Source organism: Haemaphysalis longicornis, unplaced genomic scaffold (genome assembly GCF_048455015.1).
Source record: "Haemaphysalis longicornis isolate Haplotype H1 unplaced genomic scaffold, Haemaphysalis longicornis Haplotype H1 scaffold_1, whole genome shotgun sequence".
Classification (NCBI taxonomy): Eukaryota; Metazoa; Arthropoda; class Arachnida; order Ixodida; family Ixodidae; genus Haemaphysalis; species Haemaphysalis longicornis.
This window is the reverse complement of record NW_027526203.1, coordinates 438273871-438562228: the sequence shown is the minus strand read 5'-3', so window position 1 is coordinate 438562228 and position 288358 is coordinate 438273871. Positions and strand designations below refer to the sequence as shown.

Genomic DNA, 288358 nt, shown 5'->3' with positions numbered 1-288358 from the left:
TGTCGGGCCTTTCATAAAATGTATTTTTCAAACGCATACCTCAAAACTGAACTTCTTTCTGCGCCGTCATATGTATCATCCCGTATTGACCATCGCCATAAGGTATACATTCCCCACTGCAACACTAACTTATTTTTTGCCTCTTTCATTCCCAAAACTGCTAACGAATGGAATCGCCTGCCCCCTGCAATAGCTAATATAATCGATGTACCTTCATTTAAGATTGCCAATGAAAATTACATTTGTTCCTTATAATTGCATTTATGCTATTGACTCTGTTGTGTATGTTACTTACATTTTTTTGGTCCACTATTCTTTTTGGTGTTGTTCCCAATAATTTATTCACTTATGTTTTTTCTGATGATAATGCCAGTGACCACTCCCTTCTGTAACGCCCTCTGGGCTTTGAACATATTGAAATAAATAAATAAATGAAATAAATAAATGAAGCATGAGCTATAGCAACTTTAACAAAATGTGCATGGAAAACAGTACATCTGCATTCCGCGTACACGTACAGTATAGGAAGTAACAAACAGTAATAACGCTTTATAGCATCCACAAAGAAAAATGAAATATGAACATAAACATTATGAGCAAGCACATGAGACATACCTAAATTACAATGTAGCATTTACAAGTACAGCACTGCAAAAGCATCAAGAGCACGAAAAAGCAACTGTGTACTTAAATTGTCAGTGTACCTGATTGAAAAAACTCCTAAGTTCTTTATTTGTTGGATATTTTCGTACGCCGATATTTATTGAGTAATAATGGGAGATTTGGAGATAACGGCTGCCACTTATAATTTGTTCGAAAATGAGGTATATGCCATGAAGTTGGATTACGTGTGTTTATTACGGTGTTGGGATATGTCGGTCCAGCTAGTGATACTAAGAAGGAAATTGAGGACGTTGATGAAAAAATTACGCCATCTTCCCGTAGGGGAACCCTGAGTAGTATGCGAAGCAGGCATGGGGTCGATTCAAGTGCCCATTAGTTTTCAGTTCGTCGTTTCCGTGAGGTTGAGGTACGTAGCTACCGTTATATTTGCCGTTTGGTTTTCATGGTAACTACCACACTTTTCACTTACCGGAACTACGAAATGGGAAATTGCGTTGACCCCATGGCTGTTTCGCATACTACTCAGGGCTCCCCTACGGGAAAATGGTGTAATTTTATTGGAGGGGGGGGGGGGGTGTTAGAGTGGAGAGGCATTAGAGAGAGAGAGAGAGAGAGAGAGAGAGAGAGAGAGAGAGAGAGAGAGAGAGAGAGAGAGAGAGAGAGAGAGAGAGAGAGAGAGAGAGAGAAACGTTGTACGTGATATGAGTTTGTCTTTACTTAGGCATTATCATCATCATGTTCAACGTAGGTGACGTCGAGCGGTGGTTGGCGCTCCGCTTTGATTATGACCGCCTTATGGTCTGTGAAATGTAAAATCAAGGGCTGTTGTAGTGGATGAACCCTAAAGTTGCTGAAGATGAGGTCGATGCACGTTCCCCGAATGGTTGTGGGTTGCTTGTAATCACGTTCCGCCGAGACTCGCCGACGCAGGTCGCTGCCGACGACGATGAAACGTCGAAGGCGCGTGAAGCGTGCTCGTCTCGTGGTGGCCCAGGAAGACACCAGCAACACTGTCGCTCCAGGAGCCATAGAAGGGACCGGGCGTTCAGCAAGCCGAGCATGCGCAGTGGGAGTGTGGACGGCGCAACAACGACAACCACAAGGGAGGGACATAGCCCCGACCATGAGATGCTTCGCTTCTAAAAAACATTTTCTGTAGCATACTGAAACCATAAAGACGAGTAATTCTGATAATATTATATTTTGGGAAGAGATGCTGTGTGCTCTGTGTACGTTCAATATTTTCGATATAACGCATCATCTTCTTTTGAAGAACCAGAAGCCTATTTATGTTAATGTGCGTCGTTGTCAAATATACTAAGCTGCAATAACTTATCTGTGTAAAGAAAAGGGCGTAATATATTTGTAGCTTAGCCTTAAGCGGAAGACCTCTACAGTGAGAGACCACGCCAGTAACTGCGGAATGTTTCTTAGTAATATGGTCAAGATGTGTATCCCAAGTCAAATGAAAGGACAACACGAAGAAAAAGAACAAGCCAATAACGAAGGCAGTTTACAAGGAAGCAAAGAACAACGACCCAGAAAAAATCAGAAGTGCGAGATGCACTTGATGGGATGCAAGGCAGATGAAATTATGGCGCAAATTAAGCATCAATATAGATTGCACTCTAAAAATGTGGTCTGCGCTGCGACATCACGCGATGCTAGCGTGACGTTTTCACCTTGTAATGTCACAGAATAGATCAAATTCTTGAGTGAAATCGTGCTTCTGACTTGCCGTGGCGCCTCAGTGGCTAAGAAGTTTTGCTGCTGATGACGAGGACACAGGTTCGAACCAGTCAATGGTGGTCGTTTTTTTTTGCCATTCAGACCATACAAAGTGCGACCTCATTTATCACCACCACCAAGTTCCGTGTCATCACTGACTCCCATGTCGCTCTACGGGAACTGAACAGGTCCTTCTCGCCCAATACTACGGCCACCAACATTCTTTACAAAATTCGCGACCTCACTCACGAAAGGTTCAAGATACGCCTGGTCTGGACTCCTGCTCACACATATGGAGCGGACGGAAACCATTCGGCGCATAATGCTGCCCGGGAGTGTTTACGCAATCCTCCCATGGTTCCCGCGTCCATCCAAGAAAGACCTGAGCGCCAACAGGCATGCGAATTGGACTGGCAGCAAAAATACCGTAGAATTAAGAACCTCAGCCAGCAACGGCTTGCCGACGCCTCACCACCTGGTTTTCTTGCTCCTCTGCAGTCCCTGCCAAGAACAGGAGAAATTTTCGCTAAAAATTCCCACCTCCCCTCTCGGGAACCCCTGTGTAGATGCGACGCATAGGGGGTTCACGTTGCAGCGTTGGACAGCGGAGGAACGGCGCTGGAACGATGGAGCGGAGCGGCGCAGGCACCGCGTTTTATAGCGCGCATAACGGTGAGGGGACGCGCCGGCGCCAGTGCGTCTGCCGCGGCTATGACGCAACACAATCCAACACAATCCACTTTAATCCAATCCAAATCCAATCCAGTCCAATCCAATCCAAGCCAAGCCAAGCCAAGCCAAGCCAATCGAATCCAATCCAATGCCCCTCGCGAGAGAGTGTTCGCTATCGGAGAGGAGAGGGGGTGAGCGGCGGAGAGCGCAGCTGGCGCGGCGAGGAGAATGGGGAACGGGCGGACGCCGACGACGACAACGCCGGATGCAGGGACAAGGCGGGTGAATGAAATGCGTTGCATCTAATAAAGTCTACGCTGACTCGGCCTACACTCCGGACGTCATCTCCAAATGGACAACGCATAGGCACCTTGCTAGTCCTCGGTGCCCCTACTGTGGCAGCAACAATACACCGAGCTGAGCACGAGGTCGCGGGTTCGATTCCCGGCCGTGGCGGCCGCTTTTCTGATGGAGGCGAAAAGCAAAAACGCCCGTGTGTACGAGATTTCGGCGCATGATAAAGATCCCCAGGTGGTCAAAATTAATCCGGAGCCCTCCACTACGGCGCGCCTCATCGCCTGCGTTGCGTCGGCGCGTTACACCCCACAATCAAATCAAATCAACAATACACCGAACCTTTTCCACCTCATCTGGGCTTGTCCAGCTTACTGGACTGACCGCGACCAGTTCCTTACAACGCAAGCACGCCCGACGACTTCTGGAGAACATGTCCAACACGTCAGAAACAACCCCCAAATTTTACAGAAAATTACAGAATTCGGTTTCAAAACAGGTCTCTATAAAGTAGTATGATGGCGGATTGTTCACTCACTCTCTAGATGGCCCCCCAAAGACAGCCTTTGTGGCTCCTGAACGGCTCCAATTGCACACCCCGATCATGGTCGTATTAGAGTGTCCTCGCCACAACTTCAACTGTGCATACCGTGCTAAGTGAACCCTCACAGTGCAGTGAAGACTTTATATGAACCATCTTTCCCTACCCTTTTTCCCATGTCCCCCAACAGGGCCTATTGGCCTCCTCCTATAATATTGTAACGTATTATTTTGGTTACATACTGCCACTACTGTAGCATGAAGATTGCAGTGAAGAAGTCGAAACGTTGAAGAGAGGTTTAAGGTTAACTTGTTTAATTTACTGATGAAATTGGTGACATTTAGCACATACAAACTTGAAAACAATTACACTTATTACATAGATGAGAAAGACAGTCAAAGATTAAGGGTACTTAGCGGGACATAGTTGGCGGGCGAATGGCTCCCGGCGGGAGGGCACGACGACCGGCAGCAAGCGGCTCTCCTGGTGTTGCTCTCCCTCTCGCCGCTCAATAGCCAGAGGGGCCGCGTTATATTTGCTTTGGGGGGACGCATTGGGGGAAAAAGCGCATCCTAGCGTGTGCGGACTATCGGGAGCAAGTCTTAGGCACAACCGCAGCCAATCAGGAAGACGCTTCTAAGCTCCAATCAGACATGTCCCCGCCAAAGCGAAAAGGACCAAAAACACAGACACAAGGTTTCGACTCGAAAACGCGCGCTTGGAGAATTACGGGCGTAGAGCAAGTAGTTAGACAAAACGCACTAAAGTAAACAGGGGAAAAGGGAAGGTCGTCGGAAGAACACAGCGGCCCGCGTAGGCGCGCAACGGGGGGTCGGAGACGCCAGTGCGTGCGGTAACAGGAGCCGAGGCGAGGGTTCGCTTCCCCCAACAGCCGTCGTCTCCCGGTCGGCCGACGGGCAGACACACGCGCCGGAGCCGTTTCTCAGAAAAAAGGGCCAGGGCCCAGCCGCGTCCGAAGCGCTTTTACACACAACACTTTGGAGGAAGAGCCCTGCCTGCGGGCACAGAACGCAAAAACCGAACGAACAACATCAAGAGACCTCGGATTCGCGACAATATAGTCATCCATTCCATTCCATTTTTTGACTGAAACGAAAAACGGACAGGCTCGTGGGTTGAGAATTCAGTGTGCGGCAAAGGTTCCCTTGCCGTCGAAAAGAATTAGTTAGTACAGTCAAATCCGGCTATAACGAACCCGGATAGAGCGAATTATGCTATATATCGAACAAAAATAATTCAGCTACGGAAATACATGGGAAATATATTCCTTATAACGAAGTTCACGTCTGATATATCGAACTCTGCGCGCCTAGAATGGCCGCCGAAATGCATGGTCTCGGAGCGGCGATTGAGATGTGGATTGGCCGCGACCACGGAGCAAGAGTTGCGACTTAGACATTGCGCCTCGCACGGAGCGACATGACGCCCGACACTTTCCGTAACTGTTTCCGACGCGCGGGGCTCACGACGGAACCCGCGCAGTCAGCGAGTCCGGACCAAGACAGCAGCATCGGTGAACTGTGGGAAGAGCTCCCCCACATTCCCGATGATGTCGCCAGTGAAAGCCGTCCGACGCTTATAATGAAGCGCTTTCGGCAGTCATTGTGCTCCGCCAATGCTTCTTAGATTTTGGAGGACGCGGACACGAACTGGTGCAAAGAATGTTTCGTGTAGAGAATGCTATGCTAGTTGAAGCCGCCAAAACGAAAGTGAAAACAAAAATCACCGCTTTTTTCTTTGCAAAGTAGGTAGTTCAGGCGGAAAGTAGATTTAATACTTGCAAAAAAAGGATTATTTTGGGTATGGTAACGGCCACTTTACTGTGTTCGTTTTTGCATGCGGGGATGGTGGAGTTGAGGAGGGGGAGGGTGGCTCCCGCGGATTGCGAACTTGTAACGATAAGTTCGGTATAGGCGGGTTCGGCTATATCGAACTATTGGATATATCGAACTAATCGGGGAGCATATTGCGATTCGCTGTAAACGGGTTTTACTGTAGACCGCGCAGAACAGCGCGCCTGATAGCCCAGGTACAGATTCCGTGCATAAAACCAAATTTAATTGGAATCGTATGATGGAGGAACACTTTAAAGCAAATCCTTATATGTCTGGGCCAAATACAAATTCGGTGGTCCCGTGTACGCAGAAAACTCCCCCGACGCAACCCCATGCGCATGAGCGAATAGACCTAGTTGGAGAGCAGTTCGACGTAAGGTGACAGAGATTGGCTAGGTTTATAGATGACGTCGCTACACTCCTGAATCTACCTTTACTGGTAAGAGGGAACGGTGCATCGGAGGGCGCGAAAACGAATCGCCCTTGCAGCAGGGCGCGTGCGCAGCGAGCGTGAAGCACGGCTCAAGCGACAACGGCGGGAACGGGCGGTCAGTGTGGTTCGGGCGGAGCAGCGTCAACGTGGCAATGGCAAGCACCGGCCGTACGTTACTTCGAAATGGGTAGGCCACGTGTACACCGCCCGCACGTTACGGCTTCGCTGGTTCACCATCTGTACGGAGTGCATGGGCGCATTTTCTTGTAGCGTGCATACATATACACGCACACAAAAAAGCGGCCGCTTTCTCGCAATGCACCCGAGTGACAGTCGGTGCGTGGAAAGCAGAAAATCCCACGAATGACAAAGCAAGATTCGAAGACAAATAGGATTTCCGCAGTGACATCACGCAATGCAAGACGTCATGTTTGCATTGCGTACTGTCCTGTGCAGACCACATTTTACTGCTCAAACCGAATTCTGAGCCGCGTATTGGCTACCTTTGCGCTCCTGATCGCGGCGAAGGTTACTTCAGCTGCGTTGTGGTGAAGTGCACCCACGGGAATTTTTTAGCGTGCAGAGCAAGGGAACAATAACGGAATCCACAAACTACCATGTGGGAGCTTGATGTGTTGTCGTTTGTGCTTTTGCCCCCGAACATAGCACTTAAGTTACGTATGAGCAATGGAGAAACTGTAGGCGGCCATTTGCATTACGTTAATGGGACCCCCGACAACTTATTCTAGTAACTGATCCTTGTAGTTAATTAACCAGCCACACCGCACTCACAGCACATGCGATACATGCACCAACAGCACACCCGCAACGTGAAGTGGCCGCCTAAAGAAATGGTCCTTGCTTCTGTCAAAGACCAACAACTGAGGAACTTTCCGGTACCCATTGTAAAGGCACTTGCGCAGCGCATATATACCGCTATCACACGGGAACTCAAAGCATGGCTCATAAACACATTTAGAAAAGAACGCCAACCTCGTCGAGAGGGAAAAATGAGGCCCCAGACAAACGAAAAGACTATCAACAGAAGGAACTAAGGGTATATTCAATCCCCAATAGTGAGGGTGTTTTATGAAGAGAACAAAGGAAAAACGTAAAGTGGGAACTCTCAGGATCTTTACGAATGGAAAATACGTCGAATGTATTTTGTATAACGGGGGTTCGCATTATAAGCGTTGAAAATAGCCTGTAAATATTTTTTACAAGTCGTAGCTACAACTGTAACTATTTTACAATTGTAACTATTTTTGCAAGTCGCAATCAACATAGCTATTAATACAGTCTTTTATCACTTCATTTTTTGAAACTATAAATATTTTTTTAAGTTCGCGAAACTCACTTTCGCATTCGTTACACGTGCGCAGAAAACCTTTCTTTTTTTTTAGTATTTGAACACCAGAAATGAAGAAATCTGGTGCGATTGTGTGCTACCCTTTATATAATTTGTTTATTGTCGAGTACTCACCAAAGGGAAGGCCCATATTTGAGGCAAACGTGAAGCACTCATCACGTGCTTCGCATGAACAAACACTTTCGTTTAGCCTTGAGCTGTGAGTGGGTAATTGGGGCCTTCACTTGTCTGCGAAGGAGCCGAGGTGTCAAATCTCAGGCAAGCTCTTGGCCCAGCTGTTGGCTCACCGATGGCCCAGAATAGAAATCGGTGTGAAGCGGTGAGCAGCGTGTGTCTGCGCGAGCTGCATCTAGTTTTTTCTTTTTCCTGTCCGTTGAAGGGGACCACCTTATAAACTATGGGTGGAGCAGCACAAGAACAGAAACTATACAAGGCAAAATTAGGCGAAGGTGTGGGCCTTGTCTCTTTTCCAAACCATTGTGCAACAGTCAAGCGCGGCGGCCCAGTCGATGCTCTTGCAAGGACGTCTGTCACGATACGACCGCGTCGCTTTCGGCGCTCGCGAATACGGGCCGCAATCTGCCCCCGGGGCCCCGGCACAGAGCGGCAACGTCGTCCGCGCAAGGACACGTCGGCGGGGTCGGCGTCCCCTGTAGCGCGCGGGCCGCGGCCCGGAGCCCGGGACGGGCACGCGTTGCGCCAGCAGCCAGCGCCGCGTATCTGGGCCGTGCGACCTTGGCGGGAGTCGGTGGCCGCTTTCTGGGTCTCCGGGTTGCCGCAGCCTTGGCCACGCTCAGGCAGCGGCGAGCGCTCCACTTCGCCCGCGGCGCACCAGCGGAGGAGGAGGCACGCCTGCTCGGGCCCCCCGGCCGGCTCCTATTTCGGACCCCGTGCGCGGGTCCGGGCGGAGGAAGAAGAAAAAATGAGGATGTCACGCTCCGGGGGACGACGCCCGAACGTCACGCGCGCGAAATCTGGTCGCCTGCAAACGCCGGAACACGTCGGAGGGGCAAGACGGTGTAAGATTGTTGGCTATCTCCCGCAGGATAAGTCAGCCACCACGACCAACAACACCGCCACCACCACCGCCACATCCTAAACTTACCCTAGCGGGTAATTTGACGGACTCGACATCCGTCATACAGGGTGTAAGGAGTGCGAAAGAAGGACATGCATGCGCGTCGTCCCCACTCGTGACACGGGGTTTCGGGAATGGAATGATTCACTTTGGGTGCTCTAAGGCTATACCCCCTACTTCCCCTTTTTTTTCCCGGAATTCCCCTGTAGATCGAACGGCATTTGTTGCGTTAATAGAAAGACGTAAGAATGATTGAACTTGGGGTTATAACTTGAATGTTAATGGGATTCCGTTGTCTTAAAAAAGGGAGAGGCGGGGGAGTTTTGTTGCGTTTCGCAGTAAACACATGAATGAATACGAATGCGATAAGGCATTTAGGGCAGCGTGGCAGCGCTTGTGCACGTGAACTCTACCACCTATTAACACATTCATCCCCAGAACATCACGTGAGTTACAGCCTCGACGGGGAAAGATGGTTGTGAAGGCCGCGCCGAGCAGTCATGTTCTCAAAGCAAAAAAAAAAAAAAAAAAGTGAAGAGAAAAACTTTATTAGAATGTCCTTTTCTCCAAAAAAGTTTTCGTTAACGAGGCAGTCCTTTTTTCTTACTATCTCCAAGACCTCCCGCATGTGCCGGAAGAACCTGGGAAGGCGGATGGTGCCCGTGAAGATAGTGGGTTCGTCTGCGAGCATTTTATCACACCAGTAGCAGTGACCAACAAGTAACGTGGCCGACACTTACCACGACGTTCAAATCAATTACGCCCATGCCATTGCTTGTTCTCATGGGGAGCATTTGATGATCATCCGGGTCAGGAAAACTATCACAGCAGAAAGTTTGTGGTGACCTGCGCCGTGAAATCGTCGATAAGCAGGAAGATAAGCATCAACTCCGAATCACGTCCCGTTGAGCAGTTTTCTCTGAAGACGCCGGGACGCGACGCAGAAGGACCGAGAGACGAGCCTCCCCCTTAGCAGGATGACGGAGCGGCCCCACTAGCTGCGTTCGAAACTGGCGTGGCTCGCGCCAAGTCGCGCGGATGATGGTTGAAATGGTTTCCTGGAACTGCTGACGGACGTCGTACCACGTCATTGATTCTGGCAACATGTCCGTGCGCTACCCTCCAACGTGAAGTAGATGTTGCGCAGCTTCTGGCCATCATCCTGTTGGTTGAAACTGGCGGCACGATCGAAGTGCGGGATCCGTTCTTCAACGCCTTCAAAGGTATCCCAGGGAAAAGTACTCCGGGTGTGGTGCTGACGAAATGCTCTCTAGAATGCGGCCATAATGTGGTGTTTGATGGGTCGAATGTTCCCGTGCACGGGGGTCAGCCGTACGACGCCTTCTGTTGTGGTTCGCAACAGGGATGGCGGAACTCCGTCTCCCCCACCAGTGTTACGTGTTTACCGACGGAGACGTGGACAGCAGACCGATGAGAGGCGGCCGAAGCCTATTTAATGGGCGAACCGATTGAAGCGAACAGGCAGCGGGGGTGCTCGGAGGTGGTTACCAAAAATCATGCATCCCTCCGCCTACGACGACGATGGTTGAACGCGAAGCTTTCTCGTGATGGATCCTTTGGTTGACCACACCCACATCGCGACTATGTGCTACTCTGGAGGTAGGCAACACGGATTGTAGGCGGGCCAGTTGGTCAGAAACAGCGCGCCGTGTTTGTGTGATCCTCCTATCGTCCTGTTCCTGCGCTGTTTCTGACTCTGGAGGTAGGCACCACTTTTCTATATCACCCAACAGCAAATCTCGGGTGTGCACTCCGTAGGCCTAACGTTTCGTTTTGGGGTGTACGATGCGAATCGGTACCTGCTGCTTGGCGCTCAGTGAGCAATTTTTTGAGTGGGTGCCGGTTTGAGGTGTTAAACCCCAAGATGGGATATTAGGCCTGACGTCCTAAATCTCACAATAAGAAGTTAGGACGAACGTCTTGTGGCTAACAATCTTACGGAACGCACAGCAATGCCATTGTTCTCGGGACGCATTCTTTGGTTGTCGTCTGAGTTTTCCAAACCGCTTCGACATCGTCGAAATGGAGCAATCGCATAGACGCCGGCTTCACAATGTGAGGGGCCTTGGTTCGATTCCGGCCACGGGAAGCGTTTTTTTCTTTCACTTCACCCATGATCATTCATCATCATCGTCAGAGGAAGTTGGCTTTCCCGCAGGGCGTATTTGCGTACAACGGCATCAGAGCGGACACTAAAGCTTCGCTTTAAAATGGCACAGACATGCACACACAACGACGATGATGATGATGGCCCAAACCAAAGAACTTAGTCAATGAATCTCATTAGACAAGACGAAAACAGAGGAGTGGGAGGAAAAATTTAGTCCGAATGGTAAAGGAAAACGAGAGAGAAAGAAACGTCAACCCGATAGGAAATGCTCTGCGTGGCAGACGAGAACAGGGGGTCCTGCTTTAACGCCGTCACCTTCAGGCTACAGGGTTTCCTACCACATATAGCAAGTACCCTTAACTGGGTCGATTACACTATGTTCATAATACTCCAAACGCGAGGTTAATGCCCGAAGGCGAGGATTTTCAGCAGTTCTCGGTATCCACGCGACAGTATTGCCAAAGGAAGCCATACTACATTCTCTTTCAAAGACCGTACATATGCAAAGCTGTGTGTTACCGCGAATTTTTTATTCGTGCAACTGTTTGAAATCCTTTCTGTTCATCTTATTCTTCTAGATTTTAGTTTTTTCTATTTACTGACTCCTAAAATTCTTTCACATGCCATTTAAATTAACCTGAATATGCACCCCGAGGCTCAGGATGTTTTTCTGTTACCCTGATGATTGGCCAATATACTGATTGGTGCCGTTCAACAACTATCGATCATTATCATCATCATCGTCATCATAATCACATGTCTGGAGGAGGAGGAGGATAAACATCTTTATTGTGTAATAAATTTGTGTGACGTCTTCAGGAGGTGGAGTCCTCAGTCCAGGACCCCATATGCTTTGCCAGCCGCTACAGCCTGCTCCACCAGTCGAAGCTGGTCGGACAGGCATGAGCTGGACAGGGCGCGCCTCCAGAGCTCGGGAGAGTTGTACGGATTCGGTTTGGGGAGAGGGTGGGAGGGGCATCCACCAACCATGTGGAAAAGAGTACAGTCTGCTCCACAGAAGGGGCAGCTAGGGGACGTAATGTGTTCGGAGTAGTGGCAGACTCTTTTTGGGTGGGGAAAGGTGTTTGTTTGCAAGGCACGGTAGTGGTGTGCCTGCTCTATAGATAGGTGTCGGTGGGGTGGGGGAAGGGTGCGTCGGGCCAGGCGTAGATGTTGGGTCATTTCTCTGTATGCCAGAAGGGGAGTAAATCTCTCCAAGGCGGCGTCATCACTCCTCGTGCGGCGTGTCATTTCTCGCGCAAGGTCGTGGGCCGTCACGTTCCCTCTCAGCTCCCAGATGGTCTGGAGTCCATACAATCTGTATCTGTCGCTGCGGGGGGTGGCGTAGTAGTATTGCGCGGGCCGCAGCGTGCACCGTTCCGGCCTGGAAGTGCCGGAAGGCCTGTTGGCTGTCCGTCACTACAGCAGTAGCCTTGGTTGAGGAGATGGCAAGCGCGATTGCCGCCTGTTCAGCTTCAGCTGGTGAGCGTGTTTTTATAGAGGCAGTGATAGTCGTTCCTCCTAGGGCGGGGCTTACTGCCAGGGCGAACGCTGGGTAGGAGGGGTATGCCGCGGCGTCTGTGAAGACGGCATCAGCTTCTTGACTGTACTGCCGTGAGATGGCCTCCGCGCGAGCCTTGCGTCGTCCAACGTGGTGTTCCGGGTGCATGTTACGCGGTAACGGTCGGACTTGAATGCGTTCTTGAACATGTCGGGGTAGGGGCTCTGGAAATGGGCCGTTGTAGCCTGGTGTATTTATTTCTAATTCTGACAGGACATGGCGGCCAGCCTTGGTGAGAGAGAGCCATTGGTATTGCTGTAGCAGATGTCCTTCAACTAGCTCCGACGACGTATTATGGATGCCGAGTTGAAGGAGGGGCGAGGTGGATGTGTTCGGGGGAAGGCACAGTGCGCGCTTGTATGATCTTCGGATTACTGTATTCACGCATTCTTCTTCGCGCTTGTTGAGCAGAGCCTATGGGACTGCGTAGGTGATGCGGGAAATAATGAAGGCCTGCACGAGACGTAGCGCCGCATGCTCCCCAAAGCCACGCCTCTTCGTGATGATCCTGCGCAGCATATGAGACACCTGGTCCGTAGTGTGTTTGAGGCGAGTTACGAGAGTGGAGTTTCGTTTGTCGTGCTGGAAGATCATTCCAAGGATCTTGATTTCAGGTGTGGGGCGAATAGTGTGGCCCTCTAGGTGTATTTCGACCGGTGGGAGTGGGTCCCGTTTGGGTCTCCCTGGTTGGACCACGAGGAGTTCCGACTTTTGCGGGGCGCAAGTCTGGAATCTTTGCCCGAACTGCGAAAGGCTTCACCGCTGCATCGCCACGGTCCTCGAGGCGTCAGCACGCAAGCGGCGCCTGTTCCTCGAGTCCGTGGCCCTCCAGGTGGCTTTCACGGACTACCATCGCCTGAGGAACAAAAGTATCAAGGGCGCGGTAGTGCTGAAGCACTACCGTGCCCTTGAAGCACGGCATGAGCGTTTGCGTACTGTGTGGCACGCTTCATTGAGCGCAGGCACGGGCTCATTACCTACCCTTCAAGACATCGTGAGATCTCACTGAGCTCGACAAATGCTTCTTCACCGGGTACGGCTGTACCAGAATATTAACCGATGGCTTCTACGCACGTTCGTGGCGCCCCTCAAGCTACTTAGAAAGGTGGAGCACGCAGCCTTTGGCGGTGCCTTTAGTGATACGCGAAGAACAAAGTGATGAATTTGAAATAGTGATGAATTTAGTGATGAAATGAAATTTAGTGATGAATTTAGTGATGAAGAAATAGTGATGAATTTAGTGATACGCGAAGAACAAAGAAGTTTCGTATCGCATTCGGTGGAATTTAACCACCACTCGGATACCTCGCCCTTGCTGCGAATGCTCATTGCGGGAAGTTGATTTGCGTCTTCTTAATTCTCCCTTCTTTTGTCTTAATTTCCACGAAGGCGCAGCGATGATGCCTGTTGATCCAGAGGAGCAGTGGTTGAGGCTGCCCTTCAGGTACTGCATAAATCTTCAATTGAACGAACTTCGTAGTATCAATTTGAAAAAATGACTTATTGAAGAGAAAATAAAAAGTACGGAGCCGCCCACTACTGCTCGCTTTATAAAACACGCTAAAATAATAAAAAAAAAACAATTTGGCCGTGCGACTGAAAAATCGCGTTAGGTAGCAGACGAAAGGCTATCGTATATAGTTTATGAAAATATAACTAGTAGACGCCAACATATGCCACATACCCACTTTCGGAAAACAGAGAATGTGTGAAGTCTCCGCGCATCATGACAATTGCTGGTTCGCGCTTAGTGAGACGGTTCGTTTTCGCACTTTATTCTCTACACTCTGGCATCGGGGAAACATTAACTGTAATTTTTGAACAATAATTAAACTTCGCAAGATAAACACGCTGTTGCGGCACTGTGCCCTAAAAAAAAATGAAACTCGCCCCAATTATTTGCGATACTCCGACTATCCGATCCACTTGTCGTGACTAATGTAACTGTCGCGTATAACTCAGCGACCCTGCCTGACAGCGCGGATGGCATTCGTTCGACGCACAAGATTGGGCGGAATGGGAAAGCAGGATTATGCTTTTTGGAAACATTTCGGCACCCGCCGCGGTGGCTCAGTGGCTGAGGCGTTGCGCTGCTGAGCACTAGGACGCGGGTCCGATTCCCGGCCGCTTTTCTGATGGAAGCAAAAAGCAAAAACGCCCGTGTGTTCGGCATTTCGGCGCACGTTAAAGATCCCCAGGTGGTCGAAATTAATCGGGAGCCCTCCACTACGGCGCGCCTCATCGAGTGAAGCTTCGGCGCGTTGAACTCCACAATCAATCGAACAGAACACATTTTGGCTGGAACAAGTCTAGCTTGAGTGGAGCTTACTTCAGTCAGGTTTTAAATAAAGGAAGAGCCCTTCATGCGGCCGCCCATGTAATCGGGCACGCGTATCCGCTTTCTCTCGGCGTAAGGTATGTCCACATCCTATTGAGACGTCAAGTAGCTTGAACCGCCTCCGTGACCTCTCGCTGCTATCGGTCACCGAGCTTTGTAGTGCTGACTGGTTAACTCTATCAGCGGCAGCATTTGATCAGTGGGCCGCTCTCCCTTGCGGAGCGCAGCTCTCCGGTTGGTCGTATGCATACGGAATGTGTGCGCGCACGCTTGTGGCTTTTGTTCCCGCACCGCTGCGATAATAATATCACCACCAGGAAGTGCGCCTTTGTTGCCGCCGTGCATTGCGTCTGCAAATAGCGCCCCGGAGCGGCCGGCCGTCGTCGCTGTAAGGGCTTGCGCAAGGCCCGTTTTTTCGGCTTTGTGGCGCACGCGAATCACCAGGTGGCAAAGCGAGGACACGTAACGAGAGCGCCGCAATTTGAACATTTCACCTTTTGTCTGCCTTCATTTTGCTTTTCGCCAACTTCCCTGGCTTTATTTGGCAGCCGACTTCGCCCGATCGATGTCGGTACACTAACTCCTGCGCACTTCGCAAGTACGGGTTCGCGTTTGCCTTAACGTCTGGGGCTTCCCGTGAACAGCAAGCAAATCATGATCCTCATACTTTTCTTTTAACAGTAGAGCTGTTTAAGCTTGAGCTTGGTTCATTGGCGTTAGCAAAAAAAAAAAAAAAAAAAAAAAAAAAAAACCAACCCCCTGTGCGAGGAACTCGGCACGACCTTCCCGCAGTGGGTTTAGCAAAAAAAAAAAAAAGAAAGAAATTACCGATCGCCCGTGAGCGTGCGCCTCGTGAGGAGCGCCCAACGTGGCCCGGGCTTGCGCGTGGGCTTGCGCCACGCGAGGCCCGCCTTCTTCGTCGTCGTCGTCTTCGGCGCGGCGGACCCGTGGCGCACCGGTCGTTGCAGCCGGGGGCCGTTGTGCCGCCCACGTGACGTTTTTGGTCGGTTGAGCTTGGGAATTCCGGGGCGGGGTCGTTGAGACGGGGAAGCATTGGCTGGGTCAGAGGTAGGCGACGTAAACGGGCTTGACTGGGTCGGCGGCGACGACGTCTTGGCAGAATGTCGAGGGGGACAGGCTGGGTTGCCGCTCGCCGTACGACGAACGTGCACAGACTTTCTCTTTCTGCTCCCTGTCCTTGTGCTCAACTATCAGTGTGGGGAGAAGCTAGGACGACCCCCAGCTCTGCTCTTTCTCCAGCCTTGCATCACTAGTGCAAGCTGCGCCATTTTTTTTTTTTTTTTTTAGTGTTGGACGCATTTTTGGGATATTAATGGAAGATTTGGTGTCTATGTGCGCGCGTGTGTCCGAGTCCTGTGCGTCTCTCTCGGGCTCCTCCGTGCAGCAAATACGGCTCCGCACCAACTGAGGTGGCTGGAATACTTATCCTGCGGCTCATACAATTCATTATGTCACTGACAAGAACAAGGACACGCCCTTCACAAAAATATCCTTCCATATCGACAGCGTATTGTTTCGAGCCAGCCAAGCTGCGGACGCACCAAACTTGCACCTATTTGAAGCGTCATGATGAAGGCTTACGCTCTACATTTGACGAGCGGGTGAGCGTACACGTCTGTCGAATTGTGTAGACGGAATCCTGCGCGAGGACGGCTGATACACGCGTGAGAAGAAGCTTGAGCTTGTCGGTGCATATCTGCGCAAGAGTTTGTCTCCTGTCCGTCGTGCCGCCTGCTGCGCTGCCCCTTGCCTGCAATGATGCATGCGATGTGGCCTGTGTTATAACGGAGCAAGTAGCAAGAAGGTGTCTGCAAGTACTTCTTCGCGCGGAGGAGCGAACGCGGAAAATACAACGTACACGCTCTTCAAACTGTGGATGACGCAGGTAAATAAAAAATGACAAGAATTTCACGGCCGACGACACCGGCAAGATCCTGAATGGCTTCTCGTGTCAAAGAGGAAGCGTTCTTGGGATATTTTAATCTTGATAACTTCTGGGCTTTCACGCTTGACCAAGCATGAGAACGTTTGTGATTTGGGGCATGCAGCGTAGTTCCTTTCGTCTGCCTATTCATTTCGCGCGGGAAATCCCAAGTTGAGAAACACGGAGTCCCCGGCGCCGATACACGTTTCCCCATGCGCTATATATTTAAACGAGCTGGAAGCATGAACCCCGAATGGATTACTATTTTGGCAGCTTAAAGGTATGACCCTTCTTACTTATTTATTTATTTTGCAGAGAAGAATATCAGCACGCACCGAAGAGGAAGCACCAGCGAGGATTCTTTGCGCGAGAAGAGAGCTTGCTTGAACCTGTGCTCATCTCTTCTGCGGTGACCCCTTACCGTGAATAAACCCTCCGTCAACCGGCCACCCGTGCGTCGACAACCTCCTTTGCAATTTATTTATTTATTAGATACTGTAGATGTAGGTAACTTTGAATCCAAGGAAGCCGGTTGGCAAGATACAGCAGTTATTCAATCTTGTGTCACCCCCCCCAACCCCCTCGACCCATCACCGCCGCCTCAGGCCACATTAAGAATAATCCGATTCAACGTAGAACACACAAGGGGAAGCAGGCTTCAAGCCGGACAAACCGTAAATTCGTATTAGTTATTTCCTCTGCCAAAAAACAAAAATAACAGCAGAGGTGTTTAGGCCGAGCTTTGCCCGTCCCTCGCACCAAAAATCTTCGAAGCCTCAAGAAAAAAATGCGGTTAGGTAGGTCTCGAGAGGTGCACCCGGGACCTCTAACGCCATGAAGCCGGCAACTAACCTGTGGGCAACGCCAGAGGCCCGTGGGGTATACGGGGTTAGCAGCGGCGAGAAACAATAACATGTGCAGCCAATTAGAAACATTAAATAAATGAAAAAAAAAAGAAAATGCTACCCGTGGTCGAAATCGAACCTTTCAGTGTCACTACACGCGACGACACGATTCCCTTTGCGTCAGTATTCAGAGTTCAGGCACATATTTTTTATAAAGCGTTGACTCCCACGGGGGTATACGGGCTACTTTGCGGGTGTGTTACAGTTTGCTAGGCTAACAGCAGCTACTGCTGGGTACGCGCCAGTGCTTACAAGCTTAGGCCTAACGCTACGCTTTGAGGTTTCACGACGTCAACCGGAATCCGCTGGTTGAAGTACAATGTGTACTTTTCCTAATGGGTACCGTTTGACGACATCATGTCTCAAAGCCTGAAGTTGGGCCTAACGTCTTTTGTTAGGCCTAACTAACGTTAGGCAACCGTGATTTTGGGCCTTATGACACGCCAAGCAACGTCATACTCAATGTACGTCGAGCTTCGACTACCGGTTGCCGACGTTAGTCCCCTAAGCGTGACGTTAGGGCTAACGTTGGGTGGTCGCGTACTTGCGTGCACTGGTCCCCTACATCAGCTGAGCATAAACTTGCGTTCCCCTTACCAATGGATGTGTTCGCAGCCAATTGAAATATATTGGCCGTTAATGACAATTGACCTGCAACGTTTCTGGGGGCCTTTTCGCTCAGTGAGCTACTTAATGCTTCTGCACTAGAAAAAGTGAGTTTTTCAGAAACAGGCTTCGGTTCTGTACCAGAAGGTCAACCACCCCTACGAAGTTAACAAAATTTTCTTCCCGACTCGATAAGCGTGCGTTACATGCCACTTATTATATAAAAAAACATGTTAATTACCCGAGCACACAAAAACATCAGGGTTAATGCCACTCTGGAAAGAACTGAAAGGATGCTTCGGGAACTGTGTAAAAAAAAAAAAAAAAAAAACTGACCCTTTCGTTTGCGCACTGGTTTCGTCGATGCGTGCTTCCTGATCTATTGTTGTTGATTTTGTTTTTTCCGACAGCTTAACTAGAATTTCACAATTCTTACAATTCTGGCAAAATGTAGTCCGCGCATTAAAAAGACAAACAAAAGGAATAAATATGCGTCTTGACTTTCTTTTTGTTTGAATTAAGCGCAATCAAGTTACGACTCAGTTGGAGCTACGGCTTTAATTTAAGGAAAAATTCCTCTGATCTGTTTTCGGCCGTCACCCCCGTTTTGCCGGCGGCTTCACGGCGGGGTGGACGTGGCGGGCCCGGTGGTCCTGAGCCCCCTCCCGTCTTCGGTGTCGACGTGCGTGGTCCATGGCCGCGGGCGTCGACGGCACGCTGGCGTGGCATTGCAGCACTCGGGCCGACGTCAGCAGCGCGGCAGCGAAGGCGAGTGCGTTCCCTTTGGAGTTCATGCGCCCCGCGTCAGTGGATCAAGGATAACGGCGAGCCAAGGCTGTTCGGCGGAGGGGAAAAAACAAGCGAGGTTCGCGGCAGCTGCATTCGAACTCCGACGCCTGGTCGTCGACTCCCGGACTTCCAATGCCATCCCACGCGCCGCTGCTGCGCCGGCGCCGCGCTCGACCTCCTTAGGGGCTGCTGGCCGATCCTTCGCGGCGGCCCCCTCAGGGACGCCACCCCCCGTGCACGCGCCCTCGGCTGCACGTGCCTGCTGCAGCCTCCCCCGGCGGTGGGCACTGCCGCCTGCGCCTGCAGGCACGGGGGCCGCAGTGTGGAATGGTAGGCGACAACCTGCAGGTTCCGCAACGATAACCTGCACGAGAGAAAGCGAAAAAAGAGAGGAGGGATATGCCACGGATCCCGTGGGCGGAATGCTGGAGGTCTGCTGCAGAGAACGTTTAATGCGCTCCGAGTATTGATGATCAAAGGACGCAACCTTGCCAGGTCTCCATAATCTCCCTCTTGCGACCTCTACAAATGAGGGGGTTTCAGGGAAAGTTCAAGTAATGTTGGAAGACATTACACTCTGTGAGTGAGGCCAGACAATTTGACTTCATACACGGGGTTGAGTTTGAGTGAGGGGGTAGGCCGTAGATAAGGTCAGAGTGAGGATGAAAAGTGCTGCATTCTCTCCCGTTTTCTAGCGCTCACAGACACGAACGAATATACTGATATACATTGCCAAAGAACATGAGGCGTACTTTTTAACATTTACCCGCAACGCCTGTCAGCAGTGTCTTATTGAACCTGCCTAATTCCTCCTCCTACCCAAAGTGAATGTAGTTAGTACTCGCTTTTTGAAATGCTGTGCGCAGCGCTTGGTTTTAGGGTGAGAGCGCTAGATACGCCAGGAGTGAAAAATGCGTCTGTTATAGGTCTGTAGACCCGCCAGAGGAAAGAAAGTCGATCCAGTAGCAGCTCGCCTCCTTAGCAAAGCAACGCCCAGGCACTTTGCCGCCTCGTTCGGCTCTCCCTGGTTGCTGCCGTAGGACGTGTGGGCCAAGTGTGAAAGCATCGTCTATCGGCTTCATGTCCGCTGCTGGATATGTAGCCGCGCCGACGTCGGCGCTCAGAGGTTTGTGCTAAGACCGGCGTATATAAGCGTTTCCAGAGCGCTCATATATTTCCTCAGTTTCCTCAGTTTCAACCATGGGGAGACCCGGTCGATCGGCAGTTGGTCCTGGGGCAGAACGTCGCGAGGTAGAAGAGAGGAGCAGCAGCGCACAAGAAGTAGCCTGGTAGGGATGGTGTTCGCCATTAGGTGGTGCTAAATTGAGTCCTTAACTTCGCCAGCTTCCCTTCGTTTGCAGTGCCACCCGCAACTGCCGGCCTAGAACGTACGATATAGAATATACCGATCTAGAATATACGTACGTAGAATATACCGATCAATCCGGACCCACTTCTTAGCTATACAGACACCAACGCGAGCAAATTTACTGGTACTACAACCGTCTGCTCGACAAGCATACTGTCTTAACCTGAAACAATGTTTGTGCTGCGTGAATGTATTTCCTAATTTTATATGCATAACCATATCTAACACGCTATAACCTTTGTGATTACGTTCACCCACTCACTCCCGAATTCATAGATCCATCTTTGTCTTAGACACCGGTTCGGGGTGACCATTGTCCTTCATAGACGTTGCAGCTGACTTAGTTCGCAAAGTCATGGGGTGAAATAAAACAAAAGGCACCCGACAGGGCTGCTATCCGGAGTAACCGGAATGAGGATGAATAAACGTTTCTGTAGCAGTTAGTCTTGGGGAAGTGTCCTTATTGAGACCGACCCGCAGCTTGGGCTCTGTTTACCGGCCAAAGCTGGTCGTCAAGGTCAGTGATGGACAGAGGTCTCTCCCAGTGCTCAGGGCAGATGAAGGGCAGGGGGCAGGTGGGGGTTCATATCGCATCCCCACATAATATGGTAGAGGGTACCCGGAGCCTCGTAGAAGCGGCATTACGAGGAGTATATGACGGGGAGGGGGGGAGGGGGGGGGCGAATAATGTAGGCTTTAGTAGGGTGGGAAGCGGGAACTATTGCCTCTCTACAGTGATTGCAGCAAGGAAGCGTGCCCCCCGCCCTTCATTTTTCAGGTTCCCGAAGAGCAGACAAGCAGCGAACCCAGTGGTGCAGCGCCTAAGGCGGCAGGGCAACCAGAACTCTTTAAGAGCGAAAGGCAGCAAAGGAACTAGCGAGAGCCCGCACCAAACTCAGAAACATTTCACCGTAACACTAAATTCAGCGATAAGTAATCATCTTCATTTACATATAAATATTACTTAAGTGCCCCATAGTTCTTGCTTTTGAGTTTTAACTTTTGCCGTAAGTTCAAGAAAGGAACCAACAGGCTTTTCTGCTTTACTATCGTTCATCGCGTTACATGAGAGAGTAGTATACGGAGTTTGAAGCTTCTTACGAGATGTTTTTTTTTTTTTTTCACAAAAACAGAAGTACCGAAAAACAACGTGTACGCGCCAATGGAGGAAAGGTCAGTGCCGAATGTTAATGTTGTGCTAACCAAGTATCGAAAGCTTGAATTTGCGTCGAAGGCGTATAAGAACGCGAGGTCATTTGCCTACGGCTTCCGACAACGACTGTTCCCGAACCATTTACACGAGGCATCGTTTTGCCTCACTCTGGGTCGTAGGTTCGATTTCTGATGGCGGAGACTGCGTTTCTTATGGAGGTCTTGCGTACGACGTTTCGGCGCACGTTCGAGAACACGTGAATAACTGCTGGTGGCGCCCTCCGCTACGGTGGGCCTTATAACGTGTTGCCTTGGTCGCGCAAAACCTCAATGTGATTTATCTATATGAAGCACGGCCTCATTTAGCCGTAGTCAGTACCTTGGGTTTCCTTCGTAGGCTGAAATGAACTCACTGAGAGAGAGAGAGAGAGAGAGAGAGAGAGAGAGAGAGAGAGAGAGAGAGAGAGAGAGAGAGAGAGAGAGAGAGAGAGAGAGAGAGAGAGAGAGAGAGAGAGAGAGAGAGAGAGAGAGAGAGAGAGAGAGAGAGAGAGAGAGAGAGAGAGAGAGAGCAAGGGAAGGGGAAGGGGAAGAGGAAGGGGCGGAGGCCCTCCGTCTCTCTCCCCCTTTCTCTCTCTCTCTCCGTGCTATGTGGCCAGGGGCCTGATGGCAGTGACGACGACACAAAAGTGGAAGGGGTGTGAAAACAGCGATACACAGAAGAGGAATAATAGAACAAAAAGAAAATGAAAGTAGAATTAATCATAGGCATTACAACCAAGTAATGTAACGCAATACTCAGAATTTTTAAGGCCTAAACCGCCACGAAACTTTAGGGTTAATTTGATGATGTAGAGGCAAGTACTGGAAATCGACAGCTGCGTCGCGAGGGATGAAGACAGTCCGAAATAACCATCGGCACATGAGCAAGCTTTTCTTTCAAGCTGAAATGCCTACCAGGAGCCACTCGTAATGGCTAGCAGCCCACGAGGGACAACACTGCAGATTCCACGGCGTGACACGTCGCGGGACAGCCATGGTGGTGCCGTAGTGACTGGCGTAGACAATGCACCAGTACCACTAGGGAGGGGCTGCTTCTGGGGAAGTTTCTCTGGCGCTCATCAGCACAGGGGACGACGATGGGGATGTTCGTGTGAAGGGGATACGATAGAAAGTGATGATGAGGATCATAGGATTAGCGAGCGTGTACCAAGTGTCAAGCCCAGACGGGTCACACAATTCCGGCGGCAATGCCGAGGAGCCAGTTTATTCAACCATTCACAACGCCAACGATTCACAATTTAAATTTCATATCTCCCGGAAATTTTTGACGCATAAACACAGTTCTGCACGTGTTGTAGACTTCTAGGTGGAAAATCGGATGGCTCTTAACATCGTTCAAACCAAAATGCAGAGGGAAGTAACTACGCTATGGTTGCGTGCTTGCGTCATGCATCAAGACTCTTGCATAGGTCTTGGTGACTGTCGCCTTCTGCGATGCATTAGGCGTGTTGACCAAGACGAAGCAAACCAATCTAGGCGTCAAAGAACATAAATTATATTGCCCCATAATTTGCATACAACATTGCAACAAATTGAGAGTTATCTCCCAACCCGCAACGCACACACTGCAGGCCACACAGAAGGAGTTCTACATCTACCCTATCTTTAAAACACGAAGTTAGCTTCTGTATCAAAAGCCAGTAGGCGCTTGCCCCAGCAGAGTATGTTTATTGCCAGCATCGCAAGCCCTTATGACGTATAATAATCAGGCAGATTTATACAACCTGGTAGAAGGAAAACCAGAGCGGTATAACGCACGCTCGGACGAGAAGACCCTCATACGACAGCAGCACGTGGCGAACGTCCACCTTCCGCATCATGAACTGAGTTGTCCCCACCAAGGGAATGCCATTGTTGTTAACTTCCCGCCTGCATTGCAGTGGCCACATTTCTAGGCGAGAATAAATTCGGTTATCTTCGTGTCGCCGCCGGGGCACTGAGCCCGTTCTTGGCCCGCTGACGCGAGGCTATTGTTCTGAGAAGTGCGCACGGAATCGCGTCTCTGTGGGACGCGGAGTGGCGGCCGCCTCGGCATTTTTGTAATCACGGTAATGACAGAGCTTAAGTTGACTGGATTGCGACTTTTAATAATAATGATAATAATAAGAAGGCCCTTCCACGTCCATTGGGACATTAACATTGAACTTCAGCGCCGAGCCGAGTGACGACAGCGACACAAGACGAAAGGGGCTGGTCCAGCAACGAACAGTGGTCCTTGCTTTGTGTTCAAGGTGCTATTGTGTTCCCCACGGTCGCGATACTTTTGCGTGTGAGTGCACGCTGCGCCATGGACATCGTTAGATACACTCTTCAAGCGGGAAACAAGGTTGAAAAAGGCGAGAAACCGAGAACTCGAGAAACCGAGAAAACTCGATCGTCAACCACGTGGAGGCTACGCGCGAAAGTAAAGTACAGTTTTGGAAACTGCTGCTTGATCGAGGCGTGAATTTTCGCAGCGGTGGTTTCTTGTTCATTGCTTATATATGTAGTTTTGTTTTCGTGAGAAATGAACAGCGATTTGTTCGAGCATGCAATTGGAAAGGGTACTTGTTCGTTGCAAAAAAGAAAAGAAATGTTGGTTGTCATTGGCTAGCGTGGAAGTATTTTCTAGTCGTATGTTAGCCTTATCATATTTCGTCCTTTCCTCCTTGGATCAAGGCGATTCCAGCATCCATTGTGGAGTAATGATAGCTATATTCATCATTCCAGCAAATCCGTTTGCTACTTGACACGAAGGCAGAGTTGGCAGCAGAACGAAACCTCCGAACAAGATGCAGACGGCACACGTTCGTTTGACAACGTGCCGAGCTTGTTGACTCGGTGGTATTTTTCACTGAGTGAAATGAAGCCGAAGGTAGCGCAGTGTAGAGAGACAGAGATTGAATACGCAACACGGCCTCTAAGCTACTGCTCGTAAGGCTACATTCCGCACGCGTAATTGGTTGTGGTCGGGCTACAGGGACCGAACGGATCACGAGATCGAAAGCGGAGGGAAGAAAGCAATGAAATAAAACCGGGGGGAGGCAAACGCGCTAGAAAGAGCGGCGATTCTCAGTTGCGCGGAGAGGGGGCAGGCGCTATCGAAAGCGAAGGTGCCGGCTGCGTGCGACGCGCGCGGCAAGCGCGGTTAGCTAACTTTCTCCGAGGAAACTGCGTCCTTCCTCGGCTTCGACCCTCCTTGTTTGCCTTGCATTCAGTGCTGTTCGTCCTCGATAGGGCGACCTCAACCCGCTTAGCGGCTATTCCTCCTGCCGCCGCCGCCGCTCCGCGCGGCAGCAAGTTAGAGCACAACGGCGAGCGGCGACTCGAGCGCCATGGCCGTGCCAGCGGTAACGGGCCGAAGCCGTCGCTGGCGTCACCACAGGTGTGGGAGCGCGGTCGGCGTTGTCGCCTCCCAGACGACGCCAAATTGGCAACCCTACGGCCAACTGTAGCGTCGCTACTTCGGCACGTTAGCGACGTTCGGCTTCCATGGTTGTCGCAAAACTCCCAGTTTTAAAATCTTCGCTGTGTATATTTGCCGCGTGACGTCAAACTGAGCTCACGGGTAGAAAGCAGCGTCTCGGCAAAATAAACCGAGCGTGGCGCTTGCAAATAAATGCGAAGCAGCAAACACACACACGCCCAAAAATTGACGGGTGCTCATTCAGATTGACGCGCAAGCAGGGTGATTCCAGTTGTGTGACATACTTGTATTAACGAATTGATTCTGCCCCTAATCACCCTCCACCCTCCACTTCCTTCCACCGTCCCTCCTACGCTACCGTCATCCACATTATCCTCCTGGTCCACTTTCGCCGATGCTTCACATACGACACCGACCCCTCAGTGTTTTTGCGAAATGACATCACTACTCCGTACGCAGAAAAGACGCTGTCGCCCAAAGTTGCGCCATGTATCGCGGTTATCGTTGTATTAAATAAAAATTTAATAATAAAGAAACGCCAGAGTTGAGTTAACATGCTGCTCTTATGTCTGCCAGATGATGTACCGCTGAGGTCCAACAGGGACGGCCATAATCCCTCCTCGCATTATTTTCCGTCGTATTTGTGTGTACGGAAAGTGTTACCCATGTTTAAGGGTGGCAACCGCTACCGCTGCGACAACGCTGGGTGAACGGGTACTTCTTTTGACCCTTGGTCATAAACCTTTACGACGAGTCAGGAGCTGTCAGCTGTCCCAGAACCCTCTTGTGCAACCTGTGGCATCAAGACTGTCTGAACAAAGGCTCTCGCTATGCTTGGAGCCGACCGTAAGAGGGTGTAAATCAACATACAGAGGAACGCCAGTAATGTCAATATATTAAACGGAAGGCAACGGTGACATGGTTTGTGTACAAAATTTGTGTCCAAAATTTGTGTACAAAGAAAAAATTGGCGTCGCTTGCACTAATCGTGCAAGACTGGCGGCCCTTCTGCCTTCATCGGAGACCCGGCTGATGCACTTCCCATGGATTTCCGAACTTGCCACTGAAAGTTCTCCATGAGTGGCAGGCCCGGATCGCTTAGTCCACAGGATTTCACATCTCTCGCAAAGTGGACCGCGTTAGCACGCGCTAGAGCCCGCGGCAACCGGCTTCGCGAACTCGGCGTCTGAGCTCCCCACTTCAGGCGCGAACGCAGTCGCATAGAAGCCGGTCTCATAACGCGAGGGACCCAGGTTTGATTCCGACCACGGGAAGCGTTTTTTCCCCTGGTTCGCCTCTGTTTGTTTCATGTGGCGCCGTTCCTTTAATTGTTTTCTGTTGTGCTTAATTTTGGGGGTTAGGTTATCGCTTTTTTCGTCCTTTTGCCGGTTTTGGTACTAAATGGAGAAATGCCCTCCTTGAATATAATCCCACAGTATGTAAAACTATAAATGCGAACGTCTGGCTACGCAGTATACAAATGATCTGGAAAGAATAACCCTTATTAAACACTTCATACATCGAGTGAAAGTCAGCAAGACTTCACAAGAGTTTAAATTTAGCTATGTAAGAAACACTAAGCGGGCACCGAATATCGTCTGCAGTCACGCAGCTAGTGCACGGTGTAGCCTTTCTGATGTGCGGGTCTAAACAAATGAGGCGTCCTTCAACGATTGACGCGTTGAATTCGTGGTTGTCTAGGCGCTGTCTTGGCGTGGGCTGAATGTTTTATTTGTACTCCAGTGAAGCCCAGCACAACAGCTTTTCACCGATCGTCAAGAAGCAAAGCCCAGACTGAAGCATGCGCAACTACTCGTGTATGTTTCCTGTTTAAATATTTTAGATACCATGTGTGTCCCGTAAACACGCATATAAAGGTAGCACGTTTCTTCCTTACGCACAGAGTCAGTTGGCTGCTTTATCGCCACAGCTCCGTTAAAAACCAGGAGAGTTGATTGATTGAGTAAACTTTGATTGAAAGATCGTTACGTGTTGATTTTGGTTCACCCGCCTGGTGGAGGAGCCCGGGATTCCCTTGCTTCGGCTTGCTGCGCGGGCCCTTTTCGCGTAGTGTTGGTCACACGGTCCGTCCCATTCAGGCGAGCCATCCACTGCTCGCTGGAAGGGGTGGAGAACCAAGAGAGGAGGAGTGAAAGTAAAGGACAGTTCCTATTAGTATCATTTCTAGCGTTTTTAGTCTAGCGTGTATACGGTAGTTGTTCAAACCCCCCGAACCTCCCTCACCTAGCTCGCTTTGTTTGCGACAGTATGCAAAAACTCCTGTACATATGATTCATTTTATGTCCAACACAGTGATATCTCCCTTTCTGTAACTATAGAAGCAGCACAAAACAACGCGCTTGATTCACCAATTAACAATAATGCGCGGAATTACTGTGCCACCACACTACGTAGAGCAGTCAGCCCAACAGTGAGCCACGATTTTTGTGGCCTCATCGCCTGTCTTTGCGTTCATATTCATTTTCTTTATCACCAACCATTAAATCACACACTGCTGAAATAAATATTGTATGAATGTGATTTCTTAAAACCAATTCAATACTACAGCCGCCATGTACAGTTACACATAAACGGTCAGGACTCATTTTATTCCCATTCACTCTTCAACATGATCAGTAAAGTGACTCTTATACCAACAGCAACATATTACGGAAAATCGTGCCCACAACTCCGTCCCCAATCAAGCGTCCCGTCCAATAAACTTCTTACTACTACGACTTTTTATAGCGCAGTTTTACCACGAGCGTTAACAGAAGGTTAGTGAGGGCTTCCTTCCTATAGAGTACGTAAAATTAAACAGGCCGTCGTTTTGTGAAAACATCAGCTGCTCCCGAAACAAAGCGCCGCGCGTCCGCCGGGGCAGGTCACACTCTCTGGGAGCTCTGGTTCCAAGGCGGAGGTCCAGAGTCTTCTCCGAGATATGCATAGGTAGGGAGAGCCTTACTTTTTCCCAGAGCCCAGCTTGCCGCAGCAACACGCAGCGAATATGCCTATTCCTCCTTCACAGGCCTCCTCGAGACAGCAAGTCATATTCTTTTTCCAGCGATGAGATGCAGACATTTTTCTTTGGGGGCGAATAATGGGACTTGGCGCTAGAAGGGGTCTGACGCATATCTCAAGCCCAATATTCCCGGCATGACATCAGCACCTATCCGCGGTTGGTGCACATTTTTTCGGACGTAAAGTTGCCAACATCAGAATTCAGGTTTGGCATTGCTGTAAGTTGGGAAAGGTTCCTCCTCCCTACCTGAGTCGCAGCGACACAGACCTTACTTTCATCATGGTCTTCAGCTTATGAAGGTTGCCCGCTGTAGGATGCATGCCTCTCCCATTGACTTCCAACTGCTCTTGTTCTGCGCTGTCCGAATCTATTCTTTGTCACCGAATTTTCTCATCTCATCCCTCCATCGAGTTGTTGGTCTTCTGCCTCTAGTTCAATCTGTATACGGCCATTGTTACGCTGGTGGTCCACCGCTGGTCAGCTCTCCGCATTACTTGTCCGATCCGACTCCGCGTCGTTCTATAAATTTGAGTTAGGACGTGCTCCACACGAGTTCACTTCCGGATCGGTTTGTTTAGTCGGACTCCAAGTTATTGGTAGACAAGTCATCACCGGGAGTACGCATTAGTTGTATACCTTTCTTTTTAGTGCCAGTTTCTATAGCCCACTGTTCATAACTTCAGTGTGCTGGCCGAATGCACCCCAGCCAAAAGTAACTCTCCGCAAGATTTCCTTCTCGTGGTTTGGATCGGCGCTTACAACTTGTCCAAGATAGATATACTCATCCACTTCTAGGATTTCTTTCCCTAGTCTGGAGGGGAGGGGGGCTTTCTGCATGTCTACTTAGCATTACTTTCGTCTTACTCATACACATCTGTAATCCTACGACATGACTGTCTGAGTACAGTTCCTGAAGCATTCTTTGCAGGTCTTGTTCCGAATTACTTAACAAGAAGATGTAAGTATTCTCCATTTACTCGAATCCTCAACTTCTCCCAATAAAGCTTCCTAAATACCCCCCTAGACGTGCTGTAAACAATTTTAAAGATATTTTGTGTTTCCTTCTCTCTGACGCCTGTCCTCATACGCTCTCCTTATGAGAGGTTATCCTGTTCTTACTTTCGTGTTAGTCCCCTGGGATTCCTATGTGGGTCTCCCCTACTCCCTAGCCTCACAGTGCTTCCACTGCTCCGGCTTTGTCTGCTGTGTCGAACCGTTTTCGCAATCTATAAACTTTATGTAAATGGGTTTAACAATGTGAAAGCATTAAATGTCCTATTACACGAAACTGTGGAGTCCGGTGCCTGCATGACCAATAAATGTTCCTAAAAATGGCCGACATCGGAAACAGAATGAAAATTAAAAATAACTAACCAACCAGCGCAGTGCGTGTATCTTCTACTCTGCGTCCCGTTAGTTCGCGCTGTTTCTCACGTTTTTAACATGCACCAACCAGCCCACTTGATCCCCGTTCTAACCAACCCCTCTCCTGAAAAGAACAGGGGTGCACGCGAAGTTTGCTACTAGTCAGTATAAACCAAACCAAAACTCAAAACCCCAAACAAACTCTCAACCAAACCCAAACCCATCCCCAATCAATCCAAGCCCATTTCCAGTCAACCCCAACTTAACCCCTGGCCCAATCCAAATCAAACCACACCCAACCCACTGGCTGAGCTTGACCCGACTTTAAAAGGAAACCACACACACACGTGCGCACAAACACGCCCACAAACACGCGCACAAACACGCGCACACACGCGCACACACACATACATGCACACACACACACACACATACACACACACACACACACACACCAGATAAAGGGATCACCCCTCATCACATAAATAATCAACTCATCACCTCATCGCATACATATTCACTTCCACTGGCGTGTCTGCTGCCATGCCCGGCAACTTTCAAATCAGCCGCTCACCTCCCGGCATGCAGCGTGGCGTATCAACGGCAGCGTCCTTGAAAACGGGGCTGAGGGAAACAGTAAACTTAGTCTGCAGCGCGCCAATTTCAAAATTGGCCGCTCATCTCCCGGCGTGCAGTGCGGCCTAGCAACGGTGGCGTCCGTTGCAACAACGCAGCCAAAGGGTCCCCTCCAACGCTTCAGATATGAATACCGTGTCCGAATGGCGCAATAGGATAGACGTACGCTTCATAAAGCGAGGGACCCAGGTTCGATTCCTACCACGGCACGGGAAACCTTTTTTCCTGAGGCGCTGGGTTTTTAGAACACCATTACGAGCTTCCATGAAGAGGGTGAGTCAATACAAGCTTCGCTTGGAAAGGAAAATTAGGTGATTTCGAGTGTGGGATTCAAACCCGGGTGCTGCGGAATGCGAGTCTAATACGAATCCCCTGTACCATAGCCTTTTTAATAAACTGTAATTTTATTCACAAATATAGACACAGAGCTGCATCCAGTGATTGCAGTGACATCAGTCGACAAAAGAACACAAATTTACGTATACGTATAGAACGAATACGAGCCAAGAGTCAGCAGGAGTTGCCAGCAAAATGTCAACCATGCAGTCAAGGGGAAACACTAACAAAGCCGGCGAGCCAATTCTCGGATTTAGCTAACAAAAGGTGGACTCAGTGAATGCGCTGTTCCCTTCGACTTCGAAACGTGTGTTCGATAGATGTACTGAGGTCTACAGGAGTAACTTGAATATGCTAAATGCAGAAGTAGCAAAGCACGCTTACGCCAACAGCGTGTGTATAAGGCTTACGAGGGCGAAGAAGATGATAAGAAACGAGAAGGAGAAAACGATGCAAAAGCAAAATGACTATGACAATAATAGTGAAAGGACACATTAGCACCGCTGGATGCCTACATGAGTAACTTGAGCATGCTAATTATGAAAGTAGAAAAGCATGTTTACGCCAAAGCGTGTACGTAGTGATAACAGGGGTGATTGGTCAAGTCTCTTGGCCATAGCAACAAAGATAAGAAAACCAAGCAATCGGAAAAGGATAATGACGATGGTAAAGAGATGGACACCACTGCCGCACCACTGCACACATCGTAGCAGGTCTGTGATGTCTCTACTCCCAGATGAATGTAAAATGGCGGAAGTCAGGCTCATACCTAAGCCGGGAAATACTGACAACCTTCGACCAATTTCCGTCACATCATGTGTGGGAAACAGAACACATCGTTTGAAACCGACTGCAAACGTATCTTGAAGATCCCGATAAGCTACCTACGACCATGTTTGGCTTTCGGCCTCGTCTGTCTACGCGAGACATCTTAATTCAGCTCAAGAAAGAGGTAATGCTACCTGCCACACGCAACTCACCCACAGCCATCCTTGCCCTGGACCTCGAGGGGTCGTTTGACAGCGTTAAACATGCCGCCATCCTCTCGCAACTAAATTCTCTCGACTGCGGGCTTATAATGTATCACTACATTAGAGGTTTCCTCACGTGTCGTAGGGCAATACTGAAAGTGGGAGACCTAGCCACAGATCCGTTCTTGCTGGGCAGCTGCGGCAGCCCCCAGGGGGAGTGCTCTCCCCTTTGTTGTTCAAAATTGCGCTCATCGGTCTCCCTCCCTTATTGGATGCCATTCCGGGCGTACATCACGGCTTGTATGCAGACGATATTATCATCTGGTCGAAAACAGGCTCCCTAGGCGAGATAGAGGAGCGCCTGAAAACTGCAGCCAACCTGGTAAATCATTACGCCAAGTCTTGCGGCCTCCAATGCGCTCCACAAAAATCAGAACTCCTCCTGGTTGCGACGAGAAAGAAACTCCTCCAGATGTCACCCACTGTCGCCATCCACACGGAGTGCCACACCGTCGTTCCCTCCTCGCATATCAAGATCCTTGGTATGACCTTTGAAGCCGATTGTACAAACTCCCTCCTAATAAATAGGTTGAACCATACTTAGGACCAAGCCACATGCATGATCAGGCGTGTAGCCACCAAAACACGGGTAATATGCGCGAGGCGGACACCCCCTTCGCCTCGTCCAAGCATTCATAATCCCAAGAATTACACACATGCTCTTCCCACTAAGTCAGAAATTGAACGCTGGATATTATAATTAGAAAGGCCTACAAACAGGCTCTCGGACTTACCGTCAGCACGGCCACCGGAAAGCAAAAAAAGCTCGGTCTTAATACGGCCGACGAGCTCATCGAAACCCATCTTTCGAGCCAAAGATTAAGTCTGGGAGTCACGAGCACAGGGAGGATTCTTCTCTCTCGTCTGGGGCTCACATCCCCTTTGCAGCGTCAGACATCTCAAATGAGAAATCTCCACCACAATATCAGGAAACAGCTCTACATTGCACCGCTCCATTGAAACATGCACCCCGTGCATCACACAGGGCGCAGGGAAGCAAAAGCCAAGGCTATCCACACATACTACGGGAAGGAACAAACCACACCATACACGGACGGGTCTTCCTATCCCGGAATAAGAGCAATGACAGCCGAGGTTGTCCAGCACAATAAACACGTCACCAACCTAACCCCACCCGGATACGACCCCTTACAAGCGGAAGAAGCGGCCATCGCTCTCGCCATAGCGCAAACTAAAGCCAAAGTAATCATCACAGGCTCGCAGCAAGCATGTCGTGACTTCTCGTGCGGGCGAATTCACCGGACAACTCACCAAATCATCTGCCAGCGTCCACCAGACAGATACATCATGATCATATGGGCACGCGCCTACTCTGCCGCCCCTGGAAACGAAACCGCCCACCTGTTGGCCCGAGAGTTATCCCGGCAGGCCCCGGGAAGCGAGCAGGATAGGCCAACTCCGTTGATCACGTGTCATGAAATAACTGTACACTATAAGGTAGAACATGAGATCTATCCACCATCTACACCAAACGAAAGAGGAGGAACGGCAGCTCTGTGCACTCCAGGAATACCTTTCCCCATCCCACTAAATGCCATATATGGCACCCCACCGTATATACCCCGCCATGCCGCTTCTGCGAAGCCCTCGGCACGCTCTTTCATATGGTAGGGGGCTGCGCCCACGCCCCACTACATTCGTGCAATCGCTCGCTTTCTTCGTGTGAGCTTTGGGAGAGAGCTCTGACTGCAGCTCAGACTTCAATGGTCAGCGCCTGCGGGTTTTGAGGGCTGTTGAGGCTGGGAAAGCCCAAGGGGTCTTGGACTGAAGACTCCTCCTCATTTTTTCGCAATAAATGCGTTTGCTCTCTCTCTCTCTCTCTCTCTCTCTCTCTCTCTCTCTCTCTCTCTCTCTCTCTCTCTCTCTCTCTCTCTCTCTCTCTCTCTCTCTCTCTCTCTCTCTCTCTCTCTCTCTCTCTCTCTCTCTCTCTCTCTCTCTCTCTCTCTCATCTACTCCGAAATGTCTAATTCAGCGGCAGTTATGAGACGCGGTCGTTCACCGAATTACGTCTCAGAAGATGCACGGGAACACAAAGATGCCGCACGGTGAGAGAAGAGGAAAGAACTCGCTGCAGCTAAGGTCACCACCAGCCAACACCAACGCAACTGATGTACGACGTCAGGATTACATGCCAGACATATCTTTCGGGTGACGAAGGCATTGTTGCAACGGAAGAAAACATATCTAAACAGACATACAATTAGACATAGAGGATCCCGTAGGTTAATTCGAAATGTAATGCCTTCGAAAATGTCTCTCTGAACTTTTGTACTTCGTGAATTTCTCCATTACCCGGTTGATGTCACGAATGCGATTTATTGTACCTGTTCCCTCGGCGCTTCGAAATCTGGGGTGCCATTTATGCGGCGAATTATAACCTCGGTTAGCAAGTTTTATCAACAAACAGGAAGCTGTATGGTCTGTAATTCTGCAATTTACTGAACTATATGATAATGTAGCTATAAACATCGTTTGTGTCTCGGGTTGCTGCCGCGGAGCTCACATGGCCCTCCCTTTTGGCTGAGCTAGCTTAACCTTTAGCTTCGTCAACATACATACCTGCGCTGCCATAGCTACACCCATATGGCGTTCGGCATCCCTTTTCTGACGAATGAATGTGCCTGTTTTCAAGCTGTGCACTGAGATTTCTTGTAATTTTTTTTCTTCAAAATACGAGCCAAGGTTTTCCGTCTATTAACAACAGCTCCCGCGTCTGACATTAAGTTTGCTCACGGGCCCGGCAACAATACCGCATTCTTCATGTTATGTCACTGCCAAAATTTACTGACGGTGGATCTCACATGTCGATCAAAAGCAAAAATAAAATCTCCCGAGTTCCGCAAAACTGAACTTAGAACAAGCGAATCACATTAGGTTCGGGCTGAATGATAAGTTTCTTGTGACAACAAGGTATAGTACTATGCCGCGCAGCGAGTTGTTCTGAAAGGACTCGTGAAACACGTTGAATCACACCGGCTTGACTTAAATAAAGCGTGTGTTGTCCGGTGTAAAACGAAAAATAAAATCATACCCGATAGACAGGTGGAATTCAGGATCAAGAAAATAACAATTGCCTTCAAGGAAACTGCCTCCCCCGTCGAACTTATCGCTCTATAGCAACCCGACGAGCACGAAAAGTACACGAAACTGGGACCTTCAGTGCATTCTGAACATTTATTTAACGGAGAAGCTCAAAAGGAAAAAAATGGGATGACCGATTAAAATAAGTGCCCAGATTCACGAAGCTGTTCCAGCGTAAGATACTGCAACAGCAATTTGTGATAAGCTGGCGCATTGGTTGTCATCTCGCTTTTCACGAGGTACTAACCGCTCATGAGCACCGGCCAGTATCACAAACTGGTCTTATGGCATGTTACGTGCGAAAAGCTTTGTGAATCTGGGCCAAGGTGTCCAGCACTGACTGCGCGAAATATACTACCTCACAATTCCTGGCATACGCGCCTTCCACCGTGCTTCCAAGACTGGTGAAAGCGCACCAAGCGATCCCACTTGAAGCTCTGCGGAACCTTTCAAACTTTTGTACGAGCGTAGTTTGAAAACGTGCCTGAACCAAAACGTTTCATAAAGTAATCGTTTTCCGTATTTGCGACCTCCGTTCCACATTTTCGCTATACACCGCCATGGCATATGGAAAAACGGAAGGGAATTCGCGTTATGCCGAACCAAGAAACAATTGTGCGACAATAGAAATACATTAGGATCGGCGTAGCCAAATTGTAAGTTTCTCTTTTTTCGCTCAGTTAATTGTTGTTCTGCGCGAATTATTTTCTCTTTTGCTAATTTGCTGTCATACCATTAACCGAATCGTTATTCTTTTTTTCTGTTCAGACAAGCGAATATCCTCAAGCATTCCTCTTACGCTATTCTCACATCGGAATTGCGAACAATAAACAGGGCAAGGGAGTATAAATCTGGCAATACAAATGCACTAGTGTTTGTATTGTTTCCACCCCCATTCCTAAACTGTGTGAGGTAGAAATGCGCTCACGCAGGGGCCGCAACGAATGTCTTATGCTTGGCTACTGTCGTTCCCAGTTTGGACCTAGCTTTGGTGAGAATCGGCTAGAAAATAGGCGCTCGTGTACCTTGAGGTCACTCGACAGTGGGGCCTAATAAACGAATTGGATTTTCTTGAAGTTTGAATACGCATTGGTCAACGAAAACTAGGATATAAGCCAGACGGCAGCTTGGCAAGGCCCTGGTTTTCAAGAACAGATCATAAGCAGCAAACACTGATTCTAAAGAATAAAAATATGAACGATATATCCAAGAAAAATGCGGTATACATACAGAAAACAAACAGAAGCAAGCAGAAACAAGCGAAGCAGAAGCAAGCAATAACAGAAGCAAGCGCAATAAAGCAAACTGTCCCCTACAGAGCACGGAAGCTACTAAAGCATCGCTTTAAACAAACAAAAGTGTGATGGACAATAAGCGTTCAGTTCAGCAGTCAATGATTATTGGGTTGACATCTCAGCTGCGGAGAGGGGGACGAGGGTGCTCCCTAGTAGAAGCCGCTCTGGGTCTCGGAAGTCTGCCTCGCCTGGCTCACCAAATGCTGGTGATACGAGTTTGAACTGGTCAGCCGAACCTCCAACGGCTAAACTGAGTGGTTGGGATTTGGGGAACGGTTAATGTGTGTTGGCACTCAGACACCATGTTGTAGAGAGTATATGGCTCTAAGTGAATTACAATTGTATGCGTATATTGTCGGGTGTATGGGGAATAATATATTGTGCCATACGGAAATATGTTTGTCTGAAGCTGTTGATAGGGGACCAGATCTTCCCGAGACATCCCGAAGTGTGGGAGCGAACGGTTGTTCGTTCCAAGCACTAACGATCCGGGATTGTGCAGTATCTTCTGGACACCATTTCTCAGGGTATGGGGGGAAGGGGGGGAGGGGGAGAGGGAGTTCACTGATGTACTTGCTGCCACCTACCGCACAGTGTACGATCCGGCTCGTTTCCTTCCGTGATGGATGTAACGTAAAATTTGACCCATTAGCTTTAATTTGAAAGATACGGGTCTTCACAAAAACACTTGACATTGGTGATAGCACATGTTTCACAATATGTTAACTTAAGTCAGTATGATCTTACACTTCCCCGTTACTGTTGATAAGTTGCCATTCCTGAAAGGGCATGGAAAAGGTATACGCTTATAGAAACTTCCTATTCGTCGACGTTTTGGTCAAAGGCCGATCTGTTTCAAGACAAAATTTAGGTTGCTCTGATGCGTATATACCTTCGTCGGCCAATGGATACAGGAGTATACTCTGCACATATACAAAAAAAGCTAACACTAACAGATGCGAGAGAAAAGTGTGGGAAAAAGAAACACAGATGGGAGAAAACGAGAACACGAGTACACAGTACTCCCCATAATAAGTGGGCCAGCCGGCCCACAGATTTTGCGCGGGCAGTCAAAACCAATCTTTCTCCTTCGTTCCGAAATGACACTGACATGCGCACACGCTGAACCGTAATTACAGTGGCTAGAATCCACTATACCGTAATTATATACGCAGATGGAGAGAGATTGAGAGAGGGAGAGTGGGGCGGGATAGGAAGAAGGAGAGCGGGAGTAAATTTTTATTAGTCGAGCAGAGGCTGATGCTGTGGGCCTTGCCCTGTGGAAGGCATTCCTAGCCCGGGACTTTTTGGCTTCGAAAGGCGGGTCTTTTAACAGGCGGCCATTCACGTCTACTCTTAAGGAAATATAACATGCTGTGCGAGAAGCCACTGCTCAATCCAGGCAGTGTTTTATTGTTTTCGTCGCATATTTACCCTGTCTGCTTTCTATTTCTTCCTGTCTTTGTCAAACAACCTCAAACAAAAAAAAAATTGATGCCAGTCTACTCTGTGAGCATCATGCAGTTCCCAGATAGGCACAAGCCCAACACTTTCTGTACGCACGAAGGGCCATCTACTGGCTTGTTTGGAGCTCTCCTTTTATTCTCTTTACCAACTGCTAAACGAAAGGCGCTGTCTAGCCTCAGTAGCCTAAAGGAAAAGTCACCGGAAAAAGTCCCAGCAACGGTAAATTTTTTTGCGAAGACCGGTAGACTTTTTTACTCTGAAATGCTACAGCCACATGGCTCACACCGCCAGCCGGGAGAGACTTCACACCTCCAGTGGTTTCCAGTGCCCCGTTGCAACACTTACCACGACCAGACTGGCAACTTTACCTGTGGAAATTCAAGGCAGAGAGTCGCAAGAGGCTGCAAGATACCACCCCGGTGGGTGTACTAGGCCCGCTCAAGACGCTCACACGCTCGGGGGAGGTGATAGCTCATAAGATCTATGCTAACATGGCCCTAACCCCTCATGTAGTACATAAATCGCCCCACGGAGCCAGCTCGCACATTCAACGCTGCCCGTATTGTGACGAGACGTGCATCCCTAACCTATATAATTTGATATGGCACTGTGCACACTTCACGGCCGGTCGCGAGCCACTATTGGACTTCGGGTCTCCACCGGCAAATGAAGAAGCGCATTTGGAACGCGTTCGAGAGGACCCCTCACCGCTAGAGAAAATTATTGAATACTCACTGACCAGTGGACTTACAAGTCGGTGTGATAACCTGGACCGACTCCTGTCATTAACGTAGCACCTATCTCTTCACGAAATCTGCGAACTGTATCTTCCCGGAACCATATACTTTGAAATGCTATCCACCATTTCAAGTATTGAACCTTGAACAGTGTTTATTTTTTTCCCCGATTATTTCTTCCCTTCCTCCGTGTCCCTCTCCTTCCCTAACAGGGCATTCATGCCCCCTCTGATAATAAAGGTATTTGTCCTCCTTCTCCTCCTCTGAAATGTTTTGTTAGGCCAATTATACGCACTGATATCGCAAATAAGGGTGGTTTGGTATCCTTCAGGTCGGTTTAGTTTCCGGACGCGGCTTATTAACACGTTTAACCGAAGTTCTGCATCACACCGGAAGTGGCGGCTTGTACAAACCCATCTCGGAACGGTATGTCGCACGCTGTGAAGGTGGTCGAGCCGAGTTAGAGTCTCAAAATCTTTGTAACAATGGAACTTCTTTAAGTGCTACTTTGCCAAGATTGCGTGAATTTTGGGAATCGCACGAAATGGAAAGTCTTGTGGGTAAGCGTCGGCTATTACATTTCTGCTGTCATTAGCGGTCGCCCTTGTTGGGTTTGCGTTACGCGGCCGTAATGTTGAGCCTAATGACGAATCAAGCAACTCCACACTCATTGTACGTCAAGCTGTGGTATCGGTTAAAGTCGTTAGACCTGCGTTAGACCTGAAAGCGTAACGTGAGGCCTAAAACCAGGCAGCCGCATACACGCGTCGCCCCCTGCCCGTGCTGGGCAAGTACGAAACGGAAAATACTGGTGGTGAGCGTTTGTCAATGCTTCTCTGCGCCTTTATGACGCTAATTTAGGGAATCGTGCGAAGCGAAAAATTCTGGGGAGTGAGCTGCTCTCTGGTCACTGGTTCAAAGGCCGAGTCGATTTTTACCGCGATGTAAAAATCGACTCGGCCTTTGAGCCAGTCCCGCGCGCTCGCTGTGGCTCTCCTGAAAGGTGGCTTCCTCTTTCGCTTTGTCGCGTAAGGTGAAGTGGGCTTGCAAATGCAAGTGCCTTTTGCTGCCATCGCGTTAGTTGAAGGCCCCTTTCGAAATGTACAGGTGCCCCAAAATGTAAACGCAGCACGAGTTGGAGATTTTAAGGATATTTCTCCGCGTTGTGCCTAGCCAGCAATCTCTAAGTTACGTTTCAAGAAAGTAATTGTAAAATACAATCGGGCCGCACATATTTTATTTATGATGGCAGCCGCACTAAATAGAAATTATGCTAATTTCACGAAGCCGAGCTCCGTTGATTAACTAATTAATTACTAATTAATTAATTAATTTACTCCATTAAATTACTTTTCGAGGCACCTGTACAACCGACTCCAGCGCACTTCGTCTGCTACTTACCACAGAATAGCGTCGCAGCTGATTGGTAAATGAAACAAGGGTGTTCCGGAAAGGGTGTCCACTCAAAGCCTGGCCGCCTTTGGAGCGATTACTAGGCGGCCGTTGAGAGCACGAATTGGGGTTTGCGGACAAGCTGACTTGCCATTTTCGAAGAATAGTGGTCATGAGATAAACATTTCCGCGCTCCTTCCGAGCACCCCGTTACTCCCCTCACTTTCCCTCACCACTCTTGTGTAGTATTGCTGAGGCTTCGCACACATACGGCTAGGCGTAAAAGGCGAGACGGGGACATCTAACAAAGCGAGCGAAGCGGGCTAAAAGCGCTCGCATTCGAAAATGTGATCGCACGATTCTTTCAATACCACAGCTAGCACGCGGTGCTGTAGCTGTGACAGGTTATGTGTGTTTCATAAGGCGTAGATGTGTCGCATTTGGACGACCATCATTTTCGTGAGGGCTTTCGAAGCTTAACTTCGCATGCCTGGCCAGCGCATAAATATGGAGTTGAGAAGGCCCAAGCAAATCCAGGCTCATCGGCGTTCAGTCGGTCTTACCCGCAACGCATCATACGAGAAAATAAACAGGGATATTTTCTTCAAACGTCACTTAATAAATTTTATAACAACGCTCAATATTTTTGGAAACACAGTTTGATGACAGTGGAAAGTTGGTGCAAACTTTCTCGTTTTTTTATTTTACTTATCAGTTAGCATTAATAACATCCAAAATACATCGGAGTTTCTTTGTTAATTCTTCTTTTTTCTGATCCCAAAATAAACGCTAGTGCCCTAGAACACACTTGAGTGTATACGGCTTTAAATTTGTGTGATTTATATACAATCTAGAGAATGCTTCAAACTTACTTTTATTTTTGTTTCAAGGCGATAAAAATTGATAGCATGATGAGCAACGGAATGCTCATTCAATACCAACCATTTATGAAGCACAGACATGGTAGAAAAAACATCGGTTCACTACCAGCGTCATTGATTTTGTGCTGACACGCTGATAACACCTCCTAATTTTTGTCTGACTGCCTTTTCATGCGTCATTCGGCGTACACGTATCCAGGCAAAAATAAACCTTCATCTGGATATCCAAAGATTATTTAAATACCCTAAACTGAAAGCGAAACGAAAAGTAACGAACCTCTCCCGGAAAAGCAACAAATGTATTAGCATACGCTTTTGCTGAAATTGCTGCAACGTTGTGCCTGTTCGTCATTGATATCAGAAAAATATAGCATAGAAGCACAGTAAAACCCAGTGGTTCGTGATATCCTGCTTTAATATTGTCGTGAATGTTTTAATTGTGAACTGACAGCTGTGCTTAGGTTGTAAATCCGCACGATGTCCTCTTCCGACAAAAGCAAGGCTGACTAATTATTAGTCGACCCCTCAACGGGAAGGCAGATAATCACTGACTTTGTGGAATTTTCGGTTAACGTAATAAGCAAATGAAATACACGAAGAAAAACACACGGGCAAAATTTTTATTTGTTACCCGAGTACATTTTCCTCCTTTCGCACGCAGTGGAAGCACCAATATGATAGATAAATAATGCATGTTATAAACCACGGTATCAAACCGAAACCGGACTCGAACCAAAACCAGAACCAAAGCGGTATTTTTGCAGGAACTGAACCTGAAAGCAAATAATTATTTTTCAGCACGCCGAGCACGAAACGCAGCTGCACTGAAGATGAAAAAAAAAAAACTGTCACAGAAGAGTAACTCAGCACTGAATTCTGATACCTACAATTTCTCATACAAGAAAACAAGCTTTTTTTGCGAGGCAACGAGGTGTATGTTGCGTTGTGCACTTGCAGCTGCACTGCATGCGTGGCACTGTCAGCCAACACTGGCGCCGGGATGCGTATACACTCTGTCCCTGGTTTATTTACCTACAAAACCTTTTGCGCATTTAGCCTACGACAGCCTACCTACACGGGTTGTCAAAAGGTCTTTTAGGAAACAAAAAAAAAAAAACGCAACAAATCATAATCCCAAGTTATTACCTTACCCAATGCTCGAATATCCGCCTTCCGGACGCCCATCCAGATCACGCGTGCCTGAATCGCGTGTTGTGGGGCGGTCCTTCACCCGTTTGCACTTTTCGCGTGCCCATCCTTTTTTACGTTCCCGTTGTTTCATCGCTAGCTTGACGGCCACAGGTCGTAGGAGCGTGGCCGGTAGTATCCACACCGCAATGCAACGTGTCATTCCTCGATCGTTGCAACCTGAGGCCACCGGGAAAACTGCTTTTTGTGCCCTGCTGCGGGGGTATCTATCCTTTTTTTTTTTTGAAGTGGAAGAATTATTGCTGGCTTTTATTCATTCATTTATTCATTTATTCATATTACCTGCAGCGCCAATAAGGCATTACAGCAGGGGGGGTATATGCAAATACATGAATACGATTCATCACATGGGGAAAAAAGAAAAAGAGAAGAAAAAAAACTGACATGAGAATAAGTGGTACAAATCTGCACAATAGCGCGTCAAATGTACAAGCAGTGTCACAATGAAAAATTTACATGTGCGACAAAAACGTGTGGAACAGAGCATCAGATGTACAATTAACAATATTACTTGGTAGTTTATTCCATTCCCCAATGGAATGGGGAAAGAAAGAACCCTTGTACACATCAGTACGGCAATCAATTTCACGAATTTTCCACTCATGGTCGCGACGCTTAGATACAAAGTGCGGGGGTAGTAAGAAAATTTTAGGATCAATACCAGTGTTATTGAAATAAATACGGTATAGTAGTTCAAGTTTGTGATGCAACCGACGTTTACTTAGTGTTTCCCAGCCCAACTCTGCTTTAAGTGGTGTAATGCTAGTGCGAAAACTATAATTTTTAGTTACAAATCGGGCGGCGCGGTTCTGGACGCGTTCTAGTAGTGCACATAAATTTTCAAATTGTGGGTCCCACACGGCGCAGGCGTACTCCGCAATGGATGTTACGTTGGTGAAATATAAAAGTTCTTTAACTTTTGGAGGAGCATCACTGAAGTTGCGTTTTAGAAAGTTGAGCATGCGGGAGGCAGAAAAGGACACGTGTTCAATCTGACGTTTCCAGGTTAGGTTAGATGAAAAATAGACGCCAAGATATTTGTAATCTAGCACTGTATCAAGATGCGTACTACCCAGAGTGCATTTTGATAAAACAGGGCTGCGACTGCGTGTGAAGGAAACGTGCTTACATTTCGCAATATTCAAAGTCATTTTCCATTTTGCACACCACGTTTGGATATGGTCGAGATTACTTTGAAGATAGTCCGTGTCAATTGGGCTTTTGATACTGCGACAAACAACGCAATCGTCGGCGTAAAGGCGTACTTTGCAGGACAAATTACTTACAATATCATTAATATATACAAGGAAAAGCAGGGGCCCTAAAACAGACCCCTGCGGAACACCAGAACTAACACTCACAGCACCTGATTTACAGCCGTTTATCAGGACACATTGGGTACGATTGTGAAAATAACCTGTTATCCACTGGACAACATCATGATGTAGGCCAAGAAAAGACAACTTATGGAGCAGCAACGAGTGCGGGACAGAATCAAATGCTTTTTTTAAAATCCAAAAATACACAGTCTGTCTGTTCTTTCACGTCAAATGATGAGAAGAGATCATGGCTAAATTCTGTTAATTGCGTTGTGCAGGAAAAACCTGCCCGAAAGCCGTGTTGGCAGTTCGTAAAATATCTATTAGATTCCAGGTGTTTTATTGTGGCGCTATATATTATATGCTCTAGGATTTTACTACAGACACTTGTGAGGGATATGGGCCTATAGTTTTCAGGATTGCTTTTCGGGCCACTTTTGTGAATGGGCGCAACGTTAGCGATTTTCCAATCCTCAGGCAGGTCACCAGAAGCGATCGACTTGGAAAAACGAGTAACGAGAAAGTGGGCAATAGTCTCACGGCAGGCATGAAGGACGTAATTGGGTATGCCGTCAGGTCCGCCTGAAGAATTAACTTTAACATTCGGGAGTAGTTTGAGTACACCATTATAGGTCACAATGACGGGATCCATTCGTTCATTTATTTGTTCTGAGACACTGGGAGCGTTTTCACAATACGTTGGAGAGAAAATCTCTCTTGGCTTTAGATCTCTTCATCCACTTATCAAGCTGTCTTCACTGACATAGTCATGTTATTGAAGCATATATCAATTATCATATACCGTTATACTAATGGTTTATTGCTAGTGAATATCAATTACACAGGTCATGATAGCAGCAAAAGAAGCTGTAGTCGACTATACTGCCATGGTTCCTCTTATTGCCCCCCCCTTCCCTTTTCCTAGATTTATGTGCGCACTGGGACGGAGGGGACTCGCATAAAAAAGAATGGTTACATAACGTGTGGGAGGAACTGCTCTTTAACCCCGAGAGAAGCGGGTAGCAAAATATTATCTAAGGCTAGCCGCAGTGTCAGAAGTGCGGTACCCATTTGAACGCCGCGTCAGAATGGACAGCGAAGCAATAAAAACAAGGGGACAGCAGCAGGCTGTCAGAGCGAACTTTCCAGCAGCAGAGGGCAAAAGAAGCGAAGCAAAAACGCGAGAAAAGGCCGCGTACAGCCAGAAGCCCGCGTCGATGTTTTTAAGAAGCGACCCAGTCGAAGGAGGCCACTAATTACGACCGCCGCGAACGATCCCGGCACGGGGTCTGTTGACTCGGCCGCGGCTGGCGGCCCCTCGGAGAGAGCCGCTGCGGCGCGCGCAAACTCCAAACAGCGCACACGAACCGCAGACAGGCGCGCGCCCGAATTGAGCACACGCACACACGCACGCACGTGCTCGCTTGCTGGCAATGGCGCGCAAGTGGGAGAGAAAGAAAAAAAACCCGTAAAAGGGAAGAGACGCGCGAACAGCGTGACGTGTGGCTCAATACGACGAGGTCGTATCTGTTTGGCCCGCCGAGCGATAACCCGCGGCTGCTGCTGCAGTTTCGGTGCGCGTCGTATCTCGGCCGCGCGCCCTGACCGCAATTAGCGCCGGGGGCACTGACCGGCCCGGGGTCGGGCCCCGCTTATCGGTCGCTCCGCAGCGCCGACCCACAGAACCCTTATCGGGGCTCGGAGCTCCGGCTGCCGGCGAAAGTGGGCCGCCAACCCGCTGCGTGCCGGCATTCCGCCGGACAGGCGCTTCCTTCCGCCGACGGGCTTCCCCAAGACGCGGCCCGAACCCCCGGCTTCCGGAGAAGCCGGAACCGACGGGGCGCCTGGCGGAAGCAATGCAATAAACAAGTACGGTAGCAGGATGCGCTCGGTAGCGCTCACTTCTTATCCATCACCTGGAAAGGGTGCGATGTCTCAAGTCAGGGAAAGTCGCTCCGTCCGTGCTAATCGTCTGCTCAACCTGGAATAATAATAATAATAATGATAGACATGGAGTTTGTAAACACCAGAAAAACTTTGACCTACGACTTCAAGATTTAAATATTTTGTTTCGGTCTTATACGCAAAGTAACTATCTACACGTTTCCTTATTATTTTTAACAGCGGGGCTGTTCTAGGGCTTGGCTTGACGACAGCCTGTCCTGATCGTGTCACGCTACCTCTGGAGAAAGTTTCTCCGAGCCGCAAGAAACGGCTCCCAGTATAGAAAACAATGCATTGAAAAAAAAAAGAAAAAAGAAAGAAGGTCCTGGGGCCTTCATACTTCAGTATAAGACGGCTTATATTACGCCTGAAAAAATGTCATCCCAGCAACGCATGTGCGTTTAGAGGTGAAGCCGACTTCAAGCAGATCTCGCAAGCTTGGTATTTGTAAAGCTGGCTTTTCCACATTGCGAACTGTGCAGTGAAGCATAGCCATCTACAGAGGGAGTATGCTCACAGAAAACGGCTCCGACTCTTCTGTTATAGAAAATATTCCGAAAGAAATTGTGTGATAATAAGCCACTAAGACAGTTCTACCATTACGTCGGGTTTCATTTACTTATCGTAATTAGTTAACTCACAGTGAAGTTGCAAACGTTGCAGAATTACTGCCTGCTGTCCATACACGGCCATCTACAGAGGGAGGATGGTTACAGAAAGCGGCTGTAACTGTTCTTTTATCAGAACTATCCGGAAATAAATCATGCGATAATTAGCCGCTAAGACGACTCTAACATTGCGCCCAAGGAATAAGCCGAAGCTAAACGGAATCTTCGTGAAGACTACCCACAGCTGCACTGTTTCAACAGGTTTCACATTGGATAGAACTGGGTTTATCTTTTTCTCTGCAGCTTTTATGCCTGGTGATAATCTTGCGTGCGAAAATTAAGAAAGCGAAGAAATGAAGGCGTTATCCTCAACGAATCTGTGGACGCCTATGGTTTAACTGTGCTTACAGAAGCCGATTGACGTATGCGTCATACTTGGGTAGGCAGTTTCGCGTCATCGATGACACACGACCAGCCGAATCTATATATATGCAGCAACTTCCTGTATTACTATTGTTGCTGAGTCTAGGTGAGACGAATCCTACCAGTGACGACAAACTGTTCCCCAGTTTTGTGCAATCCATAACAGCTTTTACAACGCGTGCATAAAAACGTATCAAAATTGAGCAAAGTAATCGTGGCAGAGTGGTTACGACTGCCGCTGCCGTAGCAGGTACTGCCTGCGCTCGGTCCCCGGCACTGACAGGTGCATTTTTCAACTAGATCCTCAAAGTGTCCACGCACGCACGCAGTCCTAAAAATTCGAAGATGCGTTGGGCTGCTGGTGGAGGTATTTCGATCCTAAAAAAGTCCGTTGCTCGGTGGCACTGGAACACAATACAATAACAATATTCGTGGCGACTGCCTTCCTGACACGCGCATCATTTATCACAGATAGATACCACATACGTGACCGGTCAACGCACAGAACCACAAAACTACGGACTCGACGTTTTAAGAACCACTGACGCGGTCACTCGTCCATTTGTAACTACACGTAAGATAATACATTCCGCTATTGATTTTAAAAAGCGCGCGCTCCAAGTTGGATCGTTTCAAGCAGCACCCGACTGACCCCATCAGTGGGGTCCACTCGGCTGCTGCTCACATCTGCATAATGACGATTCTGCTTCATTTCCAAGTTATGCTGCCGAAATGTTTTTGCCTCCTACGGACCAAACTCGCTCGTTTCGTCTTGAACGGCAGGGTGGACCACATCGGCCGCGCATTAGGCGATAAAATAAGCAATTCGCTTTATTTTCTTCCGACCGCATTTCCAGTGGCCGCTTGTCCCCAACCCCAGGGGAGCAGGCCTGTACAGCAACAGGAACTCATCCATAACCGTACTCGCTCACTTACCGCCATCGACAACGCATAGCTTTTTCCCCCCTTAGTCCGAGTCGCTGGACATCAATGACGCCTGAGCCACTTGCTTTGCATGGTGACATCTGAGAAAACAAGCAAGCGGTAAGGCTGCGCGAAAAATGACAGCATTAGTAAAACTACAGTAGATGAAGTGATGCCTCGGCTTTTCCCTTCTATGACATCTGAAGGAAAAAGCAAGAGTACCTGGACGTAAGTGAACTCTTGCAGGAGCATAAAGCCTGCTTTCTCTCTTTCTTCCTGTCAGTCTTGGTGAAAAACTTTGCCCCAAGCCAACGGCACCAAACCGACTTCGGTGCCTGCCACAGCATCACTTTTTGCACTACGTGACCCCACGGTCAAGTCGAGGCATTTCCTTCATCAAGTGGAAATGCTGTACCGTATTCGCCTGAATGCAGTACAAAATAATAGCTGTCATTTTGTGCTGGCCGAAACACCGGAGGAAGAAGCATGACCTAATAAATTAGTACGGTGGGCCTGTAGATACAACGAAGCACAGTTTACAGCGCTAACTGTCCACGAGAAGCTGTTTTGGACTTCCTTGTGAGCGTGGCGCATGTCGGAAACGCACTGCGGCAAACCCAACTTTATAGCTCAAGGTCACTGTTTACAGAGCTACTGCCATTCACGCAAATAATTACGTAAGTTGTACATGTCTGTCCATCGCGTGACCCCATACAGTTGCGGCAGAAGCCATTGCAGCAAAGTCAACTTTACAGTGACAGCTAACAAAAAAAAAAAAAAAATCACCGACGATTACTGCAAGATTACGATACGAAATGCAAAATTTGAACGCATATGTTTACAAGTTTTGATTTTGCTATGTATTGAGGCAAACAATTTCTATTAGGATAAGAGAACATTATGTTGTGCGTTACACTGCAAACTGAACGGAGTGTGACGCGACTACCTCGCTAATCGAGAGATCACACGAGGGGACGCGTTAGTAATGCGTGGGCTCGTTTCACAGCGGTCTCCGCAGACAGACCTCGGTGAACCGGTGACGGCGCGCTGCTCTGGCGCCATCTTTTGGCCGCCGCAGAGATACTTTCGCTCATGCAGCAGTGTTTATTTCCTAACTCATGTTTATTTCCTTGAAGCCCGCTCTCTACGGGCAACCATGCTCGCAACATTTGTTTGCTTTATCACACCGAGCCTAAATGACCAATCGTTGCTGTCAAAAAAACATCAACAAAGCAAGCGAGTGACAAGGCGCTGCGCATGAATTGACAACAACAAAAAAGGAAGGGTGGGTGTGTTGCAGCATTATTCAATGCAAGCCTGGCATTTTCTAATGTATAATATCGCAGCACGAATCTTATCTGTCAGAATGTTCGACTCTCAGGCCTCGTTATACACCAGATATAAACCTTTAACACCGCGATAAGTTAGCGAGGGGCCTTGCGGCGAATCAGACTCATAAAATAAGTACGCGCTGAAATTTATTTGTGGTGCAGGCTTGAGCGTATTTCTAACCAACATAATGGATCTATCGGAGTGATTTCAGCCCACACAGTTGCGTGGAAACTTGGCCTGCAATCTGCTTTAGCGGCATGTTAAAGCCTGTTCACGGGGTGCACATTGCAGTCACGCCGCTCAGAGATTTCGCAGATCTGCGACGTGGAGGGCAATAAATTGCCAAACGATTACGAACCGATGACGCGACTTTCAGCAGAGTAAGCGTCAGCGGTACCTCCGGCGAGTCAAGAAGCTCACATTTTTCTACTATTATTTACGAAGTGGGGGGTGGGGGGGACACTGGAAATAAAGACAAAGAATAGTAGGCAGTGATAAGGCACTGCGATTGAATGAGCTAATGAGCTGACAGGAGAATTTCGAACTGTTTCAGAGTGTGGCCGCAAGCTGCTGCTGCTATAGCAACATCGATGCAGTTGCGTCACAGCTTAAGAACTTCTGGTTCTGGTTGGCCCCTTCTTCAAGTTGGAAATTATCAATAAATCAACATTATAACGAACTTGAAGAAGGGGCCAACGAAAGCTATCGGTATACTGCTAACCCAGCTCACTTCAAACCGGCCGACGAACGTCCGGCCAACTTATCAGAATGAGCTTGCTGGTCTTAAATGTTGATATTGCATTCTAACAAAAGGCTTGCGAAAAAAAAAAAAAAACTAAACTGTATGCAACGCGTATAGATTCAATACAATAGCTGAAACTCATGATCACGTTCGAACAAACTTTTTGGGTTTTATTTCTGTAACAAACCATATGCAGTCAATTCCTTCGTGGCCCTAAAACTAGTGGCTTTCAATGCTCCGCAAGCTTGACTGGTGACGTAATGTTTGCGCGAAACAACATACGCTTGTCGATAGGGGCTTGACAATTACAGTTAACTCTTACAAACGAATGTGGAAGAACAAAATGGATGGTAGGCAAGATTTGTTTCTGCGATAGCTCAGGGAACGTGAAGTTCGTCTGGCGGACATCGGCGTAACTTCCACGAACTAAACTGAAAAAAAAAAAGAAGTTATGCTTTTTTCTCACATTTTTTTTGTAACTGATAGCACCCCTTTCTTGGTATAAATTTGATTGTCAAGCAACCATTTATTATTTACAAGATTTTTCTCCCTCCACCCCCGTTTGATCTACGTGAAAGAGGTCATATACTTCAAGTGATTGCAAAAAAGGAAACGAATGCGCAGCAGCGCAACGACTGTGCGCCGTGTGAAGTACATGACCCAGGTGAAGTATAGACGCGCACTTATACGTCCGCACATTTTGTTCACAGGTGCCTGCACAGACCTGTACACATACATGTTGAAGTAAAGCGTACTATTTACGTTATGAAGCCACCTTCATGACGTATTTGCAAAAAGTGCTTATAAATTATATGCATCCTCCCCTTCTCTCTCTCCTCCCTTTCCTGTACAACTGTCCCCCCCCCCCCACACACACACATGCACACACCAGCAGGCGGTCCGGTGTCCACCCTTAGGTGAGACAAACTACGCCTGCTGGTGGTCTTTCCTTTCCTTGTTTACAATAAATTCATTCATTCATTCATAAAAAGCGCCCGTAAAGTTCGCATGTAGCGTGCGCCTACATGCGATCCCATCAATTACTACGGCATGAACCGATGTAGTCGTAGTACGCAGTGCCGCTTTTGTGAAAATATACAAAACACGGCAAAGGTGGGTGCTCTCAGATCGCTCGTATCGCTCAATGAACTGGGAGCGGTAGCGCGTACTAAGTAAACAAAATGGTTCTGATCCCTTAATCAATCAGGCATGACACTTTTAACATAGCAGGTGGTGGAAACGCGTTGATAGGTGCCGTACATCCAAGTACTTACTCATATTGGGGTTGGCTAATCTAGATAGCGGATTTTTGCAGCGTCGCTTCAGCAACTGGTTCATCGGGCATTGCCCCTGCATCAGAGAGAACCAAAACTAGCCATATTTTTTTTCTCTTATTAAGTGAGCCAATTGCAGTTTTCAGCGGTTGAAAAGTGATGTTTTTCATTCTAATGAGAGCAAAACAGCACTCATCTCAGAAATGTCTCTCCCACCGTATACGCGCATTTAATGGGAACACAAGTGTTTGTTTTGCGCCGTTTTTCGAAAGCGAGAGGGGGGGCGCTTAACAATGGGTCGGAATTGGCGCCCTGGCCTGGATTAAAACCAAAGCTCCGAGCAGAGAGAGGCAGCCCGGGGCATGTGCCGGGGCCAGCAGGTGTGGGCGCGCATGCGCGGGAGGGAGGCCGAGCGCACGCGCCCGGAGAGGACGTCGACCCCGGCGGAGTCAATGCCCCTCCCTGGAGCGACCTGGCGGCGGGGGACCCGGCGCACAGTGCATTAGCCCAGTGACCGACACAGGCCGCTTCCGCCTCGGCCGGCTCGCTCGCCCTCGCGCCGCCTGGCCGGCCGGGTCCAGCCGCCCAATTCGAACAGCCGAGTAACCCGCAAGTGGAGAGCTGCCGCGTATCGGCCCCGGCGTCCCGGCCCCGGTCTCCCCCTCGAGTCCTCGCCCGCCTCGCTCGCGCGGGTCGATGTCCTCTCGGCCCCTGTTTCGGCGCCTGTTGTCGGCGGTGGCCAGCTGGGGGAGGCAGGTGCCGGCCCAACGGTGGCCGTTGCGTAACGCCGTCGCCGGATCAGCAACCGATGCTCTGGCTCGTCCGCGTAATAAACAATTCGGCTGAGACCACGCGGCGAGAGATGCTCGCGAGGTGCATGACGAGGGGACTGGGGAATTCGATGTTGCGTCACACCCGAGCCGCCTTCAAACCAAAGACGTTCGGAGGCTGTCTACGAGTTGTGCAGTTGCATCACAGACTGCATGCTCCTCCCTTAGGGGCAATTACGGGGATGTGCTGTGCAATGGCACAATGGTGCACCGAGCTACTTTTGTTCTTGTGCTAGTTTAACCCCTGTTTACGCCCTTTGCACAGAAATGTGTACTTGCATTGACAATAATAATACCCGCCCTTTCAATGGAAATAATTATCATCTGTGATAACGTTGCTAAACCGCTTGCAGGAATATCATCGTCCGTTGGGTGCCCATTGCAGGGAGAAGGCCTCTCGCAGGGACTACTACGGCTCCTATACCAGCGTTCTGTCTCATCATGCGTCTCTTCCCGTCCTTTGATCAGCCGCTACTACTTGGGTCGTACACGTGCTGTCTGTCTTATAGATTATATGTCATTCCCAACCCCCTCCTCCTCCTTTCTCCTCCCTAGCTTTCAGCCAAAATGTCGTCCTATTATCTATAAACCATGATGCCCTCTTGCTATCCTCAAGCGTGACACGTAAACTTTCATGTACTTGGGCTGATCCAGATTTTACTTTAAGCTGTTTCATATCCTGAATGACGAATCGTTGCGGCAGAGAAGAATGCAAAACAGCCCAATGATGAAGTCCTGCGCATGACTGAACGCAAAAAATTTCATGCAGTGTTCGTGAGCGCTGGAAGTACACGCATTGATTGTACAAATTTATTTTCAGTGTTTTCGGTGAGTTATGATTTTTTTATATGTAAGCCTACGACTAAGCTTTCTTGTATATACACTAAATCTTTTTTTTTAACATTGCCTGCTGATTCGCTGAGCAAGATGATGTAGACAGCGAACACCAATTTGCTTAGGCATTCCCCCCTTAACCCGTATTCTTAACCTTCCCCATGCACTTTCTTAACACGCCGCATAAGCAAGTTCCAAGGAACTCCGGAGATATAACACCTTGCGAACGCCCCTCCGATACTTGTCTTGCGAGTTAGAGCATATATTCTAGGAGCTCAACGTAAATATCTTCAATACCTGGTTTTGCAATGCCTCTAGAAACGAAGTCGTTTTATCTGATCGAAGCGCTGCATAACGAGAGCTATTCATGTGGGGTTCTGGTGTTTGGCGTCGTAGTTGCCGAAACTGCCGCAGGGTGAAAAATATGATCAATAAGTTGTGGATCATGAATTCGAAATCGCCCACAGGCCCCAGTGTTTATGGAGTGCGAATGATACCCCTACGTCAAAGTTCCAATGCTGATTTCTCAGTACGACTTCAGGAGTTCATATTTAAGTCTAGTGGGTAAAAAGCCATGTTAAAAGTAAAATTCCCAGATTATGCGCCACTAGCAATAGAAACCAGGCCCCGCTATATCCGACACGAATCACCCAACTACGCAGCATTTGTACCCCAGATACCAATGCCGAATGCGGCGATTTACGCGATAGATCAGCCTGTTATCGTGGGCGGAGCCAGCACATTGCATTAATATTGAGCAATATAAGGCGTCCGTCGGCATACGTCATTCGGTGGCCTTGCAGCACTTCTCTTTCCCAGATCCCAAACTCTCGCCGCGCTTTGACCAATTGTAGTCAGGGGCAATTTGCCTACATTTTTTTTAGACCCTTCATTTCGGAAGGGCTACTCAACAATGGACCACACTCAAGTCATCAGACAAGTGATGTAAAAGAATTCGCTTCCCAACGGCCTCTGTATTCAGCCTTTAATGATTGCGAAAAGTCTAGAGTGTCGCAAATTCCGCCAAATGTTATTAACCAAGGAAGCTTATTGGGATAAATAAATAACTTAAGTACAGTAGAAAACAAGCTTATGGGTCTACATTTGTTTAGATCTTTGACTTCACTTTTTCGGCACACAAAAACTATATCGGCATTTGAATTTGACAGCTTCTCGCTGTCAAACAAAACAAAATTTAAAACAAAAATTCAATTCTTCATCATGCAGTATCTCCCCGCAGGGAGGAGTTACGTAACACACCGCTGGAGAATATTGCCTGTTTCGGAACAGCACAAACAAATATCTGTTTCTAAAAAGTTCATTTCGGACTGGAAGTAAAAAGAGGACAGGCGGTCCTGGTTTTTCAAGGTAGGGCTCTAGGAGCAGGGGGAAAATGGCGGGTTTAAGTATTCCCACCGACGCTGGAGCGAGCACAGGCGAGGAGGGTGCAGAAAACGCGGAGGTACGCACTCCTCTGCGAGAAACTTCGCTCTCGCTTCACGCGCAGGAAGACGCGACTCGCGGCCGCCGCAACGACCGTTTTCTCCCCCACGCGCGGTGACAAAACTTGACCTTCAGCTGACTGCGCGAAACGCTTAGCTCGTGAACGCAGGTCAGCCCACTTCGCGCATTCCTCCAGTTGCCCGATTTTATCCTGTATTGTCACATTTGCTTCCCATCTAAATTAATTGTTTGTTTGTTTGATTGTTTGTTTTCTAGAAGACCTGAAGACTCGAAAAAAAAAAAAGTCAAACGAGCACCTTTGTCGGTGGCACTTTCTTTTTTGTTTTCGTTTTCACTTGCGTGGCAGCGCTCGAATTAAAAGTACGCTTAAAAGTACGAATTAAAAGTATGCTTAAGGCAAGTGAGCATCCGAGGCAGCGGAATCTTGAAAGGAGTGGGCGTTTTGATGGTTGACAATTATCGATGGACGCGAGAGCATATTATGTACGGTCGATATCCTTTCAAGATCCTCAGCTGGGTTTGGTGCTTTTTGCTACTGCTGGTAGCCGAAGTACCAGTTCGGTAGCCAGTTCATGCTGGTGGTGGCAGGGACAGAGTAGAGAAAGCTAGCCCACTGACCACATTCATCGTCATCGGGCGCCGAGAACGGGATCGACAGGCGACTATTAGGTCGCAAGTTCGACTCCCGGTTCTGGTGAAATGCGCAGAAGTTTGTCTGACGACTTCTAGTCGCGGGCAACAGGAGCAACAATGACAAAACACAGGCGTTACGAGTTACCTATATATAGCTCTCACCTACTACACCTCTCACAATGCATGTTCCGATTCAAGGGCGTTAATCCAGGCCGTGCACACGCAGCTCAATGGACCGAATAAAAAGTGGCGCCAAAACAGCGCGATAGAACGTGCGCAGTGAGACTAAGTTCTGCGCCGAACTCGGGCTCGGCTGCCAGGATAGCTCGCGCGGCCGGGACAATGTTCTTTCCCTCGACGGACTTTGAAAGAGGTCGCTTTATGCGTGCCGCGGACAGACGCGGAAGTTGCGTAATTGGTTGTCGGCGGTGGCCGCTCTCTCTCTCCCCCCTCCCCCCACCGACCGAGCTTTTGCCGAGCGTCCGAATCGCCGCTGATCCGAATAGGGGCGCGAGCCGCCACCTTCCTGCGCGCGGCCAAACCTCGGCCGGCCCGCGTATCTGCGGCGGCTCGCTACACGCTAATTTCCATAAATGCTTTCCTTTCAGGAAGTGCGCGTCGCTTTACAGCACTAGCGCCAGTCACACTGCACGCGCGTTGTTGTGACCTTTCCGCGTAGGCTGCTTTTACGACATGGCGAGCCGGTTAAGCGCCGAACACGGCCGGCATGGCTACATGCTGCAGGGCGCGGCCCGCCGGACGTTGTTTGCGAATGGCCCATACATACTCTCCCCGCCTGGACAAGCTCGTCTCGCGCGGTGGGGGTAATGACACCAAGGTTGCCGTTACGGTGCAACGGCACGGCATATGAGCCGACCGGCACAACTGGCGTTGAAAATTGTTTCCGCTCATCATGATCTGGTTAGCGCCCCACTGAGAAATAACTAGATATAAACTTTCGTTTAGGGAAATCCATTCAGGCGAAATCTCGCTTAATTGGAAGTGTTTCATGGTCCAGAGTGCATCATACCCGTTTTCAACGAAACATCGCTTATAACGAAGCCATCTTTCTGTCCCGAGGTCTTCGTTATTGTATATCTCAAATTGGGGTTTTGGGCGCCGAAGCTACGCAAGTACTATGAGTGAACGCTGCCTTTCTGATGGCGACAAAAAAAAAAAAAAACGGCAGCGTGTCTGATATTTCAGCATGAGGAAGGGAAGGGGGAGGGGGGGGGGGGTGTTAAAGTAATCTGTACAGCCCCCAATACAGGGCTTCTGATAGCCTGCAGGCGTAGCTTCGGCGCCTCCGGGGAGTGGAACGACGGACGGGACCGCGATCTTTGTCTCAGGAGAGAATATTTCCTTAACGAAAAATATGCAGACAGACTCCTAACAATATTTGACAAGTTTGACAAGTACACTATTAATGCTTCCACTTTACTGCATGCGAATTTCACATAGTCGCATCTGTGATGACTCCGCAAGCAGGCGTAATTCTTATGCCCGAGGCGTGTTGGTAGGACACGTTTTGTCACAAGTTTAAGCAGTTTTTGTTGCAACTGGGTTTTGTAGGTGGTGATCCGTTTCGGTGCATGGCTGGAATAAGTTGCTTAAGTAAAGTTCATCGACAGTTTCTCACGCGGTCATGTCGTTCTTGCTCGAACTTTTCCTGTTATTTATTTGTTTATTCCACCAATCGCTCAGATTGTCTATTAGCAAGCACTGTCTTCGTTGAAGTCGTGTAGTGAACGCCCTGGCTGCATTTCCTAGACTGCTGGACTCTTGCGCGCACACGTATGAGAAATGTGTTCAATTTGTGCACCGAACACGGGAAATGTAATTTCGAATATCGAAGAAAATCAGCCTGCGAACGCAGCCCCGTTCGTTGACCCTTATTGCGTCAGCTACACGTGCGCCGCGCACGTTTCTGTCCCATTACAATTCACGGGTTGCGCTACTCACCTTCTAATTCCGCGTTTCACTCGTGGGCGGCATGCCGAGTGATCTTAAATCATTCCGTTTCGCGAGCCTCGTCGGCTTGGATTCCGACCACGCGAGGCCATGTTCTTAGAAGGCCTCGCGGCGCACCACAGAGGGTCGTGCACGTCGACATGCCGCCGGTGAGGACGACCCAGCACTGGACACAGCCATCCCTGCCCAAACGAGTTATGAGCGGCCTTCCACGGGCCTTGTTTCGGGTCGGATGTACTGCACACCGGCCCGCTTCGCGCGAGCTCCTTTGATGTCTCGTGGCCGATGCAAGGACAAAGCGCCGAAAACATTGGCCCACGGTTGTTGCGCACGCTGCAAGCGCGTGTCGCGCATTGTAATGGGCTCGGCGTCCTCTTCCCAGGAGCGCCGTTCTCCCGTCGCATAGCGCATTTGTTCTGTATGCGCGCGGAACCGGCGATCCAATCGAGGTGCGTCCTTCTATTTGTGAGCGTACTGCCGCCGAACGAGAGCAAACCCGTGCCGCCGCCGCACCTGGGAACGTGCGTTGCTCCCTACGCGCGGCGTATGCCATTTCGCGCCGTAGCTCCCTCCGAGGGGCCGAAACCGCCAACGCACTTACTGCATACTATGCCCCGAACGAGCCCGGGGAGCTGATCGCCCGGTTTAATAATTCACGACCCGGTCGTGTCCCAGGTTGCCGTAGGGCCCGAAGATTACGAGAGTCTGTGCGCGTTGTCAGGTCGCACGCAACGCACTACGAGTGAAACATGAAAGGGAAGCTCCGTGGTTCGTGCCGATCATGTCGAGCTTCTGCTTCCTCGTCGGAAATTATGAAAATGTATTCGCCCCATCTTGGTACCGGGAAAGTTTATCGAGGAGTGCGCAGCCGCAGTGGCGTATACATGGTGTTTCATTTTGGGGGGTAGCCCGGACCCAGAAAAAGGGGGAGAGGGAAAATGGGAAAAGTGGAAACAAATAGAAAAATAACAACAACAATGAAAAAAAACCAAGCGGAAGCCTTAAAAAGAAACAAATTTTAAATATTCGGGATGACGTACGGGCCCTCAGGTAACTTTTCCATTGTTTTGTTCATTTCTTGCGTTCCTTCAGGGATATTGCAAAATGGCTGATCTTGAGGTGAGAGCAGACACTGAAGCTTCGTCGGGTGCTGCGTAGCTTGCGACAGGTAAATAATTGTCGGTAGTCACTATATGATGATACGCAGCAGTTATGTTTTAAACTGCCCCCCCCCCCTCCCCCACAGACACCTAAATATATCGCGCAAAAATTTTATTTGGGTAGGGAGGGCGGCCCCCTCTACTCCCACCTCGGGGGTAGGCCAGTGCACAGTCGTGCAAAAGGGAAGTACATATATATCAAATGGGGAGATGAGAAAAACTGAACAATGTTTTGGGGGGAAACTGGTGGGGATGAAAAGCAAAACTAGTAGACAGGCAGCATATTGGAAATTTGTTAGGGCAAGCTGTCACCCAAGTATAAGCTTAAGGCTTATACCGGTCGGTGAACTTCCAGCAGTGGACAGGAACGGCGGAAACGCCAGCGCTTAAAAGAATGACGCGAGCTTGTTTGTCGTGTATCCGGTGCGCGTTTGTGCCCCGGATTTTGCGAGTAGTTCAGGCAATCAGGCAAACGAGGAAAAGGGAGAGCGCATGGTCAGCGCCGCCTGCACTTCGGCGAGGACACCGGGCAGCGTGCGCGTTTCCAACCAGTCGTCGCGTGCCTCTCCCGCCTTACTGACTGTCTCTTTTATAGCACGCCACATTTTAAGGGCTACGCCGAAGATTTATGAGACTCTTCGATGTTTCTCAGCAGTCCATGCAGGGCACCGAAATATAGTGTTACTGCTTTTCAAGCGGAGCTTGTAAAAGAAAAAGCGAAGCTGGCTGACTTGCACCGTGGCGGTGGCGCCCACCGAAAAGTTTTTTTTTTTTTTCTAGTCAGGACTTCTAGCTACTCAGGCTTGTTTTCCACTCCGCTCACTATAATAGGCCGTAGCTTTACTATTAGGCAACCATTCCTATCTTTTGTGAGACCATTTGGTGATGAAAATACGTTTAGACACTTTGTTCCAGTGCCCCCACCATATATACTTTGGTCTACCTGGCTCAGCAGGCCGAATGCAGGCAAAAGCCATGACAGCACATTGTATTTGTGAAGGTATAGTTGTACTGTCAGTACAAAGAATTTCGCGCCTTCGAAAATCGCGTATTTTGTACCGCACGTACCGCCGGGAAATAAGAGTTTATTGAAACAGGTACGGGACATTGCTGCATTCAGAAAAGAAATAACATTTAGGACCACATGCCGTAACGCCGCAAGGGCGAAAAAAAAAAGAAAACAAGAGCTCAAATCCTCCGCCTTCCGTGCCGTCTGTCGTGAGGAGCATAGGCTCTGAACAGACCGAACAGAGCTCGGACGCTGTACACCTCGGAACGTGGCATCATTTTTGCCCCGATCGCGGCGTGCGGCGCTCTAAAAATACTCCGTTACGCAACGCGTGCAGTGCATGTAGCGTAAGAGGCGATAAGGTTTGCTCGCCGCAAAGTAGGTCCCCTTGCGCGCCTCAAGAAGTGCGCTGAGCGGGTCGCCTCCCCCTCGTCTTCCTCGTGCGCAGAAGCGGAGCGCCCTTCGTCGGCCATCAGCGGCCGCCACTTTCGCCGCTGCTCTTCTGGGCCAGCAGAGCGCGAAATGAGGCTGTCGGAAGTGCGATTCCCGTCGGCGAGCCCGCATTCGTACACGAAGCCCGCGGTATACTTGCCCGACCGTGCAGCGAAGCCGAACGCCCAGTGAGCTTCGCGGCGAGATCCACTTCGTTTTCGGCGGCGCCCTGAACCTCGTTCAAGTTACGTACGGAGGAGAAGAGTTTGAGTGCGCGGGCCGTATGTTTTGGAACGTAGAATAACTTTCACTGGCCTTCAGGAAGCCGGAAGTAATAATTTCGCCGCGCTTTTAGCGGAGAAACAGCAAAACTACTCGTAGGTCCGGAAGCAAGAAAAAAATAAAGCGCTCGAAACAGAGTGAAAACCATTTGCTGATGTCGTGTCTTTGGACACCAAAATTTCTTGTAATATGCGAGTAACTTGTTGTACGCAATATTAGCGTACTATGAACGCCTAAACGAAAGGGATTATACCGCAGTTTTTTTTTTTTGTAAGAGGTAAAAAGAAATGCCGAGTGTGCTTATACTTGGTATGCTATGCAGCAAGGAAGAACTAAGACGAACAAAAACAAAATTTCCGTGGAGTTCTTGGTAGCTTTCATCAGCGAATGTGCTTTAGAGAGACCTTGGCGCTCTGTATAGGCCCCGCCAGAGGGCATTATGTGTTCTTCGGCTCATATCAATTCCTTATCATATCAATTCTAATCATATGAATTCTTATCATATAAAATCATATCAATTCGGCTCATATCAATTCTTCGGCTCATATCAATTTATACATGACCTGACTTGAAACCCTCCAGCGTTGTTACCACTAATTACTGATGCGACGGCCTGACAGCGAGCATATCGTCCCACGATTTCGTATGATCTCTTTTCGAACATAAAACCCAAAGCCAAAAAAAAAAAAAAAGAAACAAGGCGATGGCCCGACGACGGATGCGCTGGCGCAACCTGCAGGTTCGAGAACACATAACACCGTCGCGGTGTCGTAGGGGGCTGAAAAACTTTGCTATCCCCAATGCTGCTGCCTGGAGTCCCTTTCACGGTGAATGCATCTTTAATGGTGAAGAATTGGCACGGGGCGCCTACGCACGCAATATACAAATGCGTGCACGATGAAGAACCCCACGGGGCCTGTATTATTCAGATGCCTTTTGCTACGGCGAGCCTCCATGGCACAGGTCAGGTGCACCGCGATTCAGCACGTTCAAAGGACCCTTTTCGAAACGCAATAGTCTTCACCTGTCGGCATTCATCGTATCTCAGGTAACACTTGTCAAGGGCATTTGGATGAGGTTTTTAATTACTCCTGGTCGCTGTGAACGGTAGCTTGTAGAATGATGGTGTGTAAGCTACCTTCCCCCCCCCCCCCCCTCCCCCCCTTCCCTTCCATCTCCTGCAGTAAACGTGCGGAGCCTGCGTAACTCCAATGCCACTCATTCACCGCGTTCCGGGAACTGTTGCGCTCAGCGACATGTTAATCGGATGAGACCAACAAGACAAAAGCTGTACTATATCGAGCGAGAAACAAAATTGTACGTGATACTATTCAACTGGTGTATGGAAATATAGTTATTGATATTGTCTCAAACATAAAATCCTTAGGCGTAGTCTTTTCAGATACACTCAGTTGGAGATCTACAAATCGACCAAATACGCAATAAAATGAATAAAATAAACGGTGCAAAAAACACAGGTACTCTCTTCCAACGGGAGTGAAGCTAGTTATATACAATGCTTTTTTGCTTCCAGCCATAACATATTGTCATAGAGTATGGGGAACAACAACAAAGAAAAATATTCTAAAGTTACTGGTAGCACAAAAACGAACAGTTGGATTAATTGTAAATATACCATGGTGTGCGCACACCGAACCCTATATCGCTCAATATCATGTAATAAAGTTAATACCTTATACGCTTTAGATTGCTAGTCATATATAAGAATGCAATATCAAGAAACAATGAATCATTTATTTCCATGCCTCAACTCACACGCCATGCCACTTCTTACAACGTACGCCAGCGCCTGGCGTGGTTCCTGCCTTTTTTCCGAACTAACTATCGCCTACAGTCATTGTGCTATATTTTACCATTGTATCTAAATTGTCTTGAGAATAATAATATCTGCCCCGAGAAAACTTCAAAGAAAACATTGTATGTGGTTCTTCACCTGTTCGAGTCACTCTGAATTGTCATGATGAGACTGCATTAAACTGTTTGTCAAGCAGCAATCTGTACGAACAGCAAACCCCTTATGCTGTGTTTTAGGATTTTTGTTAGGTTTTATGCTGTGCCTTTTAAGCTATGTGCTATGCTTTTCATGCCTGTGTTAATTTTGTTTGTTCTCGTGCGAGTGTGTTTTGTGATTTTATTTTATCCTTCTGAGCGACCGACATATTACGTAGATGTTACAATTGTGGTTTGGCCAGTGTATGAAGTGAACTGTATATTAACCAAACTGTCGGGTTGGGCGTATGGGGTTTTCAAGCTGCGTTGTTTGCAGCTTTTCCCCATGTGTCCTCTACTGTACCGCAGCAAGACAGAAATAAAGTTTCATTTTCATTTCATAAGATCGGTAGACCAATCAAACGGGAGAAAACTTATCAATTGTTGTGGCGGGACCGGTTGTATACGATGCACAAAACTTCCCTAGATAGATTGTAATTAGCTAAAGACATAAGAAATACTTTAGTCAGATGTCCTTAGGGACCAAGTACATTTATAGAATACCGTCCACATATATTCATTGACTGGCCGCCACAAGCGGAAATGAAATATTGATGGGGTTCACTTGTATGAAACAGCATGTTTTTTTGCATGAGAAGCCGTAGAGCTGAAAAAATCTGATTAACTTTCTCGTTTCATTCAATCGACGCGCACCGAGCGCAAAATAACTGGTTGCAACTTGTACAGCCCATAAAGGCTCCTGAATTGTTGCTTTTTTTATTTCCAAGTCTCGAAGAAATTACTCTAACCATTTTTCTCGGCGCTTCTGACAAAAAAAAAAAAAAAGAAAAACCCTGCTTGCACACATTATATCTCATGTAGAGCCAATTATTCATCACACCATTTTTGTTCCTCCGCCTAATGCTCTACGCAAAATATCGCATCACGCAGGGACTGAAACCGCTGGAGTTAAGCTATACGCATAGGCGATTCGCGGTGCATTAGAAGGACAATTGTTTAAACACTAGCAGAGTACGTTTTTTGAATCCGTTGCAAGTAAAAAAAAAAAAGTGATGGGAGCTACCCAAGACTATCTATCAATTCGATTATTTAGTTACCTGGAGAAACTTCTTCGCAGTCACCGGATGCAGCGCGTAAGCCAGTAGCTCGTTGAAGAGTGGCTTCATTTAACGCTGAGACACTGCAGGAAGGCTCTGATTATTGGAGCCGATTTTAAAATACCGTCTCCGATCTGTGTATGTCTGTGAATATATTGCTGTTCCGCCTGACAAATACCATCACGCCTTTGGCTATAATGCGGAATCCAACGCCAATTACAAATTGAAAGCGGTAGATCAGCTCTATAGAAGCTACAGGAGGCAGGGAAAGTGAACGGAGGGTCTTTAATTTGTGAACAACACGGCCACCCCGGAACGAGAGCAGTAGCAAAGTTGCGAGTTGAGACACTGCAGACTGAAAACTTGCACCTCATAAAATAAAGCAACCCTAAAGAGGACGAGGCAGCAAGAAAGGCAAACGGGACGAGCGCTGGGCAAACTGGACTTAAGCGGACTCAAACGGGACTTAAGCTGGACAAACGGGACTCAAACGGGACTTAAGCAATGCATCAGCTAGCCCAACAACATATTTTACTGAAACGGGACTGCCCCGCTCGGCTTGCTTTCCTCACGTTTCTTCTACTTTCCTTTAGCGGTAAAACTTGTAGTATCTCGAAGGCCTGCAGACCGGTTTTGAAGCTATCTTCAAAAAGAGAAAAATGGCGCACCACGCGCTAGCAGTTTTTTGTACTAGTATATGCATTATCATTATTTGGATTCGTTGAAAGACGCTAACTTGTCCGCTTTACGCGTCCTGAAAAACCAAGGCTTATTGGCCGCGAGGCCCACCACTGGAGAGGCCGGCGCTGTGATCGTTTTGACGTCACTTGTAGGATCACCGTTCCTATCTTGCTGCGTACTTGGCTTGCCGCGCGAGACGCTTCGCTTCGGAAGAGCTGACTAAACATATTTTCGTGTTAATTTCCGTCGTTTGAATTTAATTCTCAGTGCGTAAAGCGCAGTTTGACCTCATGAGGACATTATAACTGTATCAGCTCTTCTACATTCTCCGCAAACAACTTGAGCGTGGTGGTGTATGATATGTGACCGAAGCGTAAGCTGCGGCTCGTTTCCCCGATAAACAATGTAGACTACGACAATCAGCAAACTAAGTTTCTAGAGTTCGCTTGTTTGTAAGAATGTATAAAGCAGTAAACCATGAAGCGTTTACTGCTCGCAGAAACGCTCAGCACACACACCCGCCGCGCCTGCCCGCACGGCTGACGGAGCGGCTCGAACCGACGCAGGTCGCGGCAGCAACAACTTGTCGCCGCTTTTTCAAAACACACTAGTCGTGGAAAAGTAGTTCCACATTGGTGAAAGTGGATTTTAATGTAGTGCAAAATTGTCCTAGGCCGTGTCATCAGCTGCGGTTTTCAAGGCGATGCTCAAATATCTGCCGCGATCTACTCCGACCGGCCGCGGACGTCGGTGCCGGCAGCATGCACCGGCCCGCTTACGCGCGGTGTGGCGAGTGGGCGAAGGATGCGATACCTGCGCGCAAGAATCGGCCGAGGCCGTGGCAGGTATTTTGACTGTCGATCGCTGTAACGGCAACCAACACGCATACAAAGTTACACATACGAGAAAAGGGGCGGCAGTGTGGTGAAAAGTTGTATTAGGGACTGTCATTCGCAACTTCAAACGATAGCGGCGATGAAATATCTGCCGTGACGCTAAGCCTAAAGTTCCCAGCAGTCGATTAGGTACATCCAAGCCGGCGGCGAGCTGTTGGAGAAGACCATCTCGTCGCACGCGTGCGTGTGTTTTCCCCTAACTTCTTCGGGGCCCCCAACGCTCGGTTCTCCTATTATAAACCTCCCCATTACCCCAAATCCTTAACGACGTGCTTCGCCTCGTACACAGCCTCGCTTTCTCTGAACAGTGGTGAGTTTCGAAATTGATGCTACAGAAAGGCAGGCTCACTGTAAACAGACCAAAGCCCACGTTGAAATTATAAATTCCCACGCCGAGGTGCTAATTGAAACTAAATATAGCCATGTCCAAACCTCCTCGAAGGCGTCGAAAACTCGCGTTCATACTATTCATACTTTGCGGACAAGTTGTCGCGAAATGGAAACATATCAGCCGTGCAGAGTGCAGGCCACAGCAGTGATCGTTAATCGAATCAGGGCATAACTATAAAAAAAACATTGTAGGGTAAATAGGCACTGCTTAAGCGAAACTGCAGATCATAGTAGCACTTTTACACGTGCGAAGCGAAGCAATCCGATAACCGTTCTCACGTAGTCATTTATTTACGAGGCAATGCAAGAAGCATACGCGCGGTGAGATCACAAGTGAGCGAAGCGTTTTCGTCTCTACTGCAAGGAGTTTCCTTACACACACAGTCTCGTCACCAGTATTTCATAATGAATTTAGCGCGTACTTGTCTCGATCAGTTACAACGTCCATGGCGTTAGCTGGCTGCGTACGAGCTGTGGGTCGCGATGGTAGCAACTACCTAAACGCGGCTGTGTCGTCGGTAAGAAGCGAGTCGCTGACCGCTGGCCTGGATTATTCGGTCTGTAGAACACTTTTTAGGGTAATTTGCATCAAATCAACAAGGAAGGGCGAGACGGTGACACGTCGATAACCCACCACGAGAAATTTGCTTAGCATTAATGTTATACTAGCGTTTTGGTTTTCCCCACAGGACGTGCCACCAATGAGCAATGTCCTTTAATTTTTTCCTTGCACAATGCGTTTTTCGGCGAGTAAATTCTGGCTGCAACATTCTACGTATGTATATCCCTATCTGCGCGTGAGCTCTGCGTCCCCTTCACTAAAGTGCAATGCCAGGTTTTGAAGGAGCTGAACCGCTGCACGCGTTCGGGCTTCGTATGAACACAAACTCGAAGATACCGGGAAAATCTGTTCGTTAGGAGACGCTCGGTACGTGCGACAATTCGTTTCAGCAAGGCTGGTGAAGCTCGAGGCTAAATCCCTTCTTCAGTTTCCCGCTTGTTTATGAGTGGTTTTTTGAAACGGCTTTAGAGCCGACCTTTAATGCGTATTGAGCTATACTGACTATAGCCGCGGCGTAATTGTTTTGATTGATTCTAAGGTAGCGACGTGCGCCGACGCTACCCAGGCGATGAGGCGCGCCGTAGTGGAGGGCTCCGGATTAATTTCGACCACCTGGGGATCTTTAACGTGCGCCGAAATCTCGTACACACGGGCGTTCTTGCTTTTCGCCGCCATCAGAAAAGCGGCCGCCGCAGCCAGGAATCGAACCCGCGACCTTGTGCGCAGCAGCGGCGGCGTAATTGTTAAATGTAGTTAGTCACCGGTTCAAAAACGCACCTATAATAGTGCACATGTCCGATAAGTACTAAGATGGCAGGTTTTACAGTAAAATGGTCAGTATCTAGTTGGTCAGGCTTTTTCATGTCGTTCGTATCGGAGCAAAAACCCATACAATATTAAGTTCCCACATAACAGCACGCATACCCCCCGTGGTGCATTGGCTAACGATCTCACGTTCGGTCTAACGTAATGCTGCAAGATCGAACGACGTCAGCAGGCACACGAAGCTTGACGTGTACAATGAGTGTGACGTTGTCGTTGTTTGACACGTCATAATGCTCAACGTTAGGGCTACCTGCCGTTGAACTCCACAAGGGCCACAGCAAAGAAACGCTGAGGGGTATAGGCCTCGTGCGCTGGTATGGTGGCGCCACTGAGTTCGAACCAGCGGCGGCCCCTGTCGATCCGCGTCGCATCTTTTGCTCGTACCGCGCTTCGCCAGTCCGCGTATTCCGTGCGCAGGTCCAGCGTGACTACGCGAAGCGAGCCGTGCGTGAACTGTTCTGCGGCTTCGAATAAATAGGAAGTCCCGAGAAATACTTAAAAAAAAAGGCTACTTGACCTGTGGGGAAAAAAAAGACTAGACGCCATCAACCATGTCTTCGGCATCAACGCAGAAATTCAGACCGAAACAGGACCCTCTATAAAACCCCGGAACATGGTGTGATTCAAACGAATAGTTTAAAATGCAAGTGCGGCTGGGAGTAAGCAAAAAATATGGAATATAAATTTTAATCCGTCAGCATTTTTTGCTAATACCTCAGAGCCCAATCTGTGTAATGCCTGGCATTTGCACAATAACGCACAATGGAAGATGGAAGTTAACGCGTCGTAATAGTGTAACTGTAGACCATTTGTCGAGTAAGTTAAATATAAAACAATAAAACAAAATTACTAATTTTATTAGTAATTTTGTAAAATACTAATAAATTTGTAATTTTTAATACTAATTATTGTATACTTTATAATACTAAAATTTGTAATACTAGTAACTAGTAAAATTACTAATAAAATAAAATTACAAAGAACCCGGAAATACAACCCGAAGAACAAAATATTATTAATGCGCACCGAATCCCAAACGCCTAGCATTCGCACAAAAGGGCATATAATTATTAAAACGTGTTGTATAATAACGTGAATGTATGTTATTTGTATATTAAAAACTAAAAATACCAATAGAGCTAGAAATGAACTAATGGAAGAAAACCAATTCGCCGCACTCACCTGTGTATTGATTCCAAAATAACACAAACCAGAAAAGTAAACAAAAACACAAAAAAGTCAGAAAAGCACCAATCTGGCTGCAATTAAACGCCTCAAGATGAACAGAAGCGGCAAAAGAATCCATACACACGTACAATTCTCTAAATTTCTCGAATTTTGTTGATATTTCACGTACATAATCCCTTGCTTCGTTTCTGTGCTCGTCGGCAAACCCAAAGCGCTTTTTCTTTTCTTTTTCGAGGAAGCTGCTGGAAGGCTGTCTGCCGCGGCTGGGGCTAACCCACGGCGACGGCGATTTTACATGAGTAGCTACGACAGCCGGGCAGAAATTGTCCACGAAGTTGCCGCGTGCGTGGGATAAGCCATCTGTGCGTACAACGCAGGACACACAGCAGCAAATAAAATGCTTATTTATATGTTAGCATGACGAGCGCTATTGAAACTGTCGAACATCGAAATTAGTGTACATGTCACCCGAAAAAAGTGCCCGCACAAATTCGTGATGTGAAATATGGTTTTGCTGACGTTCCTGCGTACGAGGGCAGCCACAAAAATGCTCCGACAGACGCCGTTGACGAAGAAATGCTGGAACCAAGCGTTGAGGTGATCAGATGGCTTCTCAGAGCGCAGCCTGCGCTCTCCTTAATAACATTCGCGTAAAAACCAACATAATTCATTCTTCGGCGATGTTCCAGACTTGTTTTAGTAACTGTTGAGCCATCGGCAAACATAAAAGTAGGCAGAATTGCTTATTTTTCACACGTAAAGGCGCCGTTCTGTGATACCTCCGCCGCTGGGGGCGGCTGACCGCGCCGGCCCCGTACGAGCAAAATATGCCGCCGCGGCTGCCAGGAGGCGCTGCCTGTGCCGCTCAAGTAGCAGGGCATTTTTGTTTCGTTCAAGTTCCAAAACTCACGCAGTGTTTCATACCTCCAGAGCAGCCCATACCCGCAGAGGTTAATTTGCCAAAGCTTTATCTGAGGTAGTCCGTTTCACGCGAGTCCGGAAACTCCCACGACGCGACCAACATATATATATAGGCGCGCATAGCACTCTGATGCTGGAGCCAGATACCAACGCAACCGACTGTGCGGATATGTCTGTGGTGTAGACACTGCTCCTGGGTACAAGTTAAAAACGGCAGTAGCGCATGTAGTATGTCACTCCGCCGAAGCGACGAAATCATGACGTCACGGGCGCATCCTTTCAAAGGAGATTGTGCTCACTGCTTGAAATCACCGGCTCTCCGCACTTGACTTTAATACGTACAATCACAAGGGCATTAGGTTTCTTAGTTTTCGCTTTGCACACGCTTTTATTTCGCAGTCATCAAAGTAGTCGCAGTAACGGACTCGCGCTCCGTGCGAAGGAACAGCCGATTGTAGTTATGAGCGCACGGGCAACTTTCGTTGTCGTTATTAACTTGTAACCGAGTGTAGTGAGAGGATTCTGACCTTAGCACTTTACATCACCCTGGATAATTCAAAATGGGCATTGACACCTTCATACATAGGCCTTTTGCTTTGCTGAGACAAGAGCGAGACACGGCAGCGGTTATCGTTGATGACCGTCAATGTCGACACTGCGAAATATGACAAGGATTTGATCCTGCCGCTTGTAGTGGCCAACTTTAGAATACCCTGCTAAAGCGGCCCCAATCAATTAACCACAGAGTACAAATCGTATTTGCATTTCGGCGTGTCAGCAAAGCGATGGTCACAGCCATAGAACAATAGAGTGCTTTATATCCCCACCAGCAGGCGTAGTGGTTCTGCAACAGCTCCGCTGGACGTCTATTTTCGCCGAGTCCGGAATGGCGCGTAAAATTTTTGTTAAAGATTGTTATCTCACTGCTTTGTCACAAGGTTCAAAACTTTGCACCCAGTGCTTTTACGCGAAGCCTTTTTCACTTGCTTTTTTAAAATGGTCTTGCAGTCTTCCCAACTCATCAAGTAAAAAGAGTGAAAAGGCCATTTTTTTTCTGCATATTGGTTGCAAGAAGTTTTGGAAAAGAAGCGAACATATCGTCGCCCGTAGCAACACTCGCTACCTCCCCTGTCCGTCAAGTTTAAAAAACAGCGCCAGGAGCGTGTGAATGAACGAAAATGTCGCGTTTCGGGCGTGTTCGGCAAAAGTAGGGCAGCTCCAATATTTCGCTCAAAACTATCGAACGCCGAAGTACAGTGCTAAGCGGCGTGACGGCCGGTCGTCCGCCGTGCCAACGACCTCTGAGGGCCACGGGGGCGTTCAATTTGTTCCGGGCCCCCTCCGGCGAGGAGGCCCGGCCGCGCTCCCTCGAGGTGTTGCGGTATGACTGGAGCCGGTGGTCGAAGCCCGGGCTTGGCCAGCGGCCGATCGATGATGCCGCCCGTGCACCCGTCGCGCGGGGTCGTTGTCCGGGCGGCCCTGTTGTCCCTCCCCTCCTCCCATTAACCCAGTGACCAGCGGCTTCCGCCTCGCCCGGGGCACGCGGAACCCGGCGCGCACTTTCCATGTCCCTCCTTCCGGCCGCTCTCGCGCACCTGCCGCAGACGCTTCCGCCGGCTCCGCGCTCGACGGTGACGACCGGAGTAGAGTACCGGAGCGAGGCGCGACGTGCAGCGCCATCTCCGAGCCTTACCGGAAGGCGGGCAGCCGCTAGCTTCGCGACTCGGTCGCACGACGGCGCAGGCGCGCAACACACATTCAAAACATCCAGAATGATCGAACGCGCCTGCTTTTGAAAAGGCGGCGTAAGAAATACACAAACACCTCGGCTTATGTGGCGCACCCTACGCGGATTTAATGTGCACACGTGTAGGCAGGCGTTTATATTTTAAACCGAAGCTCGCTATGTACCACTGATTCGTTTGTGAGCGCCCAAAGCGGACTGTAGGAACGCCAACTCGGTGATGATGAGAATTTAAATCGTTTGGAGAAGATGATTCGTGTCCACCCAGCTTTCATTTAGGGCAGTGGTTCTCAAATGGGGTCCGCGAGAGCCTCAGAACTTTTTCCCCTCCATTTTTTTCTCGATTATGCCAGAACTTTGTGGTCATTCAAAAAGGTGACTTCGTCGCATTAAATGTACGTTTTGTTTCTCCGCGTCGCACCCATTTTAACGCGTGATTGTTACACAACACGCCAGCTATGAAAAGAAGAAAAAAAAACATGCTCACAAAAAGCAGCATATAGGTTTTTAGAAGACTTCTAGATTCAAGTACACATTGTTTGACATTCTGACACCCATCAACATATGCTCCATCGTGGGGTCCCCCATCACTTTCGCAAGCTCAAAAAGGGGTCCCCGGGGCAGTCATTCATGGCTGAGAAACACTGCTTTAGGGCCTAAAAAAACAAAAAAAGACAAAGCCCTTTCTTAAAGAAAGATGGTTGAACGCGAAGCTTTCTCTCGTGCAAACTGAATCCAAAGTCCAAAGCCAACGACCACGCAACAAACCCAAAAAAATGCTGAATGACCCGAATCAAATCACCTAATAGAACCAAAACATTGCATCGGGTCGCTCGGCATTTCTTGCGTTCGCTGGGTGGTCGTTGGCTTTGGATTTTGACTTTGATCCAGTTTGCATGGGAGAAAGCTTCGCGCTCAACCATCTTTCTTTAAGAAAGGGCTTTGATTATTTTTCAGAATGTGATGCGCTTCTGGCTTCGTGAAAAAAATGTGTCCGTTACGAGGCACATTTATCATAGCCACCATCATAACCTGCAATTACCCCTCCCTAGCGTAAGGAATGCAATAAGGATCTTGAATGGATCCCGCCTTTTTATTAGAGGCAGTGGCGGGTCATCTCGTCCGTAAGGATCTGAACCAGGTGTTTTTGTCCCCCAATATCTCCCTGTTAGATGAGAAGGAGAAGAACGACATGTCCCTTTTGACCATGTCCCTCACGGGGAACAGTGAATCGCCCCACTCCCCATAAGCGTGTCCGCCATTCGTGAGGTTAGTGAAGAGCACACTATCCCCATGCACACACCGTCAGATGCACATCTAGAACTCCATGACAAGCACTTTAGTAATTCTTGCAGCATTAGGACACCCAAGCTTCCCATCGCATTTCTTAAAAATCACATAACGCCATACTTACTGCATCTTGCGGAAATGTGTCCGTGTATCGGCTCACACTCTCCGCTGCTCCGGAAAGCTGGCTCAGTCGCGATGCTGCTCAGAATATAGTCATGCATATAATTCTCGTCCGCGGATGCTTCACTTCCATATGAAGTAAAATGCGACAACGCCAGTATGCACGAGATTTCGGAGTACGTTAACCGTCAAGAGGCCTTTTAACTTAACCGATAGCCCACCTTCAATCACTAAGGACGCCTCCCTGCATTGAACTTCATGGCCCTGCTTCTCGTGAAATAAGGGATGAGGGCATCAAGGCTGAACATGCCACACTGATCGCTCGTGGCCTTCCAGTGGCAAAAGTATCGATCCCATTTACGGGCTGCAGTTTCTGCATTCAGGACTGCGTAGAGCATTCGACAGTTTCACTTGGGCTGACGTGCCCCCCCCAGTGAGTAAGTGAAAATGCTTCAATGAACAGGGAAATCACTCTGGCAGCGAGCTCGACTTGCTTCTCCAGAGTACGGCCGGTAGGCGTCCTTTCATTCTACGCCCCGAATGCAGTTTCAAGTGCTTCGTCAACTCAGCAAGCATATGACGAAGCAGCATTGCGTCCTGTACTGTTGAATGCCGCCTAGTCACAACATTTTCACTTGAAGCTTCGTCGGGCCACTTCACCACTATGACAGATTTGCAATGTGCGCGAAGATCAAGGGAACCTCAATCTGTCAATGCACGCAATTTTCATCTCCGAGCCTATCTGTCACGGCAAACTTGGGCCGGCCGCCCTCCTAGAAGCAACAATTGAGAGGCGTGTCTGTGGACATTAAAAAAAAAAAAAAAAAACAAGCGCCCGGCGAGATGAAGACTCCGCTCTCGTAGTTGCGAAGCCCAGGGGTGGACTGGACTCTAAAAAAACTACGCCGTGCATCATCATCATCATCATCATCATCATCATCATCATCATCATCATAGCCGTCGTCGTCCCAAATTACCATAGTAGAGTTTCATAGCCAGAACATCACAGCCAAACTATCACCCTTCTTTATTTCTGCGTTGTTTTTACAGCGAAGCTGTTTATATTAGGTACCGTAAAAATTTCGTTTCCGTGGCCAAGAACTTCCAACGCTCTACTCTAAAAGCAGGCCGTTGTTTTTCATTTCGTACAATCCATCACCAGGTTTTGGCAGCTGCCACTGTTTAACACGCGGCGGGATGATGGATGGGAGCCATGTGCCGATTTTACCAAAGAAGCCTCCTTGAGAGATCTCGTGATGTCTCTCTTGGAAACGCGGTCAGAGGCCCTGTTTCGAGTAGCTGGTTGCACTGCGATGTTGTGTGGCGGGCAAGCGGGCTCGCGATACACGAAAAGAACATAACGTACGTGTGCGCGTCCGTATGTCCCGGAGTTGCAAGAGTACAAAGTCGTTGACTCCGGTGAACGTAGCGTGCAGAACAATGATATAATTGCGATGTAAACATGGTACATTTTACCAGTCACATCCATGGATGATGATGAAAGGTTCATGACTGCACGAATTGCGCCAGTCGCTCGTGATGATACCACCCCTTCTTGTTGGAGATTTCGAAGTAAATATTTCTAAACCCCAGTGAGAACGGTCCACGCGTTTAGTGCTGGAGGAATGTTGTTTACGATGTCACACTGATCCGAGCGAACGACCAATGCAGCAGCGGTCGGGCATAAACCCGACTCTGTCAAATAATGTGCCGTTGGTTGTGACTGTACCACTCAGCTTCGCTGGCCAACCAAGGCGGAATAGCCTCGAATTTTAAAGACGACAGCCTTTGTTGGGCCACTTAAACGTGAAACCTTTAATGCCTGCCTGCCTTACCGCCTGCCCGCCTGTCCGCCCGCCTGACCGCCTGTCCACCCGCCTGACCGCCTGTCCGCCCGCCTGACCGCCCGCCTGTCTGTCTGTCTGTCTGTCTGTCTGTCTGTCTGTCTGTCTGTCTGTCTGTCTGTCTGTCTGTCTGTCTGTCTGTCTGTCTGTCTGTCCATTCAGCTGCCCGGCGAAAGGGTAAAAGGGTAATGGGTGAAAGGGTAAAAAAATTTTCGAACGAGATACTTATATAGGCAAAACATTCCCGAACTACTGAATCCGGTAGCATACTTCATACTTGTCGTCATTGTTCAACAAAAAGAAAACATAAGACGCATTTAAAGGAAAACGTAAATGCCTAACTGATACTGGCAGTGTTTTTTTGATTAAAAATAGATGTGGGCGTAACTTTTGTGACAGAAAACGCGTTAAAGATAATATTTTAACTACAAAATACAAAAATGGCTTGCTCTGAAACCTTCAGCTTGTGGCTGGAGCACCAAACCCAACAGTAAGCACGAAGGGTCCCAACAGATGGCGTGCCAGCAGTGCGAACGCGGGAAAATTGAGTTCAGCAAACCTCGATTGCGTTTATCATGGCAGGACCGAGACGGGAGAACATCATGGGAGGTGGTCGGGGGGAGAGAGCAGAGGCAGTTATGTGGCACAGGTGGCCGAAAACCACATCCTATCGACAACATTTGCAGCGAAGCAAACAGATAGGGGGCCAATTTTTTAAGTCACTCATCTCCTCATGCTCATCTAGCTGGCGTAGCAAGCTAAGCGTTTGGCTCAGGTAACACCAGCGGTGCCTTAAATGACGTTCTCGCTCTCCCATATTAATGTGTAGCTTCAGCGTCTAATGTAAGCCAACAGCAGGCCTCGAGGAGGAGGATGTCTTCTGTCTCTTCTACGAGTGACAATTCGGCTCCTGGTTTTCATTCTGATATGACGGAGTCGGCCGGGTAAATCCTGTCCGAGGCGGGATCGACCACTTTGATCGGGACGTCCTGTCGGCTGCTGCTCTTCACCAAAAGGGATGCGTAAGATGGTTTTCATATCTTTGAATTTGTTACAATTTTTCATTAAGTTCAAGTCTTCCTTATAATGAAAAAAGTGTAGGGTTTACTCGTAAGAATCAATGAGCTTGTTTATGTTTTTTCTAGTACTATGGAAATAGCTCTTCCTATGGAAACAGCTTTTACTCCAAATTTTGCGACGAATCTGTGTTTTCCACGACGCGCCTTTTCAGTTTCCCAGTGTCCAGCGTATCGTTTTTTAAATGAAAAAAACAGCAAGTTTCCTCCGACGGCTCCGATACCTTCAAAATCATATTTTTTTTTCTTGTTGCGCTGTCAACATTCACTTCCCTCGCATCTTCGACTGTTAAGTTTCGGCGATCGGAATTTCAGAAAACCTAGCATTCGCGGTCGTTTTCAGCCATGACAGCGGAACTTTGATCTTCCTAGTTGTTGCTTGTACGCCGCACAAGTGGTTCGTGACTTCTCCTAAGACAGAATTGCGCTCAACTACATCCAGCCATAACAAGCAAAACAACACTGCAAGCAGCAGGAATACAGTTTTTGGCGAGCACGCAGGGCAATAATAAAGCTACCACCACTTCAACGAATTTCGTACAAACCTGTGCAAGCGGGAACAGGAGCAGGCGTTCAGGCGGTGCTTCACGCGTAATCCCGCTGCACCCTCCGATGCAGTCCACGGCGTGGTTGTCTTTATGCAGGTCTGCCGGTGGAGCTCACGTCGGGGCTCCGCAAGGATTGTGTGTCGTCATGTCACGTTTTCAAAACGGATCTAACGGTGTTGCTGGAAAAAATTTGAGGCGTTAAATTTATTTTTAATACGAAGGTGCTTTATTCCGGGATTCACGAAGATTTCACTTACGTCATATCCGTCACGGAAGTGCCGCCGGTACAACGAAGCAAGCGGTTCGTAAAGGGTGCACCCCTGCGAACAGGGTCTTCTTGCGGGGAAGCAACCTTTAGTACGAATATGAGGAATCAATAAATCTAGCTGCTCGATTCTGGACTGATTCTAGTTCGTTTTCGGGTTTTATATTTTATCACGAAAGTGTTTTATGCCGGGATAACCGAGATTTCACTGACGTCTACCGTCATGGAAATGGCGCCAGTACACCTTTGTCGAAGCGACCCGCCAGCGGGACGTCACTCGCCCAGCACACCCACAAGACAGCCGCCTACCCACAAATCATGCTCAGCTGCAGATTTCGCTGCACAATTCACTCTCGTGTTTTACCGATTCCTATGACAGAGAAATCAACCACAGTTTTTATCGTTTTTACTGGTCTTGTTTTTTGCAAGCGAAAAAATTCAGGAGGGGAACTTTACCGAAACCTTGAGCATATTTCTGTGCAGCTGCTGAGGTTGCCCTTTCATTTGCCGGTAGAGGCCTCAGAAATTTCTTACGAACACCTAGCACACTGCTTTACAGTGAAAGCGGTCCTAACAGCTGGAATTTAGAGCGTTGAGCGGAGTTGTTTATCCAAAATTTATATTTGGGGTGGGCTTTGAAAACTTGGTGTTTGGTTGTGGGCGGGGGCTGCTAGAATTTAGCCTTTTCCTTTTATCTGAAAAAAAAAAACAAAAAACAAAAACAAAACGAACGGTACTAAACACTCCACGAAGAAGAAGACCTGCAACGACCAATACAGGCGCCATGTCGTTTCGTGTTCTCTTCGTCATCGTCTTTTTTTTTTGCCGCACGGTTACTGTTTAAGTCAACGGTCCTCGGCCGCGGATGTGCCGTGGACCCCTTGTTGAGCGGTGGAAGCGAAAGGGGACCCCTTTCAGTGGAGGGAGGGGGGGGGGATAAGTAAATTATTACAACTAAAGGGTAAAACAGGTAGATGTAGTTTGCAGAATTGCGACATCGCCTCGTTCTAGTCCGTTCATTAATATGTCGCAAAGTCGCACTTAAGGAGACGCATATCTGCGGCCACATTTAACCTTATCCGGTACGTGCTTTTTTGTGTGGAAAAAGTAGGCCCACATGCATACGCACACAACACTGTAACATTAGCTTTGCAGTTATCAACTCTACAAATGCCAAAGGGCTTCGAGGCTTACAGCGGCAAACGTTGCTTTCATCGCTGTGTTGTTTTGGAGCTCCATCAACCCATTTTCACCTTTGACGAGCACGTTTATGTCCAAAGAAGTTTCTGCCAGTTACTGCACGCCCTCTGACAAATCTATTGGTCGCGTTTCCCGATTACTGTCTTCCGAGTGCACATACAGACGCGGCTCTAATGTGGGGTCAGGCAAACGCTCTTAGAAGTTGCATCGTGCATAAGCATGTATAGGAGAAAGCATAAACTTCGCTTTTTTACGATACAGTTCCACTTTCCAAGATGCACTTCTTCATAGGGCATTGGCGGGTAAATACACTGCGCTGACCTCTCCATATGTCTCTCCGAAGCACGAGCTGAATAATCCTAAATACGAAAGGCCAGCATCCTACCATAAATAGTAAGCATTACAAAAGGAAACAACTTCCGAAGAGAGACGAGAAACATGTGCGCGCAGTGATGACGTCAAACGAGATCAAAGACTCGTCCTGTGTCAACCGTTGAGACCTTCAGCTTTATTTCTACTACTGCTTTTGCAATGGAAATAGAGATATTCGGCTTTCGATGCACTAGCCATAATATATAGCTACCCAATCAAATAGGAGTCGGTCATCTTCTAATACCGTGAGTAAACCTGAATATACTCAGCATGAACCATTCCGGAGGTCATAAATCTTCATGGTTTCAGGTCAGAAAATATGCTGTCAAACCGTGATAGCCGCACACTTTTACTCGCAATTTCGCGAATTGAAACAACGTAAGTGGTACACTGCTAAGTCTGAAAATTCTCCAAGGGGTACATTTGCCTGATACAACGTGCCCGACCCTGGCACGCGTAAGCTGATACAAGACTAACGTTGCCTTTAGTCCGTACGTTATTGGCCTCACGATAAGTTAACGTGCCCCGTATAGCTCAGATTGTTCGTATTTTGCAGGTTGCTCACAATTAGTTTTGAACGCTGGCAGTTTCACGACACCAAGGGCAGTGCACTGTACAAAAAAAAAAAAAAAGTGGAATGAGGGGGGGGGGGGGGTGCAGGCAGCGGGTGGAGGTATTTAGCTTTTTTTTGTACGGGGTGCAAGTAAATGCTTGACTGGTATATGGCGTCGGCGCGGACTATATACGCCGGTTTTAGCGGCAATACGCATATTAAAGCCACCTCGTTGTTGATGAAAATTCAAAACGTTTGGAGAACGTGATTTGTGTCCACGCAGCCTCCCTTTAGGTCCTCAAGAAAAAAAAATCGAAGTCCCTTTTTTAAGGAAAGATGGTTGAACGCGAAGCTTAGTCCGATGTAAACTGAGTTAAACGCCAAAGTTCAAGGCCAACGACTATACGGAACTAGCCCAAGAAATGCTGAGTGGACCGAATCAAATTACCCAATAGAATAAAAACATCTAATCGGGTTCCGCGATAATAATGCTTTGCTTATGCTGTTTGGTTGCTCCAACAGTGAAATACTGTGTAAAAGCAGCATACGTTTTGGGCTTATAAAACGTTGGCCGATACGTCATTGCGGGTACGTGCTGTACGCTGCGGGTTTGTAACACTTTTTCTAGGCTTCAAAGTTGTTAACGTCGTGGCTCATATTGAGGTCAAACTGGGAGTGACTTCGTTTTGGGAAATTCAAAAGGTTTAATTACTGGAAAACTCGGTTACATTGATATAGTTTCAGTATTAAGAGATAACACTCATGAGAACGTTCCGCCGCGGTGTGCGGGCGTGGGGCGACTCCCTGCACGATGATTACGCGCCACTGAGAGTCTGAAAACCGAACCATCCGAATTGGCATGAAAACTTGTAGGCATAAACACTGGCGTCTGTCGGCTCCTCAAGCCCTCGGGATGGCTCGGGGGGTCTCGGCGTGGCGGTTGCAGTAAATTACGGTCCTGCAGTCGTTTTCTGGTGTGCTTCAGGCATCAGTTTCGGTGGTGTCGTGTGCTCCGGGGTCGTCTCCTCCGCTGGCTTCCGATATATGCTCTTGGTTCACGTTTCTCGGTACTAAAGAATTATAAGAAGCCTCAGAGCTGGCTGATAGAGTACGTACAGACGATCCAGAGTACGGGTGCTGTACTCTGAATACAGCGCCCGTGCTGCAAGTTGATTGATCGGTTTATTTTTTGATTGCTGGGTGCATATGTGCACCCAGCAATAAAAAATAAACCGATCACAGCAGCGTCTGTAGCAACGCTCGTTGCAGCAGCATACATTCCTGTGCATAAGGCGTGGTCGATTACATCACTATGCGTGTGTGCAACTCCGCGGGTACGTATCTTTTGAACACATTAACAACAACACCTCTTGGATATGTGCCAGAGCGCCGAAGCTATAGGCCTAACGTTTCCTTTGATGTCTTACGGCGTCAGCGGCACCTGCAGCTTGAAGTATACGTTAAGTACCATGGATACTTTTTCTAATGGGTACTAGTTGACGGCTATAGACCCACAAGCGTGCCGTTAGACCCAACGACCTATGGTTAGGCCTAACGTTAAATAAACTTCAAGTTGGGTGTTGCGACATGTCAAGCAACGCGTGTTCACTGCACGTCGAGTTGCGGGTAACTGGTGACTAGGTTAAACCTGAAAACGCGACGTTAGGTGCAACGTTGGGTCGTCGCATTCCCGCGTCGCCTCCTCCTATTCTGCGGGTCAACCTTTGCACAAGCATGTTTTAAATAGGCAAGTACGGGATGCCTACGCCACTCCTACGCCGCTTTTTCTGGGCGTGCCGTGGCCGGCTGCAGGGGTTCTGCTCATGCGCTGTGCACAACAGCGGCTTCAGGCACTACCTCGCCGATTATACGGACTGGGCACTCACGTTTTCGCGTAGAAACAACTCCCAAACGGCAGTCGTCAAAAGATGCGTAACCACTCTTCCTAGACGTTTTGCCATGCACCGAGCAACATATTGTAGCGGCGTAATTTGGTCACATATCTGCCGCTACGGTAGCATGCCGATCGGAGTGAAGCAGTCAAGGCGTTGACGAGGTTTTAAAGTTAACTGATTTAATTTACGGGTAACATTGATGACATTTCGCACATACAAACTTGAATCAATTACACTTATTACATAGATGAGAAAAACAGTCAATAGAGCAAGGGTACTTAGCGGGACATGGCTGACGGGATCGCGGTCTCTCGGCGGGAGGGCACGACGACGAGCGGCAGAGTTTCTGAAGTGAGCCCAGGTGCAGGCCGCCCGCCCCCACTAGCCAGAGGCGCCGCGTTATATTCGCTTCAAGCGGTCCGGTGGGGGACGTATTGGGGGAAAAAGCGCATCCTGGAGCGTGTGGACGCAATGGAACAAGGCTTTCTGCAGCCAATCGGGGAGACGCTTCTTAGCTCCAATCAGACATGTTCCCGCCAAAGTGAAAAGGAAAAATCAAACACAGATACAAGGCCGAACCCGAAAACGCGCGCTTGGAGGACCATGGGTGTAAAGAAAGTAGTTTAGACAAAACACACTAAAGTAAACAGGGGAAAAAAAAACGGAAGGTCGTCTGAAGAACACTGAGGACACGGAGCCCGAACGCGACCAGCGCAGAGGCCACAGGGAGAATGGAACGCCGCGGCCACGGTAACACAAGCCGAGACGATGGCTCGCACCCCTCAACATCCGCTCTTCCCGGTCGGTCAGCGCGCAGACACACTCCGCATGCGCTTCTTAGAAAAAAGGGGGCCAGGGCATCGCCGCGTCCGAAGCGCTTTCACACAAAACACTTGGGAGGAAGAGCCCTGGCGGCGGGCACAGAACGCAAAAAACGAACAAACAACATCAAGAGACCTCGGCTTGATGATGATGATGATTCCTATCGGTTTCCCCTTTGAAGCGGGGTGATGACATGTCATCTTACCAAAAAGGACTAATATAACCATGTTTTACACTCTTGGTTTAATACTAGCGCTGCTTAGGGCAGGCACTAACGCTTATTAGGCCCGAAATACTTTCTTTTCCCTGTTACAGGTGGTAACTGTCCTAGGCAATATTCCCCTCTCTGCTTTTCGTCCACCAGCATTCTAATCTTCTTTTCGTCCCCTCGACAGCCTTGAAGTTAACTTCCTCTGTGATACCCTTAAAACCTATAGGGCTTCTGGAAGCCCAATATTCCCTTCATGTAGATTTGGATGGATACCCTCACATTCTAACACTATGTGCCGCATAGTTTCTGTTTCTTTTCCGCAGACCACACATACCCCATCATTTTGTGTATACTTCCCCACAAAACTCTTAGTTCGCAGGCAACCTGCTCTAGCCTCAAAAAGCAAAGCACTGCTCTGGGAATTATCGTAGAAATTTTCCTTTCTGATGTTCATGTTCTCAGCCCTGTACATCTCTAATGACGTTTTAGCTTCCATTTTTTCCCTCCATTCATTCGTTTCAATCTGCCTTGCCTCTTTTTTGGTTACCTTGGCTGTTTTGGATTCCCCACTGTTCTTTCCGTATTTCATCGTTAGCCTTCTAGTCTTTCTTAACCACTGCGTGTCCACGCTTTTCAACTATAGGTACCTAAAAACCTTAGCTGCCCACCTTCGTTGATCCATTGCCCTCAACCTCATCTCAAAGCATATTTTACTCTGAGCTTCTCTAACTTCAAACGACGCCCAGCCCATATCTCCCTGAACTGCTTCGTTAGTTGTTTTTCCATGCGCGCCTAAGGCCAAACGTCCTACCGTTCTCTGGTTTACTTCAAGGCCTGATAGAACGTCTGATTTTAAGCAGAGTACAGCATTCGCAAACGTGAGACCCGGAACCATTACTCCTTTCCACATTCCTCTTACTACTTCATATTTGTTATACCCCCACAGAGCTCTATGCTTCATTATAGATGCGTTTCGCTTTCCCTTAACCTTAAGTTGCTCCTCGTGAGTACTTAAGTAGTTATCCCCTTCGTTTATCCACACTCCCAAATATTTATATTCCTTCACTCTAGGTAATTCGCCTTGCTGGATAGACACTACGTCGGTGGTAGCGCCATTGAAAACCATTATTCCTGATTTTTCTGCACTGAAATTTAACCCGAGGTCAGTGGCTTCCTGGCCGCAAATATTTATTAGCCGCTGCATATCGGTTTGGTTATCAGCTAAAAGAACAATGTCGTCTGCGTATAACATTCCCGGAATATGCTGTTGTACCACTTCGCCTTGCAGCATATGAGTTAGGCTAAACCCTACTTGACTTTCTTCCAGTTTCTTTTCTAACCCTGCCATGTAAAACATGAACAGTATTGGGCTCAAAGGGCATCCCTGTTTCAGTCCCCGATGGATGTTGACCTGCTGGGCGCATTTCTGTCCTTCCCAAGTAAGGTGAACTCTATTGTCTTTATAGATTGCTATAAGGAACTGTACTAACTCGTCATCTAATCCCTGGAGTTTCAGCATTCTCCACAGCCGTTCTCTGTTTACGTTGTCATATGCCCCTTTAATGTCCAAGAACGTAATCCATAGTGGTCGATTCTGTGCTTTCGCAATTTCAATGCATTGCGTTATCACGAACAGATTGTCATCCAGTCGCCTGTCTTGTCTAAATCCATTCTGCAGTTCCCCAAGTATTTCATTTTCTTCCATCCATGCTTGAATTTCTGATTTTATTGCCTGCATTACGAATCTATACACCACTGACGTTGCTGTGAGTGGTCTGTATGAATCAATACTGGCTTTGTCTCCTCTGCCTTTATATATTAAATTCATCCTACTTTCTAACCAGTCCTCTGGTATTTGTTTGGTTTCTATCACCTTATCTATTGCCCTCATAAACGATTCCTTACTTTTAGGTCCAAGTAGGTTTATCAGTTGCATTGGTATTCCGTCCGGGCCCACTGCTGTGTGGGGGGAAACCTTTTGCTCTGCTTTTTTCCAATCAAGGTTGCTCAAACTTATTTCCCTTTCCGCAGTCTTTTGTGGCGCTGATGTTATCGGTGCAGGTTTCCCTACCACTATTGTCCTAAACTTCTCACTAATCACTCGATGAATATGCGGCAACGCGTGCTCTCCTTCTAAATGTTCCCCCTCCTCATCAATCAGGAATTTTTGATGGTTATCGTTTTTTGAGCTTAGTGATTTTACATGGTTCCAAAACTTCTTGGATGCGCTTTTGTCCTTCTTCCGTATTTCTGCCATCCATTGTTCGCTTTTCTGCTTTATCTTTGCTTGCACCATTTTCTGCACTTCTAGTTTTTTCCCACGGTAGACATCCCACTTTTCCTTCACTACCTCCGGTTCCATACCCGTTCTTTTTGCTTCTCTATGTTCTCTCGACGCCTTTCTTCGCTGTTCAATAGCCCCTTTTATTTCCTTATTCCACCAGCTTCTCGGCTTTCTCTTCCCTTTCCATCGGTTTCGTTCCTTTGCTTCATTCATCTTACCCTTTATGAACGCAATCATTTCGTCGTAATCCCAATTTTTGCCTGGGTATTTATTGATTTCATCTTCCAATCTATCAGCGATGATCTTTAACTGCTCATTATTCAAATTATTTACTCCTATTGTACCTATTTCCGCATTTGTCCGGGTTGCGCCTCCAAAGTGCAAGCTAAACCGCTTGTGGTCGCTTCCTAAGCTGTCTGTTCCATTTTCATCTATCCTCATTTCCCGCAGCCTTCCGTATACTCTCTCGGATACTAAACTGTAGTCTATGCTGGACTGTCTGTTACCGCTTTCCCACATTATTTGTCAGTCACACTTGCTTTCCGTGTTTACTATTACAAGCCGGTTTTCCTGGCATAGATCTATCACTAGAGAACCGTTGTGGTCTGTGTATCCATCCAAACCTTCTATATGGGCATTCATATCTCCAACTATGATTATTTCGCCCGAATCTTTGAACTCGTTAATATCTCTTCTCAAACAGTTTACCATTTCCTCATTTTCCTCCCTAGCACTACTTCCGGTCCACAGATACGCCACTCCTAACCATGTATTTTTCCCCTCTATGGTGCCTCTAACCCATAGATGCTCTTTACAACTTTCATGCACTCTCTGCCAGTCGGTCCCTTGTTTAATGAGCATACTAACACCTCCCCCTTTTTTCATTCCTGTGGTCCTGTTGCAACCTTCCCAGACATAATTGTCTATGATAGGTGGGGCTTCTAGGTCCCGGAGGTGAGTCTCGGCTAAATCGTACACGTCTATTCCTTCCCGTTCAAGTTGCTTTTGAATTTCCACCCACTTATCTGGCTTTCTGCCTCCCTGCATATTTATGTAGCTGATTAAATATTTATTGCATTTGTTTTTCCCTTTTCTGTCTGTTTTTTTTCTTTTACAGAATTGTTTGCTCCATTGTTTCCACTTAAATGGCTTCTGTCAACGCTCTCAGTTCTGTCAACGCTCTCTCAACGCTAAGGCTTCGCGACAATATAAGGTCGGCTTCACTGTTGTACACAAAGGCAATGCTGAAGAGGCACAATATAGGGGCAATATAAGCCGCTTTATATCGGAAATTAGGCTGCTGTAGGACCTGTTATTAAATTACCTCAAATACCTCACATATTTAACGTCGTCTTCACTGCTATAAAGAAATGAATCACCGAGAAGAAATATTTAAGGGGTGTAATACACGCAGTCTTATATGACAATATGAAGGCCATAGGGTGTTTTGTTAAGTACCCATGGGGTCCAATTTATACCCATTACGCTCATCATGTCACATGTAACAGAAAGATTTAGAGGGGAACTCGTCTAAGCATGCTTTCGCATTGAAGGAACAACCCTTGCTACACGGGTGTTTCTAAGGCCTTGGAAGAGGACGTCGTTCGACTCAAATGCCACCATTGAGGTGCTGCTACACGACGAGTCAATGGCATTGGGTTCAAAAGGCTTTCCGAGCCCAATGAGCACAGCTCGCGACCTTTGCAGCTACTAGCAGCCTTGAAATTTTAAGCGGAAAAATAGAAAACCAAAGGGCGATGAAATAACGACAAAAAAATTGAGATTCTTAACAAAGGCCATCTGCAGCCAATCTTCACCGCGGCGAAGTTAATTTTGAATGTTCAGCAAGGGCCGCCAAAGCAACGAGGATATGACTAGGAGCCCTGTGCAATGTCTCCACCTACCGCCGGATAGCGCAAACAGCTATGAAGCGGAAGAGACGCCGCTCGCAACCGATGCCGCTTTGAAACAGCGCGCTTCTGCTGCTCTGTGACGTTGAATGAGCTTAGGGAGCTGTGAGACTGAAGCTTTCTGCCGGTCAAAGCAACTCGTCAAAGGAGTGATCTGTATTTTCCCCTCTGTTACACGAATGTGAGGTGTTGATGTGAGCTAGGAATGAAACCGCCAAGCGCGTGCACGGTAAAAGTACAAACGCAAAGCAAACATTTCGGTGGGGCTTATGGCCTGTGATATCCCGTTTTGCCCCGCTGGCCGAACTCTGGGCAGACCGGCTGAATGCGTGGGACTAATTTTTAACTGAGCCAGGCATGAAGCGGGTATACATAGGCGTGAACTCCTTGAAGCTAGAATGACACAAGAAATTTTAAATGTCACCCGACGTACATGCCATCACAGGGGCAGAAAAAATATACTTAGTGGACAAGTCTTCGCAAACATTGTGGGGCCGCTGGACGGCTATATAAGCGGCGTACTTTCATCCGTTTTAATGCGTAGCATTTTTGCCCGAGCGCCCCCTCCCCCTCCCCAGCCAGGACCGTGTAACGCCCTGCATTTGAACAAAAAAACGCATATTTCGCGGAAGTTTCAGTTGTAATCGTTATAATGGCGTAAATCGAGATAATTGGTCGGACCAAATTTTGAAAAAAAAAAAAAAAAGGAATAGCGAAAATGGCGAACCGTGTAACGCCCTGCAGTTCCACAAAAATGCAGATTTCACGGAAGTAACACCTGCATCGCCATAATAGCGTAAATGAAGATATTTGTTGGCAACAATTTACAAAAAAACAACAAATTTGGCTGTAAAGAACTCACTCTAAACAAGCGGCACAGGAATGTTACGCATGAGTAAGCGATTCCCTGAATTTCTGCAGATTTTTAAAACCGCCATCACCCATCACGTCTGATAATTAATGAGCAGAAACTCTTACACAGAGTCGGAGTGATGTTTTCGGTCGAGCATGCTGTTATTAGTTTCGGGCTACGTGTGCTACAAGACCACCTCGACTTCGTTGTCGCAACGAAGCGGAGGCCTAGCTTCGCCGATGTTCGGCGTCCCTAGCTACCGAAAGTAGCGGCCGCAATTCAGCCTTCACTAACCCGCGCAATGCCAGGTAGATAGGGGGATAAAAGAAAAAAATAATAGAGAGAAATTTTGAGTATAAGGACAGCGGGGCGGGATTACGGTGTCGGAGAGCCTAATGGAATCTGGGTGCCCTGTCGCCAGTGTTAACGAATTTTCTGCTTTGTCATTGTTACGGTATATAGTGATTGGATTGATAAGGGCTCCTGTAGGGTCCATGTTTTTTTTTTTTTTTTTTTCATTCCCATTGTGTCTAGGGGAATGTAAGAGCTCTGCTGCCACTGTTCTTGGTACGCTATTGTGTACAGACAGCAACACACTTGTCTATAACACTCAAAAGGCGTGCCGCGGGCTACACGGACGACGCATGTCGGTAACACCGGGTTAGAGACAGCTTGCAACTGCACGTACGCAGCCACCCTGACATGACCAGTTTGTCTTTGTCGGTGTTTTTCGCCGACGCTGTTACAGAGGATGAGGTGCACGCGGAGCCGGCGTTGCTCAGCAAACGCCGCTGCTGCGTCATCGTCCGTCTGCCGCGTCTTTGCTCGAAAAAAAACTGCCCTGTCATCGTTCTGTCAACCCGCTACTTGTCATCGCGCGTAGCGCGCTGAAAATTTGTGCGTCGTTGTTGCTAGTTGGCCGACGGCGGCGACGGTTGGATTTCCTGCAGCTGCGTTTATCGTTCCAGTGGCCATGCTTCCTCGTGAATGACCACACTGAACAGAGCGTGAGCGCATGATTGCGCGCGATTGCGTTGTTTATTTTCCAGCAAAGCTGTATACCTCTACCCCCAGCGGTGTTATCTCCGTAGGTAAAAACGCGTACTAAAAGAACACACCGGAACACTCGTTTTCCAACGCCTCGTGCGTCAATGACACGACACACACACACACACACACACACACACACACACACACACACACACACACACACATATATATATATATATATATATATATATATATATATATATATATATATATATATATATATACACAAACTTTAAGCATGCAGAGACTTTTCCGAAGGACGCGGACAAGTTGCGGAAACCTCCTCTTTCCCCTCTCTCGGACTCAGCGTGAGCCACTACTACCGACCCCTCACGAACTCTGGAAAGAGCATTGTGTGTTTCTGACCATGTCGCGCAGTGTGCAAAAACTAGAGGGAACGCTTGTTTGACCATTAGCGCTTTCGTTATAAATAAAAGCCCCCCAAGACGCAGAAGTTCATTCCTGTTGGAGCAGTAAATCAATGCTGTCACTCTGCTCGCGTCCTGTACTGTAACCTCGCCCGTCGGGACATTGCTCTTGTCTTGCTTCGGCTCACCTCTCGCCATGCAGTAAACAAGTTAAGTTTGCCTACGGCTTCTTGTCGTCATCTTCAAGGCAGCAACATTTGCTGGCCGCTCGCTTCACCACGCTACCACACGCATTACGAAGATGAAGGAGCTCGGCTCGGGTACGGCTTCCCGAATGCAACAACTGGTTGCAGCGGTCGGATGGCAACTTCGTAACACCTGGAGCCAGCGGTGCGAGATCCAACAACACGTACGTCAAGGCGGCTTCGGACTTCGCCGAATTCATGGCGGTCAATGGTGGGTGCGGGACTTTTTTTCACTGAGTTTTACCAGGCTTCTGAGGATGGCTGGTAGGACGTGTGTTTGTGCCGCGTGGGTTATTCGCGCAAAACAATTTTGGAGCAGTGGGAAAGGAGTACTCTAGACCGGCCATGAATTTGAAGGAGCTGAAAAAACCGCAGTTGTTGGAGTTTGTAAAAGAGTTGCGCTTGGATGTTTCGGACGCGATGAGAAAGCCAGAGTTGATACAGTCTATACTCGCTGTTTGGGCTAACGATGACGAGCTGTCGGAGTGCACTAAGCTGATCAATGGCAGGGAGGCCGCTAAACATCAGGCTGCAGAGGCAGAGGTTGAGCGCCAGCGTGAGGAGCTCGAAAGGCAGAAACAGGAACGAGAACATGAGAAACTCCTACTCTAGGAGGAGGACAAGAAGCGAGAGCACGTGCTTAAGCTCGAGCGAGAAAAGAGAGAGCACGAGCGAAAAAAAAATAGAGCTAAAAAGCTCGAACTGGATTCGTCTCGATCTAGGCGTGAGAGTTGCAGCAGCGTGCAGTCTGCGGCGACTGAGCGACCTACGTTGCGAATGAGTGACGCGTAATGCGACTCTACAAGGTAGGAGAAGACATCGTTCTTTTTTTGGTCAATTTCGAGTGTACGTGCCAGAGGGCCCAGTTTAGCCGAGACACATGGTCGCAAAAGCTGATTCCGCTTTGTGTGCTTGGCTAAAGAACTGCTGGGATAAAATATAACGAGTGTAGTTAGTTATTCGCGCATTTTATCGCAACTAAAAGCCTGCTAGAGCTTCAGTGTGGAATCGTCTTCGCACTTGCCGGCGATGCGGTTCTGTCGTCCTGTGTTCTGTTGCTTGCCTGACCAAGCCAGAGACGGTCTTGGGGAGCCCCTATTCGTTCAGTGACCGGCCCGGTAAAGCTCCAGCACGATGTCGTACGGCCCAGGCCTGGAGTCGATCGTCTGTCAAGCACCTCTCTTCCGAAGCATTCCTCCGGACAACGGTTGAAGACCCTTATCCATCGGCATCTCGGGCCCCCGGCGGAGAAGCTGTTACGAATCGACACGCCGCTGTGCTTCAAGCTTCGTGCAGAACTCTTCGGCTGTGTGGCGGAGTCTCCCCTACATGTGCCTTTCGAGTAAGCGCCTGTGTGGCGGTGACACAGGCTTGCAGCCAACTGATCCCAACACGCCGCTACATGTCTGGGAAGCCCAGATCGCTAGCGCCTCTCTGTCTGCGTGATCTAAACTTCGGCGGTGGCAGACGAGACATGCAGAGACTTGTCCGAACGATGCGGACAGCGTTGCCGAGACCTCCTCTCTCCCCTCTCTCGGACTCAGCGTGCGCCACTATTACCGACCCCTCACGAAGTCTGGAAAGAGCGTTGTGTGTGTACTATGTCGCGCCTTGTGCAAAAACTAGAGGGGACGCTTGTTTGACCGTTAGTGATTGGGGTATAAACAAGAGCCCCCCAAAGAACAGAAATTCATTCCTGTTGGAGCAGTGACTCAATGCTGCCGCTCTGCTCGAGTCCTGTACTGCAACCTCGCACACTTGGGCATTGTTCTTGTCTTACTTCGGCTCATCTCTCGCCATGCAGTAAACAAGTCAAGTTTTCCTTCGGCTTCTTGTCGCTATCTTCAAGGCAGCAACATTTGCTGGCTGCTCGCTTCAACCAAGCTACCACACCAATGACGGAGACGACGGGCTCGGCTCGGGTATGCCTTCCCGTACGCAACAAAGGCCTAGTCGGTGCATGGTAGCACCGAGTTCGTCGAAGTCCATGTTTAGGCTTAGCTCGATCTCCCGCGTTGGAGGTTGAATTTCGACACCCAAATTCCAGGAAAGTGGGGGGAAATTCACTAATACTTGGTATAAAGGCGTTGAAAGTGTACACGGTATGGTTTGGTGGTCTTCTGAAGCGTTATTTTGGGACCTAGCAGACATTTTTTGCATGACAAAGCGTGTGTGCGCCCTACCAGTGCGGCTGCTACCAGCGCATCCCCTCCCCCGCCTCCCTCGCGTTGCCAGCGCGCACCCGTGAGAGCGGAGTTCACAGTTGCGTCGGTGTTTTGCTCGCTACTTGAGAGTGGAAAAGCTTGAGCGTGCTGGCGCACAAGGAGATGTTTGTGCGCGTAAAAAACACAACTTTTTGTATTGTATTGTACTAAAGCGAAGTAGCTAGGGGCATCCGCAGAAAATTCTTCACGCGGGGGATGAGGGGGGCGGGGGCGGGAGAAATCAGTACCCGGGGTGCCTAGGACGGACGGAGGAGAACCAAGCTCTTCTCCTCGAAATATTACAACTACGAAAGAAAAGACAAGGCATCCTATCATTTAAAGACATCTCTAATCAAACATATTTTTCCCTCCTCCTAAGCATCGACTCTATTAGGGAATTTAGAGCGCATGCAGCCTCAACTAAGGCAGAAGCTGTAAGGTTGAAGCTGTTGACTGGATTTCGTGAAGTGAAATCGATATTCAAATTTGGCGGCGTAACTGGTTCAGGATCCTTGGTTCTGCAACCCGCTTTTTGTGTTTGAATGAAATTCGAGCAAAAAAAAAAAAAAAGAGCCCACGTGTCCACATGTGACAGTGTTCTCGCTGTGGGCGTACCGTGTTGCGAAATGTGCTTAAAACCCCCAGTGAGTTCAATGAAATCCCTGCGTTGTGAAGACCGCCATCCTTTTGTGCCGAGCAGAAATAGGGAAGCGCGCATCACGTGACTGAAACGTCGCGGCCAGGCGGCCAGATCACAGGGCAGCTGGTGTTGCAATCTATGAAGGTAGCGCGAGAGCATGCTCGCCAACGGTTTCCGAATCTCTTCGTTTCAGTGAACGGTATGGATGTATGTGGCGTCTTTCATCCTTAATGTGAGATTCTCATGCGCACGTGCATTTTACCAAACACTTCGAGGGAGCACATCAGGAAATTCAGGTATGAATACACTCGCATCGACGGCAGGCGGTCCGAGCTTATAATCGATTTTGGAAGTTCCAACGCAAACATTCGCAAGATAGGCAACGGCAAAAATGTACGAAGCGTTAACCACTTGCGAAGAGGGAAACATAATTAGTTCATTTATTTGGGGGCCAGGAAAAGTACGTACAGAGAAATGAAAAAAAAAAAAAAAAAAGCCCCAACCCGTGCGAACTATTTTATAACGGGAAACGACTACACTTTTTTCTTTGCTACATACAAGCACACGCATAATTGCAAACTGATCGCCAGCCATGGAAACCATGATTAGTAGAGACAAATGCACCAGTCAAGGACAGGAGTTTAGGCATGAGTGGCGGAACAAGCGGTTAGCACGCTGGGCTCTTCCTCGGCCATGAAAAAATGAAAAAAAAAAAGTGGAATTGGTAGGTCGAATGGCTTCCGCATGCCGTTCAAATATGCACGGGGCCGAATTTTTTTGCGATATCCAATTAACATAATAGAGTGGACGTCTTCCCAAGAGAGACAATTTCGTGGCAATCTAGCTATACGCTTTTTTCGTGTGGTGGTCCTAGAAGTAAACAGAATCGCTACAAAGAAAAAAAGATTCAGTGCCCTTCCTCCCTGCCAACAAATATGACCAGTGAAGCTGGGCGCTGTGCAAGGACTGCACGAAACAAGACACGTTTATTTGTAATTTGCGATTGAGCATACTTGATAGTTGATTAGCCGGATGAAACTTTAAAGGACTAGAGTTTCATTCTAGCGGACCAATACGGGGCTGTCCGTTTCTCTCCCGCGTCGTCGGAATCTCACTGTCCATGTTGCACACCAACCCAAAGAGCTCAACTACGGAAGACAGCAGTTAGGTCGCACCGAGCCGTGAGACGGTCACGTTGAAATTTACCACCAGCACAGCGGGCATGTCATCAGTGAGCGGGTAAAACCTGGCTTCGTGTGCACGCACCCCACCCCCCTTCGCCCCTCTCAATCCCCCTCCCCCACCGCACCCATGTCCGCACAAAGGGGCGTTCGGTGATGCGCGGACTTAAACGGGAAAGGCCAGTAAAAACGTCGCTCTGGAAGCCATGCCTGGACGAAAAAAACTCCGGCCAAAACGTCACTCCAGGAGCCCTTCAAGAAGGCAACACAGAACACTAGCTCTGGAGACGAAAAATTTCCGCTCCACGCGAGTTTGCTGACGGATACGATGTGTGGAAACCGAGAGATTAACAGCTTCGCTGTAAAAAACTGCACTAACTTGTTTGAGACTGCTTGCGCAAGAGCAGCTAACAGACGACTGCACAAAAACCTTTCACCAGAAGTCACGTTAAATAAATTTATTAGGTGACAGTCCAGAGTGGCTACACCATGTTCTGAGTGTATTCGGCTGCATGCGCGCCACCCAGAAGATGGGAAATTGCGCGCAACAGAGCATCCGAAAGTGATGCTTGCCGACCACCATCCTCCTCGCGGATTCGGTCACTCGGCTGTGACGACGCGCTCGCAAGTCCATAAGGAAGTGTCTTGGTGGCAGGTGCAGTATACACGTGTTCCGAACTCGCTGAAAAACGTGTTAGAATGAGCAAAAGCGCAAGTTGTTTCGCTTTGGAGGGGCGAGGGAGGACGCAAGTCAACCAACACGGCAGTAAGCTCTTGGCAAGGTGCTGTAAACAAGTAATATGGCGAAAAAAGGCCTCTGATAGAGGCATACGTGTCAACACATAAGTTTTAAAGAACGTCCGTATAATCACTTCACCTCCAGCGTACTGCATACTATCAGGTATGGCAATATTTACGGGCTCTTAGAATTCCAGGAGGCGCAGGGAAAATTCATCCTGATGTGCATATTTCTGCCTCACCTCGAAACATAGCTTTTCCATTGACCAGAACGAGAAAGAGTAAGAGCACTATGTAGGTTTTTGGGGTTGTCTAGTGGGAAGGCAACTGCGCAGGTAGGCAACTGCGCGAGCGGCGAGTACGGAAGTATGCTTCCCATCCCTTCTATTTAGGGATGAAAACTGCGAGCCGTGGGCCGGCTGCGGAGACCCTCGAATGGCCGAGCGTCAACGTTGTCATAGCAGCTGGCTGACCTCGGCGTATACTCTCGAGTGCCCGAGACCTGTTTGTTTGCTCTGCGTCTGCGTCCCGTCCGTTGTTGACGCGCCGCCAGCGAGGAGCCTCCTCGGTGGCATGCAGTTGGGTGGTTGCCTCGGCATTTCATATTCTCGAAGGCGGAGGTAAAGAAAGGCAAATGGTATTTTTTACGATATGCATACGTGCATGCTATGTTGCTTTGTTGATAATTTGCTCCTGGCAACTGCACTGTTCTGCCCTAAAACAATCGAAACACCCTGGACCATCAAACAAGCTGTTGTTTGGCATTATGTATCATGCACGGGCACAACCTTAAAGGGGAACTGACACAATATTTGGCATCTTGTTTTTTTTTGTTGCGATGAGAATGACCTATTTATCACGTGTGGAAACCTCATTTGCTTCAGCGCGCGACGGCTGCTTAATTAGAGGCGTTTTTAATGCGGCCAGTCGCAGTTTCGGTTTCCGCGGGTTCCGCGAAAGGTTGGATTTTGTATAAACAAAGCTGTCCACGTGACTGTTGGACGGATATTAAAGAGCAGAGCTGCCGTAGCACTGGCGATTCCACGTCGGCGGCAGTTTCTGCGAATGCCCCTACGTACTGATGTCGTTACCACTTAATTAAAAAGCGACCGTGAACGTGATGCAGGCGCTGCGAGGGAAAATTGCTGCTGCGGCTAGAGAATGATGCGCGACGCTCGAAGCAGTGGGTGGGGACTCGGGAGACGCGCGCTTGGAGCAGCCGGCCAGTCTGCCTACGGGTCTGCTTACACATGTTAGGCTTAACACTGCGGCGCATATTCGATTGCCGCTCTATTAAGCGGGGCAGATGACGATCTTTAATGCAATTCGCCATCACATCATTACCTCCTTCCTCGTACCTCCAGCTTTGTTCGCGCCATGAGCCCATTTTGTGGAGCGGTAACAAGCTATCACTCGAGCTACCTGCGCCTGCCTGCGCCACTTCGCAACCGCGGCCGCCGCCCGCACAGCGACCGACACGCGGCTCCCTTAGTGCGCCTGTCGTGTTCCCGGCGCGTTTTCGCGCCCAGTGAAATAAAAAGCAATAAAAATAGAGTGTCTGGAATTGCTGCAGAACTGAGGTCGCGGTCAGCTGCCCGATGAGCCAACTTAATCCCGGCGCCCCCTCCGCCAACGATCGGATCGTTTGTAGCTCGAGAGCAAAAGCACCTACCTCCGATCGGAGCGGCGAGCCGGCGAGAAACGCTGGCAGTGCGGAAGTGACTTGTTCGGGTGTTGTTTATTTACTCCACATCCAAGAAGATGTCGATCTCGCGAGGACCTCCGCTGGCTGCTCGGTTGCGTTTCGCACACTTTAAAATTGGTTTTAAATATGTTCGAGGCTGTATTTGTCGCTGATATTTTGCAGATGGTGTATGTGTATGTGTGTTCACACCAATCTATCTCCCAACTTATCTCCCCTTCAAAATTTTGTGTCAGTACTCTTTTAATTTAAATGTCCGTGGGTTTGCTTCCCCACAGCACAGCTGAGTTGTGACTGAAAGCCAATTGTGGATTTCTTTAGGGGGGAGATGCAGCTCACGCCCTCCCTTCCGGCCGGTGAGACCTTGAAGCAAAAACTTCCACCATCGTCGGAGTGTATAAGTTTAATCACAGTCACTACACCTGAAAATTGATCTCAGGCAATCAGGAATTGAATCATCGAGAACCATGGATTATGCCTGCCCTGACATCAAAGTTGGCGGTGCAATTTTAAAAGTGGCTTCTCCGCATAGCCAGACTTCGTGATGTGGAGCCCCACCTCCCCACAAGCTCTCGTGCGTAGTCGAAGGTCTTGATATCCATACATAGCGATGCGGGGGGTGGCATATTAATCTATTTTTGTATGCAGCGGAAATGCAGTATAGGTTTATATGGTTATGTCAAGTGAATTGTCAACACTTCTGACATCGTTGCTAATTGTTAATAGGAAAGCATTAAATGCCACATTACACAAATATTCCGTGTCGGCGTGACCAAGGATGGTTGCGAAAGTGACGCAAAGAGAATAAAAGAGAAAAAAAATTCGGCCTGAGAAGCATGTAAATTACAGAAGAAGCAAAGCTCGTTTACGCCAATAACGTATATGTAGGGCTAACGAGGGCGAGTTGACCACCATTAGGCGCTTTGGATCGCATAACTAAAAATAAAAAACTGGGCTTTCTAATCGTTACATATGAGCAGTGGGAATGCGACCTTGGACTGAAGTGTCCCTCTGAGTTTTTTTCTATTCTCATTTCTTAGAAGATGTGGCAGTTCTTACGGGGTCACAGTGTCTGGTCTTCCACATCCTTTGTATAATTTTTAGGAACGAGTAAATTTTGTTTCACAGAAACCTTGCTTCAGCATGCGCTCTTTGACGAGTAGCACCAAGGCAGAACGGCTACAAATTACATAGAAAACACTTTCTCTGCATATGTGCAATGGGACAACGTAGTTATTCTTTTATTTGTAGGACCCTTCTTAAGTCCAACACCATTGGTTTCCCTTTTTGCGCGTATCTAACAATATGTCGCTGCAGTTTTTGAAGTTACTTACCACTATGAAAGAAAAAAAAAACACATTACCGACAAAGCTCTGTGTCTGCTCGGGTTCTTTCTTCGTGTTCCGTTTTTTTCGCGCAGTTTTTTTTTTCTTTCATGATGTGTCCGACCCGCCAAGGCATCCATTTTTACTTACCTTAGCAGCTTCTCTACGTGTGTGTGCGTGTGTGTGTGTCCCCTTTTACATGTGTGTTAAACATTGTCCTCTGAAGGTTCACGTGTTGTCTATATCTGTTGTGTTTCTCTTTAATGCCAATTTCCTCAATGTTTAACTCCTTTTTTTTCTTTTGTGTTTTATATTTATCCTTGTCAACTTGCCCAGTGTGTTATATACATACATGATAATGTCAACCTTCTCCCCTATCCTCCTATTCCTATGTATTCTTTCCTCCCTAACCACCCCCCCCCCTCCCTACACCAGCCGGCTTTCAGGTGTCCGCCCCCTAGGCGAGACAATTTACGCCTGTTGGTGGATCTTCCCTTTCCGATAAACAATAAATTCATACATACATTTGATCCCTGATGTTGAACTTCCTCTGAGTTTATTAGGAGTAAGTTTCGTAATAGAACCATCGATCTAATCACAAAGTACGAACTGACTCGTTTGTTGTTCAAGTTCATTAACATAAAATCATTAACATACAATCCGACATACACACTTGCCGAATATCTCTTTTCTGAAGACGCGCCTTTTCAGAGCAACTATAAAACCCACCGCTACTGGAGAAGCCGGAAATTATCGACGAGGTACGATCAGAGATCAAGAAAGCTACGGTGGTGCAAAAATATGGCGCCATGCAAACGGTGTAAATTACTGCAAGCATGTCGCGGGGGCCTAACAACAATGCCTGTTCTTTAAACAAATTACTCAAGGTTAAATTAGGTAACGCAAAACAAATTAGGCAAATTAAAGGTTTAATCAGGATCATCATCGTCGTAGTCGTTATCGTCATCATCATCCGCATTCGCGTCATAATCCTATTTATGTCCACTGCAGGCACAAGGCCTCCCGAATAGACCTTCAACCGCCCATATTCCAAGATTTCCGAATACATTCTTTACCCCTTAGCTTTCCTATTTCATCCCTCCACCGCGTTAATTGCCTTCCCCTACTTATACTCCCGTCCTGGGTAGCTATTCAATTGCCCTAATGACCCATCTGTTGTCAGTTCTTCGTAAATTACATGCCTAGTCTCAGCCCATTTCTTTCTCTCAGTTTCAGCTAAAACGTTTCCCACCAGAGTTGGACTCCCTAATTCAAGCCGCTCAATTCCGAAAATCCCTAAGCGTCATTCCTATGCATCTTGCTTTCCATGGCTCGTTGGGCTGACCCAAGCTTACTTTCGTGGTGTTAAGTAATCCCCAAAGTTTCTGCCCGTAAGCCTCCACCGGGACAACGCATTGGTTTTATGCACTACTTTGAACAATATAAGCACCGTGCAGCTCATTACTCGAGAGTTCGGTCCAAATGAACCCCAGACTATGCTAATTCTAAGCCGGATTAATTCCTTGGGGTTGGAGCCAGCCCAGACAACTGGCCCAAAGTAGTTATATTTATCGATTTCTTGAAGTATTTCATTATCTAGGTTGTAGTCGAGACCTTCGGCGTGTCTGTATAACCTTACTTTAAATTTATAGATACCTTTCTTTAATTCTGCGACTAATCTTAGTGACTACAGTTCCTGAAGTATTGCATGCAGGTGTTCTCCAGACTCACTGAACAGTGAACGATAACATGTCGTCGCTGTCAATCTTAAGGAGCTCCAATATCCTCAGTTTACTTGTATCCCTGAATTCTCCCGATGAAGCTTGCTGAATACGACAATAAAGCTCCGTAGATTGTGAATAAGCCAACGTTGATATAAATCTAATGAAATCCTAGAGTCACTGTGTTTACATAACGGGTGTTGATTGCACACGACGAATGAAAAGCATTAATAAACATTCACGAACGTTAAAAACAATTTCCATGGGGGTCGGTACACTTGATTAGGTCGTGCAAAAGACACATTTTCATTTTGTTAGGACGTAAACTTGGCTGGTTGGTGACTATTATGTTGAAACACGTTACCACGGTGGGAAAATGCACGTAAGCGACACGAGAAGCAGACATCTGATCTTTTCCAGGCGTGCACTGTATTTAGGATCAAATAACAGAAGTGATGCTCAGGAGAATCAACTTTGGGATAGACCTTATTGTGATTTTTTTGTCCTACTATGTTCCACACAATACCGCTATTTGCAGCAGCTGTACTGATGTATGGGAGTTTGAAAGGTCACCATGAACCCCAGATGTCAATGCAGAACTACAAGAGGTTCCTTATCCTGTCCGCACACACGCACGTGCACGCGCACTCACGCACGCACACACGCACGCACGTACACACACACACACACAGACACGCCCGCCCGCACGCGCACACTCACGCACATGCACACGCACACACACACACACACACACACACACACACACACACACACACACACACACACACACACACACACACACACACACACACACGCACTCGCGCAAACACAAACATATATATAACGTTTAACATGTCTTACAAATCCTTGCGCCAATAAACACAAACGAACAAGAACGTTTAACGAAACGTTAAGCGTTGCGGCGGGTACCCTTGATATAACGAAGTCCGCAAACTGGTGAGTCATTGTTTTTGCAATTTTACTAAAAAATCAGCCGGGGATATTAACTAATTTAGCGAATACTAGCACTACTTCAATAGAAAGCAGAGCGAAAACGTCTTGAATCACCTAAAAAAATTCGTCATGATGATGATGGTGAACGGGCCTAGCGACATCCCGTGGCTAACGTAGCATCCACTTCTCGGTTTTGCTTGTGTAGCGTGACACCCCACCAGTTAGCAGGAGTAACTACACGTCACTTTTTTTTTCGACAGTACCGCAAACTACCGTGTTTCCACATGTGAGTGCGGTTTCGGTTCGAGACTTGAGTTTTGAGGGGCTAGGGCGTCCTCTCCGCGTGTAGTCGTGCGCCTTTACTGCCATCTGTGGTATCGGTTCGTCGCTGATGAGTTCTGCTTCCAGAAAGCGAAAAGTCGTGTCTTTCCAAGACAAGCTCGCAATTTTAAATGGCCTCTCCTCCGGCGACGAAGAAGAATGTCCCCGCCCGGTAGGGCGTCCCAGCTAGCCCGCTCTCAACAATTTTGAGTTCGGTAAAGAGCATCAAGTTCGCAAAAATGCGCCAATTCAGCTCGCGTTTGGTTCTAGAAATGCGTTAAGGCACTAAAAAGTGTCAAAGGGTAAAAGTGATGCTTAAAGGGAAGGTGAAGCGGTTTTAGAATTAAAAAAAAAGTTGACTAGCAGCAAGTACACATTGAATAGTTCATGTGTACGAAATATTTTCGCAATACATGCAATAGAAGCGGCGCAATGAGCAAACAAAAGTGGCCCGATGCCCCGCCCCCATCTCGCCGCGCGATGCCGGAAGACCGAAGAGCGCGGGCGAAAACCGGCTGAAAAACGTCTGGATTTCCGGCCGGATCGGCCGCCTCGGCCATGCTCTTTTCGCCGCGTTTCCTTGTGAATGATATTTGTTGTTGTTGTGGTTGATAGCACTCATTTGTACAATTTTCGTGTTCAAAAAGTATGCACTAACGCCAAACGAGGCATACGTTATCATGCCGTATTCCTAAGCAGAATAATGCCACGCCGGGATGCTTGATAACATACGGAAGCGACAGCCGAGGTGGCTGTGCTTGATGACAGAGAATATACGACACTACGTTAAATACTTTGTAAACCGCTCCAATGCGGTTTTTTTTTTTTTTTTTGATGCGACGGACGTGAATGTTCACATTAGATCCTAGATTTAGGAAGGATGGGGAATACTGCTGTACTTTGGCCGGGGATGTTTCGTTCCATTCCAGAAACCAAGTCACATTTGTTCAGGAAATACTTGTTTCGTTAAACGCGTCGGTTTTCTTTCCCTATGGGCTCAGGACAGTGTTCAAAAAAACAATTTTTTTGGCGAAACTAAAACAAGGGGCCAATCCTGATAGAAGTTCTCTCCCGGCTAAGAGGTAAACAGTATTCCTACAAAGTAAAAGAACCAAGACAACCAGATTACTTATTTTGCAAGTATACATGTCACGATAAGGTGATGCTTGTCTGGAATTAAAAAAAAAAAACACCACTCCGAGCCACCACCGTGCCATAATTTGTGTTGACTGCGGGGGCCTAATTTTTTGCCCAAGATTCCATGTGGCTGCATATTATAACCCGGCAAGCACTTGTTGTCACTGAACCTCAAGTGTGCTCCAGTGATAGTCGGTGATATATAATGATGATACTAAAAAAATTAGGAGCGAAGAGTAAAAATACGGCCTCTGTCCGACTAGCGCGGTAAATGCTTAAATCTAGAAATGCTGAAACAGGCCAACGATTCATTATCACAAACGTTTGGTGATTGTTACCTAAAGTAACGTAACTACAACGTAACTGCTTTGTCCGACTGGTCTGTTAATTATAACGAGGTGGCCGTAATATTGTAGCAGAATGCGCAACGCACAAGCGAAAGTCAAGCCCTACTACAGCCAATAATGCTGAGCAGGCACTAGTATGCTGCAGTGTTTTCAGAATAAATGCATGTGAAGCAGTAAGACGCCACTCATCGAAGTGCAGCTAGCAATCGCGGAGGCGCCGTAGTGCCGCTGCCGAAATGGCGCGCGCGTATGGGTCTGTGTACAGGGATGAGTAACGAGGCTGGGGTGGGCGACAACGAACAAAGGAAATGCGGAAGCAGAGTCTGCTTGTTGGTTTATGCGTGTACCGGCAAGATGTGTCTCGCATATACGTTTACAGCGCATGAACGCTATTTTTTCGCGCAGTGCACGTACGTGCTTTTCGCTGGTAGATTGTTTATAAAACGCCCATTAATCTTCGGCCTAAATGGTTTTGTGTATAATAAGAAACAGTTAAGGCAGTACGTAATATTAACATCAGGTATAAAATCCCACTATGCTGGTTGCCTAATTCAAAAATATTTTGATGGAACCCACTAGTCGACGTCACAGTCACTGCTTTGGGGTTGAACCAACAGCACGGGAAATTATAAAACAAACTTTCAGTCATGTGCGAAAATTAAACTGCAAGCTAAATTGCCGCAAAGGCAACCGTGCGATCGTTCGCAATGCTTCCGACAACCCGCGCGGCCGAAGGGTGTCCTCCTTTGACGTCATGACGGGCGCAACCAATCAGGGGCGTCAAAAGACGAAAAGCGCGCGTCTTTCAAACGGGGCCGCGCTTTTTGCAAGATAAATGCCACTTGGATTCATGTACGATAAATTTCAATGTGATATTCGGAATCAGCGCGCAAGAAACTATGTAACTGTTAATCTAACTCCAATTTTTTGGAAAGCGCTTCAGCTTCCCTTTAAGTCACGTTTGTTAATAGGGGGTAAGTGACTTTGCTTTTTTCGAGCGCTGTGTAGTGACTAAGCTCGTGCAAAAGCAGCAGGCGCAATTCGCGCAGTTTTTCCCTGCGAAATAAATTTATGACGGGTCAGTTCACCTTCAAAGAGGTCTCAAATTTGGGCTTCGGTTCTGCGTCATTCCCGCGAACCTCAACTCGAAACCTGCACGTAACGAAAACCTGCATCTAACGAAAGATTGCGAACTTTTGTCAACTTCGTTACACCCAGGTTTAACTGTATACCGTATTTACTCGATTCCAAGCACCCCCTTTTTTCCAGGATAGCGATTCCAAAATGGAGTGGGGGGGGGGGGGGGAGGGAGGGATTTGATTCGAAACATGTAAATCACCCCCCCCCCCATTTTTTTCTCTCGCAGCGGTATCAAGACGAGACGGGTGCAAGGAATAAGTTTTTTTTATTCAGCAAATCTCAAAAAGAAGGCACAGCCTGTGAGCCCATCTGACTGTGGGCGCCTGATACTGATCCACAGTCATTCTCACTATACCGCTTGAGTCTGTCGCACCACTTGACCCGCCGCTGTCAGCATCCCCCAGCAGGTCGTCTTCTGTTCCATTAAGTGGCTTGAAATTGAACGCTTCATAGATGACTTGGCAACAACGTGAACTTGACGTCTGAAATGCACCTTGCGATGGTTTACGGAGACGCTTTTCTGCAGCTTTCCGGCTGTGTAGTGCTGGAACGCAGCAACACGAGACGCAGCCGGGGTAGGCTACACTCTAGCCTGGCGAAGCACGAGAAGCCAAAGATTACGCCGCTGTGCTGATAAACCGAGAGAGCAAGCACGGTTCATGGCCTGGGCAACACACTTTTAGAGATCTTAGAGCTTTTCGGTCGACCAACCGATCTATTGGGAGATGCATTAGTTTGCATTATTGCATTATTGCGAAATGACCCCTACGAAAGCTGTCGCTTCAATACATTATAGGGAAAGCAGGAAACAATTACGCGGCAGTTGTCTGTGGTGCATGATGATTCTCCCGCGAAAAAAACTAGCGTATATTCCGCCTGATGCAGGGTATTGTGCACATGTGGCACATACCGATGGTCTCAAATCACAAGCATGTCGGCGTTATAGATAGTGCCTTTATTTTCGCCAGTGCTGTACACGCAACATTGTCAAAACGAGGCCATCGTCTTCCCACCAAATGACGGAAACCTATGTCACAATTTTGTGAATGCTTAAGCATTCCTATGAGGACTCAGCGAGGAAAAGCGTCCGTTCTTTCGTAACGCTTAATGGGCCACAGTATTGCCACCCAAGAAAATGCTATTAACAGAAAGCCTGCATACTTTTATGCCATACTGCTTACGGGTCCCCGAAAAAAGAATGTCTCCGTAGCAATGCATTTCTGAAAGGTTGTGAACCCGCTTTAAATGGGCACGCTGTACAGCGCTCCATGGTAATACATGAGATATTAAAACATTGGACTTTCGTACTCCTTGTATTGCCCGTAAATATGTATTCGCAGCAGTGCATTTGTGTACAGTAGTTCATAGCGCTTTGCAGGGTTACAGGGACTCTTTGGACGTATAAAGAACCACAGTGTGGTGATGATGATGATGATGATTGCTATTGGTTTCCTCTTTGTAGCGGGGTGATGACATGTCATCTTACCAAAAAGGACTAATATACCTATGTTTTACACTCTTGGTTTAATACTAGCGCTGCTTATAGGGCAGGCACAAAAAGCTTAAAATACTTTTTTTTTTATATTACAGGTGGTAACGGTCCTAGGCAATATTTCCCTCTCTGCTTTTCGTCCACCAGCATTCTAATCTTTTTTTTCGTCGCCTCGACGAAAGAGACTCTGCAGCACTTTCCACAAACACTTTCACCCTTTCCTTCGCGTATGGAAGCGTTGTGGAATCTATAGTTATCGCCAGCACGGGTCGGCACTGCGTGATTTGCTCGTCGCTGCAGATACACCTTCCATTTCTGCTTTGCTTTTGTGGCGCTTTTTTTTTTAAAGTGGCTACCGAGTGCGTTTATTGCGGCAGCTGAAAGGCAGCCGGCCAATAGACGCTACACCACTCTAATGACGTCATTCGAGCACTCGAAGAACGGAAAGACCGGGAAAGAGAGAAAAATCTTCTAAGCAAGTTTCAAAGTCATCTGATGGGCATGGAGCAGCAATTTTTGGCATAGTTTGTGACCCCCTATTATAAGCACTGAATGTGTTTGTTGAGTACTGTTACGAATCGGCCAGCGCCGCCGCACTTTCCCGCATCACTCCTCGGCTGTGCGGCGAAGCCACTGCGTGCGCATTTGAAAACAGGCGCCACCATGTCGGTGACAAGTTTCGACAAGCCCGGCTCAGACGCTTCGCTTTCGGCGCATTTCAAAACTTCGGCGGCTGCCGGCGAGGCTCGTCTCAACGCTCTTCAAGGACACAGAGGCCCCGCGAACTCAGCGGAGTCCTCCTCTCTCCCCTCTCTCGGACTACCGACCGACGAGGCTACCGGCCGAGGCTACCGACGACTTACGAACTCTGGAAAGAGCGTTGAGTGTGTCTGTGACGTTCGTGGCGTGTTGCCGCTTGTTGGCGTTTTGACCGTTACCGCTTTTGGGTATAAACAGAGCTGCCCAAGCGCTGTAATTCATTCCTGTTTGAGCAGCGAAACCATGCTGTCGCTCTGCTCGAGTCCTGTTTAACAAGATGGCAAGTTGGGCGAGTTGGTGCTGATTCATATCGACAACAGGCGCGGAAAGACGTAGACTAAGAAGGAAATCGTTAAGAAGCGCGTCGTCCTGTGTATTTCCTTCTTAGTCTACGTCTTTCCGCGCCTGTTGTCGATATGAATCGAGTCCTGTATTGTAACCTCGCCCGTCGGGGCATTGTTCTTTGGCTTTGGCTCACTTCTCGCTATGAAGTAAACAGTTACGTTAGCCTACGGCTTCTGGACTTCTTCACGGCTGCAACAGCGGCTGGCCGCTCGCATCATACACGCTACCACTCGTATGTCGGAGGCCACGGAGCTCGGATCGGGTGCCCCCACTCGGTCGCAACAGTACGTTTTGAAAGCATCTAGGATTTAGAAAAAAAGCTGAAAGAAGGGTTGCAGAGTCTCTGTAAAGGAACTCAGTGTATAACTTAGAGGCTTACTGACAATTCCTACTGGATAGTTTCTGCGAATGTTTTTCACAGCCGTGCCTGAGTTTGGGTAACGTCAATGCTGTCGTTATGTGAACAACACTAATTCACAACCTCATAACAACAGCAAACATTCAATTTTTAGAAAAATAACAACGTACTCCCGTAGAACATTGACAGCGTGTTTCCAGTACTTGCGAAAATCAAGTTCTTTCCTCAAACAACGAACTCGTATAATATTCAAACATGTTTAAAATTGGTCTAGGCTAAGGTATCGGCTACTATGCAAAATTTGATATACTAATCAGATAATTGATTCGTCTTTCGTACGTTTTTGTAAAGTTTACTGGAAATAAATGAATGAATGAATGAATGAATGAATGAATGAATGAATGAATGAATGAATGAATGAATGAATTATTACTTACTTACTAACTTAATTAAGTCATATTTGATTCAGGAATTAGAGAGTTGATATACATTCGAATATACGGTTGCGACCGAATATTCGGCTGTATTACAAATGATCATGTCCACGCCGACTCTAAAGAATGCTGTGGCTGACTGTGAACAAGCATTTTGTAGCCCCGAAAACTAAACGTGTGCGACCAAACTACGACAGTGTCGCACCTTGCTGAAAATGGAAACGCAGACACGAGTTCTAGTCTGTCCTCCCCCCTTGACGTGAAATGCTGGCCGAGAAAACTGACTCCCCTAAAGGGAATTTCCTCTAGGAGGGTCATTGGTGTAGCGAGAAATATTTTTCGGGGGCTGTTATACTCCTCCAGCAATAAGAGAAAAAAAAAAGCTAAAAGGAACGATAGTTTGTGCAAACATGATTTCATTTTCGTTTGCTTATCTAATGTTCCTATTTTGCTCTTGCACAAAAAACGCGGAGTGTGAACAGCGGAGTGTGAACAGCTGGGACGAAAAAAAGGCGGGCATGAGGAGGGGACAGAGGGGGGAATGCACCACTCAGAAAATTTCTAGGGGTGTTCTGACACCGAAACACCCCCCTGGCTGCGCCCCTGAGAAGGGTTCTGAGAAATACAATAACATAGAAAATATATTTGGTATTCGACTCAATATTCAAAACAAATTTCTTCTTTGCATATTCGCATGTGATTTGGTTCGAAAATTTTGTCATTCAAACACCCACAATAAAGGGCAACCTGTAACAACGGACCAAATCCCACGCGCCAGCTGCTGATGCCATAACAAGCTACCCGGGCATAGCCGTCCAGAAAGTGTTGCTTTCACGTGAACTTATCTGTAGGCAGTTATCAGCTGATAGGCAAAAAAAGTAACAAAGAGCCGGGATAAGTGCGCTGCCTGTTACACAACGTACGCAGTTTCATTACGACACGAGCAATCGTTCGAAATCGTACGCGTAGCGGTGTCACTCGAAGCGTTGGACATCTTCCAACTACTTCCTGCACTACGCAGCAGCGCACGTCAGCAGGTAACATCTGTGACAGCCCGCAGCAGCCACGAGGAAACCGGAAACGCGCACATGCAAGCTCCCTGGGCGAACACGTCCGCAAAGTCTGTGCTCAGCGGGTTGTGCCATACACGTCGAGCGGCATGCGCAGCTCAAAACCTCACCAATGACACTCGCTAATGGGCTGCGTTACCCGCTTTGTCTCCGCTTCGCCCTCGCGTTCGTCGCGAAAACGCTGCTCGTGGCTCCACTCGCGGTTTTAGTTTTGCAGCCACGGCAAACTGCAGTGCGCAGCAAAATTATAAGGATTTCCACTAAAAGTATGCTATGGCAGGTAATTTTTGTAGCGTGAGCTACACTGGCCGAGGTTGAGCAGTTTCCCGTGGCTCCTGGAGAGCCGTGCCGCGCATGCGCGAGGAGCAGTGACGTCACATGGCGCACAGAACGTGGCTCGCTGCCCGGCGTCTCTCAAACACTCCACGTGCCCAGCGTCTTCGCCGACCTCCGTTCCGCACTTGGCGGCCCGGTCCACTTGATGATCATGCGAGGGGTAGCCGGGTATGGAACCGATGGCTCGTGCGTCGCAGCAACACCGGCGTGCGCCTGTGGAACCAGCTTAGCTCTGGGGCGATTGGTGACGCTGCACCGGAGCCGCTTGATAAACATACATGTGTCACATAATGCGTATACCGTGTGTGTGTCATTGAAGCAGCAGTAAGCATGGTAATCAAGCTAATCCTAGACAACAAGGAAAGCTAACGATAACAAGCTGAACCTTAGCTCACGCTACGTATATCCTGGCGTAGCCGAGCTAAGCCACTGGTAATTTTTTCTCCCGTTGATTGAATAAAGGTTTACTGAGACCGGCAGACGACATTTTTACGTGCCGCGAAGTGGGCCTCTCATGATGGTTTTTATTTTTACTGGAACAAACTGCTATTACGGTCACGCCTCACGAAAGCACAGGATTTTGGTAGCGTAGGAGGATATTTAGAATGAAAAGTCGACTGCTGTTTTCCCTATGATAGTAAAAACGTCGAACACAATGCTCAAGGCCGCGGCACGGACACTTTGGTCCGGCGGTGTGCCTATAGGTTTCCTCCGCTGTGGAGGCGTAACCGTAACAAAGAGCCTTCTCCTTTGAGCGAATGAAGAAGGCTAAAAAGAACGCAAAAAAGCAAGTGCAAGGCTTAAAAAAGTTTGTCATCATCCGGTTATCATTTACATAGCTCCAAGTCAAATCAAGAAAATCCACATCATTGTCAGAAAGCGCGACCAGGGTTGGCTCACGCCGGCGTCTTCCAACTTACAGATTTGGACAACCTCCTTCTCACTATAGTGCACTGGTTTTGTTACCGGTATCGAACGTAGGAAAGAAGTATCGCTTGTCGAAACAAGTTCGCCGCGTCACTAAATCGCTAAATGAAATGATCTCCCGAACCCCTTGTCGCATCCAAAAGCGAGCTCGCTTGTCCATTACCCACATGACACAGATAATTTAAAACTAGTACAATAACTGAGGATGCCCATAAAACCAGTAATGATATGCTTCCCCGTCTTTCCAACTGGGCCTAGCAAAACTCTCTAGTAATTAATACAGACAAAAGAAAGGCTATTCTTGTAATGTCGATAAAAAAAATCTTGTCACCTACACTGGTGGTCTATGCGAACAATGGGCGCCCTCGATTTACCAGTCCTGGATAGTCCGCGGGAAGTTCGAAGACTGCCTTCGGACTGGAGGTCACATAGAAATACACGGAAAAATTGTGCGGGAGAAATTGACCGCCGGATCGCGTTCAGGGCAGTCAGTAAACGATCCGGGACTGGTAATCAAGGAGGCTCAACGTATAATTGGTAACGACTATGAAAGTTTTAGGAATCTACTTTAATTGCAACCTACTTGGGATCAACGCATCAATGAAGTGTTTAAGAGATTGTGCAGAACCGTTGGCATAATCAGTAGACACACATTCACACTGCCGGGACGCATTATTATTTTTATGCATTATTCCCTTATCTTGCCGCATCTCTCCTGCGGACATTTATTATGGCATATCACACAAACACACACACAAAAAAAAATGTAAAGTGGTTGTTGATGCTACAGAAAATGACTAATTATTATTAAAAATGTACCCTATCACGAGCACACCAAATACCTGTTTAACCGTTTGTGTATCGTTGATATCATGAGTCGTTATTAATTAAGTTATAAATTCCTTTCCCGTTGCTATTAAAAACCGTAACTCGTTTTTTAGTGACATGTCTAAGCTATAATAAAAGATGTTGCAGCATACCGAACGCGTTTTCTGTCTTTATGACATACACACGTGGCCGGTACCTGCCGGTATATACACGTGTCCGGCGCCGGCTGGAGAATAATTACTGTGCGGTGCCGGTGCATCTACACGCCGGCACCAGACAGCAATTAGTCTTTACTACATCTAGTATCAGTACCCGCTGTAGTTAGCTACTACATGGGTAGACAAGAAACGTGATATATGCGATGTGCTTACTGGAGAACTATAGGAAGTGAACAGCATACAAGTACACGAAAACAAGGTCCACCACACTAAGGATCTTTGCACTAATGTCCATGGCACAAAGTTTAGCCTCCGTAGTTAACACGTGAAACGTTGTTAAATCGTGTGTAGTTAACATAAACGTTTTCAACACTAGCTCCCCGACAAGCATTTCTTAACATTTCAGTCCATCCCACCAGACACAGTCACAACAGGATCCCACACATCAGTTCACCTCGGTGCTCTCGTCTAGGTCTGTGAATTAGGGGCATGTGCACTGACTATCTGTGCATTCACATGGGCATGGGCATGAGTGAAAGAAGGCCGAAGCAGCCGGCCCTGGTATGCGCGACCGCATGAGGGCTTGAAAGTTCGTAAAGAAGCAAAACATCCATCACCATTTCCGTCGTAACGCCTCACACACGCCAAGTAGGTAGATGCACAACGATTCATCTTCGTCCTACCCCAATACATTTGTCTCAGTTTCGCCACAAGCTGTCATTATATTTGCCGTCCCGTAAAATACTGGATATTGTCCAGACCACAGATAGATTCAAAGGACTTTGAGGACGGGACGTTGTATTGCCGGCTGGGAGCCCATACAGTGCCCAATCCAAAATAAACAGCCAGAAAACACTGTGTTCATGCCGCAAAACCTACGCGTATGGGAAGCTGTTTGGCGGCAAAAGCACACGTCTGTTATAATACGGGGACAGGAGGGGGATTACCGTTCTACGAGCGTGCTCGCTTGCCAAGGTGCCGAACGAGCCACTGAACAGAGGGTCGGCGTGCCAGCGTGCGGGGGGCTTGTAACGCTTCTCTGGGATTCGCAAAGGCCACTATAGGCCCAGAAAAATTGGAGACACAGCACTGCAGGACAAGTCAGCGGTCCCTTTCAAGCAAATCACGCCCCCCCCCCCCCCCCTTCCCCTCTCAGCCCACACACACAAGTCAAAGCAATGGCGAACGCAGGGGGTCTCCTCAAGGTATCGACACGGTTAGAACAGGTTTTCTGGAGTGAAGCGAATACAATTGTCGTCATGCTTGAATTAGGGCAACAGGTTGCTTCAATGCTGTACAGATTTTTTTTATGCTACCACACATAATTCTGCATGGTAGTCTCTAGTGCATTCCAAGCTAGTAGTACAGCCCAAGCTTTACGTGTATTGCTATGTATATGATCAGACAGGCTAAAAAACTGTCACACAACAGCGTGTAAGTGTACATTCGCATGTTGAAATAACAAGGTGGTGGTATACGGCCGCATATGAGTTGACAATTAAAAACGGTGCTACTCGAAATAAAGCAGTCTCCGTGCTACCTCGTGGAATAAGCTAAGCTTGTCGTACAAGACAAACTTGTACGATGAAACAAGCAGTCACAACTGGTCCCAGCAGACATGGATCAGAGGCATGTCAGGAGTAGGGGATTGCGCGGGGTTACGGTCCTGAGCAGTTTTCGCGGAATTTTAACGGTGTTGTCGTGCTGTAGTATATCGTATAAGAGGTGTTGATTGCGGAGCTGCCCCATCAGCGATATGTCAGGTGGGCGAAGCTACGCTACAGCGACCCCAGAGATGCGTTATCAGTTATGTAACTCAATTTCAGTTTAATTGTGGGTGTGGCGATCCTTCTCAAGTACTTATAAGGAACGCGCTCCATCCACTGTGGCGGTAATTCGTCATGGCCGCGGATGAAACTGCGCTGTTCCCTCCAGCCACCGATGCCCTGTAGAAGATCGATCAGCTACAAGGCGTGATGGCGCACACGCTTACGGGATATAAGCACGTGTATTTTTTGTAATTTTATGAGCTGAATCAGATAATTATGGCCGCCGCAGTTCCCGAACGTGTATTTTATATATAATCTGCATGCAACCATAGAAAATGGCGACGCTAAAAGAACTTTAATTGCAATTGTTGGAAGAACCCGTGGACGAGTTGGTGGGGTCATCAGTGAAACGAATGACCTGAAAAACAAAACAAAACACTGATAAGAAATACGCGGGGCCAGCGCTCTCAGGTCAATATCCAGCTCAGGTCAGCATCCGAAGCAGCACGTAAGTTGCACCGGTCCTGTTATTTTAGTGCCGCAACGCTGACATATGGCGCTGCATGCATGCGTCATCGGATCGCACTAGTCGTTGTCTAGACATTCGTACGCTTTGAGTCAGCGCTGAAACGACATTGCATATTGGGTACTAGTTTTTTCTAGTAGGACGTGATCACGTATCTTATGAACACTAACTGCTGCTGCATTCAGGAAGCGCCATCATTTTTGGTGCTGGCCGATGTATCACTGTTTCTTTTCACTTTCTATGGAGCCCACAACTTTTGGCAAACGTCTCCTCTACGCTACCTAATGAAAGGAGATAACCGGATTGAACGACCCACAACTTTCGCAATACCGGTGCGATGCCATGTATCAACTAGGATACCGGGTGAGGCTGTGCTCCCCTTCACTTTCTTGGGTATTTATGTCAATGCAATGGTTTCTTTCGCGTGGGAGTGGTATCGCGAAGGTCGTGGGTTCGAGTCCCACCTGGGGAGCATGTTTTTCTCCACTTTCTGTCTCTCTTTCAAACGTTTCAAAAACTATATCTGTATCAAGAAGAACAAATGACGAACCACCTTTTCCCCTTTGTGAAAAAGCGCTAATCTTGAGAAAGCGCAAAGTGCGTCTCGCTGTCTTAGTTGCTCGTATACGCGCGCTGTTAACCCATTCTAAAGATACCTTACCAACCAGCCCACCAAGCCATCCCCGTGAAATTATATAGGGTGTCACAACTTGGGTTGACGTTCTGGCTTGGGCAACATGGTCGTCTCGATATGGCTGCAAAGTGTACAGGGCGGCTTGCTGCATGGTCGGCAGTCTTGAGCCCGCTCAAGTAGCTATGTTTTCTCGTTGGCTAAGACGGCACTCAAGTTTTTGGCTCGTTGATGCACAACAAAGTGGGAGCTGCGGGGAAACAGCCGACAAACGGTCATTCCTCTTTGATGAAGGTATTAATATGTCGTCTCTGGATGCTGTTAACTTAGAAAGTTTTGGTCTAGGCAAAAAGTGAATTCGTCCCAGTGTGGTTCGCTTTTTGGCTTTCAGTGCGAATGTCTTCTCTTTATAATCTGCGTGCACGCCTAATTGTATCGTCAACAATTTTTTCGGGATATTTTGACCGATCAGGGAGGTCTTAAAGGGACCCTGCAACGCTTCGGATAGACGCTTTCACTCTTTATTTCGAGTCTGGAAGCCCTGCGTAAGCTATAGTTACCGCCAGCACAGAGGGGCACTGCTTGATCTGCTTGCCGCAGCAGATACGCGTTCGATTTCTGCTCTACATTTGTGGCTTTATTTTTAAAGTGGCTATGGAATGCGTTCATGGCTGCAACTGAAGGAAAGCGGCCAATAGCCGCACAGCACCGTAATGACGTAATTCCGGTGGCCGAAGGACGCCAAGACCGGGAAAGAGAAGAGAAGAATCTTTTGAGCACGTTTCTAAGTTATCTGACGGGCATAGAGCTGTAATTTTCGGCTGAGGTACTTTGCGACCCCCTGATCTAATTACTAGATGTGTTGGTGGACAACGTTTTGCAAGGATTTAAGATTTTGGAAAAATTTGAAAAAAGTGTTGCAGGGTCCCTTTAAGTTCCTGTCGAAATGCTGTTGTCCAGCACATGGTCCACGGTACTTGTGTGCCTGTAAATACGGCGTTCTCGTTGTAAACTATTGGGGATGGCCGCTTGAAGGGACACTGAAGTGATATGTAAACATTGCGGGATTACTAGCGCAAATTGTAGCCCGGAGTCCCCAGGCCATGTTGCGACCACTCTGGGCGCGTTTACGCGACTTTATTTAGTAGAAAAATTAATTCGAAAATGCTGTCCTCCTCTCTTTACGCTCGCCCATTTTCTGTGGCGTTTTCGTGTGACGTCGGGAGGAGCCGAGCTCGCAATTGGCTGCGCTACTGCACGGCTCCCCGGCCTTCAGACAGGGTCAGTCGGCCCAACGTTTCGTCCACCGGCCGCCGACGGGTCGTCGCAATTCGTTCGCTCAGTTGAAACGAAGCCAGGACACGTTTGTGAATGGAAGAATGTGCCTTTCTTTAGTTGGTTAGTTTGTACACTGTATCTAGCTCCAAGTCAAGGTCGCTTCACACAAGCGCTGCACAAGCGCACATGCGACGCTTCGCTGACTGGTACGCCAGTAGGAAAATATAAGGCCTCTTGAAGGCGGGAGAAGAGTCAGCGAAGTCAATATAGGTACTAAGGAAATAAAATCAACTGATATTTTTACCGTACAGTGTTCCCGGTCCAAGAAGTTTATCCAGGAGTTTATGGTTTTAGTTTAAATCTGATAGGTGAGTTTTATTCAAGGATGCAAGGGTTGATCTCTGAAATAAATACCGTGAGGCTCGTCTTATCGTTATTCCAAATGAGGAAGATTTCACCCTGAAAGCACTTATAACCCAGACAGCGCCTGTAAGTTATAAATGATGGGTTTATCAATGAATTCCGCTTACAGTGGCGCCTTACAGATATTGGCGTGTACTAGTGCCAATTTGGGCCCCATGGCAGTGCTATTAATTTGAAGCTAGTGTGTATCTAGTCGAACTCGAAGTTATTATATATTTAAGGACAAGGTGAAGGAGGGTTTCGTATGTGCCAGGGCTGACATCCTAGAAGAAATGTGGGTCACTGTAGAATGAAACAACGGCCAGTACGCCATCAGTATGATGAATGTTTGTATTAAGCCGGGTAACATCTGTGGTCACAAAAATACTGCCGGGTGGGACCACTTGGTTCGAAACCTCGCGGAGGAAGTGTCCTGCCTTTCATGTATGAGGGTAAAGTTTGAGGGATATACTTAATTAGATGATCAATGACACTGGATATTTTTTTGTGGCCGTTCCCTTGCAGGACAGGATCTGGAGGCCAGGATTTTTGAAATTTATTTTAGGGAGAAAGTAGGAATGGCAGGGATTGCAATTTATGCATCGAGTTGGTTATTTACCCATCGCGGAGCAATGGCTTGTGTGGATCGACAATATCAGCTTCAAATTTGCTTTGTTTTGCCACCTGCAAGCTCGCGGTAGTATGCCTCATCAGTTTGCCGTCACTGCCCCTCTTTTAAGGTGGCATTCTTGCCCGTAATCACGACAAACCCTCTTGCAATACCAATATCCTCACTGAGGCTCTTGACCGCTTACGCTTAACGCTCGTTCATGCTGTGGTTGCTGCGAACGGGCAACCGTTTTTAGAACGTGCTGATTAGGTATTTTTGTGCTGCCGAAATTCATGTTGTTACGAATCGACTGTGTTTGCGCGTGTTGACGTGGTGCGCGAGCTTCGTTAGCGCTCAGCTTGACAGCGCGCCGAGCTGCTTTCCCACATAGAATTGGTGCTGGGAGGAGAGGGCCACTTACATCGATCATGGCTCTTCGAAAGTATGGCTTGGCCACAACCCTTTGAACGGCCGTTGTCGGCGGCAGCGGCGCGTACGTGACTCATCGCCACCTGCACTGCAAGAGACTCCTCTTATTCCTCTCTCCCCCCGGCAACAGCATGCAGCGGCCCTGCGGAGCCCATCACGGGACTTGTGTTTTGTGTTAGTACTTTTTTAGTAGCGCGCGAAAAATACCATTAGCGCTTTGGGTTATAAAATATGCGTTCTCCTCAAGCGCCCTCCAGTTCGTCGGCGGTATCGAATATTGGCATTGCCCTTACAAAAAGTGTTGTTGAGTTTCAATCGAGATTTTGTTAAATTGACTCAACAAATGTTGTTGAGTATTCAAAGAATTTCTATTGTAATTCTGTTGAGGATTTGTTTGGTTTTGTGAAAAAGTGGCCACCGTGGTTTCATTGGTATGCTGTTGAGTTTTTTACGTCGAATCCCCATTGAGTTTCGGTTGTCTTTCAGTTGAGTCTCAACTGAATTTCGTACTGATATTTTGTCGAGATTTTTACGAGCGCCCACTGTGTTTCTGTTGATATTTTGTCGAGATTTTTACGAGTGCCCAGCGTGTTTCTGCTGCTATTTCTTTCAAAGGTTTTTGTGCTCATTGTAGGTTGAACGAGAGAATCTACATTTTATCGCGCCACCAATACACATAGATTTATGGTGTGGCAGTAGTGCATGTCATGTGACTAGAAATTCTGCCTCATGCAGACATGCAAAAAAGAAAAAAAAATAGGTTCAGTGTGCACTTTCTTTTACTTAATTTCCCTATTTAGTAGCGACAACAGGCTGCTTTTTTACATAGCCGGAGCTCACACTTGGACACTCCTGGCCCGTGTAGCCTGCAAGAGATAAAATGCATTTATGGTTTACTAGAGTTGCCCATCCGGACATGTAGCCGTGGGCTAAAGTTATATGCAATTATGGGGCCTCTGGAATTTGCAGCAAAATTGCATGGGGCCTGCGGAAGTTGCTCCCATCAAAACTGCAGGCATGATACCTTAGATAACACACGCCCACAAAGATTGACAGTAGGACCATCCCCCGAGCTCTCTGGCAAAATGGTGTATATAAAAATTGCGTAGCTCAAGTGCGCTGTTTTGAAGGTGCCCAGCTCAATAGTGTGCATAAGCTTGCCCATCCTTTGCGCTTCTCTTTCTTATCCTCTAAAGGCCCGTTCACATGACGTAGAAATATCATCTTTCTAGCCTGTGGGATCCATTCACACCAATTTTAGGCACCAGCCTTCTGCGTGGTTAGTGCACGGATGGTTTAGAAGGGAAAAGACGATGATGATGATGATGATTTTTGTTCAATGGCGCGAGGCTGTATATGGGAAAAAGGTGCCAAAAATAGTTATTTACTGTCTATGGCTGGAGGGAGCATACTAAAACCTGTCAGTAAAAAAAAATAATTAGGCGTCATCTTTTCTTGTGCGGATTCTGGCCAGACCAGCGGGATCACAACCGGTTTTAATGCAAGGAAGGGCGCGTTTATGCACGGCGCTCGTCACACCCGGCTCAGCATGGAAGCTCATCATGAGTCGCCTCACTCCCTCCGGGCTATCATCTGGTAGTTCATTTGTACGTGTGGACGGGACACCAGGCTGGCCCATCCAGTGACGTTTTACAGTGTCATATATCTGTCCGTCTCTCCCGGCCCCTTTGTCTGTCATGCCACCCGCCTTAGCATCACGTGGCGTAATACAACAAAAAAAAACCATTCAGATTCTATTCGAATCAACTTCTCAGAATTTGTGGTTTCCCCATTGCTTGTGATAAATACTCCCCTTGCAGTAACAAATGCTTTCTTGTAAAAAATAAAAACCTGTTTAGCAAGTTCAGCAAAACTTGTTCAGAAAAAAACCTGTTAAGCAAAAATAGAAACTTTCCCCAAAAGCATAGAAGTGATGCACTGATCCTCACTGTGCATATGAATAAAAATGGGTGATTGGCTACAAATTGACGAAGATGAAGGAGGCAGCTTTGTTCTTGGCACTCTAAAAGCGAATCATGCGCACTCACCGACCACAGCCTTCACCCGCACAGGGTCCAACCCTGGCTTCGGGGCAGCATCGCTCTGGGCCTTGCCCTTCCCTCCGCAGAGAGTCTTCCCCTTGAGCTCCTCCGGAGTGAATACATGGCGCAATAGAGCCCTGGCACTCGCACATGCATGCGCCAGCTCGTCCAGGTAGCCCTTCTCGACGAGCACACCGTCCCCAATATCGACCTGCAAGCACAAAATTAAACCGAAATTGTTGAACCAATACGAACTCCAGGTTGAACCAATACGAACTCCAGACAATGAAGAGTTTGAGTACCCATGAACAATTTCACAGAATATTACGGTAATGCACTCAACAGATTCCGGCTTTGGTCCACTAGAATTTTTTTTTTAAATACATCTTCAAAAAAATTGAATGTACATTTTTAGTTTTTATTTGTGAACATGCATACCTCAACATGTTTTCGGCTTTTGAAAACAAGCGTTTCAAGAATTCATCACAGACTTTTCAAAGTGCGCACTGCAGCACACATTGAGTGTGTGTTGCTTTGTGGTTTCTGGAAGGGCCAAAAAAAGAGCCATTTGGGTGCTGTTAGGTCAATCTTAATAAAAGGTGATGGGGCTAAAATAGCCTGATGGCTCTAATGCACACAAAGTAGGCAGTACGATGCCCCGCCCCCACTGATGCACCGATCCATAAAAAAACTGACCTTTCTTTAGCCCCCGATTCAGCAAAATGAAATGAGCAGACCGGTATTGGTTTTCTAAATGATTTAAATAAAAAAAGTGAACCCTAGTTATAACTAGGCCAATTTGTTCTCCGATTTTCTCGTTGGCTAGTGGTGCAGGAGATTCATACTACAGGGTGTATGCACTGGGCTCTTGACTGCGCGGCTGCGACACCTGCACGGCGCCGCCGCGTGGGCAGCATGTTTCCCGACGCGAAATGTGGTTTGCGGTGTGGTGTTGGCAGGAACGTTCGTGTGGGCGGTGTTCTTTCTGCAGGATTCGTGGGTTTGCGAATGCCTTGTCGTATGGAGTACCCAGCATTATTTTCGGTTCGAAATTGCGCACCGCACTGTACACGCCTCCTACGTCCGCAGACCCGAAGCAGGCTGCACGGCGAAAGCAAGCGCGCTGAGTTTTTTTTTTTTTCTTGAAGCGAAGGCTAGGGCAGTGCTTGCAGACGGTCTGACTTCGCGCGACAAAGGCAACCGTCCAACGATTGGACAGGCGCGGACATCGGCTCAGATAACGCGGTCCGCTTCGCACTGTCTCAGTGTCCTCCCCGTGCGCTGATTTCCTTATTCTTTTGCATTGCTTCAAATGACCGCGGGTCGAGTTAGGAAAATTTATGCACTAAGGCTGCAACGATATTTCATGTGGTGATGGCGTGTGAGAAGAGGTACCGCTTTTACCCTGCCACCCAGGCATGCTACGCACTTCTTGAGGAGTATGAGAGATTGTGAGGTACTCTGGCGACAGTGTTCTGGTATGATTAGCGCATGACCGTCCTCCACCTGAGCTCTCAATGCTTAGCGGTTACGCGCAGGATCTGGGTGGAAACGATTGCGAGGTAAGTACGCAATAGAATTACGTGCGGCGGCGATAACAAAGATTCCACCTGGGGCGACAAAGATTTTCAAGAGTTATAGACGAAGCAGAAATTATAATTGATTAATTCTCGGGTTTAACGCGTCAACGCTACGCAGGCTTATGAGGCGCGCCATAGTGCAGGGCTCCGGATTAATTTTGACCACCTGGGGATCTTTAGTGCGCCGAAATATCGAACACACGGGCATATTTCGCAGCAGACATTATAAGCAGAACAAGATCACGGAACACGCTTTGACTACTTCAAAAACAGACCATAGACAAGTGACAAACAAGAGCTCTCGGGATTCTGTCAAGCGTCAAGATTTAGTGCTACCTCGGAACACGCTTGGTGATATAGAGAAGAGCCGAACGCGAAAAAAAAAAAAAAGAGGTGGATGCCGATAATATAGTGTTTCAAGCATGTGACGAGGTGCGAGGTGAAAGCTTCGACGGCCATTGTTCCTGGGCCCACTTCTAATGAAACGGGCGAAGCAGATTCCGTACTTATTAGCTATATCATTGATAACTTCTTTGCGAATTCGTCGAGTGTGGTCAGAACGCTAACACTGCCATATGGCCTTTGCTTCTAAAGAGAGGGGAAAAAAATTCCCGCGCCTTCCCGCGAGGGGAACACGAGTAAATGCAGAGCATTGGGCCTCAGTACTGGTTGAAGGCAGTGTTGCTTCCATCGCTTCTTCCGTGATGCTGTAGTAGCAGACACGAGTAAACGTGGGAGCGAGCGTCAACCAAGGAAGGAAGGAGCAACGCAGTGACTGAAGCACGAACGACCGCTAGCGGCTTTATATTTGCAGCGCGCGCAGTAGAGGGAGAGCGGTACGGGGGGGGGGGGGGGGGGGGGGGGGGGGGGGGGGGGAGAGCGCGCATGCGCAAGCAGCGCGCGCTCTTCTACGCCCCACCGCGCTGCTATCACGCACCTGTTACGCCGAGACACGGCGGACTGGAGGAGCGGCGAGCACGCACTTTCATATGAAAGTGCGCGCCCGCCGCTCCTCTCAGCCCGGCCGTGGCCGAGACCGCGACGGAGCGTTCCGGGGGTGACGAGCGAACGGGCTGACTACGACGCATGCGCGCACCTGCTGCGGACGCGGAGCTGTGGACGCCGTCCGACGCAGGAAGAGGCGAGGCTAAGAAATGCTCTGCATTTAAAAAAAGAAAGCTTCCCAGTGCGCTTGCCTTCGTCGTGCGGCCTGCTTCGGGTCTGCGCCTGTGGGGTGTGTGAATAGGGCAGTCCGGAATTATTTCGAAGCGGAAACAATGCTGGCTATTCCTTACTACAAGGCATTCACAAACCCACGAATCCCGCAGAAAAAACACCATCCACATGAACATTCCTGCCAACACCACGCCGCAAACCATGTTTCGTGTCGGGAAACCCGCTGCTTGCGCGGCAGAGTGCAACCGCACATATGGCGTCAGCGCCACTGCGCGGTTGAAAGCCCAGTGCATACACCCTATAAGCGAACTGCCAAGTGAAGCTAGAAAGGTCATGCCTAAATATACACAGTACAGCTGACCATTGGCACTAAAGATGCGATGCAAAGTCACAAATTTTTCACAAATTTTCTAGCATTATTTCTGGTTAAAATCCTCTGATTCTTTGACTAGTAATTTTTTCAGATGCTTCCCCTTTACCAGGAAACTGCTGCACCCTTAAATTTTGCGCATTCAGTATCGAAAATGTAGGCCGCGTGACAATAACCAAAAAGCTCCCCCCCCCCCCCCCCCCGCCTCAAAACAAGAAACTTACCATTAGGCAAGGGATCCCACGACGTCCCGTGGCCCTGGCTTGTTGCCTTCAATCTTGGTTTAAAGCTTTCGGGCCCTTTTCAGGACCTTGGATGTTTCTGCAAGAAGTAGATAAGTACGATGAACAAAATTGTTAGAACAGTCATTAGTTTCATGTCCACTGCCATTAGTCTCATGCCTGTAGTCGTTAATCTCATGTCATGTTCACCTTGCGATGTCCAAATCCATTCTTTGATCCCAAACTTTACCTCACAGTTATTGGTCTTCCCCTACTTCTAGTGCCACGTCTTGTTATGTTAGCCAGTGTTTCCCGACAGTGCACCAGCCACCAATTCGCATTACATGCCGTTCTGTTAAAATTTGAGTTGGGACACGATATTGACAACTAGGTAAAAAAATTGGCTCCAATCCACGCTGTGAAGGTTGTTGGAAAGGGAAGCTTTAACCGACACCCACAACAACTGCCCATGCGACGCCACTTGAATTCACACACGTAGCTCTACAAAGAGTGGAACGAGAGATTCTGCTAGCCGTTACCTGTAATTCACGGGGGCGGATCCCGAACGCAGCAGCGTCAGCCACGGCCGGGCTAGAGCGGCGGACACCGCCGCTGTAGCCCGACCGTGAGTCGGGAGGGAGAAAACGGAGAGGAGCGTCTTTCGAAGGGTGAGACAGCAGAACCTAGCCTTATTGATGTGCTAGCTTGGGGCTACACCACCGCGCGAAACAAGCGCAGGCACCAAAACAATTCGGCGCGTGAGCTTAGTGATTCCCATTTATACTGATTTAAACTAGTCTAGTAAGTTTGAGAATTGCGAGAAAGCTAAGGGAACTTTTATAATCGCTATTTGTCAGAACCAGTCGCTACTTTCGCCTTTTGTAATACCTCTTAAGACACAACCGAATTAGTATTCACCAATTTAGAAAACGGAGTCCCATTCGTGGCAAGCAGTGCGCAAAAGGTAGCGTTTCTCTACTGACCAGATGTCTGTACGTGGTTTGGACATTGTGTTTTCCCGCCATGGAAACCAATCCTTAACGTAGGTTTGCCGTACGACCACTTAATACCGTCAGGTGCGGGTTACCCTAGGGGTGCTGTCGAACAAGTTAATCAAGCCGCGCGAAGGCACCGCGCAATGGACGCGAATCTGCCCCAAAACAGGCCCAAAAGAACCGTCGCTAAAGCGGACGACAAAGCCGTACTGCCGACGCCGACGCCGGCGAGCAGGCACTTCCGAACGAGAAACGCTGGGCAAAAACGCTGTGCTCCGTGAGTGAAACCCTCCGCCCACCTACCTCCCCCCGCCGCCGCCGCCTTCGACGCGTTGGGAGTTTGTTGTCCTGCACGCCACGAAAGAATCGTTGGCTGGTAGAGCTAGAAAGCTTTGCTTTAAAAATGGAGTTCAGTTTTCTCCGAGGCTTCCAACCTTTCATCCTCAAGCCGTGCCATGACGTCACGTTAAAAAAAATTTCCCATTCCCACTTAATGAAACGAACACATAAAGTATGCTATTACCTTGCACAAAACAATCCATTTATTGCATGCAATAAAGCAAGTTCCCGCCTTAACTGCCTACTTCGCAAGAAAGGGGTGATTTTTGTTTTCACTTTCGTTTTGGAAGCACCACCTAGCCCCGCATTCTCTACACAAGACATCGTTTGCACCAGTTCAAGTACGTGTCCTTCAATACCGAAGCAATATTGGCGGAGAACATCGGCTGGCAAAAGTGCTTCATAAAGCATCAGACGGATTTACGTTGTGACATCCTCAGTCTCTTCAGTGCTTTCAGCAGACCAGCTGCCATGACATCGGCGACGGTGTGTGCGCTCGACGGGCTCACAATGATGGCAATATCGCCGTCAACACTTAGGAAATCATCTGAGGACACTCGTTTCGACACAGCATCTGGAACGTTGGCGAGCTCTTCCAGCAGTTCACCGATGATGCCGTCTTGGTCCGGACTCGCTGGCTGGCTGGGCTCCGTCGTGAATCCCGTGCATCGGAAACAATTACGGGAGGTGTCGGGCGTCACGTCGGTCTATGCGAGGCTCAACATCTCAATAATAGCCAATCAGCACCTCAATCGCCGCTCCGAGACAACGCATTTCGGTGGCAATTGTAGGCGCGCCGAGTTGGATATATATCCGATGCGAACTTTGTTATAAGGATTGTGCTTCGCATGCATTTTCGTAACAGATTTGCTTTTGTTCGATATATAACGTAATTCGCTCTATCTGGGTTCACTATAATCGAATTTGACTGTACTACACACTGATTTATGAAGGCCAGTTCAGCGGCCGATATGTGAGTAAACCTTGTTGCTGTCTCAACGTGAGTCCGCCCTTTTATCCATTCTTTGTCTGTGGTGGTAGCTTTTTGTACCCAGAGCTACAGGAAATGGGGACTGCTGATGAGGGTGAAGGGTATTTAGAATAGAACATCGCTTTTATAGCGCATTATATAGAGATGAAAACATGCATGCAAAAGGAAGGAAAAGCGTACAGAAGGGGCAGGGAGGTTAACCATAAAGAATCATCCTGTTGACTACTATACACGGTAAGAAGAAGAAAGGGAGATTAAAGAAGAATAAGAAGGTGCAATATTTTTTTGCCACAACAGGAACGGTCAGAATAACAAACTCAAGTTAAAAAAAATTAATGGCGATAGCACGGCGGCCGACTACATGGGTTCAATTCCGTAAAGCGTGCGCGCGAAACAGCTAGAGAAGTAGCGTAACACCAGAGTCCCTCAAAAGTATTGAGGGTCTCTGATAATACTAACGTCGCACAACTTAATCATTGAAGTACTGAGGTGGTTACCGCAGTGAGAGTAAGCTAAAGCGATCCTGCAAAAATCAATCTTACCAGAAGCTCAAGTACGTTGTAAGATTACAAAGCGTGGATTGCAACCGTGGCCAGCAAAAGAAACAATTGCGGGGAAAAAGCTACTCCATTTGGCGTCGTGATAGCGTGTAATTTTCGAGTGGGCTGTTCTTTTGCGACGGCCGAAAAGGATGTCGAGGGCGCGGATATCTGCCGCTTGTCGTCTCCGCATGATGCGACGCCACCGGCGTCTGTTCGCTTCCGAGCTGCTGCTCCCTTGCTCTCGACCGGGACCACAAAGCGACTCGAGTCCTCTTATCGCGTTGGCAGCTGCCCCCGATGCTGTTCGGTACTCTCTTCCTCTTCAAGGTTGCATTTGGCTATTTTTATTCTCCAAAGATCATCCCGTCAGCAGCAGTGCCGCAAGCGTCCGGAACACATGCCCTTAGAGGACAGGATAACTCCCTCCTCAGACCTGTGCAAAATAAAATACCAAAACAAGGAGGGGCCATTCTTTCTCTCTCACTTCTTCGCCTCCCCCCTTCCCTCTCGTAATGGTTTTGTTCTTTTCGTTGGACGACGTGTGTTCTATATAAGGAACCAAGAGAACAGAGCGATCGTTTTGACTTCGCATTGGCACGCTTTATTTCCATATCGAACGGAGCTTCGGATTTTGGCAGCAATGGTTTCAATCAGTTTGAAACAGTTCATGCAGGCTTATTTGAATTCGGCATGAAAGAAATTTTTAATATAGAGGCACGCCAAAATTTAAAGGGAAATTGAACAAAAGCGAACTTACTCGAATGTGCATGCGGTTCCCAGAAGCTCACTACTGGCTCCAATTTAACTGAACGTCGCCGTATTGTAACGACTGGTTTTGCCTCGTTGATGGTTAGGGTTCTGAAGTGCTCGAGGGCATTTGAGGTTTAGGGTTAACGTTCTTAATTCACTGGAGATAACATTTGCTTACATTGCAACGCATATGATTCGAAATATTACACTATTTACATTGAAACAGAAAAATGCTCAAATAGACTTAGCGAAGCACATATGACTCGCGAGGGTCTCCCGTCGTGTGCCCTTGTCCTCTCTCGTTCGGTTCCCACAAAGCATCAAACACCTAAGTTTTACTACAAACACTCCGCCTCCGCAGAAGTGGCCCATGGTGCTGTCCCGCTTCCGACCCTCAGATCAAATCCCATCTCCTTTGCTGCTCTACCTTAAACTCCATGAGGGCTCGTGAACCCCGCGCCAGTGAGTCGCGAAGCTCAGTGTCTGAATCGGGCCCGTCAAGGGCGGCCACTGCCCACTGCGCCTTCTGTACAAAGTGCCTCCACGCCGGCCGCGGGTTTTCGGCACATTCAACCACGTCGACTCTCGCCCTCCATAGCGAGTGGAGACCTATGACGTGGACGCAGTCACGGAGGAGCGGGTGCTCCGAGGCCGCCTCCTAGAACCTCAAGTTCATCCAGGTGAGCTGCCAGTACGTGTCGAAAGAACACTGCAGCTCGTCCCAGAAATACGACGCCTGTGTTGCACTCCAAAAAGACGTGCTCTGCCGTCTCCCTCCTTCCACACAACAAGCAGTTGGTCCCTCCAGGAAGAAAGAAGCCCCTCTCCCCCTGTCTTGCCTTAGTGGGTAGAATCCCTGTGTGAAAGCGGAAGAAGAAATCCTTCGAACCAGAAGGAATGGGGAGCTTCCGCACTCGCCGGAGGACGTCACTTTTCATGCGCCCAAGAGGTGGTGAGCGATACATGGGGGGTGGAAGGATCTGTTCCACCAGGTCCCAGTACAACTTCTTCGGGGCCACTGCGCACAGGTACTCCCAAGAGAACAGTCCCTGCAAGAGGGCCACCGCTGCCGCCACTTCTTTGTAAAAGCCCGTTGCCCGGTTACTATGTGTAAACTCCGCTGTTGTTGGCAGCCAAGGGGCCAAATGTGAGGAGCCTACGTTTTGCAGAGCAGCCCGAAGGAAACCGTCACGACGATCCCGGAAGAACAAAAAACGTTGCACTGTCAGCTTGAGCTCACGTTAACAAGCCCGAGGCCACCCGCTTCCGGACTCCAGAAAATGTTCGTGCGACGCATAGGCTCGTAGGTGGATCGCCAGAGGAATACTGCGAACAGCCGGTGTAACTTGGCCACTGAGCCTGCGTCGATGGTCGATACTCTGGCCACGTACAGGACGGCCGGGTATAACACGGCATTGCAAACATGTGCCCTTGAGAAAAAGGCGATGTGTCGCGCTCGCCAGGGCTCCAACTTCCTACCCGCGGCTGCCAGCTTTGACTGCCAGCGGGGGGCAATGGCTCGAGTAGTAACCGCGGAAGATAATATTCAAGTGTACAGCGTGTAGTTCTGCGCATAACGCAACAGATCCATTGCAACTGGTGCCCGAATTTCTATCCGTGCAAGCGAACGTGACCGCGTTTTGCGCCTTGCGCTTAGCGCTTTGCTAGGTTTAGGGACCATTGCTCAGTTCGATTGGAAGTAGAGCCTCACAACCATAGTCTTTTTGTCGTAAATAACAATCAACTCGTCGTCGCCTAGTTGACATAGGTAGCTGGGCGATCGGACGACTCATGTGTTTCCGCACAAATTAGGGCAAGCTAAGTGTTTTCTTAGTGTTCGATACATATGTTAAGTACTCTAGGTATCGTGTGTGAAAGCGGTCGCCTGTGTGATTGTCAGAATAGGGAAACGGACCATATTTTCCTGCATCGGCGAAACCAAATTCAGTGTTCCTTAGCCTGAATTCTTCAAGTTCGCGTCGCTAGACGATAGCGACTGGGAAATGCAACCGGGTTTTACAGCAGTTGCAGCATTGTCATGGCTTTGGTGCACAAGGCAATTATGTACCGAGTGCAAAAGATTACTTCGAGACACTTACTTGTAGCGAGCATTTTTATTTTGCAGTTGTCATCAGCACCTACTGCGTTTTTCCTCGTCTGTTAAACATATACATATTCATTACGCTTAGGAATCAACGTTTGCTATTGTCAATAATTTTTGTGACTGTTGACGCGCTTGAAATCTTTCATTGGACGCTATTACCTCGCATGAATCGTATGAAACACAGCGTATCAACACAACCTCACCGAGAAGCGTTTGGCAATCGCGCTTCGCCGCTCCTTGCCATTACACGCCGCTCTACTAACGTTACCTTGACGATTTTCTTATAATTAACATCAATACTTTCTCCCGTGGCACCATCTAAAGGACCCACTGACTGAAATGGCTTGTGTTTTGGAAATGTAAAACTGATCGCAGACATATGCGCAAAAGGGCAACGATGACGCCATTAGGGGATTAACGACGCCGCAAAGAGACTAACTGCATGCGTTTCGTCTTCCCGTTACTCCTTATAGACCGGCGGGGACGAACAGTTAGTCCGAATTTATGCACACGGCACGTACTCTGCTGCAGATACTCCCCTTGAAGATTAACGGTCGCCCGCGAAGACTAACGGCTGTATTTTAGTCCCTATTTTAGTCCTTTTTGCCTAAAAGTGTACCAGAAAAACCTCCGTCCGAAGGGACAGTCACCCTTGACCATTATTGTGGCGGCCGGCCCTTCTCGGACCCCTGCCACGTACACGCCGGGAAAAGACCAAGACCCTTTTAATGCACTTACACAAATTATCGGTCTCTTCTCGTCGCACCACAATAAAGGAGCAGCTCAGGCGCCGAAAAATGACATTAACAATAGCTCCTTGGCTGGAATATCTCTATCGGCTAGAAGGGCATCTCTTCCCGTCGCTCGTATAATACACGACATCCCGGCCTTCCCAGAAAAACGATGAAAGCCAAAACGCGTTCCCTTGACTGCGCTCCGTTTCATTTTCAAATGTTTAATAAAAAAAATTCTTTTTGTGTTTCCTATTTTGAGCATCCCCAAACACTCCTAAACACACTACAGAAAATCATGTTCCTATCATCATTATTTATGGAGTTACAGCGAGTTTTCTAGCCCTAAGCCTGGTATTCAGAAACCGAAACTAAATTATATTGGTTCTAGAAATCAATAATTTTTCTTTCGTGCATTACTATTTCGAATACTACTGATTGTCTTTTGTGTGCATCGTTATTAGCACGTATTCCTATTCTTGTCAGCTCAATCATTACTCTTATAGAATCAAAATCGGCTACAAGCTCAATATATGTATGTTCTTCGCGTTTTTTAATTTTTTTATTTATACAATACTGCAGGCCTTGGGCGGCCCAAGCAGGAGTGGTTTATTGATACACCAATGAGGTGAACCCATTGTAAACCACGAAAAACAAAGAAATAAAAATTGAAATAAAGAAGAATGAAGCAATGAACAATCGAAGGGAACACAAGAGAAAAAGAAAGGGCATACAAGCCCATATTTCATATACATTGCCAATAAGGATATAGAAAAAAAGAGCGACGCAATGAAGCACAGATATTACACAGTAGCAGAGAAGCTTGCCATACAGAAGCCCACCAAGGGATGTTGGCAGCGTTACAGCGTTATACGTTGGTTGGGCATCGCTTTGCTGCTTTGGCAGTGGATTAAGTGAGCATTCATTGTTTATACGTTTTTAAAATATCTCTAAGCATTCAGAAAAAAGATAGAATAAACGTTACGTTCCTATTTTGATTATTTTTGGAGTTCCAACGTGTTTTCCAACCTTTTTCCTTGTTTCACGAAACCGAAAACAATTTCATTTCCATTATCCATCATTTCGATAACACATTGCTTATTTTCAAATTTTCTAATCGTATTCTGTAAGGAATGTTATTAGCTAGTATTCTGGCTGATGTCTGTGCAGTTATTATTCCTATAAAACCTATAAGAGCCAGGACAAGGATGTTCGGTGCTGAATGAATGTTGTTCACCTTGATCATACGAGCTTGCATTTTTTTGCAAAGAGTAAAATGCAACATTTTATTTTGTGTTGTACTTTTTAGGTAGTGGCAAATATCCAGAAGCAAGTTAGAACAGAAATTTTCTTATTGTAAACATCTTAGTAGTTCCAGCTGGTTTTCTAGCCTTTGACCTCGAAATGCCAATCTGAAGCAAAACCGCATCGGTTCTAGAAATCAGTAACATTTGAATATAAAGAAATTTCGCTCCATGTTTTATTTCCACAGAAGCCCAAGCTATATTCTTGGTGGATTTGAGGCTAATATGCGTTGTTTTTCCTATTAATTACGCCGTTTCAAACCTATATTTACATTTTTTCTCAAAACAAGATTTTGCATCAGCTCACGTTACGCGAGAATTCATAACTTTTTTCAAATATGTTATTTGAAATGAAACCTAGCGTACTCGTTTTGCACATACATATCTGTGCAATGAACTAGGATAAAAGAAATCAGTGCAATATTTTATATTTTGATTGATTGATTGTAGGGTTTAACGCGCCGACGCAACGCAGGCGATGAGGCGCGCCGTAGTGGAGGGCTTCGGATTAATTTTGACCACATGGGGATCTTTAACGTGCGCCGAAATTTCGTACACACGGGCGTTTTTGCTTTTCACCTCCATCAGAAAAGCGGCCGCCGCGGCCAGGAATCGAACCGGCGTCCTCGTCTTTGCCAACAGTGTTTTACTTTTTCCTGTTTGTTGGACCCTGATTGCTGCTTTTGGGAGTTACTGAGTCACACCGGCTCATGAGCAACAGTCAGGGCATCGTGATGATTTATTATGTGCGAACTAATTCCTTTGATATTAGGCCCCCTAAACCCTTCCCCTCAGCCCCGAGGCCCCCTTCACAAGCGCACAAAGGACGCACAACGGATTTCCGCGACTCAAGGAAGCAGGCGACAGAAACAGTCACCGGAATAGACAGGAAAGGCTCACGATATCGCTAGCCATTATTTCGCGCTGTACGTGCCGCTGAAATTTTTTATCTGCAAAATTCTTTCTGAGTGTGGGGACACTTCTAGATCAAAACAATGCGCGACCGGAAGACATTCGTTTTCTTTCCGTTGGGGTTAGCGACCGGGCTGGGGTTAGCGACCACGTGCACCTCGTGGTAGCTGCGTTGTCGTTTCTCGCGTGGCAAGAAGAGTGATAGTACTATGTACATTCGGTGGACCCTCCATAAGCCGCTAGCCCCGGTGTGCACTGTCATCGCCACCAACCGACCGAGGGTCTTCTCTTCACATGGTTTTCTTTTTCGGTCCCGTATTATAGGTGTAAATTTGATGGTTAAATTCGTTTATATTCAGATTGAATTTGCTTAAATTGAGATTGTTTTAATTGAGATGGTTTTAGCGTTGTGGGCAGTGGTTTATTTAAAACTAAAAAAAACTTAAAAACTAAAAAAAAAAGCATAAAAAACTAGAAATCCCTCCTAGAGGTGCAAAGGGCGCGCGAAGCATATAAATAATCAATCAATCGCGCAAGGACACCTGCCGTGAGGAATCGTTGGTATCAATTGATAAAATAAGTCTGTATATACGACTAAAGACCGGATTTTAGGCAAATGCCTATTCTGCTCCTTGAGCTCCTATTGCGCCATTTTGATGTATGAGCTTTTATGGTGTCTTTAAATTGCCTATCAATGCCTATTTTGGCGTTTCTGCCTAAATGCTTACAAATGCAGATAAAAGCCTATTTTCAATGCATATTTTCAATGTCGGCGACTATATGAACACAATCTAGCCTCGAGTTTCCCTTTGGGGTGCACTTTGGAATCATTATTCACGGAACCGGGCAGAAGTGACTGTTCAGAACTCTAAGGGTTCAACCTGTAGTCCTCCAGATTACCTACTTCCGGAAGATAACTGCTAGCACAACTAGAATGGGACGCTCATTCTCAGTGACAAGAGTCGCAATTTTGAATAAAAAATCTGGAGATGGTGTTAGTTTGCTATTGTTTCCACAATTATCGCAGTGATTATTAGACTACGTACTTCGTGCTCTCCAAACAGATTTCTTCAAGCATGAGCAGTCGCATCCTCGTTTATAGAGGCATACTCAAATCCAACTGTATTTTCAACGCAACGGTTGAGCATCGAACAGGACTTTGTTAACAGATCACTCCTGCATTGAAGAGCCAACGGCAAAACTTCACTGCGCAGCTGCGCTTCCTTACGCCTTGAAATTCAAATTGACAATGGGCTCGGAAACGCGCTCTTCCATCAAAAATCTTTGCTTCAAAGCACCTTCGAAAACGTTCTTGAAGTGTGTGGAAGTGTATTTGCGAGTGTTGGGATGTCTTCCTTGTTCAATTCGGATATCATTGTATATAAGAAAATTGGTATAGTTGCACCTAACAGTCCTCATGTAAAGGCGTATTAACGTCTTGATAAATCGTAGTCTCTCTTTCGTTTATTATTATTATCGTCTCTTTCTCTTGCGTCGTAATTAAATTCCATCAGGTAGACACAAAGTAGCGCTTTTTAATGACTATTCCCAACACTCAAGTATTGTTTTTCATGCCTTGTTGAATTCATGCCTTGTTGCGCTTGTTGAATTAAGCCGATGGATCGCCATTGGTTCAGCAGTTATGAGACAACCGAATTCTATGTTCAACTGTGTGCACCTTTAACTGTGTACATTATACAATAACAATTTTGGTTTTCTTGTCGTGCATAGAGTTTGTGCACGTATTCGTTTGAAGTTATTTGCATTTATGTGAAAAATTATGGCATATATATATATATATATATATATATATATATATATATATATATTTCCGACGTTGCAAGCCCAAAACGATGTTTTTACTGCCTTTCTAGGCGCCTAAAACGCGCTTTTTAATGCCTAAAAATCCGAGCTTCCACTCACGAGCTTCCACTCACATCGAGGCATCCTTCGTACACGCGAATGAGGACCTATGGGCAGGTAGAATGGAGTCAAACGTGGGCTTCTTTCGCAGAGCGGTGTGTCCAAATGTCCAAATTGCATCGGTGAGCACGTCAACAAGGCGGCTCATGCATGCGAGCGGCGGGAGCACGCGGCAGTTTCTCTTTTAAGGACGATAGTCTTTCTTGGGCTACCTAAACGCAGAAATTTTGGTCTGTCTGTATGCCTGTCTGTATGTATGTATGTGACTCGATTAAGCCACCCGGCCAAAGTAAAAGAAACAGCGCAATAGTCTTAAATACCCACAGCCAAATCTAAACGTATACGTCCGGTGTTAATGTCCATACATGTCAACATTGTTGAACAAGAACACGACATTCCGCAAATATAAGGCAGAAAATCAATACATAAGTGATAGTTGCAGTGTTCCTTTATTAAAAATTCATAGATGCTTGTTTTTTTGCCATAGTAAATAAAATACTACATCAACTGCAGAAAACCGTCACCCGCTGTTTCCCGCGCTACCTGGCAGCATTAAAAAAAAAAAAAATCAAACGGCAACAACAACGAAAGGTTCCACTAGATGGATTCCGCGTTCCGCTTCGAACGCTCGTGGGGTTGGGCAACGTGGTTCTATCAACGTTGTAGTAGGGTGCCTCGATTTACACGCGTCTCCGCCGTGCTGGCATCGAGGCATCCGACTTGGAGCAGTGGAACGCGGTAAGTTTAAATTGACGACAAACGTGTAGAGTGTTATCTGGGGGGGGGGAACGAGACGGGAAAGGAACAGCATGGGAGGTGAGCCGGAAAGAGAAGGGAGGCGTTTACTTGCCAGAGGCGCCAGTCGACTGTCGTCTTCCGTCGACATTGACAACGAAAGGAGCAGATATGCGGCCAGTTTGTGCTTTATGTCTGTTTTCAGTAGGAATCTGGTATGTGTGGTTTAAGCGAAAGCAGTCTTCTTCCGTCGACATTTGCAACGAAAGGAGCAGATACGTGGCCAATTTTTGCTTTATGTCTGTTTTCAGTCGGAATTAATATGGTATCTGTGTTTTAAGCGAAAAACAGTGTGAGCTAGTGTCTTTATTCTCCTGATCTTTTGTTTATGTTGTTCTTGGTGCTGCTAGATCCGACACCTTTTCTTTTTCCTGTTCTCGTGCCTCGTCTGTCTTCGGCGCCGTTTAATTAACCCACTTCTTTTAATTTCTCATCGTAAAACGCAATACAACGTGTGTTTTAATTAAGGGAACGCCGGCACTATATCCGTTACGTACAAATGTCCTGCATTAGGTATGCCAAAGATTTTCTCTGCGCTAAGCTTCTTTGACATATACGTGCCGGGCTACCGGTGCCTGTAGTTTCGAAAGGTCATCCTTATATATACTTCGTGTTCACGCTACGCTGAAATGGCGGAGCTGATTTTCGCCACGGGAGCTGAAAACGAATTCAAAGAAACGGCGGCGCCGAAATGGCGATGCCATCAAGACGGCGCTACAAAATCGACGCAGAAACCTACCCGGGTTCGGCTAGATATACTTTGAATATAAATAAACTTAAGACAGCAGCGAATATTGCGTTCCTGGAAGCACGAGAAAGGCGCTCTTTTCACCAGGGCCAATCATGACACCGCGGGCGACGTGGTTGACAGCCGCATTACCGCGGCTCTTCGCTGGCAGCAAGGACACGTTGTTAACGGGTTGGCAACCGTCGTAGTCAGAGTCGCCTGAGTCGGCGCCCGTTAAGGCTGGCCTCCATTAAGACCAGGCGACATTTTTTTTTTGCAGACACACTTTAAAGCGTGGAATTGAGCGAAAAACTCTGAAACACAACACGAGGCTCATATCTGATGTGGAAAAAAAAATCACCCAGGTTCCCGGAGTGGCCTGTTTCTCACAAAGTCTATTCCTTGCAGTTTGTTTTACCGATAAAAAAAATCCTGTTTTCGCGCGCTGACAGCCGCCTGTTTTGAAAGCGGTTACCAGTCAACACTTGAGGGTTCTGCAGTATCAAGCATTTCAAAGAACCAACGCCTAACGTAGAACATGGAAGTAATTGCACCATGAAGGGTGATTCTCAGTAGACAAAGAATCCAGGTTAAGACAAAACACGACGTATTCGGAAATGCCTGCTGCTTTCTTGGCATTGTTTGAGTACAGCTAATCACAGATCGAACACGTAGAGCGTCTAAGGTTGTCTTGTAACGCAAAGCTTGCATAGTCTCTCCATGATTTCGATTATGGAGTTAAATTATTGTTCTTGTTGTACGGTTTCATTGCACCATCGCAAATAATATGATGCCCGAAACGTTCGTAAAGACAGCGCGCTTCTGAGCACCAGTTGTTTACGCATATGCCCGTATGCCAAATGTGCGTACAAACGCTATTTGCTATAGACTTTGCGGGCTTCATCAGGTGCGTCAAACCGATTTTTAGTGCCTATTGTTTCAAACAATCTTGCGGATCGGCTTCACCACGACAGACTCGATTTCCAGTTCATATTGCCAACAATGAAATGACTGCTATATTACAATGTCCAGCGTACGATTGCACTTAAAAGTTTGGTCTGCGTTGTGGCATCGCGCAGTATTGCATGGCATTTTGTATTGAGCGCAGCCACAGCGCTGATCACATTTTTGAGTCAAATAGCATATGCACGTTGCTGTCGTTCCCCGTAGTTAGGGCCAGAGACCTAAGTGCCCTATAGGGCGAAAAACTGCCGTTGTCGGGTTGCAGACAATTCATTGAACGCCGTTACATCGAACGCCACTTTATAGAGGCCGTTTCATCGAACACCGTTACATCGAATGCCGTTTTGTCGAAGGACGTTTCATCGGGGACATTTTATCGAGTCAGGTAGCGCACAGTGGAGCAGGGCCCTTGGCGTCCATAGACAGAAATAAATGAGGTTGCTGTTTCCCTTAACCTTCTATAGTCATGATGACTTCTTTTCATGTTTATTTTTGGTATATTGTCTCAATAGATTTGTCTCAAAACGTTTCCAAGTACATCCAGAAGATCTACCTGCAGTATTTTATGGGAGCGATGCTAATTTGTTGCGTTTGCGTCCGACAACTGTGCGCCTTGGTCTTCCTGGCCCCCTCAACCCTCCCCCCCTCCGCCCCCCCCCCCCCCCCCCACACACACACATACGCTATCCCTTCCACCCAATAGATTGGATGGGTACGTAAATTGACCAGACTTCCCGGATTTCTAAAAAACTTGTTGGCTTGCAGAGGTTCGACAAACTGAAGGAGGTGTTCGTCTCGGCGCTGGTATGCTTGCTTGAGGAGAATTGTGCCATGAGGAGGCCGCGGCCTTGATCGGCACCACCTCTTTAACCCTTACCTTTTATAGTCCGCTCAGTCTATAACGGAAGAAAAGCTGCTATGATGAAATAAATCGGTAGGAAGCTGGCGCAGTACGCTTTCGAAAGTTGTCGGAATAGGACTTCCCGCCTTTGGAGCGGTTCCTCAGCCGCGTTTAACAGTCGACAAGCTACGGATGGCCGGATGGAAGCCCTTCTGTGATTCCAGCTGCCGCCAAAGCAGAGAAAGGCTCTACTGTCCAAAGGCTTTACTGTCTACAGTCACAGGCTCTCAAGCGCGTCTCCAACAACCGGCGAAAGATGTCAGTAAGATACTTTTTGAGGGCGATTGCTATCCAGCGAAAAGGGTTCTTGTACGCTTTTATGCCATCCTTCATTGCAGCTACATGCACAGGCTATTTCTTCCTTTCAAAATAAATTTCTCTTATTCGGTTAATGAATTTGCAGTGCGTGCCAAAAACGTGTGCCTTGTGGTGATTTGTGCTGCCAAACGCTTAGAAACAGTTTCACAAAACCAATAAAAAAAGGTAATCGAAGAAAAATTATGTATATCTAACCCGTGTATATGTATATCTATGTATATCTAGCATCACCCGAAGCACACTCGTTCTCCGTCACATTGCCTATAATTGCCACGGAAATGGGCAGTGAAGGAGACTTGTGCTTGAGAGAGAGAAAGAGAGAAATAACTTTTATTTACATAAAGTGTTAGTGCGCTGTGGGCACGACCCGGAGGGTCGCGACGACTTCAGCCGCTCGAATCACAAGCTCCTTCTGGAGCTGCAGGTCCGAGCGGCCCAACGCCTCCGTCCACTGGTCAGGAGAATCAATTGGAGGGAATGGGTCCTCTGCACAAGCCCACATTTGGTGCTGGACCGTGGCCTTTTCACCGCAGCGGGGGCAGAGTGAGGATGGGTAGAGGGAGGGGTGGACATGATGAAGGACGGCTCTGCAGGGTAGATATTCTGTTTGGAGTTGACGCCAGAGGCGTTCCTCCTCCAGAGTGAGGGATGAGTGAGCGGGGGGAAGCTTGCGGCGGGAGAGGCGGTAATGCTGTATGACCTCTCTGAATATGAGGAGACTGTCCCTGGTCGATCTGGCTCCATGGAGGGAAGAGTCCACATCGTACGCCCGGGTGACAAGTGCTCGGGCTGCTGTGTGGGCCGTCTCTATCCCTCCAATGCCCGTGTGAGCCGGGAATCATTGGAGTTCGACCGTGTCGGATGGCGAATTTAGACAGAGAATTTTGTGTGCCGGGGCGGAAATGAGCCCTTTGGCAAAATTTTGAACGGCCGTTTTCGAATCCTAAAATACAATTTCAGGGGTGGGCCTTTGGGTTAATGCCAGTGCGATTGCCGCCTCTTCCGCGACATGCGGGTGACGGGTGTGAATGGCGAGGGTTGCAAGAGGAGGAGATGACGTGGAGTGAATTACGGCAATGGCGAATGCATCTTTATATATTCTGCGGCATCGACATAAAAGGTCGCTCGGGAAGGTGGAAATTTTTTATCTAGTGTCGTGGCTCGATGAATCCGCCTTTCAATATGAAATTCTGGGTGCATGTTTTTGGGAATCGGTCGAATGATGATATGATCTCTGATTGATGATTTGGATTTGTGCTTGAAAAAGGCGCGGGTTTTCTATGCGAACCTAAAATTATAAAGTATCGCGCTTCATGCATCCCATGATGATTAAAAGGGCTTGCAATTTTCTAGCAGCAATACTAATCACTCCCGAAGCTTCCAAACAGCATTCGATGAAACGGGTGACGTTCAACAAATCGGCTTCAATGAAAAGGACATGCCTTCGATGTATCCGCGTTCGACGAAACGGCATTCGATTAATTGTCGCGTACCTGCCGCTGTCGTATCTTGTAGTTGTCCGGTACAGAAAATGGCGGCCCTATCAAGAGCAAATAAAAACGCGTTTTAGTTCGCACGGGGTTTCAACGTGTGTCTCCACAGTAGGAGCACAGATGCGTCATTCCTGCGTTATCTCCCCACTTAAAAAGAAAAAAAAATTTTTTTTTGGACTTTGCCAGCGCTGAAAGAAAGATTACACCAGTGTTGCTGCGTGATGAGTAAACGTGTCGAAACATCAGTGAAACAGCCGCGTAGAACTCTGATTCCGGGAAAGCTGCGGCATATGTCACCAGACTGCGGTGTTACGACGAAAATTAGAACACTTTACATTTTCCCCCTGAGCGAACCGCTGCTCGGTTCGCTCTCAAACTTCACACGAAGGTCGAATTTTGTGGTCCATTTTGGGAACAACGATGGTACTTGCCTGCTTATTCTGAAAATAAATAAAAACGATTTTCGCCTATGGAAAAATGGCGGCCGCTTTGAATGTGCGACGCAGTGCAAGCTGATCTTGGAACGACGGCGCCACCTGGGGTATGCAGAGCGAAATGCACGATAGGGATTCATGGTAGGAAGGAGCCAAATGAGGTAGCAGACGATCAGAAAATGTGAAAGCAGGTTTTCTGATCGTCTGCTACCTGATTTGGCTCCTTCCATTTGGGTCCCTCCTTGGTGGGAGGGAGCCAAATGAGGTACCAGACGATAAGAAAATGTGAAAACAGGTGCGGAAACAAATCCAGCGTCTATTGGCAACGATGAGCCGTGGGAATATTTTATTATGTTTGGTATCAGCGGTTATACAACTATTTGGGATCATCGTAAACTAGGGACGAAAGAGATTTTCTGATCGTCTGCTACCGCATTTGGCTCCTTCCTACCGTGAATCCCATCGTCCGTTTCGCTCTGCGTACCCCAGCTGGCGCCGTCGTTCCAAGGTTAGCTTGCACTGGCTCGCACGTCCAAATCGGTCGCCATTTCCCATAGGCAAAAATTGTTTTTATTTATTTTCAGAATAAACAGGCAAGTACCATCGTTGTTCCTGGTGTCAAACAAAATAGACCACAAAATGCGACCTTCGTGTGAAGTATGAGCGTGAACCGCAAGCGGTTCACCCAGGAAAAAAATGCATTTGTCTTTGATTAATTTTGTCTGCTTGAACGACCTTTTAAGAACGTAAATCCCAAATATTTTCACAATTCATTGCTTCTGGAATTTAGGAGGCGCCGTTGAAATTCTCGTTTTGGGACGCATCGCAAGCGACTATGCGCGCACGGGCGGTCGGCAGCGCAACTAGAATGACGTCATGTGAAGTACATTCCAGAGTTCAACGCAGTTCAATGTTCTTTGTGTATAATATTCTGCAAATCTGCAAACCCAATATTTTAAAAATAATGCCTCCTTTATTCGTTGCCAAAAAACAGTTTTCTATCCACGTGAGCGGTGTCGTGACCGCTTCAGTTGTCTGGCAACCATTGCAGCAGAACTCAGACCTACTGGGTGTTTGTAGCCAGTTTACCTGCCGAATTTCACGTTCTTTTGCCGAATTCTCTTCGGAATTTTATCTTTTTGTATAAAATGGCCCAAGACCGCTCAAGAAAAAAAAAAAAGTGCCCCGTGTGCGATTCGAACTTGCGGCCTCCAGGCCAGCCCAACGTTACGGCCAGCCTAGTCGGACACTTTATCCACTACACTATCGCCGCGGGAAGCGCGCGCGCCGAAAAACTGCTGCATAAAAGCCTCTTCACATTTGTAGCCCAGAAGTCTGTCGTGTTTTCATAAATTCTAATCTACCCAGAGCTTTAACCGCCAACTTACTGTTGAGCGCTTCTGCAGTAAGCCAAAGCGGAGCGTATACAGTCAACAAAACAGCGTTAACAGCATTGTTTATTGCAGGAAACAGGAAAGCAATCCTCGAACTGCGTGATGTTGGGACTCGGCGACTCGGCGCTGTATCGTTCTCGCTAGTTATTTTTGCGCTTGATGAGTGAATAATGAGTGGGTTTTAAGTTCCGACAACTCGAAGTTCCTTCGATAAACGTGTTTATGTAATAAACTCTCATTTTAAGCGTTCGGTCATGTATCTCGTCAGGTCAGAAGTTTCACGTTCGCGCAACTCACATTACAGGCTACGTGAGACAGACGTCGGCAAACTTGTGCAAGAATATCGGCTAGCAAAACGACAGTTTAGACTCGTGGAAAGCAGCGTAAACAGTTTACGAATGCCTAGTTTAGATTAAACGTGGTTACTTCTGCCTGCGCCACTCGCCGGTGTTGTTGACTGAAAGTTCGACCATGTTGATCAGTCGTATCAGAGATCAGACGTCTCCCGTTCAGTTGCAGGGCGAGTTTCATCATGGCGCCGATGTTGTAGCTTTATCTGACCCTTTGCAAGCCCGCCCTATGCCGACATATTGTGCAGACGAGGGAGAACTGTGATTGGCTGCTTACTGACTTACTGAAACGTCACTTCACGAGTTGAGGAGGAAAGCCTCGGTGAAACCGTAACTGCATTTATTTACCTGTTTCCCGATATCGGACGACGAAACGGGTATGCATTGTTTGTTTATCAAGGTTCCACGGTTATAAGCGCACACACAACACAGTTTTTTTGAAAATCTCTTCACGACCCCTTTAAGTATTTCGCGCCGAAAGACGAAGAAACGCAAGGGAAGAAAAAGACGCAAAAATTGTGTAGCAGTAAAGAAGCCTGTGCAAGTAATTCGGGCCAAATCCGAAGAAACCAAAACGAACAGAAAGACACAAACATGACGTACCAGTAAAGAGGTCGTTGATAAGTATCGAAATCCTTTCCCCTTCAAAGCACATAAGCAGAATTAAGAGCCCCGACAAATTTTGTCGCCGGGATGGATTGGTCACACAGGTTCATTATGGTGAAGCTGTAACGCGAGATTGCTTTAGAGAGTAGACTTCCACCGTCTGTCGATGAGCTTGGTTAGAGCAGTAATAAAATTATACACAACTCAAACGAAACTACAAACGAACGGAATGAGATTCGACTAAAAAATATGGCTCGACTAAAGAATAGATTCAGAATAGATTCAGAATAGATTCAGAAACCAACGGAATGAGATTCGACTAAAAAATATCGGCGATTCGATATCGCCCAATGCAAGAACAACGTTTCGCATTGCGCGATGACCCAGCGCAGATACCATTCTTTTACTCCAATCAAATGCCGCCGGATTTTGTCAAGCCATATTGGCTTCTTTCAAGCCCGCACTTCGTCATGGCGTTTTGAGTGAAAGCAGACCATGAACGTTTACATTAAAGGAGCTATTTTTAAAGCGAAGCTTTAGTCATGGTTCTCACTGATGGCGTCTGTAATGCGAAAACGCCCTGCAGGAAAGCCAACTTCTCTGACGATGATGATGAATAATCGAGGGTGAAGTCAAAGAAGAAAACACTTCGCGGGGGGGGGGGGGGGGGGGGGGGAGGAATCGAACCTCGGTCCCTGGCATTATGAAGCCGGCACCTATCCAATTGCGCCGTCGACGTGTTCGAAACTCAGTCCAATCTCATATGACAACCAAAGAATACTTCACGAGAAAGCTTCGCGTTCAGCCATCGTCGTCTTTCACGGAGGGGGTGCACGATTTATTTTTTATTTTTAAATAATTCAACACGCATATTCAGTTTAACCAACTTTTTTTGGTACACTTGAGGTTTTACGATGTGCAGACTGACATAAGCAACAAAATTAAAATTTAATTTCAATTACATTTTCGTATTGTTGCAGTAATATGTCTTATTCTGAAAGTAAGCCACGCTGGCTGAAAAGGGGGAGGAGAAGAGAAATGGAATTATAGCCGCTTTCGGAGGGTCAATATACTTATTTATTTATTGACTAGTGTTGTATTTAGAAATGTATGACATATCAGATCTACTTAAACGACCGCAAGCCGGAATTGGAAGTATTGTTAGAATATGTATGTTGAAATGATCTATGCCATGGGCTACGGGTGAAAGATGTTTCAAAATTGAGATGTGGTGTTTCACGCTCTAAAAGGACGCCGGCCTATGAGGAGCTGTAGTTGCTGTCTTCAGATTCATCTAGAGTGCCAAGAAAACACAGCGGTGCGAGATCACACACTTTATCGCATACGACGAACGCAGTGAAGCGTTTGCATATGATCGGGTCTTGGGCGCATCACGCGTGCGTTGTTTGACGTTTTCTCGCTTAAGACATGAAATGTCTAGCAGTACACAGCCACCTTAGAATTTTCGTCGTGTGTGCGAAGACACTTCTAGCATATATTTGAGTAATAAAACACACAGTTATCACCAGCTCTGAAGATCAAGCCCACTGGATCCGAAGTCATAACCAACGATTAGTCATGGCCTCAAGAATTTGCTTCGACGGGGCCAGCAACCACAAATATACAGGTCGTTGCTATCTGGAGGCTTCTCTGGAGTTACGAAAAGATAAAACACGACTTGTTGCAGACAATGTTTTCGGTACTGAAGCACGTTTACGCTTATGCCCTACTCGCCGAACCGACGACTAACCCTCGCAACGCCACGCGGCGTCATACACACACCCATATCACGACCTTCGCGATCAGCTCCGTCGCCAAGTCGTTGCTTATCGCGGGGGCCAGGGCACATACACAGGCACAAACCCCCGCTCTCTTCGGCGTCCCACCGCTGACTCGGCCCTTGACGTCACGCACGCTCTCCGCCGGCGTGGGCGGCGCGGAGCCCCACCTGGGCGCTAGGGCACATAGGCTCATAGTCGTCATTTGACAGGGACAGACGGACGAAGGCATTCCAGTTTCTCCTTTCATCCCGAAATTTTCTACAGTAAACTTTCTACACCAACCCCATTGTTCGCTCTCCCCAGCTCCGCGCTTACGCTGTATACCATCGTTCGTTCTCGCGTCACCGAGGTTTGAGACACATATGACAGATTTTTACGGGTTGAGCCTCATATGCTTACTCATAAAATAAAACTGTCAGAGGTGCGCAGCCACATATGGCGCCGCCATTACAAATAAGCGCCGGCCATCTAGCGGCCAGGGCGGTCAACGGCCTTGACAGGGACAGGTTGCTTTCTCCTAACCCCGCGACGTGCGATGTGCGCTTTGGATCTCAACTGCGCGATTGTCGTAATGCCGCAGTTCGAAGACTCGATGTCTAAAAAGCGGACATCTATTGATTTTTGTCGCGCCCTTGCTGCATGTCGTTGCGGTGGAAGGACAAGCGTATTTTATTCCTCCGTTTACACCGCGACGTGAAGACAAGGCCCGGGGGGAGTTTAAACCTGATATGAGTCTCGGAAACAACGTATAAACACTTTTCTCGGAACGATTACCTCTTCCCAGTAAGCAGCCATTTGCTTCTCACTGAATAATGAAGCAAAGTTCTTGCTTACGAACATGCCCAGCGTTTCTTGGCACAGCGGGAGCACTGAGGCTATTCTTTTGAAATAAACGGATGAAAAGAGATTCTGGTGTTTCCCTCTATCTACTCTTTTTCTCTGAGCAAAACTAAAAATGAAGCATAATGCAGGAGCTAAACGTACTGGTAACATAGGTCAAGTGCTCTAAGCGCATAGTTCAAGCCCAAATGTACACGTTAAAGGGGCCATGTAGACAAATCACGAGTTTGTTTTATTCCAAAGATTTGGCGTTTTCTAGTGTCCTAAAGGCTTGTCCGGCAGCAAACGATGCTTTATTCACTGAGAAATTAAACATCTTTAGCCAAAATTTTAATTATCCCGCTAAATCGTGTGTTTCGTGGCGTCAGCGATGACGTATTCAGGGTATGTGCTGAAAATGAACGTTAGTATGTTGACTAAGGCTGCTGCGAACAACGAAATGTCTAAACTGTTGCCTTGTTTACTGTCTGCCTTCATAAATGGCGGGAGGATACCGCTCAACGACTGCTGTGCGCATTCGCCCTGTTTTTGACCAGATTTGCACCCCGGTTGCTTTTGTTACAATTGAGAGTAATCATTCGTAAAAACTCCCACCTCCCCTCACGGGAACCCCTGTGTAGATGCGACGCATAGGCGGAGCGGCGAAGGGACCGCGTTCTATAGCGCGCATAACGTTGAGGGGACTGCGTAAGCCGGTCCCAGTCGATGACGACGTTGGCGTACTTGTAAAGCGGCGTGGACTCTAGGTGTTTGAGCCAAGCGTGGGTGTCGCTTCGCCGGAGAACGGCACACCGGTTATATTCACAGCGCGCCCGAAGGAGAGGAAACCGCGGAAGAGAGAGTACTGCACATGCGCCGGCCCCAGTGCGTCTGCCGCGGCTATGACGCAACGTGCCGCGGCTATGACGCAACACAATCCAACACAATCCACTTTAATCCAATCCAATCCAAATCCAATCTAATCCAATCCAAGCCAATCCAAGCCAATCCAATCCAATCCAATCGAATCCAATCCGATGCCCCTCGCGAGAGAGTGTTCGCTATCGGAGAGGAGAGGGGGTGAGCGGCAGAGAGCGCAGCTGGCGCGGCGAGGAGAATGGGGGAAGGGTGGACAACGCCGACGACGACAACGACGACGACGCCGGAGGGACAAGACGAGTGAATCAGATGCTCTGCATCTAAAAAAATGGGTATGCTCGACAAACAGGGTCGCGAAAGTGGCGATGTCGATTATGCCAGTTGGCCGGTGTCGTGCCAGACAAGCTCAACGCGCTCGACGGCTGTGCATCTTCGGCCGGCATAGTGCGCGCCGTACGCACTGGTGCTTCTATGCTGTCGTGTTCGTTCGTAACTTTAATTGTTTACCCCACCATTCTTACTGCTCTAAAAAGAACGATCACTAAGTTTAAGCGCACATAGCTCGTTCTGCAAGCTTAGAATCCCTTTTAATTTGCGTTAGATCTTGCTGGCCTCAGCCGTCGCAACGAGCTGGCTGAAATACGTCATGATTTCGGTACAGAAACGTAGCTAGGGTGTCGCATGCCTGTTGTCTGTTTTCTTCATTACAGAGCTTATTTTAATGAAGTTCGCGTTGCAAGTGGCGTCAGTGTTATTCTAGCGAGGAAAGAACCAAACTTGCATCTTGTTTTCATGGCCCCGTACATGGTTTTAGTGTTATTTATTTGCTTCACCCACTGCGCACTTGAAATCCCGGGCAATTTTTTGTAGGGCCGCGGCGGCCGCGTTTCTGATGGAGGCGAAAAGCAAAAACGCCCGTGTGTACAAGATTTTGGCGCACGTTAGAGATCCCCAGGTGGTCAAAATTACAATCAATCAATCAATCAATCAATCAATCAATCAATCAATCAATCAATCAATCAATCAATCAATCAATCAATCAATCAATCAATCAATCAATCAATCAATCAATCAATCAATCAATCAATCAATCATTCCGTAGTGGCGTCATGTACATCTCTGTTCACTGCACCTTAGGATGTGCGTTAGGAAGGAGGCCTGAGATTTCAATGCTTGGAGCAGACTGCGGGCGTGCGTCTGAGCAGTCACCCTGACTGGAAAAAAGATGGTGGGCTTGTGAACGAGATTCGGAGTAGGCTTTATACTTATCAGCTGCAGTTAAGTCCGAGGCCTCTGGCACATTGCCTGGTGGTGCGAAATTCCGCACTGCCAGAGGGTGGAATTTCGTTGCCACGAATTTAATCTGGGAGTATGCATGTTGTGTTCCGATCAGGCAACCGGACAGACGTGGTTGTCATTTCATGTTATTGCGAAGCGTGTGCTCCTGGCTAAGTCACTCCATTTAAACTTTGTTTTATGAACCGAATGCCGGCTATGGTCTCCGATTATTCCACAAGTACTTGAATTAACTGCATATAAAACGGACAAACTTGTGCTGAACGCCCTGAAGCAACACCTGAACGATGACGGTCTTGAGCGTGCGACCTAGAATAGGCGTGCCGTGGTGTAGAGGTACGGATTGACTCAGGCGACATATAGGCTCCATTAACGGACACCGAGACACCTACGCGTGGCGATTGATAAATTTTGTTATTGCCCTACTACGCTTTCGGTTACAGGCTACACAAAGTTATTGGGGACACAGAAACGAAGAGGACAGCACAAGAGCAGTCGAACGATAAAACAAACCTAAGTGCCCAATTTTTTATTTTAGGATGCCGAACTGGAAATGAATCAAACCGAAAATCGGAACTGAACTGGTATTTTGGCCGGAACTGAACCCGAACCCAAACCGTTATTTTTTGAGCACGCTAAACCCGAACCGCAACTGAACCGAAAAAATAAATAACGGTTACCGGTTCACGAGTAAACGGTTCGGCCATCCGCAGTTGATAATGCGCGGTCAACGCCATTCGGGGCTTTTGTCTTTCACACACCATCAGCTTTGCAACTTCTCACGCACTCTTCCCTTCAGAATAGTCCCAACATTATCAACGCTCTCTTCGTCGTCACAACATGAGGAAAGGTACGCGCACCAATGTTGGAAAGGTACGCTACTGCTGGCTGCGCGAGCAGAGTGCAGGGCTGAGCAAACGGAATGTCACACTCTCGGAAGCCAGCAGGCAATATGAAACATCGACTTCGCCCTTCCCTCGCTGCGACTGTGTAATGGCAATGCTGCAAGGCTGCTGAACTGCTCAAAAGCAAAGACCAACATCCGGAATGTGCATACTTGCTGCATTTCATACTTTTCTTCAAATAGGTCGCACACCTAGAGTGTGCAAACACTTTAGACCACAAGGATGCGGGTTTGATCCCCGCCCGCCGCTGCCGTTTTTTAGTATATAAGTGAAGAAAGAAAGATTCCATGTGTAGAGATTAGACCCCCACGTGGTCTAAATTGCTCTGCCGGCCTTCAATATACGGTGCGCCTAACAGCACAGAGTAGCATCGGGGAATCAAACGCGCCGATATTATTTGGCAGGCGTGTTTCCATGGGTTCATCACGTGGTTTTAAATTATTCCGCACCTAGTTCCCACACGAATATTTTACGCTCTCTTGGGCAGCGTTCAGCTATCGAATAAGCGAAACCCCCAGAGGTAGATTTTGCTCTGGACATTCCTTCATTTGTACTACCTTTTAACATACGCACAGGTGCCATCACGGCGAATGCAGCGAGCGCCGTGGCGCCTGGTATAATAGTCAGTTTTTGAGGAAAAGTAGAGCGGACAACTTCGCGTTTTTTAACGGATCAAAATAATGATAACAGATATAGCGGGGACACCTGTTAGCGTATGGCGCGCACTTTCTCCTTTTGCAAGAAACTTATCCACCGACCTTGCAGGCGCTACGTATTTCGTCTCGGAAAAAAACGGCACTGACGAAGTAGATGACACATGCAGAAAGGCTGGCTGGTCCCGCATTATTCCATTTGCCCAGCGCTAAAATGCTTCGCGGTTTTTCTGGTGTTTCGTCTTTTTCAGGGATGCTTGGTTTTCGGATATGCGCTTCGCTGACTGTAACCTATCTCACTGCTCAGCTGCTACTGCTACTGGTTCCAGTGGGGGAGGGGTTACACTGCTGCCGACAAATTAAAGAGCGCCTCCTCAAAATACTTCCATTTGGTGCTTTTCGAGCCCCTTCCCCTACTCGCCCTTCCCGCCCTGGGTTGTATGCTGGTGAGCTCCCTGCAGAGCTGCACAATATCCACAGTGCTCTTCCTTTCCTTTTCCTGTCCCTTAAGCAGTGACAATAACGACAGTCCAATCACCCTTCAGTTTGTAATCGCATAATCTGTTATAAGATTCCTCGGCTTAGTGGACTGAAGGGGGGCGGTGGTCAGACGTCACGGTGACGTATTGATAGTGACGCGCACACCCGTAATAGCTATCTCAGAATGCATGCCAGTGATCAGAGTAATAAGGAGTGTCTGAGGGTTAACTAAATTACTTCTTACGAAATTTTGGCTCCCACTCTGCAGTAGCTGACTACTGACAAATTATTCTAGGTGACCAAACAATCAAATTCATGGGTAGCATTAATTCGTCTGGCTGCTGTAGGATGATTTTTCTTAAGCCACAACTGAGGAAAAACGTACACCGGTGGGATTTAAACACGTCCCCTGCTAATGTACGGAGGTGGCTCGACGGTACCCAGGCTTAACTCTAGGGGTTCAACGTTCAGGGAGATGGGTGATCCCACAGAGGAGACTGCGGTATCAACAAAACAAAATAAAAAGGAAGCGGGGGAAAGTTTATCCCACAAGCAGTTATGATCCTTGTTGGTTTTAAGTTGTCTCTAAATCAACACAGGGGCTGAGTGGGAAAGTATGTGGTAAATCGTAGCTACTCCTCACGTTTTATTTTTAATATTTGTCCTAATGGCTCACTGTTGTTCTTAAAATTGCGCAACTTTTAATGAGAAAAAAAAAAGAAGTATTTTGAAAGCATCAAAACTGAATTTAGTTTTCGTGGTCGCTTTAAACTGCAAAAACATTTTTTTTCGCACTTGGCTTGAAACTTACCTCACCAAAACGGTTCGCGAACCGGTTCGGGTTGTGATTTAGTCGAACCGGAACTGAACCGGAACGAAATGAATTCACGAAATGAATTCAACCGAACCGGTATTTTTACCGGTTCGACACACGGCTTTATTTTGATGAATTTGCCCGGGCCCATTGGAAGAAAAACTGCCTCAAGTCGAACCCTCGACCACGGGCTCAGTGTCGCAGTGCCTTAGTCACTTAGTCATTAGGGTACAGTGTACTAAGTCATTATGGTACTAGGTCATTAGGGCAAGTTTGATGGAATCCGAGAGGCCCACGATATCTTGTATCATCCCGGAAATCGCCCACAATGTCGCCAAATATCCGTACCTCTTTTGACCCTACACAAGACAATTTCAAAAGCGCTGTAAATGTACGCGGTTGCCAAGCGATGCAGGAGCTGCACTACGAATAAAGTGAAACTGTACATGCATGGAGCACAAAAAAGAAAGAAAGAAAGAAAGAAGGGACAACTCTTCGCCGCCCTTCCCAACTCTATTGGTAGGTGGGGGATTGGAGGGGGGTGGTCCAAAACCGTACGTCGACTTGCCTGTGTAGCACGGCACGAGTGCTGCGTAAAGGCACTCGCCCTAGTGTCACTAGATAAGGTTCTAGTGACACTAACTCGCCCCTTTTATGCCCAAGTTGCGCATAAACAGTCCGGTTACCTAATCATAGGGTTACTCGAAAGGTCTTTCGCCTTATTAGAATAAGTATGGGTTTTCCCAGCTTTCACACTACCACTCACGTCTGTACGCAACAAGCGGCGCTTTCGGCGCTGTCATCTGTCCTCAGGGTCGGATCCAGGTTTTTTCTAAAAGAGGGGGGGGAGGTCAGCTTCTATCTCCATAGAAGCTGACCTTCCCCCTGTCGAGGGCTGTCGAGGGGACGAAAAGAAGATTAGAATGCTGGTGGACGAAAAGCAGAGAGGGGAATATTGCCTAGGAAAGTTACCACCTGTAACAGGGAAAAAAAAAGTATTTCGGGCCTAATAAGCTTTAGTGCCTGCCCTAAGCAGCGCTAGTATTAAACCAAAAGTGTAAAACATGATTATATTAGTCCTTTTTGGTAAGATGACATGTCATCACCCTGATACAAAGGGGAAACCAATAGAAATCATCATCATCATCATCAGTGATGATGAGGATGGTGGTGATAAGGAGGACGAGGCGGATAGTCGCCTTTCTTATTCACCGAAATTTTGGGAAACCAGAAATAAATGAGATAAAAAAATGAGCTATACTTTTTCTACGCCGTCAGGAGTCATCTTCTTGGGGGTATAAATTCCGAAATTAAGGGGGGGGGGGGGTCAGGGAGTAGTCAAGTGCCATTTATCTTCTTCCTTTTTCTGCTGCAGCTTCTAAACGCTTGGGAATGATTAAACCAAACCAAACCAAACCCAACATTTTGTTCGTCGTTGCATCTGTCAGTTCTGACCTCCCGCGGAGTTGCTTCCTCGACGTACAGCTTGAGTCAGACAACAGATGCTGCGCCCATGTACACACATTTGGATTCACACAACACGGGCAGAAACCGCGGAGATTTTAATGCATGAGCATCACTCGCGCATTACTTAGCGAAAGAAGAGGCATCTCCAGATTTGCATAGCCGGAGCTTGTCATCAAAATTACCCCTGGTTTCCAAACCTGTCATCAAAATTCAGATTGGCTGCATGTAGCCCGAAACTCATTAAAATTTCCCATTGGCTGCTACGGTCTAACAGTATAACCTCTCAGATATATTGGCCAGTGACGATGACAGCCGTTGTCGGAAGCTCACGGCCGATTCAACAAACCACGAAGGAGTCATGGTAGAGGCGCAGACAAACCGGCGGTGGTTAGCGCAACGCTACTTCGTGCCTCCTGCCTTCGCCTCCTTTTCCTCGCCGCTTACCGCCAGCGCTGCAAGCACGGCTATAGCATTACCTCGGAACATCGATCTGTGGCATTCCTGGCTGCAAGCTTTAATATATGGGCCTCATCATCTTCATAACTTGCCTCCAGGCTCAACATATATTTACTCCAGTGATGGTGACAGCTGCCGTCATAAGCCCCTGCCTGGTTCACCAGTCCCAGTTTGTCCGCGACGTCTATATACCCGCCCTAAATTTACATATACACTTTGGAGGGGCTCGGCCGTGATGTGACGTACCGTGATAAATTCACGGGCAATTCACAACTTCCAATTTGGCAGCGAAGTCAACGTGCCAATTCCCAATTATCACATACCCACTCTCAGGTGCATTGGCCAGTGACAAATTGCAGCTGCCGACCGAGGCTCATGGCCGATATCCTAACCCCCTAACTCAATGAAAAGTGATGCGTACGCGTTCTGACGTAACCTTTATTACGTGCTGTGATGTCTTCGGATGCTTCACGGCGTAAAGCTGCGTCACCACCTTCGTTAAATACATGCGGCCTAAACACGCGTGTAAGCGGTTACTGACGTCAAAAACCACGTCACAACGGCTACGAAGATAATTCGCGATAATTTATGGGGCATAGTGTGCCGTCAGTATTTAACCTATGGTGAAATGGAGTCAACCGTGATGGATGAGCACCTCAATGGCCGTAGACAGGCTACCGTGGATGGGCGCAAGAAAAGAAATGCAAGACAGCGACCGCCTACGCAGGCACGTTCAGACAAACAAACACACGCAAACAGAAGCGTGAGCAGCGAAACGAGAAAGCAGCGAAGCCCGGAGCAGTGCTTTGCTCCATCCACGCGAATTTGATTGCAGACACATTGACTTGCCGCCCCGCGCGACGGAAGGAAACGGCCTCAATGGGCGAATGAAAGGCCGAAAAGCCAACCAGCGTGCGGGGGGCAGAAAAAGCACGAAGCACAAAACGAGGAAGCCGAGCCCTCGTTCGTAACGCCGCCTGCGGGAGAAGCAGACGACGCTGCCGCCCTCGTGCACAGCCCGTTGCGTAGCGTCAGAACGCTTCCTTTCGATCTCACTCGCGGGCTGCTTCCGACCGGTCTGCGCGCGCGTTCGCCGCTGCCTGCAGACGTCAGATTGGGCTGTCCTCCCGTGCGCCTCTTCGCCGCTCGGCATCACCGCCTGGCCGGAGAGACGGGACAACTTCGTGACAATTCGTAGTCGCCGCGTCGCTGCTCGCCGCTCACAGGTACCGTACTGCGCCACAAGTGCCATTCACCGTGACAGCTCCTCCGAACGCATTCTTTTCCTCGCCGTTCCATTGTCGTTTTCCCTGTTGTCCACTTCATTGATGCGCTTTCCTGCCCGGCCCCCGGCAACTCTACGGTCAAACGTGTCTGAAAAGACACGGTTGTGCCGTAAGGAGCAGAAAGGCCACGTATCGGTTCATACTTTTGTTGAAAAGCTGGAAAGCATTTTTTTTTTTTGCGTTCCTGGGACACGGAGGAGTTGAATGTGATTTCATGTAAAGGACTTCGCCGAAAACGCAATTTAATAGCCATACCCAAAGCACCTGGTGCCATTTAGTTGACATGCTAGGTATGAGTGCTGATGAAAAGATGTGATCAGGCCAGTAAGACTTTCTTTCGTGACTTAAATGACATTTTCTTTGCTATAAGAGATTCCCAGGATCAGTTACATTAGAAAAATGAATTGACATTTTGCAAGCACGGTTGAGAGCGCGAACAGAAAAATAACTTCTAATATTCTGGCTTAGAAGGAAATCGGAGCTGTCAAATGATTGATTTATAAATCTTTATTATAGTCAGACAAAAAGATCGGAACCAGGACATAACGTAAGGCACTAACACATATCGCATCTTTGTCAACCTATTTTTCGAGGTTTTCTTTTTCTTTTCTGATATCTTATTAAGGATTTGGAAGAGTTCGCTTACACTGGTGACTGCACAAATAGGGTTTGGGCCCAACTAGTTTCGCCAACCCCCCCCCCCCCCCCCCCCCCCTCCCCCCCATACGTATAGGAGTACGAACGGGATTTGTTGCCTGGGCGTGAAAGGATCTGCCGTCACGTCACGATCGCAAAGAATTTATGTGATGCGGCTGCATGGATCACCATTCGGTAAGACTTTGCGTAAGGTTTTTGGGAACTCTTCTCTGGCGCATAGCGTGTAACGCAGTAAGCCGATTAATAATAACGGCTTATAAGAATGGTGTTTATCGGAAAGCGTTTGTATATATTTGAGTAGTTTGAACGCACTATGGTGCTTAATATAATACAAGTTTGAGTAGTAGGAAAAAAAACAGACAAAAAGGTTCGGGGAATCACATTTGAAAAATTGGAACGAATAATGTTAGGGGCTCGGGCTGTCGGCGTCTCATGTCGTCGTAGTATGTAGTCACGGTAATAATGTAGTCACAGTACCCGGACAATCGTTTTCCAACGCCTCGCGCTAGAACGTAACGCGTACTAAAAGAACACACCGGGACACTCGTTTTCCAACGCCTCGCGCTAGAACGTTTCATCTACGTGGTTTGAAAAACGCGTACTACAAGACCACACCGGGGCACTCGTTTTCCAACGCCTCGCGCTAGAACGCTTCGTGCTTCAAACACACCAGACTTAAAGCAAAGCTGCATACCTCTACCACCCAACGGTTTCGTTTCCGTGGGTAAAAACGCCAAGGCGCCAAGAATACACTTATACGTTGCATGCTTCGCCCCTCCCCACGCTTCACGTTATGGTTTCATCTCCGTGGGCAAAAACGCCAAGGCGCAAAGAGAACCCTTATGCACAGCATGCTTCACCGCATAGGTTTCACCTCAGTGGAGATGGCCCTGGATTTTTTTCTTAGGTGCCAACTCCAAACCTTCAATTGGAATCCTACGCACCGAAGCTATAGATTGACGATGAAGTGCTCCGCATAGTGGTGGGCAGCGGATTCATTAACATTAGCAGGCGGCATAATATCGCACTCACGAGCGTTTTTACTTTTTGCCTCCGCCAGAAAAGCGGCCGCCGTGGCTGGGAATCGAACCCGCGACCTCGTGCCATCCGCTGCTGTGCGCCTCACAGCCCAGGTACAGCTTTCGAGACGTGAATTACTGGAACGCTGAGGTTATCACGCCTCAGCCACCGCGGGGGGCCGGGTGATAACTCCAGCACTTCCCGGCGGTGCGCGCAGGAATACCGCCTCGACGCTTCCGTCGTTCATTTCTCTGTACCTCAGCCTGAAGGAAGGCTGAGTAGCGACGATAAATATTATGACTGAACATCTCCCGTGCGAGCCACCGCCGTAAAAAGACATTGCTGATGAGCTGGTTATTTGTTTTCCCATTCCAAATCTTGCGCGAAGGCAGCTCTTGTTTGTTTATTCGTATGTTTGTTGATTTGTGTGCTTGCTTGCTTGTTTGCCTGTTTGTTAGTTTCGCCGTTCGTTGGCTTGCTCGTTCGTTGGTTGGTTGGTTGGTTGGGTTGTCGCGTCGGGATTAGTCTCTAGCAGATTTCAGCTTGGTGCAATGAAACTGCATTATACGCTCCGACAAGAAGCAATAAAAAGTCGTCTTTTTTAATTTAATTTATCAGCTTCAATACTTCATATATATATATATATATATATATATATATATATATATATATATATATATATATATATAGTCAGGTAAAAGATAAGAACAACTTTGCGGTTAACTTGTTTATTAACAAGTTAACCGCAAAGTTGTTCTTATCTTTTACCTGACCGTTTCTTCTGGCCCGTTGCAAAACCCATCGAAATCTATATATATATATATATATATATATATATATATATATATATATATATATATATATATATATATATATATATATATATATATATATATATATATATATATATATATATATATCACACGCAACATATAGCAATCGGTATTCCAACTGCCTAATCAGTCTCTCTTAAAACCAGTGGCTTCTTTCGCTGAACGGAAAAGAAACGCACCTGCGCGCGGTTGTGCGTGTGCACTTCCCGCTAACTGACATTTCTGGTAGTGTGGATATGCGACTCCTATTTAACTACTCATACGAGGCATAATCTGTCTACTGGGGGCCGCAGACTGCAGCCTTATACGGACTCATCTTGTTCGTATTCCGCGTCAGTTCCCTGCAACCCTTCGGCGTCGTCGCAGCTGCACTGAGGCCGCAATTCTTTATTTCTTTATCTAGACGTCGGATCGTTAAGGTCTCAAACCTTCGAATACATACTTTCCTGTGCACGGAGACCTCCGTTTGAGGGAAAGGCGAACGATATCCAGAAGAAAGGCTGTCTCTGCCTTGCTCCAGAAACACTCTGAATTCGTACGTGGACGCCATTCACCATTATCACCACTCTAAATCACCACTCAATAGAGGAACTATGAAACTTTACGTATACGTGGTCATTGCGACCATGGAAAAAAAAGATTTATACGTCTTGCTTACGCCGACTTATCCCGTTGCAATCCTGAGTTTGCTATAGACATGTTAACTTTTAAATGCTTAAGCATTTTTATGTGGACCCGACCAGGATACCCAGTTGCCCGTCTACAACGCTTGATGTGTCACTTTTTCTCCGCTTTCGCCGGGTAATAAAAGGCGCTTCATACTTTGTCTGATATTGCCCCTGAAAATAGGCAATCAAGCGGTGCCGCTCTATATTGTAGTCAAGCCGCCAATAAAGGGGCCTGATGTAAAACACTTAATGGGGTACATGGGGTTTTATGAAGGTATTTATATAAGGCCTCAATGCCTTCATATTTTCATATAAGACATCTTATATTGCCCGTGAAAAAAATGTTTGCCCGAGCAAAAAAAAAAAAAAATAATTGCAAAGTGGTGAAGCCAACTTTAAAGGGGCTCGGTATAGAGCTTTTCATAGGGATATATAAAATCTTTAGCAGGTATTTAATAAGGTATCTTTGGTATCACGCGGCTTACACGGCGCCGAAAACATTTCTTCCCAGAAAGCATGGGTGTGCCGTAGTGAAGCCGGCTTTAAAGATGCTCGGTGTGTAGCAGATCGGTTTAATAAGCGTTTACTCGACGATTTCCACTTGAGAGTTTCTGTATTTCTTTTTCAACTCAGAATGTCGTATGATGCACCGAATTCTGCAAAGTTCCGGCAACGGTAGTGTTAACTCAAGGTTAACAAGTTATTTCTCTTCGTGTGAACGGAGCCCGAATGAGCCCACACCCTTGGAAGCACATAGTACTTCCCGTCGCGTGTTTACGCGAGGAGGACGCTTGTATAGTGGCTATGCGTGTGCGCGATGCGGAATTTCCGATAGCGTGCGATCTATTTATCAATGTACGCAAGTCTGTTGCAGGCGACGCCGTTAATGGAAGCTCTGGTGACCTCTCTTGCTTAATGCGCCGCTCACAGGAGTGCGCCTGGTAAAAGCACCTTCTTTTTTCTACAGTATAATTCGCGTGCATGCTGCTCGCCTAACCGCACTCCTCGTATCCCCATTCGGCGTAAAATCGAAAAAAAAAACCCTGCAAAAATAGAGAGCGTGAGGTTGCCACGACGAAAATTGCCTCGCGTGTGCGCTACATGCATCTTCGTTGCGGATGTCAAGACGGAGCGCATACCGCGTGCTTCGCCTTGAATGAAACGTTGCCATAAATAAGTTATGCTCCTTATCTTGTTTTGAGCGAGGACTAAGACGCAGAAAGGTTTTTTTAAAGGGTGCTGCTGTGGCAGTGCAGCCGCCCGGCTGTTGGGAAATTTCTTTGTTATTGTGACATTCAGATTTCCCATTTTTCATCCTTTAAAATGAGGCTGCGGGACACGGGATGGTAAGAAATGTGGAGCTTGGCTGCCACACGTCGGATAGCGAATGCGGGAGTTGCGTGGAAGGAACTTGGGAAAAGAAGAAAAAAAGGTTTTCGCGGATTTCGTTAGCTTTGCAGAAACACTTGCTCTTACCCGACAATCCCATCGACTCCTGCCGTGACATCTGCGCGCAACTCTCCCGAAAACTGACGCCTTGGTTGCGTTCACTTAGCGGCGGCGAACCAGACGGGCACACAGCCGAGGTTTCTCGCTCGAAATGAACGAAATAAGGCCGAGCCGTACATTTTACCTTAGCATCGTTATACGCGGAAATGTATCCCGTCTTGCTTAGTGATGAATTTTCCGGCAGCACGTTCAAACTAAGTTACCTGTCCTTGACGCACAATAATTGCCGAATCCGTTTTTCGTTATTGGCAGCGTTTTTGAAGCTGGCCTGTATATATGCAATTTTTATTCCTAGTTATAGCAGACGGTTTTCGGGCGAAACCTTAGTATTGGCAGGAACTCAAGGGCACGAAATTTTTCCGCACTAAGGTGGCAAATCGGGATAGTTGGTTCCCACTTGGCGAAAAAACAGCGCTATTAGAAGACCGCAAGCGCACTTCCACGGCTAGCCGGCAGCTCGGCGTCCGACAGTAGCTTCTGCAGATCAAATGGGGCTTCCATCTCAACCGCGCGGTTATTTTATTTCGTCGTGGGTGATGGGGGGGGGGGGGGGGTGATGGGTGATGGGGCCTGAGGTGTGCAGCAAATCCCAGCTATCAGCAGCTACTGAGCATTGCAGATGCGGGCCAGAGACACTGCGGAAACACTGCACGGAATTGAGGTCTAAACACAAAGACAACAGAAAAGCTGTTGAAGGACGCCGGTAACTGGGAGCGAGGTTTCTTGTGTTATTCCCGTTCCCACTTTCCTTTGCTTCAGTACACAATTCGTTTTTAGCGGCAACTTCCAACTTAATTAAAAAGCACCCTGTTCCAGCGAACAGATGGCTTCTCACTTCTAATTAGCCGTTCAGTACACCTTATTTATAAGCAATGTGCAACGCTCCGAACTGGACTCGCTTCAGTTTGACTTAGTATACAGTGAGCGGCGTTCGGCGTACGTAGTGCCTCGTGCGCCGATTATTCGGCAACCGCTATAGTTTCGCTGGCAGAGGACGTTGGTGATAAGTGAGTGTTTACCATTCAACGTGTTCTGCTGCTTCAGTTGTGCCAGAAAAGAGGAATAATAACTAATTACTTGTTTCCAAAAGCTGTAGCAAACTAAAGGCGAAATTCGCCAGTCTCGAGAAAGAGGCCGTTTTAATGACATGTACGCTTCCAACTGACAATACAAAGAAGCGACATCTAGTGGGTAACTCCTATTAAAGGTGACACGAAGCTATAATATGCAATATATAGCACAAGAAGCAACGTTCGTCACAGAAATGTCAATTTTTTTTCGGGCTTGTCAAGCCAGAAAAAGAACTGGGTGGTTCCTTATAAGGATATTGGCTTCCACCACCTTTATATATAAAGCGCAAAAGATGATCAAAAATGCAATAAAACTTTATTAAATGAAATTATGCGCATTTCTTGGCCACTTGTTCTACAGCAACTCGTCGGTCGTCCTTGGGACAGCGCCTTCCTATTAGAAGCAAGACCGATTGGTTACTCACGTAGTCACCATGATTTTTTAACAGGGATAGAGTTCCTCAGTGCTGCCGTTGGTCCGCGGCTAAGACATTGTGCTGCTACCGCGATGCCGTGAGTTCCCTTCCCGACCACGGCAAGTGTTTTTGTGTTCTGCAGGTGGAAAGAAAAAAAACCATGCCCCCCAAGCAAACGCGAAGCTTTCTCAGGAAGGATTCCTTGGTTGTCGACTGAGTTCGGACATTGACTCGTTGGGCTTTGACTTTGACTCGCACGCAGTTTGGTATTCTGATCGTAGCGGCTTTGACTTTGACCCTCCGCCATTTGAATCCACACGAAAGGAAGCTTCGCGCTCCGCCATCGTCGGGGTTAGACGGAGGGGTGCATGATTTTTCTGTCTAATTTTGCACGTCCATGCACCCCTTTCCAAATACAAACTGCTTCGTCCGTGTAGGAATGGCGCGTTTCGACTTACATGGAAGAAACCGGGCTTTTTGTACTGTAGTGGACCGATTTCCTTAGTTGTAAATAACCGTAGATAATAGACCACGTTTTTTTTTTCATTGTTGGGAGGGCGTATATTTTGGGTGGGATACGGACCGTTCGTCGAAATACAATTCATAATAGGGTATTTCGTAAAAGGGCATTTAGTAGCAGGACAATTGGTCACGTAGAGCAGTTCGTCATAGGGCTATACATCCGGCAGTTAATAAAAACAAGCTTTTTATTAACTTTTCAGGGCTGAAAGCACAGCAGACTATTCGAAAAAGCGGGCATCGAACCTGTATGAGTAAAAGATAGAAGTTCAGAGGCCTCCTGACAATGTTTTCGATATAATTTGATGTTTACAGAAACAAGAGCAAGCGTCGCGGCATTCCATTCGCCGATTTTCTCATGAGCAGTCACCTTGTTCACCTCTGCTTTGACGTTTGTGTTTTGTTATAATCTATTGCGGGGAACGAATTCGCTCTAACAAACCGCATTTCTACTAGGATCCTGCTGCGATCTTCACTTAGTGACAATATTGCCGCGAAATTTGCCTTTTGATTTGTTATGTCTTATCTTGTGTTCTAGGAAAAGCGCGTGTTTACTTCTGTTGTTGTTTGTGGTTTGAGGGAAAATGGAAGGAACTGCACTGGGTATATTTTTTAGCTCGTCAGTGAGCTCACCTCTTTTATATGGCGCACCGGATATGTTGCTTTGATAGGGAAATGGCGTTGCTTTTCGCTAACTGTCCTAGACTGTTCTTGTTTAATCTAAAATGTTCGCTATCTAAATCAATGTTTCTAGTAACAAGAGCAGTATAGTGCAGAGGAAACGCCGTGGCATTCGGTTCGCCGACGATCGTCTGTGGCAGTCATTCTGTCGACTGCTCCTTCGACGCTTGTATGTTCTTTGAGTTCTTTGCATAGCAGAAGTTTGCTCCAGTAGTCTTTGTTCCTTAAAGAACCCAGCGTCGTCCTTGGCTAAGAGGCAATATAATCGATAACAGCGAGATAGATCGCGTTATTTTGGATACGAGGAATAATAGTGCGTCGTGGTGTATTTGCATCGTCGTTCTCATAATTTTAGGTGCGGAGTACCTTAGTACCGCACAATGTCCGTCCGCGCCCGTGCGCATAGCATTTACAATCGCAAAAAAAAAACACTCAGGCACCGGCAGGATTCGAGCCTGTGTCGGGTAGACCAGACAGAGTTAGTGTCAGCCGTCTTACTCATTGGGCGACTACCGTGAGTTAGTACCCGAGATTCAAACGGCTTGCTCCCTCGCCTGCAGCGGTGCGGAGTACCTTAGGACCTCACAATGTTCGTCCGCGTCCATCCGTGCGCACACCACCATCAAGCGAAAATCAAGCGAAATTCCATTTGAGCTGTGAGTTGCAGTTTCATTAAGGGTATAATCATGGTGCAACTCACGGCTGAAATCGAATGATGGTCGTGGCGCAAATCGGATGTCACTCGGTGCGCAACTTGGATGTCATTTCGAGCTCCCGTACTCCGCACCCTCGCCATCATCCACGGAGTGCAGATGCTGTCATTTTTTTCCAGGTTTTTTTAAACGTACTACGCGTTCATTTGGCGTAGACGTGAAGTATCGGCCTTTTATTATACATTGCTCGCTGCCTCAATCGAATTCCATAGTTAGTCTGCATTGCGCCTGTGTTGTGTCTTCGCGTCAGTCTGGAGTTTCGCGCAGCAGTAGAATGAACCCACTAGCCCAGTTCACTGTTTTTTAACACATTCGTGGATGCGACGAATCGTCATTTATACGCATTGGCCTATTACCAATTTTCCCCATGTGGTTTATATATGTTCCGTGTAAATATTTTTTCTCTCCCCCCATTCCTATCCCCATGTACTCTTTCCTCCCCATCCCACATCCCCTACACCTGCACGCACTCCGGTGTCCGCGCCTAGAGGAGACCATTTACGCCTGCTGGTGGACCTTCCTCTCTTCTCAATGAGAAATAAATACACGCATGCATACATGCGACGAATTCCCCTACTATGGGTTGCCCTACTACGAATTGCCTTCCGACGAATAGTCCTACTGCCATTTTTGGGATGTTCTACAAAAGACACTTCGCAAGGGTTTTCCGCTACACTCTATGATATACGGTATCTCTCCGTAGATAAAGAGGGGGGGGGGGGGGGGGAGCCCCATGACGTAATCATGGCACTGGGCCTACACAGCATATGGCGCTCTCCCTCAACAAGGTTTTACAGCGACGTTGATGCTCGTTCTGCAAAGCAGTATTTTAGGGAAAGCGTGGGTCGCTTTGTTGAAGTTGTTAGTCTCAGGCATATTACCCGTGCGGCTACCAGAAATAGAGCAGCTCACGGCATTGAGGAAATTCTAAGTGGCAACGCTAGCCTTTGGTTGGGAAGCCTCACCGCTCTATTGCGTGATCTTTTTTTACACCGTTGATCTGTGATGTGTTGCGTATTTTCAAAGCCAGGCACCAAAAAGAACGCGTTGAAATGGCGCAATGGGATAGACGTCAGCTCCATAACACGAGGGACCCAGGTTTGATTCCAACCTCGGGAAGCGTTTTTTTTTTCTTGAGGCGCTGCCGCGATCATCATCATCTTCAGAGAAAGTTGGCAGTGCATTTCTGGCGATCACGAACGAATCAGTGAGGCTTAGAAAGCTTGGTATAAAAAAAAGCGCTTGTGTGTACGACATTTTGGCTCATAATGCGAGCCGAAATGTCGCACACACAAGTGTGCGACATTTTGCAGAAATCGCAAACATTGCTTGCACAGGAGTAGGTTAATGGTGCGCTAGCTGTTTGTCGCTTTTTTTGCGTTGGCCTTTGTACATAACAATGCCGGTTTCACCTTTAAGGGGCTATGACAACAGAATACGGCTTTATTTGAAGAGAACTGGCCCTTGCTAACACACACAGTTCTATATTCCGGCCCTGCAAAACGTTTTCTAACCCCCCCTCCCTCCACCCAAAAAAAGAAGATACAAAATGTTGGAGAACTTCTCATTTCGCGCTGTACACGACGTCATCGGCGACGTCATGGGGGAATGCTAAAAACATTTATCAGTACGCTAGCTGCACGTGAACATTCAAGTGTCACGGTCAAAAGGGACAAGAAGCACCACTAAAATCACAGAGTCATTTTTTTTTGGCGGGTGCTTTGGTCGACGGCCGCAAATCACACGAAAAAATCCCCGTGACGTCATAAGGAGCCGCTAGAAAGTGACTGGTGATTCGTGCTGTTTCACCTGTCTTGCTTAATATCTAGCTTGGTTTTAGAAAGATTGCCATAAATTAGCATAAGTGCTGTAGGAAAAAATGCCTGTTTAAAATGAACCAAACGTGCACTTTGTCGTTATGGCCCCGCCCCTTTAATGAGAAAAAATTGCTGGCTGGCAGCTTTTGTCTACAAGCATTTATTACCGCTACGTGGCTGCACCAGCTTATGTAGTCGTTGCAATGCAGTACGCGCCTTCCAATGAGTCATGCCTTTAAAACACCCGGGTCATTTAGGTCATGTTAGATCAACCGCGGAACTGTTGAAGTTTCGTCCGATATGTCCGGGTGTCCGAGGAGCGCTGCGGACAAGATAGGTCCAGCGGCCTCGGCGAGAACCGCCCATTCCTCCAATGTTCGAAGTGGAAGGCTCATCGGTGATTGCCTTCATGCCCTTTTTAATAGCATCTGCAGGGAAGTTCCAGGGGCAGTGCTTGTTGTCTGGGTACAGTCCGCATGTAGATCATTTCGGCTAGCCAGAGTTGCCTTCAGCGTGTCTGTAGTTGTCTGTAAATAGACTGCTGGTTTGTTCTCTTCGGGTTTTGGTAGCCTGCTCTCTAGTGTGCGCATATGAGGGATTCGGGCATGTGTCGTGAGGAGCTCTGTCTGCTGGTGGCACAGCTCTTTGCGACTTGTTTGTTGGTCGTAGGTGATTGCCCAAGGGATCGAGGGTCCCCGCGGTGAACAGACTCTCCGGCGAAGGAGTTTGCTTTCACATTTCCCTCAATACCCTGATGACCCTGCACCCGTTGGATGGGTGATTGTGTGTGTATAGGCTTATTCATGGAGCGAATATGTGTCGTCGTGATGTTCTTTGCGAACGCACTGCCCTGTTGGCTCTGGTGGCTCCTTAACTTTCAGTCAGGATGAGGGCTGTTTCCGTTTTGTTGGTTCTAGTCGCAGAATTTGCAATTACTCGAATCTGCGGGGCTGATGAAGCACCCTTACAGTTCGGGCTTCATTTCTGTATTTCCGTATTGCTGTATTAGCAGCTATGTATTTTCCTTTGTAACTTGCAGTCGCTGTACACAGTCGCTGCAGTGGGCAAAATATATATATTTATTTTCGGAGAATATGGCCACCTTCCCTCACTGCGTGTTCATGTTTTTGGTAGGAGGTATCGGGTTATTCTGGCTAGTCTGTTATAGGAACGAGAACATTTTGGTGAGATCGCAGCATAGAGATGCGGCGTCCTAGTGATGAAAGAATGTTTCTTCCTCGACGAGATGTTTGCAGCCTTTGTTGCTGTGCCAGTCAGTGAACATCGGTTGCTTCATCAAAGGCGGTTTATTATGCCGGTCTTTCCTAGGTGGTATATTGGGGCAGATTTTGGAATTCCTAAGGCTAGGCGAGCGTCTGTGCACATAAGGAGCTCAATTCGTCTTTTTTATGTTTTTTTTTTGCAAGTGCATATACGGTGCCGCATTCAGTATTCTGGTCATAACGCTTAAAAAGGTTGCGGAATTTCGTTTCCTTTAATACCACACATTTTTATAGTTACTTTAATATCAGTCGAATCTGGTTAACTTGTTTGGCGAACTTGTCCATCCAAATGAAACCTCTACCGTCCTGCTCTAGGCAAGAGCCTAGTATCCATATAGTGGTTACTGGTCATTTCGCCCGGCAAAGTGTAAAGGTAACTTCTTTGCACGGCGCAGCGCGCGCGCCAGGCAGAAGTGGTCGAGGTAGGTGACATCAGGCTCGTAAACGTCACAACGCCTCGAGAAAACTCGTACTCGAAGGCGCTTGACGCACAGCGCCGCGCTGGCCGCCTCGCGCATGCACGTTATGTAAAATTACGATATCCTGCATAATAGAGCACTGCGAGCTAGCTGCAGCCTGCAGGTGGAACTGGGTCCTGGCGTGGACGCAGGGAATTCTGGGTGACGAGGCGTCGGCGCGGAATGCAGCCCGCGGCGTCCCGCGCCGGTTGCGGACGCCACGTGTAGACAGCGCCGACGCGTCGGAGTGCTGCGCTTTCGCTGACATGGCGTCGCTGACTTGGCCTTAAATGATACATAGCAGCAGGCGTGGAAAAATTTAAGTACGGCAAAATCTGAAGCGTACATATACGAAGACGTGACGAAACAGACAAAAGCACTGCTTTGAGAAACAAGCAGTGGAAGGAAGAAGAAAAAAAAAATCTTCTGCATCCTCTGGCATAGCAATGGCAAGATTAATTTAGTAGTGCCAACGTGGGTGGCAAGGCTCTTGTGATCCGTTCTACGAAAAGCTTGGACGGAACAGCCTAGACATGTTATGTGATCCGTCCAATTATTCCTTTCCCTCGACACATGCACGGTACCAGATGCGTAGTACCAGGCTACCTAGGTCGTCTGGAAACGTTATTTATCGTTCGATTTGCAGGGGCTTTTGACAAGGCCACAAAAAACCTGAGACGTATGGTAAGGATAATGTCCCAAAAATGTAAGCCATGGTTTTAAGTTCTTTCCATTGAAGATGCCAACATGGCTTATAGAAATTTTCTTCACTAGTACAGCTTTTTCATTCAAAGTACTATCTGCGCGACACGAAATTCGAAAGCCGTGGATAAATCCTGAATTGGTTAACGAGATTAGGCTTAAAAATTCAACGTGCCATGAATTTCCCGCATGTAACCGAGATATTTGTCCGCGAAATTAGAAAAAAAAAACTGAAACAAGCTTAACAAAAAATTCGTAGCTCTCGGAACAACTCCTTCATTAACGTATTCCGAGACTTAAATAATAACACAGCCACTATTTGAAAAAAAAAACAAAAAAACTCGGTTTTAGGCTCAACTGGTCCCTCGGGCACTCGGAGCTGAACATAAATGAGAATGCAGTCGCGGGAAGCGACCTGGCCCATGTATTTAAAGGGACACTGAAGTCAAAACCGAAGTTGGTCTAAATAGATAGATTGGAATCATCAGAAAACAGATATACCACTCTCTGGAGCAGTACTTTGAAAATAATCGCGTAAATAATAAAAAAAAGTGAAGCTATAAGTCGCCCAGCAGAGATGACGTAAACGGCGACAGAGCGGATGTGCCAAGAGTACGTGACGAACAACAGAACGAGAACCGTGCACACAAGCTCTCAAAGAAACACGTAAAATTTTTCTTTGCCCGTTCACTTTCATAAATCATAAACAATGATAAATGTACAGGTATCATTCAAGCCGTATATTTGTTACATTTTATGCACGTTTTCCATTCCATACTGGCGCAAATGCGCTTGTTAGTAGCGGTTTGGACGCTCGTAAAAGCTCTAGGCACACTTCTGGCAGATGGGCTAATAGGCAAGTCGCTTAGCAAGATATTCAACAGATGCCGCAATAAGCGTCACCATATATGGCGACGGAAAACTGACGAAACGTTCCACTAAAACTCGTGTCGCGGTGCCGACGTAGCGGGCCGCACAACTTTAGCGTTGCACGCTGTTACAAATTAAACTAACAGATGGCGCCACACTGGTAAGCCGAGTAAGGTCCCTAAAATTATGCCGAGTGAATCAAAGCTACTAAAACCCGACTATCCATAACGAGAATGCAAATCAAAAGAGCGCCCCTGTCACCGTTCGCGCTACGGTTGCGCTGTTCGCTAGACGTTTTGTAGGTAAAAGGCCGCGCGACACATCCACATTTAATGACCATCTCACGTCCCGTGCGGCACCAAGATTGACGCACATAGTGTGGCAGTTAATGGAAGTGCAGGGCGGGCAAGTCGTTTTATCGTACGCGCCCAGCGCGCGACCAGTGGCTCCTGTGGCCGCCACAATTCGCCCAGTAGGTTTTAGTTTTCCTGATAGACCACGCCGCTGTCTCATACTTCCGGCAACCGTTGACGTCGCGCGAAACCTCATAAAATGGCCCGAGGAAAGAAATGCATTTTTCAATTGGCAATTTCTCGGCAATTACAGCACCTTTCGCCGCCAAATAAACGCTGACAGGACTTCGGGCCAGTTTAACTTTCGTTTGAGCCCAGCTTGCTATTTGCCTTTAGTGTCCCTTTAATAACCACGTCATTACTTTGGATTTGTTATATAACACAGCTGAATATTCCAAATTTATGAAAAGTCTCTGTTCTGACATCATCTACTCGTTGATCAGAGCTGAAATGGATGTTTTGTTTTTACGTTTTGCTGATTAGGAACGGTGGTTGAAGGGATAGGTTTGATTTTCAGCTGCGCTCACATTACTGCTGATATAGACAATACACTCACACAATATATATTTTTCTAGCGGTGCTTTTTCTTCGAAGATTAAGATTAATAAAGGGTTGTTATGTGCAACGAGACGAAAGAATATAGGTTTGATTGATTGTAGGGTTCAACGCGCCGATGCAACGCAGGCGATGAGGCGCGCCGTAGTGGAGGGCTCCGGATTAATTTTGACCACCTGGGGATGTTTATCGTGCGCCGAAATCTCGTACACACGGGCGTTTTTGCTTTTCGCCTCCATCAGAAAAGCGGCCGCCGCGGCCGGGAATCGAACCCGCGTCCTCGTGCTCAGCAACGCCTTAGCCACTGAGCCACCGCGGCGGGTTAAAGAATATAGGTAAATATAGGCCAGTTTCTGATTTATATTTTCTAGATTACCTGAGAAGCAACTACATGCACGCCTCATACCAGTCTCTGAGAAACCAAACTATCTGGGTGACTCACGGTATGAGTTCCAAAAACAAAAAAAAAACTGTTCAACTGAAGAATTGTTCTCCTTGTCGAGAAAGAGCGTATAGTACAAAAAATAAAGAGGAGAAATTGGTGTTCGATATATTCTGTGACTTTTCAATGACCTTTGATTCTCTTGATCGAAGGCTTCTTGGAGATATAGGGAATTGAAGGGCATTCGATGCACGGCTCAGCACTTTTTTAGGGTTTTTTAGTGGTCATTGTCAATTTGTAACAATAATTAATTGTAAGTGGTCACACCAGAAAACATCTTTGGTATTTCCTAGTCCAGAATTCTAGGACGGCACTTTTTCGATATTTACATCAACGGCATTCTGCAAATACCCGTCAGAGAAATTCGTAATTTACGCTGATGATAAGAACTTGTTTATCATCGAAGAAATTAGTGAGAAATTACTTTAACGAAATAATGATGTTCTCGCCAAATTGGCCGAATAGAATAATTGAATTTTTACAACGGGAAGGCAGTTATTTTCCAGGAAAATGAAAACACGCAGGCACGTAAACACTTTCGCCATGCGTCGCCGCCGGGGAGCGTCTCGCGCCGGCTCGGCATACCGCCCTCCCCATCACACTTTCGCCACACTTTCTTCCTCCGTTTTCTTTCTGTCTTCGGTTCTCCCTTCGTTCGCTCGGTAATGAGGACAACGCCGCCGTCAAACCACAGTAGCGGGCGCAAAAGTGCTGTGCACTAAAAACACGCGCACGACACGAGACGTCCTAGGAACTGGACTGTTCACCCTAGTGCACGTTAAAGGGACCCTGCAACACTTTTTTCAACTTTTTTTTTGAAATCCTAAATGCTTGCAGAACGTAGTCACCCAACACACCCAGTAGTTAGATTAGGGGGTCGCAAAGTACCTCAGCCAATAATTACTGCTCTATGCTCACCAGATAACTTGGAAACTCGCTAAAAAGATTTTTCTCTCTTTCCCCGTCTTGGCGTACTTCGACGGCCCGAATTACGTCACTGAGGCCATGTAGCGGCTGTTGGCCGGTTTGGCTTCAGTTGCGGCAATGAATGCTTTTCGATAGCAACTTTAAAAATAAAGCCACAAAAACAAAGAAGAAACGGAAGGCGTATCTGGCGCGACAAGCGAATCACGCAGTGCCGCTCCGTGTTTGGCGATAACTGTAGCTTTCGCAGTGCTTCCAGACGCGAAGAAAAGAGTGAAAGCGTTTATCGAAAGTGTTGCAGGGTCTCTTTAAGACATTCCTGTGGTTTGGCTGCACCACAGTTCACTCGAGTGACAAATACATTCCTACCATAAAAGCAAATTCGGCGAATGACAGCGACGATCATACGATTTGACGCAAAAATGGGATCTGCGCTGCGGCACCTGCGCTGAACGCCCCGCTTGCAGTGCGTGATGCAACAGCGCAAAACGAACTTTTAAGTCAACTCGCATGCTCGGCATCGTCATGCGCCGAAATATCAGTGTCCGGGGCATGAATTGGTCAATCGAGTGCATTGTGGCGCAGCCGAACCACGGGACTGTCACAGAGCGTAGGTCAAATTACAAGGGCCAATTACTTTATCAACATATTACCCCTAGTAAGTTTCGAACCTCCTCGTAAACAAACATGCTGTTTTTGAATGACTCACAATACATGTGTATAGTGTGCTATTATTCGTGCAGTGTTTACTATTTGAGTCAAAACGTGCTTTGTGGTCAAAATCGATTAGATGTACTCTTTTGAGCCTAGCGGCTCTAATATGATGCGCGAGGTGTAGTCATGATCACTGAGATCACTGGTCGTTCCAGTTTTGATCCCGCTGAAGGTCGCGCTTGTTGACGTCAATTTTCCACCTCGTCAGCCCTCTTCATTGCTCACGCATCGGTAATCTAAATACGCCACGGCTGAGCACAGCGCACGTTTAACCTTGGCGTATATCTCGGCCGATTCGCGGTCGGTAGTGAGCGTGGCGTCGCACTTCAGGGCCCATGCGCGCATGCGAGTCAGCGCTCTGGAGCATTCCGCAACGGTGCGACGACACAAGGCCGCGATGGGTATACGTTGGACGCGGGTCACGTCGCTGGCGGTCGTATGCAATTCCACTGCACGCGGTGCAGGTACGGCTGTACTTCCCGAAGCGCTGTGGTTGTATACAAAAAGGAAACAGCCCAAATGCGTAGCACTGTAAATGAAGATAGACACGGCGATGGCTAGCAACTGGCAGAACTATATTCAAAGGAAAAAAAAAAATACTTCATAGCCCCAGTACTAAGGCAACTCTTACTGGTGCGCTTCGATAAAAAGCTGGATAATCTGCTTCCAGGACTCAACGCTGAAGCCGCAAGAATTTTCCCTAGGTCTTGTTAAGCCCACCGGCGGTGTCATCTTCTCGCATCAAGAGGAAGAAGTGCCCGACCAGTTTTTTGCACAACATTAGATGTTTTTTCACTCACGAAGTAAACGCCAGAGCAGGATCGGCTGCAGTTTTCGAATACCAACTTGATCGGGACAGAAAACCACATATGCTGAATCTTTATACTGCTGCGAACCATGCATTGGGTTTGTTTATGTTTCTGCCGACCGGCCGCGTCGGGCTGTGTTATCTGTGTTATCCGTAGGCCAAGTGAAGCACGTGTTCCATTCTTTATGCCGCACTTGTTATCTCCTTTGATAGGGAGAGTGTTTCGAACTACGTCACCAGCCTAGAATAATCTTCTTTGATCTACAGTGCTCTGGATGCAATTCGACAACTCGAGAAACAGCCCGCCGAGATGAATGCCCGCAGAGCAGACGCCGCGGTATTCGATTCACCGGCACTCGCCTGCGCGCGTCACTTTATTGACTGCTGCTTCGCCGCCTGTGTAATCTTGAAGTTGTTAAGGGAGCACAAGTTCGCCCCAATAAACTTGTTTTTTACTTCAAGCCAACTGCGTCATCTTTGTCTTCGTGACAATACGATATCCTCGGTGAAAACAGGGTCTTCTCTTCGTTACTGCCTTTACACAGAGCATGGGTAATGGGGCACCGCTTCCGCGACCGTGAACGCGCTCCAGCGATCCTGACTTCACCAAGTCATGCTCAGCCTCAGCGCGCAAGTGGGACGGTTGCTATCGGCGGGTTTCCCTCACCACCTCCTGCTCAGCGTCTTTGACAGGCTGCTGCCTAGCACAGGGTCGGTCCGAACAGTTAGTTGTAAGTGGGATGCCATGCCGCGCATCAAGGCCCGTGATCATAGCACACAGGCTCAAAAAAGTGAGCACGAGAGTAGGCGTCCGTATCGTGTTTGCTGCTACTAACAAAATTTTCAAAAACTTGGGGGTTTTACACGCCGGAGCAATACCTGGGCTTTGAGGCTCGCTGAAGTGGATAGCTCCGTATCGATTTCGGATCTGTCTGGGCCGGATCCGGATATCGGACTGGTGATCTTTAACGCAGCGCCCAAATCGCGATACAGGGGAGTTTTTGTTTTTCGCCTTCATCAGAAGAACAGGCACCGTGGCCTGGATCGAACCCGCGTGCTTGGGTTCAGCCGTGCAGCAACGCCTTATCCACTGGGCCACCATGGTGAGTTCTAGCAAAGTTGAGTGGGCTGCATAGAGGTCGCGCGTTGTATGCGAAGTCGATGGAGTGGTCTACGAGGCAATGTGTACTAAGAAGGCAAGAAGGTCTAAGAAGGCAATGCGTACTACGAGCGCGGGAAGAAAAAAATTCGAAAAGATTTTTTGTGTTTTACGTGCTGCAGCTGCAATCTGGCTATGAGGCGTACCGTACGGGTGAGTTTGGACGACTTCGGGATCTGTCATGTGCTCCGAAATCTCGACACGCGGAAGTTTTACTTTTTGGCTAAAAGAAAAAGAAAAGAAGAAAAAACTGTCGCCGCAGCAGGGATTCTATTCAGGTCCTTGTGCTCAACAGCGAACACGGGAACACACACCCTTACTTGGTCCTTGTGGAAGCACTCGCACTGATCCACCCCTGTCCATTTTTTTTCCTTTATTGACCGACGCTTCCCGTCGTTTCGCGTGTGACAGCTTGAATAACTCATGTTCATCTCGAGGCGGAAAAGCGACAGAAATAGGCAGGTCAAGTGAGGGAAGACGACCGTAGCCATGCAGCGCTACGTACGTTTTCCTTTCACGCCAACGTATCGTCGTTCCACGAGGAATCGTTCGCTCGTGGCGGCTGGATGTGGAGCGTGACGAGGAAAATAACAGGTATTTTTAACGTATCGATTTTTCGCCTCGACACAATTGCATAAATCGTACTACTTCCATTGGCTGCAGCGACGTAAGAAATATTGGCTTCGGCAAGAACCTTTCATTTTACCATAGAGTAAGACATATGCCCTTTTTTAAGCAGAAATTTCTAAAAAAAGAGAAATGTAGCAACTTAAATGTAGCAACTCAAAAATGTACCAACGAGACCAATCTTCCGTTTTAGCAAAAATTTATTTCCCCGTGTATACGTACGTACAGTCGCGCTCACTATGACCTACATCGTTCATTAGTATTCAGACGATTATATCGTCAAAACAATTACTATGGGCATATACGTTAGGATAAGGCTTGATTCATTAGGACGTTGTTCTCCTAATGCGCACTTGGTCTTTAACCCCGGGTTATATAAAGCTGTGAAAACTAATGAGCGGTGTAGGTCATAGTGAGCGCGACTGTACATCTGCCATGACGCGTCGTTTATGTTTGCTACTTTGTTAGCACGTAAGATTTGTTCATAAAGTAACGCTTCCATGTGGGTCACTGCGCGGTGCTAGCGTAATGACTCCGCAGACCATCGAAACACCCAGGTAAGAGGGCGTGCAAGTGTTGGTATGCGCCGAAGTAACTAGATCGATTGATGCCAAATTGTGATGAGTAGGAGCGGTCGTATTAGAGCTCGTAGTAGCGCCCACAATTTCTTTTCGAATAGCCAACTTGCGCGTAGGTGGTTCTTAACCCCGCGCGACAGTGAAACACTGGTCAAAAAATGCCTTCGAGTGAAGTGACGTGAAGGAGCACGCTGCTTCTCCAAGAACTTTGATGCCGGGAATTGGCGCTAATTAAATTTCGGTTTCTGCGTCCAGATACCTTGCCGTGAAGACATTCTTGCGAAGTCCACAGAGCACCGCGTGCTCTGTGGACTTCCCAATCCACTCATATGCTGTAATGAGAGAGTGAAACGCAAGGGGAAATCTGCTGTCGTAGATCAACTTTACAGAACCGCTCGTAAGCTGTCCGAACTAATACCAACTCGCCACAAAAAACTCCACGAAATGCTATTATCTGCCCCCCCCCCCCCCCCCTCAACACGTTCTCCCATTACCAACGCGTCCTACAAAATACAGGTCACTTCTCACCCAGATTTCCATGCGTGCTCCTCTTATCTGAACATCCGCTCCTGCTGTGACTACCCTTGCGGCCTTATCTACACTCTTTGGAGCAGCTATATTCCTCTATGTTTCTGGTCTACCGAAACTGGCCACCTCCCCATCCTCTCACTCTTTCCAGCGGAGTTCCTAGAGCCTCCAGCCACCAAATCGTACCGCTCTGCGACAACTGAGAAAGACATGACTGTGATGATCACACCGGCACTCTAAGGCAGTCCTGTGGTTCACCATTACCGCTATGCTCTGAATTGACCAATTCATGTAGACAATAATAAAATTTCGGCGAATGACGATGTCGCGCATACGATTTGACTCAAGTTTTGTCTGCGCTGCGGCATCACACAATGCAAGCGTAACGTTCTGAATTGCGCAATGCCTAGGCACAGATCACATTTTTGGATCGAATGGCAGGGACGTTGTTGTCATTCGTCAAATTTGCTTTGTTGGCAGCACGGATTGGTCACTCGTGTGCATTGTGGTGGAGCTGAACCACCGGATTGCCTTGGAGTGTGCACGCACGTAACGTGGAAGAGACGGATCAGGGAAAGCAGCGGAGGTACAGCACTCTTTCATGGGGACGAGGGAAGGAGTCACGATGAAGCACACGCATACACCGCACACGGCGCAAGTTAATGCGCGCGAAGCGCGACACAGCACCCAGACGGACGGCCCAGCAGCACTACACTTGCCGATACTGTTTACGGCGAGTGTCCGTTGCAGGTTCGGGGGGGGGGCTTAGTTGTTGAGCCGGCGTCGGTGGTGCTACCGGGCCCCGTATCTGCCGATGCCCCACGTCCAGTTGACGACGACCTTGGTCGCGGTAGCGGGTCTGGCGGCCGTCGTTGGACGTCAGGATTCCGGTGGTGCGCGTTTCGGACCCCGCTGTAGCGCGGTCTCGGCTTCCACTCGACGTTCGGCATTCAGGTCTGGTGAGGGCTCGAAATCGGGTGCTCCGTACAGCCCCGTCCTCGGGACCCGCAGTAGCTCTCACTGTCGAACTCAAGTGCCACTCGGGTTCCCGCTGGAATTTCGTCTAAGGTAGTCGGTCCCGGTGATAGTACTGTCCGGTGCTCTTCGCAGCTGCTGCCATGTAAAAACAAATAAATGCGTAGAGGAGGCGGTAACCATCTGGCTATGTTGGTGAAAATCTGTAAGTGAAATGAAAGCAATGCTTGGGTTCAGCATTCCAATTACCTTGCATTTCAGAATTTCTGTGCTCACAGCTGCTTTTCAATCGCGGTTCTTTGCATCCGAACATGAGTGAGCAACTGGACTTTCCGTAATGGAACGTATAGTTTTATTTCTCCAATTATCATTCATCGTCGAGCAATTAGAAGCATAATTTTCCCATTATGACAGATTTCGACGAACTAGAATGTAATTAACGAATTCGAGGAAAGCCCACCAGACATTCTAATTTACTCGTCATTTGCTTATTTCCAAGCAGCCTTCGCGTTGGGCGATTATTGCTCAACCACTGGCGTACGCAAGTCAGGGCTCGAAGCCGCCAATGGTCGAGGCCGCCAGGTGTGCCTATAATTAAACAACGACTACCGAAAATTATGTTTCTGTCGCAAGCCACCAGCCTTACGCGACTTTCTATGCTTGCTCACGCCGTGACGATCTGCCATTTTGCGACGTCCCTGAAGAAAAGTCAAAATGCATTCGGAATGTCATGTGGAGTACACCAATGACATCCAGAAATTCTTTAATTTAGAGTTTGAATTAATAGTAGGTTTTTATTTATTCCTTTGACGTTCTCCCTCTCACTTTTCTTCGGGTGGGGATGGGGGTTCTGCTTTCTCCTTCCTCCGATGATGATGATGATGATGATGATGATGATGATTTCTATTGGCTTCCCCTTTGTATCGGGGTGATGACATGTCATCTTACCAAAATTGGGACACAATTTTGGTCCCAATTTTGGACACAATTTTGGACCCCCTTCCTGCCCCCCCCCCCCCCCCCCCCGAGATGAAATCCTGCTTATGACACTGAGCTATACGGCAAAAAACAGACGTACGCAATATCTCATACAGCTTAAAGAGACTAGAGATTGTGTAAAAGTGCCATAGTGTGTAGAATGTGTGTTTTGCGGTACAAATTTTGTACCTGTGTGCACTCGGAGCGCCGCTAGGAAATTCGTTTTACAGCGAAAGCTGACAGTATGCGAGTGGGCGTTTTGAGTATTCTGCCAAGCGGCCGTCCGCAACTCGGAAACGATCAGCGCGCAGCTGTCGTTATCTGGGTGGAAGGGCAAGAGGCCCGATGAGATGACACGGACACCGTGCCATAACACTGCACGGTCACTTCGTAAACTGATTTTCACTGGCAGCGTTCACGGAAATCATAATGTATTTGGCAGAATTTAACTGTCGGTCATTTTACACGTGAACGTGCAGGTCCTCTGCTTGAAAATTTTCGTCGGAGGTGAATAACACGAATGTATGAAGCTTCTTGAGGTCAGCGCCTCTCGGTGACAAAAGGGAAGAAACAGCGTTGGTAGGCAACGTCGTTCTGTTGGAGTGTGAATCTTTTCAATCAAGGACACAGAAGGAAATAATGCCGCGTGAGCAAGAAAATACGCTGGTAGGCAACACCCAGGGAAGTCCGTGTGTGGCGCTGGAGGCGGGAGCGTTCTAGGCGCGTCGTCTGCCAGCGTGCATACCCCCACCTTGCTCAAGCTTTACCACTGGCATTCATTCCCTTTATTGAAATGGCTGTCAATTTTACGCCTGAGCGCATATGCCGTAACGTTGATGATTATTCGCGTCGGGGGTATCGGACCAAGAAAATCAACAAAAACGAACAATTAAACAATGATGGCATAGATCAGAAATAATGTACGCTTATGCGAAATACGGGTACACTTCGTGGAACTACCCTCAATTGTTTTTATGCCGGCGGGTGAACAGTTTGCATTTTCATGCATGTGTCAGAAAGTAAGCTCAACAGGAATGCCAAGGTCAATCTAGGTTTTTATTTGTGAGTATTTGAGCACTAGGTCCGCTTTGACTGAAGGTCCCCATTACAATCAGCTTCGGGACGTCAGAGGGAGCTGATGCATGACTGGATGGACGTTGGTTTTGTGTCATGCGAATGGCGGCCGGAATCTTGCGGCCACCGTCCGGTGACGCGACACGGGCGATTTGCGTGCAGGAAATTTTTGGCCACTCGTAGGACTGCCTACGGACACTACCACTAAAACAGCTCGCGCAAAGCATTTCCGTGTCTGTAGTAATTTCTTGTCCCAGGTAACAAAGGCGATGCCATTGCAGAGCGAAAAGCTTGATATCCTTTGTAATTTACTTCTATCAAGCGCATGGGCTGGGGAATATAAGCATTCGTCTTTGTATATCTATCTTCTTCGCTTGTCAATGGCAGTCATCTTTTCCCAGCGAATATGACAATTTACCCGCCTATGTGGGGCCACATACAAGACGCTTGGCCGCGCAAGACGCGGAAGACATCACCAGGCCGCGGTCATATTGCGATGGTTAATGAAAGGCGGTGGACGAGAGTATTCCGCGCATAATTGTCTGCGTGCTTTCTGCCGCGCTTATGTGGATGAGCTGGTTGTTTCCTGCTGAGTACATTGTCGATCACAAGGAAGGGTGCGGTGTGTTTCGGGTGCGCTTCATTGCGTGACGCTTATGTTTGTTAAGCATGCTGCATGACGGGCCTAATGTACGAGGGGCAAGTGGTCTACGATGCAGAAGCAATTAACTAGTCACTACCGCCACCTCTCGCTACCTCTTTCACTATACAGCTTACCCCAAGGGTATACGGCCACAGAAACACATATAGATAGTGCATATCCTTGTCAATTTAAACCGAGAAATCATAATACGCCCACCCCCGCTGAGGATATAGGAGATCGTTATGGCTTCAGAACACCAATTTTTTTTCTCTTGCCGTTTATGATTGGTGTTTTAAACGGGCCATGAAGACAAAATACAAGATTAGTTCATTAGAAAGACTGTCTTGTCCGATAATAGTGATACCAATCTTATCGCAAACTTAATGAAATAATCCTGATATTAAAGAAAACATATCAAGCAGCGATGATTCCCCAGACTCGTTCTGGCGACGTCTTTATGACGTCACAACTGTCTGTGCGGTTGGCAGCCGCCGAACTAAGCCACCGACAAGAAACATGACTGGGTGATTGTAGTGGCGTGAACTAGTTCCATGTTATCGTGTCGTTTAAATGCTAACGTGCAGTTAACACAGTTATAGCTGTGTTTTTTTCCTGCTAGCCCACATTACGCCACTCCTGCACATATTACGTCACTGTAGCGCGAAATTTGATTGATTGGCCGCAGGGTTTAACGCACCGACGCAGTGCGGGCGATTAGGCGCGCAGTAGTGGAGGGCTCCGGATTATTTTTGACCACCTGGGGATCTTTAACGTGCGCCGAAACATCGTGCACCAGGCGTTTTTGCTTTTCGCCTCCATCGGACAAGCGGGCGCCGCGCCGGGAATCAAACCCGCGTCCTCGTGCTCAGCAGCACAACGCCTTAGCCACTGATCCACCGCGGCGGCTAGCGCGAAATTTGAATGTTTTCAACAGTTCTTAATTTTTTTTCACTAAAAAAAAAAAAAAACGTTCCTCGTGGCTGGCGTGGATCTGAGTGAATTAGCAAAGGCTTGCTATTTCAAACTGAACAAAGTTGCATTGAACCAAGTTTTATTGAACAGTTGTACTGAACAAATTTAACAAAGTTGTATTTTGTCTTCATGGTCCCTTTATATATTCAGAATAATCGCAAAAAATATTTGTTTTAAAGAAGTTCCCGTTTAAAATCACAGTGGCTTAAGCTCACACAAATACGCTCTTTCTCGCAACTACATTTAGTGTTGTTGTCGCTGCCCTAAATTAGTGTTTCGACGTTTCACTTGTCTCATTTTCCTTTATCCTCTCAGAACGGAGCTGCAGAAAACTTCGGGCAAATTGACGGCAGGTTATTGTGATGCATACGTGAAATACGTGTAACGCAGACAAATCACGATAGCAGGTGGGGCTTAAACCACTGGAAAAATCCAGTGTTTCCATTACGTCATACCACACATTCCACACACATTCATCACACACATACCACACACGCCAAGCCAATTCCATTAAAGCAAATTACGCGGTTATCCCCTAGCATGCAGGCGGTTCCAGAAATCGTGGAGTCTACAGGAAGCGTGGCCGTCCAGAAGGTTCCAGAATGTTCTGCTGGACATTTCTCGAAATAAGTCACGTCACACCAGCGGCTTGTCTCTCTCCATCACACATCGTCGTCTCAGTCTCCACTTGACCCTATTTCTCACTCGCCACTGGGATCACGCAACGGACGCACCCCCCTGGAGGAGAACCACGCGCATACCGCGTATACAGCGCACGGCGATGAGAGGGTAGATTAAAAACGTTCCAACAGACATTGAGAAATTTTGCAGACCCACGACTGAACGAACTTCACCTGAGCAAGAGTATTAGAGGCGATGGCAGAAAAGCTTGTTGAACTGAAATATTGGTTCATGTGAAGTTCGTTGAAATGAATCTTTACTGTAGCAGAATTGATCGTGTGCCCCGAGAAATATGAGCTGACGAAAATGTTTGGCCTAACCCACTATTCACTGTAAAAGAGAAAAAAAAATGAAACAAAGAATGGTCAACAATTGTCAAGGGTTGTCTAATTTATGAGCGTTTGGGGTTTCCAGCGCGCGCAAAGGTTGCATGCGCACTCTTGTACTTCCGCTTTGGGGGTAAGGGAAACAAAACAAAACAAAAAAAAAAACGACAAGAGGTTTATGAAGATATTCTGAATACGGAGGACCGGATTAAGAACCAGTTGCGGGCGGGATGGGCAGCCGTAAAGGAGGTGATGTCAATGAATCAGTACTCCTCGGATGTGTCTTGCAATCGAATTGTTTGGGTGAAAATCAGCGTATCAAGTGTTTGCAGTAGGCGTATGAACTAAAAATGGGGATTTCTTGCCAAACGCATATGTAAGCCCTGAACAAATTCAGCAGATAGTGTTCTCACCAAACGGAACAGCGTAATATAAAAGAAGCATTACTGTTCTCAAGGAGCCAGAAGAAATAGTTGAGAAAATGGTAGACGCACGATTAAAAACAAAAACAGTGGTTTACTGACGTTCCGACTGGAGGACCAGTCTTCATCTTGAGTAACGTGATTTTGTCGAACCGGAAGTGAACCGGAATGAAATGATTTCGCCTGAACCAGAACCAGTATTTTTCCGACTCTTGATATATATATATATATATATATATATATATATATATATATATATATATATATATATATAGAAAATAAGGGTTGGCAGTCAAGAAAACCTCGGAAAGCAAAGGGGAGGTTGTGGTGAGTCATAGAAAGAGAGGAAGCATTTTTTGAGTCGAAAAGAAAGTGGTGAAAAAATGCCCGCCGGGTGGGATGCTTCCTCTCTTTCTATGACTCACCACAACCTCCCCTTTGCTTTCCGAGGTTTTCTTGACTGCCAACCCTTATTTTCTGTCTTATTTCACGGAGCCCCTCATTTCCCATTTTCTGATTGGCTATATATATATATATATATATATATATATATATATATATATATATATATATATATATATATATATATATATATATATATATATATATATATATATATATCAAGCCCTCATCTGTCAACTGCACTCCTACAGTGTTCTATATTCTAGAACACTGTAGCACTTGCATCCACATCGGCGTGGTCCGCAAAGAATACGTCTCCCAAAACGTCCGCCCTGGGTTTCAGATTGGTCTCACCCGATTTCACCTTCTCTTTGCGTTCTTCTTTTCGTTCAGGAGGCGGCAGCGGATGCGTTTCTCTGGCCGTGTGCCAACCATCGAGCCACCGGCGAGGTGACGCGTATATAGTTCGTATTATCCACGGCGGAACCTATGCGCGTGCGAATTACAGGCTTTGTAACAGCGGAGCTGTGTAGGCTCAGCAATATCCGTCCGTCTCACCGAAAAACCTTGAAGTCCCAAGAAAAAAATGTGACAGGGAGGTTCTGGGAATCGAACCCGAAACCTTCACCGCGTAAAATCGGCAACCTAACCATTGGGCCCCCCGAAAGGCCGAGGGGTACGGGGTTAGGAGCGGCGGTGAACGATAGCGTGTGCAGCCGATAACGAAGAAAAAATAACGCTTCCGTGATCGGAATAGAACCTAGGTCATTCGCGTTGTGAAACCGGCGTCTATCCGACCGAGCTATCATCGCATTCCGAGCGCACTGTATTTCCTTTGGGTTCGTAGCGCGGGCGCTGGCTTTGGACTTGGCCGCGGGTTCTAGCGCGTGCTCACGCGGTCCAGTTTGGGAGATACGCGAAATCCTGCGGACGAAATGATCCGGGCGTGCCAGTCATGGTGAACCTTCAGCGGCAAGTTCGGAAATAAATGTGAGGTGCAACAGCCGGGTCTCCGACGGAGCCGCCAGCTCTGAAACAGCACTGTTTCTCCAGCCTTACACCACTTGTGCAAGCTGCGCCGATTTTTTTGCACAGACTATGAAGCCTGGCCGGACTAAATCGTACGGTTCGAATTATCCATAACTTTAAGTTACTTTTGAAGTTCGAATTAACGAGCTTCCACTGTAACAATATACATTATTCACAAAGCCCGAAAGTAACCATGACGGGTTAGCACGGCCATTGCTGGAGTAGTTCAAAAGGCACCCCGACTGCTTGAGTGCGCGTTCGGCATGCACAGGTGTAATCCTCCGTAATTTTGTGAGAAGAGGGGCTTGTTACTAGAGTGAGTGCGTTAGCACTTTCGAAACGGGCGTTTGGAGCACGCTATGGGATACTTTTCTTGTATATATGTATTCAAGTAAATAAAGTTAGCAGGAGAACCCGCGTACAGTTACAATTTTCTTGCCTGTTGGTGTTGATCAGCAGCTGCTAAACAAAGCGGGAGTGTCGTAGTATGAATTCCCGCAATAAACATCTACACAAGTCGCCATCGCTTCTTAGTCATTTCCGATGCAGTAAGCTTCACGTGCGTGAAATTCGTACCCTTGAAAATTAAAAAGAAAAAGACTTTTTACTCGTCGTCAGGACGCATCCTGTTCTGAGAAACGGCCTGTACGACCGCGCCTTGCTGGGGTGAATGCCTCGCGAGCTGGTATGTGTGCCGGGATTACGTGAAACCAGCGCAAGCACACCGACGCACAGAAAGAAGAGAGACGCAGCGCTGTGTTTGCGTATTCGCCCGTGTTTTTGAGTCATCAAGAGATGCGACCTACCACACTTTTGGCGAAGCTTCCAAGTGGAGCCGCCTGGTAACAGACATGACGGACGGGCAAGGACGACACGGAGCATGAACGATCATTCGAAGGGAGGAGTTACCCGACAACACAAAGCGGCGGGAATAATGAATGCAGACTTGGTCGTCCGTCACAGACACGCGTCACGAGGCGGAAGATGAGTTTCTCCCTGCGGTGGCGCAACGATTGTCTGCGGCATCAGCCCCAGAAATCTTCAAGGCCCTCGTACGTAACCACGCACCTCATTTTCTGCCTTTGTGACGTGGTAGGTAAATTGACCCCGAGAAGTTCATTTTAAAATTATAATCCGAACCTTATATTCCCGACGGCTAATAGTTTTTGACCCCACCTTAGACGGCCCCACTTGAACGCATTTTACTTTTGTTTTAGCCATCGCACAATAAGAATTCAAATATGTTTTAGTAGAGTGTACCGCGTTTATTGTGTGCTAACGGTGTCGAGCAATTTTCGGGAACATGCTTTCAAGCATTTTAAATGCATTTCTATCTGGGCTCAACAAGGAATGCGCTGGGGTCGTCTGTAACGCTTGAGACTTTAGCCGCATACGAAAATGCTAATAAAAGGCGCTAGAGCCTTCATACATTGGGTTCAGACTTCCACGAGAAATGTATGGGAAAACGTCAGGAAAAATTTCATCTGGCGAATGTCTTCTCACAAATGCATTTGTGTATGACAGTGGAGCCGACTTTAAGGGTATAATAGTGTATGATAGTGGAGCCGGCTAGTACATTGTTTCATGGGGATACATGGCGATTTACGGATGTATTTAATAAACGGTCATTAGGCCATCTTTTTTTTGATATCAGACGTCTTATATTGCCCCCGAGAGATGTATTTACAGCAATACATGTGAGCGCACCAGTGACGCCGATTCTAAAGGGGATCGGCATATGGTCGAGCGGCTTATTAAGCATTTATGATACAAGTCCCACTTGGGGATTCTGCAAATTTTTGAGGCGAAAGCCTTAAGGGGACTCACCTGATCCCATTCCTATGGGACGTGCTAATTCATGACCAACGGGCTTAAAAAGCATTACAAATCTTAAAAAGCTCTACAAATCCACAGAAACGTTCCTAATGGCCTAGTTAGCTTCTTTTAGAAATATACTCCTTTAATAAAATTAAAAATAAACAAGAAATACATTTTGGTTTATCTAGTTTTCGCTAGATGACGCTAGCTGCCTAGCAAGTGAGAGTTTTGTGTTATTTCAGCGCAGAAGTCACATATTCCTAAAATACGCAAACTAGGCCGTTGTAAACATGTGTATGTATTTGAAAAACTTGCCGTTTCGTGCACGATGGTTTTTAAGACGGTGGGTCATGAAGTAGCAAGCCCCGTAGGAATGTTAACAGGTTAGCCCCTCTTAAATCTCTGTTTAAAGCACCCGCGTTGTGAGGTACAGGAAATAAGTGGTCCACAATATATTGCGCGAGTTGGAGATCACGTGACTGGAAAAGGTGTGGTGCGAGGAAGCGGGAGCTTGGGATATAGCGCCAAAAAAGGGAAACTTCAGTGTGGTGGAGGGTCGGAGGAGGGCTCCGAGAAAGGGCTACGCTCCGTGCCAACGAATACACTGGACGTGCACAAAAATGTGTTTTATCTAAGACGAATGGGACGGCTCTCGACGGCGAAGCATGACAGTCAGCCTTCCACCCTCACTCGAGCAGTGGCGATGAGTCGACTACGTACGGCGTATCTATAAGCTCAACAACGGGCACATAAAACATCTTCACGTTCTTAATCGTGCTATTCTTGGCAAAACCCGGCCTTCCGCGCTAAACCCGCACGGATGTCCTTAATCAATAAGCCCGGGTACCTCCACTCGAACCGCCCCTCGAGGAAACTCAACAACTGCACGAATATCGCCGTTCCTTGGCCTGGCATGGGGCGCTTCTTGGAGCCTGGTACTTGCAAATTACGCTTCCCAAAGGCCTACCGCAGCCTCCCACTCCCCCGTGGGAACGCCCGTTAGGGGTTGACCATCTGCAACGCATAGGCGTCCAAAAATCCCGATCCAGAGTTCGCCATCATACTGTTTCTCGCACTCTGGCGGCTAAGCTCCCTGCTGAACGAGACATTTATACAGATGAGAGCGTGTCTGCTAGTCGCATGTGACTGGCTTGGCGACGCCGAGATTTACGGGGTTTAGACGGCGCTAGCACTCGACAAACATCCACTACTTCTATAATAGACGCTGAGCTACATGCCATCCTCGCAGCCCTCGACCACTTGTTTTACGAGACGCCTGTCCCATTACCACCCTTCATTTGGTTCCTGAATGACTCCCGAATGGCAATACCTGTGCCCCGGAAACCATTCTCCGATCACCCTCTGGTTCATCAGGTTCAACATATGATTAGTCTGCTTGCTCGCAGTAGTATGTCTGTAGGCGTTGCGTGGATACCGGGCACATGGCTCAGGGTTCCGGCAGCGAGGCTTCACATGACGCAGCGCAGGAAAGTCTTCAAGTAACTCCTCCACTGGTTGAAGGCCCTGCTCACCCCCCTCCCCCTCACGCAACAGCTGGATCCCGCTCGCCAGGCTAGGCACAATCTTCTTGCCGCTGCAACTCCTTTAGGTTTCCTGCATAACGTTTCATCACTAGCTCGTCCTGCACAAGTTTTTACTAACGAAGTTCGCGCGAAAGATGCATTGACACCCTCCCCCCCTTTTCCTCATAACATTCAAATGGCATCACCCGACGGGTGATCCTCCACCCTACTGTCCATATTGCAACACAGCTGCATTAGCAAATCTGACCCATCTTATTTGGCACTGCTCTGCTTACCAATCCTTCCGTCTCATCCTGCTGAACTCCCTACCCAATCCAAACGATTTACCCCTCACGACACTCAACGACCCCGATTTCCTCGCCGCCCTTGGGCACTTTGCTCTCAAGAGTGGCCTCGCAAAGCCAGTTTAGCCGGGGTCTACCACCCCTAGCTGTGCATCCAGGAACTGATTATTTCTCTCCAGAATCTTCAAGTGCACATCACCTCCTGACCACGTCTCCCTTCCTTTTTCCCCCATCTTCTTCTTTTTCGACCCTGGGCCCCTCTTGTGTTTATGAAAGGCTTTCACTGACACACATTTATCTTCCTTGTTTAATGCATGGTTGTATCCACTTAGCGGTACTTTAAAAATATATGAAAAAAAAAAAACAGAACCCGTTGTGGTGGCCGAGAAGAATTTTGGATGGCTGGTCAGCTCCTATCCCTCGGGTGTTCCGATCACAAGTGCACTCGAATACGTCACAACAGCTGCCGGCGCGCACGTGCACTTGTGTGTGTTTGCGTGTGCGCGTGTCTGCGTGTTCACGCACGCACCCCTTCCCCGTATACATACGCAGCTATAGAGCGAGTGTTTGAATTGGTTGGAATTACTTGGTATTACTGGCAATTTGTGACAGAGGACCCTGATAGAGCCTCGCGCCTAACCTGAAAACGTGAAACATAGTGCGCAGCAAACCACCCACGCATATACATTTCGTTGTACGAAAGGAGACTGCTCAATAGACTTGTGAGGGAGGGAGGTGCACTATAAAGGGAACAACAAAGAGGCATATAAAATACTTGAGGACTAGAGGGGGGATTTAAAATAACAAAAATTCGGCCTAGATAAAACGCCACGCATGCGTCTCATGCCACAACCCGCCCGTAGCAGTCAGCGAAGCCGCTAATGACGGTGACGGGATGAGGCGCCGCTGAGTGATCCGTCTGGTAGGGTTCTGCACCTGAAGCCTACGCAGTGAGGCCTACCCCTTTTCGGGCGCAGGGAGGATATATATATATATATATATATATATATATATATATATATATATATATTAATCACGTGACATACTAATCATGTTTATATCTGCTTGCTCTGCTGGAGCTTTGGGTTTAGGGTGGCCGTGTTCCACGGTCATGTTAACGCAAGTGCGTCCACCCACTAGCTGCAAATGCCGACTTGATGACCAGCATGGAGCTGAGATTCTCACTTCCAAGCCCAGTGAGCTTTTTTGTTTTCCCGTCGGCCATATGCGAAAAAAGTCTCTCAGTAGCGGTATTAGAGTGGGGCAAAGATAGTATCAGCTGAGCCAAGGTGGCGATGTTGAGAAACTCCTGCTTGTCTCAGAACGTTCTCATTTGGTGGAGATCGGTCCAGAATAAAGCAGCTGCTTTGACTTCCAATGACAACTTCTCATTTTTGCTGAAGTAGGAAGGCAGCATTCTCCATTCCTCCTCGACTCTGCTCGCATCTGGCAGTAGGTGTGCGTAGCGGTTCTGTAGCGTCGGCAACACAGGTAGCTTCCCTGCAGCTTTTGCGCTGAGGGCTATCTTCGGGATCACGAACTGCACTTCATGAAGAAAGCCTCTTTTTGACCTCAACGGTGGCTGTCTGATAATAAGACAGACAGCGAATACGAAGGTCGCGAACCTCAGCGTCCATTCCAGCTTCGGCACACTTCTTCAGCAGAGAATTGCACCCTTCGCCCAGGTATACCTCTTCAAGGGGCAGCAGAACTCTTGGGTCCATGGGATTTATGTCATCCCTCTCCAGAGCAGACGGCTGGACAAAATTTTTCAGCAGACATCAGAGGAGGCGTTGACTCTCTCTGCCTGGAGTTCTCCGACGAGGTTTCAGTTGTTTTGCGTTTCCGATGAAGCTTCCGTTTAAGTAGCCTGTTAAAAGAATTGAGCACGAATTTCATAAACCTCAAATAGGCCTCTGTGACAAAGTTCATGTGGTTTAGAATGGAATCTGCGGCCACTATTCGGTCTTCCGCGGAGGCTTGCAACAAAAGGTATCGCAGGGTTTCCCATTCTTCTAGTACACGCTCAACACACGCATAAAGCACGAGCCATCGGGTCTCGCATGGCCGCAGGATCTTCCTTTTTTCAGTCTGGAGGAACTCCTGTAGTGCAGATAGTTGTGCTTGTCTCTTGCTGCTTTGACTAAAATATTTGGAGATGTTTATCAGAAGATCTTCCAGGTATCTGGGACAGTGGGAAGCTTCGTTGCAGCTTTGCTGGCGGCAATGTGGGCGGAATGGCATATGCAGCGAATGAGCACGAAACTCCTGACTGCCTTATGCTGAAATTTTTGGGCCAGAGAAATATGCTCGCAAACCATAACGCTGGTGTTGTCACATGACAGGCCTAAGATATTTTTCAAAGGTTACCCATTTTTTTTTCTGAGAGGCAGTTTTCACCAGCTGTTGTGGAAATCGAAAGTCGAAAATTATATATGTAGCAGGCGCCCCGTGATCTGCAAGATCTCCAATCGGCGCCTTATCACGGGAAAACCAGTTCCGAAATGGTTTCGGCATGTTTGGCCGCTGCGCTGGCTCGAAAAGGCGCGCTGCACCGTGGGAATAACACCACGGCCCCGGCATGCTAGCCCCCATAGCAACCAGCGCTGCGCTGGTAGCAATTCAAATCGTGCGCGCGCCTCCCGCTCCAGCCCGGCCGTGCCCTCACGCCCTTAACTATTGCTACACCCCCTACCAGCGGTGGAAGCCAACTTTGCAACGCAGCAGCCTGTGCATGCCACAGGGCAACACCAGAGTTTGATCTTTTGTGGATTCCTGCTGAGTCTGCTCTACACAAGCTTTTATTTCCTCCGTGGCTCTTCATCTGCTTCCTCTCTACTTTTCTTTCCTACATGCTCTCTACAGAAAGATCGGGTTGCGGAAACGTAACCTAGCGGTCAAAATTGGCGTTACAACCAGTTAGATGAGGACATAATTTCATATTTTCGCGGCTTCATGTGGCTCAAAATGGGAAGTTCAACAGAAAAAATTTAAAATCGCCCTACGCTCGGTGGAAAAATGGCTGAACGGCCCTACGGCCCTACGGGAAGAAAAAAATGCCCAAAACGACCTACAGTTGGCAACACTGGTCTCGGGCCCCTGCGCCACGAGGCACCCTTGATCCCGGGTGGGTACAGGGTCCTGCCGAGGGTTCCGTATGAGCCCTCGGCAGGACCCTGTACCCACCCGGCAGGACCTCGCTTCGGGGTGCCGGGACACGCCCCGAACAACCAACTCGAAGCAGGTGGGGGGAAGGGGGGGGTAGTGTCAGAAGAAATGGTTCATACCCACTAAGGGGCATTGGCCAGGAAAAGGGCGCTCAACGAGAGAAACTATGCTTGGTATATAAAATATACATCCACGGAAAAATGCATTTCGGAGCAGAAAAGAGAGACGCCGACCAGTCCAAACAAAACGTGCTGACGTTTCGGCTTCCAGCACGGAAGCCTTGTTCACAATGAATGCATCACCAAAAGTGGGTCGTTTAAGTGGGCTTGAGTAATCGCTGCAAAGAGCGTGCGTAGATCGGGTTTAGATTTCCGTCGTTACGATTGACTGTGTTAGATGTGGTCTGAATGTGATCCCAGATGAAGCCGGGATGCTGTCATTTTTTTCTGTTGCGACGATTCTTGTGTTGTCCCAATCAATCTTGTGGTCATTCACGACGGCGTGTTCGGCTAAAGCATTGTTGCGGACGCTCTTATTCTCTACGTCACGGGCGTGCTGCTGCAGACGATTCTTATAATTCCCTATACCCCATGGGCCAGTCCACCGCCTATGTGGATGCCGCGAGTTATACCCATCACAACGCCTACGCAGTCACCGCCATCTTTGATCCAAAAGCAACCTCTTACTATTCATTCACTATCCATCCGAACGCGCTCCCCTGCCACTGCGGAAGAGGCGGCTATCTCACTAGCGCTCACTCATCGGCCTACCCCAACAATTGTTATCTCCGATTCGAAAACGGCCATTCGAAATTTCGCCCGGGGGATTATTTCCCCGCAGGCTCTCAAAATTCTCCTTCAAAATCCTCCCACTTCCCATGCGGAGGAAACGAAGCGGCTAACTTTGCAGCTCGAGAGCTCACCCACCGAGCTGCGCCAAGTCGCACCCCTTCCCATGGAGCCCAATGAACCCGCGACAGCCTCCTGACTTTCCAAGAAATTACCTGCCACTACCGCCTCTCTCGCCGGCGCTACCCTCCACCCCATTGGTCACTCTCTATCACCGAGAAACGGTACTGGCGCCTTCTCCAAACCAACACCCTCCCCTGTCGCGCCAGACTACATGCAATTTATCCATCTGTATTTTCCTCTCCCCAATGTCCCGACTGTGGAGCCCACGAAACAGTTGCTCATATAATTTGGCATTGCCCTCAAAACTCATTCCCTCTCATCTCTTGTGTGGAGCACTGGGAGGCGGCGTTAGGCAGCTCAGATCCGCGGGTCCAGCAAGGGGACTCGCTGAACGAGCAGCCCAGGTCACTGGCGCCCTCCAAGCGCTGGTCACCACTCGTCGTTGAACCAACAGCTCCACAATAAAGTGCTCTCTCTCTCTCTCTCTCTCTCTCTCTCTCTCTCTCTCTCTCTCTCTCTCTCTCTCTCTCTCTCTCTCATAATTCCCTGATTCCCCGATATAAACACCGCTGCAGTCTGCGCAAGGTATCTCGTATACCACACCGAGAAAACGCTCTTTGGGCAAGCGGTCTTTGACTGACGAGCTCATGGCGCATCTTTTAGGGGCGAAGCTCCTTAAGGCGTGGGTCTGTCCATCCTCGACGTATGTATGTAGCCACCTCTAGTTTAGTTCTTGGATTGTTTACTAGATGGCGTGGCTACCTCTAGTTTAGTTCTTGGATTGTTTACTAGATGGCGTGGCTACCTCTAGTTTAGTTCTTGGATTGTTTACTAGATGGCGGGGAGCGTTGTAATAAAATCCGTTCGCTGTTGGCGCGCGCTCGGAGTCGCCCGATGAATAAGGCTGCAGATGTGCGAGCCCGCGAGGCAGAAGCGCTCCGTGAAGCTGCGCGACGCCGCCGCCAAGATCCTGCCGTACGAGAGCGGGAGGCCGAAGCGTGTCGTCTGGCTGCGCGACGACGCCGCCAAGATCCCAGCGTTCGAGAACAGAGGCCCAAGCGTCACGGCAACGGCGCGAGGACCCTGCCGTACGCGAAGCGGCACGGCTGCGGCGCGAAGAGGATCTCCAAAACGTCAGAGAACGGGAAGCGGCGAGAAAGCGCGCGTATCGGCAGGCAGACCCCGATGCAGTGAGAGCTCGGGGGGCGTCTGCAAAACGCATCAGGCGAGCTCAGCCCCAAGGTGCCGACGCGCGGTTTAAGCGAGACTTTCTAGACGTTACGTTCGGACACAGATGTAGTGGGCGAACTTTCACTGAAGAGTCACGGTTTTACCGATGATTTCCCCTCAGGAGCTTCGCCCACTCATCATCATTCACCCCGTGGATATGCTGTGAATTTTTTTGGCTGGAACGTGGGCCACCTGCCCGTCATATTCCCGTAGGACACGTGCCAAACATTCGCTTGTTCCTGGAATGTATGGTACAGGAGCTTGCTTCATCGGGGGAAGAAGCGCGTCCAATTGTTCCCGTCGTGTCAGTTGGCGTTCCGTTGCACTTATGAAATGCCTCGGGTAAACGCAGCCAGCCAGGCCGTCCCGCACTTTTTCCGTGTCCACCGCTGCATCCTCGGGCCTCGAGCGCAATCTTTTTGCTCGCTACAGTAGCGTACTAACAACAGCCCTCTTGTGGGAAGCGGGGTGCACGGAGCCGAAGTTCAGGTAGCGGCGTGTGTGTGTATCCTTACGGTACACGCTAAAACTTAGCCTCTGGCTATGCCGAGACACGAGAACGTCCAGGAACGGAAGTTTGTCATCGGTCTCCTCTTCTAATGTGAACTGAATGGCACGTTACATACTGTTGAGGTGGGCCAGCAAGCTGTTCGCTGCGTCTTTCTGAACGACGCAAAAACAATCGTCGACCTAGCGGAGGAACACTTTCGGGTGAGGGGCAAAGGAGGCTAGCGCCCGTGCTTCCAGCGCTTCCATGGTCGGGCTCCAAGCTAGTTGTCTGCCAAGCGCGCCTTTATTGTGCTTGCTCCTCTTCCCCGTCCCACACACGCCTGCCGCGCTTGTTGATGTTCTGGTGGTCCCTTCGTGTATGGCACATATATCCAATCGTGCTTTCCCGCGTTTTTTTCTTGCTCCGCGACGGTCCTGCGTAGACGTGAGGCAGTTGCCATTGCCACACCTCGCCATGCAGGTTTCACTGCATACCACCTCGGAATCGATTTCAAGAATTGTGCGAGTAATTTTCCCAAGACACACAATGCTTCGTATTAGTGGCAATCATCGGAGATTAATTCTTCTTGTATTGTTTGTGAAGGCAGAAAGCCAAAACAGAGTGTACGAGATCTCAGCGCAATTTAAAGATCGATTAGGGGTAGACTTGTTTCGTTGCCTTTCTGTGCGGTGGTTTAGCTTTGACGCCTAACACCAGAATTAGAACCCATTTTTAAAGGTTAATTTTCTCTATGAAATCACTTGTAACTATCAGCTAGACATATTTTGCGTAACAAACAAGTTGTAACCCCAAACAAAACATTTTGTAACCGTAAGCAGTTCAAAGAGAGGACAGAGCCAGCTCCGCCTGTTTCACTCGAGTTGGCGCAATAGTTCATCTAAATCATAATCCAACTATCCAACTAATCCAACGATTTACGGGCTCTAGATGTGGCATAAATCTCTTATAATTTCACTCACAGGGGTCATTCCATGCCAAATGTATATTTATTTTTACTAGCTGACACACATAAATGCTGAATAAAGTAATACCGTATTTTGGACCAACAAGAACTTCAGATCATGTGAAAACGGTTTGAATGCGAAAGAGTGCGAGGAAGCGGCCGAACGTTTTCATGTTCATCTAATCAACTTCCCTCTTCAGCAACTCATGCTCCTTATCTATGCCCTGCGGCAAAATAAACGCTCTTACAAAAAAAAATCCGCCACGACTTCGTGGTAAAAGCGCTCGCAGCAGATAGTTACAAACCTGTAAGATTAAACCTAGGTTTAATCAATTTAACGATGTTTTAATGTGTTTTTTGTTTGTTTACGAAAATCATAGATTCGTATTTTGTCTTGCAAGCAATTTGGCTTGATCAACTTTTTAGCCAATCCCCGCATGGATAAGTGCAACAAGATTTTTTTTAGTTACACCAGACTGTCCTCTAGTTCGAGCTAGCAACGGTCTTGCCGTCTCTGGTTAAAGGCAAGGTAAACGGCACAAACCATGATGAAGTATCCTTTCGCCTTCTTGGACTTATGAGGACGAAAACCTTGCGCATAGAGCTCCTGAATTTCATTTTTGCCACGAGAAAAGTTGTGCCAGTAGTGCACGTTATGATGCCCGCGCCGAAACTTGCGTGGCCTGGGCTAGTTCCCTCATATTGACATCTATTTTTCAAATCTGTCCTCAAAGTGTCCACGCACACACGAACACGTATACAAAAATTTGAAGACGAGTTGGGCGCTGTTACAGGCATCATTGTATGCCATACATTTCATGAGTTTTATGGCATAAGCATCATTTTACGCCATTCAGTACGGAGTTGTAGCGCCGGAGTTTCAAATGCAGTTGCGAATCGTGTATCATGGTGGTCCAAGCTAAAATTCACATCCTGACGCAAACGATAGAGCGAAGTAATGCATACAAGTGTTGATAGTTTTATGACAAGCATTTCTGATGCAACAAATATATATATTTTTAAATCTTGAGCACACGGCGATCATAGGAGGGATTTTTGCAGAGAGTCTTGACCGCTCAGAACATATCTGAATACTTTGCCTCTACGGAACCGCAATGATTCAATGCTCAACGTTTTGGTGCGCTACCGTTATAGGCTTCATTACGCTGTGGCAGCTGCAAAGCAATTTTTTATACCTGGTCTGACTCATTTTATGGCACTACTGATCGCCTAAGCGAAAGAAATCGGGATGGCGGTGGAGTCGAACAAATCTTCTACTTTGCTACATGTAATTCCCCCGCACGCCCAATCGTTGCGCTCAAGGGAATGGTGACGAAGAACGATGTAACAAAAACTTGATCAGGGCTAGTTGGTTGAACATACTGAATAAATTTGAGGCGCTAAACAACGGGGACCAGAAGAAACACGTAGACACGATGCCCGAGTACGGTTTGGGTCAAAAACTGGATGTGCGCCGTAGCATCAAGTAATGCAAAGCGCCGTGCCCGCATTGCGTTACATCAACATGTCCGGTCAAATCAAGTCGTGGTGGACCTGGTCGCTGGCTTGCCTTTTCCGTCTGATATAACTGATAATTCAGGTGCATTATGGGAGTCAGATCGACGTGTGCTTTTGAGAGTGTGTGAAGTGTCGGCTCCGCTGAGGGACCTAGACCATTAGTCGAAACGACAGCTTGGCGTTGTGTTTAGGATTACGTCGGGCGGCGTAAGAAGCTGACGGTGGTTCCTCGAGACTAGCGAGCTACTTGAGGTACAAGAGCGAGAAAAGCAACAGTGCCACCTACGCTTACATTTAGGGAGGCAACGGGGCGGTGATTTCGTTTCGGTGAGATCGATCAGTAGAGTTATTTTTTGAGGGCGTATACTGTGAGCGCATACGCTGGTGTTTTGACCGTGTGCCGGTGAAACTGTGTCGAAATAAGGTATATATATAGGCTCTTTTTCGAAGCCTGGAGTGATTTTTGGTGGTTCTATTTCGATTTCAGTTATATATATACCTCTGTATGCAGGTTTCTATGCGTTCTGTCAACTTGTTATGCTTTTGAGAAAACGTGGAGCTACCGATGAACCGACACATTGACATCTGGCTTTCACTAAAAACACCCACTCATGTGGCGTCAATTATCTTTTCCTTAATGTGTGGAACTCAACCACGTGTGTGTACCCACCTTCAAATCACTAATGAGCTCCATACGGATGGGGATGTAAAAATTCTGTGCTTCCACAGTTGCTTCGCTTCTCACTTCATGCATTGATATCAAGCAATTGTGCAATCTCACCATTATTTATATTATGCATTCTATGCCGGCTAACTCTTGCCTAACACTAACCAGTATTGTTCGACAGTTCTGGCACTTTTTTATTCTGTATTTATTTTTTTGCGCGTCTTCGACCTCCGCATGGCAGTCCCCAACGCAAGTGTACGTCTCTTTTTGTATGCGAAATCTCCCGTGCAACTACCTTTTCGTTGTACTTATATTAGCGTATCCAATGCATGCTTGCACCACGCGCCATGCCAGCTCGGCTCTCTATTTGTGGGACACTGCACTGCCGATCAACCACGTGGCGCAACTCCGGAGAGGGAGGGACGGAGGGAGATATGTTGAAGGGGGGGAAGGTTTATAAAGGCTTGCTGCTATGTGCGGCTGCTTGCCAGACAGGGTTTGGGGGTCTTTAAAGCATGCCAGAAACAAAAGAAGTCCGCCGGATGAGGTCCGGTGAGGTAGTGGCTTTTGTTTATTGTTTTTGTTGGCGAAATACCGTCGAAATAAGAAAGCTGGATGCCTGCTGTTAAAGTGGGGCGCTCGTTGCCAAGGGGGAGAGCAAGCAAGGTCATGGGTTCGTTGCCACCTGGCGTTTGTATATAGACACTCCCGAAGCGTGGAACGGCATCATTTCATTGCGCGCGCATCTCGTCAAGGGAAAACATCCTGCACTAGTGACGCTCAGCCGCGACACGTACGACTTGTTGGCCGGTGTTTCTGATGGAGGCAAACCACGGAAATACCCGCGTAGCGACGTCTCCTACTGCTTAACTCAATTCAGGTGATCGAAATTAAGGTGTAGTTCTCCACTACTCCGTGTCTTTCAGGCCAGGCGTTTTTACCCTGCGTTAATGCCCACTTGAGTTTGGTAAGAGACACGGCTCGTACAGCCTTCAGTGCCCCGACTCGAAGTGTGCATTGAAATGGGCGGCGTGACTACGCAGCCTGCCAGGTGGACCCTGGGGAAGCGGCTCGCATGTGAGTGGAGTGGGACCTGCCGGAGGAGCCATGGGTCTGTCACGCAAGCCGGCAGTGCGCTCCCGGCAGCTGCACGGCCTGCTGATCGTGGCGGCGGTGTTCTGGATCAACCTGTTCGTGTTGGGCTTCTTCCGCGCGGGCGGCGTGCTGTACGTGGCTCTGGTGCGCACCTACCGCTGCAGCCACGAGCAGGCCTCGTGGCCCTTCAGTCTCGCCGGGGCAACGCTCTGCATGACCGGTGAGTGGACGCCAGCTTTGCCTCCTTGTGCAGCTGCGTGCGCAGTGGTTCGGCCCCTTTCTCTGCCCGCGCACCCGTCGTCCGGCTTCCCAGCGCATCCCGTCACGGGTTGTACGCACGGGTTGCACGGGTCTAAAAGAGCTGCAGCCCGTGCAGGGTGGCATAAGATGGTGGATTTGGAGTGACGGCGACGGAATGTGGATACCGGCTGACAACAAAAAGAGCGACAGGCAGTTATTGCCACTCCTAAAGCGAGCAAACGCGACCCCTGAGACGGTCAGAGCACTAAACACAGTTGGCACGTTGTACGAGGGGCGTGAGAGAAACGCTGCGCTCCTCACGGCCGAGAGAACTTGAGGCTCGGTTTGCATGCGCAGCGGGCCGAGCCTCACGTTCGCGAGGGAGAGAGCCGAGATGCTGGCGCATTCTTAAAGATTCAGCGACCAGTCCTTTATTGATTTCCTTTTGTATAATTTGCGAGTGCCTGATGTCTAATCGGTGAACCTCCCTATACAGTCAGTGTTCAGTGTCCCATCTTCGTAAACATGCCTGACGTCGCAGCTGAAGTCCTGGGTCTGACTTCACATGCGATGAGACACGATTTGTTCAAACCGAACCCAACAATCACGCAATTATATATACCATGTTTCTCAACCAACCGCAGGGTAGCGCGGGGTGTCGTGGCAACTTTTCACCAAATCACGTGGAATACGCGCTTGTTGAGGTGTGTGAGGTCGGGCGGAGAGTGATTTTTTCCCCTTCGGGCACGTTTCGCCGATGCACACCACATGATGCCAATAAATGAGCAGAAGGATGCTCGCGGGAGGATTCGTTGTTCACTAAGCGATTCAGATCTTTCTTCTGTCCTTAAAATGGCAGTGTCGGGGAGGGCTCCAGGTCGGCCACTTGGTGGAACTTGACAGCTTTGAACTTCCCATGCACTGCCCGTTGGGCACGCGTTGGCGCAGTGCACAAGCTGCTGTAAAGGGAGTAAATGCACACTCGGAGGTCGGTCACATCATAGCCGGAGAACTCTACGAGCTCCCGACCCCATGGACGCCTACCGAGGGTGTGGCTCGCGAGGAACAAGGAAGCGCCCGCAATTATGCTGGGCAAGTACTCAAGGTAGGGGACGTCGTCCAAAAGTGCCAGCTCGCACAAGTACTGAGCAAGGTCCTGACCTTTGCTGGGGCTTCGTCGACATGTGCGTAGCGTTGAATGAAGTAGTTTATCGTAGGGGACGCCATGTCGAAAGAAAGAACCTTTAGCACTACTTCCTCCATTCTTACAACTTGCTTCTCTGCGTAAGTGCCGCCGGTGATGTAGGCGAACTCCTTAACCTTGGGAGGACGAATGTCTTCGAATTTGCACGCACTGAACAGGGAAGCTGTGCCGAGTAGTTGCAGCTTGCGGGGCGGAACAGGCCTCGTGGACAAAAAGCGGTCAACGTAGGCGACTGCTCGGAAAAGCGTCTCAGCGTGCAGGTCAATGGCCACTTCGACCAGCCAGTCCACCAGGATAGTCTTCCTCGACGAGGTGATGTCGGGCTGCCCCTGCATGTAGTCGGGCCTTGGTCGGTACTCCAGCTCCTGTTTGCGCAGGTAGTAGTGAATGTCCTGCGTGTACTTGAGGTCGGACTGGAGCTCGCGGAAATCTGAATAACATAAAATCTCCACCTTACGCAGTGATGTGTCTTGCCCCATTGAAGTCGCGTTTGTTGACATCTTCGCATTTTATGCCACGACCGGGCGATATCGATGCTGCTGTCGCATTTTCTGAGGTTGCTGGAGCGGCGACGCAGGCCAAAGTCAGAGGGGATGGGAGCCTCGCTACACGCGTGTTTGCTGTCGGACAAGGTCGGGCATCCTCGCAAGAGACAGAGTCGCCGATAACTTCGCAGGTACTCAGAGGGCGAGAGCTTTCTGTCGTTGCAGCTAATGGCGCTAACTGCTGGACAGAGGCAGCAGCTTTCTGGTTCTACGAGCCTCGCCGCGGGCTGGCGTCGAGATCTCGTACAATGCGCTAGCTTGAAGGCATACTAGTGATTCCATATTATGGACGGCTTGATCAGCAGTCTTTTCTTCGTTTCTGGTTGCCACGTCTGGCGGGTCGAGGGGCATCGAGTTTTCGTGGTCGTAATCAACATTCGCGTTGCACCTCGCCATGTTTGAAGAATTTCTGCAGCAGCGAAGATTCCTGCTTCGCGATGGTGGCACTTGCCTGGAGTCTTAGGTGGCCGTCGTCCAGGTAGTTTGTGTGCCGAGCTATTCTTAGCGGTCGCTGGCTTGCGGTCCTGTAGCAAGCATGCCGGCCTTGAAAATAACCGTGACGACGGAACAATTCGAGGCAGGATGATGCCCCAACGATTAACAGCCACTGATGAATGGCCTTCCTAACTGGCGTAGGCTGGAATACAAAATGGCACAGGTCCGGTCTCGTGCCACATGCTGCCGATGATGTTGCTCCCGATAGCACCGCTCATCTTCTTCGCCAGCGTTCGTGGTTTGACTGGCACTGGCGATGCCACTTCCGCTCTCTACATCTCGTAGAGGCTCGAGTCATGGCGCGGTGGTTCAAAATGTGGTTTTGGCCTCTCACAGTCACAACTTCTGGAAGCTCGTGACTGTTGCCTTGATCTTGTGGACAGTTTCTCAACGGCTTCGTTTCGTGGGCTGGATACAGGAGAAGACGAAACAGGATCACATGTGCCCTACCTGGACAACAACCTCCGGTACTCATGGAAGTGCAGCATAAACCGCTTGTGAAGTAACCCTCACTATGTGAAATGAAGTAACCTTGTGAAGTAACCCTCACTAGCTTTCGCTGTCGCGTGCCAAATTTAAATTATTACTTGCACCTCTCTAATCTGGCCTTGTCGCCGTTATGCGCCTTTTGCAAAGAACCAGAAACAATCGACCATTTCTTCTTCTCCTGCCGACGGTTCTCCTCGATAAGACGAAGATACTTAGAAAGTACACGCAGCCGCCTAAACCTCCCGCTGTCTGCTACAGTTACTTTGTCATTCGGGGCGAAGGAACTGGGATTCTGCTACGGGGATCTTTGCAGTGCGTTGCACTCGTTCATCCTGGAATCAGGCCGCCTGCCGTGCTAGACATCATTTAGCCCTACTGGATTCCCTTGTCAAGAATATGCGCGCCCAGCTCACTGCTTCGTTTGTACCACTTTCTTCGTGTTTCTTACTTCCAGTTTTCAATAAATGGTGTTCGTTTTTACCTTTTTTTTCTCTAATCTCCTTACTTTTTTTTCTCTACTCATCTACTGCTAAATTTTAAATATTTAAATATTTTTCTTTCCCTACAAAAATTACCTAATTTCTTTCGGTATAAGGCACCCATTTCCTGGCCAATCCCCCTGAGTGGGTACGCGCCATTTCACTGGAACCACCACCACCACCGTTCGTTGTACTCGACCTTGGCAAGCTAGACGACGCGACCGTCTTACCAAGTGCTCTACCTACAAACAGTCCGTACTCATAGTGGACTGTCCGGGGCTGATGTACCTACAGCGTTCGGAGGAAAGCAGGTGCAGCAAATGGGAGCAAAACTCGAATAAAAGTTGACAGTCAGTGGTGGAGTAACAAAGAAAGCTGGGCGAGCTAATAAAAGTTCATGGTGAAACGAAGCGCGAAGAAACAACGACAACCAGGAGGAACAAATACAACGGGGCGGAGCGGGACGCAGCTTCGTTTCACCATGATTCAGTGGTGGGGATGTAATACCGGGGACATATACAGGAGTGTGTGGCTGTACTGGATAGACCGCAGATCGTAAATAGACACGCATTTAAAACGTTTAGAAAGGCTGCTATGTCGCCAAAATTAGAAAGAGAGCGAAGTGGAACAATGCACCTACTTTGTTCTAAAGCATTTGCCTGAGCATCAGTGTGATAGAAGTAGAGAAATAGGTCTATATAAACCACAAAGAAGAAGTCTAAAGTGAATACGACACACAATTGCCATATAAACTTACACTGAAAACTTTACCTAATAATATGGAATGCGAATAAACAGAATGAGCAGCAGTTAAGGAGCATAACAGCGTTAATTGTGGCACTGGAAACACTTCCATCACAACGCCACGAGTAATTTCTTTTAGAATATACGGTTGGCATCGCAACGACGTGGTTCAGCAGGAACGCAAAGAAAGGTATCCCCTGACGAACTGACAGCCCTTGAGCGCTGTGAGTGCGTGCTATAGGCGGGAAGTCTTCGACAAGAATGTATCGATTGATTGGGAAATTGTGCGCAAGTCATTTGAGTCGCTGCTGTCACTAAAGTCCTTGTCCAATGCATCGCATTTGTGCGGACGCGTCCTTCGTGGCCAGGTCCTATACACACGTATCAGTGCTTATGATTTGGGCCAATATGAACGCAGTGATTTCGATTTGGGCTTTTTTTTAACGACCCAAAATTACGTACACCAAACCAGTTTGGTTTTGACTAAGCTTCAGGTGCCTGAAGCCGCTGCAGAATCCATGCGGACCATATACTGTACGTCCCGAGGTTGCAGAGTTGATTCTAGCCTTATTCAACCCGTTCTTCTCGAGCAGAAACCCGTCATATTCCATCTACTGCAGTCTCCGCGTCAAATGGCGAACGTCTACCACCGGATGCGGTATTGAAAAACGGCTTCCTTTGACAATTATCGACAACAGCGACAGCCTGGTTTAAACTTTTAGGGACTGGAATTTTTGTATATTTAACCTTTCTGAATCCCGAAAGTCCGAACTTAGCGTGTTCGGCGAATTCAGTTTGGATGAGTAGAGCTTCGATAAACTGATCATTACGGTCCTCCGCACACTATAACACCGTGAATGTGTAATAACTTTTACGCGGAGTGCTGCTGAGATGCGCAATTTGGTGAGCAGGCTGCGGTACAGGTATGCCAGCGAAGCGATAACAACGCACCCATCAAAGTGATTAATCGCTTGGTCACAAGACATTTGATTAGAGAATTGCTCGGCACGCCGTTTGGGTTTCTCCAGCCCTAAAATGGGAATTTTCACGTTCCCAGACTGACTGGATCACGCGCGCAACCAAATCTCCATCCATGCACGTACCAGCAAATGGCCTGTCGCAGCTTTTGGTTATACGCGTGCGACAGATAACTTGGGGACTCGCGACAGACTGCGAGGGGCATTCGCCTTGTCTTGCCTTCAACATGGTGTCGCATCAGCTGCACGCAACAAAATATAGGAAAAGATAGGGTGCATTCCACGACCTGTTAGAAGCGGGAGTCGCTGCAACGCTTTTGCATGCCGCTGAAAGACGGTAGATTCAGAGGAAAAGAAGAAAAAAAAAATCTAAGCCCGACACGCCTTAAGCGCGCTACGGAGCCGACACTATATGCATAATTTGTTATTATGTCCCCAATTTTAACCTAACATTCAGAATCGTCTAAGCAGATTCCCATGCAGCCAGTGTGCTTGGGTGCAGTAGCTCAACGCAACCTGATACCGAGTCGTCCGTTTTAGAAGCTTCCCGCTGTGTTTGTTGTTGGGTTCCCTACCATGCGGGAACGAAGGCGCTATGCGGACTTCCATAATCTTCGCCTTTCTCCGTTTTTCCTCAGTGCTCGCTATTTGGTCGTGCTGGGCAAGGTTCACCCAATAAAGCGGTTCTCCTAAACTCCTGGCCTGTGCCTCACAGTGTGTGTGCATATGTATGTATGTATGTATGTATGTATGTATGTATGTATGTATGTATGTATGTATGTATGTATGTATGTATGTATGTATGTATGTATGTATGTATGTATGTATGTATGTATGTATGTATGTATGTATGTATGTATGTATGTATGTATGTATGTATGTATGTATGTATGTATGTATGTATGTATGCTTTCCGAGGTTTTCTTGACTGCCAACCCTTATATTCTGTCTTGTTTCACCGAGCCACTCACTTCCCATTTTCTGATTCGCTATATATATATATAAGAGAAGAAAAACTTCGAACAAGGTAAAAGCACGATTGTGGCCTACGTTTCAGCAAAAGAACTTGCTTTCCTCAGGGCCTGAGGAAAGCAAGTTCTCTTTGCTGAAACGTAGGCCACTATCGTGCTTTTACCTTGTTCGAAGTTTTTCTTCTCTTGTGTTCTCTACCATCTTCAAAGTTCTACTACTCCCTATATATACATATATATATATATATATATATATATATATATATATATATATATATATATATATATATATATATATATATATATATATATATATGTATGTATATATATATATATATATATATATATATATATATATATATATATATATATATATATATATATATATATATATATATATATATATATATATATATATATATATATATATATATATATATATATCAGAATGGGAAATGAGGGGCTCGTTGAAAATAAGACAGAAGTAAGGGTTGGCAGTCAAGAAAACCTCGGAAAGCAAAGGGGAGGATGTGGTAGGTTATTGTCACAGATAAAGAATTTGGAAAGAAAGAAAGAAAGTGGAGAAAAAATGCCCTCCAGGTGGGATCCGAACCCACGACCTCCAGAACCCATTACCTCTGGAGGTCGTGGGTTCGGATCCCACCTGGCGGGTATTTTTTCTCCACTTTCTTTCTTTCTTTCCAAATTCTTTGTCTGTTTCAATAACCTACCACATTCTCCCCTTTGTTTTCCGAGGTTTTCTTGACTGCCAACCCTTATTTCTATATATATATATATATATATAAAAATAAGGGTTGGCAGTCAAGAAAGAAAACCTCAGAAAGAAAAGGGGAGAATGTCGTAGGTCATTGAAACAGATAAAGAATTTGGGAAGACAGAAAGAGAAAAAATGCCCGCCGGTGGGATCCGAATCCACAACCTCCAGAATACGCGCACGCGTATTCTGGAAACAAAAAATGCCTTAATATAAATACCCCAGAAAGTGGAGAGGAGAGTAGCCCCGCCGGTAGCGTAGTGGTCATCGCCCCAGAATACGCGTCTGGTGCGATGACCAGAATACGCATCTGGTCAGAAATTCTTGAAGAGAGCCCCCCCCCCCCCCCCCCCTGCCAGAAATTTCTGAAGAGACCCGGAAACACCATCAACTCCGACGAACGCTCACTATCCAGGGTGCTGCTATTACTGCGTGGGACTCTCAAACGCACCCAATCGGACCCATGCCATCTCCTCCTCCTCCCCCTTCGGCTCGAAATACCGTGGTTTCTTCGCAACGGTCGGCTATCCCTCGAGCTAGCGTCGTTCCACGTCGGCGCGCTCTCCGCCGATGCATGGCACAGAGGCTACCAATTAACGAGGTGGACATACATATTTACAGACGCCAGCCTACAAGACAACTCTATCGGTTTGGCTTGGCACTGCGAAGAACGCCCTGATTTTAGCGGCGCCACTACTATGGCTACCATCGCCCCGTCACCTCTCCAAGCCGAGCTCCATGGTCTCCTAGGAGCCCTGGATCACATGACCTACATGGATCGTTCACCACCACCACCCAGGGTCCGCCTCCTCACTGATTCCCACGCCGCCATCAGAGAATTCAATAGGGCTTACGCTGATCACCCTACCGTTCATCACATCCAGGCCATGGCTAACCTACTGGCCCGAAACGGAACGCAAGTCCGCGCAGCCTGGATTCCGGGGCATGTGACCCAGGGGGTCGGCAATCACGCTGCTCATAATGCAGCGCGGGAGAGCCTTCAGTCTACACGTCCCTTGATTGCTCCCGATCTTGCACCTGATCCGGGTCTACATCCGCGCCTCCAACTGGATCATGCTAAATATCCTCGCAGAAAGCGGCTCGCTGAGAATACTCCGCAGGGCTACCTGCATGGTGTCGCCACCTTACCCCGTTCCGCAGAAATCTTTGTTAATAAGACAATCGCTAATGCGGCCCTTACACCCTCCACACTGCGGAAATGGTTACATTTGGACTCTTCAGCCTCTCTGTACTGTCCCCATTGCCAGCAGAATGTCTTTTCATACCTCAAGCACCTCACTTGGCACTGTGCAGCTTTCGAATCTTCTCGCGATTCTTTGCTCAGTGCTTTGCCCCCCAACTCGTCCCCTGATGATCCCCCGTACGAAGACCCAAATTTTCTGCATGCTGCGTTTTCTATTAAGAGTGGCTTGGCAAGGGTAGTGTGAGATGGGGTCTAAACTCCCCCTTAAAAGAAATCATTGGTCATCTATATCCAATGAGTCATCTCTAACGATTGAGTGATCATCTTCCCCTATGTTTCCTTCTTCCCCTTCCCCAACTACGGCCATGTGGCCTCCCCCATCTTAATAAATGTCATTCATTCAATTCCCTCTCTCTGACTAAGCGTGCGCCGCTACTACCGATCCCTCACGAACTCTGAAAAGAGCGTTGCGTGTGTCTGTACCGTGTTCGCGCCGTGTGCAAAAAGCAGGGGAGAGCTTGTTTGACCGTTAGCGCTTTCGGTATAAATACGGGGGGCCCCAAGCGCAGAAGTTCATTCGTTCTGGAGCAGCGAATCAATGCTGTCACTCCGCTCGAGTCCTGTACTGTAACCTCGCCGGGATGGGCATTGTTGCTGTATAGCTTCGTCTCGTCTCTCGCTATGCAGTAAACCAGTTAGGTTCGCCTTCGGCTTCTGGTCGTCATCTTCAAGGCAGCAACATTTGCTTGCCGCTCACCATCACGCTACCGCACGCATGACGGAGGCGACGGATCCCGGTGCTGGGACGCCTCCCCGTACGCAACAACGGGTTGCCAGCGGTGGGATGGCAACCCCGTGAGAATGTGTCGTCCTTACGCCTGCTATAGATGGTATTCGTTGAAAAGTTTAGCGGTCAATTTCTTCGCTTGGCAACACTGGAAACGGCCACAGACATGGCCGATGCGCCACGGACATGGACAAGTACCGCCATCCCGCGGAGTCCGATGTAACGAGTGACGGCGCACTCACACGGTTGCATGGAGGAGAAGAGGGGTGCCTGATCTGGGGGCCGTGCGCACAACGTCGCCTAGCAACAGACGCTTGGCCACAGATATGGCGGCGCACTCGCATGGTTGCCTGCATGCATTCCATGCCATTGAATACCGGCCATAGCTGAAACGTTTTAGATGCGACTCAACTCGAACGTTCAGCATCGCTAACGAAAAGCGTCCTAAATTTCCTCTCTGAGAATTACTCTACCGATGACCAACGTCTGCCGTTGTCGAAGATCGACGCACAAGATTGTGTGCGCGTGTGCGTGTGCGCGTGTGTGTGCCTACACGCACGCAAGCACGCGCACATGCATATTACAAGTATGGAGAATGACACAGATACAGTTCTTAAAAGTAGAGTATATTATGGCCAGGCAAACATGTCACTTGCAAGACTGCATGTCTTACCTACTACCGGACGATTCATACCCTGCAATGCATTGACATCTTATTCGTGTGGTTTAAGAAATTTTACGGAAATCGGGGAACTCAAGCTTATTTTGCTATGCCAAAATAGCCAAATTCTGCAATGACATATGCCTACCCTGATGGCGTACTTTCTACGGGAGGGGGACGAAGCTGGTACTTATGAAGCCGATCGTTATATGCCATGTCTGCGGCGGCTATAGTATAACCGACGGGGCCGAAACCGACAAAAACGCCCACGTTCTTGGCGTTTCTGCGTGCGTCACCGGCTCCCTAGTGGTCTGAATTACTCTTTAGCCACGCGCTACTGGGCACCTCATATATCCGTACCCGGGCGTTATAATAATGTTAAAGAAAAAAGAAAAAAAAAAGTGCAAACAAGAGGGAGCTAAATTACGCTACAAAAAGTACCCCTGAGATATTGGGGGCGCCATTGCAACATGTCGCGGGGGTTAATTCAGCCCACCAGAGGCTTCCCTTAATGGGAACCGGACGTCTTTCGTGCGTACCATTTTTGTACATTGCCTCATTAAGAAGCAGGCCCGGTCTGAAACTGACCTCGTATATTGGGTATTCTGCAGCGAAATAGCCACAGGGGAGCCTGAATCTCGGAGCCAGTTGACTCACATGCCCCACACACGAAAGGAGAGGACAAATCAATTAAGCAATAATCTCCCCTACACATTCTTCTTCGTTTCCTTGCCACAAGAGAAGGACAGCTAGAGAATGAGTAATCATTGCAGGTTATGTAATTCTTTGAGTTATTGCGATAACCTCTAGTGTGTTGACGTTGACAAGAGATGTTATGTATCGTGTTCTCGGTAAGCAGTCACGAACTATACACTAAAAACTGGGGGAAAATATTTTCTTCGGGGATAATAAATCAGCGGGGGCGAACGACAGCAAGTATAAGTGATCAAAAAACTTCAAATACAATTAGCGAAGAATAAATCGTAAAATTTGCCTGACTGCGGCATCGAAGTGAGTCATTAGGTTTACAAGCATCCACGTGCTGGAATACGTATATAGCTGTAAATTACCTCCGACCACAACGGTGGCCTTACTTTCGTCCCATCCCGGACCCGCCTCGGTGGCTCAGTGGCTAAGGCGTTGCGCTGCTGAGCACGAGGACACGGGTTCGGAAGAAGAAGAAGAGGAGGAAGAAGAAGGAAGAAGAAGAAGAAGAAGAAGAAGAAGAAGAAGAAGAAGAAGAAGAAGAAGAAGAAGAAGAAGAAGAAGAAGAAGAAGAAGAAGAAGAAGAAGAAGAAGAAGGAGGAGGAGGAGGAGGAGGAGGAGGAGGAGGAGGAAAGAAGAAGGAAAGAAAGAATCAAGGTGAACGCCAAGAAAAATGACATGGTCAGAGAGATGAATAGTGTCAGTACCCAGATTTATCGCCGGTAAAAAGGGGACCTGCTTCTGTTACGATCGAAATAACATACATTTAGTTTTTGAGGGGTTTGTAACAAGGTCAGTCTTGTGAAACCAATCCATGGCTTTTGTTAAAACACCATTTAGCAACGAAACAAGGGGCGGTAGCGATTTGTGGGCACAAGATAATGTGGTGTTGTCGGCGTAAAGAACACAATGAGCTGATTGAAGATGATCCACGATGTCATTGATATAAATTATAAACAATAAGGGGCCAATAATAGACCCTTGAGGGACCCCTTGATCGATAATTTTGGTATGAGAAAAATGTTCACCATTGTAAACCTTGCCTTCCCTATTCATTAAATAGCTCCTGAAAAAAGAAAGTGCAGGGCCCCTTATGCCGTACAGATCAAGTTTATGGAACAAAATATTATGATTAATTGCGTCGAAAGCCTTCCTGAATTCTATAAACAGTGAACCTATTAGCATGCCAGAGTCTATTGATTTTTTAATATGATATTAGGGATAGGAGTGCGAGATTAGTCGAGCTGCCAGCGCGAAAACCAAATAGATTGGGCTTAAGGAGGTCAAATTTCGCGATGAAATCATTCAACGACAGCCCGAACAACCGCTCAATAATCCTACTGATACTTCTGTTTCGGCCAAGGTGTACTGGCGTCATTTCGATGACAGATATGACATCAGTGAAATCTCGAGGTATCGCAGCATAAAACACTTTCGTGTTAAAATATAAAACCTGAAAACGAACAACCTTTTGTATAACGTACTCTATAGTACTAAAGGTTGCTTCCCCGCAAGAAGACCCTGTGTGCAGGGGTGCACCCTTCACAGGGCGCTTGCTTCGTTGTACTGGCGTCCCTTCCGTGACGGATATATCGTCAGCGAAATCTTCGTGTATCCGGGAATAAAACACGTTCGTGTTAAGAAAGTTGCCGATCATCGGTTTATTAAGGTCCAAAGAAAGTCAGTCTACAGATGAAGGTCTATTCGAGGAAAACTATACTCCTTATTAATTATGCAGTAGATAAGCAAATGCAAAGTTTTTATTGGGGTTCTTTGTGGACCATCTTCTAACATACCAACAAGTTGTGCAGAAGTTTACGAATATATACAGCAACTCAAAAAATAATGTAAACATTAAACGTAGAAATGTTAGTCCATGGATTGACAACGAAATAATGGAGCTTTGTTACTTAAAAACTAAGCTCTTTTAAAAAAAATGTCGAGATAATCCTAGTGACACCTCGATGAAAGAGGAGTTCAGGAAATTATGAAATAAAATAACAGCAAAAATAGGGCTAGCTAAGAACCGCTACTTTGTAAATCGATTTGCGTCGTGCCCCTGAAACGTACGGAAAACACGGAACCTTGTGAATGCAGTTACAGACAGACAAGCCAAATCGAACGTGGACAAAACCGTGAAAAGGGTATTCCCCTTGGTGAAAAGGGTATTCCCCGGTGGCATTCCACGCACGCGCACACGCACGCACGCACGCACGCACGCACGCACGCACACACACGCACTCACACACGCACGCACGCACGCACACACACACACACACACACACACACACACACACACACACACACACACACACACACACACACACACACACACACACACACACACACACACACACACTCACACATCGATTTTTCTAACTATTTACGGGGGTGGAGGATGTCTCGTAATGCCGAAAAAGCGCACGGGACGTGCGTAACCGCAGACCTTCGTGGATTCAAAGAAAATAACCCTGTCGTGCCGGATCGGCTTACATTTTATTTTGTCTTCCAGGCTTCAAACAAGAAAATATGAAATTACAGACAAAAAAAAAATAAAAGAGAAAGTGAGCAGAAGCGAGGCAAACTACTCGGCAGTACGTAGGTACACGTAAATGTAGACGCATCGTGTGTTGAGAAATGTTTTTGCTCATTCGGAGCCACATCTGAGCAGATAATGTGAGTATTGTATGCCCACAAATTTAAGTGCGGTGCGTGAGGAGGTGGGCTTGAATATTTAGGCTTCAATTTTTTGTGTGCGTATGGGGCCGTACGCATAACGGCACAATGAGAATAAACAACACCAGGAAGATAATGACGACGGGCTGGGGCATTGCCCCTGGTCAAAGCACTAGATTTCGCTCATGTCAGCTGTACTTAGTGAGAGTATAGTTCCGTCCGGCTTTGCTAAGACGAGCCACACGCACACAAAAATCAAAGCTCCTTAAATCTTACGAGAAAAATGATTGAAACGTGAAGCTTTCTCTGAGTGAAATTAAATAAGTGAGCGTTTGCGGTTTATTTGTTTGAATTCGATTTATTGAGAAGTTCGAGTAGCTTGGGGCGGACATGCAACGTGAGTCAAACTCTAAGTTCAAAACCCAAGCTGCTTCGGCCATGTCGTAATGGCGGAATCGGATAGACGTCGGCTTCATAACGCCAGGGACCCAGGCTTGATTATGACCACGGGAAGCGTTTTTTTTTTTTTTTCTTGACGCGCCTCTCGTTTCATCATCATGTGCCTTTTGCAAAAAGCCATTTTGTAAAGTTGGCTTCCCTGCAGTGCTTTCTGTTGTTAAGATTTGCGGCGAAAGTGAGGCACATAGAGTTCAACCATAAAATATCGTGCGAAAGCACATTTATTTGCTCCAAATTAGTCAAATTCCTGCACAAAGTTAGGTACTGCTGGGGCGTTGTTTTACCTGTTGTAAACTAGATGCTTCGCAGTCGCGATGTCGTTGTTAAACGTGTTTGACTGCACACGCGAGGTCACGTCTTTTCCCGAGCGGGCGTCACTTCAACTCATAATGCAGGAAAACCAGATTTCACTAACTAAGCTATAGACTTCGCTCCCAATTCAGCTTCTCATTTACACACAAATGCATTTCTGAAAAAAAGAAATTAGGGGCAATGTAAGCAGTTGTTTTAAGGTATGAAGGTCCCGGCGCCTTTTGTTAATCTAACAAGGTTTCCTTTGGTTTTCATAGCAACACATACTGCACTAGTTGGTGAGAAAAGGCTTCATACAGATGTAGTGTGCTCCTAATGTGCCACGGTGTAAGATTACGACGGTATTGACCCCGAGGACATACCGTGGCGCCACCTACGAATGACGTCACTTGTTGGACGCCGGGTCGGGTTATCGTCTGCTACAACCAATTTCCTTTGCGTGTGCGGCCGCGTGTTTTTTTTGTTTTTTTTGTCTGTGCCCCCCCCACCCACCCCCCTTCCGCGCGCTCCTTGTGGATTTTATGCAAATTACCCAAAAAAGTTGTCTGCAACCCGAATAATCCGGGCGAGCAATCAGCGACTCGCTTTTTCCCGGCGACACCGCCGCGCCCCACCGCTCGTACGCAGTCAGCTAACGCCAAGGACGATGCAACTGATGCCGAGAAAAGTACACTTTAAATTCATTATGATATACTTGTGACGTGACATGTACGAGACTGTGTGTGCAAGGAAAGACCTTGTAACAGCGACGGAAGCGCGTCGCTCACTTGTGATTTCACCGCGCGTACTGCTCGCCTTGCCTGGTAAATGAATGACTACGTGAGTTAACGGTGATCGGATTGCTTCGCCGCGCATGCTGAAAAGTTCTGTTATGATGCGCAGTTTGGTTTAAGCAGTACCTATTACCCATAAATTGTTTTTCGTAGTTATTCCCGGATTTGATTAACGATCACTGCCGTATCCTGTACTCTGCACGGCTGATATGTTTACTTTTCGCGGCAACTTGTCCGCAATGTATGAATGGCATGAACGCGAGTTTTCAACGCCTTCGAGCGGGTTTGGACATGGCTATATTTAGTTTTCATTATGACTTCGGCGTGGGACTGTATAATTGTAACGTGGGCTCTTTTCTGTTTACAGTGAGCCTGCCTTCCTCTAGCATCAATGAAACTCACGATTGCTCACAGAAGGCGAGGCTGTGTACGAGGCGAAACACGTCGTTAATGAATTAGGGTAACTGAGAGTTTTAAAATAGGACCACCGAGCGTTGGGGGCCCTCAAAGTGATAGGGGAACCCAAACGCAACACGCGCGCGCGCGACAAAAGGGTCTTCTCGAGCCGCTCGCCGCCGGCTTCGGATGCACGTACAGTAATACCTCGTTAACTCGAACTCGCATATCTCGAAAAATCGGCTATGTCGAAATTTTCCGCGGCACCGAACATTTTCCTATACGTCCCATGTATATTTTTCCCTTTATCTCGAAGTATTTTTGGGTCGGATTGCGGATAACTCGAAATCTTGACTGGGAGTGGAACGAAAATTCCGCCGCCGGACCATTTCACAAGATTCGCGCGGTGCTGCCACGCCTGAAGTCCGTCGATTATTTTTTCTTATTTAGCCGCGCCTGCCATGACGTGACTTTTCTTGAGTACACGCTGTGTGAGCAGGATGTGGCGGTGACCGGAGAAAGGACGGACGCCGAAATCGTTCAAACGGCCACTAACGTAGGGGACGGTGGAGACGACGGCGATGACGAACCACCTCGAGAGGTGCCGACATCTTCTGAGACGAGAAATTTGCTGCACTTGCTTCGAAATAAGGTCGAGTGCAGCGGCGGGGAAGATCGACTGATGCGATGCGTCAAGCAGCTGGAGGACGCCTTCCTAGGCCCGAGTACGACCGCAAAGCAGACGAGCATTAGGCAGTTTTTCTCTGCTAAATAAAATGGCAGTGCGGCAAAACCCAGCCGGTTAAAGTCTCTTGTATGTTATTTTTTTCTCTTTTAAACCTGCACGAGAAGAAAGATTAGAAACTGCCAATGAAGAGCCGGTAAGTAGTAGTGATTTTTCTGAAGAGCGCTCATTTTTCCCGGCGATTAGCGCAACTTTGCTTATCTCGAAAATCCGTTTATCTCGAAATTTTCCCTGGTTTTTACGACTTGGAGTTAACGAGGTATTACTGTAATCGAATGCTGGGAACTTTAGGCTTAACGCCGCGGCAGATATTTCTTCGCCGCTATCGTTACAGTTGTGAATGAGAGTCCCTAATACAACTTTTCACTTCACTGTCACCCTCTTTCGTGTATGTGTAACTTTGTATCCGCGTCTGTTTAAGCGATCGATGATCATGATACCTGCCACGGCCTCGGCCGATGCTTGCGCACAGGCACATATTCCTTAGGCCGCTCGCCGCACCGCGCGTACCGGGCCGGCGGTGCCGGGACCGACCTCCGCGGCCGGTCGGCGTAAATCGCGGCAGATATTTGAGCATCGCTTTGAAAAACACAGCTGATGACACTACCTAGCACAATTTTTCACCACTCTAACATCCACATTCACCGCTGTCGAATTACGTTTCCACAACTAGCGTGATTTTAAAAAGCGGCGAGAAGTTGCTGCCGCGACCTGCGTCGGTTCGAGCTGCTCCGGCGTCGGCCGTGCGGGCAGGCACGGCGGTGTGTGCGCGGATCGTTTCTGCGAGCAGTAAACGCTTCATGATTTCTTGCTTTATACATTTGTTGCAAACAAGGGAAACATAGAAACTTAGCTTGGCAATCATCGTAGTTTACATTGTTGATCGGGGAAACGAGCCGCAGCTTAGGCTTCGGTCGCATACGTACGCCACCACGGTCAAGTTGTTTGCGGAGAATGTACCACAGTTGATACGGTTATAAAATCCCCATGACGTCAAACTGCACTTGATGCAATGAGAGCTAACTTCAAACGACGGAAATTAACACGAAAATACTTTTAGAATGCGCGTCTTATGCTAAGTGTCACGCGCTGCAAGCCAACTGTGCAGCAAGGTAGGAACGGGGATCCTAGAAGTGACGGCAAAACGATCGCAGCGCCAGCCTCTCCAGTGGTGGGCCTCGCGGCCAATAGAAGACGACGACGAGAGAGAGAGAGAGAGAGAGAGAGAGAGAGAGAGAGAGAGAGAGAGAGAGAGAGAGAGAGAGAGAGAGAGAGAGAGAGAGAGAGAGAGAGAGAGAGAAAGTGTTTAATAAACTGAAAATATTCAGAAGGCGAAGTTTTGCCTCTCGATGAAGCACTTGAAAACGAACGAGACAACTCATCGCTCTTGCCACTGCACTCTCCGCTCAACTGCACGCGCATGGTTCGCGTGCTCTAGCGCTTCGTCGCCGTCTTCTACCGGCTCGCGTGTTCAAGCTCTTCGTCGTCGTCTTACACCGTAGCACAGTAGGAGCACGCTGCACAGGCACAGGCGAAGTGAGGGTTTGGTAGCTAGGAGCGCTTTCGCACTAAACGTTGCCGAGAAATACGTAACTGTCAGTGGCCTCATATCCTGATTTTGTATTAAAAACTCGTTTTAAAACTTCTATGCCAACCAGGGGCGCTTATTCGGCTTGAATTTCAGTGGACATTTTGTCAAGCTTGGAAGAATTAGTCGTTGAAAAGATGGACGGCGAAATAAGAAGCGTTAAATGGAACTGTAAGGACATATAAGGCGGGGTTTCTTAAAATAATAATTACCCTTTTTGTTTCGAAGGAGCCCCTCGAACCAATCAGGCTAGCATGAACCGAGTTACTTGCGGAGACCGGCAAAGAGCCAAGCCGGAAGTTTGTTGCTCAATTCAGGATGTATATGTGCCATGTGCGACGTAACAGCCCATGCACGAGCTGTTTAGTGCACAAGGTGGGTGGGCAGAATTTTAACAGAGAATTTCGACCGTCGTAACGAACGGGCGAGAAGACTTCGCGCGTTCAAAGAGGGTTTGGCCGCTAATAAAACAGCTGATTCATGACACTATACGGAGTCGGCCATTTTTTATACCAGGGTATAATTCGATCACGACCGCTAAAATGCTACCTTTAGTTTTTGCACGTGCAATGTACGACGCCTACCCGCTGACGCCTACCTGCCCACGAAAGTGGCTTATTAGACTGCTCGTAATTCAACCCATGCAACTTTTCTTTAAACCCAGGACCCATTGCTGGTGCCCTGAGCAGGCTGCTGTCCACTCGAATTATCGTCACAGCCGGGGTGGTCATCACAGCCGCTTCTATCAGCTGCTGCTACTTCGCAGAAGACATTGTGGTCATCGTTATACTCCTTGGGATATTTTACGGTAAGCATCGAGGATAATTATTTGTCGCGATAAAACGTAGATTTTTAAAACACGATTGGTTATTAGAGACACGTATTCATATAACACGATCTGGTCGTTTAACTCTCTGGGACTGCGACCACTAGTGGCAGTGTATAAGCGTAGAAGTACATATTTTAGGGTATAGTCAGACGGGGGGTTGCGGGATAGGCCGGCACGGACCGTAGACTTGATAATGGTAACCTTGAAGGTCCACTTCCCCTGGATCTACTGTTGAATGCGGCATGCCATTTTGTAGTTGTGGTGCATTAGACGTAATCTTACGGATTTAACGCGAGGAGGAAAACTGAAGGATTTCTTCAATTCAGTGAACAAAAAGAAAACAAAGTAATGGAACTGGTACATTCCCTGTCGAAAAATAAATATTCCTTACTCACGTGATCTGGCCCATCGCCTTGCTTCTTTAAAAATGGTACTATTATATAAGTAGCCGACACATGCTGTCCTTCCTTCTTCATTCGCAGGCATCGGAACAGGCATGGTCTGCAATCTGACGCCCGTACTTCTAACTCAGTGCTTCGAGAAGCATCGCGCAATAGCCTGCGGAGTGGCCTACTCAGGCTCTACCATAGGCTCGTTCTTCTGGCCCGCGCTGCTGGAGTACCTCATCAACGAGTTCGGCCTGCGCGGAGCTTTGCTCATCTATGGCGCCACTATTCTGCACGGGGTCATGGGCTCCATCCTCCTCCGACCCCTCGACAGTGCGCCTCACAAAGAGGTGGATCAGCCAAATGCGGCTGGCGAGGAAGAAAAAATGCTCGAGCCCTTCCGCGAGAAGTGCCACAGCCTCGACTTCCACCCCTTCCGAAACGGCAACTCGCACAGTCATGGCGCGGGCATCGGACGGCGCTCCTCGCGGACATCCGTTCGTTCCGGCCTCGGGGACGACAGCGCTTCCGCGTGCGGGGTGTCCGTGTCCGGCATGTGCATGGTGCTCTCCGAGGGGGACCACTGGCACAGCAGGGAGGAGCACCTGGACCTGCAGCAGATGTGTGGCTCAGTGACCAGCCTCAGGAAAGTCCCCAGCCCCCTGGAGCCGCTGTGGGAGGGAGCGCCCCCTCCGGGCGCCGCCGGCGAGCAGAAAGGGAACCTCGATGCGAAGGCGTCGCTGGCCTGCAGCGACGGTGGCGCCAGCACATCCCTATGCACCAACATCGCTCGTGCTGTGCTCGCTGATTTACAACTGCTGCGCAACCAGTACTTCATTTTGGTGACCGTCTCGGCGGTGGGCTTCTTCTTCGTGTTTAGCACGTTCATAATCATCATTCCAGACTACGCAACGGACAAGGGTTTGGCGCCAAGCGACGGAGTGTTCCTGCTGTCTGTGTACGGCATGGCGGACCTTTTTAGTAAGCCGATTCCTGGCCTCTTGGCCTACAAGAAAGTCATCGACAATAAAGGGATCTTCATTTGTGGGGGATTTATTACCGGTGTGACTATGTTGGCGATGCCGCTGATGGACAGCTATTGGTTCTTAGTGGGGATGACCTTGTTGTTTGGTCTTGTGACTGGCGGGCTGATATTTATGTCCCCCGTGCTTCTCACCGAGTTTCTGGGGCCAGAGCTGGCAGTCATGGCCTTTGGAATGTCCAACCTCTTCATCGGCGTTGCTTCCTTGCTGAGACCTTTCATCGTAGGTAAGACCTAAAACACCGTCAACCATCGCCAGAACTCTGTTTTCAATCCAAATTTTAGATAACGACGTACTTCACTTTTTTTTCACTGGCTGCTTACAAGCTGCCTATAGTCGAACTGGAGATGCCACGTTGTAACCACAAAAAAGATTTTTGTGCCTAAGGTATTCTACCTACTACGGCAGTATCATTTACTATGCTAAAAGATGTGTGATTTCGTGAATCCGACCAATGATTTTTCATTGATCGGTTGAGTGACAGAAGATAATACACGCTACGACTTCATAAAGTATGTTTCTATTTTGCCAAAGGCGCAGAGCACTCACACACACTGCGGCATCTAATGGCATGCTTTGCAGACGTGCTCATCGACCTGACCTTCTTATGAAGCGACCCATCCCTTCGCTGCCGCTGGGTGGAGGTACTCCGTCAAGCTTCCATGCCAATGAATCGGATTGGAGTGCGAGCAACTGTAGCCTTCCATTCTGTTCTTCGCACTTGGGGAAAACTTTTTACCGGGCATTTGCTCATTGCATGCCAATTTCGTCCATTATATTGGGAGGTTCGGTTGATTGTGTCCCGTTTAGATCAGTTATCGAAGACGGCGCAGGCTACAGGTGTATTTAATTTCGCTAAGCAATGCCACCGCTCCCAAGTACCGTAAAAGCGGCGGTGTTTGCAGTGTTTACAAAACACTGCAGCGACTGCACAAAACACTGTAGCGTTTTGCAAAGCACTCCAGCGACTGCAGTGTTTTGTAAAAGGAAGTTCAGGGAATTACCAAAGATCTTATATGCTCAATCAGGAGCGGACCCTGTATGGCGACAAGGAGTTTAGGGCTTCTTACCGAAAAGTAATCTAAATTTGCGGTATACATTATCCCAGTACAGGTGGCGTTAGCTTTTTTTACCGAGAAACGATCTGGGAAGAAATTCAAGGCAGGGAAGGAGAAGGGGGAGGGGGGAGGCGTTGCTTGCTTTACAGCCTGTTTAACAGTGGCTTCATCAGTGTACGCTTTCTTTTTATTTTCAGGGTACTTCAAGGACAACTGGCACAGCTACGATGGCCTCTTTTATACCATGTCGACGGCGTGCATCCTGTCATCGCTCATATGGTTTGTTGGACCACTGGTGGACAAGGCACAGACGTTTAGGGGCACTGCAAAGGCGCCTTCCAAGCCCGAAGAAGTCTGACATTTCGCAGTGCGTCCAAAAGCGTGATTATGACTTCAGGTACAGCATTTACGTGCATGATGGACCACAGAGCTTGTGTGCCATGTGTGCTTCTCGGACTATGCAAACGCCGGGCAAAGCAGGGAGAAGAGGTCGCAACAACGGCAGCGCCCATCATTGCATCATCAATTCCTCGCGCATGAGGCTGAAACAGCCACTCTCCTGAGCTATAGCATCGCATATTTGTAATGCAAGCATACGCTCGTTTTCTCCTTGCAACCTTGTCGAAATGATATTTTGTAACTATTTTGGTCATTAAACATTAGTATTTCTTTTAGCACGTGGTACGTCCCTTACACATACTACCCAGCTTGTATTGTTAGACGCACAGAACGTGGTCACAAAGCGCTTCTGCAGTTGTTACACAACATATTGGCAAGTATCCGGAAGACGAGAAAAGGGGGCATTTTTGTTTTCAACCTTTACCGAATATTCCCAACGCAAGCGTTTCTTTAGTGAAATCAGGTAAAGCTATCACCGCACAAATTTAGACGGTTGTTATACTTAACTACGCGCGTTTTATCGCATTGTGGTTTTGTGACGCTACCGACTAAATCTTCGTTGAAAAAATTACGTAACATACTGTGTACGGGACTCAACAAGTCCGCGTGACGTTTATTGTGGTGGCGTATTCACCATGTGGTGCGCTGATGGAGCCATCATTCGCAAACGATGCGGGAACGCATGAATGGGAACGCGAACACACAACTTGGTGGATAAGAGGTTTAAACGAAGGAGCGGCTGAGGTTTGGTAGCGAATAAAGGCCAGCTATCAGTAAATGAGGAATATATACCATACTTCATTCTTGACTGTCATCAAGAATCATCTCATTCGCGCGGCAGCGCCCGCATTTTCACTTCCGCGTTTCATTGCCCTCAAGAGAACGCCAGATGAATGCGGCAAAAGTAAACACGCGCTCACAAGCTGCCATTGCCGCCGGCAGTTGGACAACTGAGAAAAAACACACAAACACCTTTTCCGCAGTTCTGCCTTCCAAACAATGACAATAGCCTTCACACATTTGTTTATTACTAAAGCATATATTGCATTTACTAATGTGAATATATTTCCCCAATTACTAAGCTATTTATTTAGGAGGTTATTGAGTGATCAGTTGTTGTAACCTCCAATGTGATGAATGAAAGGATTAAGGCAGCAAGAAACATGAACAATTAGAAAACAATGTTTAGAAACATATTTACGCATATCTAAAGTACAACATGCTGGAAGACCTACAAAAACTGTACACGTATCGAAACACACGCGAAGTCTTTTTGTGCTTTGTCATTGGGCCTTGGAGGCAAATTTGACCTCTCGCGGGGACAAGGCTTGTTTTTTTTTTTTTGTTTGTTTTTTTGAAGAGTTTGCAACAAGAAGTATATTTCTTGCCGGTAATTCGATGCGACTTTGACAAGACATCGTTTCTACAAAGCACGCGCAGCAGTGCTATACTGCTTTGTCGAGAATTGCTAGCAGTCATGAACAGGTATAATTTACCGACCGGCGCCCGTAGGCGACTCCTTCAGCGATTTTTCGGGCGTGCTTGCATCACGGTGTTGTGCTCCTGCACGGGGCCACTTCTACGTAATTCAGTACAAGTAAGCTCAATGTGAAATCAAGTTTCTGAAGTGCAAAGCAAAAAGAAAAAAAAAAAGGACCTTGATAACCGCAGAAGTTGTAGATGCACCTCGCCTAATTTTGTCTTGCGCGTGAGCGGAGCCGAACGTGATATTTTATTCACAGAACCAAGCAACGCGAGGCTGACAAATGCTTAGTAATTGACGCTAATTGGCATAAATAACTGCAAGCAGCACCCGGCTGCCTCACCGCATTATACGAAAGGAGCGTTGCATGTTGATCCACGCGTATACGTCAAAACCCCACGAAACGGGGTGAGATGACAGACGAAAGTAAACTAAAAAAAATCATGCACCCCTCGGTATAACGACGACGATGGTTGAATGCGAAGCTTTTTATGGAGTATTGCTTGGTTGCCGTCTGAGTTTGCACTTTGGTTCGTTGAGCGTTGACTTTGACTCGCACGCAGTAAGGAATATTGGTCACACCGACCTTGACTTCGACCCTTCGCCATTTGATTTCGCGCGAAGAAAGCTTCGCGTTCAAGCATCGTCGTCGTTAGACGGAGGGGCACCTTATCTTTCCGTCTAATTTTGCACGTCCATGCACCCCTCTCCAATCTCAACCTACGCTCGAGGAATTCATCGCCTCAATGCTTAGGGATGAGATAGCAGCCATGCGCGCAGACATGGCGGCAATGAAGGAAGAGTTTAACAACTACCGGAAAGCGTCCAGCTCTGTAAACACACAAATGCCCTCCCCAGAACAGCGCAATCGCGCCGTGACCATACCGCCACAACCAGCCGAAGAACCCCTACAGCCGAATAACCTACTGCAGCCAGACAATAACTCGAACATTACCTTCCCACAGTGCGCAATGGAAGAGCAGGCACAGGTAAACGTGGCGCGTGCTATCAACGCCATGCAAGCAGCCCAAAGTGTGCGAAGCCTTCAGATTATGGAAACACTGAAACAAATAACTTCCCACCTAACGAGGCTAGAGGGACGGGTGCAGGTTCTCGAGGAAGCCGACTTCAATACCCGAACCAGGAAGACCACCAAAACAGATAACGACAACCCCACATGCCTCTCCTCACCCATGAACCAAGATGGACCTTCATCCACCCAGTAATAAATTGTCTCACGGACAAGGAATAACTATATGGCAGTGGAACTGCAGAGGTTTCAAGAACAAATATGGATCACTCTCCCAATACATCTCCTCTTCCACGACGATACCAGCAATGGTAGCTCTGCAAGAAACTAATACACCAGTTCGCCTTCCAGGATACATAACGTACGAAACAGGCACAGACAAAAGCCTGCGCACACTGGTCAGCAAACGATACGTGGCGATTCAACACCCACTTAAGCAGTCCGAAGAAATTGGCATTTTACTTGAAATAATACCACAAGTCCACAAGAAGGCCCGCTCGCTGTACGTTTTGAATGTGTATTGCAGGCCTAAAAGCTCCCCACTTATTCTTCAGCAAGTAATTGAACAAGCGACACTCAAAGCAGCCAACAACCCGTTTGTCATTACGGGGGATTTCAACGCTGCTCACCCTCTGTGGGGATACGCATACACCAATCCAAGAGGCACTAGACTACACTCGCTGATAGAATCTCAAGACCTCACGATTGTCACAGACCACAATAGGCCTACACGCATTGGCACAAGCGTCACCAGAGACACAGCTCCCGATCTGACTTTTACGAAAAACAATCCTCAAGTTCAATGGATCCACACGGGCGAATATCAAGGCAGCGATCACGCCATTCTATCTACCACTGTAATAGGATCGGACTACAAAGCAGTAATAGGTCGGGCTCGCCTCACAGACTGGACGAAGCTGAGATAGGAACGGAGCAACCGCTCACCAGCCGAAGAAACCCAATTCGAAATCTCTTTACACGACTGGATCAAACAACTTCATCAGGATTTCCTTGCACACACCAAAATAATGAAGACAACCACAGCCACGCCGTGCATCGACTCTCATTTACTGCACATCTGGGAAGCGAGGACTAGTTTGCAGCGGAGATGGAAGCGGCGGAGACATAATCGAAGACTACGAAAACGGATCGCACAGCTAACACAAGAAGCTGCGAAGTACGCCAACTCTCTCTGCAGGGAAAACTGGCTTTCTCTATGCGATGGCCTGCGCGGCACTGCAAAAACATGGAAGCTCCTCCGCTTCTTGATCAACTCCTCAGCTAGCAAAACAGAGTCCCAACACAACATGGCTAAAATCATACACCAATTTCCTGGAGACATGGAAGACCTGCTCACAGCCCTCAAGAACCGGTATCTCCAGACACACCCAACAGAACCTCTACCACCGTATTCAGGAGCACCAAACCCGGCGCTTGACGAAGACATCCAACTGCACGAAGTGACCGCAGCCATACAGGCTTTGAGAAGACACACAGCTCCAGGAATGGATCACATATCTAATATGATGCTTGTTAACCTTGACGACCCGTCGCTCTTGGAGCTCACCAATTATTTCAATAATATCTGGAAGGAAGGAACAATACCTGAGGACTGGAAGACCGCGGAAGTTCGGCTGATCCCGAAACCAGGAAAACCACCCGGTATAGAGAACCTCCGGCCCATATCTCTTACTCCGTGCATAGGAAAACTCCTGGAGCATATCATCCTGAAAAGACTTCAATACTTTCTGGAAGACACGGGAAAACTGCCCCCAGAAATGGTGGGTTTCCGACCCCATTTATCAACGCAGGAGATACTGCTCCAGCTCAAAGAAGAAGCAATGAGACCCGCGACTCGAAACTCCCCGACGGCTATATTGGCAGTGGATTTAAAGGGACACTGAAGTGAATTTGTCAAGCTCCCGTTTTTGCTTGCACTGTGTAGACTGGCTCAAATTAGCACACTTTTCATCGTTTTTACGATTGACAAATCGGTAATTATTTTACAAAGTGCGAAAGAAGAAAAACTACCATGCGCGGTTTGCGGCGGCCGCACCAACTAAAGCTGTGATGTTAGGAGGAGCGGGCACCGTGATTGGACGATGCCCAAGGTGAGCAACCAAACAAGTTTCGGTTTCGGTTTCGGTTCTGTAAAACACAACCGTTGGCGTTGTTGGATGGGCATTCTCAATAACTCAGTAATCATCGTACCGCGCTTCTGCCATGTTGTCAGCTGTAAAAATGCATAAAGATAAGCCTCCTAGGACGGCTTGGAATCGTAGCATTCACTAGCCGAGACCTACGCAGTGCATGAACGCCCTCCGCGTACCCGCAGACGCCCAAATGTCATGCGCTTTTCCCCCATATTTGGAGCTTGCCTCCCTCATGCCTGTATCGTAAAAAGCGTGTTCGCACCAGGCCAAGGGTCTGTTCATTCTGGCCTGTGCCCACTGCCTGCAAGCAGTCGGTGCTTATGGCAACAGCACGCCAACGAGAACTCGCTAGCGCGCCAGTGCCAGCCTGCGCGCGTTTTGTGAACTAGTTCGTGTAGCCATGAACGTTGCGGCCCCAAAAAAGGTGAAAACATCGGCGGAAAACAAAAAAGTTAACTTACAAAAAAAAAAAAAAAAAAAGCACGTACCCGCGGGGATTCGAACTCGTGACTCGCAAAACATTTGCGGTGAATTCCCAGCGCCCCAGACTGCTAGGCCACGGAGCGGGACGCGAACGCCTTGCTAATATAGGGTATATATTGTACAACCGGTTTACACTTTTATTTAGTTTTGGCATTTCAAGCCGCTTAGGTGACTATTTGTTGTACTGCGATCGTGCAGTAAGCGTCGCCCGAGTTTCCACAGTAGCTCACGTCTAGCAATTGCATTTCGTAGACGGAAAAGCGTTCGCAGATGCGTAGTCGTGCTGCTGACCGCTGTGCTTGTTCGCCCAGCGCAAAAAAGTGCTTCCCGCGCCCTAGTTTTACGCTGTACGGTAAAAATATCAGTTGATTTTATTTGCTTAGTACCTATATTGACTTCGCTGACTCTTCGCCCGCCTTCAAGAGGCCTTATATTTTCCTACTGGCGTACCAGTCAGCGAAGCGTCGCATGTGCAGCGCTTGTGTGAAGCGACCTTAACTTGGAGCTAGATACAGTGTACAAACAAACCAAGTAAAGAAAGGCACATTCTTCCATTCACAAACGTGTCCTGGCTTCGTTTCAACTAAGCGAACGAATTGCGACCAAGCAATTTTTTTTTAACCTCCTTGATTGCGACGACCCGCCGGCGGCCGGCGGACGAAACGCTGGGCCGACTGACTCTGTCGGCCGGGGAGCCGTGCAGTAGCGCAGCCGTGGCGCAGCCAATTGCCAGCTCAGCCCCTCCTGACGTCACACGAAAACGCCACAGAAAATGGGCGAGCGTAAAGAGAGGAGGACAGCATTTTCGAATTAGTTTTTCTACTAAATAAAATCGCGTAAACGCGCCTAGAGTGGTCGAAACATGGCCTGGGGACTCCGGACTACAATTTGCGCTAGTAATCCCGCAATGTTTACATATCACTTCAGTGTCCCTTTAAAGGGCGCTTTCGATAATGTAAAACACACGGCCATCCTGGCGAAGCTGAACACCCTGGACTGCGGAGTCAAGACCTACCAGTATGTCAAGTCTTTCCTCACAGATCGGAAAGCCATACTCAAAGTAGGGGACCACACCACGGACCCCTTTCCAATAGGAGGACGTGGAACTCCTCAAGGGGCTGTACTATCTCCCCTCCTCTTTAACATTGCTCTCATAGGACTCCCTGCACTACTTAATTCTATTCAGGGTATAAATCATGGTCTCTACGCGGACGACATTACCATCTGGTCCACCACAGGTTCAGTGGGAGCAATGGAGGAGCGCCTACAGGAAGCAGCGGACGTAGTAAATGGCTACGCAAGGTCATGCGGGCTGAGCTGCGCCCCTCAAAAATGCGAACTATTGCTCGTGTCTCCAACTAAACAGAAAGCTTCAGGGACACCCACCATCGCCATACACATAGATGGGCACATTATCACCCCTGCTCAAAGCATCAAGATACTGGGCGTCACCTTTCAGGCGGACAAGAAAAATATCATAACAATCAACAAGATCAAGACCATGACGGAGCAAATCACACACATGCTCAAGCGCATAACAACTAAGGCAAGGGGCATGGGTGAATCCGATACACTCCGACTCGTACAGGCGTTCGTCATCTCGCGGATCACTTACGCAATACCCTATGCTCTGCTCTCAACAACGGAATTGAAGAAACTGGACACCATTATACGAAAAGCCTACAAGCAGGCTCTGAGCCTACCAGTCAGCACCTCGACAGACAAACTGCTTCGTCTCGGACTCAACAATACAGCTGATGAACTCATAGAGGCACATCTATCCCACCAGAGGGCAAGATTAGGCACTACAGAAACCGGCAGATCCATCCTTTCGAGACTTGGACTATCGATTCCGCTTCAACACCCAACACCCCAAGTCACAGACATCCCGCATGACATCAGGCGCCACATTAAAGTACCTGTGCTACCGCGAAACATGCACCCAGTGCATCACGCCGACCGCAAAGAAGCCAGAGCCCGTGCTATCTCAAAGCAGTATGGAAGCCATCCTGCCGTGGCGTACACGGACGCGGCCCTCTATCCCGGAAGGCGGGCCTCAGTAGCAACAGTTATTATAGGCCAAGAGCACCGCACCAGCGTATCACTGAACCGAGCCAACCCTCTACTCGCCGAGGAAGCGGCCATTGCCTTGGCGCTTACCCAAACTCAGGTTGAGACCGTAATTACTGACTCTCAACAGGCTTGTCGCAACTTTTCCAGCGGGAGAATACACAAAACTGCACTTAAAATACTTCAACAGAAGCCACTAAGAAGACCCGCCAAGATAATCTGGGCGCCTGCGCACACTGGACTCTCAGGAAACGAGATTGCCCATCTCACAGCTCGAGAATTGACCGGCCGAGCACCTGAAGAAGAAGATCTGCGTCCGCTTCCTCTAGTCTCGTTTCATGAGATTAGCACGCACTATCGGCTACAAAGACAAACGTACGCCCCACCGCACAAACAACTACCCAAGGGACACGATAGAATACTTCGTGCCCTGCAAACTAATACTTACCCCCACCCTAGCAGAAACCACTACATAGCCCCCACCCTGTATCCCCGTTTGTGCTGCTTCTGCGGGGAGATTGGAACACTTTTTCACATGGTCGGCGGCTGTACACAAAGCCCACTTGACCCGTCCAATCCCTTCCACACCTATGAGCTTTGGGAGAGCGCCTTGGCCAGCTCTTCCCTCGACGTCCAGCGCAAGTTGGTGGAAAGGGCAGAAGACGCGGCCCGTGCCAATGGACTCCTGGAATGAGGAGGCCACCCTAAGGACTCTTTAATAAGAAACAATAAACATGTTTAGTCTCTCTCTCTCTCCATAACACAAGCACAGTCGCTCGCAGCTGAAGATGTTACCAGTACGGCAGATGTGGACTGTCCTGATTCCCACATGTTCCGACTTCTCCGCAAGGCAGAACGGCTAACCAAACGATATCGTACACAAGGAAAACACCATAATCAAACGTCATTATCACATTATTCGCGAATATCAGGTCACATTACAGAATGAGAATTGGCAGAATTTCTGTCAGGATATTGGACATGAATCTGGTCTCTCTCGCCTTTGGGGCGTCTTCCGCAGCATGAACGGCCGTGCGAAGGTGCGTCTGCCGATCCTGGATGAGACGTCCCTTCAAATGGGCTACACACAAGTAGAAGATGCCATCGTTCACGAGTTGTTCCCTCACGCCGTTACAGATCCTTCAACCCTCCCACCGTTACCGATCGTCAACATTGATCACCCCCTGCCGGAACTCGACTCCCCTTTAACCTTGGGTGAACTGCAAGTAGCCATTTCTTAAGGCAAACCAAAATCTGCTCCTGGTCACGATCAAGTTAAATGGCAAGACCTCTGGAACCTTCCCCCAGACGGCCTCGATGCTCTACTACATATGGCTAACCACTCCTGGGACTCAGGCGAGACACCTGACTATCTGAAGATAACTGTCCTTCATCCAATACCCAAACCCGGTAAAAATCCTTGTCATCCTCAGAATCTTCGTCCCATCGCTCTTACCCGTGTAATATGTAAGCTTATCGAGCGTATGCTCAACAATCGGCTCGAACACCACTTGGAGGGTACAAATTGGTTTCATCCCGCCCTTACGGGTTTCCGCCCCCTCCATGCTACCCACGACTATCTCTGGCTGCTCCGGAGGGTTATTAATCGGACCTCGCACAAGGCCTTGTCGGACTATGTACTCGCTTTAGACATGCACAAGACATTTGATAATGTTAGCCAATCAGGAATCCTTCAAAAACTTGACCTCGCCTACCCTAGCCAAAAAACTCAAGCCTGGATACGCAGGTTTCTACAACATCGACCCAGCCGTCTTAACCCTCGAGCCCACCAGCCCACTACGTTCTACCTGGATAGAGGAGTCCCACAGGGGTCCATTTTGGCTCCTCTCCTCTTTAATCTAGCAATGAACCGCGTGGCCCGAACTCTTGAACAGGACACTACCGCCCGGTTTGCGCTTTATGCGGACGGTATTGTGGTATGGACAGAAGCCACCGATTATGACACGAAAGAAACTATGCAAACAGAGTTGCAAGCAGCAGTCCTGAGCTTGGAGCATACGCTGTCCCAATTCCAGCTACAGCTATCCCCCACAAAGACAGAACTGCTTAGCGTCGATGGTAAACGTGGCACAAATAAGGAACAGATTATCCCATTCAAGTGGGAGATACGCTCCTTGAATCTCGCAACGGTACAATTCGACTGCTGGGCGTTCCAGTCAGCAGCTGCAATAGTCCAAAACAGTGGATAGCCTCACTTAAAAAAACCTGGCGTTCCACTTTACACCTAGTTACACGGATATCTAATAAATATGGAGGAGCGCACCAAGCAACCTGTACTATGCTCGCCCGTGCCGTGGCCCATGGACGTTTCACTTACGGCTTCCCGGTCTATGAACTACGACAGTCACATGTTAATGCTCTTAACAAGATTAATCGGCACCTTCTCCGTGCGATTAGCGGCCTCCCTTCCTTCACCCGGGTAGATACTCTCCACGAAGCAGTTCCCCTTCCGCCTCTCACTAACCTCATCGGAGAAACCAAACTGCGTTTTCAATATCATCTGGACCATTCGCCCCAAGAAAAGAGACTGCAGAAATGAGAAAATGGGACCACCTAAATAGCGACTCTGACAGCACCGATTCGCCGCCAGCAATCCCTCCGTGGCAGCGTCCGTCCACGGTATTCCACGTCGACGCCCGATTCGGCGCAGTAACCGGAGAGCACGCGAACATTCCGTTCGCACGCTCGCAGATGACAAGGCAGGCGACGAAGTTGAAATTTACACCGACGCGTCCTTGAATGGAATGACGGCGGCTATTGCCTGGACATCTACAGACTTGCCAGAATTTAATGTATCCCGGCAAATTTCCATCACATACGGCCTCGTAGAAGATGTAAAACTTCTGGGCATTCTGGCAGCCACCCGGCAAATTATGACCATTCCGCTCATCTCACCGCGAAGAAATTTCGCATTATCACGGATTCTTACTTGCTGTCCGTGAATTGAATCGTCCGTTTTCCCCGAACACTACGGCGACAAATATCCTGACCACAGTACGAGACCCACAAATGGAAGGATTCAAAATTCGCATTGTTTGGACTCCGGGACATACTTCCGGCGCACAAGGCAACCGCATGGCTCACGACGCTGCCAGGAAGAGGCTTCAATCACCTCCCACGGTACCCGCCATGCCCATCCCCTCTCTCCAAGCATATTGGCAACTCCAGCTACGGCTCCTCAAAAAGAAAGCAGGAAGCGTTTGCAAGATGAAACTCCGGTTCGCATCCTTGCACCACTCAAGCCCTTCTCTCGTCCGGGCGAGGTATTCGCAAATAAAGTATATGCGAATGCAGCGTATACCCCATACATTTTACATAAGTGGTCAGCCCCAGCAGGATCTCAATTGCACCGATGCCCCCTGTGTAGTTGTGATGACATACCAAATCTCTTCCACTTAATTTGGCTCTGTACTGTATTCGCCCGTAACCGCCATCAGCTGCTAACTGTAGGTCCTGCACCTGTGACACTACTGGAGCACGTATACGCCCTTGAAAACGGCCTCTACAAATTGGTGTAGCGGTTTTACAGACTGTCTCGGACTGACCATACTCATCCACGTCCAATGTCAACAGCGACATTGCCACCGACTGAGTGAACTATGCATTTTTGAATTGGCCCACGGACTAGAACGGTGTACATTGTGTGAATTTCAACCTTTCCCTTTCTCCTTCCCCTTCCCATCCTCACTTCCCCGCAGGTCCTCATGGCCTCTCGTCTTAAATAAAGTGTTTCATTCACTCACTCTCCAAATTCCAAACTGCTTCGACTGTGTCGAAACGTTGCAATCACATAGACGTCGGCTTCATAACGCGAAGGACTTAGGTTCGATTCCAACCGCGGGACAAGTTTATTTCTTTCGCTTGACTTGCGATCGTCATCATCGTTAGAGAAAATTGGCTTTCTTTCAGTGTGTTTTCGACGCGACATAATGCGAAGAACTGAATGCATTATTCAATGTGTTTCCCAAGAGCATCTGCTTGATCTTATACTACGTTACCCAGACTATACTTACTAGAGAAATAGGATGGGTCTTGTAGCCTTTTAGTTTCTTTATTCTAGTCCAGACTTTCCTGAAATCTGTATATGAGTTTATAAAGGATATAAACCTGGTCCAAATTTCGTTTTTTGCCATGCACCGCGTATGCTTTCCTTTGGCTTTTTCCCGCTTAAACTTGAGCAGGTTGTCGGCCGTGGGATAGCGGCATAAAAGTGTCCGTACCTTGTTCTGTTCAGGCCATGTACGCCAACAGTTCTCCTTCCACCATGGTCTGGGTTTTGGGAGAGTTTTAAAAGTGGTCTCCGGAATGCCTTTCTGAGCACAGTCAGGAATGTGGGCCGTAAGCAGTGAATTTGCTGCTTCAACATCTAAATGGCTTATTGTTGTAGGTGTTAGCCTGGAAAGTTCTTTGTATGTTTTTTCATTCAGCCGCCTGTAATTTAAATGTTCAAAGCGGTTCTGTGTCTTGAGAGTCATTGTCTACAGCTAGTAGTTTTACAAGAAAATAGTCACTGCCATAGGGATTGTTAATTACGTTCCACTCAAGCGTAGGCAGTAAGACTGTGGAGCCGATTGCCAGGTCTATTGCTGAATAAGTGTGGTACGTGGTGTTCAGGGGAGTAGCCAGAAATTTTGCTCGACCAGGGGGGGGGGGGGGGGGGGGGGGGGCAGAGATAGCACCCTTCGACCTCATCCATATAATTTTTTATGGAATTAGAAATAACTACAAAACTATTAACTGTCAAGAACAAGATAAACAAACTATTTCATAAAAAATTATTCGTAGTTCCGAGAATTGTGGCAGAACTGCTGTCACTGCTTGCAATTTTCTGTTTTGTCTACATAAGAAGAAATAGCCCTTAAAGAAATATGGAAATTTAGAACAAATATAAACATATATGCTTAACAAACATGGAAGTAAAGAACTAATTCATCTAAAATTAACAAATCATGGAGCTGACATAAACGTGAAAGCACGAAACAAACAACTTATTGGTGGACGTTTTATTTTACTGTCGCTTTGTCATCCAAAAATAGTTTTTTTTTTTTTTTTTTTTGCACAGATGAGACGGTTAGGGACATATCTTAACACCTCTGTCTTTTACGCCAATATATTGCGTAGGAGCAGCTTGTCAACCGTCGCGCACGGCGAATAACTGCACGAAAATTAATCACACAAAAATACGTCAAAATGTACAGTTGTGGGGGAAAAAGCTAGCTTATATTTTGATCAGGGCGACAAAAGTGCCACTGGCAACAATGTGCACATTGATACAGAAAGCCCGTCCTACATGGTGCGAAATTACCGGCGAATAAGGTGCTGCCACGCCGCCCGTGCGGCAAAACGACCTCTTTTTGTAGTCGTGGCATTAGATCGTTTTTTCGCAGGAACGGCGCCGCAGCAGCAAATTCGCCGGTGAATTCGCACCATATAAATAGGGGTGGAGGGGGGTGTAGACGAAGTCCGAAGTCGTTAGCAGACTGGTATCTGGTGGCGGCCCTGGTTGCATGGAGGTATGAAGCAGCCAGGCCTGCGGTTTCACCCGCTAATCTCCCCTAGTTTTTTTGAGCAGCGACTCTCCGTCGCGTCAAAGAGCGCGAGCTCACAGAACACCCCCGTGGATAAAGGCCTTGCATAAGAGTCAAGAATACCGGGAGGGAAACGGGCCACCAAAGGCGAGTAGGTGCGCTGTCCGGACAGGATTCGTGGGGTTCTAGATAATGTCCTAGGATGGTTTCCGGCGCAGATGGTTGTCTTGGTCACCGTGCATGACAGTGCGACAAAATTTCAAGGGGGGGGGGGACTGAAGCCCTATAAGCCCCACCCTCCCTACACCCCCAGTGGTGTTGTAATATGTGGGGCGTTTCTTATTACAGATGCAACATCCGGATGACGTGACAAACCTTTCAATGAGCCAATGAGCCGCCCTCGAGCATCAGCTCGCACAGATCCCCAATGGGGTTGTGAGCATTAAAATCCCCGATTATGATGTGCAGTCAAAAGCTTTATGACAGTAAACACGGGAGTGCGTGCCGCTCAGTACATGCAGAGCGCTCTGGGGAGAGGCCGGCGCGCTCTCGCAGTTTGTGCGTTTAGCGGACGCACTCCACGAAAGCGCTTTATCGCGCGACTGCCTGCTGCATTGGCTACATCATGGCATCAGGAAATATGAAGTCGTGAGGATAACGCATTTTTTTATCACCAAATCGGGCAGTGAAAAGCAAAGGTTTGAATGTGTTCGCTGGGTTTCGCGCTTGATTAAAAAGTCCCTCATCTGCACAGGCATGCTCTGGAATCGTTTCCAGGTATCTGATGTATACCTACAGCAGCAGACAACAGCGCAATCAACGGTTGTCAGGGAGGGGATCCGCAAAATGTACGAACTATGAAATTGCGCCATCCCATCGCTAGATTGCTCTGTATGTAGTGAGCGGCACGCGCTAGAACGTTTACTGTCATAAAGCTTTCGACTGTACGGTAGAGAGCACACTGTTACTACTTTGCCAATAACTATGTCTTTAACAGATACAGGATCGAGTGGTGTCTGTAGCTGCAGGTACTGACAAGCTACATATTTTAGTAGTAGTATTGTCACACCAGACGGCGGGCTGCCGTTTTGTCTGTCCTTGCGGAAAAGCGTGTTAAAAAGTTTGTGATGGGCGCAGGTGTGTTTCTTGGAGGCACAATATTTGTGGTTTGTGATAGGTTAGGATGTCAGAAATATCGTCAAGATTGCCTAACAACCCCCTACAATTCCATTGCATAACGTTTTCAGCAGCCATGAAAATCTTCAAAAGAGAAAAAAAAAAGATTATGAAATGATTACTTTTTTTTCACTTCTTTAGTAGGCCATGCTTCGGGGCGTTTCTCAAACGGTTCACTACGGTTGCGGGTCAATTCCAGGTGCAATGATCTTACCGGCCTTTGGTTTGGTCGGTTTACCCCGACCAGTGGCACAGCGGAGCTCCTGTGATGCCCCAGGAGCAGACGTATTTGGCTGGACATCCATGGCCTCAACCGCGGTTTCTGAGGGTGAAGCAGTGTCGGGACCAGAGTTCGTGCTAGAGGACGTAGCCACAGCACTGGATACAGCTTCATCAGCAGTAGCCACAAGAGCAGCCCTCTGCTATTGCACAGGTGCCTGAGACGAAGCCAGGGGCCAAATTCTCCAAAACGACGGGTCGTCGCTTTGAAACGACGGGGTAGCGCCATTGAAATGTATGTGTTCTGGGCTTGGGGCCGTCGCTTTGAGGTGCTCAGCGTGAAGTAGGAGCTGCAAGAAAAGCACTGTGGCAAGAACGCGAAGCGACACCCACTGCCCTCCGTCATTTCACTTGTCGCTTCGCGTCCTTGCCACAGTGCCTTTCTTGCAGCTCCTACTTCACGCTGACCACCTCAAAGCGACGGCCCCAACCCCAGAACACATACATTTCAATAGCGCTACCCCGTCGTTCCAAAGCGACGCCCGTTTTTTAGAGAATTCGGCCCCTGGTTTACATCGCTGACCTGTACCGAAGTCGTGCTGGCAGCCTTTGGCCCAGCACTAGGTCGAAGTGCAGCCGCACAACCCATGGTAGTGGCTTTCTGTTGCAGAGTTGGGGGCTGCAACGGGACCAGGTCAGCTTCGCTTTACTGGGTGCCGGTATACCAGACGACGCCACACCCTCCGGCGAGCTGCGTCGACATAATTTTTGCCCTATATCAAGGCATGCTTCAGGCGCACTTGTGGGAGCGTTAGGTTCTCAGTGACTTTCAGTTGAATGATTTCTTTTTCTTTCTTCAATTCTAGACATGCACGTGAGAAGGCATTGTGTGATCCACTGAAGTTTTGGGCATTTCACTTATTGCTTGTTGCAATCATCACTGGTGTGGTCAGCTTTTGCGCAGTGAGCACAGATAGGTCGGCCACGGCACGACTGAGTACCATGGCCATACTTCTGGCACTTGAAGCCCCTTCGCGGAATAGGTGTTTATGGACGCACTGCACAGGCAATAAATGTAACATGGGCACATTGTGGAAGTGTTTGACGATTGAAAGTCAAAATAATATGCTTTGTTTGAATTTCCTCGCCTGCGCGACGCACGGTTATCCTCCTTACAGCTGTTACGCGTTGGTCTTTTAGCCCTCCGAGGAGAGAGTCTCCACTCTCATGAAGTAGCCCTCATTCAGAGACGACGCCTTGGGTTGTATTTAGGCTACGATGCGGGGTGACTGGCACTTTTAGTTGAACCAGGGTGTCCTGTTTCAGGAGAATTTCGCTTTGGTTTTTTCTTTGTACTTCCACTAGCACTTCGCCTGAGGCAAGTTTCTTTGCATGGTAATCCATCCCTACAATCCAACCCTACAATGCTACAAAGATGAGGAACACAGACGTTTAAGCTAGAGGAGCATTTTCTTCTGCTAAGTGTATCCCAAGGTTTTGCTGAAGGTATCGACTGGTAAAGCTGGTTTGACGCTAATTACTTCGCTGCGGCCTCTTTTCAAGGACCGATCGGTTTTTCTTGATGGGGTAAAAAAGGTACGCATAAATTCATGGTGTACAATGACGGTCGCAAGGCCGGTCGCCCACCACGGAGCCCAACAAGGGCACGTGACTTTGAAGCCCACGCTACGTGAACCGTACCTTGCTACTATAATCCTATGCTTGTAATCAAGAGTGATGTACTTGCACAGGAATAACCCTCTCCGCCTGGAAAAGTGTAGTAAAAAGGAAGAAAGGAGATTACAGGACATAGTTAGAAAATTAAATAGGAAAGAGAAAGAACTGACAGTGGGACAGAAAAAGGCGACTGGCTGATACCCCCCTGCGCGGGTCAGACAGGGAGGCTGCTGCAAGGTTTCCAATGTGTGTTGGAGGCCCGCAGAATTCAACAAAGACCACTGAATAGATTTCCGCCCTGTCTTCGGTAGTCACACCTAAACAACCATGCTTTTCTATATCAGAACAAGTTGTTTATACCTGCTAAAAATATGCGATATTTCCAAATCAGGGCATCCCATTGAACGGGGGCAATTTGTTTGCGAAAGCGAAGATGACCGTTTGTAGTGCTTGAACTATGATAGGCAGAGGCGTATCCAGGAAGGGGGTGTTTCGGTGTCAGAACACCCCCAGGAATATTCTGAGCAGTGCATTCCCCCCTCTGTCCCTTCCCCTCTTGGGCCGTTTTTTTTTTTTTTTTCGCCCACGCTGTTCACACTCTGCATCGGTATAGAATATGTAAAAACAAAATAAGAACATTTGATAACAAAATTTTAATGAAAAGATGTTTGCCCGCAGGCTATCCTTCCTTTTAGGTTTTTTTTCTTTTCGCGGTGCCACCGAGAAATACTTCTGGCTACGGCACTGATGGTAGGGGCTGTTTCGTAAGCCCTACAATCACTGCTCATCTTCAAGCGGCGCTTTGGGTTCGGCTTTCTCACAGGAAATCGAAAATATCGTCTTTCAGCCCGACAAGGCAGCGAAAGATATTTGAAAGGCTTAAAAAACATACTGTTCGATATAGCCCAACAAGTCTTTACGACTCCCTCAAGCGGACCATGGGGCAACAGTTCTGATCATATCGATTACGTTTAAGGTAGTTGAAGTTTTCTCAGCGTCTACCGGATAGTTTAAAAGCCCAATTAAGTGATTACAGGAAGACAACAGCGCTGAGGCTAAAGTTGAGCGCATTATGGGAGCCAGCGCGCAGGGAGTTACCGCGGAGCCCCGCCACGGTTTGTTCGCAAGGCCTTCCGGGGCCCGATTTTCCCCGCCGGCCAAAGTTTAGAATATCACTTAATTGAACTAATCATCCACATGCCATGGAAGTAAATACAAATCAGCATTTTGTAAACATTCCTGGTGGGGGGATATAGGCGCAGCTTGCGAAAAAGCGTTGCTGATATGCAAAGCGATGCTGCCTACGGCGTTGAATGAATGTACTTTAATGTCCGTATTAATCACAATCCGTAAAAACATTACTCGTGCTTCGAATTAATAACAATGTAAGATGCGCAAGGAATAACGAAGTCGGTACAGCTACGTCTTTGTTTTCTCGTCTTTGGTTGTACGTGAGCGTGCTTTTGACGATGGGACACATAGATCTTCCACATTTTATTTGAAAATGTGCAGTAGCGCAATTGATGTAGCTCCAACACATTGAATTGCAACAATCAGTAAATTTGCGCTTTGTTCCTGAGCTTTTAAGAGCTGAATAACGTTTTCTTCTAACCGAAAGATCACACTCTTGCTTCGTACCGCTATCAAAATTAGTTCGATGGAAAATGGTGCGATGTTTTCTGAGAAATGAACAATTAAAGCCGGCGCTCCTCTCTCGAATTCCACCCATTTTTTTCGTGACGTTAAAGAGCGCGTCACAAAGTGCCCACATGCGCGCGAGCCGGAACCCCATTCTCGACATCACTTGATCGTCGCCGTGGAGGAGGGAGGAGGGATGCCTTTATTGATGAAGAGAAGTCAGCCTGGCAGCGAGCTGGGCTTGCTACTCCATACGAACATGAGAGGGGCAAAAATGAGCGAAGGAAGCGACAAAAAAACTTACATAAGCACTAAGAAACACAAATAAGCACACAGAAACCGACTAACGCAGAAACACACACACACACGCACAGCACACGCACAGTAGTAAAGTTAAAGCAAACTTTCACAGAGTTTCGTTCAGGCCGGAGTCACGGAGAAATGTCACCAAGGCAATTGCACTCCGTGTTGCCGCGGCAGTGGAGTGCCATAGAACGATAACGTTGCAAAGTTTCAGTGGTGCATCGGCACGCAGTCCCACGGTTTTTTTTTTTTTTTTTAAGGTTTGCCGTGGGGTGTCGTAGCGGGGACACACACACAGTACATGCGCTATGTCCTCACAAACACTGCAAGCGTGACAGTGAGGGGAGGCAACTCGGCCCGTCTTTCTGAAAGCCTGTATGGAATAGCAGGTGGAAGGGGGAGAAGAGATGTTCCGGTTGAGAGGGAAATGAAGAGGGGAGGACAGGGGTACTATTGAACTCAGCGGGGAGTTCACCGTCCTACAACGTAGTACGGGGGAGGGGAAGTGGGAGGGGTGTGGTGTTGGACAAGGTAGGAAGGAGAGGAGAGAGAAAAAGAAAAAAAATGAGGAGTGAGGGGTACAGTCACGTCTTGTTCGTCACGCCTGAGGCCCGGAGGCTAAAGCCGCTGCATGAGACCCGACTTCACGAGGAAGTCGAGCCGGTGGTGGAAGACCTCCCGTCGGATGGCGTCCGGGCCCGTGGGGAACAGGAAGTCTTCCAGCGTGTGGTAGCAGGTGGAATTCTCTCCCGTCTGAGCGTATGGTCTGGCGAGTCTCCAGCGTCCCCTGCGCTAAGTGGGCTCATAGTTCTATGACGAGGCACCACAGTGGATCATTGTCGGCATAGCCAGACCTATGTGTCGCTTGTCGTTGCCACTGGTGACTAAAGCCTTCCTCTTTGGTGGACTTTCACGTTGCTCTTTTCAAGGCGACCCCTACGTCGTCTTCTCTGAATTGCTTTGTAACGAAAAAAGTTACTTGTATAAAGTCTAGTCCTTCCCACCGTTCCGTTTCTGCGCGAACATAAGGCATTTAACGCCCGTATTTCCATCTTTATTGCACGCGTTTAATAAACAAGAAAACGGTAAGTTTATAGCTGCGTCGTCTGCCTCCTCGAAATTGTTTTCAACCCTGTTGGTACACCTACTGTGTCGGATCATCTAATCCCGTAAAACAAACAAATGGTGTGTTCGCTTGGTATTTTTGTAAGTAATGTTAATAAACAATAAAACAGTAAAAAAAGCAAATACGCCGCACTGTCGCAGATGCAACAAAAGTTTTAGAGGACGTAAAGGCTCGACATATGCGTCTTGACCACGTCTTGACTCAGACGGGCTGCGCACATGTGATTATTTCTCGCCTGCCATTTCCCTTGCTTTCTTACCAGTGGAAAAAGACGGCCTCTTGGGTATCTTATTTCTGAGCCTGGCACGGCTGTTCGGGTGCCGGTCCTGTAGTGTAAACTGCAAGAGCACGGCAAGATGTACCACCCCGAAACCATGTTTGTCTCATTGGCTCCGTGTACTAGAACGTTCAGCATCTTCATCTTCCTTAAACATTTATGCAGCGTAGTATTTACAAGTACTCTATACTCATCCCATCTGTGATATCCGTCGGGCTTGTCTGAGAAGTGGCCCATTTATGGTTCTGGCCGATCTCCAGCGGCTGTCTTTGTCATTAGAGTGAATGCTTCGTCCCCTCGGTGCCAAGGTTTTCCCAATCATTAATCTCCATAATGCTCCTAATTTTATCCGGTAATTGCTACTCCGTGACTCGGCCAATTATATAAAGTATGCACCGAAATATCTCCCTCTTAGGTGGCCGCACACGTGCAGGGCGTGGCTTATGGTGCTCCATTCCCAATCCGGGAGTTTTATACTGTTGAAAGCTGCAAGTTAGCATTTGTCTTCCAATGTGTAGGTTATTTTAAAACTACGAAAATCCTGCTTTCTCCAAGCAAACGAAAAAAAAAATTGTACTGCGTCATCTCCTCGAGCCAGCCCTTCATTTGTAGTGTTCTGTCACGGCGCTGTTTTTACATATAGCCAACTGCATCACGGATGTACGGTGAGATGGGGGTATGCATACATTTGCACAGTGGCATACGCGACGTTTCGTTTCGGAGGGATGCGAACCTCCCCGTCCACCTTCAAGGAAATAAAAGAGGAGATTGGGAACATGAAAAGAAGAAAAATTGCCTCCATCTCCCCGCGAGGGAACTCTGGTGTGATGCGGCGCATCTGGGGGTTCAATTGGCGTTTCCATTGGGTTGATTTTCTACATCGCGTGAAACGTATTGTGAACGCGTCGGATGCCTTCCATCACATACGGATGTTCTCATACACGGGACGATGGAGGCAATTTTACATTTTCATGCACATGCATACGCGAAATGAGAGAGTACACGTGTTTTAGCGGCCACCACCCAGCGCGATGCCCGCTTTATATTCACAGCGCTTGAAGGAGAGGAGACCGCGGAGGAGAGTCGCGCATGCGCGCACATGCGCACCGGAGCAGCTGTTAACGCAGCGTTAAAGCGTGAACCGCATGAAGCGTTTTTTCACGCGATTCGCGCGCGTCGGCGTTGCGCGTGCGTTTTTTCGACGCCCGCGACGACGATTCCGCGCCAGCGGCAGCATCTGCCTTGACTAGATTTTGACGCGCGTCGCGCGCGTCAGTAGGAGGAGCCTGGCGACTTGCGCCAATGGGGAGGCGCGCGCCTCATGGCGGCGGTTTCGAAGCGATCGAGACGGCCGGCTGGCTCCGCCGAGGATGTTTAGGCTTACCAACCCAGCAGATATTGAATGGACGCTTTCACTAGCGGCGCGGATGATGTTTTACAGTGCCGTTTTCACCCACATTATTAGCTCCTTTACCGCACAAGCAACTTCGTGCGTGCCTAGAGCGGCATTTTAGAGAGCGCTTAGAAGCGGTCGCTCGAGCTCCCGACGCCACTTCGCGGCCGAAGCCGCCGCCATGTTTCTGTAGGGTGCCTGGATGTTCCTCCTCGCCCGCCCCTGGGGCGGCGAGGAGGAACATCCAGGCACCCTATGTTTCTGCCGCCTGCCGCGCCGCGCGCAGCGTGCGGGTGGCTCCGCGGCAGCGGCAGCGCGCCTATGGCGTGCGCGGCGCGTTTTCGCGAGCAGAAAACGCTCCATGCGGTTCACGCTTAACGCAGCGAAGCGCGCGCCAACCAAGCGCGCCAGCTGTCGTTATGCTAATGCGCCGGAGTGAGAGTGTTGCCCACAGCTGTGGGAGAGACGAACGGAGGAGGGCTGCGGACGGACGCCGCCGCCGCCTCAAACGACGCAGGAGGGACATGCCTCAGAGCAAGAGATGCGCCGCATCTAAAAGTAACAAAACAAACCAAAAACAAACAAGGAATTATCCAAAAAAATTAAAAAATCGTATGAATTCATCGGACTACCCGATTTAGCTTTCCCATTTTTTATATTTTTTCCCTTCTGGCGACGTCTCCGAAATGCTCCCACCCCCCCATACAGCCATTCCACCTAAAACTGCCCTGACTGCAAAACCCCGGCTACTACCTCTCACGTCGCCTTCCAGATCCTCAGGGATCATCGGTGGATATCCTTCGCAGTACTACGCGGACGTAAACTAGTTGATCTGGACTAACAGCCGCCAGTTGAGCGAAATATAGGATTGGGCCTCAAGAACAGCAGCAGCTCTTGACCCAGCAAGAAAGTCGTGAGGCCGATTGGGTGCAACAAACGCTGCCCGAGGCGACAAATGGTGCCAGCCAGTCTATACCGACGACATAAAACTAAAAACGAAAAGCAACTCACCGCGCCAGCGAAATTTCTTCTCCGAAGGCGACATCGACGATGAAGGACAGCTCCACTACGATCGCGCCGTTCTCCGGTTATAACACTCAGGCGAAACCACGAAATGACATTTGAAAGATAAAATCACATTCTAGATAAAATCACTTGATTTTCACGATTAGGGACAGTTTTAAACTGCTGTTCCGGAAAACGGCTTGCATTACATAGTTACTCCTGTAGAGTTAAATTTCGATCGCGGATACATTAGTCAGACTGCAACGTACTGCTTCGTGGAAACTGGCGTGCGATATATATATTGCGCGTTTAAACGGCGGGGGGCATTGATTCAGCGAATCGGAACTAGGCTCAGAGCCGCCGGTAGCGCGAAATATCGGGTTGCGCCTGCAGAACAGCACCAGTTATTGATCCGGCTAGCAACTCCTGAGACCGATCAGGCGTGAGAAACGCTGTCCCGAGGCGACGGATGGTGCCAGCCAGTCTACGCGATGGCATAAAACATTGCAGAAACGCTGGAAAGAGGAGGAAGCCAAGGGCAAGGAACAACAAGCTTGCTGGCGGCAAGTAGAATCGACGGATTCATATACGCAAGAAGTAGCTAGCACTGCGCACAACGTGCATAAGGTAAGAAGGGTGACAGAAAGATTGCATCCAGATTAGAACGCGACGAACGTTAGTATAAGAGACATTGCTGAAATAAAAAAATGTACAGAAGCTCTGAGAATTGTCCGCTAATGCGCAAGCACCCCTACGCCACTTTTCGTAATTTTAAGTTTTTTTTTTCCGACGAATAATGCACTTTTACACTATAATAACAATAAAATGTGTAAACTTGTATTTTTGTGCAGATAAAGGGCATTACACAGTTGGCGTTTTGTAACAATTTCTGATTCGGATTTTGTTTTTGTTTTTTAAATAAGATTTTTATTACTTTTGCCTTCGTCGCGTAAGGGTGGTGTGATAAACACATTTATTTGGTTAGTTTATTATTATTATTATTATTATTATTATTATTTATTAGTAGTAGTAGTAGTAGTAGTAGTAGTAGTAGTAGCAGCAGCAGCAGCAGCAGTAGTAGTAGTAGTGGTAGTAGTAGTAGTAGTAGTAGTAGTAGTAGATTACGTTTATTTACACTTATTTTGGAGTTTTGTCATTTCTTTCCACAAATTATATTTACACCATCGTAACGACTAAATGTGTTTTCACCAATTATTCATTATTGTGCGGATGCGTCACGCGGTTTATACATGTGAGGTATTCGGCAAAGAATGCCTACGCATCAGGGATGTGCGAACAGTGGAAACTTTATAATGTAGAAGTGAATAACAAAATATTCGATTGGGCTTCGAATCGAATACCATTATTTAAAATTTCCGAATAAATTTTAGAAGCATTTCGAAGTTCGAGATATATTGGTACCATTCTCCGCTAGCGGCAACGGGATGCACTGCTCTGGTTATGTGCGGCGATAACGGCAAGAGCAAAGTGCTTTTGGGGCACGCCTCGAAATTAAGGGGGGGGGGGGGGAAGCGCACATGGGTTAGGCTCTGCCACAAAGCACAAGTGCACTGCACGAAGCTTGTAGTACGTGAGAACAGAATAGCGGCGCCCTGAATCGTAACAGTGTGCAGACAAGCCCAGTGTAAACCACGTCATAAAACTAACGAAGTAATTTTGCATAGCTAATATCTCCAGAAATCCAGGGGTTTTTGGTTTGGACAGCAGATAACTATATCGGACACTCTTACTATGCCGCACTTTGGGATGCCCTTACATATATACCGTAAAAGTACAGTAACCGGCTCTGGTCACAGTTTGGGAATGAACGTTCGCTGGAAGGCTCGAGCACGGGGAGGGCAAGAGCTTTCAGTTTTTGCTAGGGCCAAGTTTTGTCATATATTTTTGGTGGCTGAATCAGTGTACGAGTACTCGGTGTTTCCATCCGCGCGGCAGACGTGTAAAGCGCAACATTTAGACAAAGGACAAAGGAGGACGACATAAAGCTAAAGGGCTATAGTATAAAATAAAAGCCCAACCCGTACCACATACGTAGCACGGGTGACACCAATTAAAAATAAGCAAACTGGACCGAGGTCAACTAGAGTTTTGAAGAGAATGAAATACCCACCGAAGTGGAAAATAAAAGGGAAAAATGCTACACAGCGACACCACAGCCAGGAGAGCGGGCCCGGGGAGACTCCCCTGATCTCCCCTGGGACGGACGGGGACAAGCGCTTGTCCCTCTTGTCATTCGTCTAAATTTTGCACATTATACGTTTGCAATGGAGTACCAACTTGCCCAAAAGTCCGCCATAACGTCCATGCGGTTCGTTTTGTCGTTCGAAATGGGAGCCCATGCGACGAGACAATCTCTTCTTGCCGCAGGGTATGGGTGGGGTTGGAGTCATACATTTGTTCAATTCGCAACTGGTCTCCCGCACCCTCTCCTTAGAGGATATTGCGCACCCGTTTCTTGGGCAGTGGTGCAGCGTCGACTGGCAGATCACTTGCCACTTCTCATTGTTCCCTCATGATTAACAAATTGTGTGGGTTCCGAAGGAAAGTAGTGGATGCTTTATTATTCCGGCGAGTGCGGTTTTCTGTTGAGTATTTGTTAAACGTCACCTGGAATAGTATCGTCAGAGATATAACAGACGTCTGGGTCCTTATTCCAGTTTATGGCGCCGTGTTCAACAAATGAGATCATTCTAGTGTTTTTAGCCATGTCAAACGTATGTGAGCGTTCCCGACCACAACTCTTTTAACTGCGTACTTCAACATTATTAATGAAAATAGGGCAAAAGGAAACCGGCTTCTTTGTATGAAAGCAATAGGGAGCTTTAGCTGACCGTTCTCCACAGTGCGCTCCGCTCCGATAGCCAGCGGGCTCACCATTGCGCATGCGTGGCGGGCTTTGCCGCGAACGGCATTGGCTTCGGTTACACTGAGCGTGCCGCCGATACCGGAGCGGACCATCGAAAACGGTTAGCTAAAACTCTATAATTACTCATGCAAGATGCACAAATTACGCTGCTCACACGCGTAAGGCCGCGCGTAAAAGGGCTACTGAGAGAGGCGACGGCCGCTCGGGAGTCCTGATTGGAACGTCACAACCGGAAGTTCACCGCATTGGTGACCAGTTGTGGCGACGCTCCGCTAGGTGCTGCATCGGCTTAAGTGGCGTGTTTTCAAACGGTTTGATTAAAAATACTGCGCGTGTGTGGAGCTTAAAATTAATTCACAGAAGACCTTAGTGGTATATACCACACGTTGAAACAGAATTTGGGGCAGATAAATTTTAATCGGTTGGCATGGCGAGAGTTTCAAGTCATCTATCAGCTTTCGGCGCCCACTTCGCAAATTGGAAACGCACAAATAGCACCCCCGACCTAGGAGGCTGGCTTCCCAGCACCCCCTCCGCCCGCCCCTCGCCAATCCCCTTAGCAATACCACTGTAAGTGCGATCGCTGATTATTTTTAAGTAGAAATTATACACCGAATGCAACGACGACGGGGGTGATAGAGGAAATCACGAAAGGCGAATGCGCACGAGCTTTTATTAAAAGCCAGCCTGGTATCTTTCCTTATAATTTTTTAGTGATGGTTGAGGTGTTGGGGGAAGAGAGTTCAAAATTGGCTATAAGCAAACGAATCAATTGAAATCAAAGCGCTTCAGTAACACTGAGAATAAAGGATTTGGGCTGTTCATTTCTATAATAATATTTTTAAACAGTTGAGCTAAAGTAAAATTTTAAAGGAACACAAATCTCTAACGTTCGTCATATCGTCTGACGAAATTAAATTATTAAAGCTAAAATGTCAAAGGAATGCCTGGGACATCCCACGCTTCGAAATGTCCGCACCGAAAGTCTGGATCGCATACTTTAACTGGGCCATATATATATATATATATATATATATATATATATATATATATATATATATATATAAACAGAATAAACAGCTAAGTACCATTGTTGTTCCCGGAGTCAAACAAAATAGACCACAAAATGCGACCTTTGTGCGAAGTTTGAGCGCGAACACAGCGGCGGATCGCTCAGGAAAAATTTGTAAAGTGTTCCAGTTATCGTCGCAACACCCTGTATATATATATATATATATATAAATCTAGAGAAAGATAAACTCACAAAGCGCGCAGAAATAGTATAAGTAAAGAGTCGGATACACAGCAAGAACAATAACAAACAATGTTTACTTACGTAGCGGCAATGGGACTTGCCTTCATCAGAGTAAAGTTACATGATTATGGTGTCGCAAACATTGAACACATTTCTTATATAGGTTTGCATAAAACTGTAAGAAGGAATGGGAAATGTTTCGCAAATGGAGAGTGTGCATACAGTCAGGCTACGCCTACGTTACAACATCAACAAACAAACAACAAAAAAAAAAAGGGGGGGGGGGAAGCAAGAGAGAGAAAAAGGGGTCGTGTTAACAATGCAGCGTTCAAGGTTGCACCATGCTTCCCCCCCCCTTTTTTTTTTGTTGTTGTTTGTTTGTTGATGTTGTAACGTAGGCGTAGCCTGACTGTATGCACACTCTCCATTTGCGAAACATTTCCCATTCCTTCTTACAGTTTTATGCAAACCTATATAAGAAATGTGTTCAATGTTTGCGACACCATAATCATGTAACTTTACTCTGATGAAGGCAAGTCCCATTGCCGCTACGTAAGTAAACATTGTTTGTTATTGTTCTTGCTGTGTATCCGACTCTTTACTTATACTATATATATATATATATATATATATATATATATATATATATATATATATATATATATATATATATATATATATATATATATATATATATATATATATATATATATATATATACAGGGTGTTGCGACGATAACTGGAACACTTTACAAATTTTTCCTGAGCGATCCGCCGCTGTGTTCGCGCTCAAACTTCGCACAAAGGTCGCATTTTGTGGTCTATTTTGTTTGACTCCGGGAACAACAATGGTACTTAGCTGTTTATTCTGAAAATAAATAAAAACGATTTTCGCCTATGGGAAAATGGCCGCTGATTTGGACGTGCGAGCCAGCGCAAGTTGATGTTGGAACGACGGAACCACCTGCAGAGTGAAACGCATGTTTGGGATTCACGTACGGAGCCAAATGGTGCAGCAGACGATCAGAAAATGCACCTAGAAATGAGCTAACAGACGATCAGAAAACCCGGTTTTCGGGCTCGTACGTCCAAATCGCCGCCATTTTCCCATAGGCGAAAATCGTTTTTATTTATTTTCAGAATAAACAGCTAACTACTTTTTTTTTTTCTAAGCTTTTTTTTCCTCCATGATATATATGATAAATTCGATTTGGGGCGCACCGTGTCCCTGCTCCCTCCGGGAAAATGATGAAACTCTACGCCTATGATTCTGCTGGAAACAGAACTGTCGTACGGTCTACTTCATTTCGATTGATAGCAACGCGATGTCCGCTCGAACGCTCGAAACATCGTCCGCTCGAACGTTCTTGCCAACACCACGCCGCAAACCACGTTTCGTGTCAGGAAACACGCTGCCCGCGCGGCGTATACGTGCAAGACGTGTTGTTGGGCGAGTTGGTTCATATCACAGAAATAAGATTTAGCACAACGAAAGACACCGACGGTGAAAAGGGCAGGACGGGCAACCGCACATATATGGCGTCGGCGCCGCCGCGCATAGCGTGGTCGGAACTTGGAAACTTGCAGATATATCGAACACCAAGGGGATTGCGAATTAGTTCGATATATCGATAATTCTAAATATAAAATATGCCCTCTGGCGCGTATCTGAAAACTTCGCACATCACTGAGCTTTTCAAAGTCGCGCGATATATGGCTTACCGATTTCTACCTCACAGCACACAAATCGAACCCCAGCGCAACGATCACCGCACTTGCTTTACATGAAAAAGGTCTGAGAATCGCTTGATTCTTCTTCTGCGTCATAATTGTTCACCAGACTGTCTTCAAGCGTACTAACCCTGTCCAAATGAGAATATATGTCGTTGTACACTATGCCGCAACAGTTGCGAATCTGAGCAGGGCCGCTGGTATACGGTTCGCTTCTTCGGCATTGGTGATGTCCGCAACATCCTGCACACCGTTGTCAGCACTTACGATGTCGTGCCGCTGTGTAATTCTGATTGGCGCATGGGAATGCTGACAGCGGACCCTGGCGAAATCGTAAAGAGGCAGTGCTGGGTACAAAAACACTGCTTACTTTTCTTGCGGAAACAGGGCTAGAAGAGGTTCTGTGAACCCTCTGAGCATGTACATTTTGTATATGTGTGCATTTCCCCTCTTACTCCCCTTTCTTTCTTTTCTTTTCTCTATTTTTCGCTGTCACCTCACTGTATTCACCCCATCTAAAGTAGCCAGCCCAACCGTTAGTTGGGCTGACCTCTTCAGCTCTCATTAAAGGTGTTCTCTGTCTAAATTCAATCTCGAAGCACTCAGCGTCGTCTTCTTTGGTATCATAACACCTTGTGGCGCTCGAATGATCGGGCGTCACGCCCGGTAAGGCGTGACGCTACTGCGCAGTAGCGTCACGCTACCCACTAGGTGGGTCCACACGCAGTTGAGGGGAAGAGAGGCAACACAGGTGTAATCAGCAATGAAGTTGGGCTGGTACCGGCGCGCTCACCCGGGGAGATGATGTTTTAGCATAGCGGCTGCGCATGCGCATGCGTGCGCGGGGAGGGCGAGGAGGTTGCCTCTCAGCGGAGCTAATGTGCGGGCATGGCGAAGGCCAGCCCGCGTAACTAATCCACCCCACCGTAACGAATGTGCACCTGCCCAGTCGGACCGTGCTACCCGCCGCCGTAGCGGCGGCGGTCCGCCCTCACCATTCAAGGGCAATCAGATAAAAGATAACACACCAGTGGAAGCGGTGGGAGGACAATGTCCGAAGGCAATGCGGACGATCACCAATAACGTTTATACCATCTCTTCAGGCAGAAGCTTGTACATCAACGCCGCCCCGCCCGTAAGCACAAATAATTTTGTTTCTGAGCCGGCAGAGTTGAGGATCTACATGGGCCATTCTCTACCTGCCTTACCAGCCCACCCTGTAACTAGGCCGCCCTGGGTGTGCCATCAGGTGACCGACAACCGGCTGCTCATTAGACTCCCAGTCGTTTGACCGGAAATGCAGACTCACATTCCCCGGGCGTACCATTGCTAGCGGCTGTGAACCAGCCTCAGGTTGTAGAGGCATTTGTGGGCGCTGGGGCCCAAGACGGCGTTTTAACTACGGCGATGGAATGTCCTCATGCAGAAGTGAACCAAACCTGCGTTTATAAATGCTCCGCACCTTGACTTCTATGCTGGCGGAACTTGCAGCCATTCGGGATGGACTGCAGGCACTAATACCGGTCCTTCTTCAAGCCCCAGGAAGTTTAACTATACAAATTTACATGGATTTAATGGCGGCCATATGGGATTTGTGCCGTGTAGCCTCCAACTTGTCGGTTTCAAGAGACATTCATAAACTACTGGACACGTACCCCCTGCCCTCTCTGACTGTCATGGATCCGGCGTAACACTATCACCGCTCATATTGCGGCGGATAGATCCTGTCACCTTATGTCGGTTCCATGCCTGCCGTGCTTCCTGACAACTGACCCATATGAACACTTTGTCCAAGTAAAGGAAGGTCTGTGTCGCGCCACACGCGCTCTCATCCCACCGTGTGGGACAGACCTTTCTAGTGGGCTGGCTCACTGGGAGGAGGTCCTGCTGCGTAGACTTCGAGTTGGGGTGGCCCTCCCTCCTGTGGTAACCCAGGCGTGGCTACCACGATACCATGCCCCATTTACCATGAACTGCCCCTTTTGTACGGCTCCTGCCGAAGAAGCCAACACTAGACATGTTATGGACGTGCCCTTCCCTGACTGCAGTGAGATCTGGAGACTTTCGCGGCGCAGGCCTGCATCCTGGGAGATCCCCCGATCTTCAGCAATTGCTGTGGGGGTCCCCCCACAACTGTCTTCTGGACTACCTCCGGGAAACTGGCGCCAACTTATACCTGTAGGACTTTATGCAAAAGGGCATACTATCGCAATTAAAAAAAAAAAATTCCCCATTACCTTTTGCCTCCCTACGCCATCTCTTAGCCTTTTTTCTCTCCTCTCCCTTTTCAATTCTTATTTTTATCCCACTTTCCGTCCTTTATCCTCACAGAACACTTACCAATCACCAGTGCGTCAGTAATACACTACACAGCAGGCTCACCAGTAACATTTCCAGCTGATTTGAGCAAGACACACTGAAACTCGGACTATCATCCCCCCAAAAGTTTTTTTTATAGTGGCCCCTCTGCAGTTTCGGCAACCTAGTGTGACAGTGCCAATACTCTCACAGCAATACCCACCATGAAGGAAGGTATGATGCACCAGGGGACCATTAAAGGAGCCATGAAGACAAAATACAAGTTTGGTTTATTAGAAAGGCTGCTTTGTCCTGATAAAAATGATACCGATTTCATCGCAAGCTTCCAAAAAATAACGGAGATATCAAAGAAAACGTGTGGAGCTGTGGCGACTCGCTAGCCAGTTTCCAGCAACTTTGCTATGACGTCACAGAATCTTGTTTGGGGGATTGATGGCGGCCGAACTAATCAATCGCCAGGACACATGACTGGACGATTGTAGTGGGGCCGCTAGTTCCGTTTGATCGAATCACTTGAATGCTAACGTGCACCTAATCCACTGAAAATTACGCTTTTAGTGCTGGCCCATATGACGCCACTCGCGCAGATAACACGTCACTGCGGCGTGAAACTTGAAAGTTCTTAAGTATTTCTTGCGTTTTTATCGGTTAAAAAACATCTTTCGTGGCCGGAATGGAGCTGAGTGAGGTACTGAAGCCGAACTCTTTAAAGTTAAACAAAGTTGTATTTTCTCTTCATGGACCCTTTAATGGACTGTTCTGCCAGCAAGTACTTGTCACAGAGCAGAGGTAGAATTTGTAAGGTTCAAAAAATATCTCTTCAGTACCTTCCAGCTGACTGTAAAGAGCACTTTTCCACAAGTGAGAAGAGAATAATAAAAGGTAGGTTGGATTGGAAAAGACTTTATTGATATAATAAAAGGTGTGTGGAGGCACATTTCTTTTTAGGGCAATTTGTGTGGGTACATTTTGAAACTTGCTTGCATAAAAATATTAACTCACCCACTTACATTTGCTTTTTTATATGCCAGCTGGTGGAACAATTACCAAATGAAATCCCACTGCTCCTGCCACAGTTGGAGAGCAATGGGAGAGCACCAGAAGAGACCGCTTTCCTTTGTTGTGCCATTCCTAACCGACTTACGAGGCAACTAGTTAGTGCCCCCCCCCTATTCTCAAGAACTGTCCAAGGCCCCTGAACAGAAACTGCAAGACAAGTAGACCTGCTTTGTGTTCCCAACAAACATTTATTTCCCAGTTTTGCCTTATATTACAAAATGATCGCATATCCAGCAAGCACAAAACAGCATCCATCCAAAAACATGGGGGTGGGAACTGGCTCGATTTACATACAATAATAACATTAAAAAAACCAATGAAGATTGCATTTATTGTCCAGTTGAATTTACCTAGCCGCAGAAATGACCCTCAAAACAAACCTGCAATCGGTCACCCCAGCAGCTCGCTACCAATATTTATCACGAAAACTGCACTGCGCATAGACATTTTTCGCACACTCTGTACACTACAAACACCTTGTAAAAACGAAATGATGAGCCCAGGATTGTAGCAGCCTTGGCATTACAAATTAGTTGTTAACACTTCTGCCATTTCCCTACGAAAATGCTTCCACAGATGTGAGATAGGAAAGTGCAGCAAAAAACAAAAAGACACCCAAGATTTCCCTCTTTGAATTTCCAACTACCAGACCAGGGCTAGGCTAGTCCTGGAGGTGCACACCAGACAAGAAGTAAAGCACAGTGAGACCATGTGAACAGAAATTTCCATTTTCCAAACCGACACACAACTACGAGCACTGCTGAAGTGCACCAGAACTATGTAAACTAAACCTCAGTACCTCAATAAAAAACCAGCCACAAATACCCTCTAAGGTTCTTCAGGCTTGCAAGCGGGGAAAATTTGTTATCATTCAATGACCCACCATTGCACCAAAAACATTTTTTATTGTAAAGCATGTAAATAACAACAAAAGGCAGACTTGGTGTTAAACTAACAAAAATATATAAAAAATTCTGTCGGTTTTTGTATAAACAGTCATTACGAAATGTAGGTCATCCACAAGTGTAAAGAGCTAGCAATTTTCTCAACTCGATGAGCTAACACCATTTATCCAAGAAAATGTTTTACACAAACAAGCATAGTCGCTTTGTGTTGTGGCTACAATTATTTATGTGATGTAAAATATTTCATATGTTTTAGTTGCGGCACTATAGAAATGACATGTTGAGTGACCATGAAGGCATTAAAAAAAAAAAAATAAAAAAAAAGAGTACAGAGAAATTGCGAAACTGACAGAGGAAAAAAAATGATGTGATGAACACGCATCACAAATACCCACAAAAAAAAAAAGTAAGCAGGAAATGCTGCACGGTTCATTTTCTAGGGTATAAAAACCAAACACCAAAAAGAAAAAAAAAAAGTTCCAGATCCTGCACTTATATGAAAGCAGGAACCGCAGTACGTCACATTTCCATGCGAGTCACATTTCCACAGCAGTTGCAAAAGGTCAGATTTAGCTGTCACGAGGAGCTAGGTACCTTTTGGCAACTACAATTTCGGAACAAAAAGCACTAGCCAATGTTAGTGAGGGTTTGAAGTACATCAACACCATAGCACATTGCCAGAAATCACACTATTTGCATCACAGCACCTCTTGGAAGTAGCTAACATGAATAAAAAAATTAATCGAACAAGAATTTAAAACATGCGAGTTTTCTATCTTTCCCTCACCCCTCCCGTTTTTTTTTTCATTCTTTACACAGTTTTCAGTGGAACAGACAGTCGTTAAACCTTTATAAAAGAAAAACGTACAAGAGGCATAGAAACATTTACTGTCCACAGACTGCTGTTTTCACAATTCTCACTTCCCACGGCCTTAAAAAAAATTGTGGCGCCCACTAACCAGACTGTACAGTTGCTCTCTGGTGGTTCTACTAGAGCTCGTCCTTCAGTATAGTGTACCGCTGTCGGGATGGAGCCAGGTTCTTGAATGTGGACTCGGGTGGATCCGTACTCTGCAACGTGCAACGTAACGGGCCCATTTTTAGAGAACACAAAACAGTGACAACAAAGCACCAAATGTGTGGTGACAAAATGCAGCACTGATACACAATTGAAGGCTTCGTTTTGTACTAAAAAAAAAAAAAAAAAAGTAAACCCCCAATATTTAAGGTTACTCCTAGGTTACCGTGACAGATGTCCTAGAGCTCCGGCCCTGTTGTGTTCACACACCTGTTAACAAGCACGGATACAAATGTGTGTGCTAGCAGTACTGGAAGAGTGCTTACACAACAGAACAGGGAGCGCCATGGTGCTGCATCGATAATATGGTGCACATGAGGAGCCTGAGCCAAGGCTTGAGTCAAAATAAAAGTGTGTGCATGTTTTTACGTCTTCCTTAGGGGTGATTGCCATCAACAATCAAGGGAAATAATATATAGGTCATACGTTTCCCCTAAATTTTTTGTCTGCTCTATGTTGTGTGCTGAAACGCTTCACTGGGCATCCACATTCACCGAGTTGAATGGCCCATGATATCTATATATTTTTCAGGAAATGTGTATGGAACAAACACCACCCCAATTTATATGAAACAGCGAAACCTTGGTGCTGCAAATTAAAAAAAAATTCCCCAGCTGAACTACACTGCCTACAATGGACAAGATTTCGTGTGTTGCAAACGCACTTTTGCACAGCAATGGACGACACAAATCGGGAGGGGTTTTTAAGGAAATTGAGTGGTCTCATAAAACAGCTCTGACCCGCAACCTAATTAAGGTATTTGAAAACAATTTTTCCACGATTTAGTTCTAAGCGTGGAAAGCTCTAAGCTCTATGACATATGACATGCCAAGTTTTGTTTTATTCACTACCATAGATAAGTAGCAATTGCAGCTAATTATCTACGGTGCACATGTGTTTTGACAAGCTGCACCCATGCCTTGTAACAACAAGCATGGCAATAGAGCAAAAAAAAAGTAAATATAGACGAACACGGAACACAACAGCGTGTAAGCGAGCTGCAGGAAGCGTTAATTAACACCTTCCTGCCAAAGCCTATTAAATCGATACTATACTATCGACACTTTCAAGTTCACATTTTGACGTTTTCTTATTCGAATTTGGCACTTTCCAAGTGTGCTCTCAGGGCTGGCTCCAGCTACTCAGTAGTAACACTTACATACTTTCTTTTTTTTTTCTGCATGCCAAGATTTTTTTAAAGCCCTGCCAGTGTCATGTTATGGGTGCTCGCATGATACTGAGATGGTGTTGACAAAGCGCGATACAGCGCCGTGGAAATGCAGCATTTTTAGTGATTTGGACGATTCTACACGCGACTTTTTGGATGACAGCAGCAGCACTGACTTAGAGGCCAACTTTTCATCATTGCATTTCAGCACCAAAAGTGACAGTACACCAAACCGGCCCAGAACCTGATATACCTGTTCAAAGCAAGCCCAGAAAATACAAAAGTATCGAAACTGTGAATTGTGCTACAAACAAAGAGGAGTTGAGCGGAAAAACAATGTTTTCTGCGAAGCATGTGTGGCCAACCTGTGTATCAAGGAACTGCTTTGCACAGTGGCATGACACCCACTTGCACTAACGTTGTGCTTTGTAAGTCAAGAAAGTTTACAGTTAGGCGTGTGATATTTGCAGGAGTTTTGCACTAATAGCCTTTGTACAAAATGTGTATCTTAAATTTTTTGTGTATTGTTTTTCTGTGTTCCAACACCGATGTTTTTGCTTATTTTTTGTATTTATCCCAAAACTTTCCTATATAGCGTTTCTTTTTCTGTTTTTCAAATAAACATTTCTGTTCGAAACAATCCCTACTGCAAAGGAAATTTACTTTTCTACAATTCTTTTTTTGCGACCGGGAAAAGATTGTTTGCTAGACTACCCAAAAATCACTGCTTTTCCCGTGGGCAGGAGAGTGTTAAGCAAAGGTGCCGCCGCAACCCACCGCCGCTTCTCTTCACCAGAAGAGAGAGAAAAAAAGTCGTCCGATAGCAGGATCTCTGCTTCGTGACGCACATGGGAGAATTGCTGACATACAAGTCGGTGTTGAAATACATGGAGGAAACAGTGGGAAAAGGGGCGACAAACTTTAACAAAGGTGTGAGCTTTCGGCTGCATGCAAAAAATTAAACTTGGCATAAATGATGTTGACCACCCAACCTAGCTACTGCGCTTGTTCATTTAATGTGCTCAAAACACCTTTCAGGACCCCTTTAGAGGGACACTGAAGTCAAAATACAAGTTGCTCTATATCGATAGATTAGCTCACCGGGAACACAAATATACCACTCTTACGCGTAGCTTTTTAAAAAATAAGGTAGCAAATAGTGAGAACGTGAAGACAGGTACCACCACCAATGGCTATACCATGAAACTTGCACCGGAAGTGGTAAAACGTTAGGCGTGCGCAACGCTTTCCCTAGTTGTCGCTGGATGACGCTACTCGTCCATACTTGGGGCGGTGGTACCGCTTTTCGAGGAAGCATGTGAGCTACACATGAACGGTTCATTCGACGCCAACATTCGCGGGGCCTCAAAAGGACAAGATGTTTTTCTTCAACAAATCATCAATTCTCATCCCGAGTTTCATAAAAGAACATTTTGCTTAGTGGTCCAGAGCTGCAAAGGATGTGGGAGTTTGGGAAAGCACAACTGATTGACCGAAACTGACCAAACTGCTCGGTAGATGGTAGCGTTGTATTCGGTTGCTTTTATATGCTACACATCAACACTGCCTTGCTTGCTTGCTTGCTTCTGGTTTATTGTGACGCAAACAGCGGCTGCAGTCGCTGTTTGTGCCACATTTGATCAGTATTTGATTATCAATTTCTCAGCAATTAAGGCATCTTTCGGCACCGAATCAGAGCTAAAATGGCTATGGGAAGGTCAGAATTTCATTTGAAACCAACTTGCTGGTTTAGCTTGGCCAGGCCGGTTATGCAAGTGAAAGCAGCCGAAGCGTTCCGTACTGTGAGCACTCACTACTGTCATTTCGCCAATTTCCGAAGCCAAAGTTGAAGTCTCCCATGGCAGTCCAGTGCCACCTTTAAAGCTCGTCACTGTCGTCTTTCTGCGTCCTTCTCCCGATGCTTAGCTTGCCAAAGTTCGTGTTCTTCACTCGTTCCTGCCAGCCGCTTTGCGTGCTCGTACCCATGTTTCTGTTTTAACTCTAAGCAAAGGGACGTCTGCAGGATGGTCCGACGCAGCATGCCACTTTTGCCACTGGGACCGCGCTGACAACACAACTTCGGCAAAGATGGACCAGCCTCCTTGCTCCCTTCACATTGCGGCTGCACTCGCCCTCCTCCTCCCTATCACTACCTCACCTCCCTCTTTCACGACACCCGAGGGCGGCGGCGAGTCATGTGGTATCACTTCAAGGTCAAGCTCTCTTGCACTGCAAAACTCACTGGACAAGGCCAATACTGCTTTCACAATAAAAGTGAGAAGCTTTTTGTTTTTTAATTAACGAAGGCGCCATCAAGAACACAAAATCGGCAGCAAAGCTGGTATGATTGCTTTACTGGAAGCTGATTGATTGTAGGGTTTAACGTGCCAATGCAACGCAGGCGATGAGGCGAGCCATAGTGGAGGTCCTTGGATTAATTTTGAGCTCCTGGGGATCTTTACGTTTTACCAGAAGCTGCCCTAACATGTAAACATCCAGTCGCAGAATTTATAATGGCAGCCAGAGTCGGTGCCATGGTCGACGGTGATCTCATCAATGCAATCACAAATTACTGTGTGCTGCACGATAAAGTTTATGGCCTCTCGGCCGAAAGCACGATATTGATGAAGCTTGCTGAGTAGACGAAGAATGAGCAGACAGTGCAGAAGAAGTGTGTTAGTGCAAGACAACATTTCTCGCTTTTGCAGAGCCGGACACATTCGGAAAATCTACTCAACTATTGAAAAAACTAGTAGTAAATATTCGATTCCCGAATCAAACTATTTGTGGAGGTACTATTTGATTCGTATTCAAATATTCGAGTATTTGCACAGTTATGCTACCATCACCTTCACTGCAAGCCTGCCCTCACCATTCAAAGACAATCAGATAACAGATAATACCCCAGTGGAAGCGGTGGGAGGAAAGTGTCAGAAGGCAGAAGAACCGGGGGATGTAGTGTGGAAGTGTTCTGTAGCTTGTCTTTTGGCTTCATTTTTTCGACCGAAACTAGAAACTGCGTTTGTAATGAAGGGAATAGTAAAATTTGCATACTCTTCATTCTCAATGTGTACAAAAGTTTGTGAAATGTGGGCAAAATGATCCAAATGCCATTAAAGTGGTGGCTGAATACGTGCGATACAAAAATACAATCTTTCCACATTTCCCAAGTAGAAAAACTACACGTAAAAGACAGGACTCGGACAAAGGGGGCAGGACGGGCGCAGGCTCACAACTAACTTTATTGGAAAATTGAACATGAATATATACTATTTCTTACATGTGCGCACAAAGCAGTCAGTTTTTTTCTGGTTTATCAGTGCACCATCCTGTTTAAAATTCAAACTCATTCCCGTACAAAGTAAGCGAAGGCTTGCTGACACAATTTTTGCAGTGCTTGCGAATAAAATATCCCTCTATCAGCTCTTGGGCGACTTGTTTCTGGCTTCTGCCCAGCACTTTAGTTTCATTCAGCAGTGGTAGGCATGGCTCGTCTTCCAAGCAAAAAAATGGTGTGGAATCTGCGAACCTGTTTTGTTTTTTATTGATAGCTGGTGTTCCCTCAAGCAGTCATTGACACGGCGGCCTGTATGGCCGACATATACCTTCCAGCATTGGAGCAGTATAGAGTATACAACCCCAGTTGTGCAACGCACTAGCGGTGCAGCATGCTTCTTGGCATGCTGTGGCCTTGCTTGACCCTCTAAGGCTAACGAGTTTGAACTTCCAAACAGGATGGTGCACTGATAAAAGAGAAAACTGGCTGCTTTGTGTGCACATGTAAGGAATAGTATACAGTTGCACCCACTTATAATGAGGGGAAGAGGCGAGCAGTTTTCCTACCGAACACCCTCCTGGCACCCCTGCTTTGGCATCAACCCCAACGCCTGCTTGCGAGCTCAGGCGCCGCTCACTCGCGCATTCACCGGTTGTGTCCCAAGTGCGTCGCATTGAATTTGACTGGGTGCCTCTTCAACTGCCTCTGTTTTTCCGCAGAAGGCGCGTCAAAGCCGATGTTTGGGAAACGTCCGAGTGTTTCACTGAAGGGGCAATTGCTACGCGGATACGTGCTGCGGACAGCAGTGACAGTGACGACTCTGACGACACGGTTGCGCAGCCTATTCAGGTAGTGGCTCATAGGAGGCCCAATGCATGATACATTTCCTCACGAATTTCGCTTTTGTGCCAAGGACCTTTCCCTCAGCTAGCCAAAGCACCTATATAAAGCTCTTGAAAAAGATGTGCGCCAGCTTCGTGCGAAGCAAACAAAGCTGACCGACTATGGCATCTTTTCTGCAAATAAGTAGTACTAGTACAACCTTGCTTGCATGCGAATAAAATGTTTTGAGCTGTTTCGGCCTTTTTTTCGCAACCCGCTTATAACAATTATTGGTTTTAATGGTGGAATTTTCTTGGCACTTGAATATTGTTATAAGTGGACCAGATTGTATATGCATGTTTGTTTTTACAATAAAGTTAGTTGTAAGTCTGTGCCTATCCTGTCCCCTTTGTCATAGTCCTGTCTTTTACACGCAGTTTTTCTACTTATAAGATGCAGCACCAACTAGCCCAACAACATGCTGCACTGAGCTTTATTTTCACATTTCGCTTTAACATACTCCCACAAAAAGTCTTTAAGGTTAGGGTTTTGCCATAGCGAGCATGTATAAAATATGTATTACAGCTCATTTTACAGCCGCTTTCCCATGCCAATTCTGGTCACTGAACAGCTATGGAAGTGGCACCTCAATTAGTCGTTGCTGTCGGTCAAATGCGGTGCAATTTGTTTTTGAGCAGAAGTATTACAACTTGAATCCGTTAAAACTTCACCTTATTTTCACCTTGTGCCGGCCCCCTTGCTTTTCAACCATTAAAATGACTCTCCTTTATCACCATACATTGCTACGCATGCAACATTTAGTCCACTTTACGTATAGGCTTTGTCCAGAAAATTGTTTTAATTCTAGATCCCCCCGAAATTCATATCAGCCATGCTCATATCATCAAGGTTCTACTGCATTAAAAGGATGTTTGTAAGACTTAGTATTTAACAAAATCTCAAGCAAAAGGGTGTGTTCAGATAAGGACAGCCAAGGTGGTGTCATGACCATTTTTTGTTTCGAACGAAACTTTTAGGGTGCATAGAATATTGTATCCTCACCAAGGACCTGACAGTATCTTAGCGAGAAACACCATAGGTGGCGAACTAAAAAAAAATATTAGGACGCGACTGGGCAAAGCTCTTCTCAGTGTGCCCGGTGTGGCAACTTTGGTGGCCCATAAAACAAAAAGGAAAATTTTCTAAATATTCATATTCTCTACACGAAATATTTGCAAACTTTTCTGCTGAATCCAGCGAAATTGACTTCTTCGTAACTGTATTTCTTCAGAAAATATTTCCCAAAATTAGTCGGAAAAGCAATGTCGTTCAAAAATGACACTTTTTAATTTTTTTTGTTTGTACCCATCGACTCAAAATCCAAGCTCTCAATTTTTTTGCCTAGTTTACCGAGGGCAGGCGAACATTTTGTACCCTTCTCATAACTGTAGGAAAGGAACTTTTCAAAATGACGCTATGTGAATTACGCAGGAAAATGCAAATCTCTGAAAAAGAGCCAACTTTCGACGTCATTTAAAAAAAATCATGTCTCTCAATTTTCTTGAAATTTTCTCAAATTGTGTCTCAATGAATGAATATTCTGAAGCAGTAAAAATGTATTGCATTATTTTTGTTTTAGTTTGGGAAAATGAAGTCATACTTAGCCCTATAATCCGAACGTGAGCCTTCGCATGCTTTCTGTATGGCGGCGAAAGAAAAAAAAATGTATCATAATGGATCGAAACGCCTTTTTAGAACTATGATCAGGGCTTTAATTATAGCCTGAACATAATATTTCAAAATATTTTCGACCTTTTTTGTTGGTTTATTTTGTAGTTTTGAAGCACACTTCCACGCCGTTGCAACTTGAAGGAAGCGTGCACCTTGTATTTCTGCTCACAATATATTAGTACCCATGTGACGGCTCGTTTTTGAGAAAACTTTGCAGAAGGTTGTTAATAAACTACTGAAGAAGGGTGTGAGAATGATGTTTTACTACAAAGAGCAGTGCTAACTGCGGCAGTCCTGTGAGAGGCAACAACTTGATACCCAGCGTTGTTATTCTTGGCTCTGTGTGTTTCTGTTGTTACGGCAAACTATAAACCGTTACAGATCGCAAAACTAGATTTTCACACTGTTCAAAATTGGAGGTGCGTAAGCATCAATTAAGTGATTATTGCTTTCAACGATTGCCTGGCGGTCCGTCAACTGCTCAACTAATAAAGGTTTGTTCCTTACAGCCAATCGAAAAACAGCATGTTTTTCAGCAGCTTGAGGACATAAAGGCTTCAAGAAAATTCCAATTATACCGTGCGAAAGCACGTACAATCAAGAACCTATAAGGCCAGAAAAATGCTTCGACTAAATGGGGCCGTCACTCGCGCGCTTGGTAAAACGGCAAAATGACCAAGCGCAAATGCTTTATCATCTGTGGACCTCTTGTGCCCGACTGATGACAGTTTTATCGCAATTCACGAGTTTCGAGTCATTTCTGCCTGATCATCGTCATCCTGTGCCCCTATCAGCTCCGCGGCTCCTGCTTGCACTCATCTGGGTCACCAGACAGCCAAGCAACCTCCTAGGAGCATCTTGGAATTTTTGAAACAGTGGCCGGCATCTATACGGAAGCACTCGAGTTTTGGTGCCTTTCAGCGTCGTTTCTGTGAGTGTTCCAGTTTCGTTCTTACTGAACCAGACTAGGCCAACCCTGAACAAGTAGCATTTATTACCTCCGGAGGAGCATGGCGCCTTTTCCTAGGCAGAAGTTTTGTGCTGATTACTCAAAAAGACACAAGCGCAGAATTCAATTTCAAAGGAATTTTCATTGCGTGAGGGAAATTGGTGTCGCCGCCATCAAGAAACTACTACCCCCAGACACAGCCACTACGGTGCACGAAGAAGACATGCTTTGTCAGAACTGTTTCCGCCGTTTAAAAGAGGATACCCGAAGCACGCCAGAGCAATTTCACCTCGCACTAGACAACTTTCTGCAAGTTATTGTCGCAAACCTAAATGACTTTGTCGGCAGGCGCTTGGCGGTCTCTCCACTGAAAAAAACCGAATGCTGTGCGGAAGCACCTCAAGGCTTCCTACGTCAAGAGGAAGGAGAAGGAAATTCATGATGCCATGGTCACTGAAATCAACACGAATATTCGGGCGGCATACAATGTCCCAGGCACATCTACAATGACGCACGAAAGCTGCAACGACTGTGACAGCTGGAAAGGCAACATGCGCCAGGCGTATGTCAGATGCACCTCCTTTCAGGAGCGTTGCCGCTTGCTGACTCTGCTGCCACCCGCCATGACCGCAAAAGAAGTGCAAAGGGTAATCCCAGAGGCGACTAGGCACATCATCAAGAAGGCAAAAAAACTCGCAAATTCTGAAGGCGTGCGGTCTACCGTGGAGGCCTACAGTAGACACAGAGTGAATGAAGAAGACATTCGTACAGTGATTTCTTACTACACCACTGATGAACTGGACTGCTCAAGGCAAAGCCCGAACAAAAAGGATGTGGTGCGTGCTAAGATCGACGGTGAGCAACAATGGACTCCTAAGCGCTTCATGACACGGTCCCTGCGAGAAGCTTACTGTATCTACAAGCACGCTCACACTACCTCCAGAGTTGGGATAACAAAGTTCATTTCACTGCGTCCTAAATGGGTGAAGTGCGCTCCATACCGCCAGGTATGTGTGTGCATATATTGTGCTAACTTTCACCTGGCCCTAGTAGCCCTCCAAAATGCAAGTGGACATTCGTTTTCAAGCGAAACCATGCTGGATCTTTACACATGTCCGCAGCCTACAGCCACGTGCTTTCTTGGAGATTGTGAACGCTGCCCGAAAGCGGAAAACTTGACCTTGGATAAGCTCCATGTTGACCTTGAAGAGGAGGTGGTCATGGCTTCCTGGAACTCGGGTGAGCTTATTAAAAAAACAATGACCGCTCCAATATTCATTGAAGAGCTACAAAGGTTGACCGAAAAATGGGTGCCGCACAACTTCACGAGATGTGTGCAGGCCAGAGCAATACGTGATGCGAAACAGAACTGTGAAAGGAGCGCGGTAGTGCTACACTTTGATTTTGCCGAGAACTGGACGATTGTGCTGCCAGACGAAGTACAAGGTTACCACTGGCACAAGAGGCAAATAAGTGTATTCACTTATGTTGTAACCTCGAGAAAGACGACGAGAAATTATGCCATCATCTGCGACGACCTTAGTCATGACTCTGCCCATGCATGCTTGGCCCTCGCCAAAATCAAGCAGCATCTCGAAGACAACGCACCAATATACGCTATTCTTACATATGTAAGTGATGGTGCTGCCGCCCATTTTAAAAACAAATACCAGTTCCACGAGATGCAGAACAGTGAATGTAGGGAGATGAAGTGGATTTTCTCCGCAACTGGACATGGCAAAAATGCGTGTGACGGCGTGGGTGGCCTTGTGAAGCACCAAGCTACGGCGCAGAATTTGCGTTCAGCGGCCGATGAAGCCATACAAAGCGCAAAGCAGTTCGTGGACACGCTTGCAGGAAAAGTGAAAAATGTCGTCATGATGCATTTGGACGACAGCGAACTTGCCACATTCAGAGAGATGAAGAAAGAGGACTGGAAGAATGTCAAACCGGTTCCTGGCATCCAGTCGTCTCACATGTGGAAGAGTGTGAAATCACATGAAGGAAATTTCATGTACACAGCACGCAATGCGGACTCAGAATGGCAGCGACGGTTGTGACCACAGCTTGTGGACACTTTCAAAGGCCTTTATAAGAGCAAGCTGCACCTTTGTTTTATTGTTTAGTGATCCTATAGATGTAAAAGTAAAAAGTTTTGTAGTAGTATAAAATTTGCCTCTCTTTCATCACTTTCGGAGGACACAAATCAAGATTTAAAAAAGCAAATTATTTTATAAATCTCGGCAGCCTGAATGGTGGATAATTGAAAAAGCTTGTCTTTAAAATTAGAACTTAACAGGCAGCAGAAAAACGAAAATACACCGTGACTACGACTACTGCCTGCTGCACCTCACTATCTGCAGCGTGGTTACTTGCTTGTAATAGGGCAAACTTTATATTAGGTGTGATTATGCAAGATCACAAATGTAAAATATGGGTTTCTGACAGAGCAGAAGCAGGACGATAGAAATTTATGAAAAAAAAATAGCAATGTTTTATTGCCGTAGTGAATTTGAGATATAGGAACTGTTGAGTCAGCGCGTATACACAGAATATATGGTTTATAAATGCCGCAATTAACAAGTTGAAATATGGCTAATTATGAATATAGAGACCGGTTTTCTTTTTCATTCCCATTATATATTTTTTAAAGTTGTAAGAACAGTCCCATTTATTTGCCTGAGTTAATTGCACGCTGCCATTCCCTAGAAATCGGGCAAAAACTCGTGTCGGATACGACTTCATTTTCCCAAACTAAAACAAAAATAATGCAATACATTTTTACTGCTTCAGAATATTCATTCATTGAGACACAATTTGAGAAAATTTCAAGAAAATTGAGAGACATGATTTTTTTTAAATGACGTCGAAAGTTGGCTCTTTTTCAGAGATTTGCATTTTCCTGCGTAATTCACATAGCGTCATTTTGAAAATTTTCTTTCCTACAGTTATGAGAAGGGTACAAAATGTTCGCCTGCCCTCGGTAAACTAGGCAAAAAAATTGAGAGCTTGGATTTTGAATCGATGGGTAAAAACAAAAAAAATTAAAAACTGTCATTTTTGAACGACATTGCTTTTCCGACTAATTTTGGGAAATATTTTCTGAAGAAATATAGTTACGAAGAAGTCAATTTTGCTGGATTCAGCAGAAAAGTTTGCAAATATTTCGTGTAGAGAGTATGAATATTTAGAAAATTTTCCTTTTTGTTTTATGGGCCACCAAAGTTGCCACACCGGGCACACTGAGAAGTGGCTTTGCCCTGTCGCGTCCTAATATTTTTTTTTTTTGTTCACCAACTATGGTGTTTCTCGCTAAGATACTGTCAGGTCCTTGGTGAGAATACAATATTCTATGCACCGTAAAAGTTTCGTTCGAAACAAAAAATGGCCATGACACCACCTTGGCTGTCCTTATCTGAACACACCCAAAAGTCAAAATCACAGCACAAGTCCAGATTCATACATTTTACCGAAAATCCAAGAGGATTGGCACGTATGTGTCATGGCACGTGATAGCAAGGGCTGGCCAGGCCACCCTCACTCCTTTCTCCCTGCCTCACTTGGCCTGACGATCTGCTTTCGCAACGATCGCATTGTAACTTTACTCTACTGCAGCTGCTTACCTGAGATTCAGTTTCGGCACCTCCTACTGTGGGATCCGGGCCATAGTGGAATTCTCGATGAAGTTTTCCAGAGTACAGGTCATCCACGAACGCCTTGAGCTTTCCAGGAATCCTGAAAGCCAAGAAAACGTTGAAAAGGGAGAAAAACTTGTATCATAAACCCTTATGCAACATGCAAAGGCCGCACGTTATGCGCACATGCTTTTAAGAATTCTTGAGCGTGCTTGCACACAAAACCGGTGGCACAGAAATTCATGCATTCCCTCTTTGATATTGCAAGCTCGCTCCTCCAGGCCCACCTCCTGCATTAAGAACTATGATAAACGAAATGCAAAATGACCATGAGCATTTGAGAGGAGGGGGAAGGGGGGAGGCAAAAATGCCAGTTTCTGCTCACAGGGATTTGATTAGGCTGTAACTATCACCTCAGGATTACAACAAAAAGAAAATTTACTCCATCTGTTCACAAACATGTCAATTTACCAACACATTAGGACTAAATAGCTTTAATACCATTTCCCCATCGCACAAATTTTTTTTGCTCAATATTTTGCCACATCCCTGGCTTCCCAAAATTTTGTTAGTCCTCACCAGCATTCTGCTACCTTCCTTTGCAAAAAAAAAACTCTCAGACCCTCGTGAACATGTCCAGAATGTATTTAGCATATTCAACTTGTGAATTTCAGACAGTAGAATTGAACTTAAGCATACTATCATATACTTGCTTTCCTTCAACCCAAGCTTTCCATTCGTGTGTGCTGCCATCTTACAGCATGTGCCAGAGCATTCTTGCCCAGCGTAGCCTGTGCGTGGCTTTTACGCCTTATAAACAAAGAATATGCCTGCCCTTCTATCAGAAAGTAAGCAAGTAACTTGAAGACTGCTGCTGCAGATCTGCTGCTCCTTGCACGCTTTCTCCGACTTGCAGGCAGAAAGGCGCATGCAGAAGGCAGTTATCACACGGGCTGATTTTCAGGCCCAACCATGTTAAAGGATGCAAAACAGCTTTCTAGAAGTGAAACAAGCTGAGAGGGTGGCCCCATATTTCAATAAATTTTAAGAGAAGGAAGAAGTGGATGGGTTAACGAGCCAAAGTAACCCCTTCGCTCTGAACTTGCTGTTAATGCAACATACAAGTTTTTTTTTTCTTGTTCTCTTTGTTGCCTCAACCATAACAGCAGCTGATAGCATACAACACAACAAGCTGCCAGGACAACATGCAATTCTGGTTTAGTTGAAAGATTGCCAAGCTGGAATAACGAATGTTCTAAAGTCAAGACAAACTGTATTTGGTTATACTAGACAATCAGGAAAAGAAGAAAAGCTGGTGATGCCACCTTGAATGCCTTGAATACGCTGGCTGATGCACAACTGCATATTCTGGAGTACAACAAATTGCAGTCTAAACAAATTTTCGCTGATATATGACAGTGTTTTTTCTTTTTTCAGCGATAGGGCAAGTGTCCAACGATCACACTGTGTCACAAACTAGCAACAGTTTATGAACAAAACCCTCAGTGGTGGAGGATGAGGTGCCATTTTTGAGTGGCCCTGGCGACAGTGCCTCAAAAGTCAAAAGATGCACGCAGCAACTGATGACACTTGTACCAGAGGAGCATTGAGAGTTGGGCTCAAGCTGTCAAATTCTAATGAACTCGTGACCTTCAGTTTCAGTATTTGAAGCAAGAACAGAACCCACAACCACGCATGGCGCTAAAGGAATGAAATGCTGTAAAAGGGTTTTGCACAGTTTAATCAGTGACAGGCTAACCTCTGGCTTCAGAGGGACTGTGCTTTTTAGCACTGAGCCACTATACTGGATGCCCGTTTTTGTCAGAGCCCCCAGCACGCTCTATTATGGTGGAGGACAAGAGCAGTTAGTTAGAAATACTCCTCTTCAAATGCAAATTGCCCAATGATGGCAGCACTGCTTAGGGCAGCACAGAACAAGCTTAGGGTAAAATAGGAACTGCCTCTTCTGCCGAATTAAGAGAGATTTCGTGCTACCCTCGTGGTCCTTCGGAAATGTCGGTAGCTCAAGGCTGCTCGGCCCCAGCTGCTACTCACTTCACTTGAGCGAAGTCCGGAAAGCGATACATGTGCCTAAAGCTGTCGATGGCAATGATAGGCAGGTCCTTGGTTGTTTTGCCCAAGTGCTGCAGAGGGTGGGCAAACTTGACTCCATCCGCAATGAGGGGGTTGATGGTATCTGCAAACACACACACTTTTTACGAGCCGGCTCAAAAATTCATATGTACAGTGCAGTACTTCATCCCGTAACTCCCAAAATTATGGAGAAGGCTATGCAAAAAAATCGTAACTTGTACTTTTTTCTCATTTTCACTCCCACATTTGTACGCAAAACGAAAGTGTAAGATGAAAACCAACTTTCAGCCATAGCTTGGCTACGCTGCTTTTGCGATATCCAGCACTTGCAGCTGCGACATTTAAATACTGCATGAGAGGAGCATTTCAAACCAAGAGGGGTTTTATAAAGCCAAAGTTATGCAATTTACTTTTTAAAAATTAGTATGTGCAGTCTACACCTGTTAAATGAATCCAGCTACATAGACTTCCAATTATAGCGGACCATACTTTTGGTCGTAATTCGGGCATCATGCATTTTAAGGAATCACTCGGGTCGCAATAAACTGAGATTATAGCAGACGAAATTTAATGCGAAACTTGCTTTTATACTGAGCTTTAAACTGGACTGCTGTGGGGCCTGCATGTGATGTTTGATTTGATTTGCATGTTTGGTTGAGTGAAAAAGATCATGTCTAGCCCCATGACCCAGGCTCCTGGCACGACCACGTTAAGCCAAGGTCGTGCTGTTTACGCCCCCCCCCCCCCCCCTCTCGCATTTTTTTTTTTTTTTTTTTTTTTCCCCGTGTGAGACCGATTAGTGCACAAAGCCCCATTATGGCATGGCCGAAAAAAAAAAAAACAGATTTCTCTATTTGACATATTAATTCCTCTATGTGACATATTAATTCACGAGTTGCTGCTCCCTCATGCTTCCTATGGTTTGCTGATGTCATTCTAGATTGACACTCCCAGGATTCTACCGCAGAGTATTCCCTCTACGGAACACACCAAATAACGTTTGTCTTAGTTCTCTGAAAAGTCTTGCTGCCCCTTACCTTTACACTGTGCTTTACAGCACAGGAATTTTTCATGTGCTTATACATTAATAGCTACAGAAGTCTAATACAGCACGGTGTTGCTGTCAAGCAAAAGAACATGGAGAAATGTTCATACTCTTGTCATTATGGAGCTGCTCGTGGACCGCTTTCGTGTACAGATCAACACTCTCCTTGTCATCGGGGTGGTGGAATAGAATGAGGAATGGCAGTCCTTCTTCTGTCAGCTCCTGCATGCCCACAACCACAAAAAAGCAGATATTTAGGCATGGCTCCCAGAAGAGAAAATGCCATTTGCCCATTGCCTGCCCTCTTACCTCGGCGTTCTCGAATGTGATCTCCCGCACCAGTGGGATGCACTTCTCTCCAGCCCACTTTTTCAGGTCATCAAACAGATGGGGCAATGAAGGATACGTCTCATGGTTTTCCCCAAACTGCGCAAAACAGAAAAGAAAAAAGTTTAACCCTGCTACGTAGTCCCCACAAAGTAGGACAGTGCATTGTACTTTTTCTGTTTGTTTATTGTGAAAACGAAAATACCAAGGGAGAAACACATACAGAAGCCCAACACTACACAGGGTTTTAACAACCACAAATCTTTTTTCTCGCTAGACCACTTCCTTGTTTATGCTTCGCCGAGAGGTCCTGTTTCCCCGCTACTTTTACTTAAGGGGGCAGTTGGGTCTTTGGGGCCGAAAAACGGTCAAAAAAAGCGTTTTCTCAAAAATGGCATTTCTGGCCTCCACGGCCATTTTTCTATCGGTCTGTAAATTTCCTCATCAAAAGGCACCATATTTTGTTGTTATTATATTATAATAGCATTTTAAAGTGCACTCTACAGCTCAGTAAGCGCAGAATTCGATGGTGAAACGGCACTTTTCTTGCAATACAAAGCTAGCATTTCATCCTCAGATATCTTGGCACCCAGAGCAGGTACAACTTTAATTCTTTTTGCTTCTGATACCGAAATGTGTGGGGAATACAATGTTGGAAACAAATTTTTCAAATGGAGGCCTTGGAAAATTATTATTGTGTTCAATTGGCACCATTTGCGAGCAATTTCTGGCAGAGCACGGGAGAAGTTAAGTTCCCTGTGTTGTAAAACGACCAAAAATAGCTGAATCAAAAAAGTGCTTCCTATGTTGTATCCTTTAGTCATTTGTCTGCCTAGCCACGTAGTAATTGCTATTCTGTATGGAGTGGTTATTTTGTAATTGTGAGCCAAAATAATGGCAATTATTCATTAATTAACTCAAAATATAATCAACTTACAAAAAATCTAATGGCAGATTTGAAATCAGCACAAAAAACTCTATAGTACTGTGCAGTGTCATTAAAATTGGTTGGTAAATAAAAAAAATAGCTCTAAGACCAGTCTGCCCCCTTAACAGAGGTATGTACAAACTAGTAACTGGATCCGTTTACAATAAACAATGCATTGTTAGCAGTAGTTGGTTCCATGCAAGAGCAATTATTAATGTGCCAAGTATAAATTACCTTGATTTTACATTTTAGCCAAACCCACTCTAAGAACAACACTTTTTCAGGGGCTGGTTGGTGCAAGATCATGATAAAAGTAAAATTGGGCAAATCATGTAGGATACATTGTAGGATCATGTAGGATCTGCGGTGTCCACAAACACAGACATTACCTAGCGACGACAAAGTCTGAAGGAGTCAAACCCATTTAGTCAGAGTGATTCAAAGTGTGCAGTGCATCCTAGCAACCACGGTGCCCACGGCAACACATTCCTCAATCTTCCGTTGCGCTGTCTACTAGGATGAGCCCTCCCAACGTACCACCATGACTAGTAAGTGACACCAATGGACCTCCCCTTGAATGTAAACACCGTGACGTCACGAAGCGCACGTGCGCGACGGGAAGTGCCTACTGGCGACCGCTAAATGTGGCGGTGGTTGGCAGAATGCATGTGCGCCGACGGCTCGACCTGCCAGCGCGGTGCCCGAAAGGAATGTTGTGGCGTTGGTTTGGACCTTTGCTGGCCGCCTGCATTGTAAGTGGGGGGGCTACCTAGCCTAGCTGCGGCCGTCGTCGCACCTCCATGTAGCTTTTCACAACTAAAGCCACCGCAACACAACTGTGTATTGTGCAGTGAACTGACGACGGGCATTTATGCTTTTGGATAATCAGTGTGCGACAGAGCAGCCAAAAAGGGGTCATTCTGAAGGTTGGTGCTGTTCCGACGCATTCCAAGAATGTTGTTGAGGATGCTTTGTGTCGGTTACATCACACGGAAAGCTCATTCACTTTTGTTTTCGAAATCTGCTGACGCCCAGCGGTGCCTCAGGCAACGTGTGCACTACCTGTTTTTGGTCTCCTTGCGTCACCCGGAGGCAGTGGCGCATGCACAATTTCATGTTGAGGGGAAAAAGGAAAGCATGAAAGGTAAAAGAAGCAAAATAAACAAAAACAAAAATATAAAAAGCAAGAGCCAAAAATTATTCCAATAAAAAATATCAGGATGATGTCATGCTCTACGCGAGTTACCGATTGTTTAGCTACTTTTTCCCCTAGTGAAATCGCGAAATTGTTCATCGTCATTGTCAGAGTGCACATAGCAGTCACGAATGGTTAGTGTGTAGCCTGCAACAGTGACAGTAAAATAATTATCTGTAGTAACTATTTCATGATACAGGTCAAAGTTACTGGCCTGATCTACCCTCCCTCCCACTGCATACATCAGCACCGGGAGATCGCGAAAAAAGAAAACATTCGCTGAGTCCATTTGCTTAGAGCAAACCGATTTTTCGAGTTAATTGTGCAGCAACGCAGACGCACGAGCGGCCTATCTTGCGGCAAAGGCGTGATGCTAAACCTGGGCACAGCAAGCCTCTCTGTTTTGCCGTGGCCTCAAGGCATAATATAATTTTGTGGACCTATAATATAGCTTAGTGGAACTATCACCTGGGGAAGACATAACGCTTTTGCATTTAAAGCACCTAATCAGGCATAAGTGAGAGCCGGGCTTAGCGGGGCATCGTTCTAGAGTAGTGGCTAAGGCTATTACCAGAGTCCAAAGCACTGAAGAACAAGAAGAAGAAGAAGATATTTCCACAAGGATCCCCTAAGGGCCATCTCTGCACGTTCCATGAGTGTCCTTGGCACTTCCGCGCTAGGATCGGCCAGCCTCCTTTCTCACAAAGTGGGGGTACGATTGGGTATGATGGGAACTTTGGGGTCCTGTGTGCATGTCCAGAGAGTACCGTATTTACTCGCGTAATGAACCCTCCCCCCACTTTTCTTGTTGAGAATTTACTTTTTTGTCACTCTGCATAAAAAATCCAGCGGAAATATGTTTTTATTTCAGCATGGTTGCTGATGCTGTAGGCGATCGCAGTAACTTGATATCACCCTACAGTACGCGCAGAAATGCTAAAAATGCATTCCAAGAAAAAGAAATCTCAAGCGTAGCCGGAGATGTGAGCGCGAGTGCTGTGGCTTACAATTTAAAAATTGCGCGCTTGAGGTGCGCCACCTGTCGAATGCAAAACAAACCTTCTTGCACCACAATATTGCGGCGTGCGAACAAAGCACAAAATGTACTCCGCACTCCTTCCCTGCTCTTTGCTGTTTAGGCTGGTTCTGTTGGCATGCGAGCAAAGCACTAAACGTACTCCGCACTCCTCTTCTCTTGCTGTTACGTGACTTCGCCATTTACGCTCTGTGGTGTTCAGCTGTGTTCCAACCTTTTTTTGTGCTCCTGGTGCGTGGCGTTTTAAACTACGGTGGTGGATCATGCGTTGCACATGGAAATGGCGCAGCTGTGTGGCACTTCAGTGTTGACCGAGTGCGTGTAGCTGCGGGCGAAAACGAGAGGTTTTCAGGCGGTGAACAGGGGTCGTCGTGTGTTTCGTGGGCCCAAAGAAGGGAAACTTGCCAATGTCGGAAAAGAAATTTTGGAGTGCCTTGATGGCACGGAAAATGGTGCCGACAACAAAGTGTGGCCGCAAGCGACTTCAGTGAGGATGGAAGCTCCATGGCGAAGGGGGACGATGGCGAGTTGCAAATAAAATATAATTTCAATTACATAATTACCTACATGTTTTTTACAAAAATGGTAAGGCTCTGACAGCGCTTCTCTTAGCAACTTTATTGTATGAAATTTCAACTTTTAAAAAATCTGTTGCAATTTTTTCCCGCATAATGAACCCTCCCCCCAAATTAATGCTGAATTTTCAGGAAAAAAAGTGGGTTCATTATGCGAGTAAATACGGTATGATAGATGCTGGGGTAGTCCCTGCAGCTAGGACACACTGCTATTACGTTTCACAGTGCCGGTCCAGCTGCGATTCCAATATTTTTCACTAGTTATAAAAGTACAAGAAATTTAAAGGGATAGACAATAGATTTTTGTCGAATAGATGTTCTCTATCCCAAATGAAAGATCATCCTTAAAGGAGCCATGAAGACAAAATACAAGTTGGGTTTATTAGAAAGACTTAGTCCTGATAACAATGATACCTATATCATCGCAATATTCGAACAAATAACAGAGATATTCAAGAAAACGTGTGAAGCAGTCGCGACCCCCTAGCCAATTTCCCGCAACTTTTCTATGACGTCACAGAACCTTGTTCGTGCGATTGGCGGCCCACCTAACTGACCTGTCGCGACGACACATGACTGGACGTCTGTAATGGGGCCTCTAATTCCATTTGACCGCATCACTTGAATGCTAACGTGCAGTTAACGCACTGAAAATTATGTTTTATTGTTGGCCCGCATGACGTCATTCTTGCTCATAACACGTCACTGTGGCGCAAAATTTGAAAGTTTTAAATACGTCTTGCTTTTTTTTTCGTTAAAAAACATCTTTTCTGGCTGTAATAGAGCTGAGTGAGATACTGAATCCTAGTTCTTTCAAATTAAACAAAGTTGTATTTTCTCTTCATGGCTCCAACGCCCTAACGCGAAACGGTTTTGCTGATAGCGCCCTAAAACTTTTAAATTGAAATTTTTAGATCTACGAGCCATATGTGTCCTCCAAAAATAATGCTGGTGACCATGACATGCAGTAGTGCGGCAACATACTTTTGTCTGCATGCGAGATGAAAAGTGGTACAGTCTACGCTCGTTACAGCGGATCCGGCAACAACGGACTTTCGGTTACAACAGACCATTTCTGTTGGTTTGTCTAGTCCCCATGCATTTTAAATGGAGTCCACTCTGCTCACAACGGACCCGGCTAGAGCAGACTATCGGCTACAACAGACTAAATTTTAGGCGAAAATTGTTTCGACTGAACGTTTATAGCGGACTTCCGCGGGGCCGGCACCCGATGTGCTTTTTCGTTGTTTATTTTGACAAGAAAACTATTATGTCTGGAAACGTTGCTGGCAGCCGGGTCTCCGGTCGTTGGCGCAGCCAAGCCAAGCCAGTGCCAGTGGCTTTTTTTTTTTTTTGTGCGACCAGCGGCATGAGTGACAGGGTAGCTGATTTCACTGTCGGATAAATTAAGTGTAATTAACGGTGTTGAACATGGGGACAAACAGGCTGACATCGCCAGAAGTACAGGCCTGTCTAAGCAGAGTGTCCGCTCTACCGTCAAGAACAAGGCCGCTGCCGATAAACGCGACTCCGGTGAGATTGAAAACAGGGCTATCGAATACTCGAGTGGTGCACTCGGAGGCGAGTCTGCCCTCATCAGTTTTTTTATGTACAGTGTAGACCGCTTATAACGTATGTCGCGGGAGCCGCAAAAATCCGCATTATAAGCGGTACCGCACTATAACCAAAACACGCGCGAATCCAACCCCATCGCCACCTATCTCTCAAGTCAACCTATATTTATCATCACTCAAACGCACAGCACTTAAAAACGAAGGCACGGTCTATATTTCGTATTATTTTTAACATCAGCCGCTGCTGCAGGGCAAAAGCGCAGTCTCACAAACGGTGAGCGCGGCTTTAACTTCCGTTGTGTTTGTTTTGAAAGACCATGGCTGCGTTTTTAGCGTCTATGAACAGATGCCGCAAGACGTGATAAGAACGTCAGCGGGATTTTTTTTTTTTTTTTTTGCCCCGCCTTGTGTTCACGATGCTGAAGGCGGCTGCTTATCAGCGCAACGTACTGGTGGTGGAAATCTTCGGCTTCGCGCGACCCGAATGTTCGGAAAGGGAAAGAGCGGTGGCTTATCTGCAACACCGTGCTAAAGCGTGAACCGCGTGGTAGATTTGGTATCGCGAAAACGTGCAGTGCACGCCAGCGCGGATACAACTGGCGTGGTGTGGGCGGCGCGGTAAGAGGCGGCAACATGGCGTCGGCACTGGCCGTGAAGCGGTGCAGGCAGTTCCAGTAAGTTCCAGCGACCGCTTCTAACCGCTCACTGAAGTGCCGCACGGGGCGCAAGAGAAGATGCTCATGCAAGAAAAGAGCTAATAATGTGGGCGAAAAGTGGAATATAAACTGCCATCCACGCTGCTTGTGAAAGCGCCCATCAAAAAATAACGCGGTGGTAAGCCTAAACATCTCTGGCGCGGCTTGCCGGCTCGGAGCGCTTCGAATCTCCCGCCATTAGGTACGCGTCTCCACATTGGTGCAAGTCGTCAGGCTCCTCCCACTGCCACGCGAAGAAGCCACCGCGAGCGCGGAATCGTCGATACGAACACGAGAAAAAAAAAAAAAAAAAAAAAAAAAAAAAAACTGACGCGCAACGCCGATGTGCACGATTCGTGCGCGAAAACGGGCCATGCGGTTCACGACTAATAAAATCAACTTGCCGCGCGCGGTGGGGAGTCTGTCGCTATCTTCCGAGGTGTATCAAGCAAGGTCAGTTGTGGTTATCAGGTACGCGCGAACTAAAGGGTGCCTATTTTTTTTTTTTCTTTGGGTGTCTACGTTAGAGGAAAGCAAGGGGTGCACGCTGCGTCAGATGGCCGATTTCATCCTTTCTTTTTTCTTTTGCTACCCTAAAACGATGCCTCAGCTGCGCCGGTCGATCAGCAGACCCGCCGAAAAACCGCACTATAAACGGTATTGTGCTTCGGCCAACCGCATCTTAAGCGGTATGCTTATGCATTGAGTTCTATGGGAGGCAAACCGGTGGTCGCAAAAACCCGCGTTATATCCGGTCCCGCACTATAAGCGGTTACGTTATAAATGGTCTACACTGTAATAAAAAACTCGGGTTCAGTGAAGTTCGGCTTTTATTATTCCCACGCATGCATCGTTCCCGTTCCGTTCAGTAAAAAAGGTAAGAAATGCCTCAAGTAGGGGTTGTTCCCCATCCATTGTGTGCAATCTGCCGGTAACCGTGCGCAGTCCAACTGGTCTAACTTTCGATTTTATAGCTGTCCATCATCAGATTATTTTATTACAGCTGTTTCAACGACCAGAATAAAATCGCTAAAAATGTGGGAGCTACCTTGAGGGAACGTCAGGCAGCGATCCGATTTGTTTGACGAACGGTTTCGGGAAAACCTGCCTCGTCGTCAGGGGATTTAAGAGCCTAGCTAATGCTGATGGGCACGACTGATGTTTTATAGCTGGTTTATAATTGCGCCTAGTTATATTCTTGCTTTATTTGCTCAGCTTATCTTGCGTCTTTACACGCTTGTCCGCACGCGCTAGGCCTTTTCGAAGTGCCGGTGCTAAGCTTTGGAAACGGTGTTTACGCGATTCTTTGCCCTCGCGCGAGCACTGTGCAGAAGTGCTGCAGGCGTGTAGAAAGAACAAAGTGTATGTACTATGCATGCAATATAGGTCAAAGTACCGACTGTAGAGCTATGATACCCCCCCCCCCCCCCCACGTTGGATACTGCATACTTCGGCTACAGCGGACGTTTTTTTCTGGATTCAGAGGGTCCGTTGTAACGGGCGTAGACTGTATTTAAAAACTTGTCCCCAGCTAAAAAAATTCTGAATTGCAGGCTTTCTTATTCCTTAATGTGTTTTTTTTAATCAATAGAAACAGCCAGCTGTGTGTATTGATGGCCTAGTATGACATCCTCTATTTTGCATGAAGAATGCTGGCTTCATGGTGTATAGGTTGGCAGTTCTATTCTCCCCAGGCGCATCCTTTTTCTTTTTTAAGCTGCCGTTGGCGTTTTTTGGAAACTGAAAACGAACATCTCGGCATAAAAAACGCCCCTGACTCAGGCAGAATCGTCAAACAACGTACAACACAAGCAGGAAGCTCCTTTGTTTACTGGGTCTGTTTACTGAACACTGCTGCTGATTCTGGGCATGAAGGCTCATTTAGCACCACTGAGAGCCACACTCTAACTTGTACCATTGTCGCTTCTGCTCTCATTCCTAGACACGTGCTGCTTAGTTTATTCAGTATTTCTTCTCAGTTTTCCAACAAAGACATTAGCTGAGAGTCAGCACTCGTCCTGTGTAGTTCATTGTCCTACTGTGTCCCATCTTTCGTGCGGTGTTAAAAATGAATGCATACCAACCCACACAACCTGCTAAACTTGCGAAAAGCCAAGGAAATTAATACGCAATGTCTTTCTTTTTAATTCAAACCTGCACTACTACCAAGCACGACAGTGTGATTTGTTTAGCAACTTAAGAAGTAAACAGGAACACCGTCCACGATCAAGGGAGGTGCTCGTGTGTATGGACTAGGGGTTGGCATCTTACCTTGCTTCGAGGTGGCTTGAAATGAACTGCATCAGTTGCTGTGATATTGGGTTGGTCCCCTGGCCTGCATGAACAAACAGGGAATACATAGTAAAACTCCACCTTTTTAAAAATATTTTTTGTATCACTAGAAAAAAGTCCACTTATTATAGTTATAAAGAACCCAAATATTGTGGCTCAGAATATAAAAGATGCACCTGAGCAGAGGGCCATAGGCTTGACAGAGGGCAGATTCCCTGTCCACATGAGAGGGGTCAGATTTTCATCAGACTTTCATTCTTCTCCCTAAAATACAGCACCCTCAAAAATGGACCAGTCTCAGTCTTGTCAGCATACAATGCAACACCAGTGGCTGTAAGCAACATAACGAACTATTTCTTTTATTTAAAAAAAAAAAAAAAAACGTAAATTTTGTGCCCTTCCCTAGTGTTTGGGGAGGGGGGGGGGGAGAGGGAAAAAGAGATGAACCTGTTGGCCCCTCCAATGTGCATGCCTATGTGGAGTGTGGAGGGCTACAGCTTAGCTTGGACTACATGGGGATCAGCAATGTGTGCCCAAATGTCGAACACATGTGAATGTTTGACTGCTTCCATAATAAAGAAGGTGCCTTGCTACTAACGCACCAAACGTCAAAATGAAAACGAACTCTATGTATGCTAGCTCCACTGAAAAACTGTCAACCCCAGAAGGCAACTACAGGTCGCCAAGACCCCGAATCAAAGGGCACCCCGCAATGGTTTTCCTTGAGGTACTTTTCAAGCACGCACCCAAAGCCCCTAAATATGACAACACAACACAGGGGCCCCACAATTGGCTCAGCTTGCAATATTTTGTATATGCCATTGTGTGAACTAAACAAGCCTAAATAATGCTTTAAGTCGCATTTTTCTTTTATGTAAGCATAGAAACTTGACCAAAGACTCACCAAAAAAAAAAAAAAAAAAAGCTAGTAACCCAAGGCTGTCACTACTGCCCGCTTCAACAGCCTGTGTGCCCTCCCATGGCGCGTCACCACGGACCACTCTCAGCATCGCCCGGTGTCTGCACACTTTGCCAAGATGCATGCAAACTGATCCGTCTATGTGCAATATGCCGATGTCTCCCCTCTAGATATAAGCGTTGACGCCAGAAGCGGTGGAGTCAGCGAGCATTGCAAAGCGGGCGGCAGCTTCCAGGTTTTCAGTCTGTTTTGAGGTTTGGGGACGTGTTTCAGCCCCGGGAAGCGCCGTTCTGGTCACCAGAAAACACATCTTTATCCCTAGTGACAATCGGCTGCCATGAGACAAATTCAACCAAGGTATTTTTGATGGAAAGCTGTTGCCCAACACAACTGCAATTTGCAGTGGCGCATTTCATATTCATGGCTACCTTGGCTTGCGTCGGGGGAGGTCGCGAATGTGCGATAGCTTTTTATGTGTTCAATAAGGAAGTTCTGGCTAAATTTCTTGTGACACAAGCATGATGGGGCTAATTGGCAAGATCAGTGTGTGAGAAACAAGTGTTATCACTGCCGGGTTTCTCAAATATGACAAAAACTTGACACACACGAAGATACTAGTTGACAACCTGGGTTTGTAGGCTGAATTGTTGGAGCCTCTCCCATTGCTGGAAAAGCCAAATGGTAACAAATACAATTCGTTTCAAAGGTGGGTAGTTCACTTCTCTCAGGAGCTGCTGCTTCTACGTTTTTTTTCTGTGAGCATTTCACAATTTGTTTTGTAAACAATGATATGCGATGTTTTTTGCCTTTCTATCAAACCACAAGTGGCGTTCACGTGAAGCCTCACTATCAAGGCAGCGCCGACTTAGCTTTACACTTCAAATTAATAAAGCACTCAGTGCATAATTTCAAGGTAGGCCTTGTTATGAACAGCTGCCCTGTGGAACCCTGTGGAACAAAAGTAGCTTAAAGAGGATAATAGAGCTCAGACAAATAAACCTAGCAGCACACACCAACACAGTGGCAGGCACTTGACTTTGCTAGCCCCGTGTGCTTCATCATCCTCTCCTATTTGTCGGTGCCGCTGAATGACGCCACCAAGAAGCGCAGGAACGAGCTTCCCAGGTCAGGCTACCATGGGCTTATTAAATCAACTAGGTTCATCCAGACAAAACTGTCCTAAAAACAGCCGGAAAATGATGCTAGCCTGTCTTTTATGCTGCAACAATCTGGACTTGGGCTGTTCAAGGCTCAGGCAGCAATCTTCCCATCCAAACGTTGGGTTTTGTTCAAATCAAAAGCCCCGCAAAAATCGTGAAACACTGCTCAAATGCGACAGCATCGGCCAGTTTTCATTGCATTAGTGTTTAGATGGACGAGAAGGAAAGATATGCGCACTCTTTTGACATAACTCCACGAATACTCGTTGCTTATACAATACACTTGTGGGAATAGTCGAACTATGTACTGTTGGACCACACTGTGTGCTCCGTTACATCAGCGAAGGGTGACCTCTTCAATTTAATGGGGCAACCTTCAAATGCCAGCTGCAACTGGAGACTGGCCAATCATCAAAGGATTCAGCAAAAACCAGAAACACCAACCTGGCCACAAAGTAGAAGTTGCAGTCGTCGCGCAAGTCGGAAGCCACCCGACGGAATGTCGCATATGCCTCGGTTTCTTTGCTGGCGAAGTAGCCCAACAATGCCGGCTTCTTTTCCTGGAGAGAGAGACACAGACAAAAGAAAAAAATTATGTTCAACTCGGGACACTGCTTTTAGTTCTGCTAGTGTCATTCCCAACTAAACTGCATAAAAGTGGAAGATTTAGAAGCATTAATTGGTGGAAATAAACTCACTGCTTAATGAACATTTGGAATGCCATATTCTGTAATTTTCATTAAAACTTCTAGCAAACAACCTTATTAAAGCGAGGACGATTTCATTGCAACTGGCCATGAATTGGGAAGCATACCCCATGTTTACCACTGTAACAATATTTAATTACATACTTACCAGATTTATTTAATTATGAGATTTATTAGATTTACGAGAAAGAACATTTTAAAGGTAACATGATTTAGAAGAGATCCAAAGGTGATTATTAGGGGAGTGCAAATATCAAATTTTTCTAATACAAATCCAATATCGAATAATTAAGACGCGGCTTTCAGCTTCGGAAAAATGACCAAAAACTCATTTTTTTGAGAGCCACATATTCGGCTTCTATGTTTTCTAATCTGTGAGTTTGCAATGTTTTTCCACCAAAAACCGTCGCGAAATGGCATAAAAAAATACTTTTGCCATCCGCGATGACAAAATATCAACGCGAGAGGGAAAAAAAAAAAAAAAAGCAATTTTTTTAGTGCTGTATCTCCACAACGGTGCCACTGGGGCGACGCCCAATCAGGAGGGCCGTTTCAATGCGCACCGACCAGAAGGCCAACCGCGCTTCAGCATCTACTTCTGGCTTCGTTTGTGCGTCTTTCTTTTTCTGCTGTTCATGCGTTTGTTAATGAACGAAGATAAAAGAGACATCCAGGACCGGAAAGAGGATCGCTCCGCCGATCCAATGGTACCAAAATGGCTGCGCCTGTGGCACCATTGCGGAGTACAGCGCTCCGAAAATTGCAATTTTTTCGCTCTTTTGCGCTGACATTTTGTCACCACGGCTGCCAAAAGCATTTTTTATGCCACTTTGCGACGGTTTTCGGTGGAAAAACATTGGAACCGCACAGGATAGAAAACATAGAAACTGAACATGTGGCTTAAAAAAAAAAAAATGTTTTGGTCATTTTTCCGAAGCTGAAAGCGCGCGTCCTCCCCCAAAATAATCAATCCAAATATTTGATAACAGCCAATTATTCGAACCCTTTCGATTATTCGAAATGTTTCGAATACATAGTTCTCGAAGCGAATACGAATGTAATATATTTAATATTCGAGTAAAATTTGAAATTTTCTAATATTCGCACACCCCTAGTGATTATGCTGTCCAACACATGCCCTTTTTACTCTTCTTCTCCTTAATCTACATACATACCCTCTCTATAACACAAGAAAGAAAACAGCATAGTTAACCAAGATATTAGGCGGTCTGTGAAGGTTTTATAAACTGAAAGAGGAGAAAAAACAAGCAGACTTGGCAAAATACTTATTAACTGTATCTCTGTCCACTACTTCCCCTACACTTTTTGTGCCTGTCACACGGGGAGATCAAGCTGCTAATGCCGGCACTAGTACAAAGTTTTGCCCCAATGTGCTACCACCCCCCCCCAAGGTGTCTAGCGTCACCCTGCACTTGATATGTGCAGCTCTGTAGCCCTTATCCATCCACTTGTAGGTATTAAAGAGCCAGAGATTAATGACCTAGCGATGACTGCCCCATGTCGTTTAACATTCACCCTCACCCTGGGAAAAGAAAAATTTACACCAATAGCTTGACCCTGGTTATGTATAATGTTAATGACTCTCACCTCTCTCCTCTTCCTTTCTGTGTTAACAATGAAAAATTGTAACAATACTAGAAATCAACATAAAAATTTGATCTGGAGATTTCTAGTCACCAAGTTCCATAAAATGCATTGTTAATGCACACACGGCTCCAAGGACTTATCTGCATCTGCTTAAAATACAAAACAAACACCGCGCAAAGTTCTAGGCGATAAAACAGCAGCCGGTATCTCATAAATTCTCTGATTAGGCATTACGTAAAGAACATAAAGATCTGCAATTTTTTAGACTATCACTGCGTACAAATGGCGCGGCACCAACACAGCAACCAAAAAAGCTTTCTGGTGACACTGGCAACCCGGTATTAACATAAACAACCCAGAAGCAGCTTGACAAGTGAGACAATGAAGGAGAAGCCACCCAAACCCAGACCCAATGTGTGCAAGCTTCAGTTACACAGCGGCTATCCGCTGTTGTTGCTCAACTGGCAGAGGAGAACTGAGAGGGAAGAGTGACAGGTGAGGAAGGACGGTTTTGACAGGCATTGAAAACAAAAAAAGGGCACTGCTGCTCTACTATGCCCACCGATCATCCATCACCGGTGACTGACAGAGTCCTGATGCGAAGTTTTCAAAACTCCATCACAAAGAACTAGGCCGTTGGACAGAACACAGTACAGGTTCCGTCCTCGCAGTTACTAAACAGCTGCACAAAAAGTGCCCAAACGTCTGGGACACAAGTTATACATTCAAGGTACCCTAATCCAACTGCAATGCTGAGCTGGAGATTCACGCTTTCTGTACAGCCCTTGACAATTAGCTGCACCTTACAATTATAACAGCTGAGCTCATTGCCACAAAAGTATGAGGGTCGGCACTGCACAGTGCAGCAACAAATGCCCATCGTCTTGCTATTTGGAGGCGTTCATGCTGAAACAATATGGTGCATTGTGCACGCTTGGCAGTCATCAATTGTTTCCTCTCAGGACGCGTACCTACATACCTATCATCGCTCAATTTTACACATATGCACTGTGATTTTGGCTTTAGAACAATTAAATTTTCATAACTTCAGCCGTTTTAAAGTGCATGATGGGCTCTGGTCGCCACCCTTACAGAAGGCCACATTGATGCTTTTAGGTATTTCAAGTATTCAGCCTTTCAGATACGTTATAAATCTTTCAAAAAAATTAAAGGACAACATGTTGCAGATTGGTTATAGGCAGGTCAACATGGATATGCCCCTTTGCCCAACACACTAGAGGCTGTGCACACACACACACATATACATGAACACCTGAGGCCTGATTCTCTAACAAAGGGACATCGTTTTGAGACGGTGCGGTAGCGCCATGCAAATGCATGTGCTCTTGGGCTAGTGTGCTGCTTTGAGGTGTTGGAGGATGAGAATGGCCCCACAGAAAAGCACCGTGGCAAGGGCGCAAAGCGACAAGCGAAATGACGGGGAGCAGTGCGTGTCGCTTTGAGCCCTTGATACAGTGCTTCCCTGCAGGGCCATTCTCTTCCCCCAACACCCCAAAACAGCATACCAGCCCAAGAGCACATGCTTTTGCATGGTGCTACCGCACCGTTTCAAAGAAACAGCCTCTCATTTTAGAGAACCGATCTCCTGCACTCCCAGCACCGCGCCAGAGTTCTGCCATACTGTCCCCCACAGCACAGGTGCAGTGCATGCTGGCATCACACATCCTATTTCATCTCTGTTGTACTAGAGTTCGTTCTTCCCTGGTCAACGCTCATGCTTTATTATCAGCAGTCCTACCCTAATGGGCGGCACCTTACTGAGGCTTCAGGCATCCTGTGACCCAAATTTTTACGATTCGAGCCTTCCATGCTTACACATTGTGAAGCTTTAGGCAAGGTCGCACGAATAACAAACCACAAAGGAATCACCCTTTACTAGGCCCTACAACATGTGGGCCCAACTTTCCACTCCTTCCCGAAGCACGATACGTTACAAAGAAGCACATCAGCCAGTGTTTCAGATGGCATTTGGTAATAAGGTCCCTGTATTTTTCAAAGGTAGCGCAAACTCCCTTCCCCTCGCCGTTTCCTCCTCGCCCCCCTCTCTCGGCCGCCATTAGGGAGCGACTCCGGCGGAGCGCGCCGCCTGACCGTTTCGTTTCGTATGCGCGGCGCGTTGAAGTGCTTGCTTAAAACGCGACAGTTCTAGGCGTAAATTCAGAACGGTGTTCACAGATAATGTGTAGGAAGAACTGTGTGTGATTGGCCAGTGCCTTAGCTATCATCTCGCGTTTTGAGGGGGCCAACTGCACTTTCGTGCCGGCCTATCGAAATCTGCGTTTGTAGTACTCGCGGTCGATTTAATCTGGGGCCTGCTTCACAAGATAGAAAAATCTGGTCTATGTGGAATTTTTCTGGAGTTTTTAAGTGTGAAAGAGCACCTAAAAGTTCATATGAGGGCTATTAGAGCTCGAGTTGGTACGGGAACAACAGAGCCCCACTAAAATTTGGAACATGCACGTCCACTTCCAGAATGGGACGGGTGTATATTGCGCTGCTGAGCACGAGGTCGCGGGTTCGATTCCAGGCTGCTTTTCTGATGGAGGCGAAAAGCAAAAACGCCCGTGTGTACGAGATTTCGGCGCATGTTAAAGATCCCCAGGAGGTCAAAATTAATCCGGAGCCCTCCACTGCGGCGCGCCTCATCGCGTGCATTGCGGCGGCGTGTTAAACACTACAATCAATCAATCGGGGACGTGTGTATACAATTCATTCATAAAATACACAAACGTTCAGTGGATCGAAAGTAGATTTTATTCAGTGCGCAAACAAAATGCGGGAAGCGTCGAATGATTGCGGGAGGCGTCGATTTAGATCACGAACGCTCCCGGAGAACATTCCAGTGGAGTGACGACAGGGCGAAACACTCTCACTATCAAATCAGATTGCCCCTGCGGCATACGAAGGAAAAAGTAGAAAACCTAATCCGGAGCCCTCCACTACGGTGCGCCTCACCGCCTGCGTTGCGTCGGCGCGTAAAACCCTACAATCAATCAATCAGAGAAGCAAATACCCGCTTTGAACGCACGTAAGACAGCCGGGTATGGCCGGACGTAAACAGGACAAGAGGCGTACGTCGTTCGCAGCCGTATACAAATATATGATAAAATATTGAAACAATGATTGCACTTATAAGTGAAAGAACCCTTCTTTTCAATCACAGACATACACACAAGGTACTGAAGTAAAGTAATCGTTGCACATTTCTGAGTGTACACAAGAAAAGGCAAAAGCACAAACAAAACCATTGCACGTTTGTAACAGCATCTCTCATTGAAACATTCAAGCCTGAAGACGGGGCGAAACACTCCTTATCAAATCAAATAGCCTGTGCGGCATACAAAGAAAAAAGAAAACACGCGGTCTGAAGAAAACACGCGACACGCACAGCAGGTCGGCATTACGCTGCAGCCGAGGCCGCCTTGCGAAAGGCAGCGCACATGGGTATAGTGCCTAGAATGTATATTCTAGGCACTATAACATGGGAGCGAGGAGCAGTACGCTCCCTAATGGCGTCGTTATCCGACGAAACCGAAACTGACGAGGGGTTAACAGGGTTCATTGGTCACGTGTCGCGCCTGGTCCTATAGGGGAGCAGAAAAGGGCGCAGTGGGAAGGAGAGAAGTAGAGAGCGGGGAGAAAATTCTCCTCTCTACTTTGTACAATGGTTTGCGTTACCTTTGAAAAATACAGGGACCTTATTTGGTAAGGTACCATACTGCTGGCATGCTGATACTACTAGTTACTTTTCTTTCTCCAGGGGTGGGACAGCTAGAACAGCTTTTGGGGCAATTTTTGGAGCACAAAAACCTACTTTTGGAGCAGCTCACACGGGTAAAAAATACAATTTTGGAGCAGCACAGAAGCAAAGTACCATAAAGAAAACTTGTTTCAGAGGGCAAAATATGTCTTGGGTGAAGGCACAACTGACGCTTTCAGTCTAAATTGACAGCACGACACAATGCCTGCACCTCAACCTTCCAGCCGTCTTCGAGCAAAACAGGCCACTCCGGAAAAAGCGTGTCACCCCTTTTCAACAGAGCCCAATATCTAGAATTAAATATGCCGCCCCAGCACAGACAGGGAAAGCGACGCCTCCAGCTGCACCTGGAGATAGCCTGCTCCAGCTCGCTTTGGCCCCCAAGGCAACCGACCAACGCAGGTCCACACGGCAGCGACCAGCTCCTGACCCCCCCCCAAGGTGATCTTATGAGGGGGGGATATGTTGTTTATGCTGTGCAGGAACGCAACTTGCGAGCAAGGGTTCGAGCCCCCGTAACCCGTGTCAATTAGTGTTTCCTACAATGGCATACATAACGCTTTTCCTCGCCAACGCCACCCCAACAAAAGTAGTGCTCGTTTCTTTTTCCGGAATAAACCACCTTTTGAAGTGTTCCTGAGTGTCAGTTCGTCATTGACTGTGAGCACACAACAGCCCTTGGGCATGAAGTTTTCAGTTGCATGCCTTCTGCCCTCCTTCAAACCGCCGCATTTCCAGGTAATTGGGGCGGGCGCCTGCTAGGCTGCAAACCAGCAAAGCTGTTCTCACTGCCAGCGACGCAGCACGTCTTCGTTCGTTATTTTGCAAACACATAAAAAAAAGCCGTGTCTGCACTTAGATGGATAAGTACCCAAAATCGCACTTAAAAATGAGCTAGCCGCATGGTTCCCGAGCCGTGGCGGCAGACAATTTCATGCCTCACATGAATACGTGCGAGTGCATGAAAGCTAGTGCCACCATTGTAGTGTTCGCGGAGTGCGAGAAACGTACAACCGACACGTCTGGAGTTCAGTCTGAGAGTGTTTTTATTTTTCGGTTCCCCTCCCCGGGTCGCACCCTCGTAATTCCTTCGTCGGGCGGGCCGAGCCGCCGGCTGCACGCCATTGGCTCGGGTTTCCCTTCCTTGTGTCTCGGCATAAACACACAGCCCAACCATGCAAACTTCTCTAATGTTGAAAAAAGAAAGTTTAACCCTAGTATTCCGAATTCCTCCTCCATTTGAGCCTCCAGTCAAGGAGAATTTTTGTATGTGCCCCGCTTTCCGCTCCCCGATGCCTACCCCTGCAGCCCCGCCTAGACTTGTACGCCTCGGTTGAAATGAGACAAACAACCCCTCAACGCCGCATCACATGCCGAGCTTTGCACTGCCGTCGAGACAGACGGAGAAAGGAAAGTCAATGAGGGAAGCGAACAAGGATCACAACAGCGACTGGAACCCATAAATTGATCGAGAGAGTCCTTAGCCGAAAATCACCAGAAATTCGCCATGTTGCCATTCATGATTTCAGGTCACTACGGGCCTCTCAAGTTCACCAATTTGGCGAAAGGCAGCCACCAGTGGCAGCTCTGGCGGGTAATTCTGCCAGAAAAAGGTGGACCTGCCCTAAATTTTGTGCTTTGCTTTGGCGCAGCGAGGGCACAATTTGGATCAACTTTGTGGTTTAGGGGCATCTCGTAGTAGCAAGTCGCAAATGTGGCAATGGCGCAATTAGCGCAGCTGTACCACCCGTTTCTCGTGTCAGAACACACCAACTGGGACTATAGTTGCCCACAACGAAAGGCAGAAGAGCCTTCACACGAATACGTGTGAGTGCATGGAAGCTTGTGCCACCATGCAAACTTCTGTAATGTTGAAAAAAAGAAAGTTTAACCCTGTTATTCTGAATTCCTCCTTCATTTGAGCCTCCAGTTGAGGAGGTCCTTTAAAGCAATTTTTTCATGTCAAGGCGTTGCGGTATCCACCACTCAGCTGAGTCGAGAAAACACACGGAGTAGAGGTCACACTCAGAATACCGCCATAAGAGTTAAGTGATCGTATTTTTCATCTTAAGACATTCATTTCGGCATAATGAATGAATGTCTAGAAATTCTGAGCATAATGGCACTGAAAATCCTGTTTCATGCAAAGTTGAAATTGCAAGAAATAAAATGTTATCCCAGGACCTTACCTCTACATGCTGTGCCTCTGCTTCGTGTGGCACCTCCACAACCTGGTCCTTGAGCATTTCTAGGATGTAGTTCTTCATGGCTTCAGCCGAGCGCTGTCCCCGGTATTCTCGCTTCATCACCATGCCATTGCGCACTAGCTTCAGTGTGGGATACTTTGTGATGCGGTGCTTGGCGGCAACAGATGCTGCAGGGGGAACAGTGACGACAAAGTTTTAGGACGAACACACGCTCTGGGATTAGCGCAATACACATTTTCGAACCTGCGTTCAAAATCCAATTTTTGGGGTCTAACGAGTCCCGCCGCAGCAGAAGGCTACGAGTGAATTCAAATTGCCGGGGGACCTTCCCCGTGCATTGAAATCTTGACACACAGGCGTTTTCATCTTCCACTTCCATTAAAGAAAACTGTCACCGCAGCAGGGATCAAAACCATGTCCCTGTGCTCAGCAGCACAATGCCTCAGCCACAGCAGCGGGTATTATTGAACTAGCAAGCACAGTTGATATGACCATGGCATGCCAATCTCTGTGCACTGAGGCAAAAAAGCCCTAGAAGCCTTGTATAATGGTACCAGAAACACATTGAGACGCTGCTTCCTTCTCTTATCCAACCTGTAAAACTGATTTTTTTAAATGCGAATGCATTTCTTAGTCGGGGGTTGTCGTGCGTTGGCCGGCGTGCGCCTAGCAACAGCTGTGGCGCGCCTAGCAACTGGAGCACGTGGTAGCTCGGGTGGGAGTAGCGGAGGGCAAGGGGAGAGGAGGAGCGTGCTTGGCGTGTGAGGGCGCTCGCATCGCGGAGCAGGTGGTAGCTCGGGCGGGAGTAGCGGAGGGCAAGGGGAGAGGAGGAGCGCGCTCGGCGTGTGAGGGTGCTCGCATCGCGGAGCTCGGGTGGAGTAGCGGAGAGTGAGTGGAGAGGAGGAGCGCGCTCGGGCGTGTGAGGGCGCTCGCATCGCGGAGCTCGGCGGAGAGAGCTCGCGCGCGGGGCGGGCGTGTTGCGCGGGTCTCTCTCTCCTCTCCGCGTACCCTCTCTCCGCTTGCTGCGCTCGGAAAAATATATATAAATGCAGTGGAGCGCGCGCCTCTCTCCGTGACTGCTTGCCGCAGCGCACTCATCGATGCACCCAATGCATTCGCATTTCCGCACGATCCCCTTCGGGGAGATGGGGGGAGTTTTTTCTTCTCAATGCAAGGCACCTGCACCGATCAAAAAACGCCACATGCTACATTTATACCAATAAATGTTTTAATAAGCCCAGTTGTCTGCTACATTCTGTGGATTAGTCAGCAGGATTAATGCAGTATTGTCTCCAGACTACATTGTTAATATATCACCCCATATCAATTTTGATCCTAGTGAACCCAAAGACCTAGTTAAGTTAAGACCTAGCTTTTCTTGACTCCAACGGCCAACACTTTGAAGAACACAACAAGGGCTCCATGCTACCGTATTTTCGCGCGTATAACCCCCACCAAATATGCAAAAATTTCAGTGGCAAAGTAGGGGTGCGGACAATACACAGGGTTTTAACTTAAGTGCAGCTTACATGGCAATGCGCATTGTTGATTGATTGATTGATTGATTGATTGTAGGGTTTAACGCACCGACGCAACGCAAATGATGAGGCGCGCCATAGTGGAGGGCTCCGGATTAATTTTGACCACCTGTGGATCTTTTACGTACGCCGAAATCTCGTACACACGGGCGTTTTTGCTTTTCGCCTCCATCAGAAAAGCGGCGGCGGCGGCCGGGAATCTAACCCACGACCTCGTGCTCAGCAACGCAACGCCTTAGCCACTGAGCCACCGCGGCGGGTGCAGTGTGCATTGTGCCACAAAGCTCCAATGCAGTAACGATTGCAGTAACGATGACCAAGCCTTCCATGGCAGCGATTGCACAAAACATACAAGGACAAGGAAGAAAAAACAACGATGAGCTCGTGATAGCTCTAGCGAGAGCAGTGACCCTGACTGAATTGTGACTTTCGCCTTCCAGTTGGTGTATTCCACTAGCTAAATATACACTTTTTCTGTCTACTTAGTATGTGATGTGTTGCTTGAGCCTTGGTGCAGTCTTTCCTGTATCAAATGTGTGGGCAATACGCGAGGATTTTTTTTCCTTTTCTGATGGGCTGAAAGTGGGGGTGCCGATTACATGCAGGGGCAGGTTATATGCGCGAAAATACGGTAATTCGTCACCTCTGGCGTAGACACTCCGTGCACACTAACATCCCACTTTTTTGTAAAGACTGCGATCATAGAGGTTCTTAAAAAGAACAAAACAGCACGAAAAGAGCAACAGCAATGGGATGCAGTCACATGCAGTGATACCTGTTTGAACCAAGCAGACCCTAAAGCAAAACAGTAGGCATAAAAGTGCAGTGAGTCTATAAAAACTAAAAAAAGTTTAAATGGGTGTTTACGTGCCAAAGCTACACCTGACTTATGAGGCGTGCTGCAATGAAGGACTAAGAATTAATTTAACCTCCAAAGGGTATTCAACGTATGCCAAAATCTTGCCACCTGGGTGCCTTCATTTCTGCATTCTCTCACTCTCTCTCTCTCTCACACACAAAAAAAAAAAAAAAGAAAAGTGACTGATAATCAAACCTGCACCCTCCCGCTAAGCAGCAGAACACCTTAGCCCGTGAGTCACCACAGCGAGTATATCAAACTCTAGTCACCCTGGATATTTAGTGTATCAAACAGGGAGCCACAAGCATCAAAGGGCTCTCATCCTGGACACGTGTGCTACTGCTTTCAAGATAACTTTTAGCAAACGAAGCGGAGTGACTAGATGACCCTGGAACCGAGATCCTGGCAGGTGAAACCCTACACTGAAATGCACGCTGCTTTGGCGAAATGGAATGCAAGTGGAAAAACAGTGAAACCGTGTTCAAAGAGCCACAGGTGGGATGAGCAAGGCAGGCTATTTAGCATTGCTCTTTGCATTCACTTTTTCGTAAGTGGTTGCCAGCTACCAACGGAGGGAGGCTTTCTCCATTTCCTTAACTCCCCAGGAATATTTTTCCATACACCTACAGCTTTGATATGAGACACACTGCTTCCTGGATCTCCAGAATCCCCCACAGCCAGGTTGCTAAAAGATTCCTTGTTCCTTCACGTCTGTCCCAGATGGCCTTTGTAGCTACCATTGGCTCTTACAATAGAGTTCCCATTTTAGTGGCACACAGATGACAGCATTTCCTAACAAGGCCCCTCCCTTCAAATCATCAAAATTAAGCTGGCAACGTTGACAAGGTGCACCCGTGTCACCCACTGCAGATGAGAATTGCAACAAAGTGCTCCTTTTTGCCACATTTCTGATTTGGCAGTCTGCTTTGGCACTCATGTACATTCCCACTGTACGCACTTGAATTCATCACATAATGAATCAAGCTATGTTTTGAGGGGGCAGGAAGGTTGGAAGATTGCATGTAGAGCGTTAACTGTACTTTCAAAGCGTGCCTCAGAATCTAGAGCTATTTTTCTCGTTTAAGTGGTTCAGTTTAGTCAGACCCAATTTTCACAAACAACTTAACACAGTGGCATTGCAATAACTGGCTTATTGTACCATAGACTACAAAATAAGTTGGCGGTGCCAAGTTGCAGTGGAGTTATACTCAGTATATTGCTAAAAACCGTATTGTTGAAAGATGGGTTTTTGCTATATTTTGCAATTCTTTCTGAATTCACTGTATAAATAAAGGCTTGATTATATTCCAACTGCTCTAGTTCCCAATACAGAGATGCCATAAGCAAACAGAGACACAGAAGAGCAGGAATTCTTTACGTTGCCATTTCCAAGAATTTTGGCTGCACTACGCTGGAGGCATTTTTGTAGATGATACAGAGCCAAGTCCCCTTCAAGTAATTTCTCCCTCACTGCACAAAAGTCTGCTATAGGTTTTGATGCGCGTTAACGGACTCCCAAGCGCGAGCAGCCACTGGCCCGAATACAACGCAATGTACCGACCTAAAACCTAACCTGGCATGAATACAATGCCATGTACACACCTAAAACTTAACAACAAACAAGCGGCTGCCAGGTTACGCACAGAGTGGCAGCTTACCATAGTGACTGCATTAGTTTGCAATGTTGGCTGTGTGCACATACGAGCATAAGTTTACAGACAAAAAAGCCCCATCTCCCATGCGGCAATGTGTGACATTGCATGGACAAAGCGCTTATGTGGTTGTGGTGACAGACATGGGCAGTTCCACATGTGAGCCTGCTCCAACCCCAAGAATATTCCATAATGTATTCCAGTTTCCTAACTGTGTTGAATATGCTGTCCTTCAAAAATCATGTTTTGATGGACAAACTTATGACCTAGTACATGACAGTCACTGGCACACGGCTGGGTAGCCAAATATTCTTTGCAAAACAGAGAGACTCATAAAATTGCTCCAATGACCATTTTATGAATTTCCCTCTGTTTTAGAGGATTAGGATAATAGGAAGAAACGCCAAGCGTACTTTCTCTGTCACAGTCCACTTTTCCAAAGAGCACTTTGTGAGCCTCCTGAAAGGAAAAAAAGTTTAAAATACATCAGTTCGGCATTTGGGAGCAGTTCCAACAATGTTCCTGAATCGGAGTAGCAAAGCTTCATACTGGACCAGTTATCAAGCAGCAAAGTAGCGAGTGATTCTGGGCAGCAGAATTGCATTTCTAAGCAAGGTAAGAAGATTACTATTGTGTCCTAGCCAGTCTTTTCGTAGCAGGGAAGTTTTCTTTCACCAAAAAGAAAAAAAAAATGCTAAAAAATACACAAAAGGGAAACTCCTACACAAAAAGGTGCCCTTCAGGTTATATGTGTTGGTGGATATTAAAGGAACTCTCAACACATTTTGAGCAGTGCACATAAACCTGCGCGACGCTTAGAATACGCTGCCAGGAATACCCGAGCCAAATATTGCACGTGCATGTGAAGCAATAAGCATGCAAATCGCAGTGAAAGACGCGGAAAAACCAACTATGTTCTCTTTAATTTCCCTCATTATGCACCACTGGCACCGCTGTAATTACGTCCTTTCAGCAGTGGCTGCCGCAGTGGCTGCCGTATTGGCTTTTGCTGGTCAGCTTCATGGCTTATTTCTCGCATTTCCTGTGACGATCCGCTGCCGGCAACGCTGTGCACCAACCTCTTCTATGTCTAAACATTTTGAACAGTTTTGGAGTCACTTTTGTGTTTTGCGTGCCCGCAGAGTTTGAGTGAAGAGCTAAATACTTCCCTTTCAATCAGACCACTCGACAGCAAACATTTATTGCTTAAAAAACGCCCTACCAGCCTGAGCCCGCGCTTGCAAGCAGGCAGCATGCGGGGGAAAAGAGAAAGCTCCCCGGCCTGTGATGTATCGAAGGCCACTGAAGGGAACTCCATGAGCACCGATTATGCGCAATTTTTCATCGCTCGTAGCTTCGGTGATAGGGAACGGATTTTTATAATCCTTGCAGAAGGAGATCACTGGGACAATAGAGTTTATTCCAAAATACATCATGAGTAGTCGGTGGATAAGTGCTGCAGGGTCCCTTTAAAACAACCGAATCACAATTACAATGTAAGCCTAATCAACGAACATGCAGTAACTGTTTTCGATGTAACACAGCTGTTTGGAATGGAAACGAAATGCTCAAAGTAAAAATTGACTCCCTTGCTTGTTCTATCAGCTACTATAAAAAAATCCTTCCTGCCCCAAAGAAGCTTGCTGGCGGTACCATTCTGTTATTGCAATGCTCAGAACAAGCAAAAATACAGGCTAAAGCGAGATAACAAAGCAGCGCAAAGTGACATCGAGCACCTGATATCCGACACCTATCAAAGCCACGCAACGATCACAGCAGCATAAATGCACTTTGTCACACCTGGAGTCAGGTTGCCAGTCCTGTACCAAACAACTGATTTACTTATAGGGATACCCAAGACAAAAGACAAGTTAGTCTTGATAGACAGATCAGTTTGATGAGAACAGATGTAGAATTCTTGCATGCAGAATTTCTAAAATACCGTAGAAGGCAGTGAAAGCATGAAGACGTGTGTCATCACTAAGGGCCAATCCACACAACTTGCACCGATAACGGTGAAGAATCAAACGACAATGTAACAATCCACTTCAACAACTTTATAAAAATGCAAGTGGGAAGCCTTTTACAATAGGATTACGTTTGAGCGTCGGCATATGCCACAAAATGATCTCATAAGTTATGCAGTGGCACCAAAGGTCGTCATAACGATTTCTGTTTCAATGCAATGCCCGACTGCCTGGTCAGACAATAGTATAATGCCTCTACGGCACATGCACACAATTGGTTTTATTATGGCACTCCACAGCATGCTCTTGCTTTAAAAGAAATGTCTCGTGAATGTTCATTTAGGCTAAAGTCAGCTTTAGTTCAAGTTGACCAACCACCAGTGTGCAGAACAAGCAGATCGGCCGCCACCGTGGCCAAGTATCAAAAGCAAGAACTTGTGCTCAGTGGCACAGCGCATTGGCCAATGAGCCAACATGGTGGGTAGTATATGTAATCCTAACAAGTAATTTAATCGTCACAATGCTCGTTATTAAATTACAGTCTACAATACAATGCAATGATAATACGTCCCTAACAAAATAGTTGCATCCCCACTGATTTTTTTTCCCTTAATCAGTGGCAAGTTCCCTGATTTCTATTAAACATGCATTCTCTTTAAAGCAACATGCACAAGATATAAGGAAAATAAAAAAAAATGCAGGCAACTTGCACCAACCTTAGCTTGCTCTTGGACATTCTTCGCTGCTTCTTCAAAGACTGGAGCTAATATCTGGCTGAACCGACACCAGTCAGCGTAGAAATTAATAAAGACTAGCTCATGCTTCCCTGCAAAAGGCAGAGGACAAGAAAAAAGGTTTAAGTGCACTGTATTTAGCATAAATTCCAGAACATAACTAGCATAAGGGCTTGGCAAGCATACCAATGTAGTCATCAAAATTCGAAGATGTTAATGTTGCCACACTCTCTGTAGAGACTTGTCTTGCACTCGATAGCAACTGAAACAGCATTAAGAAAAAACATTAACAATACAGTACATATTACCATACAGTAGGAGCAAACACGGTCCACAAGTAGGCACAAATGCAGCAGTGCTCAAACAAAAACTAAAAAGAGGGTGAGAGAAAGAGGTTACAAATGCAAAGCGCAAACTGTACAGTTTTACAAAGACCTTAATATACACTATCAGCAGCAAACAAAATCCAACACGTTTGGATTTTACTTGCATGGTGTGCTGTCATATTGAAAATTTTCTTTATGATACATGCCCTTGCTGTAGGACAGTTGGTTTAGTTACTCAAAGTGATGTGACCACAGTGTGCCAAGCAGCATGTTACGTGGCAGTGCTTCACCCCGAGCTCATAACATGGCACATTATGACGTCTTGAATGATCAGCTGCATACGCTTAATTTGAAACCAACAATGCTTATCAAAACCCGCTTCGCTCCCATTTTGTGACCAGGCTCGAAGTTCCACCACATTTTTAAGTGCTAAATCCCTGGAGCAGCTTTTTTTCTTTGAAATACACCATGACACTAAATGTCACGCATGAAGTGAGTACAAAAAGAGACTTAATGTTAAATAAGCCCAAAGATATAAATGTCAACATACGGGCATTTTTCCTTTGCACCTCTTCCATTGAAAAATAAGTTGCTGCCATGGGGGGCTAGAGATAAGTTCGACTCGCCTCACCTGGAGTTATTTAATGTGCACCAGAATGTCGCACACCTGGAATTTCTGTATTTCACCCCCATCAAAAACACAGCCTCCACAACAAAGGTTTGAACCTCCGCCTTCATGCATTGCAGCACTACACCCCGACCCCTAAACGAGTATGGCGGGATTCTTTGAAATTATCCCCATTCCAACTTGACACCAAGTCTCATCCCACCGCCCTTTGTCTTTCGAAGCTGAGGATCTCAAAGCCCTTACGATTCCAGTGTGCTTTAAAGGAAATGATCACTTAGTGTTCCCATGAGAAAGTTGGTATTTCAGTACAAACATTCAATACTAAAAAAAAAAAATGTTACAGAAAAGCACTACACAGAGTTTGCTTAACAGGAGACTCGAATGCTTGAGAAGCGACAAGTGTGCTACACTTATAAAGGAAAGGTTTTAAGCAACATCAGAACTCACACTTCAATGCATTTTTAGCAATGCATTTTATAGCACTGCAGTGGCAGCAATGCAGTAAGCAGTATCTAGCTTGGCAGCAGTGTTGCAACACAATGTCATAAACATTATTCCCCCCCCCCTTCCCTCCACACACACACACACAATCACACATTTCTAAATAAACTTCTGTTTAGACTGCGCTTTTTTGAAATGGTAAAAATGAACGTGTACACGACTGGGCAGTGCTGCTTTGCATAGTGCAAATAGAGTATAAAAGAACCCTGCCACCCCCCACCCCCCCTCATTTTGCGTGTACACTGTGATAATCTGCAACACTAGGTGCTCTATGTCCTAACTGCTTCAAAGCCTTCTATAGTGTGACATCATGTCAGCATAAATTAAGACATCAGTAAGCAACATGATGTGAAGAATAAGCAAAAGCTACTGAATCATTGTCTTAATAAACTACAGTACACAATACACTTTAGCTAAAAGCTAAATGTTTGATATAGTGATGTCATGACACGCGACTAAAAGAAACCCCAATCTGTTAGCAGTATCTTGAATTACCTTTACAAGACAAAACCCAGCCACCTATTACTTTACTTCACCTGGAAACCCGAAACATAATTTAATTTACAAATTCGAATTAATGGCATAGTGCACTAACTGGTGCGAAGGGGCAACAAGTAGTGATGGGAAGTACATAGTATGCAAAGAATTCAAAGCACGAACGAAATGCGACTGTGATACACAAACTCTTTTTAAATTGTGTAACACACAAACGAGCAAAGTTTAAAACCCTTCACCTCAGCACGGTCAGTTGCAAGCTAAAACACTCATTTTCTTTTTCGCTGGCGGGTTTAAACTGTGCGGCCCGCCCCATGCACTGCCTATTACCTTCTGCCTCCAGTTCACATGGCAGCTGGCAACGTCAGCACACGCGTGCATCTAGCATTGGAGGAAGACCAATCAACACCTGTGCACACGTCACGTGCAGCTGTTCTCTGAGGCGGCGCAGCTTGCTGCAGCTTGTTTTTTCTTGCGGCTGGTTACCCGATGTTCTGAACTTTTAAGTACAAAATATATTCAACGTGGTAGGTTTGCGGCTGACAACACAGGAACGTCGTACATTTCGCCCTGGGCTCTCAGAAGTGCCAACTGTACACCGAAAAACAAGCATTCGGGCCTTTCCATGTACCAACAAGTTTAAAAATTTCTTTCACTATAAATCAGCAGAAAACGTATTCGAGGAACCGGCGATTGCCATTTTTGCAAGAATCAAACCGATTAAAAATAATGTCGCCTTTGTTAACAATCAACAAAAGGCGTACAAATTAAAACTAAACTTCGTGTTTAACGACACCTTGAAGGCGGTATCAAGGACGGACTTTCCGCAAATTTTTCGTCACACAAGGCGGAACTTCCACCTTGAAGGCGGTATCAAGGACGGATTTCCCGCAAATTTTTCGCAACACAAGGCGGAACTATTACAGCGAAAGTAACTGCGCTAGAATTGCTAGTAAGAAGGTTGATAAGGCAACGGCCAGCACGATCACCACTGTGGCACGTCGAATTTCCCTGCGACAAGTTTGCCAAGCCGCTTTCTCTCGTCCCGAATGAACCAAACGGAAACAAACGAACGAACGGAAATTCGCGCGAATACTTTTGCCGGAAAGGTGCGACGCAGTTCCATACGCGCTGGTCCACTGCATTTTTCCCAAAAGTAAATACCAAGCACGGCGCTTTGAACACAAGCGGAACCGAAATACCCCCCCGCGGTATTTTTTTTGTTACTTCGCGTGCACAAGGGAAGGTGATGTTATGGTGACGTACACGCGGGCCCCCGCCAAATGAGTTTTGGGACCCATGTTCCTAACGCGGTTTCGCGCTGTGCGAGGCCAACCACATACCGACACCATTGGTATCTTGCAACTAATCTCGCAATATTCATAAAACCGGATCTGGGGGAGAACTTCATCAGTCGGAACGGTGAAAGGGCCGACAACGTACCCGCGATCGCCGTGAACACAGGTGCAACGTGTACCGGCTTTTTCCCCCATCCGCCCTGAATGGGCTTGGTGCGAGGCATGATTGGGTATATATACACAAGCCCGACGGGTACCACGTATACATTTGTGACAGAGGAACAGAACGAAGGTAAAATTACATGCACAATAAACCAGATCACTCAACCAAAACCCCCACCAGACAGCACACCTGTTTGATGAAATGGTACTCACCAAGAACAAAACAGCGCCTATAAGATGGCTAAAAATGCTCACGACGTTACAATGCATTTTTCATGACACAGATACTACGTCCGAATGCCTATAATTTAAAGGTGTAGCTTTGGAGACACTGTTACATTGCCATGAAGCGACGAACGTCGGTACGTGTGAGAAGTGAGTGCACTCTCAAACTCAGTGCGTACCGCAAAATCAACAAAAATAATAAAAACCGATACCTTTAACATTATCAAATAATTAATATTGTAAGTAACTGATAGATAAATATGCAAAACTTTTGTAGTTTAACTAACGTTTATATTTTTTGTTGTAATATTTTTGATACCTTTGGAGGCTTTTAACTTCTAAAATAATTGATAATAAATTGTAACAATTTGAGAGGGTTTACACTTTTAATAAATAGCTTTCTAAGAGGCAAACTTGACTTTCTAGAATTTTCTTGGAATTCTTTGGGAATTCCTTGGGAATTTTTTAGTAGACACCCTAGTAGAGGCCTGCGCCCGAGGTTAATTATTTTTGGCGCCAATTTTGTTTGGTCGGTTGGCTGCGTATAAGTTCTAGCGTGAGAGTTCTGGTATTCGGCGAATGCCTCGTTCCTTATTGTTCGGCGGAAAGTTATTGAAATGTAGTTTTCGGATAATTACGAATGCGTTGCGTCTTGTGACGTGGCACTAACGGCTTCTTATGCTGAAGGCTGTTCGCGCGCTTTCAGGCGCGCTGTGCTTCATACCGATGGCCGAAGAACTGGCCTGGGACTCACCGCGGTCTCTCCGAGAAGCAATCCGGCATTCCCGTTTTTTCCATATATGCCTATGGCGCGGAGAATCTTCGGTCTATCCGCGGACTATCAGCAGTGATCCCGAGACGGGAAATCAAAGAACCACACACTACCTTCCAGTGCTTTCATCCGCAGATCGTAATGAGTTCGTTAGTTTCATTTTCCTGGTCATTCATCTCAACGCTTAATTTAGAACATGACAGCAACCATGAGTTAGTGTCACGAATCATCTTCATTCCATTATTATTGCCGCGAACCATGCATTGGGTTTGTTTATTTATGTTTCGTGACAATATCTTTTAATTCCGGCATATATATGGCATTATGTAACTGAGATAGTCAAACGTCAATGCCAAACGTTTGCTAGGCCATTTCAAATATTAAAAAAATACCATTTGATATCAACGCGCAACATACTTCCTTGAGGTATTTGTGACGAAAAAGCGATTCATGCCATGCGTGCGTGTTTACCCTTGCTCTGAAGAATTGCACCCACATGTGAAAGTAGGTGCCAATAATTTATTTGTAAAAATAGGTCTAATATGCAACAATTCGCGCATAACGTTATGTTATTTATACAGCTTCGTTCTGTGCTGTGTCACGATCTTGTAATTTTGTGCCCCTAATTTTTGATATTGATGGTAATTGTGAAAATTGCAGTGTTAAAAAGTTCTTGGGCATATCTCTTTTTTCTGTTCAGTTCCAAACGTATTATCTACCCTGTTGATACTTTATTTCTTAAAACGTTTTTGAGACCACAAGACTGTCTACCCCGCACTTAAAAAGAAACGCTGAATTTTCGAGAGAAAGAAAAAGTGCTTCGGCTTGTGACCAGCGGCGAATAACACCGTTATGGGTCCAAGTAAAAGTACGAGGAACCACGAGCTTGGTGCAGTGATCTACTGCAGCCTCGCAATTCTGGAAGTAAAAGGTTCCTTGCAACAGTTTTCAGAATCTGAAATGCCTTTTAATATAGTCAGCAAGCGTGTCTAGGGCAATTATTGCTGCTATACACTAATCAGTAAACCTAGAAACTTGTTCTTAATTTTTGCCTCTCTCTAGAGTGACTTCACTCAAGCCATACCGCGATTGTTGGACGGTTTTTTTTTTTTCAGTTGCAGCGATGAACGCTATTAATTGCCTGTTTTAGAAAATAGCAAGAAAAGCAAAGTAGAAATAAAGGAGAGAGAGAATAAACGTTTATTACAACCAACACAGATGGGTGGGCTCCTTAGTCCAGGACTCCTTGAGATTTGCCCGCTGCGACGGCCGAAGCTGGTCTTCGAGGTCAGAGCTCGACAGCACTGCTCACAGGAAGGGGTACGTATTGGCTCCAGCTAGGGGTTCGCTGCGCACGCCCATGAGGCGTGGTAGAGTGTGCATAGATGAAGGAGCAGTATCGACTGCGACGAGAAAATCCCGCAGCGCAGCTGTGTGCTGGCGATACCTCTAGCTTTCGAAGTGCTTGAAGGCACAAAAAGAAAAAACATGAAAGAAAGAGTTTATCGCTTATTGCAGGGGGCGTTTAAATTAGGAGAATTTTAAATGCTAGCTGAACCATTTACTCAGCGAGAACTTCAGCAAGCAAACCTGTCTGTTCGTTTGTAATGCTTGCTGTGTCCCACTTTCGCCAAGTAAAAAGGAGGAAAATGCAATAATAAAAGGCCCTAGGGCCTTGCTCGTAAGACCGGTCATATTGACAGCAAAGAAATTTCCATGTTTTTGCATTGCGTAGTGAAGTTGAAGGGGCCATGAAGACAAAATACAAGTTTGTTTTATTCAAAAGATTTCGGGTTCTATAGTACCAACCCCCCCCCCCCCCCTCCCCCCCCCCCCCCCGGCTTGTATGGAAGCAAATGATGCTTTACTCACTGCGAAATTAACAAATTTAAGCTAAAATTTTGATTCTCGCGCCAAAACGTGTGTTTGAACGACGTTTTCAATGACATCTTAAGAACAGGTCTTTCAGCTAAACTTGCAGTGGAGCGGAGACATGTTTACTGTTAGTCAACCTAGATGGCGCCACCACAGCGCGGCAAGCCGTTTTCTGCCTTTGGTTTGTTTGTGACCTTATTTAAACCTGGCTTGTTTTTGTTCATGGAGAAAATAATCGTTTCGAGAAACATAGTGCTCGCTCGACAAATATAGTGAGTAAGACACCGTCCCTTGCGTCAATCGGCCAGTGTCGTCTGAGACAACCCCAAAGCCCCGCAGTGCTGTGCATCTAACCAAGCATAGTGCGCGCAGTTCCAACAGTGCCCTAAATTTAAGCGCAAATAGCTCGCTCGGGAAGTTTATAAGATCTGCCTATTTTGCGTTTGCTTTTGCCGGCCTCCGCCAATCTCAGAGCTGGCTGGTATGACATCATAGGTTC

General features: G+C 47.3%; 2 protein-coding genes and 1 pseudogene across 3 annotated transcripts; 1 reads left to right on the top strand and 2 right to left on the bottom strand.

Annotated features, from left to right (window-relative positions):
- The first annotated feature begins 75636 nt into the window (after positions 1-75636).
- LOC144155811 (monocarboxylate transporter 5-like) lies at positions 75637-208561 on the top strand. Of its 2 annotated transcripts, none has more exons than XM_077687487.1 (5): positions 75637-75746; positions 187295-187566; positions 205236-205379; positions 205883-207055; positions 208085-208561. In XM_077687487.1, exons 2-5 carry the CDS (start codon positions 187359-187361, stop codon positions 208243-208245), a joined length of 1686 nt encoding a protein of 561 aa, XP_077543613.1. In that variant the 5' UTR covers positions 75637-75746; positions 187295-187358; the 3' UTR covers positions 208246-208561. The 2 variants fall into 2 exon arrangements, with proteins under 2 accessions (XP_077543613.1, XP_077543612.1); XM_077687486.1 differs by lacking the exon at positions 75637-75746 and adding an exon at positions 145979-146191.
- Positions 188402-189290, bottom strand: LOC144141442 (G2/mitotic-specific cyclin-A pseudogene; annotated as a pseudogene).
- A 30726-nt stretch (positions 208562-239287) lies between the features above and the next one.
- Erp44 (Endoplasmic reticulum protein 44) lies at positions 239288-285382 on the bottom strand. The gene is made up of 12 exons (XM_077687485.1): positions 285201-285382; positions 281764-281839; positions 281560-281669; positions 279290-279335; positions 274810-274994; positions 266969-267084; positions 264425-264488; positions 256133-256249; positions 255934-256045; positions 254740-254881; positions 252673-252784; positions 239288-241095 (listed from the first exon to the last, which is right to left on the bottom strand). Exons 1-12 carry the CDS (start codon positions 285255-285257, stop codon positions 241015-241017), a joined length of 1218 nt encoding a protein of 405 aa, XP_077543611.1. The 5' UTR covers positions 285258-285382; the 3' UTR covers positions 239288-241014.
- Between the last annotated feature and the right edge of the window lie 2976 nt (positions 285383-288358).

What these genes read in the sequence shown, in the direction of transcription:
- LOC144155811 (XM_077687487.1), top strand. Translation starts at nt 187,359, where the DNA reads ATGGGTCTGTCACGCAAGCCGGCAGTGCGCTCCCGGCAGCTGCACGGC. An exon ending in ACTCCTTGGGATATTTTACG is followed by an intron (nt 205,380 to 205,882) that starts GTAAGCATCGAG and finishes CTTCATTCGCAG; the next exon opens with GCATCGGAACAGGCATGGTC. An exon ending in GCTGAGACCTTTCATCGTAG is followed by an intron (nt 207,056 to 208,084) that starts GTAAGACCTAAA and finishes TTTTATTTTCAG; the next exon opens with GGTACTTCAAGGACAACTGG.
- Erp44 (XM_077687485.1), bottom strand. Translation starts at nt 285,257, where the DNA reads ATGCATTGTAACGTCGTGAGCATTTTTAGCCATCTTATAGGCGCTGTT. An exon ending in AGTGGACTGTGACAGAGAAA is followed by an intron (nt 274,995 to 279,289) that starts GTACGCTTGGCG and finishes TTCCCCCTGCAG; the next exon opens with CATCTGTTGCCGCCAAGCAC. An exon ending in CAGAGGCACAGCATGTAGAG is followed by an intron (nt 267,085 to 274,809) that starts GTAAGGTCCTGG and finishes CTCTCTCTCCAG; the next exon opens with GAAAAGAAGCCGGCATTGTT.